The sequence below is a fragment of the Aythya marila genome (genome assembly GCF_965140915.1).
Source record: "Aythya marila genome assembly, chromosome: Z".
Lineage (NCBI taxonomy): Eukaryota > Metazoa > Chordata > Aves > Anseriformes > Anatidae > Aythya > Aythya marila.
This window is the reverse complement of record NC_139080.1, coordinates 16,136,879-16,425,236: the sequence shown is the minus strand read 5'-3', so window position 1 is coordinate 16,425,236 and position 288,358 is coordinate 16,136,879. Positions and strand designations below refer to the sequence as shown.

Sequence of the window (288,358 nt, the reverse complement as noted above, 5' to 3'; positions counted from 1 at the left end):
CTCTGGCCTAAGATGAGGCCATCAGGAGTGTAAAAGAGTTTAGAGAGAACAAAGGATGATTCAGGAGACGCCATGCAGTCTCCGGTTGCTTGTTCTCCAGCCATTAAGGCATAGAAGTTTCTGGGTGTTTGCTTTTGCTGTTATATGCAAAGTTGTTTGACCAATGAAAAGTTGTTTTGAAAAGGAGTGCTGTGGGGAGAAGGGTATATGAGGGGAGCCTGTCCTCAAGATGAAAAAAAATAAAAAGGCAACACAATGAAGTTATGTCATCAATAAAGAAGTAGAAAGAAGGAATGAAAAGGAACAGGCTAGCAGAACAGAGACCAGGATGGGAACAGGCACATTGATCGCCTTATGAAGATAGGTTCAGCCAAACTCAGCAAACTGCTCAAAGAAGCTCGCACAGAAAGTCACAGGAAATAGGTGCACCGGAGCTGGAAAGAAGCTCAAGCTGAGAGAAGTGGACCCGTGCACACAACTGACCCTCTCTGGTAAGCAGTTGGGCATTATGAGGAATCATACGTCCTTAGAACCAAAGACTGTCCTGGTGACATAACAGCTTATTCTCCTTATTAACAATCGGAGTGTTTGTGATCCTAAAATATGGGACCAAATTGAGGTCAAGCTGTGGGACTCTGCAACTAAAAATGACAAGGTTGCAGTGGGATTGCTTGGCACCTGGCGAGCAGTCTCTGAGGCCTTAAAGAGCCATATGGGACCGCAGTCAGAAACGTGTGGTTTGCCAAACAGTGAGGGAGCTGCAGGCTCCTTTACTGATCTGACTGCTACACCATCGGCTCCTCTGCTGCTACAGCTATCGAAAGCTTTTGCTGTTACGTCCCCTGTTGACCTGGATGTGCCTTTTGACCCAGGCCCTATTGGCTTTGAAAAGGAGATGTATATATTTTTCTTTGATCCAGGAAGATTAGGATACATAAGGCCCGAAGACTGAGTTGCTTAACAACTTAAAACAGGACATATTGTTCCCACGACTAGCCTTGGAATCAAGAAAAGGAATGGAAAATGGAGACTGTTATAAGTTATGGAAGATATGGAAGCACTTCAACCAGGCTAACTATGCTCCCGCAGTCATGGACATTGATAGTAATAGACTTAAAGGATTGTTTGTTGCCTTTTCTGATTGTACATATGTATAGGTGTACTCCGGTGTTTGTAATCAACAAAAGGAATGGAAAATGGAGTCATGAGACTTAAAGGACTGTTTGTTGCCTTTACTGATTGTACATATGTATAGGTGTACTCAGGCTTAGTATGTAAAAACAATATTCTGTATATTTTGTATGTTTGATGTTCGTGCGTGTGTTGGTAAAACATAGACTCCCCGTGCACCCAGTGCTGTTTACTTGTCTTTTATAAATATTAATAAATTCAGATTGAGTTGAGACTTCATTTATAACACTACTAAAATGCTTTATGAGCATTACTTAATAAAGCAGGTACTGTGATTTCCACCTACACGGGAACACTATATAGTCAAATGTAGCCAATTTCCTTAGGTGAGCTAATAGTGTGAGAAACACTCCGTAGCCAATAACTTAGGCTCAGGCGAGGATCTCAGTGAAGTAGTAATTTATTCGCGATTGCAAAGGCGGGCGCCCCAGAAGCAGGAGAGAGCGCATCTACTAGTTCCAAAACACAGTTTATATACCTTTTGATGGCAGGACCCTCCCCTGTTTCCCCACTGAGTGGGTAATCCAGATTCACAATCTATCTGATGCTTCACAAACAATGCATGGCCTTCAGTCGCCGGCCTGTTAAATTTCAAATTTCTTTTGACATTTTTACTGCTTGAAGTGGTAATGTTTCTTCACTTATCTGACTTGACTTGACACCGTGATTTTCACCTAATTGTCCTAAGGAGTCTGATTGTCTGCATTTTACAAGGTCGCCTGCTAAACTTTCTTATCACTGTAAGCATATCTCAGTACCACATTCCCTCCTTCTAAACAATGTAACTCTGCAAAAACAACATTTCTATTCCCACAATAGGAAAGACAACACCTCCACCAACTGCTTTTAACCTTATTTCTTCCCAGACATTTGCTATGTCAAAAACCTGTAACACCTTGTAGGAAAGTTATTTTCAATTCTTTCACAAAACAGTGGAAACAAAAGTCATTCTCCCTTTTCTTTCCCTTTCCCTTTCCCAATCCAGTAAAACAAAGAAACAAACAAACAAATAAAAAACAACAACAACAGAACATAAAGCAAGAATGTCATTGCAATTTGATGAAGATGTCTGAAGAAGCTGGTCTCTGAAAATTAAAGTAGATGACACATTTGACATTTCCTGGTGATCCCAGAGGGCTCTTTCATCAGCAGCAAGCAGCATGCAACAAAGTTGGGACAGGAGCAGAGCACAAACTAACAAAACTAAACTTATTACAACAGTATCGAAGAGGAGGAGCAAGGCAAGAGATTCTAAACAGCCTAAGTCTGTCTAGAAAACATGGCTATGTTCTGAAGCTAAAACACTCATAAATAATCTGCCATGTTAGCAGGCAGAGACAGTTGAGGGGCACACATATGCAGCAGTTTGCCTAGGGAAAACAAAAAAAAAACACATCGTCACTCCTTATGTGCTTCCCTTAGCCTCAGGGTATGCTACCTGCCTGTGTGAAGCACAAGTATTAACAGCCAGTATAGGACACTAAAAGAAAGGTGAGGTCAGCTGCTATGTAAAGCTATCACTCAAGGAGGTTTTGTAGAAATCTAGGGGAAAAAATACTGTGAGATCATCTTGGGCAAAGACATTGTAGGTAAGTAGACTTAAACAAACAAAAAAACAACAAAAACAAACACCAAGAAACACCCACCCACCAACAAACAAACACTGGGAAAGAGCATTTTTAAACTGCTCTGCTACCAAAAGAAAAAGCGTGCCTTGCTTTTAATTACCACTAATAATTACCACTGCGATATCTTTGGACTGCGGTTTAATGTGAGTTATACTATGAAGAATAATAATTCTCTTCCAAGCTTAATTATTCAAATACTTGAGTCCCCATGGCATAATAAAGATGGCTTCATTTCACACCTTACAGTCGTTAAGCTAACTGGTCAGACAACATAAGATATATCTTGTCATATATATAAGGGTATACTACTAAGATAAGTATTATCTGGAGAATAGTTTTGTTTAAAATGAAGTGTTTGAGTTCTTGTGGGGGAGAAAGGGATTTTTTTTCCCCCCTTAAGTTTAAAACCTCATTCCACATGATGACGCTAAAAGAAGACATTGTACTTACTTAGGATAAACCCTGAAAAAAGAGAAGAGACTCACATACTCACTGGGCTGCTGCCAACTTCCTGTTTATCAGAAATGCAGACCAAAACAGACACCAAAATCATGTGTCACAACCTACATAAAGCCGAGGCTTAGGTGTCAGGAAACATACCTCAAATTAGGGGTCACAGCACAACCCACAGTCTGTCTGAAATCAGGGAGCTGCTGATTTAAAGAGCAATTTAAGAAGCTGCTGTGACAACGAATTTGAGCAAAGATGTGTGATATGAAACAGTTCAAAACAGTAGGAGGGTGCTTAAAAATTCATTTGAAGCTGTCTTCAGCCTGTAAAAACATCAAGGGACAACTGGAAGGGTCTTGCAGTATTCGTAAAGCACCCACTCATCCCAAGGCACTTACCAGGTCATTAGGCTCAGCAAACAATTAGATTGTCCCAATATCCAATTTATAGTTTGCAAGTTTGACCAGCACCTATATGCCACCAGGGTTGCTGCTGCAGATCACAACCTTATCTTCACAGTCCTGGGGATACCTGTGCTGACATATGGGTGACAGCCCTGCCATGTATACTGCTTCCTCAGAGGTGTAAGAAATAAGAAAAGTCCAGAGGACGACATTTCACAGCATAATCCTTCAAGGTTTCTTTGATAATTTGATATTTGTTATCTAACTGGAGATCTCAAATAAATGCAAGAGTGATACTATTAGCAAGACACTCCCTGTAAGAAGTCAAGAACTTGGAAGATACAGCTGAACCTACCTTTATTATGCTCAGTAGTTTACAGGTCAATCTGCCACATTCGGCACTGCATTTACAAGCAATTTAAAATACAGGCATATTAGTACTGACTAGTTAAAACTAGCATTTATGAACTCATATATGAACTACATTTTTTTTGTGAACTGTATTTATGAGTAACATTTTAAAGGCTTTTATTTTCATAATGTGCATACAGTTTAAAAGACCACCTAGTTTATACTAGAAATAGTAAACAGCACCCATATATGGAACATCTGAAATTCAAGCAGGAGATTCATCTGTACTGATAGGAATAAAATACTTCATAACTTCATTTGCCTTATTAATCTCAATAATTCTACTTTTACGTTTATTTTTATTTATTTATTTTTCTGTTTCAGGTTACATATTAGTATTACATAATAAGCTTTGAAGTAGGAAATGAGAGTCTAAGAACCTAGTTCGGCAGTCTGTTTAAAGAAATGATTTCTTCGTGAGGAATCAGTCACATGAGTCAGACTATAATTTAGATGACTCCTTTAATATGACAGTAGAATCAACACTGCAGTTGTCTTTTCATTCAGTTTATTATGAAGAAATGCTCTTCCTATAACTATTTTTTTCTGCCATAGTTTTCCATGTTTGGAAACTGAGATTTAACTAGAATATCTAATTTGACTGCATGCTGTATAAAAGTCTTTGGAATATTAATTATATGTTATCAATCTTTTAATGAGTTCAGTGTTTTATGGCTGTTAATCAAACCTGGTGTTCCTTTTTCCATTCACACCTTTTGTACAGCATGGCAATGTCATCTTGAAGGTCCAACCAGCTCAATATTTCATCTCTGATGGCAGCAAACAGTTATGAAAAGAGTAAGGAAGACAAGCACAGACTTATCTTGCCCATAATATGGTCTATTTAAGATTGAATCTTTTGGTTATAGACAAATCTTCAGGACAGAAGATCAAGTCATTTAGATAGTACATGTATTTAGGTATAAAAGCCAAGTTTTAAAGAGCTCATATAAACATCAGAATTTTAAAAGCTGAAAATAAGACCATACAGTACTAAGTTCAGTTCTGTGGAAGAAACCCAGGCAATAGTCTAGGGATGCATCTTTATCACATTTACAAGCATGTTTAGCTTCATGTGGGGCTGACAAAGAAGTCACCTACCATGCTGGTCTTCAGGCCAGCAGCCATAGAAAGCATGGCTTATTAGGGGTGTGGCTGACACCAGCAACTTGTGGGCTGTCCCAACAAAGTGGATATCAAAAGTCATATGTCTACTGCTCACTGAAGCCAGCACACACATGGAGTCAGGGTAAGGGGCTGCCTGCAACATGGTGGGAAACAAAACGGTGGTGGGTCCAGTGGCTACCAGACTTGCAGGCAACCAGGCTCGCTGCAAGCTGCTCCTGTTGTGATGAAAAGACAAGTAACTTGTCTCACCAACGACTGCCACCACAAAAACCCTGAGAAACAGGCTCCACATCTCTTCCTCTTCCCCACCCCAATCATACTCCTTAGAAAGGTAAAAGCAGGGAATAAGAGGAACAGAGAAGTCTAGAGCAATTTGCAAATATTGTTATAGTGTTGAGTATTTAGAGTAAAAGGAGAGAGGAAAGGCAAAAGAGAAATATTCCAGTCTTGCTCCAACTAGTAGTCTCATTGCAGAACCAGAAACAGTTTTCAGCAAGCTTCAGAGGTTGTCTGAGAGGTTTTACAGAAGCATCCACGAGCATCAGTAGAACCAGAGACCCCTGAAGGTGATTCCTTTCTGAAGCAAACCCAATATGTGCTTCCACGGTTTCCAGCAACAGCTGCAGGCCACAGACAGTTTCAGTTCATAGTGATCTTATCTGTGGAGATTACATTTGGAATTTAACTTTTTAAAACTGGAGGAAACCTGGCTAATTCTAATAGTCAGAATGACTTGACTCGGGGCTGAGGTGATCTCTTTTACATTTCTTCAGTTGATATATGTCCACCTGCTCAGCAGAAATCTGTAATTTTAGTAAATTGAGGGAGCAAGACAAAGAACTGTCAGAACTTGAGCTTTCACTTCATATAAGCATGCTATTTGACTCACACTTTGTATTTAAATATTTCAGTTTTATGAAACGCAAAGCCCTGAAAAGTGAAATGTAGTGTGAATACCTGAGTAGCTGCACAGACTTCAATGGAACAAGTGTGACATTTGCAATCAAGCATTTTGGTAAATCAGCCTTAAAGAGGGCAAACAATCTTGAAAACAGCCCGGCATATTCTAAAACACATCACCCACAGTAGCTGTAATCCACAGCTCCTCTCTAGGAAACACAACATAATACCAAAAATAGAAATAACACTATTTAAAGTGTTTGGGATGATATCAGTAGAGCTGGGGGCAACAGTCTGGTTTTCTCAGAAGACTTCACAGCCGATCCTAAAAAGGCCTCAGATTTACAGTCTTGCCACAGATACTGGTAAACTGAGTGAAATGGTGCAGGAATTCCTGCACAGTATCTGATAATAATATTAATAACCTCTAGAGCAGATCAATTAACACTCCCTGTCACAGAAAGTGTTAAAATTTTGAATTACTTCCAAAAACAACAAACAAAACAAAACAAAACAAAACAAAACAAAACAAAAAAACACAACCAAACAACAAACCCACAAACAATAGCAAAACAACAGGAGAAGCAATTTGGACATTAGGAAGAAAAAACAAACAAACAAACAAACAAACAAAAAAAAAAAACTATCAGTGAATTTATACATTTGTCAGCAAAAGGGAATGGAAGAATCAGTCCCTCAGTCACAGACCAGACAAGGCAAGAACAGTGAGTGAAAATATATCCAGTTTTAAATAACAGCATGCCCACAAATGAAACAGCTTACAGAAATGCTCACACAAGTGTTCAAAAATCCCCCACAATAACCAGCAATACACAGAACATTTCTGAAGCCTGCACTCTGGCTACTTGACAGGGCTATTTGTCAGAGCAAGTTATATGCAACTGGCAGGGCTTCTGAGAAGAAATGTGCCTGAGAAGAAATATGAAGCTCTCCTAGAGAGGCATAGATGCCTGAAAGCAGACTTAACCAAAAATGCAGAGCAAACAGCATCGAGTTGGGATACATGGAGAATTCAGTCTAATCTTCAGGAAACACAGGTAATTGTTTAGCTGGGGAAAAGATCTGGCATGCACTGCACTCAATGGAATTACTGCTCCAAGTCTAAATTTAATCTCTCTATTAGAGAAAGCCCAGTGGTGGATTAAAATACCTTACTCCACCATAGCAGCTACATTTGGTTGTCTGTTAGTAGTCCTTGGTTTACTGGTGGCTGGAACAGGTCACATCCACCCTCTTGAGTCATGTGCTTTATATTGCAGGAGGTGTGTACCTTTTAGAGAGCACAGACCTCAGCTCATTTGCTTTTGTACCCACTTCCTTCCCATGTACCTGAATCTCCTCCAACAGTTAGAAAGCCTCCTCCTCTCCCCAAGCTTTTCCTAACTGGGTTCCCTAATCAAGCATACAATACTGATAGCTACCTGCATGGAAAAATGTCAAATAAATTTTGCAATGAGTGTTAAGAATGCCAGGTGGGACAACAATGAATGGAGAATAAATTTGGAAACATCTAATCAGGTGATAACATTATTAGGTTGGTTTAAGACTAGATGTTTACAAAGCAGTTCAGCAGTATTTGGGGAATTACAGATTAAAGCACCTCCTGCTGCTACCCTGACTGTTATTTGGCATTCTTTAGGCAATCAGTATTAAGCGTAAAATATGCCATGTACCTGGAAGGGTCTGCAAGTTATTTTCAATGCTAAGAAATCTCTTACAGATGTGTAGTTTCTTGACTGTGACTTTTCTTTTTCAATTTTAACAATCCAGTGTCACACAGCAATAATACAACAAACATTTTGTAGGTGAGAGGCCCAAAGGCAAGAAATAATCTAGGAATTCATTTTTATCTGATGAGATCTGAAGATAACCCTTTTAAAGTGTATTTCGGTGTCATTAATGGCTCAAGATTCTGAAATTGTGTCTCCATAAAATAGAATGCAACCTCTGAATCAGGGAACAAACTCACTGATGGTAAAGAAATTCATTTTAACTCACATTGATGTCTCAGTCTACTGTGTTGATTAGGGGTGCTAAATTTCTTACAAATATAGTACCAATAGAGAGTATCTACTTATTTCATAGCTGGCAATTTGTCATGGTTTATGTGAACTGAATTTTAATTGATGACACACAGGGGAGGAGATGATGTATCGGTTTATATTGTATCAACTCTTGTATACAACAGTCTGAAGTAATGCCTAACTATGTGAGAAAGTACATAAAATGCACCAAAATAAAATAAACTTATTCTGCAAAGTTCTAATCTACCCAAAAAAAGCAAAGAGGGTGACAGACGACCACATAAGTGTTGCCCAGGCAATACATATAACACAATGAAGGCATTACTATACTCATCGACAGTCCACTTGTGATCTTTGTGGAAAGAAGAATGAACTCAAGGAACAGAAGCCACATGAACTAGTCCTTTAAAAAGCAAACAACAATCAAACCAAACCAATCCCCCACCACCATCCCCCCTCCACCTTTGGACTTTACATTAAACAACTTAGCCAGAAATATAAAGAAAAACTGTAACAGTGAACACTGTGCATAGCTATTCATACCTCCAAATCATATAAATTGATGTAAGGAGGTACAAGAGCCTTACTGCTCTCTTCCAAAAAGAATCTCCTGAGAGCACTTTAAAGAGCAAAGCATAAATTCAGTTAAATTACCAGACCATATTTTATGTTCCATGTCTCATCTCAGTTCCTCCCTTTGCTTGCAACAACAAAAAATAAATTTATTTTGCTTTGGTACTTCTCACATAGGTTAAACCAGATTAAGCAGGTTTGGCCACAGATCACAGAATCAAAGAATATCCAGGTTGGAAGGGACCTGGAAGGATCAACAAGCCCAACTCCTAGGTCCAAAAGGACCACCCAAAAAATCAGACTATATGTCTGAGAGTGTTGTCCAAACACGTCTTGAACTCTAGCACACTTGGTGCCATGACCACTGTCCTGGAGAGCCTGTTTCAGTGCCTGGCCACTCTTTGGGCAAAGAACCTTTTCCTGATATTCAATCTGAACTTCTGTGGCAGCTGCATGCCGTTCCCTTGGGTCCTATTGCTGGTCACTAGAGAACAGAGTTCGGCACCTGCCTCTCCGCTCCCCCTCATGACAGTACCTTCAGATTTTTTCATGTGCTCCCAATAACCAAATTCCACATAGAGAGAACTGTGAGACAGTAGTCTGTGAGTAGATAGTGAGGACTGTAGTCTCACAGGAAAATAAAAAAAATATTACAAGGGCTCCAGTAGTCCTTCACATGCAGGCAGGACTCACTGAAACACAAGAGGAAGCAAATTAGATAGATGAGATGAGATTAGATAGATGAGAGCATTTAGTCCCCAAGCTGAGTCATTGATCTCATTCCACAGTGGTCATGCACATATTTTAGACTATGGATTGTCTGCCAACTGTAAACTGAACATTTGCTGTTCACTGCAAAGTGATTGATTGATTAGTTAAGCCAATTAGCAGATCACCTAAGCCACATGGTATTTTACTATTTGAATGAATGAACCTAATTAATATAAGTAATATATTCCCTTTTTATGTTTTTATGTTTGAATGTTGCATGTATTTGCAACTGCATCCTATATCCATGAGTAAAACAAAACAAAAAAAAATGTTTCACACATAATCCACAGAGGCATTCCAGGACCTTTTCTTTCATGGCCTTTCTTTCATGTTTATTCACGTATTGTCATGGTTTTGTCTTCTGCTAATGATTTGTGAAACAAACAAACAAACAAACACATTCCCCAAATGTCTGAATGCAACTAAAGAACAGAATTGTCACACTGGATGAGACCCAACATCTACATGGTCCAGAGGATCCCACCACTGACAGTGATCAGTAGCACATGTAGCATAAAGCATATCAAGAAGAAATGGCTCTCCTGCCATGCCCTCCAAGCTTCAAATAACCAGTGATTTACAGATTTTCTGAGCTAGGAAAATATACCCAGAGTAGTTTTGTCTTCTCCCTGCTCTTCATGACAGGTCAGACAAATCACAGAAGATTATGTGTAACAGTTTCATGCCTCAGGCTGAGTATCTCTGAGGTGCAGCTTATTGAAACACAGGATGCAGAAACAGAAACCATTGCCCTTTCAAGGCCTCCAGCACATATAGAGCTCATATGGTAGAGCTCAAAGTTTTCATTCACGAATGAAAAGCGAAAAAAGATTTTCCCAGATTCCAGGGACACCTATAGATAATTCACAGAAATAAGATATTTTCCTTCAATACGGCGAGAACAGACTCAGAGATCCCCCCTCCACATGATCCAAAAGTAAACCAGAACTATAGTACAGGTTTTTCTTCATCAGTCCTTTCCTTCCCTTGCAGAATAGCCTTCTACATGAGAGATAAAATAATACTATAAGCACGATAGGGAGGAACAGCTGCACTTTTTATTTTTTTTATCCTTCTAACTGTGCTTGAGAGATTGATTCTCTTAGAGAAGTTACTGACCTTAACAGGTGCAAATATTTTACTTACCTTCAGATTTTAAAATATTAAAAAAATATATATATATATACTACTACCAGTTTAGAAAAACCGTTATCAGCAACAACAAACATAAACTACTCCCTCTGACATGTCAGATTTATCAAACTTAATATGTCTCCAAGCAACTGCATGAATCTGTGAAGAAAAAAAAAAAAAAAAAAAAAAGAAAAAAAAGAAAAAAGCTTTTCCGCTTAAAGGGTATAAGAAAGTCATTTTCACAAAGTGTAGGGAAGTGATGGAATTCTGTGTAACAGAACATCACAGATGCTGAAACTGTCTGGGAGAGAGTTTTATTAAGTACACAGGCACTCTCTATGCCTCTCACTTGAAATACAAGTATTTTAGTGGTGGGAGACCAAGTAATAAAAAACTTCTTTCATTCTGCCCTAGGAATTCACACTTGGCCGCTGTAAGAGATAAGGTTTGAGCTGAACAAATGCTTTTCCTAGTTTATTAATGCTCTCCACTATAGTTTCATGATTTTCTTCTGTTGGTACAAAACTGAAAGGGTTAAACTGCAGATGACAAAGCTATTCATTCTTCCAGTAGCTGTATTCCAATAGGCCAGGGTCAAATAGATTTCCCTCTGCATTACTGAAGGGTCCGAACCTTACAAATGGAGGTCACATCAAGAGAGCAATTTTTATCTGTTTACTTACTAAACCTGACAAGATACTCAAATATAGACTGAACTTGAACATGGATACGGGTTTTCAAATTTTTTTTTTAGAACTTGCAAGCTACATAAATCACTCTCTTAATATCACACACTTGCATTTTACTTCAGAAATTGCTTGAAGTAGGAATATGCACATAACATTAGCAGTTTTGACATTTTTTAGAAATGCCCTAGAAACCCCCCTGATTTATCTGAGACTGTACAGGAGGATGAAAGCATTCCAGCACATTGCTCATTTCAGAATCAGGTCCTACAAATATACTGTGACAGTTTTCAAAAGCTTTATTTCATAAGCCACCTATGTACTTGCAGCTTGCAAGAACAGAGTCCAAACATTTTTCTCCCTTATGCTTCCAACAGTTTGCTTTATGAATGTACCAACAGACAAATTAATGCCATAATGCAAGAGATTCATATTTCATTTTCCTTTTATGATAGATGAAGTTCCACAGAAGAATTATTTTATTTTCAGTGTGATATAAGATTAACAAAGGACTCTCCCTTTCAAGAAAAAAAAATAAAATAAAAGAATAGCACTGGTTTGAAATTATGACTAGTGCAGATGGCAATCACACTGACATAATTGCTTTAGAGTTACCAAATAAATTACAATCTTTGACTGTAATGCTTGAACAAAATGAAATTGACATTCAAATGATGCATTTCATTGACAGTTGTGGTTCCAAGAATACTTATTTGAGTTCAACCATTCCTTAAAGATTTTTCTAATTGTTTTGAAAAATGTTTTTAGCAGAATAATATAATGAATATAAAGCTGTCAGAATTTCTCTTCATGGCAGTACATCAAACCTGGCAACATCTTCAACTGAATACTATAATGAAGTTCAAATTCTGGAGAGTAAACTGACACATGACAGCATCCAGTTACTAAATCTGAACTCAGTCCAGGAGACTCTACAGAACAGATACTGACAGTCCTGTATTACTAGTTATTAGTCTAGTAAGTGTGGAATCCATCTTCAGTCAAAAGCTAAGAATTTTCCTTCAAATTATACAGTAAATTCTCCTACAGTACTACAGAAATGAGATAACACTGAAATAGAACAACTTTTTTTTTTTTTTTTTTTTTTTTTGTGTGAAAATAAACATGTACTGTTTCATCAGTACACCTATTTAAAAAATGATGAATATTTAGCTACAGGAGGTTCTGATTAATTCATATACATTAATATATGCAAATTTAAACCTAAATAAAAGACATGTTTCTATGTTATATCTGTTTTCCCTGTTTCTGAATAGGATGACCTGGATCAGTCATAGTCATAATAATAATCATAAAGTTTTATAACTAATACACCGTATTCAGCATTTCATTCTAATCTTTATTATACAAAGGTTAAAATGATTGCAGATATCCTAATTATTTCTTCTTCTTACAATCTTATTTGATCTCCAATTATGTTTGAGGCAAATAATTTCATGGACTTATGCACAGATTTCTTTTCCCTTAAAGGTACAGTTAATTTAAACCCCCACAAGCTGTATTTGCAGTTACCATTATTCCTTTTATTGTACATTAGCTTTCACTGCCAACAGTCAGTTTCATCTGTTGTTCTGCCTCCCAGGCACCTAACTTTGTTATGTTTCTCTTGAGTTCTCCACAGCCCCTCTCCTCCCACAGCCACAAGTCATTCTGTGTCTTCTCATTGAAATGGAGAGAAAGGGGGTTCTTGTGTCTTGATTTTTTTAAGTATAAAATTGGACAGTACAAACACTTTTTTATTTTTTTTCTATCATATTTACCATCACTGTTTAGAAGTAAAGCTGGCTGGATATGTATGTGCAGTCCTGTCTATTTCAGGTGTTTTCCCTGGTTTAGATGTGAGAGACACCTGATCCCTTGAGTTTCAGCAACCAGCACGAGCAGCACAGTGACAGAGGAAGTTTCCAGGCATCTGGGGTTTGTTCTCTTGCCATCCACATCATCATGTTAGTGAGAACCACATGGTGGCAGATATATAAAAATGTACACCCCTGTACACAGAAAATAAAAAGATAATCAACTGCATGTTTACTGTGATGACTACTGATTTATAAATGCAGCCTGTCACTTCAGGAAACATGGGGTGCCATCACAAATGGCAAGCAGCAAAGAGACAACAGGGTACCTGGGGTTGGCAAAGAGGGCTTTGTTAGAAGTGACAGCCACAAGACGCAGCATGTGTGATTACCATGCTTCAACAGTTTGGTCTTCACAGAAGATCCATGGAATGGTGTTACACTTTTTTAAGGAGTACCTTGTTACATACATGTTGACTATGCATAAGTAATTACTGATTTTGTTAAGCTGTGGGTATGCCTGCCAACAAAATAAGGATGATTGTTTGCTCAGATTGTCATCAACTGGTATAGAAAACTGGGTGAGTTTATTATTATTTTTAAATAGAGATTCAACAAGAATCTCTATCTTCAGACAAGATGAATAGAAGTACTCTTAGAAGTGCAAAGTGCCTTCCTATGCCTGAGAAAATGCTTAGACACATAATCACACTTATCTGTGCTCTAAAAACAAGACTAAAAAAAGACTCAGGCACTCATGATCATATTGGAAAACAGGAGAATTGCAGCAAAATTCATAGTTGTCCAAAATGGTCACAAGCCTTAATGGACAAAATGCATTAGAAGCCTGCTGAATTATTTAGGTGACTCAAAGTTTTGTTGATACAGAGCCTCTGCTCAGTCTTTGTTCTTCACCTAATGTACTTTTTAGGGTAGTTCAGTGGATGAGATGAAATAAAAGAAGACTTCATATAAGAATCTCTACTTCTACTACTTTTATTCCCAATACAAAATTATGTTCTTCAGCAAGCCCTAAGTTTTCCCATGTGTCTTCAGTATCCTTTATCTGAACACTTTATAATGTTTCATGTTTATCAACTATTAACAAGCAGCAGGAAAGGAATTGCAGAACTGAGTATCTCATGTTTCATGAATTTTGTTGTGCATGTGAATCAGAAAAGCCTTTCAGATGAAACTGATGAAACTGTCTCCTGAAAAAGCTAAAAATATATAGCTTATTATTAATGTACTTAGGATCTCCTTGTCTTGTTCTTAAGAGCTTTGATAGCTTTTTTTTTTTCCTCTCTCTCTCCAATTTACCAAGTTCATATGTATTTGGCACTTTACTTGTCATATCAAAAGAACAGCAATATCAGAAAAGAGTAAGAAATAACAGTAGCTAGAGTACATCCAGAATTTATCCAGAATACGTCCAGTACATCCAGAATCTCTCTCTTCACAGTAAAAGGCAGGTAAACAAATGTCCTTCAGATTATGTGAAAACTTCATAATTGCTGTGGATGCTGACAGAGAGCAAATAAAGCAGGGTTAGCGACACTGTTAGTTACATTAGACTTATGCTGGAATACATCAAACATTGCTTGAATGACTGGGTGAAAGAAAGGGAGTATTATTAGAGACTCCCTGAAAAGCTCCAAAAATTTTTAACCCACGGATCATGGCTTGCTTAAAAGTTTGTTTGTAATGAGTATAAAAACAATCTCAAAGAAGAGTCAGCACATAATTACTAGTTTCTAAAATAATTGACCAAATCTTTAGAAATTAATTCATTTTGTCACAGTGGCTTCTGATCTACTCCAAGACACCTCTCTGCACTAGGAGAAAGATGACTTTCTCCTAGTCATGGATGTCATGGAAACTTTGACAGAAAGAAAATCAATAAGGAACAATCCTCCAAAACATTCACCAGTGCAGGAAAGCACAGACATAGAGCATGGAATTGTACTACAAACTTTAAGATTCTTAAGCTAAATCCTAGGGGCTATGTGGGCATTTATCTGGAGAAATGAGGACAAGAAACAGACTAACAAAACAAACAAAAAGCAACAACAATAACAAAACAACAACCATAGTTCATTGTAATAAAGATTGAAAACTACAATCTAGTCCATGCTAGAAAACACAAGGAAGAGAAACAGGAAAAAATAATCAGAACAGAATTACAGCTTAATTCTGGTACCATGCAGAAGATGTTTATGTTGAAAAACTGGTAAAAAAAAAAAAAAAAAAAAAAAAAAGGCAAAGACAATCATGTGCAGTGTTAAAGAACAGTGGAATAAAAAATGTTACATCTCAAAAATTTGGAGGTAATATCAGGTAATGAATATAGTAACTGCAAACATGATTCAGATGTAAGATGATGACTAGAGATGGGAAAGTGAAGGCAAGTTCATTCTGAGATTTCAATATCTGAACACTTAGATATTTTGAAATGAAACTAAAGAAAATTACTGTTTTTTGTAAACTCAGTAAGTTCTGTGGGTTGAAATTTCTCTACTCCAAATGCATTTCATCCATACCCAGCATACACTAACGAGATGCAAGACTTCTTCAGAGAGCATGTTGAAATGAAGCCTGAAGAGCACACTGTGAGGGAGGATACACAGTATTGTCAGTGTACCTTGGCACAGAACCGACTCTTAGCAGCTTGATCACCTCCATTATTGGAGGCTACTACTCAGACTTCTGTGGACTGGATAAAATGTCAGATACTGCTATAGTAACCATGGAGAAAAACAATTGTACACTTCAACTTAAATGGTATTAACGTTGTTCCAGATGAGACTCTCCTGCATACTTACAGTGAAGTCATTACTTAATTTGAAGTCGTCAGATGGTTGCAAGCTGATTATGTGACAACTAATGAAGTGTCAAGTAACAGCAATTTTACTTGTTTGTTCAGAAAACAAACAAACAAACAAACACCACCACAAAAAAAAAAAAAAAAAAGGAAAAAAAAAAAAAAAGAAAAAACTCCACAAAACCAAAACTCTGATCTCCAACAGAGGAAACAGCCCAATACATGCTGCCAAATCATAACCACACTTTAGAACTTATCAGCTCAATGTTGTCATAACCAGCACATAAAAACATGACATAGTTTGGAAAAAATAAAAAATAAAAGAAGTAATATACAAACACCAAAGGTTTATAGGGATTATCAAACTGCAGTTCTCATACAACTTTGATTTATATCACTTTTTCAGGATCTGATTTTTCCCCCAGGAAAATCTTCACGACAACTTGTGTATGCTGCAGATGTAGATGTAGATGTAGCTAAGTCCAGACAGACTTTATGTGAATAAAGAATATTAATCTTTTTGACATAGTATCTGTGTGTGCACATTTACAGTCTTGGGAATTAAGTAACAAAATACAATGCTCAATCTATTTAAAATAGGGTATAGAAGAGGACTTCACAATACAGAGCTTCTTAGTAGGAGGGTTAAGTATGCTTGTAGCATTCTGAACTATTCTGGAAGGAATTCAGGACAAACAGGTTTGGGCTTTGCTTTATGCTTGAACAGCTGGGACTCTCAATTTTCTTACTGTTGACTGCACCTAATGGATCATATTGAAGCACACTATTTACTTTGCATTAAGATGTTCACATTAATTTATTTTATTTAAAAAGAAAGGCTGACATTTGATCCAAAAAGCTATTAATCATTTCAGCTGGTGTCTTAGCAAGCTATACAAGTGTGATGCATACACTGTTACAATTTAAAACACAGAATAGATCAAGACAAATTAATTACTTCTTCAGAATGTTTTCTTTTTGCTAGTAGATTTGTACATTGATATAAATAGTTCATAAAACAAACAAACAAACAAACAAAAAACCAACTTAGAGTTAATTCAATCACATAAAAGGAACCGTCTCAAAATGAATCTATTTTCTAACTGAAAAAATGGCCACTTACGGCCTGATTTTTGGAGATATTAATTAACCTACCCCACCTCATAAAAACTTTTGCTATTTTTTTGCTATTTCTCTGTTTTCTTCAGGAACATCTTCTTTTTTTCAGGACAAGTCTTTATTTTTTCCTCTGGAGAATTAAATGAAAATACACATCTGACACTGCAAAATTGTTGAAGTGGAAGCTACTCAAGTATTCTAGAGAAAGTGAAAAGATTTGGAGAATATGATATTTTCTCTTCCATTGGTATACATGATGATGAATCCTTTAGTTACAGGACAATTTCAACTGTGCAGAGAATGCACAACTGATGTTTGTGGTTGTGACAGGAGCCCCATTAAAACTTTCACACTTACAGTATTGAAAAATTAATAAAGTTGTCATAATCAGGACTTTATCATCAACACCACCTTCATAAAAAAATAGTTTTTTGCACATATTTCTTTTGAAATGAAGAATTTACATATAATTTATATATATATATATATATATATATATATATATATAACATTTTTTTTTGTATACCCTGTGCATTTTTATTGTTCTTTTTAGCTGGACAAATATATTGTAATATGTCTATTAAACAATAAGTTTGCATTTTTCTCTCTTACCATCTTTATCAAAATAAAATATATTTGGATGGAGAAAAGACCACAAACCAAATCATTATCTGAAATATGCACAAGTTGATCTCTGTGCTCAACAACAGTCAACAATAGTAAGAGCTCAGTTGCAGTTCTGAGGCCAATGGCAGAAAACAGGAGAAAAGAGAATGATCAAGGGTCCATGCAGAACCTCTATCAAAGATTGAATAGCATAGGATTATTTTATCTAAAGGAGAAACCAAAGTTTACATGATAAGAGTTTTAAAGCATACTTTTATGCATCTGAAAAGTAGAAGCAATCAGTTCATGGTTGCAGTAGAAAAATAAGAATGTTCTTAGTAGATAAAATATTCAGGTTAGGTATTAGGAAAGTTTCTGTCAGGGCCAGTGGAACAGACTGCCTGAAGAGACTGTAGAATCTCTACCTGAAGAGACTGTAGAATCTCTACCTTCTTTAAATAACTCCAAAGATTTTACATACATCAGACAATTATGTTGGTGCTGGTTTTCAGTATTCAAAATTATTTAGGATTCCCTACAGTCAGATGTCCAGTATGAGCCTGGCTTATTTTGCTGGTTGTAGATTATGTTATGTAAGGCTGTAATACATTTTAAGGATGAAATATTTAGCAAAGAAATCTCAGTAATTTAACACATTTGTCTCCTATCAATGACTGATTATTCAATTTGACTTCAGAATGTTTTGTCATAAATGTAAATGAATGCATAATAAGGCAGAACACTATTTATTTTTAAAATTTAGCCATCTGGATAATACTTGGATCTTCTTTTTTCATCTCTAGTATTCTACTGACTTCATGAGAATTGTGAGGACATTTGTTATTAAATGTCCTCATGTGAGGACATTTGTTTATTATTATTAATAATTTTCTTCAGCTTTGACATTCGCTAGTCATCTGGTGCTAATCAGGTATGAAACTCAATACACTCACAGAATTTTATAGGATATTTCAAAGGAAATTGTGCATAGTACTTAATCTTGAAATAAGTGATGTCACAGGAGCACCAACCCCAGGCCTTATGATATGATATAACAACATATTTTATTCAGAAAATGTATCCACAATTTGATTCTTTTATGTACACAGTAAGTTTACAGAAAAAGTTAACCTCTCAAAAACCTTCTAAAGAAGTTTGAAACAGTAGAAAAAAACCTGTTAGGGGAAATATCCAAACCAAACCAATCCAAACTTTAAAACCAGATGCATTTTTATCATGCAGCAACAATATAAAAACCTCCTCTGGGAAGACTACTTATAACTGATAAAGATCTTCATGTGATGTAGGCTGAGACATGACTAGTTACATACCATTTAACATATAGGAATGTACCTGTGTTAATGATTGAATACATCAGATTGCTAATATAAACCACAATGCATGAACTTCCCTCACAAGGACAAGAACCCTAACAACAACTGAGAAGGATCTGTCAAATGTCTAGCATTTTGGATTTGTAGAAGATGACTGTTGGAAAATTCTGTTCTTTGTCTTTTCTCCATAATAATAAAAGCTGCCTCTTAACACTTGCATAAGCCCTTCTTTGTTCTGGCTTCTTCTGGAATACCAGATTTTGATTTATATTCCGTGTTTCTTTCATACATCCCTTTTTACTTAGAAGCTGTACATGACCCCGTCTGATCTAGTAACTTTATGTAGCTCCCCCAGTGTATTGGGAGCATACTGATAAAAGAATTTGCCTCTGTCTGCCTCCTCATTTCAGTCCCTTCCAAGTCTTCTTGTATTAAAAGTCTGCTTACTCAGTTTGTCTTTTGTATTTTAAGCTAATTAATGCAAGAAGCACTGAGAATGTGAAGCACCATGTCAAGGCCTTAGAACAAAGGACACATTCATTAGCAGAGCTGTGCAACTGCTACCTATTCTTCAAGCATCATTTAAGCTACAACATCAACACCTCTTAGTAGTCAGACCAACAGAATTTATTCCAGGGGCAGGGCAGACTTAGGAGACAAAAGCCCTGGCTGCAATATTGACAGACACTACCAGTCTGTTTATCTTCTAGAAGCACCTAGGCAGGTCCTGACAGAGTCTACTGGATAGGAAGCCCTTACCAGAATAAATCCCATTGCTTGCTTCTACCACCATCTTGGTTAAGGAGTGGAATGGACGCTGAGTTATATGGGGATTGCATGAAGGGTGGATGGGAAAGAAAGCTGTTCTCTGAAGGGATAGTAGTAACTGAAGATGTTTGTGCCAGTTCAACTCACACTCATAAAAGAGCATGACCCTGCAGCTGGTCTAAGTCATTGCATTCTTTTGCCTTTAATGGTTCTGTGCTGATTTGTATCTGCTAAGACTCTCCAAAATAATTTGAATCATAGAATTGTATAGTTGGAAGAAGACAACTTACTAGGCACTGATGATTATGCTTATGGTTATTGTTTTGTCACGTGAAACTCTGAAAAAAAAAAAAACAAAACAACATTTTATGAATGAGTCACAATGAATTATGTTTAAATTATACATTTTGTGACTCAATAATTTTCTCATTGTTTTATCCTTCCAGTGTTCATCTATAACAGTCTGAGACACAAGTGCTTGCTGTCAGACCTAGAAAAGAAAAGGACTATTCATCTACTCCCAACCCATCAGAAGGGCCAAGAATGCAGAGTAGATCATCCTAACCAAGGAAAGGAAGTAGTGAGCAAAAGTAGTGATCATTTCCTTGCACTTAGGGAATGTGACAACTTAGGGGAGCTGTGTGCAGGAAAATCCAAACATAGTCTTGTTGAGCAGGTGACAGAATAATCTTATTTATGACATCTCAGCATCTGAAGTTGTCTTTTTCTTGTTTTTGACCATGTTCATAACTAGCGCAAACAAACCTAAATCATTTCTCTAACAAAAAACATGGAGTTTTTAATGAATAAAATAAAGCTTTTCCTAGCTGCTGTTTCTCCATTTTTAACCCCCTGTAAATTCTTGGGCCTTTTTCTTTGTTATTGTTTGTTTGGTTTAGATATATCCTTTACCATTACTCCTTCCCTTTAAAAACACAACTCAAGCCTGTACTATCTAGTTTCCCCTAGCACCATGTTAGCTTGTAGCACTGACAACACGATGAACACAGAAATTGGACCCATCATAACAAGACTAGATTAGAGCTAACGGAGGCTTGGGCAGCAACTGCTCTGGCTTCTGGCTGGCTGCCTGAGCTTTGGTGCTAAGTATAACTCATTTGGCAGACTGCTTCTGAGGCATCAGGTCCCATGACAGCAGAGAGGGCTTCAGCCCCTTGGCCACAGTTATGGTGAGGAGCATGCCACCCTTAAGCACTGTGCCTTCAGACACAGCAGCCTCTTGGTCCAAGGCTGACTCCATGGTTGTCACATACAAGGTATAACCCCTTTTTATTTGTGGTCACATCATAGCTGTGACTCCAGGAATGGTCCTCACTGTAGGGAATGCAGCCAGGCAAGCACCCATTATTAGCAAGTCTGGCCTCTCCTCTGTAACTAGCACAGGGGATATCAGCTCCCCAGTGAAGAAAAGACGTCAGAGACTGTACCTGGCTAATGGTGCTTGAACTGTAAAAAGTTTAATGTTAATGAGCAAATTAATCTCAGTTTTAATTACTAAATCTTCTCTAGTGAATAATCAAAATCTACAACAGGCCTAGACATCTCAGAGCAATAACATACTGATGAGCCTATCACACAGTCTTTTTCATTACCACGCAGCCTTTTTCATTGCACATACTTATTTTCAGTTAATACAGAAGCATGTGAAACAGTGCAAGATAAACATATGCCTATATATACATCAGTTTTACAGGGAAAAATATGTCTATATTTACTTAGATAATGCATATGCATCTATATAAATACAGAAAATGTAGGTTATATCTATATATAAATGATGTTTTAAAAGACAAAAATATATTAGATATATCTCTACATTTCTATTTCTATTTATTTTTATAGTTGTATATAGATTTATCCATCCAATATAGGTAGATATTTATATCTAAATATCAGTAGATACAAATATCTCTACTTATCTCTGATACATCACATTCATTCTGGAATAAAAGGCTTCTGTGCAAAGCAGAACATGCCAAAACACCTACATAGTGAAAAGCCAATGAAGAAAATGCATTGTACTTTGAATTTGAACAGAATGTTTTATTTCAATGGGAAGCCTGTTCTTAATATTTAATAAAACATTATTAAAAAAAAAATACAACTACAGCATGTTCCCAAATACTAAACAATATTTTTCTTTTTCTCCTCCAAAACTTGGCCTCACCGAGCATTTTGAAATCAGCAGAACCATCTTGTTTTCATGCTAGTATTGTTGATGAATATTCTTTTGGTAATCACTATTGCACTTCATTGTAAAATAAATAGATAAATAAATAAAAAATCTAAGACATCTATCTAGGAGGCTAAAGGAATTCTTTCAGTGACCAAGTTCAGATATCAGCCAATCCAACCATTACTAAATGATTTCTGGGATAAAATACTCTGGTTCAGTATTAGGAAACAGAATTTCAGAGTCTTGGAATCTGTCTTTTGTCTCTCTCTTTCCCTTCTTCAGGAATTCCAGGTTATTGCTCAGTATGTATGTGACTTCCTGTGAACTTAGAGTACTATCAAAATGCTAGCATACCACCGACAAAAAAAATTTGTCAAGACAGGGTGATGTTCCCATTCTGCTTTGGCCAAAGCAGTTTGGAGTTCAAGAGATGTAACTAGCATTTACCTAGAGAATAACAAGCTTGTTTTGTGATGTGCAGACCCTGAGAAAAGATGACAGATGTCTACAACAGCAGCACTCTCAGTATTTTTGCCTGAATTGATCAAAATCTATCTATACCTCTATCCTAGAGGTATTGCTAGCTTGCAATAGGGTATTGTCCCTTTGCTAGCTAGGTTAAGTGACATTACCTACAGCATGAGGTACTTGCTGATGAAGTGAGTGAGCTTCAGGAGGAGATAACTCTATCAAAACTGTAGGAGAGCAACAGAACTTCAAAGTGGTTGCATAAATATCTAGCACTCAGCAAGCCAAATGGCTTTTCAAGAAACACCAGCAAAGATATTTTAAAAGAAGCGTGTGTCTCATTTTTTTCCAGGTATGCTTGGTGAGATCAAACAAACAAACAAAAAACAAACAAACAAACAAACAAAAAGTCATATGGACCTGGGAGCTAGAAGGAAGAAATAACCAGGATGAAGAAACCGCAGTCTGAGGGATGCAGGATTCCCCACACAAAAAGAAAATAGCCATGGTCTTTTGGGAGGACCAGAGGCTTTGCTTGCACAAAATACCCTCCCTGCCTGCATAGCTTTTCTAAGCTTTCTAGAACGCTACGTTAGCTTCCTGCTAGTTATGCTCTTGCAGACAGAGACTTACTTTCAAGCTTTCCCAGTATGAAAATAAATGACCAAGTGGTAACAAACCCTGTTCAGCCCAAATTGATCCTAGAGGGTTCTCCCCACTGCCTCTGAAGCCAGGCTGTTTTCTCCCTTGGGTCTGCCACCTGTGTAACTACCAATCAAGCTGCCTTACTATACAAGTGTGTTCATTTGCTCACCCAACAGGAACACTCCCTCCTGTGCTCTCTTTGGGAAGATTCCAACCCTCCATAGAGTACTATGACTCAACATGTATAATCATCATATATGAAAGTTAAAAACAAACAAAGAAAAAGTTAAAATAAGTACAGTTCATCACATGAAGAGATGAGAGAGAAAAAATAAGGGTTTTGCAATATTAGCTAATTTATTATGCATATACTATTTGTGAAAAATTTTAAGCGGTAGGCAGACAAGTGAAGGTGTTATGCATATACACAGCACTTACCAATGCCTAAGCTTATATGAAACAAAGTTCTTATATATTTTTCACTCAAATTTAAAGCCAACTACAGTCAAATTACCAAATTATTGAGTCTTCAAGGCATCAGTAATAGGCAGGAGGTAGTAATCGACTACTTCTTATCACCACTTACACTAATGCCCTGTCAACTCATATTCCTGTCAGAGATGCCCTGCCAGGGTTATCCATCCCATTCAATTTTTGTCTAAATAACATTAAAAAAAAAAAAAAAGAGATCAAATTGATAAATGAAGCAAAACTACTTGAGATCACAAATAAGAAGCATTTTGTAAGTGGAGAAATAGTTATGGAATACTTCAGAAAATTTTCCAGTCCACAAAAAAAATTATCTGTGAGCCAGAATCTTTCTCTGAGTATAGACGTAACATTTTAACAAAGAAATCTACAATTACTTATGTAGTATGGACTGTTAGTGTTAGGTCAGAGGTTGGACTTGATGATCTTGAGGTCTCTTCCAACCTAGAAATTCTGTGATTCTATGATTCTGTGAGATGCAAGCATATGGGATCACTTCCCATTCTCTCAGATAGTGCTGCCATCTTTGATAGCTAAGGTTTAGAAAGATATAAGATTTATTTCGTGAATGCTTTAATGGATTCAATAATCCCATTCTAAGAATTTGTTATTGTCATGATGGGTGTTTTATACAAATTGACAAATACATAAATAAAAATATAAAATATTTCATGTTACTCCTCTATCAGAGAGTTAATTTGCTCTGGACATGCCAAGACATGTTTTGTATTTAATATACTGAGTTTCTCAGAAGAATCACAGTTAAATTCTGTTTTCTGTATAACGCAGTCAAAAGAAGTGAATATCTACCCTCTATAAGCACAATGAAATAAATAAGAGCACAAAATAAAACAAGTTAAGAAGATAAATATTTTGGAAAAATAAGTGCTCCTTCTCATCTAACAAAAGATGTCTGGAAATGGTGAGACATGTTTTAGTACATTCAACAGGGAAGGTAGTTGTATATATAAGAAAGCTGTCATGCTTTTAATTGTTTCTAGCATATATATCTACTGTGAAGACCAGAGTTAGCAGAGTAAGTTAACATTTTTTTTTTTTTTTTTCAGAAAAAATGAAAAAAAAATCTGAAGATACATAACATGCATATTACAAAACAGGTGGCATTGATAATGTCACTCAGAGTTAGGTGTCTGAATTACACCCATTGGTATAGTATATACTTAAAAGTTTGTGAGTAAAATTAAGTCACAGTATTGTGCTCATGCTTCAAATTCTGTATAATAAGTATTTCTAGGATCATACTACTTTCATGGAAAACATTTTTCTACCAGAATGACATACAGAATTAGAATGGGGAACAAATTATGTCTTTTAAGCTGTCACTTAAAGAAGATTTTTGGAATTACCATGCAAGTACCATATTGATGCTCAATCATTAAAAACAAAAACAAAATTAAAAGAAAGAAAGAAAGAGAGAGAAAGAGAGAAAGAGAGGAAGAGAGGAAGAGAGGAACAAAGGAAGGAAGGAAGGAAGGAAGGAAGAGAAAGAGAGAAAAAGAAACAACAAGCACACACACACAAACAAACAAACAAACAAACAAACAAAAACCAAAACATAAACACATAAATGTAATAACATCAATGAATAATTATACCCAGAGAAGCTGTGGATGCATCCCTGGAAGCATTCAAGGCCAGGCTGGATGGGACTTTGAGCAACTTGGTGTAGTAGGAGGTGCCCCTGCCCATTGCAGAGAGGGTGGAACTGGAAAATCTTTAAGGTCCCTTCAAACACAAGCCATTCTACATTCCTATGATAATAGTTAAATACAAATATTTTCCATAACTTTTCAGTTTTAATCCTTCCCTCTCACAAAATAAAACAAGTAAAAGTGGAAAAGTTTTAGAGAATAGGTTAGAGATGAAGAATGCTTCCCATACAAGGACAGACCCAGGCTCTTTGTTTTATTAGAAGACACCAAGAAGGACAATGACAGAACCTCATAATTATAAACAACTGGTGGTCAACAAAATCATTAGTTATAGACCAAACCAGAAAGGTTCTATTAGACACACACTGTTTATGTTACAAAATTAATTAATATAGCCTGACAATACAAAAGACTCAACCCTACTTCAATGGATTTGCTTGGAAATAGGTCTAACTCTGTTTCTACAGACTTCATAGCTGTTCTCACTGATAAGAATAACTTGGGTTGTTGAAAAAATGGATTATATCACATATAACAGCTTTTTATTTTCAAGCTCTAATACTGAAAACTCTTAACTCTTTGGGGTTTGTTACCCAGAGAAGTGAGATATACCTAAGATAGTTACTGGTTATCTTATTTTGATATAACTTTTGACACCATAGGAATAGTTGTGTGAATCTAGAAATCATTGCATTTATACTGTGTTAACCTCAGAAGTGATTACACACATTACACCAAACAACAAAACAGCATTTTTGCATGTATTTTTCTGATAATTCAGTTTAAAAAAACATACAACTTTGTTTTTAAGTAAAACTATAAATAATATCTACATGAATAGCAAATATTTCTAAACAATAAAAGGAATAAAACTCATCCTAACCAAAATTAGAATTGTAATATTATAGTTCATTAAAACTTCCATGACAAAATCCATAGGGCTTTGGAACCAATTCTTATCCAGCCTCTCTGGCAAATTTTTGCACTTCTAATAGAAAATTTGTAATTGTTTTAAGACAGCTATTTGCAATTTGGAATGACTAGATATATGGATTAATATGCTTTTTTTTTTTTTTTTTTTTTTTTTTTTTTTTTTTTCCTGTTTGAGTAGCCTACTGAAATATATTTGGAATGGATTAAGTCAATGTTATCAAACTAAACATGCCTCAAACTCAATATAAATAACAGGCAATTGAGAAAACTAAGTCAATTTTCAAGCCAATAACTTCCAGGAAAAAATTGTTTTGATCCCAGATGACAAATGAAAGTGACCATTAGATCAATACAAATCCTCTTTGTGTGAGATAGTATGAATAAAATACATTGATGAGGACTGGAAAAAAAACAATTACTTTTTAAAAGAAGGTAAAGAGAATGAGGCAACCAAAATTCAGAATAAGCAATATTTATGTTCCTTTTACTCGCCCAATGGGTCAAAAGGTGAGAATGTTGCTTTGCACTTACACAAAGCAACTCCCATTTCAAACCAAGCACTTCAGACATCATTAGACAACCTGCTAGTCTGCTACCCATCATATTATGGACATTCATCTAATTGAATAACATTTCTTATAACTGAAGCACTAAGTGTGTGACAAGTGGTCTGAATTGATTTGGTGTGGGAGAGGGCATCCATAGTACTTACAATATTTCAAGCCTAAGTATTAAAAAAGTGTAGAGAGAAACATGGTATTTAACATTTGTGCACTCAGGGACAGTTAGAACAGAATAGAATAATTCAGTTGGAAGGGGTCTTCAAAGACCATCCAGTCCAACTGCCTGAATACTTCAGTGCTAACCAAAAGTTAAAGCATATTAATGAGCACATTATTCAAATGCCTCTTGAACACAGACAGGCATGGAGCATCAACCACCTCTCTAGGAAGCGTGTTCCAGTGCTTGATCATTCTCATGGTAAGTAAATTGTTCCTAATGTCGAACCTGAACCTCCCCTGCTGCAGTTTCCACACATCCTGTCACTAGTTCCCAGACTGACACCTCCCCTGTTCATTGCAGAAAGCAATGAGGCTGTCGACTGGTCGACCGAAGTGTCCTTAGGCTCTCTCACAGGACATGCCTTCCAGCCCTGTTACCAGGTTTGCTGCCCTCCTCTGGATGCATTCTAGTATGTTAACATCCTTATTACATTATGGACACCAAAACTACAGGCATGTTCAAAGTGAGGCTGCACCAATGCTAAGTACACTGGGAAAATCACCTCTTTATTATGTCTGGCTATGTTGTGTTTAATGCAGCCCAAAATGCATCTTGGCTGCCAGGATCCATTACTCATTTGATCTATTTCCTTGGGGTCAAGGATATCTCCAATTGCCTCAAAACACCATCATCAGTAAACCAGCAGTCTGGATATAGTGAACATTCTTTCTTTTATTAATAGCTTGCTTTTCAAATTGGCTTTGTCCAAGTTAGAATTAAGTCAACTACTTTTCATCTAAGTACTGTTTTCTGTATATTATAAATTCTATTATAAATTCTTAACAGTGGTACTTGTTCTTATTTATTTTCAGAGAGAAGATAAAGTAAACTAAAGAAGCAAGAGGTATTAAGAAACATTAAATGCTGGAGGTAGTGCAAAGAGAGTCCTTTCAAGTATTCTCATGTCTGTTCTATGGCCACTTGCAATGTAGAGGATGAAACAGGACTAGACATGACATCCAGAGCACGGAAGAGAAAAACTTGGCTTTCAGATGTCTTAAACTTGAGCCCGTATTTGCTAACATCTACTCATAAAGACAAAAAAGCTTAAGTGGAATTTCACAACATTGAGCACATGCAAATTTTGAGCAAGCATTACTCAAACTTAGTCTGACATAAGTGACAGAATATGGCCTCAGATAAAGTTTGTAGGACACTTGCACTAAACTGCAGTGGTCTTCTCTGAACCCACTTCAAAATCAAGTGTGACAGGGAACAGCTGAGAAGGAAGCTTAAAAAGCCTTTACATTATCTGATATGACTGTGTAGAAATGGGGCAAAGTTCAATTCCGATAACTGCTATTTCTGTTGTTAAAAATGTTTTCTGCTACTACAGCAATTAATACAATAATGACAAATACTAGCAAGGTGAAAATGGAGAAAAAATATTGGAAACGAAGAATGGCTCATAACAGTTACTGCTCTAGATCTGTGTTTTCTAATAAGTTTACCAAATTTAACAGATGATTCAGATGGACTGTGCAAGTATAGCTGTTACAAGCCAATGTCATGTATATCAAAATATAAGTTAATGTTGGTGTATTGCCAAGTGTGAAGTTCGGAACTCATTTCTAATATATTCTATAGCTGCACATGACATTTCATAGGATCCCAATTTCAGACTAATTTATTCCATATTCCATTCCATATTGAGATTTTTCACTCAGTTGTGGGAAACAAACAAACAAACAAAAAAAACCACTGTAGAAGGTGTTTTGTGAAGAAAAGTCGTTGCCTATATTGAGTTAAAATAACCTCTCTGATAACTGTTAGAAACTATGTTTTGAATCACGGACTGGAAATTTGCTAGGCTAAAGCATATGTAACTTCTTACGAGGAGCGGCTGAGGGAGCTGGGCTTGTTCAGCCTGGAGAAGAGGAGGCTCAGGGGCGACCTTATCGCTCTCTATAGGTACCTCAAGGGAGGCTGTAGCGAGGTGGGGGTTGGTTTGTTCTACCACGTGCCTGGTGACAGGACGAGGGGGAATGGGCTTAAGTTGAGCCAGGGGAGTTTTAGGTTAGATGTTAGGAAGAACTTCTTTACTGAAAGGGTTGTGAGGCATTGGAACAGGCTGCCCAGGGAAGTGGTGGAGTCACCATCCCTGGAAGTCTTCAAAAGACGTTTAGATGTAGAGCTTAGGGATATGGTTTAGTGGGGACTGCTAGCGTTAGGTCAGAGGTTGGACTCGATGATCTTGAGGTCTCTTCCAACCTAGAAATTCTGTGATTCTGTGATTCTGTGATTCTTTGAAATTATAGAAATCAAGCAGGAAGTGACAAGTAGATGAAAAACATTAAGAATCATAGAATAGTTTGGCTTGGAAGGGATCTTAAAAATTTTCCAATTTCAACCTCCCTGCCATAGGCAGGGATACCTCCCACTAGATTAGGTTGCTCCTAGGTTGCCCCATCCAGTCTGGCCTTGAACACTTTCAGGGATAGGGCATCCACAGCTTCTCTGGACAGCTTCTCTGGACAGCTTGTTCCAGTGCCTCACCATCCTCATAGTGAAGAATTCCTTCTGGAAAAACCAAACAATTGAAAAATTCAGACTCCTTCAAAAAGAAGTCTTGTTTACAGAAAGTCTCCAGAAAATTGAAGTTAATACTTCTAGTCAAAGTATAGCAGGAGCAGTGCATAGCTATGGTCTCAGGAAATGCAATGACCAATCATTGATTAGTCAACCATTCCACATAAACTTTAAATTAAGCAGAGTCTGGGTCTGTTATTTTTACAGCACTGTCATTCACCTCTTCCTATAAGCTAGCTTTTAGAATCTAAGTACATTGTAGTAACAAGAGACTATCTCATAAGAAAAATTCACCAGATGATGAGAGGCTGATTAATTTTGCAGCTGCTTAAATCCAAAGCCCCAAGTGTCTCACAACATTTTGTATTTGCATAGGTGTTATATGACTTACGAAACCAGGAACTAGCACACATTGAAAGTCAGTAGTACTTGAGTGCTATAGACAAGTGAGAGCTTCTAAAATTTATCTTAGGAAGATACTGTGGGATAAACCCTCTTACTACTGTTATAAGCTTATATTTTTCCATTATTCTTTTCAGAGTTTCATAACTGTCCTACTTATGCTACGTAATTTCATTTATGTGGCTTTAATATCACATCTAAGCTCCCATTTCATATGCCATGTGCTTCAGAAAACTTTTCCAAAAAGTTTAGTCTCATTGGAAGTCTGGATTCTCTACATCAAGATGTCTCTGAAAAGCATGAAGCATGAAGGATGTCAAATAAATGCTAATCAAGTAATTTATTACAAACAAAATCTGACCTAACAGAAGAACATTTTAATCTTACAAATAATTGATAGCCATATAATTTTTAAAAAGGGGTGATTCTGTTTTTATTCAAATAACTGTTGCCAGATGAAAATTTTACAATTAATTGTGCATGGGAAAAAAGCTGTTTGAGAGGGCATATTTTAAACCATGTTCACAACTGGTGAAGAAAAGCTTCATAGGTATCAAGTTGATTTCACAGCTCTCTTTTATCCTTTCTGGCAAGTACTCATCTGAACAATCAAATTGTTTTAACTTCTAAGAGTCCTGTCACATGGTAGTGGAGTATCCCCCTTATCCCAAAACAAGTTTCCCCTGATTACAACCTCCTGCCTTGCACATGGAACAGCAGACAGCCTGCACTTCACCACACAAAATCCCTGCAAGCATCAGGGGACTTCCTTTTCCAGAGCCTCATGGAAGGTAATGCTGTTATTTCCAGTCTGAAAAGTTCTCAATCCTAAATCCACATAGATTACAGCCTGCTGACTGCTTCTAGTCTACAGCTAACCTCATCAGAGATCCACTAGCAGGACATACTCAGTTACTTAGAAACATAGCCATCCAGAAAGTTACTATATTGGAGTTATATCACTATACAAAAATAAACAAACAAACAAACAAACAAAAACAAAAATATTAATTTTTAATTAAATTTGGATGGATAACAGTTAGGCATTCTGTGATATTGCTCTAGAGCTACCAATCTTGACTGCATTGGTCAACCGCCTGTCTGTGGCATTTTTTGGACCATTCAATAATTTTCACAGCGGAGGAACAAAAAGCCATACTATGGTGACATGTCAGCTTCAATAAATACAGCCAGACTGATCTTGATCTTCAAAACGTACATTTTTCATTATGTTGCTACCACCCGCTGGAACACACTGGTGCTTTTGGTATGAGTTTTAACAAATCCTTCATTTTCATTTCAGCCAATCTGCATTCTGACAACATCCAGCATGCCCTATGCCCCAGGTCTTTAGGGTCATAGTCCAGACTGACTTGCTGCCTACAGAGGCAGCATGTGTCAAGAGCTCAGCTCCTATCAGCAAGTCTGAGATGCTGTCAGAAACAGCAGGATATCCAGAGTTTCTCTCTCTCTCTCCCTCTCTCTCACACACACATACACAATTATATAGCCAGTAACAGTCATTGCTGAAGGAAATGCAATGAACAGCAGTACATTTGATAGAGATCCTCCAAATTCTCACTACATGTTGAGACTGAGAAACACGGACTACAGGACACTTATGTAAACTCAGTTATAAGGTGTCTCTATAATGAAAATTACAAAACCTTGCAGTTGATTATCCTGGAGCACACAGAACACTCAGAGAAGTTAGGACCGAGTTGAAACAAGCTCAAAGGCATTTCTCCTGCTACAGCATACAGCACAAATCTAAGACATTGCTGTAACTTGAGCAGCGGTTTCCTTATATTAGTCTAAGGAGCTTGAAGCTAAAATAGGTTTTATTGTACAGTAGAGATGTATTCTGAACATTTTCTTCAGTTCTGTCTCTCTCAGGGAGTAATTGCTCTTTACAGATCTTTTAAGAACCAACTTACCTACCTTTACATACAGTCATTTTAAGTTTTTAACAACTACACCTAAATTAGCATTCTCCCAAGACAGAAGCAACTGATATTAGCTTGTAATTCTGTTCACAGTTGTTCTCCAAATAGTTGTTTTCACTACTGGGAGCCAACAGCTCTTGAGAGATGTACATATCCCACTACTGAGGGGAAACACTGATTCACAGAAGCATAGAATCAGAATTATTTAGGTTGGAGAAGACATCTAAGATCATCTAGTCCAACCTTTAACCTGGTACTGACAAGTCTACCACTAAGCCATGCTGCTACCTCTACATGTTTCTTGAAGATCTCCAGGGATGGTGACTCAACCACTTCCCTGGGCAGCCTGTTCTAATGCCACACTACCTTCTCAGTAAAGAAATTTATTCTAATATTCAACCTAAACCTCCCAGGACACTACCATTTCCTCTTGTCCTATTGCTTGTTGCTTGGGAGGAGAGACTCGCACCCCGCTACAACCTTTCAGGTAGTTGTAAAGAGCAATCAGATCTCCCATGAGCCTCCTTTTCCTTAGGCTAAACAACTTCCTCAGGCTAAACAAGTTCCTCAACTGCTCCTCATAGGACTTGTTCTCTAGACTCTTCACCAGCTTCATGGTCCTTCTTTGGACACGCTCCAGCACCTTAATGTCCTTCTTGTAGTGAGGGGCCAAAACCTGAACAGAGTATTCAAGGTGCAACCTCCCCAGAACCAAGTACAGGGGGAAAATCACTTCCCTAGTGCTGCTGGTCATGCTATTTCTGATCCAAGCCAGGATGCCGCTGGCCTTCTTGGCTACGTGAGCCCACTGCTGGCTCATATTCAGCTGGCTGTCAACCAGTAGCCCCAGGACCCTTTGTGCTGGGCAGCTTTCCAGCCATACTTCCCCCATCTGGAGCATTGCATAGGGTTGTTGTGCACCAAGTGCAGGACCCGGCACTTAGCCTTGTTAAGTTAATCCAGAGAGCACATGCATGCTCTGTAGCAGAGCAGCAAGGCCAGAATTTGACTATCACAAAGCAGGAAAAAAAGATGGGGAAGAATAAAAAAACAACACCGAAGAACAACTAACTCCTAAATATTCAAAATACTACATTATTTAGTCTTGTATCAGTCTTCAGACCTATTTTTCTATATTTCTGTCTTGCTAGGTTCTGTCTTCTGAAGCAGCTAGGATTAGCTGGATGCCCCCCACCCCAGATCACCCATTTAACACATCTTATCATACACTTAATGAAACAACCCTTCTAAAACAAATAAAAAGTAAATAAATACTCGTCCCTATCTTATATGGACTCAGGCACATCCCACTCCCATAAAGCTCTTCTCCAGACCCATTACAGTTTACTCTCTCATAGTATTTGTTCATCTTGATTGCAAGGGTAAGCTGCTGCAGAAGGCAGTTCATTGCATTTCTGCCTTGTTCCCTCCTCACTCCCTCCCCCCAACACATTTATCCACTGTATCCATAGGCAAAAGGTGAAATACTTTCAAGTGCAAAAATCCTCAAATTCTACCCAAATTTATAAGCAGAGAAAACCATCCAGGGATCCCCAGTGTTACAATCATTCATCTGTAAGGCTGTGTGTTACCCTGAAATAGATTCAGCAGCGAAGTTTTTTTTTTTTTTTTTTTTTTTCCCTTGGGATTTTTTTAGGGAAGATGTAAAGAAAAGAAAGTCACAATACAATCTCTAGCATACCAGTCTCTCTCTCTCTCTTTCTCTGAGAATATCAGAATACTGTTTTGTCTTTGAAGACAACTTTGCACATGAAAAATATTTTTATCCTCTCATATGCAATAATATGCACTAGCTAAGTAGGTTGTCTCCACAATGTATTTTGCACTGTAATCTGCAAAAAACCAGCATTTAATTTAAATAATATTTCAAATGTGCTACTAAACTTTCATACTTAATCAAACAAGTGAAATATATTGCATAATATATGGCAACAGTTTACATGTAATTCTAACATAGAGAAGCCTTGAACTGTAAATAAATTTATTGTACTTCAACATACTGGTTAGCATATTTTTTTAAAAATAGATCTTATACAAATCTGAAGTCACACTGTAAATGTTATCCTTGTCTAAAATGAAATCTGCATTAAATATATTTCTGAAGCAATTGCAATTGAAATTCACTTTCAGATTAGTGTGTTTTCAAACTTAAATGCTTGTTGCAGGAGAAGGCAACAAGCTAACAGTGTTGTCTCCACTGTAGTTTTCACACATTTTGGCAGATCTTAGAGATGTGGCCTCATTTGTAACTAGCTAAACTCATTACTTTGAGGTCACTTTTTCATCCTATACTGCACTAACATATTTCATGTCTCAGAACTCTTTTCTCTCTCTCTCTCTTTTTTTTTTTTTTTTTTTTTTAAAAAAAAAAGGCATGAAAAAAAAAGGCACGAAAAGCACAGAATAGAAAAATCTTCACTCTTATTTTGCTCTGATTTTTATCTGTATTTTCTTATGACTTGAAATGTAAGCTCTAGGCAACTGCTGCATCTTCGTGATTTTTTTGTTCGTTTGTCTTGTTTTGTTTTTAAAGCACTGTTTGCCCACTGTTTGCCCTGAAAGCTAGATCTTATTCCTGGATCTTATGAGGCCCAGTTTTGTAGATAATGTACAGATTTCATCTTGTGATTTTAAGAAAAATCTACTCCACAAAACGAAGCTATAATGATAGTGATCATTAGTTCCATAATTAAAGCTGCAGAAGTGAAATGACTATAGAGGTTCTACAAAGATGTGGCACCTCGTATTTCACATTTAAGATTGCAGACTAACAATTTAAATCTTAGTTTAAGCTTGCCTTTTTAATTTTAACACAAATAGAAATAGTTAATCATAATTAGTGCTTTGTTGAAATCTTTGCTAAAGAAAATACACTAAAAATAATGAAACAAATTATAAAACAGAGCATTTCAACAAGTCTAAATTACAACTCTTCATCCTGTCCAAAAAAAATATATAGACAGCTATTTAAGTAAAACCAAATTAATATCTTACAGTTGTAGATTTGTATATATATTCAAGTGACTTAGTGCCATAATGTGCATTGCTACCATTATTTTTTAGTCTCCCTGTAACAATGACTGGACTGTATTTTTCTTGAATGCATTTCTATGCCGATTATATATATTACTTAGGTCATATATAATGAGGTCATTCATATTCCTTTCAAGTGCTGAATATTTTTGCGTTTCATGTACAACATTTACTTGGTACTTTTCCATGGGTGGCTCCTCTCCATACATTCAGACTAAACTGCATGCACAGGTGAACCCTACACCTCATAGTTATCTTTTCAATACATCTACTATGTATGTGGCCATGAGCTTTACCAGACTCACCTGAGCACACTAAAAATAACATCCTTAGAAGCCATCTATCTGAAATTTTGAGTTGCCTTTTTTTATTTAAATTAATTTATTTGAACTTCAGTGAGACAAATCACTTTCTTTTAGCTTTGGCTTCAGTATTATACCCAAATCCCCTCTCCATCAGCTTATAGCACATCCTCAGGAAGTTCCTTAGCATATGTTAACTTACATAATACATGATTGCTATGAATAAAATAAATTCAGTATCAACCTCTAATGCAAGCCAAATTTGAGAGAACTCTTCTCTATTTTTAGTTGTAATTATTCAACCCTATTTAGTTTTAATTGCATGCAATGAAAGAACTCTGTACCTGGTGTTATGGATATCCTTTCCAACTGAAAATCCATCAAACTAGTTCTCCTCAAAAGAAATAGTGTACCTTTCTCCATTTATCAGTTCTCTTTTTTTTTTTTTTTCTAAATTTTTTTTTTATGGACGTGTAAAATGATATAGTGCCCTTCAGAATTCCAACTTAATGTAAACCATACAGGCTCTACAATTATTTTAAAGCTACAAAGACTAAATAACCCATCTCTTCCTGGTAATGTCAGATGAACTAAAAAGTGCAATTGTCACAAACTGCAGCTTGGAAGGCTGAGACTGGATATCAGATAAACAAGTTCTTCATTAGGATGGTAGTCTAGCACTAGAGAAGGCTACTGAAAGAGTTTTGCAATTTGTATCCCCTGGAGATTTTAAAATTTCAGCTGGACAAGTCTCTATGTAACCTGATCCAAATTTGAAGCTAGTCCTGCTTGGAGTAGTAAAATGCAATTACCCCCAGAAGTCCTTTTCAACAAAGTCTTTTATTATTTTATGGACCCAAAGATAAACATAAATGCCACACTTTCAATTTTCAGCAGCAAATGTCAAACAGGCTCACTAACTTAGCTAATACCTTTCAAACAAATCTTTACTAGGTTAAATTGTAAGTGCCTCTCAGCAGATGGACTAGGAGATTGAAAACGCTGTACAGAATACCTTTCCCATTGCTGCTGCCATGGAAAAAGCATCCAGATTTGCTATTCAAATACAGAGTTCAAAAACTAGGAAGTGCTGCCCCAGCAGGGCAAACAATCTGCTGGGAGTTGTATGGGCAGGTACAGAGAGGCTTGCTTCTTTGTAGAGACATTATCTGTCTTGGCTACCTAGCATGATATCCTCCTGAAATCTAGATCACCAGAAGTTGCATTGGCTAGGTAAGTACAGGGGATAGAAAAAATCTATTCTGATTATGCATTGGACCATGAATAGCATTTATCTGCATCCCAGCAAAAGAATATTTTCTTTTGCTTTCTACAGGACTTGACTGCACTTTCCTGAAACTGTTTTAAAAAAACTCTTGTCACAGGAGAGAGATGGAGGAGCACCAACAGCACAGGAGCACCAGCTTTTAGTGCTGTTCAATACTGTTGCTCACTGGATGCAGCACCAAAAAGAAGCTGCAGTCAAAAACGTGTTTTGCCAGAAGCTATGGAAGAGTCAGTTACTTCAAATCAGTGAAACCAGAAACAAATTTAGCAAGATTATTACTTCTTTCTTTTGCCTGTAGTGCTGTTGATGCGCACTTATTAACACACCAGTGCTACCCATCCAGGACTGTCTTTCAAACATGACTCATGCTAGAAGAGTAAAGTATGCTTTTTTTTCCTATGCATTTTTCCAAGACATCTAAGTCATCTGAGTAGCCACTAAAATCCTGCACTACAGCAAGAACTGTCTACATCCACATGTTCAATGTGGAAACAAAAGATGGTTTTACCTTTTATTTATTTATTATTATTTTTTTTTCCTGTTACAAAAAGCTGAACTCTGCATACATACCATGAATAAAACATTCCCTCCTCATTCCTTATGTACTGCTTAGATGTTACCTAACATGGGAATCCAATAAGTAAAGTTTTTTTCTATGGGATTTCTACATTCTATTTTTTTTTTTTCTACATGTATATGTCTATTTTTTTCTATATTTCTATTTCTATTCTATTTTCTATATTTCTATTCTATTTTCTATATTTCTATTATGTTTTCTATATTTCTATTTCTATTGTATTTTTTTCTATATTTCTATTTTCCATGGTATTTCTATAGTAGCTGATTTAAAGGACTCTTATTGTTAAAAAGCTCGTTATTTTCTATTAAATATATATATATATATTCTGAGAAAACTCTTCCTGAAGTTTAGTATTAATTTTGCTTTCCATGGATTTATGAGTTTACAGTTTAGACAGAGTTTGCACTTGATATTGTTCAGCACTTGATATTGTTCAGCAACTTGATGAAGTTAGAAATGCAGTTTGAGACCCCTCCAGCATTTTGGAAAATGGAAAAACAACAGCAGGGTCTATAATGCCACAAAAAGCCACAGGAGTCTACAGCAGGTCATTCTGAAAATCTTACCAGTTAAGCACAGGGTTATGCGACAGCTAGTTATCATAATTTTAGCTTTGGTGGGTTTTATTCCCATGCTAAAAGTCTTACAATGTAATTTATTTCTGCAATAGACATGAACTATTATAGTTCCACAGAAGAACAATAGCTACTGAACTGTACTGGGGAAGTACCAACGCACCTTATTTACTTTGCAACAAGGTCTGGAAATCTGTTTGAAAAAGCCTTCAGCAATAGCTGGATTTGAAAGGAAGCTTTAATGCAGATTCTGAGTAACCAGCATGCAAAACACTTATTTGCAAATCAACACCACCTCAATACATAAATCCAGAAGGGTAACATCATGAACAAGCAAAGAGAGATGCAAATTCCACTTAATTTGCTCATTATGTTGGGAAAGCACACAAATGCCAGTTTCCACTTGATTACCAAACATCTGCAAGTTTAAAATAAGCATCCTCTTATCAAATAAAGGAAAAAAAAAATCTCTAACCATACCAGTTTCATCTTACCCTAAGTGCTATTCTCCTGTTCAAAAATAAAGCTTTTATTGACTGGAAGTTATGCACAGCTATACATTTCAAGAATTGGCTTCATCTCTCCTCATCTCTGTTGTATACGTATGTGTTAGGGATGAAGAATTCACGCTCCCTCTCTACAGTCTCTACAGTATGGAGAAAGAAAGATAAATCCAGAGAGCAATTTATTCTATACGCTTTGGACACCAAGAGATTGGCCAAAAAGTGATGTTGTTTCAAATTTATATTTGTCTGATATATGTCTGATATATGACAAATATATCTGACTGTGTATGGGAGACATGAGCATTTTATTTCACATCAGGTATGATGATGAAGCAATCTGCCATTCATCCTCTCCACTGTCTGCATTACAGACCAGCTTCTAAGGGGAGAAGCTCAATTCCTTTCAGGGGATGAAATCAAAGTACAAAAAGATACACAGTCTATGGCACCAGTCTTGACTGTGTTGACTACATTGCCCTGTAGATATCGTTTTTAAAATGGCATACCAAGAAAGAATCTTTCTAGAAATTTCTAGAGAATTCTAGAGCTGTTCCACATTTATTGTTTCTTCTAGCAATATACAGTATCATGCCCATGTAACATTTAAAGTATTTTCCTTTTGGAGTCTTTCCAATCTGTTCATAAAGTTTTGTTTCAAGTCCTTTAAAATGAGGTTTTGAGTGTGTAATTCATTTTCCTAACAAATCAGGAAAGAATTTATGCTGCCAATCACAAAGGAATATAAAGGAAGTTAGTAGGCAAAATAATCTAGTCCATTTAGTTATTAATGAGACACACATGCAACAAGCAAAAAGACACAAAAATACTAAATTATCCCCAAAGTTCAATCATTTCTAAACATTGATAAATGATATTGGAGACACTAATAAATTTTCAGGGCTCAGTATAATTTTCTAAATTCACAGGAAAATGAAGATTCTTTTATGTCACTTAAGAGCTACGAGCCTAATTCAGCTACCATAAAATGAAATGCAAAGATTTACTCTTAAGAAATTGAATTTTGCTCTCAAGAATTAGTCTAGAGACATAATGACATTACTTTTGAAAGTGTCTAGCAGCTGTTTTCCATATCCTTGGTTTTGCCAGGATTTTTAATGATATTGCAAACAGCTGCTCTTCTAGTGTGCCTGTCATCTGTCTATCAAATGATTTCATTTCAGCATAAACAAGGAACAGTTTGGTCTCAAAAATAGGACATAGTGAGCAGTCAATAGGAGACAATTCATGGAACCAATTTTCTGTAAAGGATTCACTATTTCTAGCTCATCTGCTTGTAAATCTTACTTGTAGTAACTGTGCTTCGTGTTTGCAATATGAATGTTTTCCATTGCAATTTGTAGTTGCAGGTTGTTAAGGCTATGTTATGCATAAGGTGGGAGCTTTTGGCTGAGGTGTGAGGGAACTGACTTTTGTCAGTTATGACTGACAGGTAGTCAGTTATTCACTAAAGTTTCTTAAAAGGTCTCATTGAAGAAAAGGCTTATTTGCTGTATGTGTTCTGTTTGAGTGCCCTGTCCATACAGATGTTAGTGATTGCCAGTGCTCTTCACAAATTCAGTCCTAACAGTCTCTATGAATCTAGAACCTGCAAACAGTGCCTGTGGTTTGGTTCTTCCATAACAAGACAATCACAAAGAACTGGTGGGGAGAGAGTGTCAAGAAGAATAATCAGACAAGAAATATCTTTCAGAAGAGGAACAGCTAAACAAAATATGTCTCTGTGGCCAAACTGGGAAGTGGAAGGAAAGATGCCATGAAAACTTTGTAAAATCAGATGATGAAGAAGGTGAATTTGGCCCTCAGTGAGGGCTGTCCATGGTCAGTCACTTCTTCTGGCAATCATAGTTGTAGTGCTTGACTGGAGACACTTAACAAGAATCCCAGTGAGTGTCCATGTAAGTGTACCATGTAAGAAAACCACCTTTCCAGAACAAAGGAAGAAAATCTAATACAGAAGATAAGCAGGATTGAGTGCCTAAACTGATCACAGGCTGTATCTATAAGGCATGTAGTAAAGGACTTAATGCTTTCTGCCAATTTCTGCTTCATAATCTTGTCAGGGTTATGATGAACACCTTTCAGCTTTAATGGTATGACATATTTCCAAAGTCAATGTATTCCAGGGAAGGGTTATCTCCAACTATAGTTCAATGCATTTCTTTACATGTATATGCTACTTGATACTACTACCTTTTAACATTTCTGTATACATCAATTTGAAACCAAAAATATAATTCTTTAAACTCATAAACGGCTAATATGAAGTCTTTGATTTCAAACTTATAAATACAATAGAAACAAATGAGTTTGTGTGTGTGTGTGTGTGTGTGCATTTGCAAGTCTTATGACTCAGCTTCATGTTGTTTCACTTAAATTGCCATGACAGTCAGCTCTGTGCCTATACTGAAACAAAAGAGCATCTAATAAGGGTAAAATAAATATTTGTATGTCAGTACCAGTGCAAAAACAGTAGTGACAAACTAACACTTGCAGCTGTTTCCCCACTCAAAAGTCAAGTAGAAAAGATTTATATTATAAATTCACTTTTTTTCACTAAAGGAGAAAGACAGAGACAATAACACTGCAGGATAAGAACAATATCTAGCCTTATGTTTCAAGACAGTGTAGGAATGGGGAGATATACCTGGATAAACAGAAGTGACTTGAAAGGTAATGAACTACTGAGGATCCAAATGCCTTCCCTTCTCAATCGTGCAAATAAGAATCAAAATTATTTTTTCTTCTAGACAGTATTGGAACTTAATTATGTAAAATCATTATATATTTAAGAATCTAAGTAAATGAGAAAATTTATGTACTAAGTAAATAAATTACAATTTAAATGCTTGAATACTAACGTATACCAAACTACTTGGATGTACTTAAGTCTATGGGGCCAGAAGGAATCCACCCATGGGTATTGAGAGAGCTGGCAGAAGTGCTTGCCAAGGCACTTTCCATCATTTATTAGCAGTCCTGACCATCTGGGGAGGTCCCAGTCAACTGGTGGCTAGCAAATGTGATACCCATCTACAAGGGCACAAGGAGAATCCAAGAGACTACAGGCCTGTCAGTATGACCTTGGTGCCAGGGAAGTTCATTGTGAGTGCCATCACACAGCACTTACAGGACAATCAGCTGATCAGGTCCAGTCAGCATGGGTTTATGAAAGGCATGTCTTTTCAAGGCTTTTGATACTGTCTCCCATGACATCCTGCTAGCAAAGCTGAGAAAGTGTGGTATAGATGAGTGGACAGTAATGTGGGTTGAGAACTGGCTGACTGGCTGAGCTCAGAGGATGGTGATTGGCGATGCAGAAATTTGAGGGACACCTGTGACTACTGTGATGTTCCCCAGGGGTCAGTGCTGAGTCTGGTCTTGTTCAACATCTTCATTGACGACCTTGATGAGGAAATAGTGTCCACCCTCAGCAAGTATGCCAATGACACAAAGCTGGGAGGAGTGGCTGACATGCCAGAAGGCTGTACTGCCATTCAGTGAGACCTGGACAGGCTGGAGAGCTGGGCAGGAAGAAACCAAATGAAGTTTAACAAGAGCAAGTGTAGAGTCCTGCACCTGGGAAGGAACAACCACATGTATCAGTACAGGCTGGTGGACGACCTGCTGGAGAGGAGCTCTGAGGAGAAGGACCTGGGGGTTCTGGTGGATGACAGGTTGACCATGAGCCAGTAGTGTTCCCTGGTGGCCAAGAAGGCCAATGGGATCCTGGACTGCATTAAAATGAGCATGGCCAGCAGGTCAAGGGAGGTGATCCTCCTCCTCTACTCTGCCCTGGTCAGACCTCACCTGGAGTACTGTACCTAGTTCAGGGATCCCCAGTACAAGAGGGACATGGAGCTACTGGAAACAGTCCAGCATAGGGCAACAAAGATGATACGGGGCCTGGAGCATCTTCCCTATGAGGAAAGGCTGAGAGACCTGCGTTTGTTCATCTTTGAGAAAAGATGACTGAGAGGGTATCTTATGTCTATAAATACATGAAGTGTGGGAGACAGAGGGATTTGGCCAACCTCTTTTCAGTGGTCTGTGGGGACAGGAAAGGGGCAATGGCCACAAAATGGAGCACAGGCAGTTCCGTACCAACATGCGAAAGAACTTATTCATGGTGAGGGTGATGGAGCACTGGAGCAGGCTTCCCAGGGAGGCTGTGAAATCTCCTTCTCTGGAGATATTCAAGACTCATGCCTACCTGGGCAGCCTGCTCTAGGGAACCTGCTTTGGCAGTGAGGTTGTACCCAATGATCTCTGGAGGTCCCTTCCAACCCCTACAGTTCTGTGATTCTGTGATGTCCTTCTTGACTGATCTGATATCCTTCTATGACAAGGTGATATGTTTAGTGGACAAGGGAAAGACTGTGGATGTTGCCTACCTAGACTTCAGTAAGGCTTTTGACACACTCTCCCACAGTATTCTCCTGAAGATGCTGGCTGCTCAAGACCTGGCTGGGTGTATGCTTCACTGGGCTAAAAACTGGATGGGTGGCTGGGCCCAAAGGGTGAATGAATTACGTCCATCTGGAGGCTGGTCACTAGTGGTGTGTCCCCTCCAGGACCAGTTCTCTTCAACATATTTATCAATGAACTGGATGACAGGATCAAGCGTGCACCATCAGTAAGTTTGTAGATTACACCAAGTTAGGTGTTATCTGCTCAAGGGTAGGAAAGCTCTACAGAAGGATATGGATAGGCTGGATCAAGGGCCAGGGAAAACTGAATGAGGATCAACAAGGCTAAGTGCCGGGTCCTGCACTTGGTGCACAACAACCCTATGCAATGCTCCAGGTGGGGGAAGTATGGCTGGAAAGCTGCCCAGCACAAAGGGTCCTGGGGCTACTGGTTGATAGCCAGCTGAATATGAGCCAGCAGTGGGCTCACGTAGCCAAGAAGGCCAGCGGCATCCTGGCTTGGATCAGAAATAGCATGACCAGCAGCACTAGGGAAGTGATTTTCCCCCTGTACTTGGTTCTGGGGAGGTTGCACCTTGAATACTCTGTTCAGGTTTTGGCCCCTCACTACAAGAAGGACATTAAGGTGCTGGAGCGTGTCCAAAGAAGGACCATGAAGCTGGTGAAGAGTCTAGAGAACAAGTCTTATGGGGAGTGGCTGAGGGAGCTAAGGTTGTTTAGCCTAGAGAAAAGCTGGTTCATGGGAGACCTCATTGTGCTCTACAATTGCCTTAAAGGCTGTAGCAAGGTAGGGATCGTGCTATTTTCACAAGCACCAAGTAACAAGACAAGAGGAAATGGCCTCAAGTAGTGCCGTGGGAGGTTTAGATTGGCTATTAGGAGAATTTTCACACAGGGGTTGTGTGGCATTGGAACAGGTTGCCCAGGGAAGTGGTTGAGTCACCATTCCTGCAGGTTTTGAAGAGACATGTAGATTTGGAACTTAGTTGCACGGTTTAGTGGTGGACTTTAGTGCTAGTTTAAAGGTTGGACTAGATGATGTTAGTGGTCTTTTCCAACCTGAATGATGCTGTTGTTATATATCTATACCCTGACTTAGAAATTTATTTAAAAATCAATAGATAAGCATTTAAATTAATTCTTCAGAATCTAGAATTAAAAAATGTCTTCAGTTTTATCAGGTATCTCCCTTTGAAAACTGACCTCTTTTATGTTGCTTATTATTACAGCTTATTATTGCTTATTGCAGCTTTGAATTTTACAGAACTTCACTTAAGTACACTTATCTTTGGGTCCTCATAAGGACCCCAGAGGCTTTACAACTTTATTCTGCCAACAATGTAGCGTGCTAAAAATAAAGCAGAAATTGTCTTTTCAAAAGATAATGTACTCTCACATTGACTCATGATTATTGGAGAAGACCGCCATGGGAGGTATGGACTATCACAGACCTTATCATTTCCCGCTCCAATGGCAAAATATGTTCCTGCAACTGAGTTTTACATCAAGTGGAATGACATATAGATTAGTCAGATTGATATATCTATTTGTGTACATCAATAGTACATAAAATACTGAAGACACTTTCCAACTGCACAGACTTCCCTCTCTGGGAAAGAAAAAAGAATAAGCACATGCAGTGGTAATCAATTTTCTTAATGCATTACATGAAGGCACTCAGGCTTAAGTGGAAAGAATAGCAAGAGTGCATGATGCCTGTAATAGCAGAGTAGGATATCAAAGCAAATAATTGGTAGAGATGTTACTGTCCCACTAACACCTTCTCATAAAGAGTATTAATTACTGTGAAATTCCCATTCTGTGCTCATGCAGTTAAAAAAAATCTCTCTGTTGTCTTGTTTTTACTTTTTTATTTTTTTCTTTTTTTTCTTTTTGTATGAGTTATTTCACATGTCACTAATAGCATTTACTTGACTCAATGACGTTCTTTACAGCTGTTCTACAAGCAATTAGCCATTTCCCTCAGTTCTAAGGTTCAGTGTTGAAGAACCTTAACTGGATCATTTTTGAAGGCTACCATCTCAAATCATAATGTTAAAGACATGGGTATGTCTTTATCATCAATTCATGAAATACAGGCAAACAGTCAATAAAAATGTTGACTTGTCAGGTGGTATTCCAGTAGTGCTTAAAGACTTCTCTTCTATGCATTAATGAACTGTTAAGATTACAAGTGTCATACACAACACTTTCCAAGCACAGAAGGAAGACAAGGTTTTCCCTCCGGAAACATGGATAACCAAATTCAGAAATCATAATTCTTGGATTGTAAATAGGGAGGAAGTATTAAAACAGAAACGTACAAACAGTACACAATACTCATGAATAACTACACAACTGAGAGCAGCTGATGCTTATATATCTCAGGTTCACCTTCTAGTACAGAGAAAAGTGGCAGAAGGTGGGCATACCTAAAAATTTACCCTTCACTATTTTCAGACCTGCAGCATAGGCCTTGAATAGCCAGAAATATATTTATATAGATATATATTCTAATTACTTAACTTTTTACTTGTTATGTTTAGCCTTTTGAGTATCTGGCAGAGACCCACTATGGAAATAATTAGCACAGGCACTGAATACAAACGTCAGTATGAGCAGAAATAGCTTAGTAGTATCACAGTTCACTTAACACAGCTTATTTTTTTAAGTTACTGAAAAGGTACCAAATTAAAGCTGTCCGTGACAGCTAAATTTGTTTCATAATCCGAATTGGTTTGTAGCTCACTGGACAGAGAAGAAAAAAATAATAGAGAAAACAAAACAAAATATCTAAAAAACCTTGGGCACAAAAAAGAGATTAGCCAAACATACCTAAATAAATAGCCCCAAACCTCAACCCAAAGCCCTGCTGAAATTATTAGGCAATAACATTTTCAAGCCAAAAGTGGAAACTAAAGACACATTTAGAAAGAAACATCATATTTGAAGTATTGCTCAACAGAAGTCATTTATTACTCTACCACAAAGAATCCTTTCAAATAAGCTAACAACTGTATGTTTGGTATTATCAGTGAGTTGATGGCAAAAGCAGAGTGGAATTTTGTTTATCCACAACAATAATTGATGCATTATTCCTGTCGTAGAATAATCAGCTGAGACAGACTTACTTATGTTACTCAATTTACTTGATGCTGGGGAATATTTCTGAGCATATACCAATTGAATTTCAATATTACTGATTATGAAGTTTCAACAGCATAATGAATAGATTATTCTATCTACTTTTGGAACTGTGAAGAGAAAAATCAGTTAACTGTGAACATAGTAATTTCTGTTTATTTATAAATCACTGTAACTTTTCCCTTCTGCATCTCAGTTCCTCAGTTCCTACTGGGGCACATTAAAAGGCAAACATGTTTTGGTAAACGTCTCAGTCCTACTGATGACTCTGACTCTAGGTATACTTTCTGAGAAACTCAGAGAGGTTCAGGCAGCTTTCAGTAACTACAAGAGCCATTGGATTCAACACTTATATCTGCTTTGATTCCAGGTATACTCAGTCACTGAACTCCCAATGATTTCAGCAGAGTGCAAAATATCAAGACTAAATTTGCACAGGCAATCTTCATTAAGCAAATGGCAGTAGACAAGTTGCCCTTAGCTGTTTGCCTTTATGGTTTTTTTAAAGGGCAAAAACTTAATTTGTACTGGTGTATCTTGGCAAGAATTCCTTCCTCCATTTAATCAACTCAAATTAATTACAGTAAACAGGAAAATAATGTTATTATTATTTTTTAAAATATAATTCTGAATATTACCAAGTTAAAGTTATTTGTTGGTCCTTGATTTTAAAGAGCATCTTCATGTCAGTGCTCATAAGTGGGACAATTCCTGTCCCTAACCACTGGGAGGTAGCAGATGTATTATGCATTCATTATTTAGACATCTCAAGAACTGTGCTTGGTACATTGCCTAATGTATAACCCTGTTGATCCATGCTGCTTCAGGATTTTTCTGCCATCATTAGATTTATTAAGCTTTTTTTTTTTTTTTTTTTTTAATGGTACATTAGATGAATTACAATTAAGTCTATCAAATATCCTTTGTAAAAACTTAGATATGGTGGTCAAAATTTCTAGCAGGATGACTATGAACAGCTACTACTGAAAATCTTACTCAGCAAGTTGCTTTTCAAAATTTGTTTGCAACATCTATTAGAAAAATGCTTCAATTATTTGGATCCCAGTTAAGGTTATCCCTCTAATATGATAGCCATTCTCTTGTCTTGCTCCTATGCTCTTGTGTTTTCATGATCATTTTTCAGATGAGAGAGAATTTCTGGGCAGTACAGATCTTGTTTTTTTTCTTGGTGAAATGTGCACAGCAACTAAAAACTAGCAATTCAAACACAGACCTGATTTTTTTTCTTTGTATTTAGTTTTTCTAAAGAATAAAAGAACAATACTTCTATAACATGAAATAATAAGTATTTATTTTGAAATAATAAGTGTTTATTACTGGGGGACTATGCCTTGATCAGAGAAATTATTCTAAACATATCACAAGAAAGGGCTACTGTAAATATTTCAATAATTGCTTGTTGTTCTGCAAGTATCATGTGAATAGCTCTTTCTTTCATATTGTTTATTAAAAAGCCCACTTGCACAAATGAATTATAGATAGGAATGGAATAAATATACTAAAAATATAGCTTGATTTTGTTATCCCTTGAACAAGATCATGTGAACAGCTCCACTGACTTAATTTACTTTGCTCAGTAAAGACTGGAAGGTGAGCAAAAGATACTAAAAACAGGACTATATAATTCACAACTACATCCTGAGCTTGTAATGTTCAGGGCCTGAATTACATGCTAATGTATAGGATAAGGAGGAACTACAAATAAGGAGGTGCAATTCTCTCTAAATATGCTAATTCTTATCAAATTAAAAGTGTCCTGAACTTATTTCTTCTTTCCTTTAAGAAAATCTTAAATTATTTTCCTTTCAATGTGTTTATTAAATCTGAAGTTAATTACATAGTTTATAGTACTATCCATAACTTACTCACAATATATATTGCTTTCTGTCCTCCAGCCTTGTTTTGATTAGTTGAGTAAAGTGAAATTTCTCATTTAAATTTTACAAGAACATTTTTTCCTGCTGGATTTCATATGTATTTTCTAATTTCCAAATTGAACTTAAACTGTTTTTGCTTCAAAGAAAAAAACAAAACAAACAAAAAACCCAACTCTCAGGTTCTGTTGTCCTTCACATTGCATTCCAAGTAATCACTCACTGACAGTAATTTGTGATATAATTATTAAGAAACTATGTTCTTATTGTATGCAATTTTGACCATCAATAAAAATGATTTCAAGTTAAAAATATGCCTGTGCTTATGCTGATTCTTGGTAATAAAGATTGCATCAAAAATACAAATACTTAGACTGAATTTTAATGCAACTGGTATTATTTTACTTCAAACACTACCGCTTGCAGATCTTGTATTTCATTATTGCTCAAATAGGTATAACATCATTGTTAATGTTTTTGAACAATATTACTTTGCTAGATGTTTATGCTCTGCTTAAGCTAGTTGATTTATTTAAACTTACCTAAAATGCCATGATGTGCAAGCTAGAACTAGAATTACAGAATAATTTCAGATCTTACTGAGTTCAAAAACAAAAATAAATAAAAAAAAAAATATATAGTTTCAAAGTAGTTTATAGATTAGTTCTGCTAGTTCCATTTTTAACTCTAGAACATTTTGGGAAACCCAAAATGTGTAATATTATATCTCAATTATCTAATAAAATTTAATACAAATTTAATATCTGAATGAATAAATAAAAATTAAAAATATATATGTAAAATGAATTTAAATTTAATATTATATTATTTAATGCTATTTAATATTTAAGGGATTTAACCTTAGAGGTTTGGGTAAGGGGTCAAACCTGAGAGGTTTGATTGTTTTTTTAGTCTCATAATTTTAACTTAATTAGATTAAAAATTCAAAGTCTGTCTGTTTTAGTAGACTGAAAGGATCAAACACTTGCAACTCCTCTGGAAAATCTTTTCCCTTCTGTAATTTGCCTCTTTTGTCTCATTCTTCCTTCAGGTTCTATTTTCACCTCAAAGGTGTGCTAAAAATCAATCTTGCTATGATATCACATAAAATATAGCTATATGAATAGAATAGAATAGAATCTTTTACTTTAGTATTTTTTCTTGATATTTTTCTTTTATTTATTTGTTTATTTTGAGGCATGGAAATGTCATAAAGAACACCACCTAGTAATGGTAGTTTTAAAAATCCAGAAATGTCAAATGGGTATTAAAAGTTCCTCTAAAATTCTTAAATCAGAAGCTTCAACAGACCCTATTTATTCCTGAAAAACATACACTTTTTGTCAAACAATATTTTTTTCTGAGCATGGCTGCTAACAAATGTGGTGATGGCCACATGGTCTTATAATAACACAAGATATGATAATCAACAGTCAAATGGTTTTCTTAGACTGAGGAGGACTTTAACACCTTAAGCTCTTCTATCTGCCTGGAAAGTAGGCTAGCAACACTTTAAAACACCTACCTATTTTCCAGAAAAGCAATTCACGATTTCTTAAGCCAGAGAGAAGGAAGCTGGAGGAACAAGATTCTGGGTCAGTGTTGTGATGTCTGAGTGAGAAAATAAAATAAAATAAAATAAAATTATATACATATATATATGTAATTCCTATTATTATTCACAGAATTAGCTCTTTATTTCACCCCTGACCTTACAGTGTTATACTTCCAAGAAGACCTGGCCAATTTTCCAATTTTCCTGGTAAGATAAAGGCTGTAAGCTCAGCCCCCTCTTTCTTAATTCATTTAATCTCCATACCCTCAACTGTTTTATTTTTGGCTTGCCTGTGGATTTTTACAACTCATTAATCCAAATGTCAATTCATTTCATGCCTAGGAAATCCAAAAAAAGTGTTATTGACAGTAGTACAAGAGCTGCACAGAAATCACTTCATCATTGAAGATCTCACTGCAGGGAGATGCCTTCAATGGGGCAGTTCTGAGGACAAAACCCTCATTAGGAGAATGAGAGAGGAAGAAACCATTTGATTTGGGATAAAGTCTTACTTTTATCGTTGTTGTGAACAGTTATGATATTGAATTCAAACCCTTCTGCAGAGAAAAGAAATGTAGTCCCAATAATGGTGGTGGAATGCAGATGACACTGCAATTTTATTATGTTTCAAAAATACTTTTTGTAATTATGCAATCAATATTGAAAACCTCTTGCCATAAGAAGACTGCATGTTTTATCAAAAAACATTGTATATATAAATCATTTTTTTTTCTACCCTTAGATTTTAGAAAGGTGCTGACATTTACTTCCTGTGATTTTTGATTCTTCTATTTAGAAGGCAGTTATGCCAAAAAGGATTTCAAAACAACTGTCAGCATTAATACTTATTGATATAATCTTCAAACAGGAAACACTGGCAAGAGAGGACAAAGTGAATTACTGTTATAGGATGGACTTTTCTGAGTTCTAATGCTGAATTTCATTTATAATGTACTGTTTGAATATGAGATACCAAAACTACTTTTGATCTATTGATCAAAATACTTTGATCTATTGATTTTTTTTTTCAAATAATACTTTACATTGTTTAGCATAATACATTGTGATTGCGAGTATTTCTCTCAAGTGTCTACAGAACGTGAAACGCTAATTTAAAACATTTCCTTCCGATTGATAAAACAGACTAGATGATATTAAAGAATATTAAAGAATACCAGGGTATTCATTTCAGAAACTTGTGCCAACTGGCACATCAGCTTTCATTTATCCTCAAGGATAAATGGCTTTACAATGGAAGCCCACAAAATGCTGGATGATTTATTCAGTTACAGAGGGTACCTAGCCACCCAGACAGGTCAGTCGTTTTCAGAGTTCACTCTCAAGCTAATACCCTCAGCTACATCTCTTTTTTCTTATGTTGAAAAGAAAACTCGTCGAAAATACAAAAAGCTATTTCAGTGCTGCAGACTCTGTATTGTGAGTCCTTTATTGTTTCATGATCATGTATATACCATTTATGATCATATATATTCTACTATTGCTTGTGTGGACAAAGCATGCACTGAGCTGTGATTTGAAGTTTACAAAACAGAGCAGAAGGAATATTTTAGGAGTGTTTCTTCAGTTTTAACACTGTTTTTCTTAGCTAAGTGTGAAATATATAGGCTATTTGTTATAGAAGGAAACTTCAATGTGGTATCAGTAAAGGATGACCTACTGATACTACTTGCACTACTATGTGCAGATGTTATCATTATCCATATATTTTTTTAAAATTATTTCCCACTTTAAGGCAAACAAACAACAACAACAACAAAATATTTAGTCTTATAAGTAAAGTCCGAATTTCAAAGGCAGCAATATTTCTCTGTGTAAGCTTTTTTGGCAGTGTTAGTCTGTCACGATTGAATTCAATTTGCATGCAAGAGCACTTGCTCAAAGACTTTCATCCTCACAGATTATATATAGAATTTGGCATATAGAATTTACTATCTGTTTGAATTTGAATTTGCAAAATTTAAGGAAGATACACAACAGACACAATGTTAATGTGTATCAGAATTAGATTCTCTTGCTACTTGCATTGAAATGAGGTCATTAATTCCATTGATTTAAATGGAATAGGATAAATCATTTCCATTACATATCTTTCAATTTAAGACAAAACTTTGCAGGGTTTATACTACAGCTACTGAAAAAGATACCTCTGATTTCCTCAGATATTTTTAGCATAATACTGAACTAACACTTTACGTTATATAGCCATATGCAAACTTCCAATTAGCCAGTGGTGTGTACTGAGCTAGTTGAGAAAAGTGAAAATTTTAAATTTCAACACAGAATTCATAAATTGGTTCATATGATGGCTTTGGCAGCTTATTAGCTACATTAGATCAGGTTACAAGAAACAATATATGTAAGCTATATAATCAAGATTCCTGCAAAGGAAATGTGCAGTCCTCTTTTCTGAATATTTCTACAGGTCCTGTTAAAATGTGGCTGGAATTTTATTAATATTAGAACTGTAACTTAGCACCTTTCATTGGGAAATTTGGAAGGCCCATGAAGGGAGAAGACGGAAGAGATATCTTTATAATGGGCATCAGGGTATACAAAGAAGGCCACTATGATGACTAGCCAAAAGACTGTTTATTGGTCTGAAACCACACTGAGCTTAAACTCAGAAAACTGTAGCTCCCTTGCATTGGAAAGTACTTCTAAAGACAGAGATTTTACATTCTCCATCCCATTTCTAAGTCTATAAAAAAAGCACATTTGGGGAACAGGAATGACTAGATGAATCTCCAAAAAAAAATTTGTCTACAAGGGCTGACTGGAATCTGACATTCTCCCTAGATTTCACCATGTCCTGATGTGTCTCTAACTTACTGAAAAGGGCTCATGAAAAATGTTTGGTTGTTTTTTTTTTTTTTTCTTTGTTGAACAAATTAATTCACAAATTGCCACATTTTGTATAATCTTTCTAAGACTATTTTTGCAACTTTAGGATCTCAGTTCCCTAAGTGATTGAGTTGCATTCCAAAAACTGAGCATGTGCATGCTCTCACTGATGTCAGCAAGCCTTCACAAGCTTAACATTTTGCTGAATCGGAGAGTAAATTACTATAGGTATGCAAAATTAAGTGTGTGATAGTCACCTAAAAACTTCAGGAAGCTGCTTACCAGTGAAAGCAGATTAAGTTTTAATCATTTATTAGGTTATAAAAAATTGTTTTAAAATAACATGCCTAAAATGGGCTTTATTGCTTGTTTCTAAAAGTTACAGAAATAATCCTGCAAGCTGTGCAGTGCTGCATGTTCCTGCTAGACACCAGTAAAACATCTTTAAAAGTATGACCACAGTCAATGACCTCCCTCTGAGGTTTGAATCGATTATCTTGTATAGCAAGATCAATAATCCTGTGCATCATGAGATTTTTCTTATTTTTATCACAGAAAATTTTGTGTGATTTATGACTGAAAGTGAGGTGACCTGCATGACTACATTCACTTTCGCTGTTTCACAAAAAAGATTACTTTTTATCTCAATGACCATGCATAAAGGCATCATATGATAAAAGCTGAAGAACAGTTACAATGTGAACTGCACTGTCAAACAGCTGTTATGATGCCTATCGGAGCACACAAAGGTGATTTACCTTCAGATGTGTTTCCCTTGGACACTTCATGTCAGGGAACCACGTGGATTTACTTAGGAAATATCAGCACATATGACTTAGACACAGTCTATCCTACAGAACTGAAACTAGGGGGGTCTCATGTAATGAGAGAGAAATATATGAACTGCAATTACACCAGAATTCTTAAAGAAGGTTAAAAACATTGCTGGATCATTTTCCTTAAATAAATGGCAGCCAGACCTCTAACTTCCAGTCAACAGAAGTCTCTATCTTGATTCCAGGGACTGTCAGATTCTGTGGGTAATCCAGTGCAATGTCAATTCATTGCTCAGACAATGTAGCCTGTAGGACTTACATATTAATATGTAACCTTGAGGATTATAAGCACTCAAATTTCTGTATTTATATGTTATAATAATTAAATTCTACTGTTTTCTGAGATACCGAACAGCTGTTCAGTCAGCATTTCTACAGTGTATACTGTGATACTCAAACCAGTATCATACTTAAAAACAAACAAACAAACAAAAAAAAACAGAATAGATGACTCACTGTAAGTGCGACTACCCAAGTGTTTGTACGCAAATGGAGGGACTCACATATTTTAAACACAGCATTATATCAAATTCTCTAGTATGATTGTATGATTAACAACAAAAGTTCTGACTTGTTAGAGTGCTTCTGTAGATAAAAATTCAAGCTGTATTTGAATTCTAAAAGTCAGAATAGAATTGTAATGATTATTTTTTTCTCCAAGAAGGACTTTTTTTTTTTTTTTTTTTTTTTTTTTTTTTTTCCACAGCCCTTTGGGTATTGCTAGAATTCCACAATTGCTATTTGTATTTTTCCTTATAATATTCTACTAAAAGTGTATGTTCCATGTTTTTCCTCCTCCTGTTTCCATGTGGTAGGCAAAGATATTCCATGACTCAATCAGCATTAGCAACTGAATAAGCCTTTGAGTGTATTGAGAAGAATGAAGAGATGGTAACAGCCACATTTCTCAGCAGTAGAAAAAGTGCTTGTGTAGCATTCACTGGCATAGCTGAGCATATGCTCTGCATGGTTCTTTAGTCATCTGCTTGGAGTGGGCAGCAGCGCTGAGGAAAAGACAATCTGTCTCTCTGTTAATGAAAAACATATCTCTCTAAAGCGGAGTTGATTAGTATATGGTAAACTGTTCAGTGAATTAGAAATGGAGAAACGCGAAAAAAAAGCTTGATCACTGTAAAAAAAAGTTACCTTTTCTTCTTTTGGAGATCAGGTATTTATGATACATGAAATAGAAGTATGTTAAAGCTTATACAACTGGAAGACAGATTGCAAGAAATATAAAATATTTTCTGCTATATGCATATGGAAAATTTGCCAAGTTATACCTTACTTAACTTCCTCTTGAGTATACTCTTTTAACATATGCCTGCAGTTCAGTACAGAGATTCAGCAAACCATCTTTGAAAGAGATACCATAGGCAATGGAATAGCTCTAGAAGTGTTACTGCATAATTTGATCTACTCTTATTTCTCACTGGAAATCTGGACTTATATAGAGCTCCATGCCGCTGCTACTAGATTTTTTCCATATAAACAAACTCAACTGTGCAGATAGCTTGACTATCTCTGTACTTCTCTGCTGGCTGCAGGGCAGACACAGTCCTTATATAGATCTGAAACGGCAGGTGGCTGAGCAAATAAAAGTGAAGGTCCAATTCAGCAGTCTTGCCATGTTCTTTCTCACTTTTTCTCTCACCAGAGAACATGCTGCTAGCATTTTATCTGACAACAATAGTGACAATATAATTACATTGTAGATGGGAATAACACCTCCTCCTTTTATTAAGATTGTCCAACAGTGAAATCCATTTGAACTGCTTTAAATAAATGGGGCAGAACTTTTGTCAGCTGCACAAAAACACATTTTGAATTGAATATTTTTTCTGTGCCAGGAATCTGCCTTTGGCTGAATTTTAGCACATGGACAAAACAGTTCAGACATTTTTGTAAAAAGGGCTAGATGAAACAAAGTACATTTCTCTTATATCCAGCTGTAGTAACTTGTTTAGAGTTTCCAGAATAACCAAGATTTTAAGAAAAGTTTAACATTTCTTCAAGTGTCTTTTGGGCAGGAAATAAACCCTACTTGGTCTTTCTTCCAAAAGCATATTAATTATTTTTTCCAGTTTGAGTCAACAGTAAGGAATGGAACCCACTAAATTCACTGTTCACCTAGTGTGAGTAAATATTTATGCAATCCATTAACAAAATACTTCTTCTCTCTGTCTAGAACTAAGGGACGTATTACCTCCCTTCTATTATCTGGAAAGGTTTTGTGAGGGACCTAGAACTTTCCGAATCACAAATGAATGTAACTGGAAAGCAGAGAAAGGAAGGGTGTTTACTTTGGGGGGATGAAGGGGGAAGTAGGAATACATAGGAACACAAAACAACATCAGCATTGTCCGTCATGAATTTTAAAATTAGGGAGTGCCTAAAGTAATGTCTCCCATCCTACTATGTTTTGTCAGTGGAATGTTTGCCAGAGTTTTCAAAGTATGAAGTACATGAGTCCATCATTCCCAAGCACACCCTCAACGATGAATCCTTAGTAAATAGTAAATACACATTAGCTAATGTGTGCTTTGATCATAAGCAATCTTTTAAACTTATACACATATAAATACACTAAGGTCTACACTACACACAACTCAACACATAAGAAGATAAAAGCCCTAGACAGGGCTGGACATATTCTAAAGTGATTTGGTTTATAAATGATGGCATAGCATATTTTAAAGAATTAAAATCTGCTTGCTGTGATTTTTAGAAGCCACAGTTTTTGGAAATTGCAAAAGTTTTTGCACAATGCTCTGGGAAGCATAACTTTCATGCAATCATAGATAAGCATAAGTGAAAAGGATTTAAAAATGTATATTAAGCATATAATACTTGAAACTCTGAATGTAAAATATAATTTACTAGTTTTACTTCACTGTTCCAGTACATGGAAGGGATCCATCACAAATGTCCAATAATTTTTAGACTAAGAGAGAAAATGGGGACTTTCTTGCATATATTATATAGGAAGTGCTTAAATGTAGAAGTAAAAAATAACACTGTAAAACTATGATAAAAGTTAGTGAGTGAAAAGTTAGCTCATCATCAAACTCATACATAACCATTGCAAATTGCCACCTTGTGCACACAATTATTCAAACATTTCAGAGAAATCAAGTTTTAGAGAGCTTTCCAGGTCTTTTTTCTATTGCTATCACTAAGAACTTTCAGGTTGTATTATGGTCTTTTACATATGAAGTTCAAATCCATCTTGAGATAATGTACTTTGAAATTTTATGTCTCAGAAAAGAAATGGAGGGAACATTGCATCATTTGAGATCAAAACAGTCAACATTTTTTTAATGCATTTCTACCAGGAGTCTGTTGTGCTTTTTAATGCTATTACAAACACACAAAATGGAACTCTGCTAAAAAAGTGTCAGATACATTTTTCCTATGTTTATCTGCAATTCCTGCATATGCTACATTTTTTTTACAAGTTTTTAAAGTCTTTGAGAATATTCTTTGCATTCAATTTATACTCCTTCTGAGTCAAGTAGCATCTTGTCACAACCATTTTAAAAGATCCTGTCTTGCATAGATGACTGACTGTGCCTATTTCTCTGAATACATTTTGAATTTTTTATCCTTTTCAGAATATCTTGCTTATCCTGATGCTCAAAACTAACCTGTAAGATCCAATAAAATACTATTTAATTCTTAAGTAATAGGCATTTGTAATATTGCCCCATCATTTTTCACTTAAGGTTTGAAGGCAAATGAGCATTCTTTCTCATTTTCCACTCTCTTGTGTTGTATCATCTTATTTTCAAATAAAGACTGTTTAAGAATCTACCCTCACTTTACCAAAACCAACAAACAACTTGCTTTTAAAAAGCTCTCAAGTTTTACTAAAATAAGTGAAATTGAAATGTAGATTGTCCGTGTATTTTTTTTCTTTTTTCTTTTTTCTCTTTTTTTTTTTTTTCACAGTTAATCTTTGTGTCTAATTTCTCCATCACACAGGTGAACAGAGATATTTGTATGCATACAATAATCTCCATTGTTCTATGTGTCAAACATATCTTTTCATGTCTCTGTTTATACAGTCCCAAAGATGAGTGGTTAGCTGGCTGTTCCATCCAGAAGTGTTTGTATCTAGCCAGCGTCCTCTACAAAGCAGTGTTTAGCAGTAAGTTCTTCCTTGACTCAAAATTATTAAAATGAAATATATACATATATATATATATACATATATATACTATTATATAATAGTATATATATATATTATATACATTATATACAATTATATATACATATACATACATACATATATATATATATATATATATATATATATATATATATACATCTATATACTATTAAAGAATAAAAATATAGTAAAGGCTATAGGAAAGAAATACTGGAAGTATCTTCATTTACCAAAGCTTTATGTACTTATGGTACTGTTGAGGATGCTTACTGTGTATATCCATTATTACTTAAAAATATTACTACTTATATGTATTTTTCTTTCATGTAAATTCTTTTTAAAATTAAGGTTCTTTTATTGATATCACTTAGAGGCGGTGTTTGTAATTGTTTTTGCCTTAATTTGCTGCAGTTGCCATCACTATTTGAGCAATACTCTGGTTGCAAGTACATTAATTACTGTTACATTAGATGTTGAATTTCTTGGAGATGGCTTGAATACAGTGTTTAGAAGCCTCCTTAGACATCATGTTCATATTATTTTGTACTGGGTTTACATGGCAAGGTTTTGGTAGCAAGGTGCTGCAGAGGTGGCCTCTGTGAGCAGAACCCAGCAGCTGCCCCATGTCAGATCAGAGCCAGCTCCAGCTGCTCAAAAAGGGACCCACCAGAGACGAGCCAGGGAGCGAGGGTGGTTGGGCCACTGGGAGAGCAGATTGAAGAAAAGGAAAAAACAAACAAACCAAACAAAAACCTTGCTGTGCAACAGCAGCTGGGAAAGAGGAATGAGAACCAGCTCTGCAGGCACCAAGGTCAGTGCAGCAGGAGGGCAGGAGGTGCTCCAGGCACACAGCAGCAGTTCCCCTGCAGCCTGCGCAGAGGCCCCTGGTGGAGCAGGCTGTCCCCCTGCAGCCCATGGGTCCCACATGGAGCGGATCTCCATGCTGCAGCCCGTGCAGAAGCCCCTGGTGGAGCAGGTGGATGTGGCCTGGAGGAGGCTGCGGCCCATGGAGAGCCCCCACAGGAGCAGGCCCTGGGCCAGAGCTGCAGCCTGTGGAAAGGAGCCCACGCAGGAGCATGGGGTCTGGGGGGAACTGCCTCCACCCATGGGGGACCCGTGCTGGAACAGTTTGCTCCTGGGGGATGGATGGACCCCATGGTACAGAGCCATGTGGGAGCAGTGCTTGAAGAGCTGCTGCCTGTGTGCAGCCCCCACAACCTCGGTTCAGGAAGGACAGCATCCCCTGGGGGGGACCCACGTGGAGCATGGGTAGAGAGGGACCATGAAGCAGAGGCGGAGACGAAGCATCAGGGATTGACCGCAGCCCCCATTCCCTGTTCCTCTGCACCCCTTGGGGGGAGGAGGGTAGATGGAGAGAAGGTGGTTTGCTTTTATTTTCTCACTGCTCTAGTCTGCTAGTGATAGGCAATAAATTATGTTAATCTCCCTATGCGAGTCTGTTTTGCCTCTGACGATAATTGGTGAGTAATCTCCCTGTCCTTATCTCAACCCTTGAGCCCTTTCCATTGTATTTTCTCCCCCTTTTCCTTTGTGGAGGGGGAGTAAAATAGTAGTTGCGGTGGAGTTCAGCTGCCCAGCTGGGTAAAACCTCCACATAAAAATTTCACAGTTCAGAAAGTTTGGGTTTTATCTCGTCTTACTTTTCTAGAAGACGCAGCCTTGCTACAGTAATGCATGGTCCCTTACAGTCGTCTGTGTGAGATTCCAATAAGCACAGAACTCATATCCAATAGCCTATTTACAATGCACTGCAAAGCTGCCCGTGTCCACCTATCACAGGACTTACGTGCATCTGCCACCAACTGGCACAGGACTGCTGTTGTCAGAAAAAAACATCAGCTATTCAACCATCTCATTTCATTGTTTATACCTACGGTCATGTGTGTTTTCTCCCAGTAGTGGCTTAAGGAAAGAAAAGAAGAACGTTCTCCCAACTCTCCCCTCCTCCCCCCCCTTCTTGATGCTAATTGACTTAGATTGTACTCTTCATATTTCTCTTTAATAAAAGGACACTCCTTAACCTCCAACAAGTATGACTTTGTTATGGCAGATTACTTCCTCATGTATCACTAGCAGCAGTACTTCCCTTCAAGTACCTATGTTAATTACAGGGCTTTACATTTGTTTAGCTGTGCAAGTGACACTGTTTGCTTCTGCCAGTTGTGCTAGCTTGTTCCCCTTCCCCGCAGCAGGGATGTCTTTATCTGCAAGAACGTTGCTGGTGGGAGCTGGGGAACAGAAAGTTTGGCAGCAAAACCTGTGACCATCCTGCATGAGTTGTGTGTTTGGTGTCACCATTTAGCCTGCATCTCTGAGACAGTGCAATCAATAGGGAATAGCGCTGTGTGTTCTAATTACAAGTGTTAGTAATTGAATACGCCTACCACCAGCACAGCTAGCTATGAGTAATTCTAAGTGAAAAATAATTGCATAAATATGTGCCTCAAAGACAGAAAGCTAGGTATAGATCTAGATTAGTGTCAGGACTACCTCTAGACTCCTCTGGATTCCTTTTTCATTGCAGGTAAAACTGAAGAGTTAAATCAATGTTTAAAAGATTTAGACTTTCACACTGTTTTCCCCAAAGTACTTATAAAACATTTTTCCACAAAATGAATTTAAAAAAATAAAAAAGTCTGAAGTTTTAAAACACAGATTTGAAAAAGATTTGAAAGTCATCAGGTATTTTTTTCTCCATTGTTTCTTTAATATCTGAAATTTACTGATTTTGAATAACTTGAAGATTTTGCTTTGATCTTCCTACAAATTAGAAGCACCTGGCATAGGCCTTCTTTTTTATAAGCAGATAGCAACCATAATTTTTCAAGATTTTAGGTTATTCCTTTTAAGGAAGATTTCAAAAATCTTTCCAGAAGTATATCTAACTTCATAAATGTTATACTGAAGATAGACATTAGTCTAGCAAAGCATTGCTCTGTATAAGGAACTGAATACGAAATGCAATTTACGCGTATTGCTTGCAGCGTAAATATACTGGTAGTGTCTACATACATTAAAATATGAAGTTAAAGTGATGGATCTTAACAAATTAAACTAAGCCAATCAACACACAAGAGTAGCTTTTAGAATTAAAATGGACAGCTATTAAAACCTAAACTAATGAACTTAAAAGTCAACAAGAGGGCACTCCACTTATCTCTAAAAGCACCCTCCCAGTTCTGATAACCTGAGCAATTAAGACGAAAAGGTGAACAAGGCTCTTGATTTTTGGAAAATCATGACTAAAAAAAGAAAATGATTTAAAAGGTAGTGTAGTATCTGTCATAATATGTGAACACCACAGCCAAGTGTTTGACAACATGTACTTAGTCATTTTGTTTTACACTGATATTCACACATATTGAAATACCCAACTGTAAAAAAGCATTTCTTTATTTGGTCTTTCAGGGAGCAGAGATTTTAACTTGGAAGAACTAGTAGAGTGATCATACAATTATGTATGAACACTGTAGGGAACGGGATTAAAAAGTTATTGTTAACATGAAGTTGCACTAAAGAAGAATTAAAGGTACCTGCATGTTTAGAGAAGTGATATATTTTTCTTGTATTACAGTGAACAGATCCAAGAAGCCTGAAAATACCTCCTGCCCTGCATAGTGTTCACCATTCTGAATAGTACCACGTGACCTCTCACAGCTGTATATACTAATTTTAGAGTTGTTCATAGGATTAGGCTTTTTATTAAGTAGGTATCATGATCTCTGCAGAAATTATTCTAAAACATTTTCATCTTTGCTGTTTCAAATCAAAGTTTTTCAAACAACTGTAAGATAAATATTATTGTAAAGAAGGGCAAAGTTTATACGGAATTCACCTGCATATGAGGTAAACAAAAAATGAATGCTTTTTATCAAGGTAAAAATTCAAAATGCTCTATCAAAACTATTTATCTGGTCAGTTGAGCATTTGTCAGAGAAAATAATTTCTTAATGATTTCTAAATCACTGCAAGTACCAAAAAAACAGACAGTACAAAAGAATAATAAACAATTATCTACACAACTGTGAGTACAAAAGGTCCAATTAGAATTTATTTTCCACCTTTTAGTCTCTTTTTTTGTGGTAATGTTGTGTCTATAAAGGTTGGATAAAGATATAGCAGGTTATTAAACATGTAATAACCATTAGCATTAAAAAATTGTTCTTCAAAACAGTAAGTACTCAGAGCACACAAACATTCTACCAAATTTATAAGTGACTATACCTTTCTAATAGGTACTCTGGAGAGTTGGTAAGAAGCATTAGGAATTTTCTGTGCTTTAATTTCACCACAGGACATGAGCAACAATAAAGCTTACCTGCCCCACCTTATAAGTTGTTGCTTTGAAGCACTACACTCAGCTACTGTTGTAGAGCTTCCAACAGTCAGCACTGGGCCAGCTCTGAACACTGAAAAACTGCTGTAGCATCTTGTAAATAATCATATATTTCTGTAGAGTAAATATAGCTGAATAGGTGGCTGAGTAGATCCCAGCCCACTGTAATTATATTCTTGTGGTTACCAGAGTTTCACATGATCCAGTAGATTACATGTGGAAATTCTAGGCTTTTGTTCACATGTACTTGTTTGTACTTGTTCACACTAAGTCCTGCACTTAGGTAATATCTCAGAGCTATTTCCCATTCACACTAGTGGATTCATACCTTACTAAAATTTTTTTGTTCCACAGAACATACATCACTCCTTGAAATTTCTTTTAAATCTTGCTTTCAAATCTCTGAGAGATGTCTTTCCCACAAAGTATGTTTCTAGAAAACATCTGAACAGTGCGTTTGGGAACATGCTACAGGAAATAAGCTGCCTTTCATACTCTGCAGCAGATTTATCTGTCAATTACTTGGTAAGGCAAATTTAGGATTTGAAACTTCTACAGGTCCAGCACATCTGCTCTTGATTTTTACAAAAATCAACCAAAAGTTACAACGATTGTAGTTACATCCATGTTGACTGCAGATACTTAACCAGCACAGATGGTTGAAAATCATATAAATACATGGCTGGCCACTAACTAACATTCACACTTCATTAAGTAGGTGCACTTGCGTTGTAGTAGTTTTCTTCAAGAGATACTAATGATTGCAGAAGTAAGATTATTTCTGCTTCATAAACACATGTGATATTTATATAAGATTTATTGGCAAACATTTGTTGCTAATAAATATGTCTGTCTGAATATTCATGGCAAAGAAATTAAGTAGTGTGGGACAAAATCGAAATTATTTTACTGTGAAGTTGAAGCGATCAGACACAGAAAATGACATAGATTATGAATTTGGATTATCCTCAATTTAGCTTGCACAGCTACTCCCATAACTGTAAATATTATTTTTCTTCCTTACTAATCCTGCTTTAGTATTTGACTTGATGGTGATCTCCAGTTGAGAAATAATCCTAAGAAATCCCATAGGGCATGAAAATAAAACTAAAAAAGAGCTTTGTTCTGCAGTCAGGCACAACTTACTGTGTCATCTCATAGAAGTCCTGTCACTTCTCTGTGTCCCAGTTTCTCCACAAAACAAAGTAGGTATGCTTCATTACTGATGCTGGTTTTTTTTTTTTTTTTTTTTTTTTTTTTTTTTTTCTGTTGTTGTTTTTTCCTTCAGTTCTAGAGCTGAAATATTCTGGATCTGCTTGGGTAAACCTGAAATAAGAAAACAGGAGAAAAATAGGAGACAGGGTCTGTATTTACTATAGACATAAAAACCTACTGTGTTTGGCAGAAGAAAAGGAAATCCATTTTGAGGTATACATTAGTACTACAGTTTTATAGTGGTATAAAGCACTGGAATTAATGAAGTTATAATAGTCTGATAGAGTCCAGTAGGTAATCAAAATAATTCAATGCACAAAAATAAAAGAGACTACTAAATTTTTAGAAGTGATCCAGTAACCTAAGATATTGCAAAGAAATACAAAAGAAAAAAGGTTCCTTCTTCTGATAAGAGCAATTCATTGGAAATAGTTTATCAATTTCATTTTTTCAGTGTTGCACAGCACAGTTGCAAAATCAAAATTGAACTTGACAGAAAACAAGCTATACCTTTAGATAAAGTAAGTCCGTGACCTTTCTACCATATGTAGCCTTGGTGCATTCTTCAGAACTATTCACACATGCCATGCTCCATTACTTCTCTTTCTGTCTGTGAAACCAAAATTCTCTCATCTAAACTAACATGTTAGCCTGGGCCTCAGGAGAGGTCAATTTTCTGGTTGACAACAACGTAAGTTATTTTGACATGAAGAAGAATCCATTCTCCTCCATAAAAAAATACAGATTATGAAAAATCCTTCATCTTATCTTTCTGTTTTCAGGATTACTATATTATAAAATGCATAACACTCACAAGTTAAGGCTGTTAAAACCATGCAAATACTCATGACAAACAGTACTCAAGCATGCACAAATAAGTATATATTTCTTCTACATAGAATAAAAATGATAAAAATCTATGATTTCATCACATAAAGCACAAAATAATGAAATGTCAGTTTTACATAGACTTATGCCTGTGGAATTTATACACATGGAGTGTTCCCAAAGCATGCAGAGAATGTTACATAATTGTGGTTTTTTTTTTTTTCTTCTTTTCTTTTTTTCTCTCTTTTACAAATTCTCTAAAATCGTATGATGTTTTAATACAATAAACCATTTTCTAATCTATATTATACACCAAAAGAAATAAGAGTATTTCTAGGTTCTTATATGGGGAGCAATTAGGTAGGGGAAATCACTCTGATAGCTCTGGAGTCCATACTAAGTAAGGATAAGTTAACATTGACAAAATGAAACATTAAATACAAGTAAAAGCACAATTTCATAAGATAGGAAATTGGATGTTCTCATTGAGTATAACTTTCGTAATCCAGAAATGAAGGACTGTCACCACTAATACAATGTCACCACTTTTCCAATTAAAGAAAGTACATCAGAAGCTGCTTACTGCAGCTGCAAATGTCTCCATTTCACTGTTCTGATTTACTCCATTACAAGCCTATTTTCTCCTGTACATGACTAGCTGCTGTGTAGCTGGGAAGAGACCATTCAGGTCAAGGGCTGTGTGCAAAAGACCGCTGAAATAATAAGAGAAGAAGTAGGAAAATTACTTTCTCTCAGAGAAGAAAAGTAAGGTTTCAACGTATACATGACTGAAGTATGGAAACTGTCAGTTCCACTGACACTGAAGTGGTAAACCATGTGAGTATGTGGAAAAACAGGGTGTGACTTAGCCTTTTTATCCTTTGCCTTTGTGGTTCCTGTCAGATATGATGTGAGCTAATTCTCTCACAAAGCTGTAAAACAATAACAGTTTCTTACTTTTTAATTATAATTTGGTGACAGACATTGGATGAGGGAAGGAGGCGGACATTATCTGGGGATAAACCAGTAAGAGGGTTTTGTCTATCAGCAGCTGTGCATGAGGCATCAGCAGCTGTGCACACACTCTTCACTGTTTTAGGATAAAATCATACAGGGAAGTATCACTCCAGATGGGGAAGGCTTATATATGCTAGTCCTCTACCAACCAAGCTGTAAGCATATTCCTTCCCATCCTGGTCACTGCCCAGCCTTCAGCAATGCATCTTGGTGCATCTCTGTTTGCCATCCTCTTCCACACTATCACCACATTAATGTTAACACCTTCTACATTTAACAACATGTTAACATCATGTGAACCTTACATGTTCCAGTGCACTGTGCATGAACAGCGTTAGAGATAGAACTGCTGAGAAAAGCTCTTACATCCATTTTGAAACACAGCTTCCCAGCATGCCTGATCTGCACCGTGCAAATTGTGTTGTGTATTTTTGCACTTCTATATCCAGTTTTTTTTAACCTTTTTTTTTATTTTATTTTTAAAGGAGGAACTGGATAACATAACAGTGACAAATACTGTTGAAAATAACAGAGCCAAGCTTGGGAGATGTTACTAATTCCTTATTCACATATTCTTAAGATGTAAAATGAAAATTGTGTTGAGAATGTGTGAAAAACAAACCTATGTCAAGGACCAGATGCGGACCCCCAGCTCTCAGCCACCTGTGCTTCATACATGCCTCTATGGTTTTGCAGATGTGCATAATGTTATAGCTCCTGTAGTACCATCTGCAGGTATCGATTCTCCATCGTTGTGTAACCCAGGTAAACTCATCCCCTTTAGGGGTAAATATCAAATATCTGCCACTTTTCACAGCAGAGACCAAGGTACTCATGGCTTGTAAACAACTGTGTACCACTGACAGGCTTGGAAGTACTTGACGTGCTTTCACATGTTACCTCTCCCTACAGCTCCCCAGATATTACACACTATTGTCAGTGCACACCTGAGGTTTTGGAGGATCTTTCCACCACTCTGCCAAAAGTCCCCAGGATAATTTGTGCAGATACCCCAAACAATGCATGTCGTATTTCCTCTTAGCCTACTCTTATGGTACGTGGGAGCTCCTGCTTCCCACCCATCACCCTCTTCTCTGCCAGCTGCCTCCTGGCAGCCTCTCAGCTACAACTGCCGAAGCAGAGCGAGCTGAGCTCCGGATCCCCCGTGATGCAGGAACATGTCAGCATCCTCCAGGCCCACGTGAAAAGCGCCCACCTGCACGCGGCCTCACCGCCACTTCACGCCTGGCCGGGTACCAGAGGCACCCATCCCAGACCACGCGTGGACACCTTCACCTGGCCGCCCCCAGCCCTTCAACCCACGTCCCGTGGGGGCAATCAGCGCGGAGGGGGCGAGCTCCCACCTCCAGCCGCCACTGCCCGCTCGGGGTCCCTCTCACCTTTCCCTCACCCGTTACACGCGAACCCACGGGGCAGCCCCCCCACACCCCACGGGAACCCCACGCTTCGCCCGTGTTAGAGCGAGGGAGGGCGGGGCGGAGGAGGCCGGTCGGTGAGGGAGGCCGGGCCTGCCCCGTCCCTCCGCGCCCCGCCCCGTCCCCTCGTCCCGGCCGCCCCAGCCCCTGAAGGACTCCGGGGCGCTCAATGTCAGGCGGGCGGCGCGGAGCGGAGCGGCCGCCGGCAGGGGGCGGGCGAGGGGAAGCGGTGCCAGCCCTGCGCCGGAGCGCGGCTCAGTGTCGGCGGCGCTGGCCATGCCGGGCGGCGCGGCGGAGCGGAGCTGAGCCCAGCCGAGCCCAGCCGAGCCCAGCCGTGCACAGCCGAGCCGAACCGAGCCGCTGAAGGGCACCGGCACCGGCACCCAGGCACCCCTCGCGATCTCCCGCGGCCGGGGCGCGCAGCATGGAGGCTGGGAAGCGCAGCTCCTCTCCCGGCAGCCGGGACGAGGGCAGCGCCAACGCCTTCCCGGCCAAGCCGGCGGCCCCGGCGGAGAAAGCCCAGAGCAGCCCCGGCGGCGGGGGCAGCGGCGTGAAGGAGCATGGCAACTCCGTGTGCTTCAAAGTGGACGGCGGCGGCGGGGGCGAGGAGCCCGCCGTGGGCTTCGAGGATGCCGAGGGTCCCCGGCGGCAGTACGGCTTCATGCAGCGGCAGTTCACCTCCATGCTGCAGCCGGGGGTCAACAAATTCTCCCTCCGCATGTTCGGCAGCCAGAAGGCGGTGGAGAAGGAGCAGGAAAGGGTTAAAACTGCGGGGTTCTGGATCATCCACCCCTACAGCGACTTCAGGTGAGCGCGGCGCGCCCGCAGGGGCGGCAGGCGCCCGGGGCGCCCCGCACGGCTCCGCACCGACACCCGCAGAAACTTCGCCGGGCTGCGCCGCGCCCGGCCCGACGGGCTGCAGGGCTGCCCCTTCCCTTCCCTTCCCTTCCCTTCCCTTCCCTTCCCTTCCCTTCCCTTCCCTTCCCTTCCCTTCCCTTCCCTTCCCTTCCCTTCCCTTCCCTTCCCTTCCCTTCCCTTCCCTTCCCTTCCCTTCCCTTCCCTTCCCTTCCCTTCCCTTCCCTTCCCTTCCCTTCCCTGCCCTGCCCTGCCCTGCCCTGCCCTGCCCTGCCCTGCCCTCCCCTGCCCTCCCCTCCCCTCCCCTCCCCTCCCGGCGCTCTCCAGCGTGCTGCACCGGGGAGGCCGCGGTGGGGTCGTCCCGGGCCGCCCGTGCGGGCAGGGGGCGGCGGCAGCACCCAGAGCCGTGTCGCTGACACCCACGGCCGCCGGAGGGGCGGCTTTGGCGGAGCTGGAGGGAGATAACTTTGTCCAAGCTAGAGCTGCGTACCGGGCTGGGGCTCTCAGAGGTGCCCCGGCACATGCTGCGCTGGGTAGCTTTGGCAGTGGGTTAGGTACGTGCAAAATCGGACTGATATTGTGAAAAGCTGGGCAAATAAATTCCCGGGAAGAGGTATTAAAACTGTGTCTTAAATGAAGGACTATTTCATTTTACTACGCAGACCAGCTGCCTGTGTGCCTTTGTAAATTTACCGCTCTCTGGTATTTGCTGAAGAAATACCAGTGTTGTTAAGCATATTTGATCAAGAGCTTGAATTGACTGCTCAGCATATACATAATAAATGAATCACACTGGAGACCCTTTTTTAAAAAAGGGAAATCCAGCACTTTCAGCAGTCACATGCATCTCACACAAAAATAGGCTGAATAGAACATGCTCCATGAGGAAACGCGAGGAAATACTCGCAAACCTGAGTTTCTGTGGGATTGTTCAGGATGAAGTGCTGGGCAGCAAGCTGTGCTTGCCACATGCTGTCAAGTCCCAGAGCAGGGTAGGGCCGGCAATTCATCCTGGCTTAAAATTGCTGGCTCTCTGGAGGCCAGGAGCAGCATCAGCTCCTGGAGTACCTTTCCCCTTTCCAGCCCGCTGTGCTGCACCAGCAGGTGCACCAATGGGGACAGCCACGGGTCCTCACGCTGCTTGGCTGCCAGCAGAAGGGCAAGCAGCAGGGCACCGTGGCTCTGGTAGCCTCTTTCCTTCCCACCAGTGTGCATGGGTGACTTGATTCACGTCAGGATGCCATTAAAATGAATGAGGTTATTACGGGGAGTCAAGTCACTTGTTTTGTTGTAAGCTCAGGGTCCAAGCGAGGTACTCTGTCCAACAGTGTCCTGGGCAGGATAAGGTTACAAATCGTATTTTGTAACATGCAGCTCTAGAAGGTGATATATCAGATAGGTGATAAGCATGTTCATTGTGTTTCCTTACACAAATATCATCTAATGCTGTCCTGATTCTTCCTTTGGGAAGGTTTAGAGATCATAGTGTATGTTTGTTTTGCTTTTTTTTTTTTTTTTTTTTTTTTTTTTTTTTTTTGTAGGAATAAGCAACACTGCACCCTTTCAGTCCTATAATCTCCATATTCTTAAAGTAACTATATTTTCTGGGGGATTATTGTGTATTTATTTTATTAGTATTAAAGTGTTTGATTCTTGAAATAAAGTTCATAGTTCTTAACATTTTTCCAGACTTAGATGATGTGGGCTTATCCAAACCCAGTTCTTTATCCAGTAGGACAGTTACAGTGAGAAATTACAGTGATCTGCTTGTGCCATTTCTCCTGAAATAATTGTAACTGTATAAAGGTACTACTCTTTCTGGGTGCCAGTGTTTATAGACATGGGCTACTATGTTGTACTATGTAGTAAATTCATCTTCCTGTGCAGGAATAAGGACAGTGCCAGTCAGCGCATCCTGACAGTGTCTCTGTTCCAGAGTAAAGGCATCTATAAGGGTGGAGTTGTTTTGATGTTTTTGCATTTTGTAAGAATGTAATGTTTGTAGGTAGACAAGCTGTAAAACTTCCAAAGAGACAGAGGTATTCTAGTTTCACTGTGTTAATGTGGATGGCACCAAGGGAAAGAACTAAATTTTCTATCAATATAACAACAAAAAGGTAAAAAGACAAATGTTTCCCAGTATCAAAATGGGAACACTTAGGGTAAGCTTGTACATGTAGCTATGACTAGGATATTTGTAGCACATGTGAAAATGGACATTACAGTAAATTTTGAATACAGGCACACTTAGGGGAATGATGGGTTATCCACACAGGAGATGGGAAAACTGTGATATGGGCTTCTGTGGATTCTCATCTATTTCTGTTTTTCCAGTTCCAAGTGCTTGCATGCTTTTGCTGGAATATTTTGATGCATTTGGTTAGTTACTGACCTCATTCTCTTCTGCTATTTATAAATTTTTTCATGTTTATTGACACTGAGCACTTTGGCTGCATGGTGTAGGGAGGGGGAGCAGGCAGTATCCCTGTGCCCTCATGTTACCCTTTTTGGTGTGTGCAGAAGTGTGCAAATTGTGAAGAAACTCAGGGCCGTATGAATGTACTCTCATCCTTGCTGGGCTTGGTGTCTACTTTTATGGCTCTTTGTCCTGCCTATGTTTCAGGGATGAATTTGCTCTTTATCACACAGATACATTCTTGGAGAATTGAATACCATAAATATTGCATAATATTTCCGCAAGGGGACCGTTTTGTTCCTGGTTGTCTCTTCCCAGTTTTCTGAGGTTAACGTCTAATGTTAAAGCTGTTACGTAAACTGAGCACCTAATGCACACCCAAGGATCTCTGTTTGTCTCTTCCCAGCTGTGATTGCTGCCTCTCTGAACCTGGACAGCAATTCTGTTCAGTTGCATGAGTCACAAAATCTACCATCAGTGGTAGTGTTTATTGCAGTCCTTCATGCTTGCTTTGAGATACCAGGAGCCTTCAGCTGTACCTGCTTGTGTGTGTGAGAGCAACCCCGGGAAGGCATTGCGGAGCCAGCCATGAAAAAAAGTAGCACAAAGCCAGGGGGAGACCCCAGCAACTGCAAAGGGTTCTTGGGCTGCCATAGTGGTTTCATGCATTTCACAGCAGATTTATTGTAGACATGAGATTTGGGCAGCTTCTCTATTTTACAGGCTCCTGATATCATTGGAAATGGATGTACTGTGGCCATTTTTTCAGATGAGTGCTTGGTGGCTATCACTCAGGGACATCAGGAGTTTCATGAATTCTCAGGGGGTTTGCATGCATGTGCCTGGCCTGTTGGGTCTGGCCTTATGGCATCTCCCTGTCAATGAGTGCACAAATAAACTCCCCTTATCATGGAAATCTTCCTTTCATTACTACATCAGCTAGAGCATCTCTAGTATGTGAACTGAAAACAAAACAGAGATGCTACTACCTCAAGAGTCACAAGGGAGAGGAATGTTTTAATGAGAAAGACTGAGTGGGACTAATGTGTGCGAGTAAATGTAGTCTGCATGCTCTGATGGTTACAGTTTTCAGTTTGGTGTTTCAGAACAGGCTTTGACTGAAAGTGGCAACTGAAATTTTAATTGGCTTCAAGCTGAAGTCAAGTTGGACTGTGATAGAGAGTTGTCTGATGATGTGGTGGGTCTGGAGGTATAATGCATGCAGTGGTGAAAGTCCTTTTCCTGTGTAAGATGAATACAAAGTATGAACTCCTGTGCAACAATAATAATCTATTGCCATTTTGTATTGGCAGAGTCCCTCTAACTAAGGTCTCCTTTATACAAGAAGCACAAAGCCTTATTTTGATGATAACGGAAAAGAAAAAGCAGAGTTAATTCTAGAACTTACAACAGAAATTTTCAAAAAATAGCGAATAATACAAGTATGCCAGATTTGAAACTGGAATGACACATGCATTTTTTTTTTTTTTTCAAAAGCAATCAAAGGTTTTTGTACACAAATTTGACAATTATAAAAACCTCTGACATTTATCACATAAACCCTTATAAATCATATAAATCTCTATTGATCGTACCTTGTATCTAAATTCAATGTAAGTTTTTTAAGTGTTTTAGTCACAGTGAAAGACACAATGTTTGTATAAATCTGGTTACTTCCAGAATTGTTGTATGTTGCCCTTAAAAAAGAATTATCTTATTTTGTACAGTTTGATCCATCCATGTTGTCATGCACACATGCAGCTTTTTTCAGTTAAATACAAGCCAAAGTGTAAGTCATAATAGTCATGTGCCTCATGCTATTATTATTATTGTTGTTATTATTATTAATTATTATACTTCTATCCATTTTGAACTTGAATTTGCCTTGTGCATCAGTCTTCTTTTTAGCTTGTAGCTTTTTAGCTTTTGGACCTGCCTCGAATACCAGCAGTCACCCTGATGTGGTGGACTCTGTGTGTTATGGGCAGCTCATGTACATATTTCTAAAGTTTATGTTTGTTTTGATTTGATACTTGTTCTTCTTTGTCTTCACTCTACGTGTTGTACCTATAACATATTTTAAGAAGCTTAGGGTAAGCACTTTGTCCCTCTCATTTGTCACATGTCTGTAATGTCTCAGTTGAAGCTAATGAGCTTTATCTTTTCGTGAGCTGTTACCTACTTAGGTTTATACAGAGCCGTAGAGTTGGGAAGTAATACGTGATTAAGACAATGTTTAGTATCATACATATATGTGATTTGTATAGTTATATTTATGTAAAATCAAATAGATAAATCATGTTGATTTATATTAAATAGATCAGTTACAAATTAGTGTCAGTTTTAAAGGATACATTATGTCACTGGTAGTTTTTCAGTAGGAAATACCTGTAGTTTCAGATTCTAAATGTTACTTATTAGTGATAAGGCTTTGTTACGATATTGACACTTTGAGTTACTTGCATATTGTTAATGGAATATTTATACATTATTGTACAAACCATTTTTTTTTTTAATCTATTTGTTTTTATGACAGAAGCACAGTTTAGCTGGGGCTGTCTTTTAAATATCATTTTCAAATGCTATCATGGCATTACATTTTTAATATTTACATTAAAGAAAAACTTCTTCCCATTAAGCTATTCCTATTACATGTATATTTGCTCTTTGTACATCACTAAACATAGATAAACATTTAGTATTGAAACAATCATTAGCAGTATATGGCGTTTGATTTACTAAATTCAAACATTTTAGCACTTTACATTTGTAAATGCCCCAAAGGATAGAATGAAAATTTTGTAGCAATAAACTAAATAATTCATTTATAATGTCAGAAAACATTACGTTCCAACAGTAAGTTATATATTAAGCATCACAATAGGTCTCCAAGTAAAGCGCAACTCTCATCAAGGTAGGTGTTGGCAAGTAAGCGGGACCAAAAACAAGCAACAAATTATTCTCTTGGAAATACTTTGATGTAGAATATGGGCCAGATATGAATTTGATTCTTTTTCATCTTCAGTTGCTATTATTTTTAATATTGAATAATGTCTCATCATTGCCTGTCACTGATTCATTTGTTGTGAAATAGGTGACTAAAGCTAGCTACTGGCATTTGGTTTTATACCATTTATAAGCATGCATGAGTGAAAACAGATATATAGAAGTGTGTGTTGTGCCTTTGGGTTCCTGAGGGTCTTGTTTTCTAGTGTCCTTTGTGATTTTCTTCAAGAACCACAACAGAAAGCCTGCTGAATGCACCTGAGGTTGGTGCTGCAGCCACTCACATTCTGTGCCTCTAGGGGATGTGGGGAAGATTATGCTTCTATTTGTGCAAGGAAAGCAATTTGTTTTATTGATAGTTCATGCTCCTGTCTCCAGATAATGTGGAATTATAATGCATTATTTGAGCTCACATCCATGTCCAACATTTCACAATTTTTATTATGTCCATTCTAGTCCTGGAATAACAGTCCATTCATTGCATTTTCTTTCAAAATTTTAACATTACATACACAAGAGTACAAAGCAGTGTCTACAGCAGACAAAGCTCAGTAACTGTAACTTGAATAAATAACTTCTCCATTTTCTGATATACTTTTGATTTAACTAGGGTTGTTTTGAAGTTCATCATCAGTATTGCTTATGAGGAAGTAAACAAGTACAGGATACTTAGTTTTAGAACATTCAATGTCTTAATCTAAGTAAAGGTACATGTACTGACTTTGAGATATGTGTGAAACCAAAAATCAACCCAGTGGAAAACCAGCACCCCAAATCAAAGGTCAATCAAAACTACTACAAATCAAACCAATACATTACAGAATTCCCGTGATTAATCTAAAAGATGGTGTTTTGGGGGACTTCTATGCAAGTCTGTAACCTTTGACCTGGGATGCTCAACATCCTGACAGAAATGTTTTCTGATATTTTTGTTGTTCTGAATACAGGGAGAAAAAAAGTACTTACATGTAGAATTATAATCTTAATAAAAATTTGGATCTCATAAGATCAGAATCATGCTTGGGCCTGTGGGGAAAAAAGTACCTATTCTTTATTCCCATTGAGCAAGACCACAATATTTTCAATGCCTACTGCTATTTTATTTGTTAACTCATGACAATAACCAATGCTCTAATTCTTTTACATCTTTTTGTTGTTGTTGTTTTTTATTTTTGTTTTGCTATTTTGTTTCTCGGGCTTGAGTATATGGAGGGAACTGTGAATTGTAAAACTGTATAAAAATGTGGCATAATAAAGGTCTGGATCTAGGATTTGTTTCAGGGTTTATAATGATCACAAAGCTGAGTGAAAATGCATAATGCTTGATTGATAAGTTGCTTAGGTTTGTTTATGCTTATATAATCAAGTCAAAATTTCAGAGACATAATTTCTGATTGTTCAGTTTGGGATAGGCTTTTTAGGGTACTCAGAAATAGGGATCTATGAGATAAGATGTCACGTAAAAAGTATGAATATCTACCTGTGCTTTGGTATCTTCCTATGAGCAGTGACATTGCAGAGTTTAATTAAACTTTGTTAGCTTTTTTTGAGCAGCTAGGTTTGAAAACAGTAGAAGGCAAAATACTATTCTTAGGGAGAAGTGAATAAGTTAGATAATTTTTTTTCATTTGGATTTAAATAAGCAATATCCATTCTCATCTGTGTACTCAACTGAATGCTTGAGAGCTTCTATGTCAACATGTGATTTTTGAGTGAAGAAACTCTTAACCTACTTTGCAATGTTTAATTTTTAACCTGACAGTACAGTTCTTATTAATTGCTTGAAAGTCCTTTAGCTGTCTATTCCCTGATTCTTTCCCAGAGGCATGATTTAATTTTAAAAGTCATAGTGTATTCAGCTCTAATTATTGGAGGACTCGTTCTAGACACGTAGTAAGGTATGTTAATGACCAAAAACTGTATCAGCTGCAATGTCAATACTACTTCAAGGACACTGTCATTTAGCTTCCATAAAATCTCTGCTAATATCTTTTAATCTGATGATAGTCAGATTCAGGCAAGCTGCATGATATTTTGAAATAATCTTACTACCTTGGTTTGCAATGCAGCTGGAACAAGTCTAGAGTAAACATGTGTTTAGAAAATGTTCATTTGATTACAAAAGAAATGCAGTCTGTAGCCATTATATATTTAAAAAACCCCACAAACAAAATAAAACCAAAAAACTGAACTCCCCCTAAAACCTGTTCTTACTTATGCCAGTGAAATCCCTACAATTTGAATTACATCATATAGTTAGGAATATAATTTGGTTCTTATTTTATTAATTTATGTGCTGTTTATGGTTGTCTTATCTAAAAAAGCATATTAATTAACAATTTGCTACATTATTGGAATTTAGTGTGTTGATGACATTAATACATTTTGTGTCTCTACAAAAATAATTTATTAAAAAATCATATAATGATATTTTGTTTTCTGCTGAAAAAAACACATGTAGCTATATGCTAATAGTTAACGCTAGTTAAACATAGAAAATGATAGTCCAGTCTGGTATTGTCAGGAGTAAGTGTCTCTATTATTTCTTTATTATTTTGAATTTATGTAATTTAAAATAGCCAATCTATGTAAAAATCATTTAGGTTGCATTTTGTTTTATTTGTTATTATTTTTTTAATCCAGTTCTTAGTCTGAAATCCACTGAAGTTTATGTTCATCTTAAACCTTCAGTATGTGAAAAGCCCCATAGAAGAATAACTTGACTTCAGTGTTCATGCATTTAGGAATCAAACCGTCCAATTATGTATGTACCATGTTCTGGTTGCTTCCAGACTTTTTTCTCCTGTCAGCAGAGGAAATACTGAAGCACTGATGTTTTCTTGTTTGGTTCTGTTGCAGCCTACAATAACTCCCCAGACCTTTGTTTCTCTATGCCATGACAGCAGTGAGAGACTGTGTTGTTCTGAAGTGACCTCAACCTTAAGCAAATCTGTAGATTGCAGTGAATTTAGGGTAATAAATAATAGGATCCTAAATAAATAATAGGATCCTAATGATAAGTGATTATTTAAGCTTGCTCCAGGTCACAACTATGGGTACTACAGAACCTTTTTAAGATACATACAGTATCTTAAAGATCTATCAAGATCTATGCAGTTCTACTGTAGAGATGGAGTACGTGTATGGATGGAAGACCAGTGTCCAGCTGGAAGACCAGCTTGCAATCAAGCTTCACATGACTGCTGAGAGGTTTTCCACCAGTCACTCTTGTGTGACTTCTGTTTATCTGTTCATGCCAGGAGAACTTCTGGTATGTGAGCGGTAGAGAAAATACTATGAAACAAGTAGTAAGCAATACTGCCCCGTAAAACCTATTACTGTTATTACCTCACAACACATACTAGCAAGCTTCTGGGTTCCCCAAATACATCCTGGGCTTGGTTCATTGGGATGGCTGTGTATGTGCTTGTTTTCATTTGATTTCTCAGTGGAGATGACACAGTCAAGTTCATCTATCAGTCTGGTTCACCTTTGCTTTAGTGCCAGAGAAGCTCAGTAGAAAAGCAGAGATTTTATTTTTTTATTTTTTGATCCAGCTAGGGATTAGTCTGTAAGACAGAAATTTGGAATAAAAACATTGGTGACAAAATAAAGCATGCATATCCTTCAATCTTCGGCTGTTAATTTGGGACCTTTCTCATTATTCACCTTACCAGAGTATTGTGAATGCCCCATTCCTGAAAGTCCAGGCTGGATGGGGCTTTGAGCAACCTGTTCTAGTGGGAGGTGTCCCTGCCTATGGTAGGGTTGGAATTAGATGACCTTTAAGGTCCCTTCAAAATCAAACCATTCTATGCTTCTATGAATATTTCAGAGATGTCTTGTTTTTTAGAGCTGTGTGTCCAGTCTTTTTGGAAACTGCTATATGGGTGACTTCCTAAATACATCCTGTGTTTTCTGTCTTTTATTTAAATAACTTATTATGGTTTATCTCTCAGGTAGTGAAATTCTGCTTATAGACCTCTCATAGTTCTCATCTGACAGTTCGTAGGAACATAGTGATCTGTCTGTGACAGATCAACTGGGTAATATTGTTTTATTTATTTATTTGTTTTTTGTTTTTGAGGACAACAACTTCATTCTGTTCCTCCCACTCCATCCCTTCTTTAAGATATAACAAATCATTTTATACAAATGGAAATGACACACCGACGGTTTTATTGACATTTTTTATCCCTACTACATAGTTCCCATTCTTACTGAGTCTTCTAGCTAGGAAATACTGAGCTGTTGGGCTAACTTCTCTGTGGCATTTTGAACTTGTCATTCTTCACAGGGTCTTGTAAGCAAAGAACTTAAAAAAAAAAAAAGAAAAAAATAATAATTGAAAGCATAGTTCCCATGATAGCTTTCTGTTGAGAATGCAACTGACACAACTGAATGTGCTTTTAACGTAGACCTAGTAAAAAGATGCATTGCCCAAATTGTCCCTTCAGCCCATCTATTGCCAGCTTGGGAATTCTAGTGTTGCATATATCTATCACATTAAAGATGTAATTATGAGAAGCACACTTCTGTAATGCAGTGGGAGTGTGGTATCAAGAGTAAGCACTGCCAGATGGCGGGTGATCTAACAGAGCATTTTAAAAGGGTCAAAATCGAAAATGTCTGAAATCCAATGGCTTATTAAGCAGTAGACGTTGTGTGTGTGGGACAAGTGAGAGATAAGTAACCTAATTTAGGTGCCCACATGATCAAAATTGACTTTTAATTGCATACATTCTGTCAGTAAATATCTGAAATGCATGTTTTTATTAACTTATGAATGTTTATTGAAATTGGAGCAGAATATTAAGTGCAATGATATACTGCTGGGTGTTAAATTCGAGTAGGGTTTTTACATGTATTTATTGAAGTTTTAGATTATTTTGATGGGTGATCTCTCTGAAACAGGTGAAAAAAAAATCTAAAAACAATTTCAAAATATTTAATATTGGAGTCCCTAATAATTTTGTTATTTCATGTGCTTTGCTAGATATGAACTAAATACAGCATAAGTGGCAGCTGAACTGAATTAAACTCTTCATTCTAGTGTGCTATTTAAGGATATAAGCTATGAGTTTTAATTTCTTTCTTCTCTTTTAAACTGAAGATGAAAACTGAAGCTGTTCTTGTTTCCTAGGCGTGTATTTTCCTGTAGTCTGCCTTTTGCCGTCTTTTGCATGCTGGCTAATTTTCGTTTGGTGAGAGGTAATTCCTGTTAAAATGGATATCTGCAAGACTCTTCAGTGCTGTACAATCTGAAGCCAGTGTCACTCAGTAATTTCCACTACCACCCCACTCATTTCTGAGGACTATATTAACATTGCTTGATGTGACCAGGGATGTTTCTGTTTCTAAATTGCAGCCAACTTTCACATTCTACACAGGATGAACTAAGTTTATTTTTTTGTGGAAGTTCAATAAGAGCTGCTGTGAACTTCCGCTCCCATGCTTGCTCCCCACAACATGACAGGTTCAGGCTTGGAAGGAGAGACAACTTTACAACCCTGAAAAGCAGGTATCAGGAGACTGCAGATAATGGTAGCAGGTGTTGCTGCTCTGGGTACTGATTATTACCTATTACCATTTTTTTTTTTTTTTACCTAGTAATTCCATTAAGAGTCACTGAATTGCATCTCATCTTAGTATTGAATGTACATACTGTTTTTCACTGGCAAAATGAGTGAACAGAATATGATATTGAAATTGGTTTCATGTTTCCGGTACAAAGTTTTCCATTTCTGGAATGGCTTGAAAATGTAAATTTTACCCAGGGCTCTGAACAGTGTGTGCAAATCTACAGTATGCTAGATGAAGATCTGTGATGGAGGTTAGGAGCCTATCCATCTTTGGATGTCAAAAGAAGCTGGGGACCCAAATACTTTAAGCATCTGGACTCCACAGCTGAATACCTTTCACAATTCTAGTCATAAGGAGCTGTAAACGGCAAAATTGATTTTTAAACATTGCCTACCATGGGTTCAATGCATTCTATGAATTCAGAATAACTTGAATATGCTTCCTGTTTCATTCCATTCAGATTATATATTGTAATTGTGCTGTTTACATATCAGTATTTTTTCTGAGGTATTTTTCCATCAGTATTTTTATTCTGATGAGAAGTTCTACCAATAAATTTTCACCCTAAATTTCTTTGTTCTCTGCCAATGAATTATTAACATCTCTTTGTCTTTTCTAATTATTGCCCTTCTTTATCTTAAACTTCTTTGAATAGTTCATCACTCACTGTGCTCCAAAAAGTAAGCACAAATATTTGACTAAATTAAATTTTGTCTTTCTGAGGGAATATTGGATTGTAGCTCAAACATATTCTGAGATCTTCAAAGTAAAAGGTTTTAATTTGCAGAAAGCCAGAAACCTATTTATTGTACATAGACAACTTCATTTTGCTTGAACATGGATGAAAGATAAAGATGGGCATCTGGCATTTTATTCACCATGGTAAAGGGAAGCTCTTTTTTTTTTCAGTGTCTCAAAGGAATGATCATCTATCTGCAAGGTAGTAAATAGTTGCCTCGCTACTTTTGCTGTTGGTTATCCTTCAGGTCACAGGTCCCTGACCAAAGTTTCTTATTTAGAGCAGCTTATCAGTGGCTACTATTACAGGCAGCTTTGCTTGTAGGCGCACACTTTCCCTTGTCACCTCTAACCTGTGTGGCATGCCTGATCTCCAGAACTAGCCTGGGGGCTGTGCAATCCCAGAGGGGTATGGTGGAGTGCTTTGTTTGGACTCCTGAATGCTGAAGATGGAGAACTTCTGCACCAAGAGGCTTCAAAGTCAACTGTGAAAAAAAAGCACCCTACCAAATATGAATCTTGCTGGTGGAGAAGTAGATTATTAAATAATTTATCTTTTATATTTTTTTTTCTGATAAATATTTATAAGTGAAGGTTATAACAAAGGCTATGGTAAAGTTTGAATAATTTTTCAGATCTTAATATTTCTATCAATCTTTTATTTTTTTCAGGCTGAAAATGACATGTTACTCTGCAGCTGAAAGTGATTGCCATATTTTAATAAAAAACTAAGGGCAACTGCAGAGAAAAAAAACTTTATCCAATAAGCATATTTTGTATAACAACTTTACTTCCGATGGTTCTGTCTCAATCTAGATAGAATAGAAACTTTTACTAATCTAGGTAGTGTTAACAAATGTCTTCCAGTGGTTGAATAACAATTTCATATGACTGAATGAAAATAATTAGCAGACATACTTCAACACAAAAATTTAGTAAAGGTTAAGTTTTTAGAAATGGATCTTGAACATCCACTGCAGTGCTGTGTATACCTGTGAAAAACTCCATTTGTTAATTACAGCTGTGGGAACAATATGCCTAGCAGAACTGCTGCTGGCAAAGGTGTATCAGAAGAAGAAAAGCTCTCGTTGCATTTCATGTTGAGGCAATTTTTATGAAGTGCCTGATGTTGCAGGTTATCTCTTGTTTTGCAGATTGAAAAATACCTAATAAATGTGTACACAGGGAGAATGTTGGTCTTTAAGGGGATGGCTTTTTAATATTAATTTTTTTTTTTTAGAATAACCAAAGCAATCTTATTGAAAAAGAGCCTTCTTTGTTTCCTTACATTGAATTAAATGGCAAAAAAGCTGTTCAGCAATAATATTTGGTTGCACTGTTCATAAATCTCAGAGACGGATTTTGCATACCCGGAAACTTGCTTTGTATTCCAAACCTCTACCCTTGGCTGAGTTTCTTGCAACTACATTACAAGAGGTTTTCCTTAGGCCTGGCTGTATGGAGCTTGCTGGAGCATTAGAGAGTGAAATAGCATGAAAAGGAGACAAGAGGAGCAGAGGTAAAACTGTAATATCATGGTTACTTAGGCCAGTAACTAGAACATCTTTGAACATCCTATATTCTCTTCCTTGTTTGCTTTTCTGTTCTGGATTTTCCTTTTTGTTTTAAACAAGTGAATAGCAGGTCTATCTGATTGATGCTGGTGCTGTCTAGCAGCATAATGAGCTGGCTTGTTTTGGTGATACACGCAGAGAGCTGTGCTGTCAAAAGGATGATAGGATTGGAGCATTCAGTATGTAAATTGGGAAATCTTAAAGAAATGTTAGCATTGTGTTGCATCCATTTAAATATTATGGAAGGCAAATGGCTAACAGAGGGATCTGGATGCCAGCTGAATAATGAAACAAATGGGGGATTCTGAATATGGTTGGTGTGAGGAGTAGAAGCCTGTGCAAGCTGCTTTTCATGGTAGGGACAGGTGCTTCAGTGTATGAAGTGTGAAATTTTGTTTTGAGAGAAAATGGTGAAACTTGATATTGAACTTCCTAGCTGAGCATTTACTTTCCTACCCATGTAGTAGCACAGAACTTGCAAGGTGTGTTTCCCTGCAAACAGGGTATTGTAATGTGGAGGCATGGGGAAAGGCTTAAGCTGGCTTCTGTCATTTCTTAAAGTGAAGTGAGGTATGAACTTTATTTTCAGTAAATTGTTTTTTAGTGATATAAGAAAATTGATACAATGAATTCACTTTACAAAATACCAACTGAGACTAATACCATTTTCAGCTTGTTTATGAGAGCATGTATTTGAATGCTTCTGTTCACTGGTCAGTTCAGGAATGAAAACCATCAGCCCAGATGTTGAAAGTACAGACTAGTTTCCATCATTTGGAGGGGAGGATTTGAACCTTAACATTTACTTGGCATTGCACTTCTGACATGGATATTTTCAACATCATTATCACCTCTCATAGTTGTTATGCTTTGACAGAGGAAAAAAGTGGGAAGGACTCTCTAATCTAGTGGCTACCATACCTGGGGAGAAGTTATTGGTTTCTGCTGTAGTTTGTATCTGCTAAGTCAAAGGAGAAGATATCAACAGCATACCTCACTTAAGGAGATACAGTGCCTTTTGAAGCCAATGATTTACTGCAGGGTGATATTCATTTCACAAGAAAACAACCTACTGATCTTTAGAACCATACTTCCACTTATTTTGAAGGAAAGGTTGAAAATACTGTTTCATTGTCAATACTTGCTTTTGTATTTGAGGAAGATCAGTCATAAATAGCTGTAAAAGTGAATAATAATTTAACTTGATTTATTTCTTCTAATTTGATTACTCACTTTTGTATTAAAATCTAATACATTAGCATAGATACGTAAGAGGCATATAAGGTATATTTGTTTTTACCTATGATGTAAGAATAAGAAGTCAGAATAGGTAATCCATTTGCTCGTTTCACACCTTTCTGTAGTTCTTCTAAATGCATCTATTTTTTTTTTCCTTGGAATTTGAAGACCACCTAATTTTTTTGTTAACATAGTGTCCAGTCTCTTCTTCAATTAACTTTTCCAAGAATGATACACCATGTTCAGCTATTTGAAGTTGATTGTCAGTTTGTACTGTATCTTTGTACAATGATATGCACAAAGATTTTTTCTTTTTTCACCTGAAAATCAGAACTGAACTGTTAGTATATTTGTCAAATACCAGAAATCTTGGTGTCTGTTCACTATGTTGATACTCATGTCTTATTTTTGTTTTCAGAGGTATTCACCTCTAAAAAGCTAATGGTCACAACTCACTTGGTGGTTGGTCACAAGCCGCAAACCAATAGTCATGACTGGGATGTGTCAATAACTACAAAGGAATATTTTCCCTGTCATCTTTTCTCCTACTCCTTCTTTGAAGATAGAAATGAACTTTTCTTCATCAGCAGAAGCTTTAAACATTTAAATATTAGACAGATAGCTGAGAGATTTAATTCGTTAAAAATATATTAAAGAGCAATATTAATTCTTATTATTCTGACATAAATCAGTAGTTAGCATATTAATTGGCATGTTAGCCATAAGGCATTTGCTGTTTTCTGTACTTTTTTCAAGAATTTTTAAGGCATAAAAAAAAAAAAAAGAAGAAGATGCTTTGACAAGAATTACAGAAGGCTTCTCCCAATTTAAGCCTCTCAACTTTTACTTCATATAGAGGCATCCTAAATGTCATGTTTTTAAATGGCACTCTTAAAATTTCTGTCACTACGAAATTCTTAATTAGTGCAAGTCCTCCAACATAAGATACAAGATTATTTTGCAGCTGAAATATTCTTGGATCTCCATCTTTTTCAGAATTTTTCTCATGCCTGTGAAGTGGTCCTTTCTAATTTGAGAACACTTTTTTTTTTTCCCTTCTCCCCCAGTGATCTGCTACAGAAATTTGCTGACACTTAAAGAATCAGAGTCTGGCAATTAGTGATTGATTTATCAATGGCAATATTAATTCAAAACGTATCAGTTGGAGTGCCTACACAAAATGTTGCTTGATACTGAGAGGCTATGGTTAAACATTATGAACAGAAAGAGTCTGGGGAAGATGTATTACTTGTGAGGCATGTTGGAAGCATTGAATAGATGCAGTTTTGATGATCTGAAATATTTGTGGATTGGTCTGGCATACAGGTCAGCACAGATAGGTTCAACCTTTTCCAGCAGCAGACTCAGTTGTTTGTCCTGACTCTTCCCCATCACTTTTTCCTAGGTGGTAGATGTATGGACAGGACTAGCCTGTTTTTTTCCCCAAAGGGTGAGCCTTAAGGAAGGAGGAGCTGTGCAAAGGTGAGGGCATTCCAGCACATTGACAGAACTCCTCTGGGAGCAGTGCACTTCTCTTGCTCAAGGTTAGATGGAAGTCAGGCTTTAATTCTTTCTACTGTAATTTAATAAGTTTCTCTGGAGGAAAACCAACTGCAAACAGCAGATGTATTCAAGCACTTATGGTAGGGGATTATTGGCTAAAACCAAAGAGACTCATTATTAAATAATATTGCCATGTTACATAAATTTCTCTTTGTCCTCTCCATCCTCCTCTCCCATATGCAGTGAGGGTAAAGCTACTCTTCTGCCTTTGTTTTTCCATCTCAGAACATGAGACTTAATCTGTTAATGCCTGTAAAATGCTATGAAAACTTTGGACCAAAGCTATTGCATCAGTACTAATAAGTACAATTCTTTTGATGAAATGTCCCATCCGCTACCTGAATTTACTAAAAAACCCCTTATATAATAGTTGAATAGAAATCAGTCAAATTTACAACCACTGTCTGTGGGCAGTACTGCAACTATTCTTTTCTAGTAATCAAGGCTGTGATGCACTCAAGCTTTAAACTGAACAAAATGCCATAAGCAAGGCCTTTCAAAAGTAGCAAATTGCTGTTCATTGGCTTCATTGGGCTCTGATCGGCTTCCCCAAGAGCTACATTCATCCAGTCATCTGCCTTATGCATATAATTGCAACTGAGCTAGAAACTGCAAATCTTCAATGCTAATTGTGTATTCTTATCTGGTAAAACTATCCGGTAAAACTCATGAAAAAAAAAAGTTGTATGAAACTGTACAATTTGCTAATTTTTAGGTACAGTGTATAGCTGCATAAAAAAAAAAAAAAAAAAAAAAAAAAGAGGATTCAGCATTTCTGAATTTTATTAATATTTCTATATTTCTTTGAATTCATTTTCTTATACCATGCAAAGAATTGTATCAATATTTAAAAAAATAACAGTAGAGCACAAAGATTGGATCTCCAAGCATATATGGCTAGTCTTGAAGCAAAGGACTTTGGTATTGATAGAAGGCATAGATAACATCAAATGAAGTTTTCAGACCATCCAAAGTCTTCATTATTATGATTGTAATTAATTTTATTTTAACTGATTTTAGTCTGAAAGAGAATAAAGCCCTTGGGCTGGGAGATTGCCAGGTCCAACACTGCTTGTAATTTGTGTTGTGAAACTGAGTTTTCAGAACTTCAGCCTCATCCTAGATTCACCCTTCTCAGGCAGGTAGAGAAGCCTTTCTGGAGCTTTCCTTAAGTCAGTGAAAGTTCATTAAGCTTGATACGTTTTAAATGAAAAAAGAATAGCAAATTTGGATGATATTTTCAAATGAGACTATCACAAGCTCCTACTTAGTAATAATATTACTACTTAACAATATTTCTGCAGTTCAAGATCAGCACTTGAAGTTCAGAAGATGCTCAGTACTCTATTCTACTGCTTTAAAATAGGTAGGAGTAAGGCATGAAAGGGACTGTTTCAACCTTGCAAGATTCCTCATTTGCATTTATCAACAAGGTGAAAGCAGTTAGAGAAGAAACAGAGGGGAATAAGAAATACAAATAATTTTTTTTCAGGAGAATATTTTCTCTTAAAAAACAAACAAACAAACAAACAAAAAACAAACAACACAAACCCAACCTTTTGCCTTCCCAAAGCTTGAAGTATGAAGCATAGTCCCAAAGCTGGGAAAAAATGAGAAAACCGTGAAGAATGAGTACCTTCAGATGAGAAAAAATTTTATCCACAGAGAAGAACACAACTGCAGAACTAACCTGTTTGCCGGCAAAAAACTGTCAAATCTGAAGAGCAGTGAAACTTCACTAGTTATTTTAACATATTTGTATTAATGTGATCACAGAGCTAGGCTTTGAAATTATATATTTGGAGAAATAAAGACATTGCTTCATTTTATATCATCTTTCATGTGATACATCCAGAGGTCAGAACTTGTAAGTCACAGAAGCACTTCACAATATGTTTACAATATTTAAACATTTAATCCTCCTCCTGTGGGGGATATTTCTGTTAAAAAAAAAAAAAAAAAAAAAAAAGTAAGGAATTTTATTTACATGCCTTTTTTTTCCCAGAAGCAACATGGGTGGGTGGACACCTCTATCATAATGAAAAAGAACTGATGAACTCCCTTCTTCCTCCTTTTGTCTTCTCCAACACATTCCATTTATTTTCTGAAAGTTGCAGATGACTTCAGGTGTGTTTAGCTTTGCTCTCTGTTACTAAAAGAATGAAATTAATAGAGCTGCAAAGCAAGGGAAAGATGACGTCCTGTGAGAATCAAATTCTGATATGCCTAATCCTAAAGTGTAGTACTTGTTACACTATACTGTAATAAAGTTTTAAATTACCATTATTTCTACTCAGATTTGTCCCATACAAGATATTGATTTCTCTGTAAGGTGAATTGGTGATCCATGAAGTAAGAGTAATAAAGCTATGTTTGAAGGTGAGAGGAAGATGTCAAGTACTCATTTCATTGAGCATCTGCTAGCTGCTCAAAATATTTAACTAAAGAGGAGATGAGTTTTCCATGGAAAGCTTGTGAAAATTTTCTGCAGTTCCTGATTCCCTGACTGAGTAGAGTGAAATTGTGTCTGGATAACATCTGGATTGAAAGATTTTTTTATAAGTAATTTGAATATCTTTTTCATTTCTTCTAACATTTCAGCCTTCTAACATGGCTGATGAGTATTTGTAACTGAATTTCATGAATTTTTTGTTTTGTTTTGTTTTAATACTCAAGTTTTCATGATCTTTCTGGAAACTAGAAAGCTGTCATATTAAGCAAAGCCTTGACTCCTCTGTAGCCTCAAGTCAGAACACCCCATACTTTAGAAATGCAGTAAGCTCTGCTGCTTGATTTGTGAACCTGCCGACAACTTCTGCCAGGTCAATGCAGGTGTACCATAAGGATAATCATTTATCAATATGCACAGATTCAAGGACAATGAGACTGTGTCAATGGGCAGCATCCAGAAAATAAAAGGAAATGCAAATCTCAATGACTTCTGACACTGTTGTATATACAACAAGTTCTACAGCAAATTACCTAGTTTAGAGCTGAATTTTTGTTCTTTAAAACACAACTTTCTCTGGGTTGGATATATAAAGCAGAAAATAAAATTCCTGCTAGATTACATTATTAAGCTTGATGAAAACATTGATTAATTAATGCTAAGGTTTTTTATCACTTTTTCGTAGGCACTAATTTTAAACAGACTGTTTGTCCTGTTCTGCAGAGCTAGCGGCAATAAATAAACCACCAAAGTTTCATCATGTTCTGGAGATGTAAAAAGCACCTTGTTAGTGTGTTTGGAAAGTAGAGAAGATAAATTATGAGTGAAAAGGTCAGGGAAAAAGTACTGGATTCAAATAGTTATGTTTGACAATATCAAAGTAATTGTGTGATGTTTTCCTGTATAAAATGGCTCCTTAAAATATAGAAAACTATTCTTAAAACTGTGCTTTTGTACTGTTTCTGAATTTAGACTTTTTTTACCTAGAGATATAAAAACTCTGAGAACCATTTCAAATGTTTCAGTAATAACTGAGTGCAGATTTCAGTGCTGATAACTGTGTTTTTGGTTAATGGCAACTAGCAGTAGCTGTACTGAGTACAGTACCTGTACTGAGCTAGCTTTGGAAGATCAGTAAGCTCTATAGCCATTTGCTGTGGGTAGTCTGTGCATGTCATTATAAGCTTTAAAAGTTCTTGTTATGCCAGGTTCTTCTTTTTTGCCTCATTCTCAACAAGTTTGTGTCATAGGTTTATCACTTCCTTGCTTTTTGTCAACATGCTTAGTACCTTATATAAATCTGCAACTTTGAGGCTGTAAGCTTTAAAGATTTATAACCATCCTCGTGGGGGTGGAGGGAAGCAGCTAAACCAAATAAATAGTTCTAAAAATAGCTTGAAACAAAGGGTTACTGTGTGTCTCAATAGCAGCTCCTTGCATGGCCTTCTGAAGCTATTCAGTTGGCTCTCAAATAGGTGAATAGTAGGATGTCCTGAATTGCTGGGCTAGGAACGCATTGTATTACTTTCTCTGCACAGGTTACAGAGAGCAATAAAGGGAATTGCATCTATTTTTTTCTCACCTGAAAGAAAAATATCATATAATGTGGCCAAGAAAATGGCATTAGGAAACATTTTCCTAAAGGAAAACATATGATTCATTTCTAAATGAAAAATGAATCATACTCTAATAAGACTTTTTCTAGCTACATAATCAGATTATACTGCATTGTGCACTAAAATCAAAATAAAAAACTGATGCAATTTCGTAGACCTTGGCATTAGGTTTTATTTTATTACTGAAGCCCTGACTTAACACAACTTTTGCTGACATACAGCATCAGGAATGCCAGAGTGTTTTGTATAACCACAGTGCATAATGATCCTTTAAACTGGATTATTGTAGGATAAAATCAGCTGGTTTGGTATTAGATTATTATTATTATTATTATTTTTGGTGGATGTTTTTTGTGTGGCTTTGGTTAGCCTCAGTTACATAACTACTCTTATGGTTAGGCACTTATGATCTGAAATCAGGGAATACTTTGTTTAGGAGAGAGGTACAGATACATGTATATCTCTTGTGATTATTTTCTTGTTATTTCCCATTCATTTTCAGGATTCTGTGGAGAAGTATGTTCCTTAAAACAGCTTTTAGAAAAATTTTGGTTGATAGTTTTGTAATAGTTTTTTCTGGTAATTCTAGATTATTGAAGAGGTATCTAGTACAGAAATAAGCCTATTAGTTGAACAAATTAGGAGATAAATATGAAAGTTTTTGCTAATGTGCAGGTATGGTGGGTACCATCAAATTTTGAGCTCAAATACATTTATAGCACTTAGTCTTCACATTTGTTGCAAAATTGAAAATGTGTTGACAGAAATCACATTGTTGTACATGAGGAATAACTTGTAAAGTTTATTTTATGCAATTTCTGAGTGTCAGTTAAGGTACTTTGCTATCTACTCTATCAAATGTAAGTCAAGCTTGATCTCTTTAGCCTTACCTTGGAGTAAAGGATTTTAAAACAGGGAATTCTCATGCCACCCTCAATCGTATGTCACTCTTCTTTTAGTGTGTTCAGTTACAGTTGTTTATTCTGTATTCTTAGGTTAGCAATTTGTGAACTGAGAAATATCTTCAGGATTAAGCTTGAAATACAGGGAATTTGTAAACCCCGATCATTTGGAGAACACAACAATCCATCTCTAGAATCTAATATAACCTGTATACTGTGTGCAAGTTTTGCAAAAACTAAATGTGGTTCTGAAACATTCTGTGGCCAATTAAACTTTTATAATTATCATTGATTGCCATGAACATTTACCATGTTGGCAACCAGGCAGGCAGTGCTGGATGCTGTGCTGGTGACATGTCTGCCACCAAAAAACTCACTGCAACCGATGGCCACAGCAGTCAGGTCCTCGTGAAGCCATTGCTGCCTCTAGTCTTCTATAAAGGCCACTGAGTCCAGGGGGAACAGTTGTTGACTGGTTTATGTGCCTTTCCAGACTGTTAAACTGAACAGATCATGCTGCCTCGCTTACTTCAGATGGTGAGCGTGTATAGTTTGTGCTATCTCTCTGTTAGTGAATAAGGTATCATTGATTTTTATGGGGTTGATCTGGAAATGTAGGGATGCCTTGCATGGGAACGTATGAAAGTCATAGGATCACAGAATAGTTTAGGTCAGGAGGAACTTGTGGGAGGTCATCTAGTCACCACCTGCTCAGTGTAGCTAGATCAAAGCTAGATCTGTTCTCAAACAGAACAAGAGGTCATACTTGGGTTTCATGCTTTCCTATGGTCAGTTTTAGTTCTTTTACTGATCAAGATTAAATTTCTTTGACAATCTAACATTCAGGAGCTAGCATAAGGTTCTTAGAATCTGTTGGGTATATATTGCCATCCCCTGAAAATCTTCCATCAGGATGGATGTGTGTTCTACGTAATAGGCAGTTTTACTCGCTGTTATTAGAGTAGATGCTAAAGATATGAGCCTGTCTTTTTACCATTCTGTATAAAGCATTGTCAATATTTCTGAATATTGTCAATATTCAGAGAGGTGATACTGGAGTAAAATAGTGAAATGCAATATCCATTTTATACCATGGAAGCTGCAACTTGTTATTTCAGAGGTAACTTTTTAGCTCCTTCTGAAAGACAATAGTCTGTCATGTTGTAAAAATGCATGGAAGTTCAATTCAGATTTAAAAAGAGGATGAAAGTTTTGTTGTTAAGCAATTTTTATTTTTATTATTATTATTATTTGCTTCAGTGCTTTTTTTTTTTTTTTCTTCTCTGATTTTATTCTAGCACTGTAATGGCATGAATACCATTATTCGTAGAAGCACTTACATTTAATATGTTATCCGTTAGACATTAAGGTTTCGTTTTTGAAAGAAGCCATAAATAAACAAATAAATAAAAATACTGCATTGCTTGTGATTGGCAAGAGACATCAATTTTACTTATATAAACACACTACTAATAGGTTTTGGCAGGGGTCTGGAAAATTCTACTGAGTGCCACACACATACCTTTCAGATGGAGTGATAAGCATGGTACTGTCTTTATCCTAGATACATATTCTTGAGAAGGAAGGCACGCAATGAAGAATATTAATTACTTTGTCTTTAGTGACTGTGAATATATTAAATGAGTTAAGACAAAGTTGTGTCAGAAACAAAAGTTGTCCTAGCATTAACAAGATCAAGCGTCTGCCTATATGTAGTATCTCTATACAAAAGCATAGTGTAATTGCAAACCCAAAGTAAATACACACCTAAAATGTTAACGCATTTGGGCAAAACTGACATTGAGTCAGTAATTAATTGTAATTAATTTGCACAGAACCAAAAATATGCTTGACGTGAAGTTGGTGGTGTGATAGGAACCATTTTTCTAAGCAATTTATGCCTCATTGCATCAACCATTCTGTTTCTTCCATTTTTCAGGTTTTACTGGGACTTAATTATGCTCATTATGATGGTTGGAAACCTTGTCATTATACCAGTTGGAATCACATTCTTCACAGAACAAACAACAACACCATGGATTATTTTCAATGTGGCATCAGACACTGTTTTTCTATTGGACTTGATCATGAATTTCAGAACTGGGACTGTTAATGAAGACAGCTCTGAAATAATACTGGACCCTAAAGTCATTAAGATGAATTACTTAAAAAGCTGGTTTGTGGTTGACTTCATCTCATCAATACCAGTGGATTATATCTTTCTCATTGTAGAAAAAGGAATGGATTCAGAGGTTTACAAGACAGCAAGAGCACTTCGTATCGTGAGATTTACAAAAATCCTCAGCCTGTTACGTTTACTACGCCTTTCAAGACTGATTAGATACATACACCAGTGGGAAGAGGTAAGAGATACAAATACATATCATTCACTTCTGTTCATATAAAAACAAGGTCACTCTGAAAAGCTGTGGAGGAACCAGAATGGGAATAAAAGCTTTTTACCCACCAGTTAGCATAATTATGTAGACATGCTAGTAGAAAAGCCTTTTTGGTAGAAAGCACAGAGGAGTAACCATCTTCTGTCTGCTAACCACAGAAACAAAAATCATGTGCCATCAGCACAATGAACTTGGATGGTCCCTTACTGAGAACATCAGAAATTTTAGCAGCAACCTAACGCTGCCTTTGAGTTTCGTAACTAGCATTTAGCCTGAAATAAACACTCTTGTAATCACAGAACTTAAAATACACATTTATATTTTTGTTTGATACGAAAAATTGAAACCACTTATAATTGAGTACATTTCCTAGAACGCTTATTGTTTGGAGGCTGCATATATTGAATATTGACCTTCTTTATAAAAATGGGTATTTCAAATTCGGAATCATTTCCTTCTAAACTGTCAACTTCACTATTTCTAGATGTGACCTTATGCTGCCTGCCAATTTGGCAGGGTGACATTTCCAGGAAATTATGGCATTCCCTAATTTGGCATGCCCATCTCTAGGAAGCATTTAGAGCTTTGGCACATACCATCATGATTCAAGCATTTCATTTCTTGCCTGTCCAGACTTCTGCAGTTTTAAATATCATAATATATTTTAAAAGGAAGAGCTAAAAATGTAGGAAAAATAACTGCTGTTTTCTAAATAATTTTTTTTTGCAGCAAGTGTGATGAGAATTATTATGTAAAGTGTTTTCACTGAAACACTATGAAGATAGATTTATGTAAATTTATTTACTTATTTTAATAAACATTTAGTTAATTAAATGAATATTGGGGGATTATTTGCTACCATTTCTAGTGCTTTTTCTGCTATATACTCCCTTTTAAAGTAATACGTTCACTTTGCAGTTTAGCATAGACCTCAGTGCTACACCATCTCACAAAGTCAGATTATATTAAAAACAGCATGAAGCTGAATGATAGAAAGTATCAAATGTGTAATAAATTTGTAGGTGTTTCTCAAAAAAATCCTGATATAGTTCATTATTTTTATTAGTATATTTTCTAAATTCTACTTTGCCTCCCTGTAATGCAGTGTAACCATATTTTTGACACAGAAATGGAGCACTGCTGTTTTGTATTCGATTTAACTAAGGCAAATGATTAACCATATCTTGCACTTCTACTGTAAAGCTATGCTTTTTTCTCCTCTGTGCATTACAGAGAGACAACCTTCTGAAATGCATTCAATGACATTATTTCCTGGCAGCTTAAGTTAATAGCTATAAAGACCTACTAAGCAGATAAATTAGTACTTTTCCCCTTTCTCCTCTGTTGCCAATGATAATCAGGTATTCTAAATCAGAAATAGTTGAACTGAGTGGGAATAGAAGTCACCAGAGGGTCTGGGCCTACCAGCAATAACTGTTTTTTGGCCCTTGCAACCCTTGCAGCCTGTGGCTGCTGATTTCTCCTGGCTGCTTGATTGTAACTTCACCTTTTGCTATCCTGGTGAAACTTAAGAAATATTTGTGTATGATATTTTATCTGCAAAGTATTAAAACATGAGTAGAGTCTATCTTTTCATGTTTTATAGCACATTATAATACTCTCTGGCTGTTCTCAGGAAGCTGGAAGGGGATCTGGAGTATTTTTGTTCCTGGTTTTAAACCTTCAGTGAAGCAGCAATGGGCTTCTTGGCTGCTTTGAGCAAGACTTCTGCTAGCTGGGAGGGCATGCGGTTATGGTGAGATGTTTGTGGAATGAATTAGATTCTGATAAATCTCAAAATGGCATGTGTACAAAAAAATATTAAAAAGTCTGCTTTTCTCTAGCATTTTATGGATATCAGAAATGAAAGCAGTCATATGGATTTTCGTATTTGGCTTCTGTTACCACAGTAGTTGATTATTACTTTGAATGCAGTGTGTGAAACTGTTATGTGCAGTGATCCATTGCCACTTTGAAGAAATTATATGTTACAGCACTGTAATGTTTTAAAACAGCAAACTGTTTGGACGAACTGGATGAACTTTGCTGAATTAGGAAACAATAGATGGATGATTCTTAAATATGAATTCAACAGTTTTTTTCTGCTGTTTTTCAATTAAGGAATGTTAAGTGATATACCACTTAACATTAAATTTGCCTGTGATAAGAGTTTATTAAATTATTTATCAAATAATTTTCTCCAAAACTCCTTAAAAACAAAAATTTAAAAGCTTTGCTTAAAGCTATTCTAATCACAGAACAGTATCTAGTAGATGTATCATTAAAAAAGAACAAAACCAAAAACTCATACTCTTAAAAATGTAACCTAAATATTTCATTCTGTAATGCCTGATATTTAGGATTAGAATAGATTTTAAGGTGATTAAATGTTTTTTGCAAATGTGCAAAGGTTATGTTTTGCAAACATTCATTCAGTAAAATATGCAGTAATTATGAATTGCATCATTTCTTATTTTGGTTTGATTTGTACTGAAATCTGGTTTTCAATTTGGCTAACATTTTCAATGAGCATACAGTAGCATTTATAAGCATTCTAACTATAGCTAATGCTCAGGTGTTTAATGAAAATATTCCCGGGATTTCTGAGCATATCACACACAGTGCCCTACCCTACTCTTTACTGTTTTATTTCTAGTAATCACAATAATGCAAAGCCAGCATAGCTTATAGCATTCTAGCAAGCTTGTATTTAATTCTCACCAAAGTGCTTAAAAATTAAGTAGATAGAAGTGTTTTGGCAAATCAGTTTTTGTATTAACAATTAAATGTGCTGCTTCCATGTTACACAATCCTAATTGTCCTCGATCACCACTAGGTGTCCTCTCCTTGTTGTTCTGCTTATTGCTAACTGTACAGAAATATGTATTAACAATATATGATGTTGAGCTATTGATTGCTAACTAAAAAAGAAATTGTAAAAAGTGCTTGTGTTACCTGGTTGACAGAAGAGGACTCGTATGTGAACAGCATGCTCTTTCTGTGGCAGGTATGGAGATGACATTTGCCCCATCCACAAAATCAGACCACTTCTTCTTTCCAGTATAGCTTGTAGAAAAGTCAAGAGTTTGTGTCTCTTCTGATCACTGACTAGGGAACTGTGTGGGAAGGGAGAGGATGAGTTAGGTAGGTACTTGGATGTGTTGGATAAAAACATATATGTTTGTTATTGGAATTATTCATTTTATATCAACCTAACAGGACTGTGCCTACAAGACATGCCTTTTTCTCTTTCATGATGTTTTTACATAGAGTCACGTATGTTTTTAATTAGCAGAAATGGGAGGTGACATAATGCTTTTTCTTTCTTTTTGTTCAGTTTTAATTCCTCTCCTCCAAGGCCATAGTTTAAATTATATACTCAGGGCCCTGTAAAGTTGTGTCAATTAGTGAACTACTGCAAATAAGGATACCAGTACAGGCTGAGAGCATTTTTAAAAATAAATTAGCATAAAGTAGGACATACTTTTTTATTATGGATGCATCAATTAAATCTGAGTTGTCTAGCTCATAGGGAGTGGGGAGAAGGACATTTGGTTAAAAAATCTGGAGGAAAAGAAGACGTAGGAGAGCCCACCTTCTCTTACTGGCAGTCTGTGAAATTCTGAAAAAAAAAAAAAAAAAAAAAAAAAAAGCCTGTTCTGATATCGTCTGCCTTCCTACCATTGAAAAGACTAAAGCAGGAGAAAATTACTATTTCCTGCCAAATTTATACAGGCAGGAAATAGAAAATCAAATTTTTCATTCTTTTCGGAAATTTGTGCTTGAAAATTGCCTCTTATATTTAAATTAGTGAACTTGTGGCCTACATAAAACCTGTGGCTGGGAGCAAATTGTGTGGATCAGTGAGGAGTACCAAATAACTGAGTTCAGCACTTTTCATTTAGTTATTTATTTATTTTATTTATTTTATTTATTTATTTATTACGATGTGTTCCCTAGCAGGGCTATGTAAATATGCAAACCATGGCGAGTTACACATTTTGTTGTTTAGTAAGCAGACGTTTGGTTGCATGTCTTACATAGTTGACTTCCATAGTGTGCAGTGCTGTATCTCAGACATCTGCCACATCTGTCATGTCTTCTTGTGACTTCTTTCTTCTTCTGCAGTTGTCCCTACCAGATGAAGATGATGTCATACATGCTTCACGTGCTGAAAACAAACATGCTATATACTTGCAGTTTGAATAACAAAGTCTAAAAGTGCTTCTTGCTCAACATGGCTATGGTAGGTCAGCTGTAGGTCAGCTCTCTAGGTTCATCGTGGCACAGAGGCCCATACCTATCAGATGGATGTTGCTTTTATCCATTGCATGGTCTGATAGAGATGCCCCACATTTTGAGAAGGAAAGTATTTGAAAAGTTTGGTGCTATTTTTTAACCAAAAGTCTGTATTGTTCTGAAATGTGTTTATACTCATTTTATATTGGGACAGGAACACGTGTTGTTTCACCTGTAGTTTTGATAAAGTACTTGATAAAGTATTCATTTATTTATTTATTTTTGAAGATTTTCTTATTTTGGATGTGGATTTCAGGCATGCAGAAAGCATTTGTTGTTGTCGTCCCTGCAATATTCCTGATAACATTTGGTAAAAAAATCCTTTCTGTTTGGATGTGGACTAGCATATTATAGACACTCAGGGCTGGGCTATTGCAGTTTCTAGTTCAAGGCATTCCAACTGATCACTTAGAAATGTTAAATAGCATGCAGCAGAGGATTGCTTGCCCAGTTCCCTTGGGGGAACACATTCCCTTTGTGTCTGTGAGTTGCACTGGCTGTTAGGTCATTACGGGTAGGATTTGCAGTGCTGGTATTCCTCCGTAATTTGATTGGGATGTTACCTAATGGATAGTCTGTCTCTGGCAGCAGTTGAGAACAAGGTATTTTATCTGCAGACACTAATCCTATACAGCCAGAACCCTGCCTGTTAGCCCTTTTCTCTCTCCACTTAAATTAGAGAGTATAAAGGCTGTTTCTCTGATAGCGTTGGGGGTACTTATGCTGGTTTGACCGTCTACTTCTAGTTTAGTAATTATCATTTGTTTACATGTGTAGAACTGAAGTGATGGAAAAGATACACAAATAGTAGATAAATTCCAAAATAAAGCTTTATATACTGTGGAAGAATATGTGAATTGAAACATTTTCATAATAGTAAAAGTCAGTCTCATGATGTATAGATACACGAGCCTCAGTGCTATTAAGTAATATTATTTTTTTCTCTGTCATGTAAATTACAAGCCTGTTCTATGTGTTTTGCTGAACAGGGCTCCTAATACAATCCATAGTGAACTGGTAGTGGTTCAAATGGGAAATTATAGTGGCTCTAATTTCCTGCAAACCTTTATTGTTATATGGAACTGTCCAAGTTTTAACATTAGATGAGTGTGCTCGGTTCTGCCATGTTTTTTCATTAATATATCATATTTTCATGTATATCCATGAAAATTATTTGAGAAAAGGATATACCAGCGAAGCTAAAGCATACATGAATGAAATATCACTGATGTAGACAATGGAGCCTACTGAAGTTTTTATTTGATTGCTCTCTTAAATTCTGAACAACAATAGGAAAATGTAACTGATAGTGACAATTAGAAAGCATTATGATCCATGCTCTCCTAATAATAGAATACTAACTGCCAAAAAAGGACAGCAGATTTGTAGAGCAGGCAATTACTGAATTGCAAGACAGACAGAATATTCTGTTTTTTAATTTCCTCCTTTATGAACTAAGCATAATAACCTTCATAGAAAAAATAATTAATCTCCATACAGTAAATAGGAAGTGTCATGAGTGTAAAGTTTCTTGCTTCACCTTTTTAAACTGATTTTCAGACTGTGCAAGCAGAGCTGCCTTTCCTGTGCATGTGCTCCAAGTGAATAATTGTGCACTGCTGGTATTTTCTCTAGGAGATAAACCCTGTAGAGCATGGCCTCAGATAAATCTCCCTGAACTGAAATACTGGAAGATAATTTTTTCTTCTTTGTATTAGTTTTGTATGGCTTGTATAATAACAGACCTGTTGCTGCTGGTAGTCTTGGATGTAGATGACCTTTGTCACTAAGATGGGCTGACTCCTGCAGTAGCACTTCTCAGTGATTCCTGGCAATCAGTTTTGACAATGACCTGTGTCAGCCTCTTTGACACAGAAATGTAACAGATCTATTTTAATTAATTAATTTATTTATTTCAAAATAAGTTTTTTTAAAGTCAGATTTGCTGTTTATTAATTTTAAGTCATGCTGCAGATTTGGACAAGAGCCTCTCATTCTTCCATCCTAAGCTTTTAGCACAGGTGAAAAGCCCTCTTGGCTTTGGCAGGGTGATACGGGTGTTCCCTGTGTCAGGAGAGAGGGGGGCAGGGGATATTCAGCTCTCAGAGCTGCTGGCTTCTCACCAACTTGTCCCCCTCCTTACCTGGACTTGAAGAGCTGTCAGAGAAGTGGCGACAGCCAAAGAGCTGTTAGGGCTGGCTTCAGCCTGGCTTGCGGTTCATGGCTGGGACATTGCGATACTGCAGGGTCCTTCTGATTGCTCTCACCACAGGATCCCATTAGTCCCCCATGGTGATGAGACGGGGAGTCTGTGAATTGGAGTTTTCATTTTTCTCCAGTGTATTTTAATAAGAATGACACTTTTTAGTGTTCTGTACAGACAACACAATCCGCTCCTGTATCTCTGTATTCTCAGCTCCGTATTGATTGTGAGCAGTTCAGAATGACTGTTTTCACTTGTTCACATCATACAATAACAGTGACTTAACTAAAATATATTCTCTGCTTGACACTAATGCCTTGTAGGATCTTTCACTTCTGTTTTTGCTTGCATAATACCCATAGATTTTTGCATGTAAAGAAGTCAGTTAAATAAATACTTTAGATTTGTACCCAGGTTTTCTTTGTCTTGGTGTTCTCTTTATGTAGCTGCTAGGTCAAGTTGTCTTCTTTGTTAGGGATATGTTATCTTTGTTTAATGATGTCTCAAATGGACTTACTGTTCAAATAAAATTTCATAAGACAGATTTTTTTTGTTGTTGTTCTTTTCTAAAGAATGCAACAAGATGTCTTTACAAGACATACTAATTGAAAGTTGAGGAAAAAAATATATAGGAAAAATAAATGATAAATGTTTATGGGTAGAAGCTGCATATGAACAATTTTGACTTTTCCCTAACATTTGGCTTTGAAAAGCATTTCAGTTTTTAATTCAAGTAGTCATGTATAAAAGTGCGGAAAGTTTATTCAGGTTTCAAGGTGATGTATTTGTTTTCCTCTAATGAGGAAGTTATGAGCTGCTGTCAACAGCTTTTTAAATTAAAAAGAAAAGAAAACAAAACCAACCCACCAATGTATTCTTCTCTGTTTCTCTGTGGAGAACAGTGTGCTGGTGAAACAGGTTTTAATTAAAATGGATTTTGTGGGATAGTATTGCCTCAGTTATCTCTGAAAGGCCTGAAACATCTGAAGACCTTGTGCCGTGTCATGCTGGGTAGACTAGCAATGCCCTGTTGCATTCTTCGTGCTCCCAGTCTGTTGTGTTCCTTACCTTGTCTGAGCATTTTGTCAAATAAGAGCAGGACTGAAACAATACCAGATTCACTGCATGTCAGCAGGCTGAGGATCATGTTTTGATTTTGATCAAATTTGACTACCTTCTAGCACAATAAAATACCTGGGATGATACTTCTTTAAGAAGGATGCTGCTGTTAGGACCCTCACTGAGGACAATGGAATAGGGGTTTAGTAATTAATTAGGAGTGTGGTTCTGCTTTACAAGGATAAAGTGGTCTAAATTAACCACTTAGGGAATAGGAGGCAACTGTGTAAACCTATTGAGAGACTACAGAGGAACTGGGTTGGCAATATAGAAATGCCTTTTCCAAGTGCAATTTATATTTTATGAGTAATTTCTAACCTGAAATGTTATAGTTTATTCCGAATAACCATTACATTATCCCATATGAGTAATATATGACTTAAATATAGTTTTGACTTGAAAAGAACAGGCAAATAACCTAATTCAGAGATTGATAGAACTGTGCTCCTTGCTGCTGAGCAGAAATTAAGGCTGTGATTGAACTATGGTGCTCTCCTCCCTATCCTGTGGCAGACGTGCTCTCTTTTTCACTGTTTTTATCATCCTTAACCCAGACACATGGTATGTTGTAGCCTTTGAATGCGTCTAAGCTCATAGTGTTTTCCACTTTGTTACGTTTTGTACCTCCAAACATCTCTTTTTTCCAGCTTCTCTGCTTTTTAAGCAATGGCAGCGAAATGAGCTATGCATCTGCTTACCTTGATACAGCGCCTTGTAGTTGAACTGCCTTTCTTTCCAGGAAATAGTGCAGCTGGTGTTACTGATCTGGCAGGGAACTGCTGCCAGGAGGTGTTGGATATCATTTCAATCTTGTTTCTTCTTTTTTTTTTTTTTTTTTTTTTTTTTTTGATAAGATGTGGTATTGAAGATTCTGCTGTGCACCCAGGTTGGTGAGGAGCTGGGGCAGTAGAGCCCTCTATGGCAGCTGAGTGGGAGAAACCATCTGTAAAAAGATGAAAGTGGATGAATGGCTAATTATGATATGACTGCTGTCATCTTGCCAGAACTTCGGGCACCATGCTTCCTGCAGAAAAGAGGAAAAGATGAAATTGTTGAAAAGAAAAAGAAAAAAAAAAGTGGGAAAATACTGGTAATCTGAACAAATATGCATACACACATTTATGTGAGTACATCTCCAAGTGTTTGAGGCTTCTCAAGAATACATATGTTCCTCTCAATGGAAACCAAAGAAAACTGTCTCATCAACAGTTTTTATCTCTTCTGATTAATTCTTCATGCATCATATGCTCAGTTTGCCTTGCTTGACTGAACATATTCAAAGAATTATGACAGAAAAAAACACACATGTATCTTTAAAAACTGTAAGTTGTGCTGCTGAGTTGATCTTCTGTTCATATCATTAAGATGGTGACATAAGATTTATAGCCAAAACCCAAAACTGGAGAGAATATTTCTGTGCATATTTTAGAATGATCTGTTTTTAAGACTGCTTTATTGTGGGATTTCCAAAGTATATTACTGAAAAAGTTTATAGTAGTTCTATTAAAGGTGATCATTTCCTCTCTCAACTAGAAACATGAATTTGTGTCTTCATCTGTTGCAAAAGTGACTGAGCATCCCAGCTAAGAATTGTTTTCATCGTAGGAAATGTAATGTCAAGTATGTTTTAAACAGGGAAGTGGGAAAAAAACAAAACAAAACAAAACACAAAACACACACACACACATGTGAAAAAAAAAACAACAACAAACTACAACATCAACAACAACAACAAAAAATAGTGTAAGTGATTTCAACAGGCAAGGAGTAATTTTTTAGAACTACTACTTTTTTTTTTTTTTAATTATTATTATTTTTTTTGATCACCAAGATGTTTTAAGCTATTGTCTCCAAACAAGTAACTTACATTGTCATGCTTTGCTGGAATCAGCACTTTAGTAGTTTGACCACAAATACACAAGGGTGAGATGCTGTTCTTGTACACAGGCTTTCCAATGAAGTAAAGTAAACACTAGTTTTCTTTCAGCGTTAACCATATAAACACTCTTTGCACTATAATTTATTTTGTCTATGGCTAAACCAGTCTAGTGTATCATAAATGTGGCATTCTCTGTCTTGACAGGACGAGGATAGGTTAGAGGATAGGAGGAAATTCTTCACTGGTGGTGATGCACTGGAACAGATTGCCCAGAGAGCTTGTGGATGCCCCATCTCTGGTGGTGTTCAAGGCCAGGTTAGAAGAGGCCCTAAGCAACCTGATGTAGTGGGTGGCATCCCTGCCTATGGGAGTGGGGTTGGAACTGGGTGATCTTTGTGTGGGTGATCTTTGGAAGGGTGATCCTTTCCAACCCAAGCCCTATGATTCTATGATTCCCATGAAAGCCTGTAAAAAATAAAACATTGGTGTTGGTGGTTTTCACATTTACTATTATTATTTTTTTGTTTGCTTATGAAAATAATTGATTATAGCTCTTGTTGATTCTTGTTCATCAGTTAAGTAAATTTATACTTGAAGGAATTTGTCTTTCCCTCAGCTGGATGTTTAGAATTGGTAGCTATACTGGGTGCTTTCCCATGGCACAGCAATTCACATTCAGTCTGCTTCAGACAATTACTATTGCTCTTAAGGGAAAAGTTATCATGTTGATAACTTTGGATTGTGCCTTTGAGAAATTCTCTCTTCCTCTTTTTAGATGTTTGTGGATCCTTTCTGTAAAGTGAACATGGCCTGAATAGCATAATACAGTTTAATACACAAACTCTTCAGCTGCATGGTAATTTTAAACCTACATGTGTCTCTCACAACCTATTTAGAACTAAGAATTGAAAATTATTGTGACAGTAAAGCAGCATAAATCTGGGGTACTATTTCATATGGAGATATGGTGGATAGTCGGCTGAATATGAGCCAGCAGTGTGCTCAGGTGGCCAAGAAGGCCAACGGCATCCTGGCTTGTATTAGGAACAGTGTGGCCAGCAGGGCAAGGGAGGTGATCGTCCCCCTGTACTCAGGTCTGGTGATGCCGCACCTCGAGTACTGTGTTCAGTTTTGGGCTCCTCGCTACAACAAGGACATCGAGGTGCTTGAGCGGGTGCAGAGAAGGGAGACGAAGTGGTGAGGGGCCTGGAGAACAAGTCCTACGAGGAGCGGCTGAGGGAGCTGGGCTTGTTCAGCCTGGAGAAGAGGAGGCTCAGGGGCGACCTTATCACTCTCTACAGGTACCTCAAGGGAGGCTGTAGCGAGGTGGGAGTTGGTCTGTTCTCCCACGTGCCTGGTGACAGGACGAGGGGGAATGGGCTTAAGTTGAGCCAGGGGAGTTTTAGGTTAGATGTTAGGAAGAACTTCTTTACTGAAAGGGTTGTGAGGCATTGGAACAGGCTGCCCAGGGAAGTGGTGGAGTCACCATCCCTGGTAGTCTTCAAAAGACGTTTAGATGTAGAGCTTAGGGAAATGGTTTAGTGGGGACTGCTAGCGTTAGGTCAGAGGTTGGACTCGATGATCTTGAGGTCTCTTCCAACTTAGAAATTCTGTTATTCTGTGATTCTGTGATATGTGAGTGTTTTCTCATTTGACTTCTCAGCTATCTTTGGATTCTTTATCTAATGAATCAGTTTTTCTAGTTTTTTAACACTCAATGAAGAAAGATGGTCAGTTAAATATTTGGTCCACAAATTCATCACTGAAATGCAGAAATAAGTGTCTAAAATCAATTTCTTTATTCCATTGTTAATCTGAATAATGATTTTTGTTTCTTGCTTCATTTAGACAGTTTTGAAAGTTATAGTCCCAAGTGAACCATGAGCATGGTCCTGTGGATTTCCTTCCGATGTCTCTAGAATTTTTCCTCTGATGTTATGTTTATCATGGTGCTCTTTAGAAGTAATGATTATGTCATTCAGAATTAGAAGAATTTAGCATAGTGCAATAGATTACCACCTGAGCAGTGCAAAATAATTCCCCACCAATATAAAATTTTTTGATGAAATCATGAAAGAGCTCTGGTTTGAAATATTTAAGACTTGAATTTCAGGATTATGCCTGTCTCATTTTTTTTATTTCTCCTTTTTTGATCTTTTGACAGTGAGCTTTTTGGAGCAGCATTGCATCTGTGTACTAAATATATTCAAAAACATAATAAGATATTAATCATGTATGCTAAACCTAGGGGAGAGTAGAGGAGGGGGAAGAAGGAAATCTGGAAAGAGAAGGGACAAGTAACTTCATGCCCCTAAATGACTTTTTTCTTTATAACTTGTGTTTCTTGTTAGCTGCTGCTGTCTAGAAAACCAATACCACATAGTTCAACTGTGGTATTTTCCTTGACTACCCTCTTTTAGCTAAAGCTGTGTTAAATGAAGTGATATGGTTGATGGTAACATAGACCTTTTTGAATTGAGTCTGCTGCACTGACATACAGTTTTTGTCTGGAAGCTCATTACTCTTTGCTTTTCCTCTGACTGTGTTCTTGTCATTTCAAATATTTGGAAGAATCACTCTGATAAAAAAGAAAGAAGAGTGGTAGTGTCTTACAAGAAAATGTATCTCTGAATTCCTAAGAGATTAAGAATATTCAGTGTAACATCTCCTTAGCAGGTAAATAGTGCTTTTATTATGAGTTAATTTATTTGGTTTACTGTATTTTCATATTTATTGTTATGGAAATAATAACTGATCCTTACAGAAATCATGACTTAGAACTGAGTCTGGTCAGTTTAGGTACTTTAGGGCACTGAGGAAATTTACACTGAAAATCTTATGATTATGTCCGACATTTTCTCTCAAGACAGACTGAAGACTAAGTAGTATTCAACTAGCCATAGCTTAGCTTTTTGTCTGTTTTCATCAACAACCACCATGTTTTAATCTGCTTTATATTTTCATACTGAAGTTTTGACTGTCATCTTCATATTTGCGGTGATATTATTATCATACAATTATTGAATTATTTTGTAAATTACAAAGGAATATTTTTGCTGATTATCATGGCAGGCCAGTTTCTTTGTTCTAATTCTTGAATGCCCATCAGTCTTTAGTAATTTGGGCCATTTAGCTAGGTGTAGTTTGGGTCAGATACGGAAGCGGGTGTGTATCTACTTATAAGGACTGTGCAGATGTCTTCAGGGTTAGGAAGCAGCTGAGCAGGACTGTTGTGGTCACTGTACTGACTGCAGCCCCTCACACTGTGCTGTGCTTTAATGGCTATAATCATGACTGTTCTACATTATTTGCAGCTTTTCATCTCTCTATTAGCATGTATATAAAATTTTGTGTGTGCAGTGTTCCAGTTGGCTAGCAGCATGGGTATATACTATTTTGGAGTGTGACTCTTTTTTTTTTTTTTTTCCTCTGGATAGTTTCTGCTTGAAAATATGATTTAAGAATACAAAGTTAAAAATCTGTTCAGTATTTTTTAGCTTTTTCACATTTCTGTTGAGTAAAGTTTATTGAAACGCAGTTTATTTTTAAATTGAGCTACAAATGTTCTTGAGTGATCTCTGGCTGTTTTTTCACACTAAGAAATATGCTCCCAGACATTTATTCTGCAGCATCTTTTCAGTCACCCATCTTTATCTTGTTGAAATACCTTAGGAAGACAAAAAGCCTGTACAGTGTGTTCACAGGGAGTGGCTGTGAAAGGTCAGGTCTGGTGCAGAACCTGTTGCAGAATTCATAGCTTTGAGTCCATTTCCATAGCTAAAGATAAAAAACACATGAGGTCATAGTGACAATTTTTACTTAGATTAATACATATAAGTATACCAAGCAGACATACCCTTATTTATTTATGTATTTGTTGTAACAATAAAATCTACTATATTATCTGCTAATGTCTTGAAAGTGAACAGGAAATCTGGAGTTCATCCCTCCTCAGTCTGGTGGACTTACAGCAGGGTTGTCTTGGGACGCTTGGGTTGCACTGGCATACTGCCCTACCTGACCATACCCAATTTGTGTGCTGGTCAGAGCACCTAATGGATGGGAGCAGTCACACTGAAGGAGAGGCACCATGGATATATGCAGTTGATGTGGAATGAGTGTTTCATGACACACACAGAAAGGGCAGTGCCTCAGCCTTGACATTTCCAATCGACATGCTGTCAGCAGATGCATGACATCCCTTATGACACTAAGCAGTACCATCTGAAGCATCCATCTCTTCCCCAGAATTGGGCAGGGAGCCCAGACACACATTAAGCACTGGAGGGCAAAGATATCAAAATATGCTACTGAGGGGCATTTTTAGACTTGCCTATTAGAGCTGTCCTAGACAGTATTAGCATTGTGAACTTGCCTGTGTACAGAAAAATTAAGGTGTATGACCTGGAGATGATGAAAAGATGAAGCTCATTTAATTTTGCCTTATAATATTTTTTTATTCAGTGCTCCAGTCTGTTAATCTCAATTGAGTTAAGAAAGGCTGCATTGGTGAAAATTTGGGGAGAATTTTCCATATTACTGTTGGAAACTCTTGAATCTACTCAAGATTGACCTTGGTGAGCCATTTCATTTGTATGCAAGAGGAAAAATATATATGTCTGCTGAAAATCTCTTTTCAATCTGGAACAGAAGAAAAAAATCTAACCTTTCTGAACTTTTTAAGTTGCTTTTGTGTTTAAGTAAAGTGTAAAACAGGTAACTGGAAAGGTCTGTTCCAGTTCTCAGGCTGTACCAGAGCTTTGCAGTGGTTCTGCTGTCATCCAGTTACCTTTAGATGTTATTCTCAGAATATTTCCAAAGAAGCAGACAAAGAAAGATTTAAGTTGGATTTTGCCTCTTCATAATGCTTTACATGGCTGATTGAGTATTTGTGGTTGGGAGTTATGTCCATAAATGTCCATGGTTTATGTCCATAAATAGGAAGACTTGTGATAGATTTCTTAGATGTGGGAAGATGACTTCATTTGCTCACTGTTGTTGTTGATGAGCTCGACTGCATAGGTACAACAAAATTATATTAACTCTTACATATATAGAATAATATCAAAATCGTCAGATGATTTGGCCCATTATTGGACTTTCAATCTAAAGTAGCCTTTGTAAGTAGAAAAAAAATACTATTTCTACCAATGAATAAAACACATCGTAATAAGACTTTTATCCTTAAGTGCTCAATGTGAAGTTTTATGTAAAGGCATGAAAGTCATGTCTCTGAAGGAGCTTGGTGACTTAATTTGCTTGCTGGGTGATAGTGTATGAGTACTGTAAACTATCAGTAACTGAGGAAAAATAAAAGGTGGACTAGTACTGACCCAAATCTGCTGCCCCAATAATAGATCTGTAGAGACAAAACAGCTCAGAAAAATGGAGCTACTCCCCCTCCTCCGAATCCTTCCCCACCTCAGCAGTGATATCTGTTCTAGATTCCTACTTTGCTACATCTCTGCTTGTTTCCTTGAACAAGTGAAATATGAGCTGTCAAAGTGTACTTCCAAATATGAAATTTTTGAGATTGGTACACAGCTGATGACTCCCATTCCATCTCAGTTGTTTATCTGCTATGGTGTCCTTGACATATTAAAAAAACATATTCTAGAATACAAGGTTATATTGTCCCATCTCAGTTCCTAGACAGTCAGCGCTTTTTAGATTTGAAACCAGTTGGGGTTTGTCATTCTTAGGGTAATGCAGATAGGCTTGTAAACTTAGAATCATAGAATCATAGAATCATAGAATATCCTGAGTTGGAAGGGACCCTTAAGGATCATCAAGTCCAACTCTTGACACCGCACAGGTCTACCCAAAAGTTCAGACCATGTGCCTAAGTGCACAGTCCAATCTCTTCTTAAATTCAGACAGGCTCGGTGCAGTGACCACTTCCCTGGGGAGCCTGTTCCAGTGTGCAACCACCCTCTCTGTGAAGAACCCCCTCCTGACGTCCAGCCTAAATTTCCCCTGCCTCAGCTTAACCCCGTTCCCGCGGGTCCTGTCACTAGTGTTAATGGAGAAAAGGTCTCCTGCCTCTCGACACCCCCTTACGAGGAAGTTGTAGACTGTGATGAGGTCTCCCCTCAGCCTCCTCTTCTCCAGGCTGAACAGGCCCAGTGACCTCAGCCGTTCCTCGTACGTCTTCCCCTCAAGGCCTCTCACCATCTTCGTAGCCCTCCTCTGGACACTTTCCAACAGTTTCATGTCCTTTTTATACTGTGGTGCCCAGAACTGCACACAGTACTCGAGGTGAGGCCGCACCAGCGCAGAGTAGAGCGGGACAATCACCTCCCTTGACCTACTAGCGATGCCGTGCTTGATGCACCCCAGGACACGATTGGCCCTCCTGGCTGCCAGGGCACACTGCTGGCTCATATTCAACTTGCTGTCTACCACGACCCCCAGATCCCTCTCTTCTAGGCTGCTCTCCAGCGTCTCATCGCCCAGTCTGTACATGCAGCCAGGGTTTCCCCGTCCCAGGTGCAGGACCCGGCACTTGCTCTTATTGAACTTAGTAGACAGCAATCCAGAATGATATTTAATATATACCAATGCTTATATTTAATTGTTGTCATTGATTTCCCTGGTGCTACAGCACCATTCTTCAACAAAGTGTTACAAATTCACTTTGCATTTTAGGTACATAGTCAATATGAGGTAGTGAGAATCTGTGCTGGCCAAAAAGGATCACTCAAATGTGGCTTTTTTTTTTTCTTTGTAGTGCAGATGAGTTATCACAGGTCCTTGATTCAAAAATATTGACATGTCTGTATCCTTTTATCCTGTTTATTCCTGTTGAATCAGTGAGGTTACAGCAATCTCTATAGCTAACAGGGAGCAGGTCTTTAAGACCTTGACTAATTTGTTACAGATGATAACTTTTTGATGCTCTGCTGCTCTTGTTCCCATGTGCCCATGGTAAGCCCAAAGTTAATTGAACCCTTCATCTGCTATGGATTTGAGATTCCTGTTTTTTTTTTTTTTTGCAATTAGATTTATGCTCCTGTTGTGTATGAGTGTAGCTGGTACAGAAATGCTGTATATCTCCTGAATCACTTACTCTTTTTACTAACGTTTCTTTGAGTACTACCTAATGCTGGCCAATTAAATATTGTTTCTTTACTCTTATTTTCAAGTTACTTAGAAAAAAAGAAATCTCCTTAGACTTTTTTTCCTTCTGAAGTAGTAGTTTGTAATGAAGTGCCTTATTTTGATATTTGTGTCTTATTACTTTGTTAAAGACACCATGAAGAAATGACAGTATTACTGCTGTTGTGAAACATCAGGTTTCAGACCTAAAACATGGAATAAGTCAAAGATACTTTGAAACATTAAATATGAATACAGCAAATTGTAAAGAGAAGATGGGTTTCAGGTGCTTGTAGTAACCTGTATTTTGAGAAGACATATCATATGCATGCCATATACTATTCTGGAAACAGCTTTCAGAGTTTTCCAAAAAAAGCAAAGTTTTATTAGGTCTGTGTTCTTTATTTATTTATATGTGTTGAATTTTTATATGTATTGAACACTTTATATGTGTTGAATTCAGTGAAAATGCTATGCTCAAGATGCAATTATGACTGAATTTGTAGGGATGAGGAGGAAGGTGGGAAACTACCTAAAGTGGGAAAGCTCATTCACCAGGATTAACCTGAAGCTCTTTCATGATACAGGTCCACCTCTCTAGCCTGTCCAGGTCTCACTGCATGGCATCCCTTTCCTCCAGCATGTCGACTGCACTGCACAAGTTGGTGTCATTGACGAACTTGCTGAGGGTGCATTCAATTCCACTGTCCATGTCACCAACAAATATGTTAAACAGTGCTGGTCCCAATACCGACTCCTGAGGAACACCACTCTTAAGTGGTCTCCACTTGGTCATTGAGCCATTGACCTCAACTCCTGGAGTGCGACCATCCAACCAATTCCTTACTAACTGAGTGGTCCATCTGTCAAATCCATGTCTGTCCAATTTAGAGACAAGGATCTCATGTGGAACAGTGTGAAATGCTTTGCACAAGTCCATGTAGATTATGTGAGTTGCTCTTCCCCTACCCACCAATGCCGTAAACCTATTGTAGAAATCCACCAGATTTGTCAAGCATGATCTGTCCTTAGTGAAGCCATGTTGGCTGTTACCAATCACCTACATATTTTCCATGTGCCTTAGCAGAATTTCCAGGGGGATCTGATACACGATCTTGCCAGGCATAGAGGTGAGACTGACTGGCCTGTAGTTCCCCGTGTCTTCTTTTTCTCCCTTTTTAAAAATGAGCATTATGTTTCCCCTCTAAGCTTAGCAGCTACATCTGCCAGTTCCCTCAGGACTTGCCAATATATCTCATCAGGTCCCATGCACTTTTTCACTTTCAGGTTCCTTACACGGTTTCAAAACTGATCTTCTCCTGCAGTGGGCGGTTCTTTGTTATCTCAGTCCCTGTCTTTGCCTTCTGGGAGTTGGACACTGTGACTAGGGCTCTTGCTGCTGAAGACTTAGGCAAAAAAAGTAATTGAGTATCTCAGCCTTCTCCATATCCTGGGTCACCAGTTCTCCTGTTTCCTTCCAGAGAGGACCCACAATTTCCCTAGTCTTCCTTTCATCACCGATGTACATACAGAACTCTTTCTTATTGCCCTTGATGTCCCTGGCCAGATTTAATTCTGTCAGGGCTTTGGCTTTCCTAACCTGATCCTTGGCTGTTCAGTCAATTTTTCTGTATTTTTTTTTCTTTGGGAGAAAGAATTAGATAAATTGCTGTAACTAGTGAAATAAAATTCCGCAACTAAACTCATATATTTTCTTATCTACTAGTAGGGATTTTTTTTTTTTTAATTATTATGTTATTTTTAGGTACAATAATTTGTATAACAGCAGTAGCAGCATATGACCTTGTGTTGTAACACATGAAAGTGGCATGCCAATCTTGCCTTAATTTTGGCAGTGGTAGTTAAGACTGTAGGATAATTAGAGGTGGGATTTTATGCCAATATGAGCTATCAGCAGAGGATGCCAATTCATGGGTGCCAAAACTAATAATAATAAAAAAGTGTCAAGGTACTAATAACAGCTCTTTATTAAGGAAAAACCTTCTCAGATTTAAATATTTTTAACTGGGGGGAGGAAGGGAGAGAGGGAGACAGATGTCAAGAACAATGTTCAATAAATGAGAGAAGTCATATAGAATGCAGGAGAACCAGATGAAGTCCCCACCTGGCCTGTGCTTCCAAGTGGATGGCCCACTATATCAAATGAGTATCTGCTCCCATTTTATTCAGTTGAAACAGTTCCATTTTGTTCACTAGACAACTATTTAGGATATAAATTATGTTTCTTATCTCAGATACATGGTCTGACCTGTAGACTTCTCAATGAGAAATGTCTCACTATTATTTTTTTTTCTATTCTATTGCAAAAGTCTTGGACCTGCTGTGGTGCACATAGAAATGCGTCTGTGTTTTGTCTGAAATTTGTTTGGGATGAGGAGAACCTTTCCTGCTCTTTCCTCAAGGCAAACATATAAGCAGGTCTTATGCAAGTCTTATTTCTGTATCCTATTAAAATTTTCAGTATCAAATTTAAATGATCAAATTTAAACTAGTTTACTAGTTTATAAATTTAACCTAGTTTACTAGTTTAAATTATTAAATTTAAATTTATTATTATTATTACTATATATGTTTTTATATATTATATATATTTAGTATTTATATATATTTATGATTATAATTTGAATTAAGTTTAAATTATTAAATTTAAACTAGTATATTTATTATTTTTCTGCATTGGCATTTCCATTGTATTTCAAATGAAAATTAACTTTTCTCTGTTAACCTTCCTGAGCATCACATTACTCTAAGGTGTTTATAGCCACCAGTGACTGAAGGGGTGGAAGCAGTTGCTTCTAAAGTGTCAGCACTGGTAGCTCATGAAAAGACACAGTGCTACAGAACAGCTTCTCATTGCTGGGAAAATAGTCAGTGTTGGTGCATTGTAATAATTCTGCTACTCTTTGTTATTAGCGAACTCTGTGAAGTGACCATACTTTTTAGCCTATGTGGTAATGGAATGTTTGCCTACCAGTAGCTGTCAGATGTAAGCAAATTGATGTCCAGATGAATATAACGATCATATTTTCAGAACTGTTATGCAGATAATACACCAGTTCTGATGAGTTTGATATTTTCTGAGTGCTGGTAGGAGATACAGAGGGTAAATATACACAAGCAGCTTTTCATAGTCAGAAAAGAGTCCATCTGCTTTCTTCAGCCTACAGCTAGAAAACGAGGATCAGAAAACTTGCTTCAACCTTTAATATTGGGAAACATGTATTTTGTTGTAAAAATAATGGGCCATAGAACCACAATTCATACAGTAACTTTGAGTGTTCTATTTTCTTTTCTTTCTCTTTTTAATTCCCCTTGCACCCCTCACCACCAAATTCTCATTAATGCTTTTGTTGTTGTTGTTGTTGTTGTTGCCATTTTTCTTGTAGGATTCAATGCAATAGACCATTTTCTTAGCTTGGAAAAATAAATTTGTGCAATTTATTTATCTTATTTTTTTACAAGTAAGAGACATATGTTGTGTGTGTATATTTGTATAGAGCTAGAGTGTAATCCAACCATGAAGTGAGACAGTGTGGAAGCAATATATTTATATCTTTTGGAAAATGATTGATTTCCCAGAGAAGATTTAAGATTATTTATTAGTTCAGCACACTGTCGAGTTACTTCCATTCACTTCTCAAAGCTATCGCTTTTTGTATTTAGATGAGGATGCCCTTAATAAATACAGGCCTTCAATTTTCTATATTCAGGATGTGACTGAGATTGCAGCTATAGTTGCACGACAGTCTTTTGTTCAACAGTTCTGTTTTGTGAACGATTTTGTGATTTTGACATTTTTCTTTGCTTCAGTAAAGAAGAAAATATGGAACTGTCAAGTTTACCAATAAGAAGAATTAAGAATATTCTTAAATGTAGCTATAATATTTTAGTTTGACAAAAAAAAAAATATCAATTTCACCTTTGTTTTTCATTTGCATGATTATTTATAAGGTTGTTACAATTTTAGTTTTAATTGTGAGACAGGATATTTCAGCAGTGTAAACTTCCCCTTCCTACTCCTCCAGAAAATGCTGGAAGAAGTACTGCTCTTTCATTTTTGAAGAGATGTTTCTCAATATGAAACAATTTTGTAATTTTTTCATCAGATCTACTACTGAGTCACATACGATTGTATAAAGCATAACAGATTTTTATGCAGACTAAGACTGGTGAGCATACATTTGCTGCAATACAGTGACTCATTTTCAGGAACGGCTTAAGACATTATAATGCTTGGAACAGTTTGAAGCTGTCTGGCTTTTACTTTTCAATTACAGCATACATTATTTAATACTTTTCTCATCTTGACATCTATATACCCTCTTTGCTCTTTGTAACAGGAAAAAGCTAAAAACGTGGAAAATATAAAATTTACCACAGAAATTATATTTAGGGAGGATTTAGGGAGAATTATATTATTAGAATTTAGGGAGAATTATATTTAGAGATGCCCAATATTTATGTCTTAATTGTCCAAGGAATTTGTTGCTTAGAGGTACCTGAGCATGTATAATTGTAACTCAATATGGGATTTTGCTATTTGAAGTCTGGGTGTGTAAATTAGTGTGATTAAGGAAGTATTGTTGCTTCACTTCTTTCATTTTCAGAACAAATTATTTCTTTCCTAATTTCTGGAAACTTTCCATTTTTCCTGTTACTGCAGCCTCTCATAAAAAAAAAAAGTATATATATATATATCTGAACCATTATTGTTACAAACAGGGAGAAAAAATAAATCATAGAATCATAGAATCATAGAATATCCTGAGTTGGAAGGGACCCTTAAGGATCATCAAGTCCAACTCTTGACACCGCACAGGTCTACCCAAAAGTTCAGACCATGTGCCTAAGTGCACAGTCCAATCTCTTCTTAAATTCAGACAGGCTCGGTGCAGTGACCACTTCCCTGGGGAGCCTGTTCCAGTGTGCAACCACCCTCTCTGTGAAGAACCCCCTCCTGACGTCCAGCCTAAATTTCCCCTGCCTCAGCTTAACCCCGTTCCCGCGGGTCCTGTCACTAGTGTTAATGGAGAAAAGGTCTCCTGCCTCTTGACAACCCCTTGCGAGGAAGTTGTAGACTGTGATGAGGTCCCCCCTCAGCCTCCTCTTCTCCAGGCTGAACAGGCCCAGTGACCTCAGCCGTTCCTCGTACGTCTTCCCCTCAAGGCCTTTCACCATCTTCGTAGCCCTCCTCTGGACACTCTCCAACAGTTTCATGTCCTTTTTATACTGTGGTGCCCAGAACTGCACACAGTACTCGAGGTGAGGCCGCACCAGCGCAGAGTAGAGCGGGACAATCACCTCCCTTGACCTACTAGCGATGATGTTCATACCTAAGGCTTAACATTATCAAGTGCAACTCATTGATATTTGTCTTCTAGAATCCAGAATACTTCCCTCAAGTCTCAAGTTCCATGTATGGTGGATGAGGAAAATAAAGCATTTCAGAGCAGCATTTAAAGCAACCCTAAAAACTGAGTGTTCATTCACCTTGACCCAGATGCAGCTGGGAAATAGTATAAAACACGGAGGACATAGCAGTGCAGGATTCTATCCTTCTATGTAGTCTGTACCACAGTGTTTGAAGCTTGTGTCCTGTGAGATGGAGGCAGATCTTTCAGCCTGGAAAGAGGAGCCACCTCCATCATCATGAAGTCATGATCAATCATGAATCTACTATGCTATTAAAGAAAAACCTAGGTATTATCTTTTTAGAAGTATTACCACTGACAGTCACAGATTAGTTCTGTGAGGAGTTGACTCCTGGTGGTATATATTGGACTGATTTAAGAAAACCTATGAAATTGGTCCTCAGAGAATTAGAAGAAGAAATAGATAGTGTTTATTTAAAATACTCAAAATGTTTCAAGTTGAAAGTCAGAGTTAAGCTCTATGGGCTGTCAAAGAACCTTACATATCTTGATATTTTATTATTACCTTCAAAGAACCTAAGGAATAGGCAGATGCTTTAGTGAGACTTTATCCATCATAAGTTTATACTGCTGTTTGGCTTTTATATCTTGTTCCTAACCACAGTGAATTTTATTCCATTTAAAGCAACAGCAACAGCCCTGCTACCCAATGACTGTATATTTCTGGGGCATATTCTTTGCTCTGCTGCTGGTTTTGACTTCTCAGCAAATAACACTGGAAATGATTTCAGTTTGGAAAACTAATGTCTGTATTTAGCTAAGGTTAAATAATGTATTTATTAACTCACCCACTGTGCTTTAAATTCAGTCAGTTTCCACTTTTTTGTGTTCTGCTTGACACTAGGTATTCCAACACCAAGATGTTACTTTCACGGTGTCCTTTAAATTGCACAGTGTTCTGTGTGGACCAGAAGATTGCACTAGCATATGAGCAAAGTATGATTGCATGGAAACAAAACTTTCTGGGGCCAATAAAAAAAGCATAGTGTAAAAAATAGTGTTTCAAAGATGTACATACATAACCAGAGATGTTGCTCACAATCCTGTCCTGGGTCTGTCCACATCAGATAAATGCTGTAGGTGTAGGTAATCCTACCTTCAGACGGGCTGATCCCTTGGAGTGCTTCCAACCCAGGATTCCAGGTGGATCATGAGAACTGTGTCCTCAACCCAAGCTTTGAGTTTACAGCTGTCTCTTTTTGCTGTTAATCCAAGGTTTACTTTGAATCTTCCTGGTTTCTACAATACTAAATTTCTTTGTTTTATTATTGCACAAAAAGAAAATTTAATATTTTATACAGTGTTTTCTTTTTTTCCCCATCTTCCTTTATTTTCTCTTCTCTGCTCCCACTTTCACTTTGCTCATTGCACTCGAAAGTAGAAGACAATGTTTGCTTGTATTCTGTAACATTTTGCACAAGCTCCACTGATGTAATATCGCTTTTTCCTGTAAGGCTGTAGGACAGGCTGGAAACATATGATCTTTGGCTTATAACTGATAAGAGCAAGTAAGAGAGGCTAAACCCATTTGTCAGTGTCTGTAAAGAGTTTTTATAAAATGGATTAGTAAAATGATTGTAAGATCTTTTTTTAGTAGTTGAGTACTCATTTAACATTGAACTCCATTCACTTCTCTATTAAGCTGCTAAACTAATCCTGAAATGCAGTTAACTAAAGATTAATATATTCTAATTAATAAAATGGAAGCTGTTCATGAAGATAGCAACATGAAAGCTGTGGGGAAAATGCCTTCCCCTGATTTCTCCACAATAAGCAATTAGATATTGTTAGAAATTTAATGTATACGGGCAGATCTTGTCACATCCATTACTTGAGTCATGAACTTCATCATTCCTCAGTTTTCCAATAAATGGAATAAAATCTGCATGTTTTGATTTGTGGAGGAACAAGTGAAATGGATATGAATAAACTGAATGCACTCATCAGTATTTTCATAGTAACTAAAAATGTTACATTAGCTCATTAAGAGCCATTGGAGAGAATCATATTATTTGGTTTTAACATTGCTTGATTCAAATAGTTAAAGAAAATCTAACCCCCAAGAAGATAATATTATAGTCTAATAATGAGCTTAAATACAGTATCACAAGACTGCAAGATGAGAAATAACTAATATCACAAGCAGTACAGTTCAATTGCAAGAGCAGACAACAAAGCCTTGCTTCAATGTCTGTATTATAATGGATAATATAATCCATGCCCTTGTCTCAGCTAAGTAGGACAAAGACATTCACATCTTATGCAATCCATTGACAAGTTCTTAAGGAATTTTGCATCAAATAGAGTTCTATATGTGCTCATTAATTGTACTATAGCACTACCTGAAATACTTTATTTGGTATTTGAAGTCACATTGTTTAAGATGCAGTGCCACTTTGCCCAAGGTTGTTAGCTGCTAGGGAAGTAAATAGAGGGTATTCTAATGAACAATTAAGTTCACTGTAAAGGAGTTTTTCAATACATCCAGACTTAATATACTTATGATATTTCTACTTATACACAGTATTACAAGCTAGACTGAATATATCAGGCCTATTACAAATACTAATTATAGGCAAAACTGTAAAACACAAGCATAATTATAAAACAGTACAGAACAATTAACAGAAAATATATCCCAGCGTACTAGTGGCTGAAATACATGCATCCTGATAAATTTACTTGTAGAATCAATGGAATGGCACAGATAAGGCTTTGCACCTCTCAGAGGAAATAGAAAAATTATGTATTAATTGTGTGTACATTTTTAATAAGGAATAACAAGCACAAGGTCAGATTCCAGCAACATTGAAGGAACAGTGCCAGTAATTTGCTCTGTGTGAGTTTTTTTTTTTCCACCAGTATTCCATTTAGTGCTCAACTAGAGTGTCAGAAAAATGTAGGCTTCTGTTTTTGTGGGCTAACAACAAAAGAGACATAACGAATGTGCCTGTGACTGTTCATTTATTTTCTAGGCAGGAACTACAATGGTTTTCTTAGAAGAGAGAGTAAAAGTGAAAAGTAGGCATCATTCTGTAGAAAAAAATATTTTGTTAGATAGACTCATCTATCTAGCACATATCTATGACACATTAGAATTTAGAAAATTAAGCTGCTGTTTTTAAACTATTCAAATAGCATACACTCCATTTAGAATATATACATACATAAATTTTGTCTAAGAATAATGCTGAATACTCTTTTTTTTTTTTTTTTTTTTTTTTTCCAGGGTGTATAAAGAGTTTGCTTTTATTAAATAATATTTCAAATCATATGTGAACTTGCACTATCAATGTTTATATTGAGCTTTCTACTTCTGAAGTTTATGAAACATAAATATGACTCTAAAATGTACACTATTGTGTTCTGGGAAAGGAAATTTGCTTTTATGATTTTGAAAGTAACCACAGACAATTTTCTAAACAATGCTGTTTATAATGAAAAAAAAGATGAGTCAAATAACTTAGTGGGATGGCTGCATTAATTATGCTTGCAGTGGGATTCTGTACTCTGTATACTCTTGGCACAGTGAGTTTCTTCTGTGATGAACTTGCTTACTAAACAGGATGCCTGGCTCAGTGGATAAGGCATAAGGTGTGGGGTCTGGAGACCTGCTCCTGATACTGCTCCATCACTTAGGGAAACAACCTTCACCTTCTAAAATCTGTTTTCTTTTCTCTGCTCATTAAGGTCTTACACGGTAATAAAACCTTTCTAATAGGGTAGCTCCAGCTGCCAGCCTTTGCTTTCCCTGTTTAACCTCTTCCTTGTAGTTTCAGATTGCCTTGCTGATAGTTACATCTCAGAGGGACACTGTTGCCTTGTGATCAGTACAGGAGTGTCTTACTAGGGGTTGCTTCTGAGTGATGAGAAGTTTAAATCCCCATTAAGTGTCTAGGTTTTTGGTGGCTGCATGGCCTTGAGCTCTAGCAAAGTGACGTAGAAGAATTAACCACAAATAAACTTGATGCTATGTTTATATGAAAAGGTAAAGGTGAGGGAACAATACAAGTTCTTGGCTGAACTTCTGACATTGGAGCAAAATATGCATTATGAAGTCGCATTTCCCTTCTCCTGCTTGGTGTCATGGCAATGTGTCACGACTAACATAGTCAGAAGCTAGTTTTGCTCTTCTTCACACAGTCATCTTGTACAGTGCCCAGGATACAGATAAACCCTTGCTTAGACCAATGCATGGCCCAAATTCAGACTTCCTCTGAGCGTATGGAAATGGGAAAAAGCTGTTTAAGATTCAAAAATAACCTAGGGGTTGAGAATCTGCTTTTCTGTGCCTGACTGAGGCCAACCTTCTTCTTCTTCAGATGTTCTTACTTCACTCATAGTGTCTTAATAACAGCAGCATGGATTTCCAACTTACAGAACTAGAAATTACTTTTCACCCCTACTGTTGCATTGTTATTTTTTTATTATCTCTGCAGTGAAAAAAGATGGTTTTGAATAGAAGTGAAATGGATTTTATGGAAAAGCAACATTAATATTCACTGAAATTATTTGTCAGCATTCACGTTCTTGTAGATATAATGTTTTTCCTCCAACCATTCATTTGTACATGTCTTTTGAATCTTGGTGACACCACATTAGCGTAGTCTCTTCACACTTTTTGAAATGGTGAATGAAAAATAAAAACTACTTCCAGTATCTGTACACTGATGCCTTCTTCTAAACACAACCTTTGAGAAGTGTCCTTATAGAAATGGTCTCATAATTCATGTATCTCTTGCTGCAACATAGTATCCTCAAAGTCTTTATGTGGTAGAGCTGAGGAGGTTATCTGAAGAATTTTTTAAGGCAGTTGAGGCAAAACAAAGGCAGTCTGTCCGTAGGAGAGTGTTGGAACTACCTGAGGGTACCTGGGTTTTCAGGAGCAGGATAATTTTCTCTCTCTCTCTCTCTCTATCTTTTGACTTATTTTGACTCCATCCTACACATTTTTTTTTTTTTTTTAAATGAAAGTAGAAATCCAACTACTCTGCTGAACCCCGTGGTTTATTGTGGACTCTTCATTTCGGCTCACCTTTGATATCAGGCATTTTGATCTGTTTAGTTCCCTGTCTGTCTTGCAATGTCTTCCAATTTTGGACCTTGAATTCTCTGGAGCAGGGACTGTTTTTTTTTTTTTTTCTTTTTTTTTTTTCTGCAAAATACCAGCACAGTTGCATATTGACATTCAACTGGGGTTTGCAGAGACTATCATAATACAATTAGTAACTGCTATTAATAACTTGATCTACATTCCAATAGCTTGCTCACTGAGATATCACTGTAACCTCTAGGGTTAATAGTTGTTACTATTTATTTTCTAGTCCTCTTAGTGCTTGGAGTCTCACACCACGAACAGAGTTGTATGGACACGTGGGATAAAATTCATCTGATTACATGTAAATGTCAACTTCTGGGAAACCTTCAGACCAATGTGTTCAAATTATCATAGGAAAATAGTGGAGATTTTGCTGTTTGTCCCTTGTCAAACCCAATACTGTTCATGTATTGATATTTTTTTAAGCCTTCATAACTGCATTTGCTTTAATTTAGTTATTTATAAAGGAAAATAAATGAAGTTGCAAATTGTAATGGAAAAAAATATGAGAAATATTATTACTGAGTTTTTAAGGTAAAGATATTGTTGTAAAACAATTTTGGATTGAGAGTCTTATAGCTTAGGCAAAAAGATGCATGTAACCTGCAAGAAATCCACAGGTTATACCACAGCACAATAAAATTTATTTTGTTTTCTGTTTCCTTCTCAATAACTTCCAATGTATGATTTGCTTTTTTGACCAGAACTGATCTTCAAGCTGTTCTTTCATAGGACTATCATCATCCAGGATCTTGCTCCAGGGATATCATAGTTCTGCTTATCATTTTGGATATATAAAGTTAAGATTTTATTTTTTTCCTTGTGTATATCTTTACTTTGAAACAGAAGTTCTCACAGAAAGGTCTGATGCTGTCTTTAGCCCTTTCCTAACCCAGGGCTTAACTTCAAGCATGTGAATTAGTTCCATCCAGCTGGAAGGCATTGAAGCAAAGGCTAGGCATATATGTTAAGTTTTAGGTTACTTACATGTTAAGTTTGGGCTTGATTTTGAAAAAAGAAAAAAAGAAGTTGTGTTTTGTCAAGACAAGACTGTATAGCACTTTGCAGAGCAGAGCTGAATGTTAAAAGCCTGGCATAAATTACCATCTTGTTTTTCATACTGTATTTTTTTTCCTGTTTAAAGATTTGAAACATAAAAACTATAGAATTAAGCTGCAGTAGACTTTAGCAAGTACATATTTCTTTGCATAAGCAGTTTTTCAGTGTTGCTTAATTTTGATCTTATAAGTTTAGTGCACATTTAAATTTAACCAATAGCAGTTAGAATTAAGCTGTTTGTCTTCTAACATTGCCTTAGGATCTATGAAGAAGAAACATAATACTGTAGTTACACATGCCTTAACGTTTGACAAGACAAGACATTAATGGCATACTTTGGAAAGTGCATTTTAAACTACAACCAATATTTTTTTACAGTACAAGTAAAGAGATTTGCTTAATCTGCCCTATTTTTAAAGTGATATTGCCATGTGACATAGGGTATTACTGCTAGAGAACTAGATAAACACATTATAGTAATTAACCTTCCTGGAAAGAGGGAGCTTCTGATACTTAAACATACTGTTCTGAAAAACAGTCACTGTTGAATTATCAACATCTGCTAGATAAAGGCTAATGATCTCATTATCATTTCTTTTAAGAATATTGGAATGATTTCATTTGTAGGCAAGTGAATTGAACTTAAATGAAATCAAGGGAGCTGAGTCAGTCTTTTTACCCCAGGACTGAATTTGGCATACTTTTTTCCTCCTATGCTTTTTATTAGCTCCCTTATTAAGCAACAAATTGCAAACAAGTGAGCATCAGAATTCAGTTTCAGACCTCTTAGAGAACATTGTGCAATTCTTTAGTATGTGATATTTCCAGTCTGACATTTCCATTTTTTGATTTAGTATAATAATACAGCTCCACAGCTTTTCCATCTCAACAGAAGCTTGACATGAAGGGGTTGACATTTTTCAATGTATTCCTCGTCAACATTTTTGTGACATTTGTGATGAACCCGCTGAAGTCTTACCTTGTGTAGTTTTTTGACATATGATGGTAAAGTTTTTAAAATTCCTTCTGTTTCATTTTTCTCTGCCTCTTAACAACAACTCCCTTATTTGTTTCTCCCTTTCCTAAGACTTAAATTGTGCAAAAACTCTCTTGCTGTCTTTATATTTGTTCCAGTGGCACCTTTTCCCTCACTGATTGATTTGAAGCAACACTGTTCTGGATGCCTATCAAAAGATTAAATACTGTGCTGCATGTGAGTGTATTTTAATTGGAACGTGACAGTAATAACTACTTCAATAACTAGACAGCAGTATAATCTCTCTGTGGTTCCTGCTTTTCCTCTGACTGTTAGAGTCACTTGAAATATTTTACCAGAATAAAAGAAGGTTTAAAATCTTCTCTCTCAATTCACTCAACAGTTCCTTAGAAAGTTGCTTGTCGGCTGCAGAAATTTTGAAGCTTTGGTGTCTCATTAATATAGATTTCTGTGAAGGCTAACTGAATATCTGATGAAAACTGAAATTGAAATGTGCTAATGTGACCAAACTGCTGCTTACCTGGGTGTGAATCCCACATTTCTGTTAAAACTGTGTCCATGAAAACTGTATGTATATATATATATATATATTTCAAAATAAAATAAACAATGTTTTACTTGTTTTATAAATTCAATTTGGGAGGGTTCTTTGTTATTTTTAATGATAAATTATAATGCCATGGCCTTATTTTAAGCTTAAGGCGCTATTCAAGATTTTTTAGATATGAGATATGATTCTGTGCACTATTGATAAGTCAAAATGACCTTTTTTATATATATATATATATATATATATATATATATATTTTATCTGTTAGCACAGCATGGCAGTTAGCTGCTCTTAAAAATGCATCATTACTGCTAAATATTAATTGCTAAGATTGCTAATTTTAGCAATACCCTGGGCATTTTAGTCTTGGAAATACCTGGTAACTTCAGTTTCAGGTTCATCATGAACCTGAGTTATCCAGTAAATTACACAAACTTACTTACCCCATTCTTAGGTGGAAAATAAAGATTCAAAGGGAGTCCATACATAAAAAAGTAAGTCTTCCCATCCAAATCACATATCTAAAGATTTTGTTCATATTTATTCCACATACATAAATGTAATCAAATAGACAAAGGCAGATTTTAATCATCCCTACTCTGAATCTATCAAATGAATGATACCTTCAGATACAAAGGAAATTCAATAATTTAATTGTAATGAATTAGTTTTTGGCTACATGAGTTATAAATACAGTAATAAGCATGGGGAAGTTACCAAGCATGAACTTGTGTGTTTCTTAACAATGTATTAAACATACCACTGTTAGACTTAGAGCAGATTCCAGACAGTGATTACAACTGATTCTTTTTGATAATGAATTGATATGAGATTCAGGTTTGAAAGGGAAATATCTAAGGCTTTTCACCTAATGTGTAGCATACTTGGTGAGGGGCCTGGAGAACAAGTCCTACGAGGAGCGGCTGAGGGAGCTGGGCTTGTTCAGCCTGGAGAAGAGGAGGCTCAGGGGCGACCTTATCGCTCTTTATAGGTACCTCAAGGGAGGCTGTAGCGAGGTGGGGGTTGGCCTGTTCTCCCACGTGCCTGGTGACAGGACGAGGGGGAATGGGCTTAAGTTGAGCCAGGGGAGTTTTAGGTTAGATGTTAGGAAGAACTTCTTCACTGAAAGGGTTGTGAGGCATTGGAACAGGCTGCCCAGGGAAGTGGTGGAGTCACCATCCCTGGAGGTCTTTAAAAGACGTTTAGATGTAGAGCTTAGGGAAATGGTTTAGTGGGGACTGTTAGCGTTAGGTCAGAGGTTGGACTCGATGACCTTGAGGTCTCTTCCAACCTAGAAAATTCTGTTATTCTGTGATTCTGTGATACTCTGTTCTGTCTCTGTTACAATGGGGAAAATAAATGCAAAAAGTAAATATCCCTTTAGGCATATGTAGAAGTAAATTTGCCATCCTTTGCTAAAGAAATATTTCTAGAATGTTTTGCCTTAGTAGGATAGACTGGAACTTTTCTTTAATAGGGCACAGCGCAATGCTTTTCTACTTCCAGTTCAAAGTTAGCAAGCATTAAGACAAATTTTGTATCTGTTCCAAATCAAGGTGTTGTTCTAAAGGCGTGCAAGGCCATTTCTCTCTGTCTACCTGGCAGCTTGCCTCTGAACATGATCTTGGAGATGCACAGCAAGCTCTAAAGTGTCATTTGACTACTGGGTCTCATAACAGCTGGTACATTCTGAATAGTTAACACATAAATGTTTTGCTAATGCAAAAGTAAAGGATGCCAGGAATAAAGGATATACTCCCTAGATGTGTTCATTGCAGTAAACAAACCTGAAAACAAGAAACCTTCAGCCATTCTGCTGAGTTTCTTCCTCAGCAGGTTCTTCTCCCAACATAATGCTGAGGTTCTCTTGCGGTCATGGCTTCAAGAATGTTCTCTGTAAAAGGGGTTAAATGAGCATAAATGTTTGCTCTGTTTAACTCTTGGCACTTGCTTCATCAGCTCAGAAGAGTAAATATTTGCTCTCCCCATTTTTGCTTTATCTTTGCTTTACTTCTCTGTAAGAAGGTGCCTTTTTATTTGGGACTATCCATAAGCTATGGTTTCACCTCTAATATTTGTAGTTACCAATGTTGATACAGTTTTGATCTTTCAACTGCTGAGTCTGTTAATTCTGAACTATGGTTCTCTTCTTCTTCAAAGACGGAGTCTTTGTGCATTGCAAGATGTACTTAAACTTTCCCCTCAGCTATTTAACTTTACCAGTTAAAAGACACATGTTGCTGCTATGATGTATTGCCGTGCTGCTGCCATGAACACTCCAGACTGGATGCTGCTGCTCTACACAAAAGTCCTCGTGGACCTTGGGCGACAGCAAGGTGCACAGAAGCCTCTCTGAGGCTGGCAGCAGTGAAGACTAGCAGCATACAGCGCTACAGGAACCCGAGCACAGCAGGAGATGGAGGGAAATAATCCTTCCCCTCTATTCAGCACCTGTGAGAGCACATGTGGAGTACTGTCTCCAGTTTTGGGCTCCCTAGTACCAGACAGAAATTTATGTACTAGAGTAAGTTGAGAAAATTGCTATCAAGATATTTGAAGGGCTGGAGCACAAGCTGTACTAGAAAAAGCAAAAGGGTTTTATTTAAGCTTTGCGGGCCATTGTTGCTGTCTACAACTGCCTAATACATGTAGCAAGATGGAGCTTCAGATGCACAAGTTTCAAATGAAGGTTAGTGGATAAAAAATTTAATAACAAAGTTAGATTATATTGTTATGTTTGTGTTGTTTTGTTGTTCTGGTGTTTTGTTTTGTTTTGTTTTGTTTTTGTTTTTGTTTTTGTTTTTGTTTTTGTTTTAAACCACAAGCCTGATGAAATACTGGAATAGGGACCCAGGGAACTTGTGGTGTCTCCATCTCTGGAGATATTCAGACCTGGACTGGATGTGGACCTAACCAGCTGGCTGGAAGGATGTGATCAAGGAGTTGGACTAGATGGCCTTTAGAAGCACCTTCCAAATGACGTGATTTTATGAATATTGTTTTTCTAGTTTGTTTTTCACTCACATGCCTTTTAATTAATTCCCAGAATTTCATGTGTTTACTCTCTTAATATCAGTTAAATTTCTCCTGGCAAAATACTTGAAAATAAAGGAAAGCTTTTTTTCTCTCTCTCTCCTTTTTTTTTTTTTTTTTGTTTTTTTCCTTCTTTTTGTCAGGATGATAGCAATTTATCTTCACTAATGCAGCAGACATTATGGCAGACGATGTAGTTTGCACTTCTTGTTCCTGCTTACAAACTCAACAAAGCGTTATTGTTTGTTCCCTTTCTTGCATTTCTTTCTTTTAAGATAAGCATCATCTTTTATTCTGCACTGTTTTCCACAATTGTGTGTGGTTTTGGGTAGATTTCAATTTTGGATTAGAGAGCCCTTTCTTTCTTATTATTTTGGATTCTTTAAAATGTCTGTTGTGTCAGAACATTGCCCACACATCATAAGCCTTCTCTCCTCCTACTCCTTCAAAAATATGCTAGACTCCTTCTTCGGCTTTTAACCAATCATAAACTCTTATATATTTCCATTCTTTTGCTTTTCTTGTTTTTAAAAATATATTGATCACATTTTTTTTTCCTGAGTGTAGTATATATCAAATGTTTCCTGTACAATTTTCTACTGACCAATTCTTCCTGAGTTAAGTTAAAATTATTAAAAAGTTTTATCATGTTCATAAATGTTTATTGAGAAATATTTTTCCATGTCATTCTTTCTGCTGATATCTATTGCAGTGGATTGTACATTAAAAAAAATTGTTTGTATAACTTTCCGAATTCAGTACTAAGATGGATACAGCTTGACACAGCTAACTCACCTGGTCACAGTATCCATCTGCATGTAGGTGACCTTCATGGACTCAGTTCTTCTGTCATCACACAACAGATACAAGAAGGCTAATCCTAGCATATAAGAACACTTCCTTAGCATGCAGAAACATTAGACAACAAATAAATTAAAAACAACACATACTTAAACAGAACTGTAAAGTAAATTTTAAAATTTGGGTTTGCAAGCTTCATCTTAAAACCAAATTACACCACTTAAAACCAGTACTAGATGAGCAATCTGGTACTGGGCTGTTAATATTCCAGCCTCACCTGTTCTGTCTTGTTGAATGTTCTTTTTATTTTTTATTTTTTATTTAATGGAATAATTTTTATTAGAATCCAAAACTTATATATATATATATATATATATATTTAAATCTCAATGTTTTTTGAGGAAATCTGATACTCTTGGCAATATCCCTGTAATATCTTCCATTCAAGAATGGTCATTCAATACACTTTATTGTAACTTTTCTTGAGACTTTCTATTTTTGAGAGGATCGTACTAGATCTGAACTCATGTATCAATTCATATCCAGTGAAGTGAATGATTTCTGTTTTTTCTTCTTTTTCTTCCGTTTTCCTTTTTTTTTTTTTTTTTTTTTTTTTCTTTCAGTATAGAAATGTTGGGCTTAGTAATATAAGAAATTTTGTAAATTTTAGTTCTTTTACATTATGGAGTCATGTCCCTAGAGCAAAATGACAGATGTGACATTGTCATTTCAATAGCCAAATACAACCAAAATACATCAAGTCAGCATATGCCCATTAACAAAAAAATAAAGTCTTTGCATCTTCAGTGCATCTTAGTCCTCCAGAAGATCTTCAAGAATCTTCAAGATTTTATTTCAAGGTGTTAATATCAGAAGACAGAAAGCAAGCTTGAAACTTATGATGAAATGATGAAAGTTTTTAACAAACAGTCGTGTTCATTAAAAAGTATATATATATTTTTTTTGTTTCCTAAGCATCATAAAAAATTTGTATGTGTTGGATTCATGTTGCAATAAAGAGTGGACAACTATAAATAACTGTTTACTTGAGACCAGAACATGTGTAGCAAAGAAGAGTGTACACATTACATGATATGCCATCTTTGCACATTTCCAGTGTTTGGATACCTTCATTATATATCATTTTAAACAGTGGGAAAAGATAACCATTGCATAGTGATACCTGTAAAATATTCCTACAACAGCAATTTAGCAATGGTATTCTGAACAGTTTTTAATCCTGCTTTTTATGAGTTAGGCTTTGTTACCGTGGTGATACCGCAGCACTACTTTTGACTAAAACTAGAACTGATCAGACTGCATTATATTACCCATTCACATTTTACAGTCATTGAGCAATATATTTCTTAAGTTTCATCTGCCACAAATCTTGATATTTAATAGGACAAATTTTCTATTAAGGCTGGCTGAAGAAAAAAGAGAAACCAGTCTATGTCAATTTTTCTTTTTGCTCTTTAACTTTTTTTTTCCCCCTGTATTTTTAAACTCATTCTTTTCTAAATTAATTCAGTATTGCATCTTTGTTGTTCATTTTGGCTGCTCAAATAGATAAACAATTGTCACCTTTGGCAGTTTGCCCTCTGTCTCTCATTCTCCATCCTGTTTTCTCCACTGCACTAGCTTACACAAATCATAGCAATTCTGAATTACCTTGTATTCACTGTATGTACCTAGACATCCACCCACTCCATGTGCTTTCTGCAGCGAGATGTATTAGAGAAAGGAATCCATATTCTATCAGTACTTCAGTTGATCAGCCTGTGGCTCAGGTTTTATTAACTTTGTGGACACAGAGATTCAAGGAAATAAAGATAGCCTGATTGTAGGTTTTCTACAGCAAAATATAAAACTAAGGCTATGTTATTGAATTCTATACAGAATTCTCTCTTTAAAACAATGTTCAACCACATCAACTCAATGCTAATCAAGATAGAGTTTAGTCTTTTTTTTTTTTTAATTGCACTTCAGCATTTTTGAGTTTGCCTAGTTTATAGATTGCATGCTTTTCTAAAATTATTTTTATTATTATTATTTTAGTTATAGTATAAAATGTTCTTGAAGCCTTTTGGTGCTACTTTGACCATTTTAAATGAAATATATTTAGAAATCTGCAATAACACTTCCACTTAACAGTTGAAAGAAATACCTAAACATGAAAGCACTGCAGTTTTGAGATGAGACTTCAATTAGAGAACCAGCTTTTCATAACACTTTTTCTGTAACAGATGCATGCTAATGCTATAATCACTAAAATCAGTTCAGTATTTACTTTCCTAATATGAGGCTTTCCCTGAGTCCAAAAAGCTCCCTTCATTTTATAAAAGCACATAAAGAACAGTGCTGCACAATTGAGAATTATTATAGTCTCAGTGTTTATGAAGTAAAAAGTTAATTATCAGAAAGGTGTTCTTTCAGATTTGATGCTACTAGAAAAGAAAATGTATTCTCTCTCATGAGGTCAGCTTGGAGAAGGATTTTAACGCTTCTCTCTGATCTCGATATTGCTGCAAGTCATGGAATCCAAAGGAGTGAGCAGAATTTTGCATGTGCTTCTGAAAAGAACACCTGTTTTTTCGACCTGTGAGCTTCACCTTTTTTGTTGATGTCAACATCAAGGTGAGGTAGCACATCTCCTAAAATCCTTGCTGCTTACATGAGTGACCAGCCTCACGTAGGTAAAACAATTGTATGTTTGCTTGAAGACTCAAGTGATGGGAAATGTCAAATAAATGTCTGCCCTTAGTTGGATTTTTCAGAACAGTGAAATTCCATTTTCCTCATCTGCTGTTCTAGGAAAGAAGTAGTGGAGGAAGTGGAAACACTGTCCATGAACATTTTCTCTGCACCCTGTGAATAGTTGCTTCAAAGATTTCTAATTCAGGACACTTGTCTCCCTTCTATTTCACACTGTGTTTCAGGGGTATTGGAGACAAGATGCCGTTCAAGAAGAGACAGGTGATATAGCTGAGGAGTTTTAGCTCAAAATGGCACTTTGAATTTCGGAGATGTTCTTAGAAGGGTTTCCATGCTGTGCATAACAGTCATGGATCCGTATGTCTTTCCAATTTTTCTTGCCATTCAGTTTAAAGAAGGGTCATTGAATAAGGGGAACTTTTTGCCCTTCATAACTATTGTAACTGCTTTTTTTTTTTTTTCTCTTGCATATCACAGACTCTATTTCCTTCAACTTTCTTATGTGTAAAATATTGCTCAAGGGCAGGAGAGCTACAGTATGTATGAACTGATGCCTGAAGCCCTGAGATGCATTATCATATTCATTATCATTTTGCTATTAATATGCTAAAGATTAGGTCTTAGTACTACCTATATATCTACAACACATGGGAATTGATATTTAGATCTCAATTGCTTATCCTATGCATATTCGTACTACTTTGTCATAAGCGTTAAAAGTTTTTTTCTTTTTTTTTAATGTAATTAATCAAGGATTTGCATTCAGACCTACTGCTGATGAACTGTGATCTTTACCTGAACTTTTAAAATGAAATAACCAAGATAAATTATTCCTTAAAGATAAAGCAGCACACCCACAATTGTAATTATTTTACCTTGTAGAAAATATTAGACATTCTACTTATGTTCTTATGACCTCTAAATTTGCATTTGAAGTAAAATTGCATGTAAAATGTCTTGTAGCTGGAATGCACATTGAAGTTAACAGAAGCTGAACTGCTGATTTCAATGAACCCAGAAGCAAACTGTATTGTTTATTGAAGGTTAATGAGAGCAGAAAATTCTTGGTTTGTCTGATGGTAGAGCTCTTGCTGCTTCCTTTGTACTTTAGATTTTTCTATCTAGATCAGATATAGAATAAAAGAGTTTGAGAAATTAGAATAATAGCTGTATGGAATAATCCAGCCTTGCTATCTGACACCATAGAGGAGATACAGGAAATGTGTCAAGTTAGCATACTGGGTATTCTGAACAGACATAGATGGAAATGAGAAAGAAAGCTATACTTTTATCTGGTAACAAATAGCAGATAATGCTTGTCCAAAATCTGAGTTTACAAAAAATAAGTTATTGTATTGTGAATGTAAAAAGTTGAAGGAAATATTTTTTTCTTTAATATTGTATTTTAACACTGAATCATGATGGCTTGAAACTTAATGGCTACAATGAAAATGATGAAAACCCTACTTCTTCATCCTTTGGCTAACCTCTGATTGGGTAACGAAGGATATATTGAACTTCTCCTTCAGATACTCTTCTATGTCTTGTAAATATATGTGTTGGCATAAATCTATGCCAGATGAGAGGTTTGATATTCTCCTGAAGTTCAGGATCTGAGTTGTTTCCTTCAAAATGAGAATAGGGCTCACTATTTTCTCTTAAATTTTTAGCCAGCAGATACTGTGGTGCCAGAACTTTTCAGCTGTAGGCTAGGGCTTGGACATTTTACCTGGAATCAAGAAGACATAACTGATGGTCTAAGGAGCTTTATGTTGGTGCCTATCACTTCTCAAAATTATATTCTTCTGACTTATGAATGATTCTGTCATGACATACAGAGAGGTATCAACCTCTCAGATGGTATCAGTCTCATCTCAGTTCAGATGTATTCTTTAACTGATTAGCTTTTGGAATTCAAATCTGAAATCATGATTTCTATGGCTGTCACTCTCTAAAGAATAGTATGGGAACAGTGTAAATTTATGAAAAATTACTAAATTATTTGAGACTATCTAGATTATTAGGTCTTCAGAACCAAACTATGCAAGAGCTATTCATATGCATAGTTGTGGTTGACTGCGGTGAGGTTGTTTTTCTCAAGAATCAATTAATCCTATTCACCTCTAAATAAGCCAGTCCTGGTTAATTAAGTTTGTATTTAGTTAATAACTTGTGAATACGTAAGTCAGGAGTAAGCATATGTCAAAATGCCATGAAATTTCTTCTTCATCCTTTCAGGACTATAATTTTTTTAGTTGGAGCTGATAAAGAACTGCAAGACACTAAAATTTCACATTCTCTTGCTGTTTATACACTATATTCCAGCCAGGACTAACAGCAACATACTGTGCTATTGAAATCCTCAGAATTTCTACAAAATTCATCCTTTGATTGCTCAGTTCCTTGGCTAGCGGGCAATATAAAAAGGTATGTGTTTAGGGAATCTGAGTAATTAAAAACATCAAGATGCAGTATATGAAGACTATTTGAAATGAAGGATAAAAGTGATAAGCAAAATGATTCTGAATTAGGGTAAAGTGAAACTATTAGGAAATACATGTAATTAGCTGTCGTGGTTTAACCCGGCTGGCAGCTAAACACCACGCAGCCGTTTGCTCACCCTCCCCCCTCCCTCTCTGGGACGGGGGAGAGAAATGGAAAGTGAAGCCCGTGAGTTGAGATAAAGACAGTTTAATAAGACAGGAAAATAATAATAATAATAATAATAATGATGATACAATGGTGATAATACGAAAGTAATAATAGTATGTACAAACAAGTGATGCACAATGCAATTGCTCACCACCCGCTGACCGATGCCCAGCCTAACCCAGAGCAGTCCGGCCCCCTCCCCCCGGCTAGCCACCCCTATATATTGTTTAGCATGACGTCAGATGGTATGGAATACCCCTTTGGCTAGTTTGGGTCACCTGTCCTGGGTCTGTCCCCTCCCAGCTCTTACTGCACCCCCCAGCCTGCCCGTTGGCAGGACAGAGCAAAGGCTGAGATGTCCTTGGCTTAGTATAAGCACTGCTCTGCAACAATTAAAGCATCGGGGTGTTATCAGCACTCTTCTCATTCTAAGCCAAAACACAGCATTCCACCAGCTACTAGGAAGAAAATTAATTCTGTGCTAACTGAAACCAGGACATCTATCCACCCCTTATTCCATACCATTTATGTCATGCTCAGGTTACACTCTTTTCCATACATTCTAATTAGTCACCTATAGTAATCATGGTAGTGATAATATACAGTATAATATACTATTTAACATGGTGCAATTCAGTTCATGGGCTATTCTCACCCAGTATTAAATCTCCTTGAGGTACACACCGGACCTCTCCGTTCTTTTGCATCACCCACCAAGTATATCCAGGTCCCTGAGCGAAAACAATTCCACGAATAGGTTTGCCTTTTCCTGAGGCAGGAGTAGCCCAGACTGTTTTACCCAGCATATTTTTTACATGCACTACAGGAACTTTATCCCCATCTACAGTACGTAACAGGTTTGATTGGGCAGGTCCAGCTCGGTTGGTAGATCCCCTAGTATTGACTAACCAGGTGGCCTTTGCCAAATGCGTATCCCAGTTTTTGAACGTCCCAGCGCCCATTGCTTTCAAGGTAGTCTTTAACAGGCCATTGTATCGTTCAACTTTCCCGGAGGCTGGTGCATGATAGGGGATGTGATACACCCATTCAATACCATGTTCTTTGGCCCAAGTGTCTATAAGGTTGTTTCGGAAGTGAGTCCCATTGTCTGATTCTATTCTTTCTGGGGTGCCATGTCGCCATAGGACTTGCTTTTCAAGGCCCAGGATGGTGTTCCGGGCGGTAGCATGAGGCACAGGATATGTTTCCAGCCATCCGGTGGTTGCTTCCACCATTGTAAGTACGTGGCGCTTGCCATTGCGAGTTTGAGGGAGTGTGATGTAATCAATCTGCCAGGCCTCTCCATATTTATATTTCAGCCATCGTCCTCCATACCAAAGAGGCTTTGACCGTTTGGCTTGCTTGATTGCAGCACATGTTTCACAGTCATGAATAACCTGTGCTATAGCGTCCATGGTCAAGTCCACCCCTCGATCACGAGCCCATCTGTATGTTGCATCTCTACCTTGATGGCCTGAGGTGTCATGGGCCCATCGGGCTATAAATAATTCACCTTTATGCTGCCAATCCAGGTCCACCTGAGCTACTTCAATCTTAGCAGCCTGATCCACCTGCTGGTTGTTTTGATGTTCTTCAGTAGCCCGATTCTTGGGCACATGAGCATCTACGTGGCGTACTTTCACAGCCAGGTTCTCTACCCGAGCAGCAATATCTTGCCACAATGCAGCAGCCCAGATAGGTTTGCCCCTACGCTGCCAGTTGTTTTGCTTCCATTGCTGTAACCATCCCCACAGGGCATTTGCTACCATCCATGAATCGGTGTAGAGATAGAGAACTGGCCATTTTTCTCGTTCAGCAATGTCTAAAGCCAGCTGAATGGCTTTCACTTCTGCAAACTGACTCGATTCACCTTCTCCCTCAGCAGCTTCTGCAACTCGTCGCGTAGGACTCCATACAGCAGCCTTCCATCTCCGATGCTTCCCCACAATACGACAGGACCCATCAGTGAACAGGGCATATTTCTTTTCATTCTCTGGCAACTGGTTGTACAGTGGGGCTTCTTCAGCACGACCCACCTCCTCCTCGGATGATATCCCAAAGTATTTGCCTTCTGGCCAGTCCATGATCACTTCCAATATTCCTGGGCGACTGGGGTTTCCTATTCGAGCCCGCTGAGTAATCAGTGCAACCCACTTGCTCCATGTAGCATCAGTTGCATGATGCGTAGAGGGGACCCTTCCCTTGAACATCCAGCCTAGTACCGGTAATCGGGGTGCTAGGAGGAGCTGCGCTTCAGTACCGACCACCTCCGAAGCAGATCGAACTCCTTCATATGCTGCCAATATCTCCTTTTCAGTTGGAGTATAGCGGGCCTCAGATCCTCTGTATCCCCGACTCCAAAACCCCAGAGGCCGACCTCGAGTTTCCCCAGGTTCTTTCTGCCAGAGGCTCCAGGTGGGGCCGTTCTCCCCGGCTGCAGTGTAGAGCACATTCTTTACATCTGGTCCTGTTCGAACTGGCCCAAGGGCTACTGCATGGACTATTTCCTGCTTGATTTGTTCAAAGGCTTGTCGTTGTTCAGGGCCCCATTCAAACTCATTCTTCTTACGAGTTACTTGGTAGAGTGGGTTTACAATCAGACTGTAATTTGGGATGTGCATTCTCCAAAACCCCACAACACCTAGGAAAGTCTGTGTTTCTTTTTTGTTAGTTGGTGGAGACATAGCTGTTATTTTGTTGATCACATCCATTGGGATTTGACGACGTCCATCTTGCCATTTTATTCCTAAAAACTGGATCTCCCGTGCAGGTCCTTTGACTTTATTTTGTTTTATGGCAAAACCGGCTTTCAGAAGGATTTGGACTATTTTCTTCCCTTTCTCGAAAACTTCCTCTGCTGTGTCACCCCACACAATAATGTCATCGATGTACTGCAGGTCTAATACTTATACCAATTTTAGTTTAACACACTCTGGTCAGATCTGCCGTTATCTCAACCTTTCGAGCCCCACGTTGGGCGCCAAAAAGACTGTCGTGGTTTAACCCGGCTGGCAGCTAAACACCACGCAGCCGTTTGCTCACCCTCCCCCCTCCCTCTCTGGGACGGGGGAGAGAAATGGAAAGTGAAGCCCGTGAGTTGAGATAAAGACAGTTTAATAAGACAGGAAAATAATAATAATAATAATAATAATGATGATACAATGGTGATAATACGAAAGTAATAATAGTATGTACAAACAAGTGATGCACAATGCAATTGCTCACCACCCGCTGACCGATGCCCAGCCTAACCCAGAGCAGTCCGGCCCCCTCCCCCCGGCTAGCCACCCCTATATATTGTTTAGCATGACGTCAGATGGTATGGAATACCCCTTTGGCTAGTTTGGGTCACCTGTCCTGGGTCTGTCCCCTCCCAGCTCTTACTGCACCCCCCAGCCTGCCCGTTGGCAGGACAGAGCAAAGGCTGAGATGTCCTTGGCTTAGTATAAGCACTGCTCTGCAACAATTAAAGCATCGGGGTGTTATCAGCACTCTTCTCATTCTAAGCCAAAACACAGCATTCCACCAGCTACTAGGAAGAAAATTAATTCTGTGCTAACTGAAACCAGGACATTAGCAAACAAAGTAACTGTTAGGGTGCCTTAGGATCTTTGCTGTGGTATTTACATGGGATCTAACATTTGTGCTAATTAGCAGGTTGGATGTCTTTGTAGAGATGTCTCTGGTCAGGATAAGACTTTTCACCACCTTCTGTCTGCATATTGACATCATGTAACTCAAGCCCATTGGTAATTACTTCTTTCCAATATACAGTATTAATTTAAGCTCATCTTATAAAAAGCTTTAAACAGCCTCCTCTTTTGAAAATATATCGTAAATAAATAAGATGGGATTGAAAGAGTAGCTGATCTTTGCTGATCCGATATAGCTGCTGAAATATGTGAAAGTAGAGCTGACTTAAATAGTATTTGTTACAAAACAAGAACTAATTTGTCAGTTGCATTCTCCTCAGGCTACTGTCTGTAATTGTGCTCCTGCTATTATCTTTCACCCATCACTCCTAGAGTTTCCTTGGCACAAGTATCCACAGGGGCTGCTGAAGATAGTATTTTGTCTGTTGGCATTAATCAAGTTTGTTAGTTGCAAGATAGACTTTTCTACTTTTCAGGCTTCTGCTTCCTGCAAACCCCTGCCCTTTTCTCAGCACAGAAACAGCTTCAGCCTGGGAAGCCTTCTCTCCAGCCATTTGACTCATGGTGGTGTCCTGCACACCTGTCATAGAAAAGAGGAGACACCTTCAAATTCTTTGGCAGCCATCACAGCCATGCCTATAAATGTGTTTGGCCATGTGCCAGTGCCCTCTACTTGAGGGCACAAATCTCTACTGGTTCTCAATTGTATCAGTGCTACTTCTCCCAGTAGGAGGGCCTTATTTTAAATAGAAACATCCTCTAATTATGGCTTTATTTTTATTTTTATTTTTAATTTAATTTTTTTTAAGCTATGCCATATAAAAAATGACAAGTTCTGAAACTACAAAATGTCCTTGAATATTGGGAATCTTTTGCCACTTTGGTTTGTGGGCTGTTTATTTTTTGGTGGAAGTCAACTGTAAAAAAGCACCAACCTGACTTTTAAAAGCTTTTAATACTGATATGCTCTGATAGGTTTGAACCAATTGATACCACTTTTTCAATGTGTGTTTTTTTTTTGTTGTTTGTTTGTTTGTTAGATTACATATTTTCATATTTATGATGGTAATATAAGAGCTCCTTTTTTTATAAAAACTTTTCTTAGGTAATTTGACAAAGTGTGTGTATGCATGTAGATGACACAGAAGAGTTTATACTGAGAGGATTGCGCCTATTTGCTGCCTGACAGAGTTTTATTTCATTTTGAATCAGATTTTCTATCTTGATTACAAAATGATGAATGGAAAGCAGAAAATATATGTTGTGTTCAGAAGAAAATGTCTCAACAAGTACAGATAATTTTTCCCTCCTCTGTCTTCCTATGCAAAACAATTTCAAAATAAAAAAGTATTCTAGAATAAAATATTACTTTTTAATCTATCCTGCTCATCTAATTATACTGGAATTGAGATACAATCACAGTAGATTGAAACTCCTCTAGACTTGTTATGGTAAAGTGATGTATTTGTTGATATAAACTGCCTTCCACGAGACAGCACATTTGAAAATGACCACTATAATTTTGATCACTGCATCTAAGGGAAAGCAGGAGCAGACAGAAGTGATCAGTGGGTGAGTCCTGAGCAGAAACAGAACTTTGCAGAAAGTCCCCACTGATCTCTTAGTTATAAGAGAAAGTTTGTTCAATATTGCAAGGATTAAAATTGTATGCATATATTGTATAATTGTTATGCCCAGTTAAATTAAAACATAGTTCTACTGGTAGAATAAGGAGAGCATGCTTCAGCTTTTTGAATAAATTCTGCAGTTCTTTAATATTCTCAAAGCAAAAGTAATTTTATTTATTTATTTATTAGTATGACATGAAGGATTTTTTCTGGTGCCTTTATAATTTCAGGACTCTTTCAATGCCAAAGTTGCGAATCTGGAAGATGTAACAGTGAGGACATTTTAACAAACATTCTAAGTAGCATAAATCAAAAATCATTTAAGAAAGACAACGGAAATTGTATTGGAGCAGTGATGGTATGTTTGAAATTCTAGAAAAATTACCTGAGATATAAGAACATATAACATAGCCTGAATTGGAAAGTATACTGATTTCAGCTTTGATGAAATTTAGTTTTCTATGACAATTGTGATGGAAAAATAGGCAACATGTCCCCAGCTTGCATTTAGGCTGCCACTCAGCTAAGTTTGGAAAATGAGACTTCACAACTAGGACAGATAGTGTAATGGTGATCAATTACATGATACTGTGTAAGCAACTTTTTTGTGCCAGCATCATCTGTAAAGGAAGTAAAGTTTTTTTGCTGTGGATTGTATCTTACTTGATGGGGTAATTCTAGCTGCAATGGGAACTCAGCTATTTAACATTTAGCTCCCTTTTGATATGCCATTTCCTTCCCTTGTATTTTCAGTAATGACTCCAACAGACAGGCTAGACTGCTCTTTGATCAATACTGGGGACCGGGGGAGGAAGGGAGGGGTAAGTTTACAGTAATTGCTCTGGCCTATATTTAAAAGGTATGGTTATAAAGGTATTAAAAAGGTAGTTAACAGTTTATGTAACAAAGGAGAAAAAATAATCATAAAGGCTTTAAAAAAATTCCTCTGTTCTCCACAAATCCATATAACTCCCTCCACTGTAGGCTTTTTTTTTTTTTTTTCCTACAAGACAGCCTAATTGCAACTTTAAGTGGACCTGCCACCTGTTCCATGTTTATTCAATACCAGATCGTCCTTTATTTCTTCTAATATGTTCCTTGCACCTAGTAATGTCTTGCGTTTCTTATTTTGAAATGATCTTTGTACCCATAGTACAATGCACATTAATTTTCTTTATTCTTTCTACAGCATATAATGCTGTATTTTATGAGAACTGGAGAAGATCAAACAATTTTGATTTATTTTTAGATTGTCACTCAGTATTGCAGACTATCAATTCATAAAGCACAGAAATCATATCACTATAATTTGATTAGAAATTGCTATGTTTTCTGTTCATTTGAAAAGTTTTTAATCTTTGTGTAAATTGCATCAGTTTTTTTTTTTGGATTTGGGATCTTTTTGACTAGTGTTTATAGATATATGCATATTCATTCATATAGAGAAAAAATAACATATTCTAGTACCAAATGTTTATTTGAAACTCATTCTCTTTAAAAATCTCTACTTTATAAAGGCTTCATACTGGGGTTAATTAATTCTTGAATATTTCTTACTGTGTGTTGACAGAATATAATTAACTACATAAAGTTCACTTGATGAATTCTTTACTCTATTTTATGTTCTAATGTGAGATGGTTACAGTCTAAACTGAAAAAAATAATAATAAAAAAAAGCTACCATTTTCCTGCTCACTTGAGTGCCCTTGTTACAATTCTCACCTCAGTTTTAAATTTGTATTCCTGCAGTGAAAGGTTGGTCCTGCTGGAGCCAGTGGGTATTCTGCCATTGACTTTGATGAAGCCATGAGGCAGCCTCTTTTCTCCTGGGCCAGAATTCAGTCCCTCTTCAGGCTTCCAATGCTATAAAATGATTTTCTGTTGATTAGTTCATGTGCTCAGTGTCAACATAAACCAGTTGCTAAGCATGCAACTCTATTGTATAAAGTTTTTTAACACAGCATTAACTGAAATACACTTCTCACTTCATACAGTGTTTTCTATTGAGTAATATTTGTTGAAGCATCTTTGAATAGTCAGTGTTTGGATAAAATGCTAGTTTGATATCCAACACTGTAGTCTAGCAATTCTACTAATGACTATTTACAAAATAGCATTCACACTCCTCCTACCTAGTGCCAAATATTTTACTTGGATTTATTTTTTGATATATGTCAAAGTTAATAAAAACAAATTTTGTCAGAGAAATACATTGCATTGTTGGAATTTCCATATTTAAAGCCCTGATCCTGTCAGAATGAGACTTGTACAGCTTGAGTGTGCATTTGTCTTTCAGATTCAACCTTTTTTATATGTAATAGAAAGAATAAGAGCAGCGGTTTAGCACTGAAGATGTGATATTGTCCTAAATTCTTTCACAAATTAAGCATATGTTTCTTAGTAGATTTAATGGAGCTTAATATGCCAACAAATTTACTAATTTAGCACTTACAACTAAACATGAAGAAAAACATCACAGCTCCACAGATGTTGCTAGTGACTTTGCTAATGATTTCAGTGAGATCAGAATGTAGTTCAAGATTGAGAAGTGAAACAAGCACCATTTGACATTGTAAATTTACAGATTTAAAAAATGGTAAATTTGCTTAAGCAAGATTAAGGAAAAAATATATTCTAAATTTATTGGGAGCTCAAAAGTAAGAAATCAGCATCCAACAGATACTAAAATATTTTTCAGCTGAGAAGCATCCCCCCCCCCCTATATCTGCTTGAATCATCTACAGGCATAAGCTTTGTTCTCTAGAAGCTAAGAAAATGAAGGAGGCATCCTGGGATTCATATCAGGAGACAGAAAGTTAAAATAGTACTTTTCTCCTGCTATGCATTGGAGTAAGTTGTGTCATGAAATTTCCTGTCATTCTTATTCTTTAACGGTTTGCTTATTCAAAATTAAGGAATTAGCAATTGTTCATGCCCTGAAGAAAGTAAATGAAGAAAGTAAAATCTTTGTCAGGTGGGTTCATATCCTTATTTTAGATTCCCTAGAAATACAATGTTTTGGAACAACTGGAGTTAGGATGGATTTTTTTGATCCAGCTGTCCAATTTAAATCATTTTAAGTTAGTGTTCAAATCTCTCAAATTTTATGGTTGTCATACCTAGTTTGTTTGGAGCACTGTAGATATGTGGTACATGTGTAATATCACCATAGGACATTGGTTTATGATTTAAAAGGAAGTTAACGGTCTGAGAGGCATTTTTAAAATACTTATTTGGTAGGCAGTTAATAACCTTTAAAGAGGATTTCTAGGATTTAAGAACAACTAGTATAAAATTTTTGTAACTTGAAAAAAAATCCTAAAAGAATAAATCTTTTTTTGTGCTTTTCAAGCACAAATCTGCAAGATCTGGAATTTTCTGAGCACTCTGTGAAAAATATTTTCATCTCCAAAACCAACATAAAAGGAGCTGTCTATGTAACCTCTTTTGTAACAAACAAAAACTAAGAAAAAGGACTCTCAGCCACTTTATAAGCTAATTTACATAAATTTGATACAAATCCAGTACTGATACACGAGAGAGAAGTTAGCTTATGAAACAGTCACTGACAAAAGTTGAAAAGTGTGGATGAAAAACGTCTGTGAAAAAAGTGTGTAAAATGGCATAAAAATTACAAAGCAGTTAGTGAAAACAAGATAGGGAAGGCAAGGGAAACAGCCTTCATATGTGAGGCATGTGAGAGATCTGAGCAACTCAACTTTCTGAGAACTTGAGCTTGCATATCAAAGACAACTTTATCAGTGGTTCTGTCAGTTTTGGAGATGAAAATATTATAGTTCACTGAGGAGGAAAAAAGTGCTCAGGAGATTCCAAGTCTTGCAGTGGTTCTTGTTGATGACTTTTATCATCTCAGCAGTAGCACATGGCCATGCCAGTCCAAGAAATCTGCCACTGACAGTAGTGAAGAAGCCTATCCAGGACCCTCAGACTTTTCAGTCTGAAAATTAAAAACTAGAAATGAAGGGCAAAGACTTAACAAATATTCCCATACACTAAGCATCTTAAACATTGCTGAAAATGATACTTGAGAAATAAAAATTCAGACAACTTAGTGAAAACTACTAACTGTGACCTAAAGAATACATGACCTGACCATGCTGCTGCCTGCTGATCTGAGGTACTGTTGTCAACTTATGTGCAAAGACATAAAGCATGAAGAAGAAAAGCAGATAAAAGCTGAAAAGCGAAGATTATCATTTTTGCCTGATGTCTGTACAGTGATGAAAAACAGAGAGAGGCAGTTGGTAGAACTGAAATAAAATCCATTTTTGCTGACACATGGGCCAAAAGTGTGGCTTTATGTCTCACTAAGATGTGTGTTGATCTATATGTTATAATGAAGCTTTTACAGTCTTGGGATTCTGAGTCAGCTTAACTCTCCTGGAGAAAGTGAGCAACACGGAGAATAAAACCATGGAAGATTAAAGGAAGATGAAAATTTTAAACTTCAATTTCATCCCAAAGCATATGTTCACTGCAGGAGAATCTAACTACTTGAGGTGTCAGATTTTTTTTTTTTATTTTTTTTTTATGCTATAGAACAGGACAGTTACTTCTCTGTGTGTAATGCCAGGACAATTATGTAAACATCTTTTTTTCTGTACTTTGTTCACAAGACAGTAAGTCAAGGTCAGTTTGGAAAGCTCACAGTTCCTTTAATGTAGGGTTATTTATTTGAAACCACTTTTTTTTTTTTTTTTTTTTTTGGGCACGTTGGTAACAGATTGTCTGAATATATTCTTTATGTACTTGCATTTGTAAATATATGGAAATACTGAGAAAAAAAGAAATTCCTCCTAAAATCAGCTAGGACTCTGACATGGTAAATGTAAGAGTCCTAAAGCACCCTATGCTTTATATAGGGTGTGCATAGAAAGAAATATTTTTGTTTACAAATACCTGGGATCAGCTCAGCTATTCTAATGATAATGCCAAGAAAGTAGATAGATTTCTATATGTGTGCTTTGTTCTTTCTGCTGACAATTGTAGACTGTTAAAATGCAAATCAATAAAAACAATGCTATGGAGAGCTATTAGCATTAAATTCTGGTCTTGAAATGCAAAGATTGCACATCAGAGTTATTAACAGAAGCACATGGCAAGATGGATGGTTTGTCCTTCTGCTTCTGGCTGAATATCATAATAGCAATGAAAAAAACCCTTGAACCTATGTTCTTTTCCTGAATGACTATGGTACTTGTAGGGTAGAGTACTTGATGGGAATACAGATTTATCCCCTGCCACTAAATGCCTTCTGCCTTGTGACTGAAGAAGGGAGCTGCTGTGGGCATCTTCTCACATCTGTCTTGAACCCAAATAATTCAGCATGTGATTTAGAGACCCTCTCTGCATAGCAATGGTTGGCCAGTCTATAGCTGTGGTGGGAGATGTAGGAATTTGTTCATTATTTTTACTGGAGCTACCATATTTCTCCCACAGAGAGATGAATGAGTCTGATTAGTATGGACGAGGATCAGGCAAAAAGGAAAGTTCTGTGAGCAATTTAAGAGCAGAACCAGACAGGAACAGATAACTGGGTCATGAAATAATGGACTTTTAGGAGAAATGCCTGAAGTGGTAGGATGTCTTCTTGATAAACTGCTGTAAGACCAAAAGCCTTAGCTTCCATGGAAGATGAACATATTAAGAGAGCTCTGTAATTATAATTGCAACTATTTTGTGTACTTTGGAAAGAGTGGAGCAAGAGAGAATTAGCTTTTTTTTTTTCTTTTCTTTTTTTTTTTTTTCCCCATTTTTTTATATTTCTTTAAGAAAAATTAAAAGATCATTTACTGATGGAGATTCTTCCATTTCTGGTTTGGTGTGAGGAATTGTAGTCTGTTGTTTTGCAGATGTGATGAAGAAAAACTGTGTATTTTTCTTTTGTTGCTTTAAGGCAGAAGAACTCTTATTTGAACCTTATTTGTTCATTGTTGTTAGGGATGAGTACTGTTACACATTCTTCATGGAGGGAAAGTGAGAAATAAAGAAAGTAACACCATATTTGAAAGTGCATAGCACAGGAGAATGTAGGGCAAAAAAAGCTTAGTAACATAGCTACATTTATAAACTGGTGAACAGAAGTAAAAGTGGATTTAAAAATGATTGCAGGTAAACAGGTCCTGAAGCAGACAGCTGGATACAGCAATATGAACAAAACAATATCCATATTTTAGAAGCAGAAACAAAGCTTTACATCTGGTTATTTTTCTAAAACTGAGAAAATGCACAGCAATAATAACTGTTTAACTGTTCTGTATTTCAGTGTGTGTGTGTGTGTGTGTGTGTGTGTCTGTGCGTCTGTGTGTGTGTGTGTGTATGTGTGTGTTTGATATCTGACCTCAGGGGCTGAGTTTATAAATCCTTCTGTACTCCATGGAAACATGTCATTGAAGCCAATGTGACTGCATGGCATTTCCTTAATAACACTTCCCTTAGGAATAAATAGTGTCATTTAGATTTTGAGCCTCTGAAATTAGTATTTTTCAAGATTTTCCTAATCTCTCTAGAAACTGAGACAGTAAAAATGAGACACTTCCAGGATATGCTATTAGGATACGAGGCTTAAAAGGACATGGACCATTAGACTCATGATGACTTTGTGACTTCTGGGAATGCAAATGATTGCTGGGAGAAGGTCATCAGAGTCAGGCTGCTAACAAGCTTGATAAACTTCACTGCTGTTCTATTCTGCAGAAGAGTACTAAATTGCTAATGTAACATCCTAGCATTATTGTTAATATATTTAAACTTTTAATTGAAGTTCTATCCCTTTTTTAAAACAAAATCTATTGTGCTGAAAATTTGTGCTAGGGAAACCTAAAATATTCTTGTAGACTTTGTTAGATTTGTTAAATCTGAGCTGAACTTAGTATTCACGTAAGTCTCCCATAGGAAGTGCTAACCACCCACTGCTACACTTTTTCTGTTGTCTGCAAGGTGAAGTAGAAGATCTTAGATAGAAAAGAGTAATTGTGCCACAGCTGGATATAATGGAGATGTCAGGTTTAATAATTTGACTTTGCAGGCTGGGAATGTGATTGATTTCACTGAGGCTATTTATAGAATTCAGTATCACTGATGCAAAATTGTGAGAGTTTCGGACATATTTTCCTTGGCAAGCAAGTTTTCTTTTGCATAGAAAGACTGCTAAGAGCCTCAGGAGAGACTAATTAAATTGAGGGAGAAATGTCAAAGAAAGGGGAATTAGAACTCATAATGAATGTCTTCTTATTTGGTTTGGTAATCACTTTTTCTTCCTTGCAATCTTCCTTCTAGCAATGTCACCTGCTTTATAGTTTTATACCCAATCCTTTGAGTAGTGTCAATTTTAGGAAAAAGTGTGGGGAGAAGACAAATTCAGCAAGTCTTCATATTAAATATTGGCTGCTTTATGGTTTGGTTTCTCATTTGAAATCTGAAAGACAAACCGCTGTTAGCAAGCTTTTCAGAGTAAGCCTGAAGAGACTTTTGTTACGGCCTAAATATGTAGTGGCCAGCATTTCTAATCATCTTTGAGTAACTGAATGGTACCAAAAGAAAATATAATTGTCAATAAAGTACATATGACACAGAATTATGCCATCAGAGCAAGAGGAATTGTCCTTTAGTAATCAGACGATGTTTCCTCATTACTGACCATACATATAAATATCTATATTCTTTTAACCAAGAAGATCTATGAGACCTAGTTACTCTCTTGAGTAAAGAGGCCCTATTCTAGTTGAAAATAGTGATTTTTTGAAGTTTTGTGGAACAAAACATAATTCACTGTTGTGGATGATTGAAGTTACACAGCATTAAGTTTGAACACCCTGACTAAGCAAGTTTGACAATGAAGTTTAGATCTTCAATTTTGCAGTCAATTGCAATCCCAGTTTAAGTACCAAGGATTACCACCTGTTGAAAAGAGCAAGTAGGGTTGAGTTATTTTTTAAAAAATGGATGCTCGCTGGACTGAAGTTCTACATTCTCTTAGGGTCCAAGTGCCTGAAATAGCAGCAATTTTCTAGCTGGGTACTTGTTACTGAAGAACTACTTTATACTATTCTCATCAAAATGCCAAACGAAATTTCAGAAAACAAATGTTTTCTAATTCATTGTTGGCAATAACAATGGAAAGCTCCGTATGTACATAGGTGCTGCAGAGATCCAAAACATAGTAACCTAATAATTCCTTGTTCAGTAGTTTAATCTAGAGTCAATAGAATATATTAATCTGCAATTAATTGGTGATGTTAATCTATAATCAAAATACCAGGTTGCCCAGAGAGTCAATGGAGTTTTCATCTTTGGAAATACTTAATACCTGACTGGACACAGCCCTGAGCAACATGCTGTAGGTGACCCTGGTTTGGGCATGGAGTTGAGTTGGGCAATCCCCAGAGGTGCCATCCAACCTCAGTGATTCTCTGATAAATATATAACCTAAGAAAACTTCCTCAAAGTTTCTCAGAAGTCAGATCAACTGTCTCAGAGCATGAAGTTCTATGTGAAAAGGCAGATCTAACTCAGTATTTGATGTGGTTCTGAAAAGTTAAGTGTGTAGTCTGAAGACAGCTACTGTGCAGATTTCAGTGGTTATAATAAAAATTATAATTTTTGTTTTCCTTAAGCAAAAAATGTGATTCAAATTTAAGCCTGTATGAGGCTAGTTTTCCAAAATGCATGTTTGTCACTATAGGCTAAATCTTTAGAAAAACCAAAAATCTGTTCAGGGACATCTTTCTGAATGCCTAGAAAGCCACACTTATTCAGACCTGAACTGGTCAGAAAATATCCAAATAATAATAAAAAAAAAGATGAAATCAGTGATACCTATATATTTTTAATAAGTATGTAAATGAAGGGGAAAAAAGAATAGGATGTTGAATAAAAAATGTCAAGTAAGATAGTTGTGAACTGATAATAAGCCTTAACAATCCAGGGCCAATAGTATTAAACATATTCATTGAAAAATAAGAAAAAGAAAACCAATGCAACTCAGTAAATTATCAGGGTATTGGAAATATAATCTCTTTGCCCAGTGTTCCTTCATATATATATCAGCAGTTTGAATGAAGATATAAAACTTCTGTTCATAAAACTTGGTCTTGAAAGAAAGCTGATCGGTGCTATAAAATTCATTTTAATACAATAGTAAGGAACATAATGGACCTGGAGACAAAGAGCACAGGTTATCACTCAGCAGTATGGAAGGACTTGTTCTCAAAAGGCGGAGCTGATGGATTCATTCTGAGAATATATTTTGTTAGAAAAAATAGTTTGAAGTGCCTGTCTTGACCTCTTCTACCTGAATTCACCCCCTCCAGTTGTGCCAGTGTGGGTGTTTGTCAGGTCACTCTGTAAAGCAGATCAGGGAAAAGATCTAAGCTCAAAACCAAAATAGACTTTTTATCATTTTTTTTTTGTTGTTTTTAACCCAGTCATTTTCTCTGTCCACTTTATGGCAATGCCTACCACTTCTCTTGAAAGAAACAGTGGGAATATGTAAGTACTGTAAAAAGTCATCTACTTACTGTGTACAGCCCAGGATAAGAGACAACAAGAAGATTTCTTGAGCTATTTTGAAGTCTTTGGTTAATAGAGTACCTTTGCAATTATGTATTTCTTAAATTTTTTATCAAAAGCATTGTGTTCAGAGGCAAAATATCAGTAATGTCTCTTTCTGACTTTTTTTTGTTTTGTTTCTCCTGACCCTAAGGTAAGGCTCACAGTTAAGTTATGGTAGATGGGTAATCTATTGAATTCAGTGTCATTTGTAGATAGCTGTGTCATCTGTAATTTTTGTTTTATACCGTTATTTATGAACCACATAAATAAAATTTCAGGACTCCAGGATTGATCTCTCATTTAATTATTATGTTGTTTTTTTTTTGTTGTTTTGTTTTTTTTTCTCCTTAGCCTTTGGAGTTTAGAAAAATGTGGTCATGAGTTTCTTTGTGCATATATACAATAACACAGAAATTATTTATAAGTAGAACAATCACAAAGACAGCAAGTTGTGTGAATTGAAAGTGCAAGGGAGTCTCAGAATAGAAACATGATGCCACAGCCCTTTTTCAAGGAATATGAGAAAGTGCTGTCAATTAGGTCTAACAAGGAAATACTTGTAACTAGCAGTAGGGGAAAATGATAAACAGAATTAACATAGGCTATATCTTCTGCAAAAAAAAAAAAAAAAAAAAAAAAAAAAAAAGAAAACAAAACAACACACACAAAACAAAACAAAAAACGTAACTGCCACCTCCACTCCCACCACTGTTAGTCTGAATGGATGCATTGAGCCACTCCTGAGCTACTGAGATGCACTTTTTCTGGCATAATGCAATGGTATATATGTTTTGTACTCTTCTGGAAAGATTTCTGTATGTTCATGGACACTTAGTTCTGCTTCAGTGCAAGTCTGCAAGCTGTCTCAGCAGTCTGTATTTCAGTGGAGTCTCAAAGTGGTACCAGACTGCAGCCTGCTCCCCAGTGCTCCTGCCATTTACGTTTCTTTACACATTAGCTTTTTGTGCAGCATGTTCTGTGTCTCAGTGAAACTTCTTTCCATATATGAATAGGCTATGTCCAATTGCATGATATTCAACATGGCTAAGTGCCGGGTCCTGCACTTGTGGCACAACAACCCCTTGAAATGATACAGGCTGGGGGTGAGGGGTAGAGTGGAGTGGCTGAAAGGCTGCCTGGTGTACAGGGACCTGGGGTTATTGGTCAATAGCTGGCTGAGTACGAGCCAGCAGTGTGCTCAGGTGGCCAAGAAGGCCAATGGCATCCTGGCTTGTATCAGGAATAGTGTGACCAGCAGCATTAGGGAAGTGATTGAGACCCTGTACTTGGCTCTGGTGGGGCTGCACCTCAAGTACTGTATTCAGTTTTGGGCCCTTCGCTACAGGAAGGACCGTGGGTTGTTCAAACTTGTGAAAAGAGCAACAAAGCTGGTAAAGGGACTAGAAAGCAAGTCCTGTGAGGACCTTCCGAGGGAACCAGGACTTTTTAGTTTGGAGGAGGTGGAGGGGAGACTTCATTGCTCTCTACAGCTACATGAAAGGAGGTTGCAAAAGGGTGCATGCCAGTCTCTTTCCTCAGATGACAAGTGATGGGAGATGGGACATGGTCTCAGGTTGTGCCAGAAAAGGTTTAGATTGGTCTTAGGAATTAATTTGCAAAATTTTCATATAGCTTCAGACTGAAATAGTGCATGGTATATACACACCCAAGGATTGTAAGTTATTTTATTTGAAACTGAACATAAATTATTTTGGAGACAGTCTCATGTTAGCTTCTGATTGTCAGTTCTGCTTAGCTCAGCAATATGTACATCTATTTGGTATTTTTCTTCTTTAAACTAACTTTTTATGCCTCCCAGCTAGACACAAGTATTGAAAACTTCATGTTCTCTCTGTTGCAGATCAACTTTAAACATTCCTGCCTTTTCACTTTTTCATCTCTTGCATCTAAGAACTCTTTAGAAAGTTTGAATGAATTAAAGAAGTAAGCGTCTGTTGTAGTTTAACTCAGCAGGCAACTAAGTACCACATCATCACATAGCCATTTTCTCATTCCCCCTGAGTGGGATGGGGGAAAGAATTGGGAAAAAAAAAGAAGTAAAACACGTAGGTTGAGATAGCAACAGTTTAATAGGAAAGAAAATGGAGGGGAAAAAAAGAAAGAGCAAAACAAACACACAAACAAAAAAGATGTCCTGGTTCTGTCTCCTGCCAGCTCCTTGTGCACCCCCAGTCTCTTCACTGGCAGGGCAGCATGAGAATGTGAAAAGTCCTTGGCTCTGTGTAAGCACTTCTCTGCAACAACTAAAATATCAGTGTGTTATCAGCATTATTTTCCTCCTAAATCCAAAACATGTTACAGTGGTTAGACCAGATGATCTTGGAGGCCTTTTCTAGCCTCAATGATTCTATGATTCTATGATTTCTTCATGGAGAGGGTGGTCAAGCATTGGAATGGGTTGTCCAGGGAAGTGTTGGAGTCACATTTCCTGGAGGTATTTACTCCCTGGAATCCCACATTTCTGGGGGGATATATGAACCAGCACTAAGGAATACGTAGACCTGTGTGGTGCCAGGAGTTGGACTCGATGATCCTTGTGGGTCCCTTCCAACTCAGGATATTCTATGATTCTATGATACGGTTTAAATGTTTGATTCAATAGGTCAGGCTGATGGTTGGACTTGATGGTCTTGAAGGTCTTTTCCAACCTAAATGATTTTGATTCTGTGGCAGAAGGGAAGATTCTCTGGCAGGCTTTAACTTGGATAGAACAGAAAATCAGAGTGTTACAAGGACAAGTAGGGACTAAGGTTGCAGAAGTTCCCTTGCCCTTTCTGAAACTGCCTATTATGGCATTAATTCAGTGTACCTGGACCTGGGAGCCAATCAGTTTGCCAGCACAGATCTCTAGTTCTGCCACAATCATTCACAATGAAGTTGTATCCATCTTTCAAACACTCTTTAACATGTCTCTGAGGTATAATTCCTTTTTGAGACCTTAATGTAAACCTCCAAATCAGAGTTATGGGGTCACAAGACAGCTTTGGGCTGCTGCTTCTCTGATACTGTCACCTAAGTGACATCCATCCCGAAACACCTCAGTAAAAGAGCAGCAGTATCCGTGCTAGCTGCCAACTTAAAACAGCCCCATTGCTGAACCCTCTCCTTTTTCTCAGTTTACATGGCTTGTTTGTTGCAAAGTTATTAAGCTTCAGCAAAATAGTGATGAGGAAAACAAATGTTATAGGAAATTTGCTTATATACATGTATATATATAAGCATTATACATGTATATATATATATATATATATATAATTGTGAAAGGAGAAGGCATTATAATATTCATGTCTAATGGTCAGGAAAAAATGAGTTTTGTTATGAGCATCTCCCTGATGTAAGGAAGAGAGAGGAGTGATGAAGATTACTTGTCCAAGTCCCTGATGAATAAAGACATATGTATCATGGTTTAATGCTCCTGTCAATGCAGTTCAGGAGCTAAAGGAGTGGTTGGTAATTTCTGTACAGTTTTTATTTACACTCTTCTGTGTGCAAGTTCTTGCTGTGACCTCATCCCTAGCAGCTATTTTCCTACCTGCCTCATCTATCTGGATTGCAAAGCTACCAAATGACACCGAGTCACGCTGGAAATGGATGAGTGAGGACAGTGATACAGAGGTGTCTGAGCTGGCTTTTCCCCTGCACCTCACCATGTGTCCTGTACCCTCTAGGCAGCAACCTCCTCAGTCCAAAAGATGTGGTAATGTTGATTTGTCTCCACTGGGTTCAAGCCTGGGTGGGGGCTGACTCTGTCCTGCAGCAGCCCTGGGACAGCAGCTTGGGAGCAGCTGGGCTGTTATGTGGGCTTCTCCCCTCAGCCCTCATCTCTCTGTGTTCCTTTGTGGTTGTGCAGCTTTTCTTGCATAGCCTAACAGATAAACACTATAGAGATGTATTATGTTGGGTGCAGCTGTGCACAAACCTGTGTAAGCTTTTGTATTTACACAATGCAGCTCAGGGCTGTGTGAATCCATGGGCTAGAGTCAGCACTGCTTTGGAGATCTGTGCCCCTGTGCATTTATTAAGGCCTGTAAAGTGTACCTTTAGTGAAATTGAAAGTTTAAGGACAGTAATTTGCTTTGCAGGATGTAAATTATGGTATTTATCTGTCTCTGAAATGGTACATAAAATTCACTTGTGTGTGGTCTGTAATTCCATACAATCATGATGTATAAAAATGAATTTCTTGCCTCATGTTCATGCAATTTATGCCTTCTTTTTCCCCCTTGGACCTAGTTCTGTTGAATAAAGGAGCAAATTTCTTCCAGCTCAGCAAAGTATACGTTTGCAACCCGCTGTCATTAAACAGATAAAGCTGAAACATCATGGGGACTTTGCTGTCCCAGTCCCTGTCACTATCCTCTTATTCTGCAGCTACAAAGAACATGTTGTTACATAACTAACATAATTTTTACTGTCACAGCAGGCAGCTAGTGAAATGGAAAGCAAGAACTGGGTTATTTTAGTTAAGAAAGAAAAATATATGCAATTATTCAGATTTACTTTATTAACAAATATCAGTGCTGTAATTTGAAGAGCTTTGAAGAGAATTTGTTCTCATCAGCAAAATTCTCATCGACTCAATTTGGACAATAGGAAGTGCAATGGCTCAGGTGTCTCTGTTTCAACTCTTTGGTTTCTGTGAGTTTGTTTACTGTCTTTATCTAAGGATTGTGGCAGAAGTTTTGGCTATTGTTTTTAAACAAAGATGCTTAAAGTAGTTCTGCTATATTCACATGCAGCTTCCTAAATAGAAATGCCCTGATTTGCAGAGGTGTGATCAATTCTAGGTCCTATTGAAATCAATGGGAACTGATGAGTGCTCAGTTCTTTTGAAAACCAGGCCATTTATATATAGGTGACTAAATATGGCACCCAATTTTGAAAAGCCTGGCTTTAAGATCATATACCATCTTCCTTCTTTTGATATCTGGGTCCCTGCTGCAAGAAAGGGTAAGAAGGGCAATGAAGAAACAATTGTAATGAAAAGAAGCAGAGCACCCTTGAATATTTCTCTGCAGTCTGTATCCTGTGATTATAAAAACAATTTTAAAAATCAATAAAATCAAGTTTCCACAGGTAAAAATTCCTCTCCTGTATTTCCTCTGCTTTGTATTGAGAAGCAAAGCAAAGTACATGGCTACTCCTGTGCATCACTGTCTGGTAATTATGTTCATAACAAAATACAATTTAGATAGAAGATATAGACACAGAAAAACAACTGCTGCCAGAACATTACTTCTGTACAGATTTCCTTTTTGCTTTTCATTTTCAACAGAAAAATAGCTGCAGGAGATGCATTTGCGTATAAGCATTCACTTGCTGATTCTTCTGCTTTCACCAGTATCATAACAACAACTTTCTTTAAAAAATAGTTCAAATTTTCACCAATTTTTGCATTATTCACTCAATATGTTGCAAAACAGCAAAGAATTATGGTCTGTTATCACAATAAAAGCTCTGCCAGATAATACGGTTAGAGGCTTTTGTGAAACTCACAGCATCCTGAGGAACTCATTTCAGTGGTTCCATTAGCATCCTCCTGAGGAAAGCATCCATAGCCTTAAGGCTAGATTCTACTTGTGGTTACACAACTGTCTGAAACAGCATATAACTGATTCAAGAAATTGATCTCCAGCTGAAGCATTAGAAACAATTATTTTTCATGTTGTGATCGTCAGGTTCCAAAAAGAACACGCTTGGGATTTATGTCAGGTTTATGAGCCTCCAGGGTTTGTGTTTTTACACTTTTCAGTGCAACCATGAGAGTAATTTGTATTTTTCAAACTGCAGCTTGGGAAACGGTGCCATTTATGAAACTAGTTTTCCTGTATCTTTATCCATGTGTATAGCTGTATTTATTTAATAAGGTGTGGTTTTAATAAGGTTATTTAATGGGTTGGAAGGGACCTTAAAGATCATCTGGTCCCAGCCTCCCTGCCATGGGCACGGACACCTCCCGCCAGACCAGGTTGGCCAAGGCCCCAACCTGCCTGGCCTTGAGCACTTCCAGGGATGGGGCATCCCAGCTTCTCTGGGCAATCTGTGCCAGTGCCCCACCTCCCAGAGTAAAGAACTTCTTCCTAAATTTGCAATAATGAATGATGTTTGTGCTGACTTTGTGTCTTTCCTCTTGGTTAAGGAAGGGACAAAAAAAGAAGGTGAACTCTTCTCTTTCCAGCTAGCTATTTCCTGGAAAGTTGTTGTAGGAAATGGATATACTAAGACCTTCCTTTTTTTTTTTTTTTTTTTTTTTTTTTGTGGCAAAGGGGCACTAAGCAATTCACAGAAAAAAAAACAAGTATCTCTTTTTTTCTCCCCTAACTAAGATAAAGTAAAATCTGATTCTATTATTAGCAAGTGATTCTAGAACTTGTTGTTTTGAGAAAAAATGCTACATTTAATGAAGTCTTGGACAACAAGAGACAGTGTTTCTTTCAAATGGAGAAGCACTTTTTTTTTTTTTTTCCTTTATGGTAGGAGACAAACTTTGGGCTGAATTACAAACCTGTCATGGGCAGAATCAGTACAATATATTTAAAATTGAGACTATCTGTAAATCAGCTTTATATGGGCTTAAAGCTTGTAACATTAATGTTGGATCATTGCACTGTGAAGTGCACTCAGGTTTGAAACAAAACCTTTCCTCAATTTGAGCAGCATTTTGAAGTAGAGCCCGGAAGGTGGAATTGAGTTTCACCTTAGTTTAAGGTGACAAATGTTTCACTTCTGTCAGCCCTTGTGTAGTAATGAATATGTATTTGAACCATTGCATCCATTCCTGAACTTGTATAAATTTATGAACTTCAGTGAAGTATATGTAAGGTCTCCGATTTAGAAGATGTAGAGACATGGTTTTTGTGTCCTTGGATGTACTTTGGAGCCCTAGAAAATTCAGACAATCCTTTAGGTACTTCTAATGGGTTACATGTTTTAATGGGTAAAATATGGAATACTTTCTTAAAGCCAAGAGAGATAAGTAATGTAAATTACAAATAATGAAACAATTAAGGTAATACATTTCACATAACCTGCTTGGACTTTATTCAAAGACCTCAACTGCTTCAGAGACTCTGGCCTTCCCAGTACCAGAGGGCTGGTTGTGGAAGATGAGTTGGTACCCAATAAATTCCTTGCTTTTCCAAAACACATTTTCCCTTCCTCCTCCCTTAACTCTTACTGTTTTGGGCAAATGCTTCTTTGCTTGTCCAGAACAGAAAGTGACCTTGTCAATCCTGTGATGAGGAGCTCTGATCTCCTCTGAGAGCTGCTGAGCATATCAGGGCGAGCTGTGGGAGGTGGCCAGAGCCAAGGGCTGGAGTGGCAGCCAGTGGGACGCTGCCCTGGTGGGTGACAGTGAGCAGCCTGAGAAACTCAGCCAATGCACTTGGGGAGGCTAGGCACCGCTTAGAAATGCAGTTGATTCAAAACCATCAGCCCTGCCTCTTACATAATAAAATCTTTTAGTTGGCTGTTTGACTTTTTTTTTTTTTTTTTTTTTTTTTTTTTTTTTTTTTTACCGAGGTCAAGCAGGAGATTCCCTGGTGTAATACTAAATGGATTCTGGATAGGGGCAGTTCCACTTTTGCAGTTTTAATGTTGTCTCACTTACCTGCTATGATATACATTGAGATGTGAGTTATATAAAAGCAAAGTTACAATACTAACAGTCCCAAATATTTTTCGTGGGGTTAACTGAGAGAAAGGGAAATATCTGCCCATTTGAGAGACCCTGGCAGCACAGATTAATTTTAGGAGATGTAACCATTTTCAGATTTAGTGATAGTTCATGGGGATTTATTGTCATTCTATAACATCCTTCCAGACCACACAGATGCTTGGTTCCTGTTGGCTTTCTCACAGAAAATCTGTTCTCTGTGATTAGCCTCTCTAAGCCTCTCTGTTGTCATTGTCTTCAGCTGTAATACTGGCCTCGCAGCTCAATTAGTTTCAGTGTCACATTGACAGCTTTACACATTTCTGATATGCATTACTTGGAGAAACAGGTTCTCTCTGCAGATAATATTGTTGTTTTAAGAATTATAAAAATATTTAATGACAGGACTGCATGTCCAAAAACTTGTGCACCTTTCCAGCTGTATCAGCAGCAAGCCCTGCATAAATTGTAGCATAGCAGCAGACACGTTAAGCTATTTTAATTCAATTGGAATAGTGCATAATGCTATTTTTTGGGGAGATCCATAGTTATGTCAGTGATGTTTGTTACAAGTTGCCAAATCTGGTAGGCCAAAAAAAGTCAAGGCTGCTGTAGGTCCAGGTACCCAGGTCCAGCCAGTGGTGAGGCTGGGCATGTATTCCCAGTAGGTACATGTGCACACAGTACTTAAATATATATATACATGTACATACATAAATGCATAGACACACATACATACAAACATATACATACAAGCAACAGCTATACAGATCAGTCCAGGCAGAAAACAGTACTCAGTCAAACACAGAATGGCACTAATGGACTCATCCTGTTTCTGTCTTTTGGAATCTATCTATATACATACAATTTAGATATCTCCAGCTACTGGGCTCAGATGCCCACTTTAGCTACCTCTGGATCCTTGGTCTTCCCCTTTTCTGGCACCTGGGCATGCAGACCCTGAGCCCCAGAGCCCTACTCACTCACACACAGACACACACGGACACATTCACACACACAACAGATCCCTGCAATAACTGGGCTTAGAAACCCAGTCTGCCCAGTAGCTGCCCCTGGGTCTTGATCTCTGTTAGCTTGCACCCAAACGTGTACAGGCATGTTTCCCCAGTAGCTCGTCCAGGTTTATCACACTACCAGTAGCCAAAGCCCTTCCCCACAGTCTCTCCTGTAGCTGGCTGGATCCCTCGGACCTCCAGGAGCTAACTCACAGACCACACGTTCTCTCCAGTATCCAGCACAGACTTAAAGCCTCATTGAAATACTCATTTCTCCAGTCTCCTGTCCTGCTCACCAGCTAGTCCAGCTTGGTCTTTGCCAGTAGTATACACCAGCATTCACACCTGTGAGATGTCTAGAACAACTGCGGTTGCTGGCACCATGGACATACCTGTGCTCCCATGCCAGCTGCTGGCCCTTAGACCTCCATGCACATATGTGCACATAGATGTCTCTGAAGCCACTTAGAAAAATTAGACATGTCATTTAAAGAAATGGTTATCTGGTTGTTGGTAGTGATTCCTTCTTTCATAAAACTGCCACCACTTCCAGAAAAAAAAAATTGGAAATCACAGTACTAGTGGGAGACTTTTACTTGCTTTCTCTATTGGCCTCTGGAGAAGAAAAGTGAAATTGCAAATGGATTTTTCTACACTCTTCACTTTCCCTGATAGTCACTGAACTGTGAGGATGATGCCTTCTTTCTCTCATTTTAGCCTGAAGGCAGTTTTCTAAAAATCCAAATTAAATGCGTCTGAAAGTGTCTTCATTGTCATGTTGTCCTCTGCAGCTGGATGGTCATAAATGGTGTGTCACTTGGGGTCTTCTTATCCTCTGCTCTGATGACTGAAAATAGTAAGCAAGAGGTTGTGTAAATAAAGTAGAAAATGCAAAATGTTCACAGAAAACAAAACAAAACAAAAACAGCAAAAACATTAGAATAATAAGCAGTGCTGTATATATGTGCAAAATAGGATTTCAGTAAATAACACTTAAAGTGAATGATTGCAACATTATTTGTATGACTGTTCTTGAGCCAGCAGTGTGTTCAGGTGGCCAAGAAGGTCAACAGCATCCAGGCTTGTATAAGAAGCAGTGTGGCCAGCAGGTCTAGGGAAGTGATTGTCCCCCTGTACTTGGCTCTGGTGAGGCTGCACCTCAAGTACTGTGTTCAGTTTTGGGCCCCTCACTACAAGAAGGACATGGAGGTGCTCAAGAGAATCCATAAAAGGGCAACAAGGCTGGTGAGGGGTCTGGAGAGCAGGTCTTACAAGGAATGGCTGAGGGAGCTGGGCTTGTTCAGCCTAGAGAAAAGGAGGCTCAGGGGTGACCTTATTGCTCTCTGTAGGTACATTAAAGGAGGCTGTAGCGAGGTGGGGATTGGTCTATTCTCCCACGTGCCTGGTGACAGGATGAGGGGGAATGGGATAAAGTTGCACCAGGGAAGGTTTAGGTTGGATATCAGGAAAAACTTCTTTACCGAAAGGGTTGTGAGGCATTGGAATGGGCTGCCCAGGGAAGTGGTTGAGTCACCTTCCCTGGAGGTCTTTAAACGATGGTTAGATGTAGAGCTTAGTGATATTGTTTAGTGGAGGACTTGTTAGTGTTAGGTCAGAGGTTGGACTAGGTGATCTTGGAGGTCTCTTCCAACCTAGATGGTTCTGTGATTCTGTGTGATTCTGTGATTCTATTAATACCTCAATATCAAGCATGAATAAATTACAGTCAAATTGTAGTGCAAAATTATCTCTCGTGCACAGAAAGATGATAGCAATGTAACCGTCTGGTTACCTTAAGCTGATTGTGAATGCAAATAATGAGACATGATAAAAAATATCATTTTCAAGTTTTGAAGGGAACTTAGAACAAGACAGAACATAAAATATCAGGCAATGATTTCTCAAGTGAGAATAATGGTGTATGTGATCTTGTATGCCATATTTGATTAGATATATTTTATTATTTCATTATTTTATTGTTTTATTTTTTTTTAAATCTAAGTTCCATTGTCCTAACAGTTTTAATTTTTGTAGATTAGGATGCATATTCTTTTATCCTAGATATGAAATTCACCCCAATACTACAAGTTTGGAAGTAGAAAACGTAACAGAGTTCTAAGACGTAGAAGGAAATGCAGTGTCACAATGATGAGCGACGGCAAATATGTCCAGAGGTCATTTTGTGTATATCCCTGCTTGGAAAGCCTTTTCCAGCATCTGTCAGTCATACTACATCATGTAGGCAGACAGAGGTGTGCACCCCAAGCTGTGGGTCTGTGCTGTGTTTTGGTGAGTGTGGATGAGGTGCACCCATGGGAGCAGTCATCAGGAGGACAAGTTGTGTAATGCATCATGGGGGGTCTGGCTGCTGCCTACCCTGGTTTGCTCTTCTCCTCTCCCCCTTTTGTTTTGTTGGCTTGCAGGAGAACCATGAGCAGCACTGCTGCCCACACGACTTGGCTGTGGATAAATACAAGGAATTCCTCTGCTATCAGCTGTTTCCTTTCTTGATAAGATTTATCTCTATCCTCTGCTCTAACAATATTATTTGTCCTGTCGAAGTGTAAACCTTCTGGATCAAGAGTTTATTCTGATTAATAAATGACAGTAATGTTCCATGATAATACAGATTATAATAACGCCCTGTTTCAGTGAAACAGACTGCTGATGTCTTGTTTTCCATATTACCAAAGGAACAGCAAAGAGAGAATGAAGTATGTTATGAGCAACTTAGTAGGATAATTTAGAATCTTACTGTGTTCTGTGCAAAATGATATGTTTCTAAGTGCAAACTAAAAGTCTATTTGAAAGATTTATGCTAGGGGTACAGCTGGGAAATATCCTTTTCTTTTTAGCTGCATGTCTTGCAGCTGGATGTTGAATTGCTTGGAGTCTACTAATCGGCTTTGCTGGTAGACCTGCTGAGAAAGCATTACAGTCGTCCAGGCGAGACATAAAGAAGAAAGGATTAGATTTCTGAAAAATTTTTGGACACAGGCAGTATGAATTTGTGACAAATGTTTCATAAGCATTGACAGGTCAGTTTGACTGTAGCAGTAATAAGCTAAGAAACCAAAGAAGCCAATTTTCCCTTTCCCATTTATTCTGAGATTTGCATTTTTATTTTGTTAATTTCCTTAGGCCACGATAGGAGGATCAGTCAGTATTATCTTCCACTGTCTGATATCAGTCGTAGATATGTGAACTTAGCTGTGTTTTGTATTTCCACATCAAAACTTGCCAATCTGCACTACATGGCTTCATATAGGAATGTTTACCTGAGTGTGTTTGAGACCATTTTGTTAAAAACCTCATGAGACCCGTGAGTCCAAATTCAAGCGTCAAAACTGTTTTAGATACTGGATTCTAAATATAGTGTACTCATATACAATGTACAGCATTTGGACTTTTGGACTTTTTTTTTTTTTTTTTTCCCCACCATGTTTTGTAGATGGGCTAAAGACTTCAGCATAAGAGAATGGAGGTGAAGTGCAGGTATGCAACCTCATTTTCTCTCCATCCACAGCTGTCTGAACTGGTGGCAGGAAGAAGGGATCTGTCTTCTGCTGCCTGAGACAGTTGGCATCTTTTTGCCATCCATGCGGAAGGGGGAACTCCTTGTAGCTTCCTGTAAGAAGCTGTAAGTGCAAGAAGTCCTTATTCTGCTTTGTGGTTGACCAGGAACAGGCTGCATCTCTGCATGAGAGAAAAGCAATCTAGGGCTGAAACTTGGTGGTAAAGCTCTCATTTCAGCCAGAGAATTCCGAAATTACAGAATCACAGAATCACAGAATTTCTAGGTTGGAAGAGACCTCAAGATCATCGAGTCCAACCTCTGACCTTACACTAACACTCCCCACTAAACCATATCCCTAAGCTCTACATCTAAACGTCTTTTAAAGACTTCCAGGGATGGTGACTGCACCACTTCCCTGGGCAGCCTGTTCCAGTGTCTAACAACCCTTTCGGTAAAGAAATTGGTACAGCACGAGAGCAGCTGTTTCCATGAAATAACAAAATTGTCCTTTAGCCACATATCAGTCATCGTGTATCTTCACTGACTGCTGTCATCTTAGCAGATTGCGGGTTATGCTTAAAGCATAGTTTGTAGGTCTGAGACATTTGCTGGTCTCTGGAGGGAGCTTGCTCAGAGACTCCTCATGTATTTTGCAGGATGAATTAAGAAAAGCTGTGTTTATTTTTGTCCTCTGATATTCCTTTTCCCAATCAGAAAGCATATTGACACTGCTAAATGCCCTACTACCACCAACGTGTCATGTAGAGTAATCCACTAATCCTTGAAAATTTTATTTGGAGAGGCTTATCTTGACTCCTTGCATGTTTTATCCCATCCTGCCTATTATTGTACAAATGTTTTTGCTAGGCTGTCCACAGTTGTTATTTATAGACATTTGTTGTTTGGTCCCTGCTGATTTGCAAGATTCACTTGCTAACTTTTGCATTGCCTTCTGCTGCTTCTCAGTTTGGTCTGAGTGTGTGTCCCGTCGAGAGTGATAACAAAGAGTTTATAAGTAACAAAGCTCACAAAGCTTTTAGCAGGGTCTTTTCTATATTGTATGTAGAAGGAGAAACTTGGTTCTGAATTTCTGGTATGATCAGTGCCATGGGGTGTCAGAGAACAGGCTCTGAAGAAATAAACCAATAAATGTGTAAAATGCTTCAAGTAATCAAAGTAGTCAAAAAGGAAGTGGAGGTGATGAAGAACACTGCTTCTGAAACTGTTTTTTGGTGTGACTGCTGTGCTACATCACCTTTGCAGAACAGAAGAAGGGGCAAACAGGATGCTAAGCAGATCTACTACAGCAAGTGGCATTTATCTGGGACCATTGTATAACTGTCTGAGCAGACAGAAAAATATAACAGGTTTGGAATGGGGTGCAGATAGGCTGTCCTAGATCGTAACTGACTGGCAAAATCTTCACTTTGGGTAAAGTGATGCCCATTCATAAGAAAAAACAAACAAACAAACAAACAAAAACAGCGATAACAACAACAAAAAAACAAACAACACTTGAGTACTAAAATACAACAAAATCACTTCTGTTTTGTTTTGTTTTGTTTTGTTTTGTTTTATTTTATTTTATTTTATTTTATTTTATTTTATTTTATTTATTTTTTTAAAAGTCTATAAGCAATGTTTCAAGGACGGGTACTTAGTTTGAATTTTTGGTCTTTGTATAACTCCAAAAGATTAGCTCAAGAACATATTTTCCAGTATAGTTTTCCCTTTGTCATGTAGGGTAATTTTAGTTGTCCTTAGCTGTTTTCTTCCCATGCAGGGGCAAAGCTGCCTAGAGAAAGGGTTCAGAATAAATCAAATTAGTTTAGAATGAAATTCAGGTATGGAAATTACTTTGGTGAATTATTTGGTGAATAATAATATTTGCAGGATCTAGGTGCAAAAGTACTGACTAACTTCTGAGAAGAGATGTAATTGAGCAGGCTCTCTGCACTGCTAGGTAATGTAGAACTGAGTCCACCCCTGAGATGTAACACTGAACCACAGACAGGATGGTTCTACATTTTGGGAGGTGACAAAAAAACTTTCCAGTGATGCTAACCTGACTAAACATGGTTAAAATGATGGACAGACCCCTCTTTGTTTTGGCTTTTTCCCACTGAGTTGAGACAACTGCTAATATGCTTAAAATAAGGTGCTTGCTAAATGCTTTCCTGGATTAGGACCAAGGAACCCACACAGCCTTCCCAGGATTGGTCTCCAATACAGTCTGTGAAAAATCCAGTATTGTCTCAGTTAACTAGTCCGTCTGTCTTTCTTTCTTTTTCTTTCTTTCTTTCTTTCTTTCTTTCTTTCTTTCTTTCTTTCTTTCTTTCTTTCTTTCTTTCTTTCTTTCTTTCTTTCTTTCTTTCTTTCTTTCTTTCTTTCTTTCTTTCTTTCTTTCTTTCTTTTAGTGGTATCATGGTTAATAGGATTTTATTGCATTAATATTGCTGTATCATCTTTATGCTTAATAACATAATATGACAGTATGAATACTCTTATAAATGGCTCTGCAGTCCACACTAGCACTGACATTAGTACTTGAAAGTAAGATTTAAATCCCCCCATGTTTATGTTACTTGTTCTTACAGATTTCTAAGGGAAATGTTGAATAAATTCTTTGGAAAAATCTGTTATAATACACTGTTTCTGAACAGTGCTTCTGCTTTCTAGATAATTTCACTGATTCCTCCAACCTCACAGACATTCTGGTAACATCTTCAAATTACTTGAGTGTGGAGATGTGTGGGTGAGCTTGATAGTGAGGAGGAAGCTGAGAAAAAAAAAAACCTGCTATGTGGAACATAGATCATTTGTTAAATTACTTGCCTTGTTTTCTTGTAGTTAGCACTGAAGAGGCTGCCACTCCTGCATATGGAAGTTTTGTTTTGTTTTGTTTTGTTTTGTTTTTTAGGTTATATCCAATAGAACTGAATGATTACTACGATTACTATGATCCAATATGATAGAAGCATCAAGCAAAATGATAGTCTAGGATAAAATAATTTGTAATGGATTTGCAGTAAAAACAAATAGAAAGAAATAGATCTTGACTTGTATTATATTCACTATAACATTTTGTATACAAAATCTGCCTAAGAAATGAATCAATCCTTATCTGTAATCAGAGATGTATGGTACATGGCTTCTTTTGGTAGCAGTGCACTTTTCATGAATTCTCTGCATCTGAAAGTAGCTTTAAATAGATTAATCTGTTTTTCTATCCAGTCTTTCCAGAGTAATGCCAAAATATCCCTTATTGACAAAAAAGAATAAGGAAACAAAACAAACCAAACCAAAACAAAACAGGCCAAGAATTAAAAACTGAAACAGAGTGAGTAAATGCTGTGCTTGACTACCACTTTGGTTGCATGCCACTATTGAGGGGACCTCCCATCTAGTTCATCTGATGTTGGACTTCAGGAAATGAAATGCAAACTCAAGCATCAGAAATTAAGTTTCACACATCACATAGACCCAGTTAAAGTAAGGATTAGTTATTCAGTTTTTTTGTTTGTTTGTTTGTTTGTTTTGTTTTGTTTTGTTTTGCTTTGATAAGGTAGAAGTTCAGATGCAGAAGGAGGTGCTTTATTTCCTTCTAATAAACTTTTTTTTTTTTTTTAATAATATTCTGTGAGAGCAAGTTTCTCTGGCTGAAACAGAAAGAACTTAATTTCACAGTGCTCCTGGAATTAGCTTATGCTGCACTGTCCAGCTGATAAAACTGAATTGTATAAGCCTCCTTTAAGACAGATTTTTATTCCAAGGCACTCAGTTAGGAAAAGTAAACATAATTCAGGATATTTGAGCTGTCAAAAATTCAAATTCATAAGCTTATGAATGCCCCTAGGTGGCACTACATGCTTTTTTTGTTCAAAAGTAAATCAGATAATTCATATGTAAATAAAAGAAAATCATAGTAACTTAAATACATGATTGTTGACATAAGATTCCATATTTTCTCAAATAAACACCTCTAAAAAGTTTTTTTTTTGTTTTGTTTTGTTTTGTTTTGTTTTAAATCATGGAATAAATCTGTCCCTGCATGAAGATTGCCTGATATTATACTAGAACTTGGAATTTTGTTATGAAATATATTTACAAGGACTTGAGTTTTTTTTTTTTTTTTTTTTTCTTTTAAAAAGTATAAACGCTTCTGTAAAATATACTTGTGTTTTTCATTTATATTTTAATGCATTTCAAAACTTCTCTGGAACATCTGTGCCATGCCAATATGGAGAGAAGAGACAAACAGGGCCAGGCTGGTCTTACACAGGCTCTTACAATAAAACTCAGATATAACAAATTTAAAACATTATAGAGAAATGACATTATAGAGAGATGGTGTTCTTTTTCTACATCAGGTGTCTCAAGATACTAATGAGTTAACACATTCAGTAGGATTTGAAGAAATGTAGATTTTTAAAGGTAGATTACAAGAGTTACATAAGACAAGGTTAGTCATACTATATCAAAATCAATGGCATATAAACAAACTTAAATTGTTAATCTAGAATAAAGCTAGAATAAATTATCCCAGTTTTAGTTTTATGTATTTCTATACGTCTATATGTAAACTCTTTTAATGGTCATTGGCATATCATGAGTAGATTAATTCTTTCTGTCACTTTTGGTGACTGGCCGGGGTTTCGCTATGTGCATTTCTTGTTTTTCTTCTGTTGGCTAGTTTTAATGATGATCTATCCTAAAAAATAAAATCTGCACAAGACTCTCCTGTGGGTTTGTGCAAAGACAGATGACCCCTATGAGTCTCTGTCATCTTTGCACACAATGTGAGCACCAACAATGTAGCACCAAGGCATGAAGTACTCAGAAAGGCTTATTACCTGCATCTGTGTGGCATGGGTCCAGGTGTCCAAACAGAGTAGACAGGTGTCAACAGAGCAGAAGAACTAAGCATGCTATTTCCTGCCCTCTCCATTGTCCACAGCCAGAGGCAATCCCCATGTAGGTTAGTGCCAGCACTCCTTTAGGCCTCTTGGTGCTTTGCAGTAAGAAGCTGACTGCAAGTAGAGAGCAGACAGCAACCAACTCAACCGCTTCAGTTAAACAACCTAGAAAAACCCCTGTAAGAGTATCAAGGTGCTGAGACTAGAACGTGAGTCTTCCCAGGTGTCTTCTAAATTGAGTGGGAAAGGGAGACTCCTCTTGCTCTAGCAACAAAAGATGACTTTTCCATAGTGCGTACCCAGGTGGCTTGTTTAATGAGAAAGGCTGGAAGCTTAGGGCTAGTATAAGTATGAGATATGATGGAAGATACAAATGAGGGAAGCCTTCCCTCATTCTTTTTTGGGTTTCTTGAACAGAGTTCTCCTCAGTATGAACAAACATTATCACTGCACTCTAATTGGTAAATTATGTATACAGGTATACATATATGTCTGTATTTACATGAAGGCTTTACAAAATGAGCACAAATATCTACTGAATTAATAAGCTTCACCATGTAAAGCAAGACAGCTGAGCTGCTAGTGAAACCATAGAGCAATCTTTGTGATAGTATCTCTTAATGGTTATTAGTAGTGGTGATACTGAGCTATTTCTGAAGTAGCACTGGGGAAAGTGGCATGCCCTTCAGTCCTCCTGGCTTGGGTATAAATATTTCTGTGACATTTGGAGTAGAAGAATTGAAATAACTAATGGTGAAAAACACAGAGGGTCTTTCACTGTGTCCTGAAATGGTTAGTATTAGTCCCAAGCCACTTTTACATCCAGTGGAGTCTTTCAAAACAGTGTATGTAGGACCTTAGTCACAGCAAAAGAATGTAAAATGCAGTAAAAGAAAAAAAATCTGAAAGCTGACATGGCTGGAAAGAAATAATTAAAAAAGCACCCAAAAGCCTACTGAATTAAAATGAATTAGACTATGTTTTGGAAGAGAACAAAATGTTCAGATGTCCTGGGTGTTTATTTTATGCATTAAGCTTCATGGTATTTTTTCTGAATCTTTAATCAGCTAGGTCTAGGAGTTGTTGCAACTTGCTTAGCAGGGCAGTTTCTATACTTTTTTTTTTTTTTTAAACTGGTGTAAAACAAGTAATAAAAATACAAGAAAACTAACTTTGTAATGGGATTGTGTGTGTTCTCTATACTGCCTTTCAGTACTCAGCATTTTAGTCTTTAAACTCTTGATGTGTATCCACAAATTTAACTGACAGCAGTGTCCCTTTCCTCTCATTTTCCTTCTAAACAGTGTCTAAGTGCACAGCATATATGAAACAATATCTGCATGTTTTCTCTTAGGCCATCATGTAAGGTCACAGGAGTAATAAATACCCACATGATGATAATCTTTAACTGTTTAGATAAAATTAAGTCTCCCTGTTAATCCTATGTAAACTGCAAAGGTTGAAAAATCTACTATGTCCCTAGCTTAGTTTTCAAGAAAGGACACGTTCCCTGGCATGGTCAATTTTACTGTCACCGATACAATAAATGCAAGATGAACATCCAATACAGATTGGTATAGTGTTGCTGCCTGGTGGTAACAAAGAGGTGTGTGTTGCGTGCCAGGAACAGAGACACAGAAATAAAACTTGAACTTAACTGTTATTTTGATGTAGAAGATATATAAGGAAATGTGTTTTTTTGTTTGTTTGTTTGTTTGTTTGTTTGTTTGTTTTTTCCATTTCAGACATAAATAAAGTGTGTGATGTGATAAAACGGCAAATGATACTAACAAATTAAAATCCATATGAACTACAGCTCTTACGTTTCTGCTGCCTGTCTGGATACTTTCTGGCATCTTTACCATAGAGTTGTCTCTCCCCTTTGGCTGTCTGTCAGATTCATCCCTCCCAAATCCTTTCTCCTCTAATGGCTGGGATATACTAACAGACACTTAATTTAATTCAGCCATGAGAGGACAGGGAAAATACAGTAAGCCTGGGATCCACTGAAGGCAGTATCAAACTCTAGGATCCAAGGATTTCTCTAGGAGACATGGAGGTATATACATCCTCCGAAGGAGCTCTGTATATTCTTCTGTAAAAGACTTTTTGAAAGTGAAGAAAAAGCAGCGTGGGTGGAAAGAATTTTATTCGTGCATGGAATCAGTACTGCCTTTGTACATAGAAATGGTGCTTTGATAGTGAAACTTTGATAGTGAGATTGTGATAAAGGTAGAAGATGGGGCTTTGCTGAAGAGCATAAGGGGTGTGTAAAAACTGTGGTGTTAGTTCTGGCAAACATCACTGTCATAACTCACCTGTATATAATTATGTATATCTATATATACATATATATGTCTCTCTCTCTATATATCTATCTCCATATGATATATGATATCACAAACATGTCGGTATGTTATATCATCAGAAAACAAATTGTACACTCTTCTCCCATTTTAATGATTATGCTTGAATGAAGAGAAGAGATCTAACTGTACACTAATGGAGTATCATTTTGCTTGTATCTGGCAGGGAAATACTGAGAGAGCAGATAATTATTTTATAATAGTGCTTCCTCTGAAAGGAAGAATCAATAATCACTGAAGTGTAAAAAGAAGACAAATAAATTGAAAGAAAAAACTAAAAATTTGAAGGGAAGATGTTGCAGAGATCTGATTGTGATTTTTAGTCTATGATTACAAATCCTTTTTCATCTTTTGAGAATAATGATGCATTTAGCTGGTTAATTATTTTGTTTTGACTTCCAGAGCTAACATTCATTTTACAGTTAGCCTGATGGAATGAATTCTTTGGTTCCTGGGGAAAAACAAAATAATAAAAAAAATAATTATTTATGGTCTTTCATATAAATAACACTTGCCTCCATTTTCTCATTCAGTTCAGACCTCATTCAGTTCAGACCTCATTCAGTTCTCCATATAACTGTCATGACACCATGACACCACTGCTCCATACAGGAGTAAAGGGGATGGATGAGCATTAAATGTGCTACCTCCTTGTGCTGAATGCACTGGACAAGGTATAGCAGCCCCCATAGAGACGCTCTGCCTGCTGCGCAGCTCCTCTGCCCCCAGAGAGTCAGCAAGTGCTGTGGTGGTCCTGCCTCCTGCTTCTCAACAGCAAGCAGTTCTGCAATTAGTCTTGTATGGGTATGTGACTGCGCAGAGTAAGTGGAGGTCTTAATTGTAATGTGCAGAGAACAGTCTGAGTATATCACAGGAGGTCTGTTAAAAAAGTAAGACAACCTCTTCATTTATTTTTAATGTGTTTATTCCTGAAATAGAAATCAGATGGTAGCAGTCAAACCATAAAGGTTTTCCCAGAATGATCATGATGATCATGATGTTTTCTTTTTTTTTTTTTTTTTTTCCTTTTCTATTTAGCAGTGAACATTATGACATTTTAATATCTAGAAAACACGTGGGTGACCCAGGATTGATGAGTATTTGTTCTGGGCATCAAACAGGGAATGCTTATAGGAAGAAAGAAAAAAAATATATTTGGCAGGTTGATTTATTGAAAAAAGGCAGGTGTTTATTGCTTTTTTGGGGTCTGTGAATATTAAAGTTCCAGGCTGATGGACTAGCCAAGTGACAGGGTCATTTGGGTAGGTGATAAATTGTCCAGAGTAATTTCAAAACTGTACTTCAGGGAATAATGCCTTATAGAGTAAGTGCTACTACACATCCAGCAGTATTTCAGAAAACTCTCTGCAGCCTGTTTGTATTTCTCAAAGTCTGTCTCTGCAGGACAAGAACTTGGTTGGCAAAGAGTTTTCTCAGCTCTGTAAATCCACAGCTTCCCCTCTCTTTTCTTTTGCCCTGTTCTCTTATTCTAGTGGTCCCACGCACATGCAGACCCCCAGCTCTAGGGTTTTTGAAATGTTTGAAGCACCTAGTGGTTAGCCATTTCTGCCAAACTCAATGATAAAAATAGCTCTCTGTTTCACTGTCACTCTGCAATTGCGTAAATGCTGTTCTTGCTACTCAGCCTCCATCACAGCACTGTCCCAGGGATGCGAATTACAGCTCTGAGAGCACACAGGATAAATATTTCCAGGATTTTGCCCTCTGGAAACAAAGAATTTCTGTAATTTAGGACTGAGGTAGTAAAAGTGGGATGATTTAAATGCCGTTGCAAATTTTGCAAACTCTTCCAACTTTATTGTAGGCCTTACAATATTAAATAGCCTTACAATAGCCTATTAAATAGCCTTACAATATTACATATCTTTAATATATTAAATAGCCTTACAGGCTTTTCTCCCTGAGTCTCAGTTCCTGGAGTTGTGGGAACTTGTAAACATCTCAAATTTATTACTGTTTTCTTTTCTTATATTTAATTTTAGCCTTCCACCAATTTCTGAGAGAATTTTGATAGTCATGCAAACATGAACTACCCAAAGCATACTTTTAAATTATTCTCAAGGTTTATGGGGTTTCCTAAATCACAATTATATTTACTTGGTGTTGGCAGTATTGCCGTGATATGGTAATTGATATGAAATACTGACCTTTTAATGTCAGCCATTGGATGCAATCATTCTGATGAAGGATGGGCAGAGTTGCCTTCTCTAATTTTGAAAACCTTTTCTGGATGTTTTTTAGGATGTAATGTTTATGTCTTCTGTGGGAGCATATTAAAAAAAAAAAAAAAAGTATAGAGAGGTTATGGCACAGGGACAGGGTATAGAAAAATAAGAACATTTGGAGTGGACTGAAAATGTACTGTGGGGATACTCTGAGGAACAAGAATAAGAAAGCACAAAAAAACAGAGGGAAAATTTGGTTTTCTTGCTGAAAGTAAATTATTTTCCTCCAGACATTTAGTCACAGAAGAATTCGCCTTTAAAAATGGAAGGGAGTGAGAATCTCACCATCAGTTTGGGATTGCTTATAAATCCATGCAGAGAAAGTAAGGATACATTTTTCTTCTTAAGAAACTTTATATGATCTTGCTTTAGCAGCTTTTTCTTGTTTTAAATTCTAAATATGAAAAGCAGAAGGGGAGATGTAGTTATAACTGTACAAAGTATGGGTGAGTTAGAAACAGACTGACAGTGAAAGCAATAGATTGTAACCTGTGTTGTATAGGAAAGCACTGAAACAGCAACACGTATAATCTCCATCTTTTAACAGCAATGTAAAGGGAATGGAAACTAAAGCTATTAAATGTCCCAGAGGAAATTTCCGCAAATTATCCTGCTGTTGAAAGAAGAATAAATAAAAGAATTTTAAGAAAAAAAAAAAAAGGGCTACATGGGATAACTGGGACTTTCAGTGAAGAAGAGTATGTTTGCCTCAAGTTCTTAGGCACAACTTTTGCTTTGTTTTGAACCCTCTTCAGTGTCTGCTTGTCATTTAGCTGTCATCTCTGAGCTATGCTTTAGGTCAATATCCAGTCTGATTCCAGCTGCTCCAGGGAGTCAGCTTCATTGTCAGCAGACAGACAAGGAAGAAAAATGGGAATGGAAAATGGCTGCATAGGGGCTACGGTATACTATATCAATCAGAAGCTAACAGGCAAATGTGGCCTGTTCTTAGAAAATAAGAAACAAAATATGGTTTTGCTTTTTGAAATTGACAAACACAAGTATTGCTCAGTGTTGCACAGTAAGGCTGTGTGCTTGGTCTCAGTACAATACTGAACATCCTCAAGGTGAAAGAAGAGACTTGAGGAGTGGAGACTCGAGGAGAGGAGACTCGAGGAAAGGAGAATCGAGGAGACTTGAGGAGAGGAGACTCATGGAGACGAGACTCGAGGAGACTTGAGGAGAGGAGACTCAAGGAAAGGAGATGAGAGGAGACTCAAGGAGAGGAGACTCAAGGAGAGGAGACTCAAGGAGAGGAGAGGAGAGGAGAGGAGAGGAGAGGAGAGGAGAGGAGAGGAGAGGAGAGGAGAGGAGAGGAGAGGAGAGGAGAGGAGAGGAGAGAAAAAGAAGGAGAACTGAAAAGAAGAAATTATTAGGCCGGTAATGATGAGTCCATGTTTTACATCTTGGAAAGAGCAAGGTTTATCATTATACAGTACAGAGAAGAAAACCAAGCTGCTGACCACAGCATTAAATTGTAGTCTATGATACCAAGGAAGAGGTAGTGCTAGCACCAGCCTGCTCTACTTAACATGCTGCAGAAGTGCTTTATTTGCCTAATATAATTTAACCACGTACAATGTGGAGTTGGGTTTAGTCATTAAAAGGCTATGTGAAGTACAATTCGCAGACAAAATTCCATCACTTTTCCTGTTGTAGATAATAAGACTTAAGACATCATAATAAGAATCACAGGTCATCTATGTGACGGCAACCTAAGTTACTGAGTCTTCAGCAACATATTGAGAGAGTAGGACATACCTCAAGAAGGCTCACTGCTGGTGGCCAAACATTGAAGGCCCTTTGCAGAACACCACATGGTATATCTCTGTGGGGAAGACACAGCTGAGTTTTTTTAACATACATTTCCATCAGTAGCAAAAGGCTGCAGGCAAACTGGCAGACAAATCTCTGTCAGTAAAATATCCAAGATTGCAAAGAATGAGTGCACAGGTTTTTCCTGGTGCTGAGTGAAGGATGGACTGAATAGTGTTCTGCAGGAGTGCTGGCAATAGCGATAGCTTTCAGACATGTTGATATACAAAATCAAAATACATAAGAGAACAGAGGTATATCTGGGATGAATGAGGAGGTATGTTGTCTACCACAACCATGAATGTCCAATGGAAGGCATACCCATAAATGAGTGGAAGACATAGCTAGAATTAGCAGTAAACATGTAGAATGTGTTTGCTTGTTTTGTGCCCAACATATGTCTAAGGACTCAGTAGCCTTAGAAAATATGAGTACAAAGATTAAACGTTCATCTCAAGACTCTTATGGCTGACAGTCAACAGCTGGAGAGACCGTGATTTCAATGAGCTGCAGCAGGGAACCTTAGGCATCCTATGGTGGCCTAGTGGGGGATTGTGTACTGAAAATGGGGCAAAATATTCTGCAGTAAAGCCTACGTTTTGGTCTTCATCAGATCAGCTAGAAAACAGCAGGAAGCCACTGTTAGTAGCTAGGTCAACCAAGAAAGACAAGTACAGATCCATGTCTGGAAGTGAGAGCCATCACAGTGCACCCGCAGCCGTCATAAACCTAAGGTGGTGATTGCAAGGCTAAAGCCAACCCTGCCAGGGAGATGGTGAGTGGTGAGTTGTCAGTGGAATCCTCAACAGGCTCATCCCATCACTGTGGTTTATGGTGTGCTGCTGCTGATGTTCAGTAAGTGATTGTTCCAGTTGTATTACTAACATTTAGCGTATGTTTCAGTATAGGCTGATATCTTGTGCCATTTATAAGGCAATCTGCCTTGTTTCATTATTTGTATGACAAACTGAAGATAGAGAGGTATACATTAGAAATGTATATTAGTAACTGTAAACTGAAAAAATAATTTGAAAAAATCAATCAGGGTGTGAAGACCACATTTCAGCTCTTCATCATTATAACTGACAGCAGTAAAACATGAAGTCTGAGATGATTGTGCATTAAATCCTGAACAAGTTTACACATCAGAAGTACGCATTATTTATCAGAATTATTATCAGAAGTACGTATTGTTTTTGGAAATAGGCAAAAATCAAAGAAGCCCAACAGGACCATAAATTGTGCTTCTTTCTTCTTACAGTAGTTCCTCTTTTCTGGTCATATTTGTATGCATTTTTTGTCTCTCTCTCTCTCTCCCTTTTTTTTTTTTTTTTTTTTTTTTAAGTAGACTTGAGACTTTTGAGTATTTTGAGTATTCAGACCTGAGTGCAAATTATGTTTTCGGATACGGTTGTATAGATTCACTTTTCTTAATAATAACAGTCATGTATTTATTAAAGTTGAACACAGTTATGAAAATAGAATAATTTAGCATCTGAAATTTCTTATCAAGGTAGTAAAGTATACTAAAACAGGTAAACAAGATATTTTACACAAGAGTATATTGTATGCAAATCTTCAAACTAATTTGTTTAAACTGGTGATATACTTCTGACAACCTGAAGTTTCTAACAAGCAACTGAGTTCTTAATTTCTACTGGCAAATTTTGAGATGATTGTAAAGACTACGATTTTGGTATGTTTGGTTTGCTCTTTCTACTTCCTCAGGCATTAGTATTTTTTTTTTTAATTTTTTTTTTCTTTTTCTTTTTTAATTAATATTTTTATTTAACCTTTAAAACTGCAAAAGAGGTCCTCTATGTGATTTTGAGTAACTTCTGTTACTTGTGATTGTAACTGCAGGCTTTATTTGCACTTCCTAGATTAATTTTTTTTTTTTTTACAATGCAGTTCAATTAACCACATAATTTTAAGACGATTAATCAATATTGTGAAACATTGACTCAGAAGTTAATTCACTGATATTAGAATAATTATTTATTCATATCTATATCTTTAGATGTTATTCTTTAGATTTTCGTGTGTGCATGTGTGTGAGTATGATGTATGAGTGGTTTAATCATGTTTGCTTTTAGCAAGATTACCAAAATTTTCAAAGGAATAAATGGATTTTCTCTGTTTCGGGTTTTAAGCATCTATCTGTTGAAGAGTTCTGATTTTTGCAAAGTATCATGCACTAATCTTCTGTGTTTATTATACTGAAAATTCTAAATATTACTAGTCTTTTTGTTGTTGTTATTATTATTATTATGAATAATAATAAAGGTTTGGCCTTCTAGGTTACTATAAAAAAAAAAAAACTTCTAATACATTATGGATTTTCAAATATTTTATTCACGGGTTATATTTAATCTTAATAACCCAAATATATCAACATTAAAATGTGACAGTTGTGCCTCATAAAACAACATTCAGGGTCTTTTTTAAATGGATGTATTTCCTGCTATTAAAATGGAGCATTCTGAATCAAATTGGTTTCAGAACTCTTATGGCACAAGAAATTTAACATAACAGCTTTTATTTTCAATTCCTTGCCCATTATTTCCATGTTTGGAAGATTAACCTCAATAGCTTCAGTGAGACACCAACTAAAAATCCTCAGGAGAAATATTCCTCATTATTTCAGTTGTTTGCTATTGGATCATTATGATGTATTATTATAATTAAGAGAATTAGTTAGAAGCTCAGAAATGCAGCAGTGTGGTTTAAGGAGTAAGCATCATGTAAAAAGAAATCATGATTTAGAAACTTCAGTGAACCATCCCCTTTAATCTGAAATAGATCCTTTTTGGGTTTATGATAATGGTGCTTCTCCTGTTTTCAGAAGATAACTGTTTTCATCCTGTTTGCACAGAGCTTGAAAACTAAAACCTTTATAAAAAGTGAATGATACTGAGGTTGAAAGAGGTGGGTTACAGGTGTCCCATTTATACAATGTCAGTTGTAAAACCATACTATTCTGGGATATGCTGTTACTTTGTTTGTATTTATAAGTACCCTCTGCAGTCTATCATCTTTGTGCCTATTCATTTTTATTGAATTTCAGTAAAGGCTTTCTTTTGTTACCTGTTATCCCAGACAAACCTAAAACCACGTGATCCTATAAATGCTTTATGTACCTGACTCCATATATGGATATATAGTGGGATGTTTTTAATATTCAGGTAGCTCAACAGATAGAAGAAAGAAGCCTGAGTGAGATGACAGCAAGCAGTTTGTGCATTGTTTTGTTATTGAATCTGTGAATCTGAGAGTCTGGTTTGTGTCCCACCTGTTTTGATGGTGAGTCCAGCTGACACACTATCCCACAACTCTACTATAAATATATACCTGAAAGGAAAAAACTTCAGCTTATTGGGGGTAGGATGTGATTGGCTCTGAAGTTACACTTCAGAAATCAAAATCACAAGGGTCTGGGATTTGTGAGACTTGAATAATCGAATATGGTGTAAAACAATTTTATTGAACATGGCAATTTTTTGTGGCGATCCTGGTTCATCCAAAGGGTATCCAAATTTGTTTCAGCATTTATGGCACATTTTGTGGTAAACTTCATTATAAAATACATTCCTGATATTTGTTGCTTAATTTCGCATTTAATAATGGTGACAACAGCTTGTGTAAGCATATTAAAACTAGAGATCTTAGGCTTCAGAAACTCATATTAATTCCAAAAAATGGAATCAGGTACCTAACTTCATTCCCTTATATTTGAAATGCTGCAGGCAGTGATAATTTTTAGGATTCATGTTGGTCATTCCATTGCCCTTTTGAGTGCTGTGGGAGTCCTGCTGATGGTGAATAACTTACTTTTCTTCTCTGGTTCACACCAGAGTACATCTGCACATTAATATGAGAAACAATACCTCTTACTCAGCTGGGAAGATAAATCATAAATAACATTTTGAGCCATTTAGATACTGTCTGTATCTTACAGCTGCCTTCTTTGTAAGATATGAATAATTATAAAAGATAATACATGAAACATTTCTTCTAGCTCAGCTCCACTCATAGAGCTTGAGTTCAGTGGTGCTGTCACTTGAAATACTTTGCCCATCAAGAAGCTTGAGCTGAATGTCAGGCAATGCTGATGCTTGAATTGATGCTAGAAACTGAACCATACTTCAAGCCAGCAAAACTCACAATCTCCGCTCATGAATGGTTCAAGTATTTTTTGCCATACAGTCACGCTCAATTTTGTACTATAACTTAAGGAGAATAGCTTCAGCAAAGTTTTGCAATGGAGACAGCTGTTAATATGGCATATTTGTGTCTTTCTCACAGCTATGATGATATTTTTTATTATTGTAGTTATGTTTTGCTTTTGTTTTTCTGCTTTGCTTCACTTAATGAAGGTAGAGGCTTAGTCTAACAAGGTATATCAAGAGAAACTAGCTGATGTGATCTTTTTGGACTTCAGCAAAGCTTTTGACACAGTTTCCCATAGGATCCTACTGGACAAAATTTCCAGCATACAACTTAACAAAAAAATCATACAATGGGTGAGCAATTGGCTGACGGACAGGGCCCAAAGGTAAATGGGGCCACATCTGGCTGGCGGATGGTCACTACTAGGGTTCCTTCAAGTCTCCAGTTTAGGGCCAGTTCTCTTCAATGTTTTTATAAATGATTTGGATGTAGGACTAAAAGGTGTTTTGGGCAAATTTGCCAATGACACCAAACTTGGAGGAGTTGTGGACTTGGATGAGGATAGAAAGGCCTTGCAGAGAGATCTGGAAAGATTAGAGATCTGGGTGATCACAAACCACATGAAGTTTAGCAAAGGCAGGTGCTGGGTCCTGCACCTGAGATGGGACAACCCTGGCTATACGTACAGACTAGGCAATGAGATGCTGGAGAGCAGCCCCACAGAGAGGCATCTGGGGGTTGTGGTTGACAGCAAGTTAAATACAAGCCTGCAGTGTGCCCTGGCAGCCAGGTGGGCCAACCGGGTGCATCAAGCAAGGAATTGCTAGTCAGTGAAGGGAAGTGATTGTCCCGCTCTACTCTGCGCTGGTCCAGCCTCACCTCAAGTATTGTGTGCAGTTCTGGGCACCACAGTACAAAAAGGACATTTAACTGTTGGAAAGTGTCCAGAGGAGGGTGTTGAAGATGGTGAAGGGCCTAAAGAGGAAGACATAGGACCAGCTGAGATCACTTGGCCCGTTCAGCCTGGAGAAGAGGAGGCTGAGGGGAGACCTCATCAGAGTCTACAGCTTGCTCGCGAGGGGGAGTGGAGAGGCAGGTGATCTATTCTCCGTAATCACCAATGGTGGAACCTGTGGGAATGGTGTTAAGCTGAGGCAGGGGAAGTTCAGGCTAGACATCAGGAAGAGGTTCTTCATCGAGGGGGTTGTTGCGCACCGGAACAGGCTCCCCAGTGAAGTAGTCACTGCACCAAGCCTGCCTGAATTTACAAAGCGACTGGACTGTGGACTTAGTCATATGGTCTAAAAATTTTGGGTAGACCTGTGTGGTGCCAGGAGTTGGAACTGATGATCATTATGGATCCCTTCCAACTTGGGATATTCTATGATTCTATGATTCTGTGATTCACTTAATGAAGGTAGAGGCTTAGTCTAACAATGTATATCATCAGAATAACTGCTGAAAGAGAGCCACATCTGTGTAAAACCAAAGTGAAAATTAGCACCATATTTTTCTGTTTCAGGATCCTGAGATTTGTCAGTGTTGGCATGTTTTCTTCATTGTAGAACTAAATTCCTCTCTATTTTGATGTCAGAATAGGCCGCACACATTAATCACAACAGGATAATAAAAATACACATTTTGACAGTGAAGTTATGCCCTCTGTATAAGAGGCAATAAATTAATATAGCATTGTCAAATTTACAGTAGAAAATGTGTATTGCAGAATTTATATGGAGTAAATAAATTTTGTTTCCTGGTTATATGTGACCTTTCCAAGACTTGCCTAATTCTTCTTTTAGCAAAGCAGTTTTGTTAATCCTTTCAGGTTTAACCTGGACTCAGCATAATGTCACATTTCTATATTGTTGTGCTGCTCTTTTTGCTCCATGGAAACTGGCTGCCATTTGTACATGCCTTGAAGAGGAATAAATGGGAACATTATTATAAAACCTAATGTTAGATTGACCCCATATAGAAAATAACAATTTTTAAAGGTCACATAAAATGGGCCATTCTCAGCTCTCTCTCTCTCTTTTTTTTTTTTCCTTTTTTTTTTTTTTTTTTTTTTCCTGTATATGTTTGAATAAGAATAGTTTGTTCTGTTTATTAAATCACTGGTGTTTTCCCTCCAGGTCCAAGTAAAGCAGAATTAGATCTTTGCATTTGTCAGTTTAAGGTCAGAAATACAACTAGACTAAATAGTGCTATATACCTTTCCCCACTACTGAATTATCAATGTTGAATTATTTATTATAAAATTAAGCACAAGCATCAAGAGTCAGTTGAGTGTGAAACATAACCCCAAGGGCATAGCCTAGCATTTCAATCAATGAGCCTTTACAGCTACTTTTGCAGACATATTTTCCATATAGAGTGTAGAAATGGCCTTTAGTCAGAGTTTGATCAAGCACATAGAGTCCCAAATGATATTTACAAAGAATGTCTTTTGAAATCAATTTGTTGAATATAACATGTCTAAAAAGTCATAATTGGATTTCACTGTTTAAAGTGTATGGAGATGCACCAAAAGGTGCACTGTCTTAAAAGTGAAAATTTAGCTCAGGTAGGAAAATTTGGATCCTACAGTTCATAATCTCTGCTTAGTTGCTGCTCTGAGGCATAAACCTAATAATTTTGGACTGACCTAGAGAATGAAACTAAAAAACCCTTGTCATTTTTATCACTGCTATTTTGCCCTGCAGTCTAGCCTGAACTTCCACTGTTGTGCTGAATGCTGCTTTCAGTCTGCTTTCAGTGATTGCCATACACGTGCAGCTATTTCAGTCTCCCTATGGTGGTGGTTAAATATTCCAGGCTCCACACAGCTCACTTAGTACAAGTGTCATTTCATATAGCCCAAGGCATGATGCAAATCAGAATTTGAAGATTAAACCCAAACTAGCTTTATGATAACAAGCACTTCTAGTGCTTGAGGTGCAAAAGAAGTATCTGGATCAACTCAGTGATACAAGATTTTAATATTTTTTTCAGAACATCCTAAGAATTTTTTTTTCCCCCTTCTGTGGTGGTTAAATTCTGTTAATTTTTATAAGTCCATTTTTATGTAAGCTGAACCTAAAAATCAAGTTGAACTAAAAATCACACCTGAAGAAATATTACATCCCAATTACCAGAAGGCAGAAGAGATAACTTAGTGCACTCCATGACAGCAGTTCAACAGATTTTTTATTCATTTAGTTAAACTATGTATGCACTATTAACTTAATATGACAGCCCTCAAATACTATTAAGCAAGTGTGTTGGTAAGACTGGAACAGTTTTTTTGTCTCAGTCTCAGAAATCAGAGTCAGCAAGACCAATTTAAAGCATACACTCCATTATAAGTGTGAGGAAAGAATAGGCAGCTTCCTGCTTCACACATGGGAATCAAGAGACTCATTAATAAAGTGTGAGTAAAAGCTGAGATAAAACACATGAACTCAAACTTCTTGAGCAATTTCTTATTTTTTGTGAGCAAAGTTTTGCTAAAATATTAAAACCAGTTAATCTCTGGTTACATTTCAGCCACTGTCAGGGGCACTGTCAGTTCTTTAGGGAAAAATTCTGTGTTTCCATGGTATTGAGAAAAAGCTATAATAATAATATAGGAAGAAATTATGAGCTTTCAGAAGTGAACCAAAATTTATTATTAAGCATATTTTTGAAGTGTGTGGAAATTATGAGCAGTAACAGTATTACCGGAAATAAAAAATAATAATAATAAAAAAAATAAACATAAAAAGTATAATCTGAAACTGAAATTAAACTGAGTAGTAAACAAAAAGAAGTGATATGTATTAAGTATTTCCTGATTTCCTGTTATGTGGAATAATAATATAGAAAAGATTAGTCCTCTAAGGATTTTTTTTTCTCTTTTGCAGTAATCTCATGTCTCTAAAGTCACTTTTTTGGAAATCTTTTATCCAAAATTTGCACCTCTTGGTGGTTATGCTGAATATTCAGGTACATACTTAGAAGTCTAAACAAAGTGATCAGATTTTCAAATGTGTTTTATAGCTGCAAGTCCTGCTTGTTTATGGATGGTGAATGCTGAGTGATAACCAGACTACTGATATATAGACACTTGAGTAACGTGTTTAATAGTCTAACTTTTAAATGCTTCTGTTTGAATACATTTGTTATGAACATTGTCTTAGTAAGGCATCCATTCATACAGACATATGACTGCGATGTATAGCACACCTGTGCTGTGAAACCAAGCTGAATCCATCTGAGGTCCTTCTTCTGCCCTGCTGGATGATCTGCAGATGGGCAAATAAGTGGTGTTAGCTTTCTGTGCTCCAGTTTCTTTCTTAAAAAACACACATTTACACATCTCCTAAGACTTTTAGGAAGGATTAAGTCATGAATGTACTTTTTAATTACAAAAAGAAAATGTGATAAAAATATGACTTTCTTACCACTTACTGTTTCCATGTATCATGATCAGTTCCTCATGGAAAAACATTAATTATTAAATATCACTTCAGTCCAGAGGTTAGTTTAACTATTATTTAACAAAGAGCCCTCCCCCTTCAAATGTAGAAATGTCAATACATTACCATGAACAAATGTTACTGCTTACTTACAGTGTAGGCTTTAGGTATAAAAATATCTATTTATTTATTTATTTAACCAAACACATATTTCCGTGGTAATTTTATTTCCAAAAAAGAAAACAGCTTTTATTTACTGAAGATTGATTAGAATACACAGAGCTATTAAAAGGTTATTTCAAGACACACAAGGTTTTTTTCTTAGGATTTAGGATTTTTTTTCTCTGTAATACAGAATTATCACAGTTATTAGAATGGGCTCCCTAACTATTAGACTATCTAAGCAATAACTGTTGGGCTATATAAGCAAAAGATGAGCAATAAAATGCCACAATTAATTGTTGGTATGATGGAAATGCTAATATCATGTTACCACATTAAGCGATCCAGATAATATCCATAACATGTTCCTGCATTTTTAATAATACTTACTGATCTTCATGCTAAACTGCAGAGGAGATATTTCTTGAGTGAAAAGGTGTCGGAAGTGTTAGAAGGTGTTGGTGTCAGATGCTGACTGTTACAAACATTTCCCTTATTAGATGTGGTTTCTCACGTAATTTTCAAGAAGTTATTGTTCCTACAGTGTGTGATTATTACTGCAAAGGCATTCTGATAACAAAGAGGCAGATGCTGCTTACTTTGAAGGAAAAATGAGTTAGTCAATCATAGACTGCAAGATAGCAAAGTCCTTGCAAAACTCAAACCCATCAGAAGACCTCGCTGATTCATCAAGGCACTTTAGATTGAACTCTGTGCTCCAGCTATTTGGTTTGAATATTAGTCTTCCTTTGTACTGTTTCTTTCCGTATCCTCATTCTAATGGCTCATTTGGGAAGCTTTACTGAGTCATCACACAGTTTCACAGGGTAGGCAGGAAGTAATATATCCATAAGAGCTAGGCAAGATCCCTGAAATTCTGGAATAAATACATATACAAATCCATTCACCTGCATATTATTTTTTTTCAGTACACATTACCCAATTAAATGGTGTGAAGCTTCTAAAATTTGAAATAAAAATGTACTAGCACAAATGCCTTAAAATAATGAAAATTCTATATCAAGATAAGCGCTTCACAGATCATACCATCTCTGCAATCTGAATTGATGCCAAAAACTGGGCTTCATCCAAGACACAGAGTGATCATTTTTATGCAGCTATGATCACAGGATACTTGCACAATCTGTCATCTTGCCTAAGCCTAGGCAAGTTACAAATAGTTACAGAGGTAGGAGAAGGATGCAGGAGTCTTTAAGTTTGTGCAAGTACTATTTCATGGACTTTGAGCAGTTTCACAGAACCAGATCTTTCCCTGCTTATCACAAACTCTTAGGGTGCATGTTTTCAAAAAAGTTCTCTAACTAAACATAGAAATGAAGATGTCTGTGCTCAGCTTAGCTCTGGTTGTGACCCATTTTTATAGAGCACTCAGTATCCTCTTTCAGTACAGTTAAATGGGAAGCTTGAGGCACTATGAGAATGCTACAGGGGAAACTGAGATGGCCTTTGATTTTCACCCAGCCATAATGTACAGATAGTATAACTTCCTTTTTCTGGAGGAACAGAAAATTGCTGGTGAAGTTATGCTCTCTGTGGAAAATACGTAGTATTTCTGTCTGGTCTTCTAGAGTTTTGCAGAAAAATATTCAGAAAAAAATCAGGGGAAATCCTGCTTTGCCTGAAAAAAACTCTTTTTGTGACTTTTCATGTGATCAGGACTTTATCTGCTCTTTTAACATTTAATAAAATAACCATGTGAGTATAGTATAACTTGAAAGAAACTCATAGTTAGTTACTGTTCCAACTCAGCAGTACTCCTTGTTATTTGTTTCATATCTTCTGAATAAAATTACTTCAGTCCCACCACCTTACTCTCTTGATTAGTATCTTGCTATTGAAAGTGTAGCTATTAAAATATCTGTAACATAAATACTTTTCTAAACAATATCAATTTGTAATGGCAACACTTTTCTGTTTATTCCCGTTTACATGTACATATTCTCCTAAATATCAGTTTCATCTTCTCAATTTTGACAGTAACTCAATGGTGTTTGGATAAGACATAGTATTTTAAATAATTCTAGAAGCATGTGTTTTCAAAGTGTATCAAGCTGGGGTTTGGAAAATGTTCTCTTAAAATGTCCTAGCTTGAAACAATGTTTTGCACACAAATTTAATGCCTGATCTATGTTTCTGCTATGTAGGTTTTGCATTTGCGGATGCAAAAATGTGCAATCATTTTCAAAAAAAAAGACAAACTCCCACTAACAGAAAATGCTTACCTAACTGAAAACGTTGACATGTTCTCCATATTTGTACTTGCACTTATGTGCAGTATGGGTACTTAATTGCTGCTTTCAGTTTAGCTATGCAGAAGGATACAATAATTCCTTCTTGCATACATGGATTCTTTTGGAGTTTCAGTTTTGATGATGCTTGGTTTGTAAAGACAGAGAGGAGGGTCATGATTATACAAGCTGATCTCAAACTGCAGTGCCTGGGGTTGCATTGCTGTGTCATCAATGAGATGAGAGACTGGGACGGTGAAATAAGAGGATCATTTACATTGTGAAAAATGGACAGGAAGCTTAACTGGAACAGCCAGTGTTGCTGCTGATCTGCAGTTTTATTATTTGATCCAATAATAATGTCTAATAATTTGTACAGCCCATCAGTGTTGCTGGTGATGTCTCTTCACATACCTGGGTTATTTTGCTGCCTTTTCTTCACGTATACAATGGTTCAGGCTGTCTGCTTCTAGCAATCTGATGTTTTTAGCACTACAGGCTCTGATTTCATTTGTCTATGTATATAGTTAAGTGAACATTTCAACTTAAAATTCCATGAAATACCAACAGAACATTCTTCATCTTCTAAACTGAACACCTGAATGGTGACATTTTATGTTTATTGAAATAAATCATATTTACCTTAAGTTAACTGACTTCTGGAATAAGTAAAAATTGTGCCTGTATTTCTAATTTGGAAGTGCTTCAAAAGCAATACAGAAGAAAAGTGCTAAATACAATGTTTTTTCTCCATTCTCTTTGGCAACAGATTGTTGCTGTTCATGCCAGTCCTGTACAACAAACATGCCCATGACAAACTTCAAAATGTCTGTGTTGTTTTTAAAAGTGTATATAAATATATTAGTTTTACTGTAAGAGTCCATGCAGATGCATTTTTTTTTTTTCAACAATGGAAAAATCCAAATATTAGTTTGATCTAACCTTGGCTACTATGGTGTTTCAGGATTCTCATTATTTTAGAAAAATTGCCAATGATAAGGAGCAATGAGATACTTCTATATCAGTTTGCATGTCAAACTGGTATTAACAGTGCAGAAATCCAAACAGATGTAAAACTATTTATATAGCTTCTTCAGTTAAATTGTGTTGGTTTTAAGAAAACAAGGAATGCGGAAGTGAAGCTATTCTGAATGGGTCATTGAATTTATATCTCCCACAACTTTGTGAATATTTAGACACCCAATTAGCATACATGCATTGGTTTCACTACCTTTAGCAAGCTTTCTGTCATTTATTTAATTATTTGTTTATTTATATGTGTGTGTGTGACATTTGCTCAATTGAAGGAAGTTGAGGGCTTTAAGAAAGTACTTCAGTTGGTGACTACTGACCACCAGCACTTTTTACCAGCTTATGTAATCATGGCATGTAGCCAAGTGTCAGGTGTGTCAGTACAACCCTGTGCCCCCAGACATGAATTTATTGAAAGTTCTCTACCTCCTTAGAACTTCAGGATGATGATGCTTTCTTTTGATGAGAAATGAATAATTTGCATTTCTGATTTGCATCTCATCAATCATCTGTAATTTTTGTCTACAGATTTTCCACATGACATATGATCTGGCCAGTGCTGTGGTGAGAATCTTTAATCTGATTGGAATGATGTTACTGCTTTGCCACTGGGATGGTTGTCTTCAGTTTTTAGTACCATTGCTCCAGGATTTCCCACCAGATTGCTGGGTGTCCCTAAACGGTATGGTTGTAAGTATTGTTCATTTTTCATTGTGCTTTCTAAACTTTATATATCTAAACAGTTAATATTGGGCTTAAGTGTAAAAATACATGCCTAATAATACACTGCTATGCAACTTATTCAAAGTTATTTTATTGGTTTGCTTGCTAATTGATGAAGGTTAGTTTTGTAGCCCTCATCACTGACAAAATCATACTGACTCCTTGTCAGTAAATGAAACAGAAAATATTTTCTGTTTTGAGGGCATTTAATTTCTTAATCTTCAATCCTCAAAAAAGTCACCAAAGAGATTTAGAAACACTCACTTCACCAGTGCTTTCAGCTTAGGTTCTAGTTTCACAATGCTCCAGAAAGTATATTATCTATTTTGTTTTCATCTAAAGTTGTTCTCAGTTTGTTTTGTAAATAACTTCTTGGTCATGTTATTAAACCCATTACCAAGTTGTTCCAAATGTAAACATGATTTTTTTTTGCTGAGTAAAATAAAGGAAAATACAGATTTAATTCTGTGGTTCGGTACTTTTGTGTGTGTGAACAGTCAGTTGAAGACATGGAATTTGTCCATGAGAATTTATAAGGAAGGGTAATGATATTCTGCTTGTTCGACTTGTGCCGTAAAGATCAGTAGCTATAAAGAATTAAATGTTTTATATTAAGTCAGATGAAGAATCAGGTAGATCTTTTTCATTGGAGGGACACTGAATAAGTTGTTGAAATGTGCCTGTAACAAACAGAAAAAGCCCCAAGCAACTGTCTCATTGACCTCCTGAAAACATGCATCTCTCCAGTTTCTACAACTTTATAATACATAAAAAGACATCTTTACTGTAGATGGGCAACTTGCCCAGTGCCACATATTTCTATTGTAGAAACATAACAGTATTTATTCCTTTAGGAAAGTGATACTGCACATTACTGTGGGAGCTTGGTGACTAACATTGTCAATCATACAGACAAGCATTTGCAGTCATTGAATGACAATCTTTAATGATAAGCAGCATGTTTGCTGACACCTCATTGTGCAGCTTTTTTTAAAAAAAAAAAAAAAAGAAAAAAAAAAGCGACATATCTTCAAAATTGGAATTGCTATAATAAAAGTAGGTCACCGGGATGCTGACTGGCACGTCTTTGCATTCTGCTGCATTCTGGGCTCTGCTTCATAACATCTTTCATTCAGTTTCAGAAAGGGTACATTTTCTACCAGCTTGCTAAAGATCTAGATAAAAATCATGCTAGAGAGTGAAAAGGAGTAAGCCTTGGATTATGGTCAATTGAAGTATTTACCTTTTAAAGGTACACTTGCAGGAACAGTTAGCTATTAAATTCTCTCTCTTATGTAAGAACTACATTTCACCTTAGAAAGCTGTGCTTTCAACCAAACAGATTTATCATACCTCAGAGTCAGAGCCAGTAGTTCTTTAGAAAATTAGGAGTAAAACTTTCAACAGAGTCAATGGCACAAAACCAGAAAGCTGCAGAGAGCCCCTCCTGTCAATCTGTAGAACCCCCAATTCTTCATTTTGTGTTTGCTTTTACCTGAAGAGAATTACAAAAAAAACCCTGTATGAAAGTCCCAAATGATGAGCAGTTATGTCCAGGCCTTACACGGGACAGAGGTTCTAAGCAAGTAGAGATGACATTTTTGCCACTGATGCCATCTGGCCATTTAAACACAACATGCCTGCAATAAAGCATCCCTTGCAGTAAATGAGTTTTTGTTTTATTGAAAGTTTGCTCTTACATTTCCTATTACCTATGGCAAAATCTGAAAGGCACGTTAGTCCTTGAGTAACAGTGTCTGAAGGTCCACAACCTCTGTTTACTTGACTATATTTGCAATCATCAGATGTATCGTTAGGACATATGGTCCTTTAATCTTATTTACATAAGATTGCCAGATTTTTCATGTATAAAGTTGCTTTAGTCAAATAAAAATCTATCAGAGAAGTATAGAATTTAACTTGAAGGCTGAGTGTTTTAAAAGCCAAAAGTAACTAAAGTTTTTGGAAAGGGCTTGCTTTGCTGGCATTTCTCATGGCAGTCAGCCAAGTTTGCACAGCAAGAATGCTTCAGGTACTCTGGTTTCTTTGTTTTGGCATCTTCTTACTGTCCTTGCCGTTGAATTGCTTTAAACTCAGTTGTTGTCTTTTTGGATTTTAGATTTGGAGAAGAGGGATTTTGCATTATATTAACTCTCCCTTGTGTTGTATCATTTGCTCAGGGGAAAGGAAAATCAGAAGTTAAACTTAAGATCCTTATCTCTGGTGGTATTACCATTGAAGTGAAAATAATTTGCAAATTTCTTCTGTAGAGTCTGTAGGTCCTTCCCATTGCAAAATGAATGGTTTAAATGAATGATTAATAGGGAAATTCATAAATGTAGGAAATGGTCATGAATTCTAATGCTCTGAGAATTATGATAACATATATATATAATATATACATAACCAATAATATACAATATAAAATAATATATAAGGCAATATATACAAAACCAACAAAAACAAAAAATATATATACAAAAATAGTTTAGTTTTTGTATACACACACATAGAACTAATTGTCAGCATTTCTTATTAATTAACACCATTTTCAATTATTCAGTTTTCAGTAATACTTCAGTAAGATCTGTTTTACTTAGTGGAGCATAAGGAATGGATTGCAGTCACTTGATGAGTTACTGTATTCAATATTCAGTTTTCTTTTTTTGGATAATGTATCAGTTTATCACCTTCAACCCTGTGGTTAGCCATTAAACAGATAATTTACTCGTTATTTTTTTCTGCATTTGATCATTATGTGGAAAATATTATTTAGTGTTTCACAAATGTTTTGAGTAACTTTTTATTATGTGTCAAGATGTTGTGGATTCATGTTCAAAGCACAGATTCCTCTTGACTTCATTTGCAGTGACAAGTAATAAATACACATATAAATCAAATCCCATGATCTTAAATTGGATGCCTAGTAAACATGGAACATATGGGAATCATCTGATTACTGGAGGCACTTAGGATCTCATGAGATATAATACTACACTAATGTATTTTATAGTTATATATTTATGTATGTCTATTGATTTAGTTATAGCAAATGCTTCTAGGAACAGTTAAAAGATTACTGTTCTGAGACTGACTCTGATTAAAATATTAATGAAGCAGGAATTGCCCAATTCAGATAAATGCTCTATTTACAATATAATTTGGAAATATGGTAGTACTAATAGTAACATTATGTAACTGACATTCTTAGGACTAAGTTACCCATGTTTTGGGAATGTAAATTGGAATAATACTCTTCCAGGATGTGCCATTGTTCAGTACTCAGTCATTGCTCTCTCTTACACAGTCCTGACCCAGTTTTTGAGGTCAGCTCACTTCCCATTCAAGATGATGGGATAAAGTAACTGCTTGTGTCCTGTACCAGTGGGTGAAACAGGTCATAAAATCCAGTGTTAGGCCTAAAAATATATTAGCTCAGGATATTAGTTAATGTGATTTGACTCTGTCAGAAACTACAGAGGAAAATGTTGTAGACATGCAGTGCTAAATGACAAGGTATGCTTAATGTAGACTGAAGCCATGTGTTAACTGCAGTACCAAAGTTTTACAGCAAGCTAGAAAGTACCAAAGAAATGGGGTAGCTGAGGACACTGTTGATTTAACGTCATGTGCCATGATCAGTGAAGAGGAAAACAAATCACATTCTCATTTTTATAACAATGGCTGAGGCTTTAGGAAGATCACTTAGCTTTTGGCATATGTTTTTTGTTTGTTTGTTTGTTTGTTTTTAATGTTCTCTAATAGGTTAGGATGTCATCCATCTTTGCTGGCGTAGAACACCCATACTAATGGGAATAATAATAACTTTTTGTTCTTACCTTCTTGCCTTAGTGTAATATCTATTATTACCAAAAGTACCAAAAGTCTTTAGTATTTTTGACAGTAGATTTATGATGTTCTTACATAAAAGAAATTTTCACGTGCCTCGTATTTTTTTTAAATATTTCTTTATTTCTATTTTGTTCATTGTCTTAGTTACTGCTGACAGTAAATTGATTCTGAGTAGAAGGCAAGTTACTGTGGTCCAACCCAGCATCTGCACTGTATTTCCATCATGGCTGCTGTTTCTTAACCCCAAAATTGTACTCATTTGTTCCACTAAATACTTACTTTTTTTTTTTTTTTTTAATCTTCTCATTCAAGTTATATTATCTTCATCTTTCAAATCCTGTTTGTTTGTAGCAGAAATGCACTGGTTTACAATTTCAAATTCTGTACTCTGTGATCGTGAAGCCACTAACTTAAAATTACTTATGACATTGATGGGTTCCCAGGTTATCATTTGGAGCTCATTGTGCTAATATCATGAGCTAATTGAAAAGTAGAACCTTCACATTTTAAAAATAAAGGCGCAAAATCATTTACACGGTGGCCTAAAGCTTCATAAAAATTTAATACTAATGCAAGCATGCAGGTTATCCATGAATACTTGGATTGCAACTGAGACAAAACTGAAAGTAGTCCTTCAGAAGAGGTTTCCCAAGCACCCTCCTCCTCCCCCCTCTCCCCCCCCCATAGCTTTGGAAATAGTTTAGCATTATGAACTCAAGTACTGTCATAAGCTCTTCTACTGTACTTTATTGTCACTGAAATACTTTAAACTCGATGTTGAAGTATTGATGGTAGGGATAGTTATTTTAGTAGATACTGAAATTCAATGCTACAGAGCAAGGATCTAAATTCAGACCTATGTTTTTAAGTGCTAACAATGTGCTACTGATGTATTAATAGGTTCTAAAGAGGACAACTTCTGTAATGATTTAGTTGGCTACCTGATGTGCCTCTGTTTCATTCAGATAGAAAGCTGCCCTTTCTTATACAGGATAAGAATAATGAAACAGTTAAAAGAAGCATGCAAATTCAGATTGGTGAACCTAATAGATACCAACTTATTTCCACACAATTTCTTCATTATCATGTAAGCTAGTAGGAAGTTATCCAGATGTGGATTCAAGGAGGGATTTACCCCTTTATCATCAAGATTTAAGTCCCATGTTTTCCCCTATGACAATCAGCCCAACTCATGAGTGTTAATTCTGAAGTATATTGTAAAGGGATTTGTGATAAATTGTATATTAGGAAATAGTTTATTGAAAACTTAATTTTGAACAAATACAAGAAACGGCATGTAATATGGTTAATTCTATTGTTGCATTCGGTAGACATACTAAGGAAAAATAATAAACATCATAATGCATGCCTTAGCCATTTCTTTTTTCTTAAAAAACAAAACAAAACAACAACAACAATAAAACTAAAGCAGAAATGTAAGATGGACCTGTCATATTTTAGAACCTTCTACCTGCCATGTGCCCCAGAATAAATATTCAGGAAGAATTATATGCACTTTGTAGTCAAATGCAGCTTCTGTGTTGTAAAAGAATGCACTCCGTTTGTTTCAGGAAGGCTGGCTATTTTGCCTTGTCTGTATAAATTTGACAATACGTGTTTATCTCCATGTGGATATATGTTTGTTCCAGGTTGAACAAACATATTATTGTGGATAGGTTATTCTGAAGTAGCTCTTCATGGGTTGCTGGAATATCCAAACACTGAACACTTGGAATATCTATGCCATAGAAGGCTTCCCAGAATAAATCCAGATGTAGATAAAACCAGATGAATACCATTTATATACATCTGCTCTTCAACATTTTTTTCCATGTAAATCTATGTTAATATGCACTTCTTGATCTGTGTGTTTTAAGATTGCGTAAAGATAATTGGCTTTGCGCTAGCTGCATATTACTGCCAAGAGGTCATTTCAGATGTATTACAATCAGGTTTTCTCAAGAGTACTAATTTTGCTACTTCTAAGTGAGCGTTTTTGCCATATCAATTTTAAACTTCCTGTACATGACTATTCAGCACTTGACTCATTCTGATAACAAAAGTACATCTGGACAGAAGTCCCCACTGAGATGCAATTAGACAGAAATAAAAATTGGCCACCTGAACTTGTGGCATTTAGAATGCCTACATTTTGCCTTATTTAGAAAAGTCAAACTGTTCTAAAGTTCTAGCTCATGTAATTCTGAACTTTCATGCATCACTTTCATACTTCAGACACTTGAGATTTTGACACTTGTCCACATAACACTTTTTATAATTTTTGTAATTTAGAGTGGTTTTTTTTTTCTTTCTTTTTTTTTTTTTTTTTCTCTTGTGTAGGAGGAACACCAATCTTAGTATTAAAATATTGCTGAGTATCTGTTTTAAGGAACTACTATAAAACTGCCAGAAAATATTATTGAAATTACCTTGGTATCTTCTTTCTCTTTGTTTTGAATGGCTGGATTTTATTTTAAAAGCTTATGACCATCTCATGTGTGTAGTATTGGAGTAGAGAGAGATGGATACTGTCAGGTCTACTTCATTATCACAATTTTACCTAAGTTTTGCAATACCGCTAATACAGTACGGTCAGATAAATGCTTTGAGTACATTCAGATAAATGCTTTGAAGCAATCTCTTTGGTAAACATCAAGCTAAGATATTATTTGTCATTTGAATGAGGCAAGAAAATTGTTTCCATGTTCTTCACAGATGATTCATGTACCTTTTCCAGTTCAACTCATGTGTCATTTGAATCTAAGATGCCTTAATCTGTAATAAAATAAGAGAATGTAATTTTTGCATTGGATTTCCATAAAATATTTTTGTAATTTTTCACTATTTTTGAGCAAAATCACATTACGGTGTATTATTTCATCTTTTGTATTTGGAGGAGGAAGAAGTTAGCTTGTGTTTGAGGGTAGCCTAACACTTTGAGAGTAGTGTATATTATCAAAAAAGTATTATCTAGGATAATATAGGCAGAAAGAACTTTGCATGATACTTTTTCAACAGCTTTCTGTTTGGAAGTGTTATTTCTGAGCAGAGTCTATTCAGACTAGTAGTTCAGTTTTTCAGAAAGTGGCTGAGTAGTAATCAGGAGTAAAGACATGTCACCAATTTTTTATCATCCTTGGCAGTAATCCCCAATATCTCTCTGCTTATCCCTAATAGTAAAAATAGGTAAGTTAGATAGTAAAAATAGGAAAGTTGTGCCAAATTTAAACTCCATTAAATGTTGACAGAGTAATATATATGGGACTCTGTGGTATAATTTGAACAGCCGTTTCCAGATGTTCAGAAATAAATTTTATAGTGTATGATGGAAATCTTCAGTGGGAATGAAATATGAGTTTAATTCAGATTCGTGAAAAGAGAAGATCACACTGGAATGGTTCACTCATGGACAATAAGCACAAATGCTAGATTTTCACTAACTAAGAATGGATTTGGCTCAAGAATTTTTGGACCTATTTAAACATCTCTTTGTAAGTTGTCATAACCCATAAAATTCATCTGCTGGCTTTCTGTCCCTCAGTATATTAACCACAGATACAGCACAGAATATATTAAACGTGCTTTTAGTTGTTTTTCTCTGATATTGATTACTGTGGTTTTACCACTGCAATAATACCTTCCTGCTGCTGCATATTCTTTCACATCTAACTGAAGTAGTGAAAGACTTATTCTGACAGGCCTGAGTTTATGAATATGCATGGATGAGGTCCCCTTAGGCTTTTATAATCACTATCTTTTCAAACCAGCTGTTTATAGATATGATAACATATAAATGCTGATGAGGAATTGCATCCTGGAAATGGCATCTGTTTTCAGATATAGAAGTGTAACTGCTCATAACTGACTACATTCTGTAGATCAATAAAATAAACTAACCCTAAATCACATTAGTTGAATGAAGAAGGAAAAAAAAAAAAAGTGGGAAGGAGAAAGAGAATGAGACAGTTTTAATAGAAATTAAATAACTGAAGCAGAAGTGTTTGTTTATTTATTTATTTATTTTTAAACTATGACCCAGCACACCAATCTCAACATGATTTGAGGAAATACAAAATTGATATGTACTTGATGTATACAAAGTTGTTGTGAATAAAAGTTGAAGGATTTCTCTGGTGTATCAAAGCTTGTTGTTTTCTTACTTTTAAAATTCCTCTGATGTCATTCCTTCCATAGACTGGTTTTGTTCCTTAATTCTAAAGGTTGGATCTGAAAAACACAATTATACATATATAAAGAATTGTGTTCTTTGCATCTGGGTGTTTCCAGCTGGTGTTTATATTATATTTCTAAGGAAGACTTGCATGTTAGCTTCAAGAAATTCACAAAAGGGCTGTGCTGAAACTCAGAAGTAGTCAGATTTTCTTCCAGCACTGCAATCACTAATGCACCTATTAGTTACTTTAATAACAAAGAACAGAACTAAAACTTGTCCTCTTAAAAATAAATAGAAAGGAACTTCAAGTGTAAAGTACAGAAGAAGAAAAAAAAAATGTTATATGAAATTATATTCAATTTAATTCAATTTTAAAACTAATTTCAGTGAAATAAGAACTTTAATCTTTGTAAGATTTGGTTGGAATTATGCAACTGTTTCTGTATGAAGGTAAGCTAAAACTTGTCTGTATCTATGCACCTGGAGCATGCAGAACATGCTGCAGTAGAAATAAATTATTACTTATCGCTATTAATACCTTCTGCCATACATAATGCTTTCCTTTTTCTGAGGTATGTGTCTGCCTAGATTTATTAACACAAATATTAAAACCAAATATTGACACAGTATTGGGGTCAAGGCAAACTGAACTGAATTGCTCTTAAGTGAATTGTTTGATTATTTTGTTTCAATCAAATAAGAGTAATAAAGACTTCATTTGATCATACATAAATGTGCAATAGATATGTAGACAGTGATCAGATTTTTCAGATAAAGATTCTTTCAGATTTAGCAGGTGTCCAGCAAATATGAAGCTTCCATTAAGAAATGTTTCCAATCAAGTGTTTAAGTTATTTCCAATTTAACATCCTTCTAAGCCTTTTTAGGCAGAGTAAATGCCATGTCTTCAAGATGCGAATGCTACGGCCCGAGTCCAAGAACTCATATTGTGTGCTGTGTGCTGTATAATGCTATAATACCTATAATGGAGCAATTTTTAAGTTTGTGTTTTGAGCATTCTTGTGTTCTCATTAGATGCCTTTATTGCTCCTGTATGTGGTTTATTATACCATCTGATTATAATATGCTTACATTAAAGCCGCTGTGCTAGAACTGAATTCACCTAGACAAATTTCCAGCCACCCCCACAGAGCCCAACTGACATCTCTTAGCCACTACCCATACTGGCAAACTTGATTCCCAATCCAAATGTCAGATTCAATTTTAAGAGCAAAAACAAAGTTTATAAAATAAAATCATAGCTTGAGAGAGAAGAGTGTTTTGAGGAATTTTAGTTTCTTCACTGGGTAGGAGCAAGAATAGATGTGGGACATCTCCTTCCATGAAAACAAAGGCACACTCAACAGGGGAGCTCAGGGACCTAATGGAGGTGGTTTTAGCTGAATAGGTTCCTGATACAGATGGTTGAGAGAGAAAAAATCTCCCCTGGAGGTGATAAACAGCACCTGAATTAACTTACTACTCTAAATCACCATCTATAGGAGTCTAATTTTTTTTTTATTATTTTTATTTTTATTTTTTTCTGTTTAGGTAGCTTAGGCAGACTCAACAGCTGACTTAGTCATTGATGTTAAGTAACTGAAATCAGGTGATGTTAAATTTTATTATGCTTTCTTCTGTTACTGTTCATTCTCTCTAGCAAGAGTCAGGACAAATTGGGCCACAGGTCACTGTAGATACTTGCATATAAATAACAGTCAATGAGATGCACCATTACTAAGCCTGTTCATCGTCCATTGCTCAGGATCATGGTGTTCTTCCTGTTCTTCTCTCCCTCAAACATCAATCATAACCTCTCGTGACTGACCTCTTCCCAGGGTTTCTCCTTTGGGCTGGGTCACCTGCTTCATTGTTACCCATCTGAGTCAGAGCATTTTCGTCCCCAGAGCAGATGCCTCCGGAAGATCAAACCAAAGCAAGCAACAGAGCAGAGAGTTTCCGTTAGCATCTTACCACTTTTCAGAAATTTGCAGCTAAGAGACTTTTGGAGCTAGAGCTGGTATTTAACAAGCATCAATGTGTATTTCTTCTGATTTAGTTAGGTTGGAAGTGGGGCGCAGGGATGCAGTGTCATCATATTGTGACTTTGCTATACTGTAGTGGTTTCAGAGCCTGCCTCACTGCCCACAGTTTGGAGTCCCTCCTGCTGTGCCCTGCACTGGCATTGAGTTTACCAGAGAGTGCCCCAAAGTGCTTGCACGGGCATGGGCTGCCAGCTCTATGGAGACACAGTAGTCACACTCCCTCCCCAGGGCATGATTTCTCATGTCTTAAAGTGAGCTGAGAGACAGCTATAGAGCTATACCTTGAAACAGAAAAAGGAAGCTACCCAGACATTGGACAGAATTAAAGGAAATACAGCTTTCTCCAAAATTTAATTCACTGTACCGGGTATTCAAACTCAAACGTTTATGAGTTTCAGTGAGTTTCAGAGAACTTCAATGTTGTGACAGGGAAGGCAAAAGACGATGATCATCACTTTTGCCTACTAATTAAGGCTCCCAGTGGATTTCAACTCATGATTGTATCAGAAAACAGACAAAATCTGTTTTTAGAGGCTTGACTGGGGCATGGAAACTCAGCACATCTTAGGAGAATGCTATGAGGCCACTTGGGTGCTCTGTAAGTCCTTCAAGTGCTGTGGAAGAGCTTTAAAAGACGAGAGGAATGTTCCCCTTCCTTCTCCCTCAAAGCATGAATACTTGGTACCCTAAAGTTAGGATTTTTTTTTTTTTTTTTTTTTTTTTTTTACGACTCAAGTTAACCACCCTCTTGTAGAGGAAATAAATTAATTTTTAGTGAGTCACTAAATCTTTTTTTTTTTTTTTTTTTTTTGAATCAATAGATCAATAGACATCATTTTGTGTGTTGGTTATAGGCTGCTAAATAATTTTTTCTTCAAGTTATTTTATTACCTTAATAACCTTGCAAACACTAGTAAGCACCTGCGGTTTTAGGGTATTTGAATTTAAGAACAGGTCATCAGTGAAACTCATCAGAGTTCTCAGAAAAAGAAAAGCATCTGACCTAGATCCTCCGTGTTTACTTTGACACCAAGGTTTGTTCTTTTCATAAAGACAGAGTAAGATGTCAGCTGCAAAACTCCTTTGCTTCCTGATTTCGCTCTCTAACAAAATAATGAAAAGCTATTTGTTGGAGGTTGTATTTGTTGTAGGACTGTGATTTACCAAACACACAGACCAGCCCCTCAAGGGATCAGATATTTAATAACTTAATTTCCTGAAGAACTGTAAACTAACCAGATGTAACCTAAAGTCTCAAAGGTATCAGATTAGGAAATAAATTGAAAACTGACAGGAAAAGTGCTGTTTTCAACACCCGCTAAATATAGAAAAATGCCTAAAAACACTGCATTTCTACCCTAAAAACTATGTTACTTAAACAAAAAAAAAAATTATGATAAAAGCTATAGACTAAGGAGAAAAAATATTTGAATTCCACCATATGGAACTGAATTCCTTGCAATGGAAAGGCTATTCTTCAAAGCACTGGAACTCCTGAATCCTAATACCAACTCTTATGCTGAATCTGAGAATGAAATAAGCATTGACTCACCTTGATTAATTTTTCAGCAGATTAAAACATTCAGGCCACATGTAGACACATTTGCCTTTCTGAGTAGTATTAGTATTTTACATATTAGTATTTTTCATTCTACTGTAACCTGCCATTTATATATATATGTATAAATACATATATATAATTTTTCTAAGATCACATTCCTTAAATACTTACAAAGGGAAAATATTTTGCTAGAGCATGCATGTATATAGAACAAGAATGAAAGTATTTCTAGGGAAATCAGACAGTATTTTGATATGTTAGTGAGAAAGCATTTTAACATTATGATTTTATGCATGTCTGTCTATCTCCCTTTTAATTTATACATGTATATCAAGATTTCCTATCCTTTTCTAAGAATAGTGTTGTCTGCTACTTACAAAGTTAGTTGTTTTTCTTTTTCTTTTTTTTTTTTTTTTTCCACTGTTTTCACACAGCTTCAAAACCTCTGATTCAAAAAGAATGGTAATAGCACTCAGAATGCTAAATATCCACTGCCAAAAAACATTTTATTTTCATTTGTCATTTTATTTGGATTGGATGCTTCACATAATTTGCTGTCTAGTCTGAGTTGTTCACAGAATGCAGACATGCAGTTCCTTCTGCAGAGTTCCCTTTTCTGAATTAGTTGCAAATCCTGTCTATGACAATGGTGATTCTACTTAACAGTTTTTTAGTAAAGCAATATACTGTGGAGTCACAAGTCAGGTTTGTATCACTTCACTCCTTCAGCTGTCTCCCAGCTATATTAAGCTTACATTATCATCTGTCTGTTCTTGACTATCAGATAGCTACTGTGGAGAATCCAAAGCTTTTCTTGGTGGTTGCACTGTAAAAGCATTTCATAAATCATTTGATTCAGTGCTCGAGGCTTGTTAAGTAAACATTGCATCATATCCATCTTTCACCAACTGAAAAGAGCAGAAAAAGAGATATGGTGTCTTTACCACACTCTGAATTTTTAGGTCTCCTCAGCAGTTTTATTTCATGCATTTCAGTTTGTCATTGCAAAAGGTTTTTTGTAGGATTTATATATTTTCTCATTATTGTTTTGACCTTTCTTTTTCTTCTTTTCTTATAGTACAGAGAAGCCGTGTTTGCTCAGTTAAATCATATCTAATAGAAACCTGTAGATGTACTTATTTGTTGTAGTCACTTACAGTGACTACATAATACTTACTGTGTATTTACTGTAATTGCAACATATTGTCCCCTTGGTGGACACTGTGTATCTGTTTCAGTCAGTCCCTTGCTTAAAGTAATGATGCAAAGTTTATTTCAGGATCAAAAAATAGCGTGACTTCATGAAACTTTGAATGTGCTGTGAGAGAGCAGAACAAAAGCCAAAGCACATTGTCAGATTATTGGATTATTTAAAAAAAAAAAAAAAAAGAATTTGTAAAAGATTTTGGGCTATTTTAGATAATAACATTAATTCAAAGGAAGGAAGAGGAAATGCTTTCTAGTGGTAGTAATTGCTACTAAAATTCATAGAATCACAGAATCATTAAAGTTGGAAAAGACCTTCAAGATCATCTGGTCCAACCATCCCTCTACCACCAATATCACCCAGTAAACCATGTCCCTAAGCACTATGTCCAACCTTTCCTTGAACACCCCCATGGACGGTGACTCCACCACCTCCCTGGGCAACCCCTCCCAATGCCTGACTACTCTTTCTGAGAAGAAATATCTCCAAGTGTCCAACCTGAACTGCCCCTGGTGCAATTTGAGGCCATTCCCTCTAGTCCTATCAATGGTTATCTGTGAGAAGAGGCTGACCACCAGCTCCCCACACCTTCCTCTCAGTTGTTGTAGAGAGCAATAAGGTCTCCCCTGAACCTCCTCTTCTCCAGACTAAACAACCCCAGTTCCCTCAGCCTCTCTTCACAGGACTTATGTTCCAGGCCCTGCACCAGCTTCGTAGCCCTTCTCTGGACACCCTCCAGGGCCTTGATGTCCTTCTTGTAGTGAGGGGCCCAAAACTGAACACCCTACTCGAGGTACGACTTCACCAGAGCAGAGTACAGGGGGACAGTCACCTCCCTGGGACGATCACATCCCTGATCCTGCTGGCTACACTATTCCTAATGCAAGCCAGGATGCCGTTGGCCTTTTTGGCCACCTGGGCACACTGCTGGCTCATGTTCAGGAGAGCATCAATCAGCATCTCCAGAGCTTTTTTCTCTGTGCAGCTTTCAAGCAACTCTCCCCCAGGCCTGTAGTGCTGCATCAGGTTGTTGTGGCCGAAGTGCAGGACATGGCACTCAGCCATGTTAAACCCCATCCCATTGGCCTCTGACACTACCTGAAATTATGCCACCTAAAAAGTTTGAAAACGAATGTATACAAAACCAGCCACAACCAATAGGAAAGGTCTAGAGCATCCAGATGTCTACCTTGCAGAAGCTGTTCATGTTCTGCATGAGTACTTAAAGAAGCTGAAACATAAACTTTTCAAAAAATCCAAGACTGCCCTGCATTCTGTATTCTGTTTCCATGTGGAACAGCCACAGGTGGGGTAGCAGCTACATTCTGGGAAATTCTTTCACTTGTATTTGTCTGAGTTTATCTCTGATTCGTTGGCATGGGAGCTCTATGAATACTGGTAGATACATGCCCAGGTCTGTTTTCTCTCCTGACAACTGTACTTCTAAGTAACCAGGACAAGATGGCCACAAGATGGCTGTGTGGAAGAGTATTAATTGACTGCAGCCAAAACCACCAGCTTCTGAAAAATTACAAGTACACCTAGTCAGATTCCATGGTGGGAGAATGTTTCATAGCACTGTTACCTTTTCATGTGGGAAAAACTGGCGTAGTCTTTTAACATTTTATTCTGAACTTTGTAAAATCTTAGGTACAGATTCTTTAAAAATTTTTACTAAAATAACTTGAATGATATATTTGGAATGAGAGATTATTTAAAATTGAATTAATAAATTTAGAACTTTCTTCAGTCTTTTGGGTTCAGTTAGGATATCATAGTGACCAGATAAAAGGATGAATCAGAGTGGGATGAAAAACATGCAAAAGAGTAGAAAAAAAATATTTTTAAGGTTTAATTTTTTGACTTAATGTGTATACAGCTGTAAAAATTTATGATTGTATCTCTGGTCAGATGCAGATTCTCAGCACTAAGAGCAGCACTGAGCAATATACACAGCAGCACTGAGCCTGCCCTATGAGCTTTTAAACAGATACATGTCTTATGTGAACCATCCTTTTGGATGCAACTGGCCTACGCATATAGTAACTCAAATATATGTGCAAGAACCAGGTGCGTGCTTAAGAAAAATTTTTACACTTCTGTTGCTTTTAATAAATTGCTATGCTGATGCCACAAAGAAAATAATGAATCCTTACCACAAAAAGGTAATCACAGGGGGATATTCTTGCAGCTTTTTTAATGGAGAAGGTATTAGCAGATAAAAACTCAATGATTTCTTTCGCATCAAGAAAAATAATCGAAAGAAAAACAAAGATCTGTTACGCTGCTGTGTTTTTGTTTGATGACTAGTTCCAAAGACATAGCACCAAAACACGAATAAGCTGTAATGACAGTAGTCATATAACAACTTTGAACAAAGTAAATATATAATATATAGTCATTGCTCCTCCAGTCAAACCTATTTTCCTGTGAAATGCTGTACCAAACACTTTTTTTTTTCTTTTTTTTCTGCCCATATTGGTCTTGAAACTATGTGCTGAGTCATTTGCACCATCTGTTATCTGTGCACGTATCAGCAGAGAGAAATGCTGAGAAGATTCTGAAGACATCTGTTTATTCCACTGAGCTTACCAATTCATTTTTTTTTCTTTATATCATATGTACAAACTTCCTAATGTAAACTCGTTTTCCTGGCACTTCTTAAGATTTTTAGAATAACAGCAAAATTGTTAGTCTTCCAAATCTGATACCACCTTGCCTTTGTTTACTAGCTTTAGGAATCAACAAGAGAGTCTTAGCAGTAACAGCTGTGATAAGTATATGTTTTGCATGGCAGTACATTCACCGCTACACAAGTTTTGAAAAAATAAGCATTACAAAGCTTTTCCACTGGACACCTTGGTTGTTTGTTGTGGTATTCAAACAGCATTTTTGAAAACTGAAATGGTGAGATAGTATTTTGCTGTGATTTGATATCTGAGATTTTAACCAAACTATCATTCTAAGGTACTGTTGAAGCCAGATGCAGTGAATTACACAACTGACTGATGGACAACTATGAATGCTATGTATTCATACTAAAATGTATAGATGGATATATTTAATCGATTTTATTTAAGGACCCAATTCTAGTGTGATGTCTGAGTTACAGGCATATAACTTAGTTGACACAGGTAAATTACTGCTAATGGACATAGCTTGTATTCTGAAATATGAGAGCAGATCCAGAATTTGAAGATGTGTAGATGACAAAGAGCATGAGAAACTTTAGAGGTCAGTAAGGCTTTTTTGGAAAGTTCACTGTAACAGTTTTTGGCCACTAAATTTAGATGACACAGGATTTAGTAAGAAACACTTGTCCATTCCTCTAGTTGTGTTTGACATACTAATTAAAAGCATCATAAACATGCAGATATAGCCTTTTCTTAGGATGTCTTTTTGATTAGTTGAACTATGTTTTAAATAATTATTAGATTTTACAAGTCTTTAAAAGGCTGTTAGAAATAAAAGTTAGCGGGTAAATATAAGAAGTAAGTCATGGTAAAGTTATGTGAGATACAAGTACAGGTAAATCAAATTCCCCTCGGAAAAGATTGTAATTTTTATAGTAACTTTGTCAAGCATCTCCTCAAGATTTTAGGGTGGTGTTTCCTTGAGGCCACTGCTGCGTTATTTTGTGTGCTGTCATGCTATCAAGAATGTTTCATACTTTCTTCAACCTTTGAAGCCCTATTGTGAATTTTACATTTGATTTATGCAATTGATTTCTGTGACAATGTTAAAACCAAAGGGTTTATGTACTGTCTAGCTTCCTGCACTGCTCCCAAATAGACCTGGTATTGCTTGGGAGAGTGTTTATGTGGACAGCTCCATGACAGAGCATTTCTAAAGTTCCAGAGCTTTGAAACACTTTCTAATATTTTATAATTTACTAGTATAGACATAGTCTATGTATTTCCTGTTAAGATTTATATCTGTCTTTGCTCCTTCAGAAATCACTTGCCTTCAGGAGAACCCAAAGTGAATGGTGGCCATGAATGAGTGTCTATTACTGTCTACAAGGCAAGCTCTTTGGGTTATGGACATGTTACTTCTCCATTCATACTGTGGCTTTGGGGGGGACAATTAGAATTCTGAGTCCAAGATCACTGTAGGAATCATTTCACTTAATGCCTAAGTCAATCTTTGCTACACAATTATAAAGCACCCCCCTGCAAACTGAGACACACACAGTTTCTGTGATACATACAGTATCCGTGATGTGAAAGGAGAAAGGAACTGAGACAAAAATTTGGAAAACAACACTGTCTGTGCAATAGTCTATTTGCTATGAGATTTCTAAACCAATTTATATCTCAATATATAGCTGAGGTAAGATAAGCTGTGCCTAAGGGAATGGCTACAATGTGGGCATGGAATTGATTTGCCTGATGACAATAAAATCTTCTCATGAAAATCTCCATAGTTTCCAGTAAAATAGAAAGCTGTTTTTTAATCCACTGAGTAAAATAATTTGCCTTTTATTTTAGAAATCTTAGATAAAGGCATCTTCTAATGCCATGACCTTTCTTACAAGCTGAAAAGTTAATATTATAGAAAGATATCCATAGAAGATTTGAAATTATGAGACAAAGGTGCAGAAAGAGGCTTGGAAACAGATCTTTAAAATCAGGAGTTCTCAGGGATGAATATATATTTTAGGATATCTGCTAAGTTAATGTATATACCTACAAAAATTACAAATGATCAGTTATCATGGTTTCCACAATTGTGAAGATTTCCCAATGTTATCAAGCTAGGTTATGTAATCAATCCTTGGATAAACAGCTTTGGTATATTTCACAATTATAGTCTTTAATAGTTTTTCCAAATTAATGTTATTTCATTTAAAATATTTTAAACCGATTACTGCTAATCTGGAACCAGTGATCAGCCCATTGTCAACTAAGAAATTAAATACCCTTTTTTACTGAGTGGTTGAAAATATTTTTTTTCCTTAATCTATACATTAAAAACAAAATATTACCATTTAGGGAAACATTTAATTAGGGAAACATTTAATAAAAAGCTGAATTTGTAAACACTGGTCTATTTTGTAGTATAGCTTTTTATTAACTCAGAGATATTATCTGTGAATGTAAAAATTGCCTTAATATCTAAGTGCAAAAATGTTTCTTACTAAAAATGCATGCAAGCTAGTAGCAGAGAAGTGGTCACTATGATTTAGTTTTGTACAGCAAAGAGCAGGAAGCCTGATTCAGGTGGTGGAAAATTCCAACCTTAGACATTGAAACAGCTGTTCCTGCCAAACCCCGAGGTTATACAACATAAATGAAAAAATAGTGAAATAATTATTATTAGTTTTTTATTTAGTAACTTTGGTATTAGCATTCATGAATTACAGAATTAGAATTGACATTAGCACCAGTGTTCTTTTTAAGTGGTTTCTATATTTTGGATAAACTGGTGAACAACATGAGTAACAGTACTGAAATTTGCACCCTCCATAATGATATTTTTTCAGCATCATCTTTAAGAAACAAAACAAAACAAAACAAAACAAAAACAAACACAAACACACACGCACACAAAATAAAGAAACTAAAAAGACCACCATTTGAGACTGGTTCTACAAGAGCTGACTGATTATTAAGAAAAAAAACAACAAACAAACAAACAAAAAACATTGGCATGCATTTGCAACAACAAAATGTTCAGACAAATCCAAGTTGAATTTACATTTTATTTATTTATTTATTTATTTATTTATTTATTTATTTTTCCCAGACATTTTCACCATGTCTTTTTTTCATTCTGCTAAGCCCTTTTTACCCAGATGAGGGCCAGTTCCTCTGGACCATCCCATGACAAATGTCTGAAATATACCTTGCCTATAACAAAGTCTATCACAATCTTATCAGTGACGTCCAATGTTAATTATTTAAAAAAAAATGCTGTTTGAGATGGCCTTGACTTCTTATCTGAATTCAGATGAAATCATGACTGTTTAAATTGTTGGGTCCTATTCTGGCTTTTATATGTAGGTTTATGGTTATATATGGTTATATATGGTTTATTTTATTGCACATATTTAATTGCTGTTCTATCACTGCAACTGCTTCATTCCTTCATGGTACTTCTTCTCAAGTGGTATTTTATGTACCACATTTCAACCTCTTACATATTTAGTAGAAGGCCTATTTCCTAAATTTCCATTTTATCATTTTTTTTCTTAAAGACATTGGTATTTTACTTACCATTTTAATTAACAGACTTTAAAAGGATCTCAGTCAAGAAATAAAACCAACAAGCTTTAGGTTTACATAAATAAATAAATAAAAGTAAAAAATATAATTTTATTGAAAGAACTTTGAGATTTATCACACCAACTGTGATAAAGAAAAGATCAAGATAGACAAGATCAGCATTTTTTTAATTTAGTATTTATTATAGTTATGCTAAAAAGTACAGTTTAGGACCAGGATCTGCTGCATACAGCCCTGCAAGAACTGTAGATGTTCAGATCTTTATGACTCTTTAATACTGTGCTTTTAATAGTGCTGCATGTAGCCTTATTTATTTATTTATTTTCCCAGCAAGTAGTTTATTTTCCTCAGTATAGTCTATGTAAATCTATAACTGCTAAGGAGTTTGGTATGGCTTTCAAAAAATAATGGTATCAAAAAAGATTGATATCAGCTAGAAGTAAAGCCCTTCAAAATGGGAGATGGAGAGGAAATGCTCTTCTGAGCATTTGTTAAAGCGCCAAAACAAAAACAACAAAATCTGATTTCCTCTTTATTCAGTGAAACCCATCAAAGATCAACAATATGACTCCTCTAATTCTTTTTTTTTTTTTCATACAGACATTGAAAACCTATTGCTTAACAGAATTTACATCACAGAAGTTTCATTTGTAAAGAGAGAAAACTTCACAAATATGAAAACTTTTAACTTATATAGAGAAACAAATGTAAAAGTAGAGAGACCTTTAATCTGTAAATTATTATATTACTAAATACATGATACTTTTGTTATCTGCAGTTAAAGAATGGTTAGCTTATTTCCTATTACCAGCTATTATAGCTCATAAGTGTCTAGACAACACATTTGAAAAGATGAAAAATAAGATCAGTATGGCTTTTAAGATGGCAAGAGAGCAGGCTCTCTTAAGAGAGCAAGCTGTATATCTCTGAGAACAAAAGAAAATTTCAACAAAGCTTGCACGAGTGAGAGACACAGATATTGATATTTCATATGTAAGTTTTATATAGAAATTTTACCACTGGTTTAGATGGTTGCTTGTTTACAGAATTATTATTTTTGGTCCTGTATGTTATACACAATACTGGATAACTGCCTAATCTTATTAACGTCATCTCAGTTCTTCCTTCTTCACTTCATTTCTGAAATTATTCTCAGTTTCTTGTGGTAAACACTGTGTTTTTTCATGTATTCTGCATGCCTCCAAGCACAATTTGTTTTCCTGGGCAATGGATGATCAACAGCTATAAAACAGTTCTCATTTTATTCCTTTGGCAAGGAAAACAGAAAAATCTAACCAAGACTCCTCAGGCTTTTTGAACATGTTAAAGTGTCTGCTATTCTCTGGGAATGCCCCCTTTGGCTGTCTGTAATAATATGTATATAATAATCTGTAAAGCTACAGATATCAAAATTCTGTGAAGGAGCTGTCAGGTCTTCTAATCTCCAGAGAGAGTTGGAAGAGGTAGCTATGTATCAGAAGTACAGTACTCATGCAAATCTCATGAAGTTTCAACAAAGGTGAAGTGGAAGTTTGTTCACCTGTTCTGGGGCACTCCCAAATATAAACACAGTCTGAGTGATGAGTAGATGGAGAATATCCTTCAGGAGAAGAAATTCAGGGTACTGATTGGTGAAAAGCTCAATGTGATCTAGCAATGTGCATTTGCAGCCCTGAAAGGCACCTGTATCCTGGTCTGCATTAAAAGAAGCATGACCTTGAGGGAGGTTAACGGAGGTGATGCTCCTCCTCTGCTCTGCACTTGTGAGACCCCCACATGGAGTCCTGCATTAAGCTCTGTGGTCTCCAGCACAAGAAGGACCTGGAAGTATTAGAACGAGACCAGAGGAGGGCCAGGAGGATGATCAGAGGGCTGGAGCACCTCTCGTAAGAAGACCAGCTGAGGGAGCTGGGAAGAGAAAGCTCCATGGAGACCTTAGAGCAGCCTTCCAGTACATAAAGGGGTCCTAGAGGAAAGCTGGGGAGGAACTCTTTGTCAGAGAGTGCAGCGATAGTAGAATGATTAATGGCTTTAAACTGAAAGAGGGTAGGTTTTGATTAGATATAAGGAAGAAATTATTTATTCTGAGGGTGGTGAGGCATTGGAACATGTTGCTCGCGGAAGCTGTGGATGCCCCATCCCTGGATCAAGGCCAGGCTGGATGGGGCTTTGAGCAACCTGGTCCAGGGGGAAGTGTTCCTGTCCATAGCAGAGGTTTTGAAATCAGATGATATTTAAGGTCTCCTCCAACCTTAAAGATACTAACCTTCCATTCTATGATTCTATGATTCTGTGACTCAGGAATTCATCTTTTTTGAGCCATGTGGCTATGAACACAGGTTTGCAGTTTGCCAAATAAACAGAGGTCTTTTGAATTGAGGTGCTGCTGGTATAAACAAAAATTATGGGAATAAAAAGGATAAACAGGCATGTAACAAATACGTTTTTTTAAATCTCCTTAGGAAGCCAAACAGCTGATAAGATTATATGTGGTTGTATGTTAAAATCAACAAATCTGAAAAGAAAGAAATGGGGCCCTAGGAGTATTTTCATATATACTAAAACAGAGTGCCACCTTCTTGTGGTTGATAAGTCTTCATGCTCTGATCTTTCTAATCCTTCTGCCATGGACTGTAAAATAAAATTGACCTTTAGTCTCCTTGTAATTAGGTTAACTCCCAAGTTTGAGAACACAATCATGTTTAAAATAGTCAAATGTATTTCACATCACTGTGCTAAGTAATGCCTGGCAGAATCTCTGACATTTTATCTAAAAATTAATTTAGAAGGAACATTCCTTCTTGTGCACAGAGGATACATTACTAGACCACTCTTTCAGAGCCAGTAATCAGTGATTCCACTGTTCATATACAAACATATTTGTAATTTCAGCTGCTTGCTGGCTCAGTCATCTGTCTCTTTTCTTGCAGAATGATTCCTGGGGAAAACAGTACTCATACGCACTCTTCAAAGCCATGAGCCATATGCTCTGCATTGGTTATGGAGCTCGTGCCCCTGTCAGCATGTCCGACCTCTGGATAACCATGTTGAGTATGATAGTGGGGGCTACATGTTATGCCATGTTTGTTGGTCATGCTACTGCCCTCATTCAGTCTCTGGATTCTTCACGGCGACAATATCAAGAAAAGGTAACTCCTTTTTATGTACTTTTGTAAGTTTTGAAGTAGTATAAAAAAATGTTTTAAATGTGGAAAAGGGCTTACAAGTTTACAAAAAATGATCTAGTATCTGAATCCTTCTGTGAAGGTTATTGAACACAAAGGAATTCAGGAAATACCATGGGCTAATCGTATTCTTGTACTACACCATATCAGTACTTAGTCTAGGTAAGTTGAATGGTGGCCCTGAGGTTGGTCACTTAGATACGTCTATACAACTTCCTGTTATTCCTTTCCACTGCAGTTTAGGGATAAACTTCAACATCAAAATAATGGCCTTTGAATGAGGACCAGTCCCTCATCAATTAGTTATGTTTGGAATTACCTCAAGGAAATGCTAAAAGTAAGTCTTTGTTTGCATTGTAATGATGCTGTTTACTCTTTAATCCATGATCTATTTAGACCTCTCCAGGGTCTAAAAGGAACAGTAGTCATGGGATAGAAAAGTAGAGAGTGGAAGAAAAAGAGTTCTTTACAAAATAGGAAGAAAAAGAGCGTTCAATTCTTTGTTAGTTTCCTCATATATAAGACTAGAATTAAAAAGAAGTAAATAGGTACAGAGTCAGGAATGAGCACGAAGATGCACTAACTAGCACTGCCAGTTGTGCAATAAAAGACAGAGGCAAGTGTGAGTGAAGCTATGAAACCAGGTGATGAGGCTAGGAATGTCGTCATAAGGAAGAAAGAAGCAGAATCAGTACGGAGATCCCTCAGCAAGCGACAATAAGGATGTATAGAATTACTGAGATGCTTAAAAGAAACCAAAGTAAGATAGTATAGAAAATGGGGAACTGGAGAAGTTATGCCAGGAGAGAGGTCAGCTAAACAAAGCAGTGAAATCAGAGTGTTCAAATCAGCAAATAAGAAACATGGCCTGAGCAGTATTATTTGGCATGGGTCCATAAGAAAGTCCAGAAAGGCAAACTGAGCAGAAATTCTAGTGTAAGGTAATATAAACTAGGGTGAGAAACCTGGCAAAGAGTGAGTAAAGGAGAGGGTGACCCTGGCATGTGCTGAAGATGAAAAAGAATGGGCTGAGTTTGCTGGGTGAGAAAAATGGAAAAGTCCAAAAAAGATCTGTGAGTAGAATGGAGTAGGGTGTTTTCTCTATAGGCACGGAAAGAGAAAAGAAGGTCAGTGTATGGTAGAAGAGTTTACATTCAGTTTTGTTCAGTTCAAGCTGCAACAAGACAACAGAGCCAATATATCAGAGACAGGCAGAGATAAAGGATGTGCTAAAAGTCCAGTAATAGAAAAATTATTTGGTGGCTAATACATTAATTTCACAGCAGTTTAAAACAGAAGTTTGCAAGCAAGAAATCCCAGTGTTACCTTGAAATAGCAGTGAAGACAGCAGGTTTAGAAGGAGAGGATGAGTGAGCATGACAAATCTAAAAACTTCAGTACTGTCAGTGGATGCATGAAATTCCCTTTTCCATTTCAGTCACAGGGCTTTTCCTGGTTTAACCCACACTAACTGTCTTGTTGGTGCTCGCCATGATCTCTTCTGCCTGCTGAAAGGGAAGCAATTTATCAAAATGAGACATTTATAGGAACCCATGGGACAGACGTATCTTAACAATAGGCATAATAGGAAGGTTAAAGAAGAAAATTCCATGCCTATTATAACTGCAGTTTCATTAGAGGTTAGTAGATACACATATATACATGTACACAGATATATCAAACCAGCAGAAATGTCGCCATTCACCTGGAACCTCATCATAATCGTTATACTCAGGCCTTCTGGATGAAGCATGATATCACAATGTTCTGAGCTACAGAAATACAGAGCATGTGTAAAAGTATTCATAATTTAAAATATGTTAAATAAACCCAGACTGCAGTCTTTATTAAACATTAGCATAGAAACACATGGTATTTTTCACTCCCATAGTTCTGGACATTTTCATTCTTTTTCATTTTTTTCATGCTTATTTGTATCCTGACAGCAGAGGCACGAGTCTGACATGGCATAGAAAATAAGGAATGAAAGAAGTGAGACAGAAATTGTATATTTATATGCTTTAGAAAGCATTTCTCTGTCTTTTTGCAACCATTTGTATGCCAATTATTACATGTTAGAGTTAAATGATGCCTTAACTAAAGAACTTTTCCTCTGACTTCTCAGGCACTGAAATCATATGTGTATCATCAGCTATAACAAATATGCTGACATGATTGTATGTTCTTGTCTATTGCTTTATCATAGTTTAATAAAACATATTTTGAAATAAATATTTGATTATAGCCTAAGAATTATAAAACTAGTACTAAAGTAAATACTATATATATATATATATATATTTTTTTTTTTTTACTTTGTTCTAGATAAATAGGTATTTCAAGGACTAGTTTGTGCTATCTGTTTTGTCAGCATATTTTTTAAATTACAGGCAGATAAAAATAGCTTACATTTCATTTAACTGAGACTCAAGAAAAAGGTAAATCAAATCTCTAGCCACATTTTAGGGTTTTAATAAATATACTGTAATATCTACTTTTACCTAGTGTATTACTCCTTTTTCTTGGACTTCAAAAGTTGGAAAAAACATAAGAGAAAGTGACTTATTCATATTTTTTTGTGTGTATGTTGAAATGATAAAATAATATTTTTATTAGTTTTACATATGTAGGATTGTGTGTTTCTAGTCCCCATTGTTTCTTTTTTAAGAGATACTGAAAGTAATGGAATTACCACAAGTTGCTAGGCAACATAGAATGATAACAGATATGACAAAAGAGCTTGTTCTTAGGTCTGAGTAACATCATGCTAGAATATCCTGTCCTCTAGCTAAAATGACATGAGATCCAACATTTGAACCAACTAGTGGAAGGAGAGTTCTGGTCGTTCTTACACTGAAAGCAGCTAGAGGTGACAGATTTGCTGAGATCACCTTATCTTCCTCATTCAGATCCTTCCAAAGGTCAGGGCATGCAAAACTAGAACAGACATAATTCATAATGGAAGAAAAAAACACAGGAAGACAAGAGAGAGTTTTCATTAAGCCAAATATGTCAAACACTATCTAAGAGCACCTGCTAAGAACTTGACCTGTGCCAAGCACTGCATGCTGAGAGAAATCAAAGTATGGTGAAGCAAATATTGCTCCACATGTTTATTGTTGTGAGCCAAAGACATAGTTTATCAGAGGAAATTGAAAGTGATTATTAGCTACCAAATGTAGAAGGTGGAAGATGAAATCACATACCAAGAATTGCTACCAAAAGAAAAAAAAAAAAAAAAGGCTACATTGGTACATTCTGGTCAATTTGAGGAACAACTTCAGAGATTCTTCTGCTGAAATGAATGGAACTGTTCTCAGAAAAAAAAATTACCTCTCAGAGTGCATATGTAAGTCAGAACTTGATTTCAATGACTGAAGTACCAAGGCATGTCAGAGGAGAAAGACGTCCAAGCCACGTATGCTACACCTGTATTTTCTTATTCTCTTTTCAATAAGAAAATCTGACAAATCATTCTACCTTACGAAAGGACAGATTAAATCAATGTTATCATAGCACTTTCCCTTCCCAGTCTTTGGTGTGTGCTAGAGATGAATGCAGTAGTAAACAGAAATCATATTTTAAGTAACAAGTCATTTGAAATTTTCTAAAATCTCTGAATTCACCATATCTAAAAGATGTTTGCCTCTGCTAAGGCCATAAAAATATCATAGCAAATAATAATAATAATAATAATAAAAAGTCTCTCTCAATATACTGAATGCTGTCCTAATCTTGAGAAGATATGTTAAATCATTATTACAGATATGAAAAATTTCTGAGCTTGACATTGACTTCAAATACCCCAAAGGACATCTTCTAACCCTATACTCTACTTGTATCTTATCTCTTAATTTATGGTCTTTTAGCAATTTCGGTAAAATCAGTCTAGTTCAAAGAGAGAAAAGGACCTAAAAGTACTTTCTAGAGAGAAAAAGCAGTAATTGCATATAAAGATCATTTAAAAGGAACTTGCTAATTAGTTTTGGGTGTTGTTATATGGACATGATTATATAGGCATCACAATCATGATTTGAAGCACAGATTTCTCATTTTTCATTTTCTTTTTAGGTATCCATATAAATGTTTACAAATGAATAACAGGGTTAGTACAGGAGGACAGCTTTAGATTGTGCAGCATCATGCCTTTCACCAGCTCTATGAGTCTGCCTGTCACTGCACCAGTTTGGATATCTAAATTCTTGGTGAAGTGCATGGAGAGAGACACACCTGATGTGTACTTTAAAGAGTGGCAAGCTCTTGGGCTGGTTGGTGGCATCAGTGGCTGAGGTGTACCTCCAATTTTCCCCTTCTGCAGCCCATACTCAAACACCTTGTGCCATGACACATCTGAGCTCCTTCCTCCAAAAGCAAGGAAGAGGGACTACCTTTCCTGCCTGAGGCAACCAGCAGAACAGATGATGCTGACTCCCCTGCTCAAGCAGTAGCAGGAGCAGAGGACAGTGCTGGAAAGGTGAAGGCAGTTTCAGAGCTGACCCATGCCTGAGCGCTTCAAACAGAAGTGTGTCCCTGCTGCCCACTCCAGGCTTCTTGTGCCTGAGAAGCAGCAGGTGGAAAGAAATGTAAAAGGAGTGTCCTCACCTCACCTCAGCAGCTCAAACCACATTGCTTTGCAGAGAGGAATGGAAAATTTGTTGCACCCAGAGGTTGAAGGCAAATGGCTTTGACTCCCTGGGGAATAACATGCTTAGATCCTCCACCTTTTCCAAGGGACATTTACAACTGGTTGTGAGAAAACCCACAGGCACTGCTGATAGCTGGGACAATATCTTTTCTCAGAAAAACAACATAAATGCTGGGGCAGAGTTGTGCTTCTTTCTCTGAGCAGTTACTGTAGTGCACAGGGCCGAAAGCAATGAACTGGCTGTACCATGGAGTAGATTAAGATTTGGTCACCCCTCACTCAGCTGGTGATGCCTCTGCATTTTCTTATGAGGAAAAGAAGACATATTTTCCACTTTTTCTAAAGCGTTAAGCATGTTGTAGTTAAACTCAAGGTGGAATAAGGCATGTTCTTAGTATGCTCATTAATAAAGCTAGGAGACTTTTCTGTAAAACCTTCGACATCTGTAGATATCCCCCTTAAAGATTACTGCAGAAAATTTCAGATTTCTGATGGACTTCAGGAAATGGTACTGGTATTAGGTGGTGCAAACACATAGGACAGAATGAGCTACAGCAAGCAGAGGACCACATCACTGTTTTACTGGGTTTGTACCAGCTTCTGGTATATGTTCAATTAAACTAAATATACATATACAATCTTTTTTGTCAGCTTTACTGGCTGTCTTTGCTGTAGTCCACAGGTAGATGAGGTACTGAAACAGTTAATGCAGAATTTCTGATACATACTATATATACCATTCATGAATAAAAATCTTTGAATTTCTAGGCACCCAGTGAAACAGGAAGTACCAGGGTTTTACCATCTAATTCTTGGGTCCGATCTGATCACCAAAGTTTGTCATGAAATACTGATCTGCAAGTTCAGTAGTTTTTCATGGTGAACACATTATATTTTTTTTTATTTCCAAAAAAAAAAAAAAAAAAAAAAAAAAAAGGCTTTTCTGATGCTGATGCTGCTAGTGGTTTTTAGAAAACTTGAAAATAGGGTAACACAAAAATGTTCTGTGATTGGTCTCAGTTCCTTCTCTTTACTTAACAATAGCACATTTTCACTTATACAGTATAATTTTAACAATAGGTAATGTCATGTTCAGATTACAGGAGCAGGTGAGCCATTTTGCAGATTAATTTTATCTATTCTGTGCAGTTGTGCTACACTAACGTAAGAGTTACTTATTTTGGAAAAGGGTGGATGGTTCACTTCCTGCTGAGGTAACATCTACTCACAATAAAAATAAAAAAGAAGAAACTAAAGTGAAATCTTGTCACTGAATATCAGTCCATAGTTTGCAATTTTTATAAAAACCTCATTAACTTGCAGTGATTTATATCCTATTCAGCTCTGCCACAGAGCAATATTTTAAATAGTGAACCATTTTTGAAGTGTATTATGAGTGATTGGGTACAAGAGTTGCTAAATTTTCCTACAGTCTCGGACCTTCAGGACCTAGTATTGACTGTGAAAAAAGCATTATAGTCATTACAGTACTGAGAAGCAGAAAATGTATTTTTTCTCTAAATATTAAGGAATAAATGAAAGTCATTTCTTAAGCCAGTATCTGTGGTTTAATTCTGGTAGTTATAAGTATTGATTTTATTATTTTATTTCAAAGGCCAGGGGATCTTATAGTTAGAAAAGGGTCTGAAAGTCTTGACTTTTGGATTATTTCTGACTCATTTTATCATCTTTTGCTGTTTTTGCAAGCATCAAATGACAAGCTGCTAAACAGATACAGTATTCCTGTCTTCTGTGATACTTGCAGAAGGTGCTGAGATTTCTTAGTGTAGAGGGTTATTAAAAGATATTTGCTATATTTTAAATATCTAAATATCTAAAAGATATTCTGCTATAGCGCAGAATTGCAAAATAATCTGAAAGAGAAGAAACATAAGGGTGCAGTTCAGAAAAAAATATCGAGATGGTTTCAAAGAGTGCAACTGTAATTCTAAACAACATGCTTGTACTTATAAATGTGTTAATTCTTTTACTTGTGTGCATTCTTTTAAATATCTTGATGCATAATTACATCATCATGAATTCAACCCTCTAACATCTAAAGGAAGGTGTAAATGCAACCTCTAGAGCTCAACTGCTAGTGTGGACTGCACAGAGAGAGACTTATTTGTTGAATGTGAAAATATTTGTCACATCAGGATAGGGCATTTATTAGCATCATTAGCTCGCTCTTTCTGTTCATTTTATTATTTTTCATTTCTTATAATTACATGAATTTTTTCATAGTTGTGATATTTATTTTGGCCTTGATCTTACCTGCTTTTGAACTGCAAAACAATAGTTTTCTCGTATTATTACGAGAAAACAGGACAAAAACAATTCCCTCTCTCTCCCTAAACAAAAATCAGAAGATACTCACCTTAAACAATACAGCAATGACAAAATTATTATGTTGTGTATTTTCATGTGCAACTGACTAGGGTAAGACTTCAGGAGAAGAATAAAAATCAGAATACTCTTACCAGACTGCTGTCCTGTTTTGTTCTGGTACTTTGTTATTGTGGTTCAGTTTCTTGTTACAGTCAGTCTTGTTCAGGTAATTGTTTTGGTTATTTTTGCCTTGTATCTTTAAAAAGGCAACTGATTCCTCCTAGTAGCATGTCCCATGCAAGCCAAGTGCTATCCATCCGGCTGCAACGTACCTGTGCCAAGCTATAATAGACTCCCGCTGCTTCTAAAATGACAGACATGAATTCCTTTGATTTATTGCTGTGTTGTGGGTAATTTACCTATAAAGTGTTCTGCTGCCTTGCATTATAGATTAGGTTTCTAACAGCTTTCCATATGAAAACTCAGGCAAGCTCATTACAATTTAAGCCATCCTCATGACAACTATATAAAATTAACTGTGAAGGTGTGCAGTTACTCTAAATCTGGATTTTACAAACATCCTTTTTTTTTTTTTTTTCCCCACAGCAATTATCATAGCTTTTATTTATATATATATATATATATATATATGTATATATTCTTTTTACTTTTAAAAGGAAAAAAGAAATGAACTAATTTATCTTTTTCAAAGTCTCTGTTAGAATGTAACACAAATTACCTTTTAACAAGAGACAACTCTGCGATTCACACAGGGGAGATGTAACTAGCAACAATTATCTCAATAACACTAGTTTGATCGTGTTTGTGTCCTGCACGTGCAGAAGGAAATAGTACTCAATATTAATTGTAATTAAAAAAATAATAATTAAAAATTTATTTAAAAAATTAAAATTAAAATTTATTAAAATTAATTAAAATTATTAATTAAAAGTAATTAAAGCATGTCTTCCTTGAAAACATAGTTATTTCTATAACTAAGATGTACAGTATACATTTATAAAGGCCATGGGGTTCATGGAACAGCAGTAGGACTGAAACCTGTTCTCAGCAAAATAACATTTTAAACAGTCTTTTGCATTGTATTGTGTGCTAAATCATCATTTTTTCCAGGCAGTTAGTAACCTTGAAACAATACTGTAACACTAATTCAAGAAGTTTCTATTTGAAAAGAGACAAGTCTCTATTAAAATAGAAACTCATTAATAATATGAAAGTAAAATGTTTTTATCTCCGTGTTTTCATAAAATGCACTAGACTTACCCTTTACAGCAGATTTTTGCAAGCTAAATGCTAAATATTTATTAAAAGCACAATGAAAGCAGATCTCTTCATAAAAATCCCCAAAATACTAGCATTGTATAGTTTGGGGTTATAAAAATGTCATTTTCATGTAAACATCTGTAAAGTCTCATAGAAAAAATATTTATTTATGCACTGCTCTTTGTTATAGACAGAGCTGGCTGAATGTATTTCTTCACTGCAGAATTTGATGAACATGTAAAAATAATACTATAATCTTTCAGAAATAAAGCAAACATACAAATAAAAAAAACAACCATTGAACATTTTTAAAAGAAAAGTGAAGGCAACTGGTTCTCTGGTTGTTTTCTATTATACATTTGATAGTAGCTATCAAATACATATGTATATGTATAGGAGTCTGTTCTCTTAATTAAGACATTTCCCTACCCTTTATTTTTATTTTTTTTTAATTTATTTTTTAATATATGTCTTTCTTTTCTTCTGATTTACAGAGAACATAAGTAAGAGGAGGGTGATCACATGCAGAAAAGTCTTTATTGATGCAGAGTATCAGGAGTTTTTCAGCCCTCCTTTGGGCAGCATCAGAAGATAAACATGGGCTAAACTCCTGAGGAGATATCTGACGAAATAAACTTCTCAGCCAGGAGTACCAACACTACCAGAGACAGTCCAAAATGCTGACATGAAGGCAAATCAAGCCAGAGAACAGGAACTGAACTCTGATCACTGTAACAGAAGTAGTAGGAAGGCATCTTTCACTTTTACCTATGGCATGATGAGAAGTTAAAAAAAAAAAAAAAAAAAAAAAGGAACAGAAAGCAGCAGGAGCCAAAGGGGCCGTGGAGCCAAAGGGGTGGGGTTATGAGGAGGCAGAAGAACAGAACAGGAGTGCACAGGGAGAGAGTCTTTTGATGTATTTTAAGGAGGAACTGTGATAAGCATAGGAGACTATAGTGTAGGATTTATTGATGGGCATACTTCATCTGCTGAATAAAGCCTCAAATCAGACAGTACCTTCTCTGGAATAAATTCAGAAAGCATTTGTCATGTTGTCCATTTTCTTGGTCAAAGAGACAGAGATGAGACTTTTATTTCCATCTGTGGTATCCCCACTTACTTTGAGTGCTAGCAGCTTCTGTAAGTGGATAGTGCAAATAAGATAACAGAAGAGATCCAAGGTGAGAATTATCAATGCAGTGGTCAGACTGACTTGACACCAGCAAACTCGGTCGTCAGGTGGTGAGATTCTGGGTTGCATATGCAGAAGAGATGTGATAGCAACTGATAGTCCCTGCTCCATCAAGTGGACCTGTAAAACAGAGAGCATTTACTGTTCAGACAGCATTACTGAACAAAAAAATTAATCTGCATGTAAGTAAAAGAATAACTATAAAAAGAGAAAAAGAGATTAAAAACTCTAATGGGGTATATTGGACCATTGATTTTAGAACAAAACTACAAAAATCAGTGAGTAATAGAATAAAAAACAATGGCACAATAAAACCACTACTGCATGTAACTTAACAAAAGAAAATATAATTCTTTACTACCAAAAAGTTGTGTTTTAAATTTTTATTTTCAAAATATTTAAGAACTCAGCTTCCTCCTCTGTAGAGTGATTCCCATGATTTAGGAAAAGATAGGGAAGAACAGTGTGAGCTGGCCACTGTAAGCTCAGTCAATCACTGCCAGAGCCAGAAATGATTTAGGACAGCAGGAAAACATCATCTTCTCTCCTACATCAAACCCAGGAGAAAAATTATTCAAAACATTCCCTTTCTTCCCCCACCCCCACTCCCCCTTTTTCTTTTTCCCCAAACCCAGTCTCTGCCTTCAGCAGAGAACATCTGTCCTCCTTTTCCTCAAAACCCTCAAGAAAAACTGTCTGATTTGTGGGGTTTAGAAAAGATAGAGCCCTGATGTAAACTGTCTGTCAGACTTGCTATGGCTGGAAAATAAAGCTTTCACTCTTCTGAAGGATCCTGTGCCACTTATGCCAATGAAGTGACAGCTTCCCAAGGGAGGGTGCAGTGGTGTAATTGCATAGAATGATGTGACAAAGCAGGAAAACTAATTAAAAAAAAAAAAAATTGAATAACAAAAGCATTGTTCTGTGCCACATCTATTAACATTAGGTGTATACCCCACTGCATGTGACATTTAAATATACGGTACAGTTATGAACAGAAGCAGGAATAGTCCTGTCACAGACTGAGAAAATGACTTTTCTTTCTATCCACAGTGACTGAAGGGAATTCCTCAGTAAAATGGCTTGGCTTTCTACTTAGCACCGTGGCTAAACGCTCCAAATCATTCAAAACAGATTTTAACTTAGTCATTTACATCACTTTATATGCAACTTTACTGAGTGGCACAGAAGACTACTGTGCTGGACATCAATTTGAGAAAATGTCAGTATCGAACATGAAATGTGGAAGGAAACAAAAGCTTATACTTGGTTTCGCTGCTCTAGCCCTTAAAATCCTTAGGCCACTACAGATTATTATTATATATGTTAATTATTTATAGCAAGATAACACTGAAACTTTAGCCTAAGTAATATTCTGTTTGTGTAGTTCTCAAGAATTAGAATCACGGAGCCCATTTAGTATTGTAATTTGTAATTCATTATCTATGTAGATTTAAAATATATCAATTTCATGTGAAGACTGTACAAAATAAAACTGTAGAAAACTTACATAAATAGAATGATAACTTCAGAGTTGATAATTCTTGCATTTTGTTAATGCTGCATTTGCTGAAAATAAGTCATGTCAGTGAACTTCGTGGCACAAGTAAAATAATTAAAATAAGTAAAAATAAAAACAATTTTAATACTATATATATGTATACAGGCATGCTTAGAAATCTAGTCAAACATCTCTAACACACTAATTTTCAGGTGACAACGTAGATTTTTTGTTCTCATGACTGCCTTTATCATGTCCTTAAAATATTCAAAGTTCTAGCTTTATTTTCACATTCTCTTAGAAACAAAATAGAAATTAAAAACTTTTTTTTTTTTTTTCTCTCTCTTTCACAACAGCTTGTTACCTGTATTTTTCAGACAGCCTGCATAATGCTTCCTTTACAGGAGATGCACTACCATTCTCTTCGGAAAGTTTTCCCACTATTTCGTGGCCATTGCATGAAACTTAGTGGTCTAGACCACAGAGTCACTTGAAGACTGAAAATGATATTTAGAGTAGTAGCTCAACATAACACTGGACTGAGATTATCAATCACACATATGAAACAAATAGCCTTGGAGTCTATCACACAGTGGTACTATAGCTTTTCTAACTATGACAAAAAAAAAAAAAAAAAAAAAAAAGGCCATCTTATTCTAGCCTAAAACCAAGCAAAAATCTGCTAAAATTTCTGATGTTGAAGATAGTTCTCTGAAAAATATTTAAGATGGTAAGAAATGTATATATATATATATATATATTTAATCTATCTTCTTGTAAGCCCATCTCACCCCTCCCCCCTTTAAAAAAATAAAAATAAAAAAATCCTTAGGTCTTTTTATAAGATATATAAGTTTTGTACCATAAACAATTCCATAGCTTATGTAAGCAATTCCATTCTTCATGTAATTTTTCAGAATTCTTTGTTAGCTTTTCAAAACTTCCACACTTTTTCATAGCCTCTTATAGATGTTTTGACCACATTTCATCAGTTCTCTGTATTGCACATGTTACAAAATGAGGGGAAAAAGAGTTATTTAACAGAATTTCCACTGTTTCTCTTTAGTAGTTAAGGCTTTTAAAATGTACTTTTGGATGAACCCAGCTATATTGAATAAAGCACTTTTCCTGAGTGTTTCTGTTAATATGATTAGCACAGAAATACAATGTGACAATTTCTTTCAGAGTTAGATCACCATAGAGATGTGGGAAGTAATCCAATATTATTAAGATTTTTTTCTTTGCCTTTATTGAGATTAAAGAATGTGACTTAGCCTGGTTGATGCACTGAACTATTTCTTCACAACCAGAAATATCCCAAGTATTGTTAGTTTATCTGCTTGAATAAAGTTATAAAACTTATTTTTTTTTTTTTTAAATCATGGAATGGTTTGACTGGGAAGGGACCTTAAAGATCACCCAGTTCCAACCCCCCTCCTATGGGCATGGACACCTCCCACCAGATCAAATTGCTCAAAGCCCCATCCAGCCTGGCCTTGAACATCTTCAGGGATGGGTCATCCACAGCCTCATCACACTCAGAGAAAAGAATGTCTTCCTAATGTCAGTTTATCCTCTTTTATTTTAAAGTCATTTTTCCTTGTCCTGTCATTCCACTCCCTGACGACAAAGACACAAAAGGTCCCTCCCCAGATCATCAAGTAATAGTATTTATTAATTGTGAGTTCAGAACAGAAGTTCAATGGTCTCCTCTAAGCTCCTGCAGGTTCTTAAAAACAAACAAACAAACAACAACAACAACAAAACACTCATTGCTGCAGATAGCACTTATTCAGGTGCTTATGTGTTAAATGAAGTGGATTAATTACAGCTCATGGCCCTGTGCAGTTTTCTTACCCAAGAGCAGAGTCTGCATAGCATGAATCTCTGGCTGAGTTTCCCATTGCCTAGCTTCTGCATAATTCGTTATAATGTATTGGAAAAGCAAAGTGAAATATGACTTCCTACATCTCTGTTTCTACCCCTATGAAGAAAAAGAGAAGTTTCTCACTCTTTTCCTAGTTTGATATGTGTTTATTATGTAGAAGAGACACAGAGATGCCCAGCATAGAAAAGCCATCTTCTCATCATGAAGACACTGCTGTGAAATGAGGGAAGATTAGTTTCAGGTCTCTGGTCAGAAGTCAAGAAAATCAGTACATCCTATAACTGAGCAACTGGACCATCTTTGTTCACCAAAGAATCTCTTTTGTCTCTCATTTTGGCTTTGTACAGACCTTCCCATACATGATAAACTTACTACCATGCAAATTTCTTTGAAATGCACCCATTTACATGCAAGTTCTTGCTGATGAATTGGCATTTTCCTGTAATTAATACAGAAAACTGGCAAGCCATAAGTCTTATCAGAGCCAGAACTTCCAGGATCAGCAGCTGTAATATGTCAGTGTTTCTGTCTTACTCATACTGGTGCTGCTAGGAACGCAGATGTTGGCACAACACCAAGCAGATGTAACAATTACGGTGCTAATAAAACATTATTTTTTTTCTTTTTATTACAGCTATTTAACAATAGATATAATGTAATATAATTTTGACCTAATTATTCCTTTTTCTGTATTCCTTTTCTTAATTACTGTTTCAAATTGCTTCTTGAAGTAACTGGATTTCATGTGTGCAAGATGCTAATCAATTAAGCATGCGGATTTAGCTGAATACATTGTAGCATGTGCTGAATTTAGCATTATGCAATGTTTCTGTATTGCAGGATCAATAGGGTGAGATGAAACATGTGCCATGGGAAACCATGTGTTCCTGAGATTCAAACCTAATAGGCATTGCTGGGAAAAAAAGTAAATCACACAAAAGTAGGTTATTGACACTTGACTTACCACCTTGTGGTCAGAGTCATCACCAAAGAGAGCTGCAGTGTGCATTCATTGGCTATATACAGGTTGCCTGGGCTGGCCCAAAGTTATGTTTGTGCCCAACACTGAACCGAAGGAGTGACGGAATAGAGATTAGCTGCTCTCACATCCTTGCTTCCCCTGAAGCCGTACTTCTGTCTCAGATCCCTTCACTCCAGGCACTTTTAAAATGTATATTCTTTTTTTTTTTTTTTTTTTTTTTTATCAGCACAGGTAAATGGAAAAGTTAAAAAAAATTAAAATCAAAAGATAAGGAAAATTGTATGAGATGACTGGGTAGGTATTAAATTTCACTTCAGAACTGGCAGCTTTGGAGGAGACCATTACGGCATATCTGATATTTTGAAATAAGCTGTCATCTGCACAGTATTTTTCTCATTAAAAAAGAAAATCATCGTACTTTAGACTTGATACAGTTTCACCTCTAGTAGCATAGAAAAGAGATGCTTTTCTTTTCATTCCTCAGGTCTTTGATAGTTGCTTCATCAAATCAGAGTTCTGTCATTGCCTCTGTGAAGAGAGGAACTGAGCTTGGTTTTCATGATCCTTCCCTCCCCCTTTTAAAACAGGAAAACATAGATTTGCACAAGATAATGAAAAGAGTAAGGAAACAAAACTTCTTCAGATAATTCACTATAAATTAATTTATTAAACAACATTCACTATAAATTAATTTAATTAAACAACAACAAAAAAGAACAACAACAAGAGATTCTTTGTTTTGCGGGACAGGTTTAATTTCTTTGTGTAAGTAAAATGACAGCTTAAAGCATTCTTGCAAGCAACAGTTCTCTTTGAGGGGTAATTAGTGACAGATAGTAAATAGATGATAGTTTTTTAGCCTAAACAAAATCACTTTGGTTCCCACCAATGTTAAAGAATTATAAAAGTGAACCTATCACACCATTCAGCAAGGAAACTTAATTTTTAGTTTGATCTACCATTGACTATAAACTAGGTTGTCGGTGTTTTTCTTTGTTTGTTTGTGTGTGTGTGTGTGTTTATTTTGTGTGTGTGTCTGTGTGTGTTTTCTGTGAAAATATCTGTATGCTGACCAGAATAGCAGTGTGGAAAGCAGAAGATAACTCTAGTTTCTTTGCTATTTCAGCCATTCAGGTGACTGTGATGGATGGATAAGTTTATTACTGTGCTTGTACCGAAATATAAGTAATGATTGATTTGCAGCATAAGCATCACTGTTTGGTATTTTTCTGAATACAGAAACCATTTTACAGACCATCTGTGCTTACTCATTTTTTGGTATTTGTAGTTTTTATCACAGATAATCATCATGGAAGTGACTGTTGAGGTTAGTGCTAACTTCAGATTTTACCTAGTATTCCGTTAGAGACAGTTCTTCTGTGCCTTGGCAGACAAATCTAAATTTCACTTGGCTCATGAAAAAAATGCAATTGTAGTCCAAAGAGAAATGGGAGATGTTTATGAAATGCAAGTCATTATTTCTGCAAATTTTGTTGGAAGAACAAAAGATGGACAGGGATCTGAGACTTGTCCCCATTTGAAACATGGAGATATTTCAACATTCAAAAGCTTCTTTACTTTTCTCCTATCTCACATTTTAATATTCACCTAATAATCCCAGACAAAGCTAGGATGAAAAGGTGAATGTGTAAAATGTGCAAACAATAAATTTAGTATTAGCCTTGAAAGTAGCATAACAATATTTATTGATTCCTGGTAGATTTTACAGTAGAGGAGGTAAGATCCCATGGCCAAGTGCAGGAAAACTGTCTGCAGTCATCTAATAAATATGAAGCAGGAACCTAAAGAGATGCTTTTTAGTTTTAGGACAGATCTGATGATCCCACTTCTACACAAATTAAAAACATTGTTGTGATATGGAAGGGAATAAGCACTGTAAATTGGAAGCGTGTAGTAGCAGGTAGTAAAGGTACTACTTTTAAATGCTGGCAAGACTGAAGTTGAGTCTAAACACTTCAGGAATTTCTGTTGAGAATACGTAACAGTTTACAAAGATATTTTTTAACCTTCCTCTTCTATTTGTTCTCCAGTAATCTAAAAGCTGTTCAGGTGCTCAACCAAGTACAGCAGATAAAAGCTTAGATGTTGTGTTTGTATAACAGTATCATGTAATAACAGGGAATACTTGTTAGCAAGGTATGATTCCCTTCCTATAGAAGAGAGCTGATGAGTGAACATTCTCCACTTTAATCTACCTCCTGGTAACTGAAGCTTAAGGCATTGGCACAGCTGAGACAATGCAACAGACCCAGAATATTATTGTTTGGTTCTCTAACTGTGGATCAAGGCATACACACAGTTGGTGAATGACTGTTGACAGCAAAAAGAAGATAATAACTGTGGAGACCCAACAGATGGGTTCATTACATAACATCGTTTGCACTATGAAATGGAAAAACTGCGTGTAACAGTATCCCTCGGTATTGATAGGACCTGACTGTACTGTCACTGTCAAACAGTGGATGGGCCAAAATTAGGAGTCCCCATCTTTTATAAGTAGGAATACTGGTTTTGTTTACTTTACACCACTGTGTGTCAGAATAATGTTTGCAGTTGGTGACAAACTAAGGAGTTGAAGGAGAGAAAAATATCAGGTCCTCAGAATAAATGTGACAAGAGAAAATTGAAAATCTTCTAAATATCCATTAATAAATATAAGGTATACAACTCTTCTAATTCATTTCCGATTAATCCATAACTTAATGCCTTTTATTATTATTTTAACATAGAAGCCACTTATAAAGTTAGACTGGAAGTTCTTGCAAAAGGAAAACAGCACATAGCCTATGATTATTTTGTAGGCTGTCTGTGATTATTCCATGTTATTCAGAAGATTTCTGGGAGAATCAAGCATCAGGAATTTTTTCAGACATCATTTTTATTTTTACATACTAAGATTATTCATGCGGCTCAGCTCTAGTGACTTGGAACAATTGAATATCTGGGTTAATAAATCATTTTAAAAGTTTGTAAACAATTTCCAATCAAATTTCTTTATAACTTCTTTACCGAAAGGGTTGTTAGGCATTGGAACAGGCTGCCCAGGGAAGTGGTTGAGTCACCATCCCTGGAGGTCTTTAAAAGACGTTTAGATGTAGAGCTTAGTGATATGGTTTAGTGGAGGACTTGTTGGTGTTAGGTCAGAGGCTGGACTCGATGATCTTGAGGTTTCTTCCAACCTAGAAATTCTGTGATTCTGTGATTCTCAAATGAAATGATTGAGTGAACCTAACGAATATATTACTTCCTGTGACAGTGAGATAGCTATCATAATGGAGGGGAAAGTGCCACATTACACATGAAATTACATTTTTTTTTCTGACATAGTTTGTAAATGCCATCTTATAGGTAATGTATAATAGAACATATAGCACTTAATTCAAACTCCTTATGAAGAATTTTAGCAAAGTGATACAAAAATATACAATTTCTTTATTCACAATAGTGTAGTTAAGTGGAAATTACATATTTTCCTTTTATGGTCTTTGCACAGACTCTTGCCAATCTTATTCTTTTAATCTTAAGAAACACACTTTGCTGAAAGATTTTTTTTAAGTGATGTTGCTCCCTTTAGATAAGGAGAAAAAGCATTTCCCCTTTATATTCATTCAGTGTACTCATTCATTAAACTTACAGTTATCCTTCTGCTGTAGATTGAAATCTCAACAAATTAAATATAGATATATTGCTTAAAAATTAATTGCCTGTGAATTTTAGGTCTGATGAAACTTCAGTCTATATTTTTTTTTAATGAAATCTTCGTTTAATGAAATCTTCATTCCTTTTTTTTAGGAATCTTCATCAATGTAATTTGAGTGTTAAGGTTCAACAGAATACCAAATTTAAGTATAGTAGACATTACAGATATTTCAGTGAATTTTAAAACATAATGTTAATTTGTTATGTTTCATTTTTAATTGAGAATTGAAGTTTACTGAACATTTCATAGTTTCTGCAATTCTATGATTGTTTGCTTTCCAAGTCCACTTACAGATTTAATAATTTTGAGAAAGGGGCTATAAAACCTCTCATGAAGTTAATATGGGAAAGCCACTCACTTGCTCTGTCTCTTTGCAAATTCTTTGTGGCTATTGTCCAGTTCTGTCTGTGTCCATACATGCCTATATCTCTAGAACTGTGTAATAATGCTGCTTGCTGGAAAAGGGTGTTTTTTAGTGTCCAACTGGCTTCCCACAAAACAAAATTTTCCACAAAAGAGATCAACCTCTTCACACTCCAAGAAAATTTTATCAATTTTCCTAAAAGTCGTCTTTTCCTTTTTCTAATAAATTAATATATATACATATATATATGTGTATATATATATATACATACATATATACATACATATATATAACTTCTTGTCTCCAATCATTTTGAATTTCTTTTTGGATAGCTGCAATATTAAAATGTATTTGCCTAAACCACCACTTCACATACCATGTACTGTATATGGGGATCCCTGTTGAACCTCCTCTCTTTTCCTGAAAAGTCATCTGCCTGCTACATCTCTTGTAGAAGCAAGGGGCCTAAAACTACATGGATAAGCAAGTTAATATCAAACTGAGACAATGTTAAGTGTTTAGATGTTCTGAATCAATTCTGTCCTGCTGCCTCATGAACTAGTTCATAAAGTCTTTCCTTCACTGGAAAAGTAAATGAAATTTTCTGTATATAGAAAATACAATCTTGTGTCCAGCAAAATGAAGGGTAATAGAAGAGGCAAAGCTCCTTAGTTCTTCCAGCTAAATTTTCAAGCACCTACAGCATCATAGCACAAAGAAAACGGATTGTGTCATCAATGCTGCATGCTTACATTTTGTGGAAATCATAGGAATTGCATATGAGTTCCTAAAGTGTAAAGACAGGGAACTTTCACAGGGATTAAAAATGTTGGAGAATTGTTTAATTAATTAATTGTTTAATTGTTTAATTAGCATTGTTTAACTGTGTGTTTGCAGAAATACTCTTCCAAAAAAAAGCTGTTTGAATTATATGCAAATACTTGGCAGTGTCTTTAGTCTTACTTGAAAATCTGTAAAGATGAGCTAGTGTTTGAAATGGCATACACTCTGACAGGTAAGATAACTGACAGCCATCTGAATCTTTATTCCAGTCAATAATAAAAGGTTAGACAGAAGAGAAATTTTATATTTGTGTTGCTTTATTAAAATTAAATCTTTAATATCTCAGACAGCTCAGTAGTTTAGTTCATTTTGTCAGTAGTTATTTGGTGAAGCTTTGGCACACTAACTTAATTTGCCTCATGTTGATTCAGAAAGAACATATTTATTGCCCTCCCAATGTAAAGCATCCATCTGCTTTTTCCACTAGGAATTTAAAACACAAATGTAAAATCCTCAACTAGAATTTGATAACTGAAGATTAATCAGTGCCTCTCTGTAGCATTTGCTTTCATCTTCTAATAAGCAAATTTATTAAATTTACTATTTCCAATTTAAAATTTTAAAAGAACATAGGAAAATGATTGAGCTAGAAGACAATTCTTTTATTATTTTTCTCTTGGATCAGATGCTATATATGTATGTATCACCAATAAAAAAGGTTCATATTTTAGAATCACCAAATTATTATTTTAAAACATAGAGTTATAAACATGTGTTACTGAACTAGAAGCCATTTCACCTATCACAGCTAATTTATCAGTGATAGTCATTTGGATCTACTCCAGGGTCAATGAAGAGAGAGATAAACATGACAAAGGTGAATATATTTCATCAGTGCAAGACATGAATTTTAGAATGAGATGAATTGTCCCTTCTTATCTCTTTCCAGTTACAATAGAAGAGGTCAAGGTAACTGTTTTGAATTAGACACTTGACTTCTAGAAAGTTGAACATAGGTATCTCACTAATAACAAATAGCTTCCCAATCTTTGTTGTCATTTCGCATTTTCAGCACTGTTTAGCACAGAAAGAGACCAATCTAAGTTTTGCAATTCTAATTTTCTGTTGAATGTCCTGTTTTGATGATAGGCAGATTCACTGTCTTTTGAATTGCTTGAAAGTAGAATTAGATGAAAATTTATAAAGAAAATCATCCAAGTATTAATATGTGTAAGAAGTCCTCAGGATATCTTCTGTGTGCCACCTGCTATGCAGACCATAACCTGTTATCTACACAAAACTAATTTGCTTTAGGTAATGTAGACCTCTTTCTGCTCTTGCAAGAAATGCTGTTTTAAGACCATTTCCTCTGCTTTCTCATGTACTGCTGCCATTCCTTCTCCCATTGAGGTTGTGGGCTCATCACAGAGTTTTACAAAGGTTAGGCTGGAACAAGTCTTTCAGAAAAACACCTAAAAGAATGGTGCTGTCACAAGGCTTGCATAGTACTTCAGGGAACGTTCCTCAAAGTGAGCTCAATGACGGCATAAAGATTAGAATGGTGTAAAGCTTCAGATGCTAGTAATACAGAAAAGTCAACAAACTTTACAGTATCAGTACAGTTTTGAGGGGAACCAGGTGATGAAGCTGATCACAAAGTGACTGCAAACAACCATCTGAAAGCACCATAGGCTTTTGGTGTTCTAGTAGATAACAAAGAAATGTGGGTGAGACTAAAATAATAGGTACAGTTTGAGTCATTAAAGGTGCAGAAAGATGCACTCAAGCTAGAATGAAAAAGTAGAGATCTAGTATGCTGACTTCTGAGCAAAAAGTAGAATAGAATACTTGGATGAGGTTGGGAAGAGATGTGATTCCCATCTATAAACACTCCGGGGAGAAATACCAAGGGAGAGCAGCTTTTGGAGTTGCTGCATAAATTTCTCCTAAGCATTCATTGATTTGCATTGTCTCTGCATACATTTAGACAGAAATTTAGGGGAACATATAAAATTGGTGTTTTTTTTTTTGGAACAATATTCTTAAAGAAATGATGGAGAGAGTAGTCCAACTATTTTTGAGATGGTTTGATTTGTTTATATAAGAAGCTAGATTAAGTGAGGTTTTGCAATGGCAAGGGAATAAATTCAATAACTCAGGGGACTTATTCTTCCTAATGCAGTTTAGAAGCCATGCAGAATTCTGATGGTTCTTCACTTGAAGTTCATTATTTAGAAAATCTTCATCTTTATCAAATTGCCTTCTCTCACCTTCCTGCTCCTTTCAAGTAAGTTAGATCTGCATGTTATCATGCTGCTTAGATTAATCTTTTATACATGTCAGGCAGTCATTTTCAAACAAATTTCAGAATACAAGTGAATTTATTGTATCCAGATTGTGGGACAGAACTTGCTTAATTCAGCAGAAGGATTTTACAAATGCTCTCTGATTTCCTTTTACAATTGTAATCATTTCATATTTTTTTTGTTTGTTTTGTTTTGTTCATTTTTTTCACAGTATTTTAAAAATAAAATTAATTTTCTGAAAGTATTTTAATAACATACTTCAAGGGTCAAAATTACATTTCTAGTGAAAACATTGAGACCTGAATAAAAAGGCATTAAACAGATGTAAATATAGGTTTCCTGGAGAAGGTTTTCCAGGAGAAGTAAGGCACAATTGCTGAAGCCAAAGTCATTTCACGAAGTACAAAAGGTGTATCATTCAACCAGGATTTTTTCAAGTGATGTTACAGGGACGTAGGTCACTTGGAGTTGTTGAGTGTTGATATTGTGGAAAAATCTGATATTTTCACTTATTGTTGAAAGGAACTGAAGTAGTTTGGGTGTGACCAGGTATAGATAAGTTCCAGGTCCAGGTAACAGATACGTAACTACATGCTTATTATCTCATGTAGCACTGAAAATGTCATTAGTTCAATAGTTTTTGACTGGTAATGTAATTAGCTGGTTGGTCACACTCAAAGAGGTGCGGTCAATGGCTCAGTGTCCAGGTGGAGATCAGTAATGAATGGTGTTCCTCAGGGATCAGTCTTGGGATTAGCATTGTTTAACGTCTTTGTTGGTGACAAGGATATAGAGTGCACCCTCAGCAAGTTCACCAATGACACCAAACTGTAGGGTGTGTCATCCTTTCCCTCCAACACACTGATGGTCCCTCCATCCAGAGGGACCTGGGCAACCTTGAGAGGTGGGCCTGTGGGAACCTCATGAGGTTCAACAAGGCCAACTGCAAGGTCCTGCATCTAGGCCAGGACAATCCCAAGAACCAATACAGGCTGGGTGGAAAATGGATAGAGAGCAGCCCTGGGGAGAAGGACCTGGGGGTGTTGGTTGATGAGAAGCTCGACATGAGCCAGCAATATACGCTTGCAACCCAGAAAGCCATACCATATCCTGGACTGCATCAAAAGAAGCATGGCCAGCAGGGTGAGGGGGGTGATTCTCCCACTCTACTCTGCTCTTGTGAAACTCCACCATGAGTACTGCATTCAGCTCTGGGATCTGCAGCACAAGAAGGACACGGACCTATTAGAGTGAGTCCAAAAGAAGGGGCAAAAAGGTGATCAAGGGGCTGGAGCATGTCTTCTATGGAACATCTGTCCTTGCAGGCTGAGTGAGTTGGGGTTGTTCAGCCTGGAGAAGAGGAAACTCCAGGGAGACTTATTTCACACAGTTGTAAGAAAATCACCTGAAGTGCTTTTTTTTTTTTTTTTCCTTTTCTTTTCTGAATAAACCAAATTAAAACAAACAAACAAGCCAGCCAGAATTTTCAATCTAGAAGGAAAGAAATGAAATGTGATTCGAAGAATCATTACAGAGAAATTATTCCACTCATGAACAGGATGATTTAAGTGTCAGATGGAATGGATTATTCAGGGTCAGCTACAGCTTTTTAAAATGCAATACAAATACAAAATTTTGACAAAATTTAACATCACTGACAAATTTTTAAACTACTTTAGATGTGAAATCCCACTTAGACAAACCATGAAAAGATAATCATTATACATATTTATTCAAGGAATTCACAGTCCTAATAAGAATTTTTAAAACTTTTTTGATATTATTAAAATAATAAAATTATCTTGATGTGATCTGCGCTGTTCTCATGTGTATAAATAATAAATAAATGTTTAAAAGTCAAAGTGCCTACATTTGTAACCATTATTGATATCTGTGGTACCCAAAGAGAAACTTTTCTTCAAAACTGACTTGGAACAATTTATTTATTTATTTATTTTTTTACAGAAAACAACCATATTATTTTTGCTTCCTCTTTGTATCTTCATTTAAACACTTTTTTACAATTAAAGTGTGACAAGCCACAGTGACAGCTAGTCTTGCAAACCCTCAATATTGCCAATAACTTAGAGCAGGCAGAACTGAAAATAAATGTGCTTTCCTGACCAGGAACAATATTCTTCAAATAAAACCTAAATAAATTAAACAAACAAACAAACAAATAAAGCAATCATGAGTTAATGAAAGATATAATTTGCTGAAGAAAAGAATAAGTTAAATGTTTTGATGGATCACTTCATGTGAATACCAGGACAGAATGTCAAGAAGGGAGGAGTAGTAGCATGAATGGTGCAGAATAACACACAGAAGAAGATCAGAAAAAGATTTACTACAGAGTGATAATATATTGTGTGCTCACAGGATCAGATTTTTTGACAGAGAAAGAAACATTTCAGATGGTTAAATATTTCTGTGAGACTTTAAATTTGTAATTGTAGATACTAAGATTAAATGCTTCTAATATGCAGATGTCCCTATTATGCCATGAGTTATTCCACTGGAAACATTTTAAGAGAAGGTAGTGATAAGCACTACATTTTTACTAGTTTTATTTTTTCTGTTTCCCTAAAATTCTCATGTGTAAGCATAATTCCTGGTAGAGAAAAGAACTAGTTTGTGTGGGAGAAAGGATCTATTCAAATAACAGCACTAATGACAGGGAGCAGTGTAAATTGCTGGCAAAGCAAATTGCTCTTAGCGTAAATGTTCTCTTCTTCAAGGTTATTCTGATACAAATGTCCTTTGCAACTCTCTTACGTTATACGCTGCATATCTGCAACGAATTTACATTTTTGATTATCAAAGATTATTCTTTATTTATGTTGCTCAAGTATGTTAGAATGAAAATAAGATTGTGTAGAGGAGTGCAGCCCTGTGCTATGGTGAATTCCTTTCCCTATTTATGATGCATTACATGTTCTTCTTGTATGAGGGCTTGATAGAAGGCTGGACAGTGCAGCCTCTTTGGCTTTGGAGAAAATGCAGAAAAGCCAACACAGCAGCCATCAGTGAGACACACAGAACATAGGGTGATCTTGTCTCCCTTCTCTCCCAATAAATCCATACCTAGAATGGCTGCAACTGATTAGTAGGATAATTTTATTAGCAATACCTTGTTTATGTGAGAACATGACTGTCTTCCAATGTCCCAGAACTCTGATTCATACCCAGAATACATGGATAATTTTTTCCATATCATTGCAGAAAACACTGATGAGCATGCAAATTTAAATCTCATTTTGAAGGATGGGGGGAAGAATTCTTGCTTCAGAGGTGCAAACGAGACTACAGAGGTTACTTCAGACTTGCATATTCATCATACATTGTTAAATATTTCCATGCAAAGTGAAAGTTCTTCTTACTTAGGAAATGTGTGTTGTATGTGTGACACCATCTAATCTTTTGCCACTTTGGGAAAAAAAAAAGAAAGAAAAAAAATAAACAAATTTCAAATCCAGCAGAAACAATGGTGTTCAATTATGCAAATTAAAGGATATATGCTACAGGTCGTAAGGAGAGCATGTACGTTGTAAATTCATTTAATTGATCTACAGAGATGCTGGTTGTTATTAAGTCTTCACTGACTTAATAAAGTTTCTGCAAAGTTTTAACTCACCTATAATCCTGGGAGGGGTTTTCTCCTGTGTCTCAGTGTCTTATCCTCTTCAGCTGTGCCATGGATGGTGGTGTGATAGCCAAACATATTGGAGAGGATGTACTTTTCCATTTGTGGTTTACACAGTTTCTTTGTTTTGTGGGTCTCAGATACATCGCACAGTTTTGTATAGTACAACTCTGAGTATGTTTGCTCTGGGACTTTCTTTACTGAAAATTGTGCTATTCAAAAGAGGTTTTGAAGAAGGAAAGCAAATGGTCCCACATGATATCCTAATTTCGAAACTGGAAAGCTAGGGATTTGAAGAGTGGACCATCCAGTGGGTAAGGAATTGACTTGATGGTAGCACCCAGAGAGTGGTGGTCAAAGGTTCTATGTTTAGGTGGAGGCTGGTGACATGTGGTGTCCCCCAGGGTTCTTTCTTGGAACTAGTGCTTTTCAATAACTTCACAAATGACATAGAAAATAGGATTGACATAGAGAATAGGATTGAGTGCACCCTCAGAAAATTTTCTGACGACACCATGGTGAGTAGTGTAGTGGATACCAAAGAAGGAAGAGATGCCATTGAAAGAGACCTGGACAGGCTGGAAAAGTGAGTACATGAGAACCACATAAAGTTCAACAAGTCCAAGTGCAAAGAACTGCACTTGGGTTGGGGCAATCCCAGACAGAAGTACGGACTGAGAGAAGACCTCATTGAGAGCAGCCCTGTGGAGAAGGGTTCTGGGGCTCTGACAATGACAGGCTTGACATGAGCCACCAGTGGGCACTTGCAGCCCAGAAGTCCAGGTGCATCCTGGGCTGCATCAAAAGAGAAGTGACCAGCAGGTGGAGGGAGGTGATTTTGGCCCTCTGCTCTGCCCTTGTGAAACCCCACCTGGAGTGCTGCATCCAGCTTTGGGGCCCTCGGTACAGGAAGGATCTGGCCTTGTTAGAGCAACTCCAGAGGAGGGCTGGAGCTCCTGTGAAGAAAGGCTGAGAAACCTGTTGATGTTCCACCTAGAGAAGAGAAGGTTCTGGGGACACTTCACCACAACGTTTCAACACATAAAGGGCTCTTATAAAAAGATCAAGAAGGACCCTTTACTCAAATAGGTAATAATAGGGCAAGGGGTGATGGTCTTAAAGTAAAAGAGGATAGATTTAGAGTAGACATTAGGAGTAAATGTTTGCTCAGAGAAGTTGTGGGTGCCCTGTCCCTGGAGGTGTTCAAGACCAAGCTGGATGTGGCCTTGGCCAATGTGACCTAGTGGGTGTCATCTCTGCCTATGGCAGGGGGGTTGGAGTTAGATGATCTTTAAAGTCCCTTCCAACTCGAGTCATTTTATGATTCTATCATTCAAACAAAGCATGAGACAGGGCAGAGGACTAGTAAAAGCAAGGAAACCTAGCACACAAGTTAAATCAAGTCAGGTCCTCTTAGTCTCCCAGATACTAGCATCTCTGTCTTTCCCCACTTTCTATTTCCTGATGCCTGGTACTATTTTACCAGTTTACCTTTCTCTTCTCTTCCTTCCTCCTGAGATTTTTTTCATCAATCACTTTATAACCAGACACAGCATTAATATCCTGTATATTAATGCAACATACCCGGTTTCTGAAATTTCAAACTTCAGGCTGTCTCTGAATGTAACATTAGAGAATTAGACAGACACTACACTTTCCCTGTCTGCTGCATGGACTGAGCTAGAAATGATGGTGGTTCAGTTTCACAACTGTACAGCTGGGAATTTAGGGAACACAAGACAAGTGTGAGGGTTTGTATTCTAAAACTGTCCTGATTTTGGCTAAGGTAGAGTTACTTTTCCTCCTAGTAGCTGGTATGGTAGGATGAGAATAATGTTGATAACACGCTGATGTTTTAATTGTTGCAGAGCAGTGCTTACACTAAGCCAAGGACTTTTCAGCTTCTCACATTGTTCTGCCAGTGAGGAGACGGGGGTTACAGCAAGAGCTGGGAGGGGACAGAACCAGGACAGCTGACCCAAACTGGCCACAGAGATATTTGATACCATGTGCCATCATGCTGAACAATTAATTTGGGATGGCTGGCTGGGGTAGGAGGACTGGCTGCTTGGGGATAGGCTGGGCATTGGTCAGTGGGTGGTGAGCAATTTCATTGTGCATCACTTGTTTTGTACACATTAGCAGTAGTACAATTATCATTATATTTTTTTTCCTTTCTTTTCTATCCTAATAAACTGTCTCTATCTCAACCCACAAGCTTTCTTTCTTTTATTTATTTATTTTTATTTTCTTCCCCATCGCACAGAGGGAAGGGGAAGGGTGAGCTAATGGCTGTGTGGTGCTTAGGTGTTGGCCAAGTCAAACCACTACAAAATTTATATATTAATATGGATATTAACATCATGACTAAAGGCAGTTTCCATTATTTTCAGTAGTTGTGCTGTCACTTGAGCAGCAGTGATACTGAACTAATTTTTGTGTTAGTGTCCTCTGGCAAATGGAATCTTTATAAAAGCATATAAAATGTAAATGGATACATGAATGAATTTTCATTTTTTAGGTTCCTGACAGAGTAAAAAACTGTGGAGACTGCTCATTCCTATTGTTTTCTTCTCCTGACAGTATAAACAAGTGGAACAGTACATGTCATTCCACAAGTTACCTGCTGAAATGCGCCAGAAGATCCATGATTACTACGAGCACCGGTACCAAGGCAAAATCTTTGATGAAGAAAACATTCTCAATGAGCTCAATGATCCCCTTAGGGAGGTAAGATTTGTGTTCAAGTGTTTTTTGTTGGTATGGAAAACTTTCACGCCTTTGCTGTTTTCTGTGTTAAAATGCTGTTTCTAATACTGTTCTATAAAAATTAGACCATCTATGTACTCAAGGACCACAGAGTAAAATTTTATTCTTTAATTGTTGTGAGAAATTCATGGTCTTCTGCCATTCTTTAAGACACTGAACTAGAATGGTCTCAGGTGAAAGGCTTTTCTTGCCCTTCTACTTGCTAACAAGGTAGCTATGCAGGCAAAACCACTGAAAGACACCAGAGAAGGGAAAGATGTTCTACTTAATTGTGTGAAGATGAGTCCTTTGTTAAGATGCTCTTAAACTGAGAAGAGGAGAAAAAAAGTAGAAAAAATAAATAAAGAAAGTACTGGATGGTCACAGTGAGGGAACAGATTTCCTAATGAACCCAATGAATCTGTCTGCAGCACCTTCTGCACCGTGCCCTGAAAACACCACTTGGATGTTTGCTTAGTTGAGCAGTTTCAAATTCTATTTTAGTTACTACTTCAGTATGCATAGTTTTGTAATGCAGGTAGTGACTTTTTGGTGTTACTAATGGGTAATAAATTAGACCCTTTTAAGGCCAGAGCACTTTTTTTTCCTTTTTTTTTTTTTTTTTCCTAGTTGGACAGAATATACCATCTTTCATCATAACAGCACAAAGCTATAGCTTCCAGGTGATAGCAGAGATACCCTAGTTGTATTATTGCAAGAACAAATCTTTGCAGCATTTCTTAAGTTTTTAACAAATTCTGCATTTTATTATACCTTGAGTTTAGCATAGGGTAAGAATTAAATATTTAGAATCTCCATGGGGCATACTTAGCATGATGAAAGTAGCTTCTTATGAAGACATTCAACTAAAACCCTTACTTCCTCACTTACAGTAAGCAGAAAAGAAACCACACAAAATACTGCATAGCTATAGCATGAACATTATCAAAAGCAATGAAAAGTTGCAGTGCTTTCAATTTCCCTTGTTTTCCACCATTAAGTTTAATGTATGGGCTGAAATTTTTTACAGTTAAGCTTTCTTAAACGGTAATGACCTTTTTTCAGTCCATGTTTTGAAAACAAGTCTGACTTTTTTTTTTTTTTTTCATCAGAAAAATAGTTATGCAAGATATAAATTTCATCATTCAACTATTAAAAAGTAGCTGAAGGGTATACAATTAGGAATACAAATCTGGTATAAAATTAATTTTTGCATGACGAATACTACTAATAAGGCTGCATTGGCTTATAGTAAATGTAAGATTTTTTTTTTTTTGGCAAAAAAGGATGGGTATGCATTTGACTCAACTTCTGAAAACTTTATACAGAGTATTTGTAGTAAATTGGATGAATAGAGTAATGAAAAGCTAAGAAATGTTTTCCTGAATGTGGATGAGTGGTGGACTTTTTTGGGTAGCAGCAAATAGAGTTCATAGAATCATAAAATCTCATAGAATCATAGAATTGCTTGGGTTGGAAGAGACCTTAAAGATCATAGGAAAGAATGATCATGTTGGCCAAGGCCACATCCAGCCTGGCCTAGAACACCTCTAGGGATGGGGCATCCACAACATCTCTAGGCAACCTGTTTCAGTGTCTTGCCACCCTTCTACAGTGAAGAATTTCCTCCTAATGTCTAGTCTAAATCTATCCTTTTTTAGTTTAAGTGATATGGTATAGTGGAGGACTTGTTAGTGTTAGGTCAGAGATTGGACTAGGTGATCTTAGAGGTCTCTTCCAACCTAGATGATTCTGTGATTCTCTCTTGTCCTATCATTATCTACTCGAGTAAAGGGTCCTTCTCGATCTTTTTTATATAGACCCCTTTACGTGTTAAAAGGTTGTGGCGAGGTCTCCCCAGAACCTTCTCTTCTCTAGGCTGAACATCATCAGGTCACTCAGTCTTTCTTCATAGGAGAAGAATTATTCTGGGAAATTAACTAGGGCTTCATATTAAAAGCGAGAAAGGATCCTGAACATTTCTGAATTTTCCAAAGCTCTCCCAGTGTTTCATATCTGGGTAAAGTGACTGATAAACCAAGTGGAAGCTGACCTGTATTGTTTAAAGCTTATATGAACAGAGATTCACTTTAACAAAAAACAACTAAGTTAGACATTTGTTAGAAATTATCGTCACCCTGATTAAGTTAGCTACACTATTTTGGTATACTAGACCCATGGTAATGTAATTATTCTCACCTATACAAACTCTAACTGTTTTAACCAGGCATTGTTGTATGTAGTTGTCGTGGTTCTGCACAAGTGGGCAGCCGAGCTCCACCACAGTCGCTCTCTCACTCCCCCTCCTCAAAGAGGAATGGGGAGAAAATATGATGAAAAGGGCTCAAAGGTTGAGATAAGGATGAGAAGATCATGCAGTAACTATTGTAATGGGCAAAACAGACTCGGCATAGGGAGATAGTAAGATTTATTGCTTATTACCAACAAGCTAGAGAAGTGAGAAACAAAGGAAAGAAACCAAAAGCACCTTCCCCCCCATCCACCCTCTTCCACCTCCTCCCCCCGAGCGGCGCAGGGGAACGGGGGAATGGGGGTTATGGTCAGTCTACAGCACTTCTTCTCTGCCGCTCCTTCTCGGTCACTCTTGTCCCCTTTGCTGTGGGGTCCCTCCCACGGGATACAGTCCTTGATGAACTGATCTGGCTTGGGCTTCCTGCAGGCAGCAGCTCTTCCAGGACTGCTCCAGATATGGGTCCGTACCACGGGATCCATCCCTCAGGAGCAAAGTGCTCCAACCTGGCTCCCCCACGGGCAGCAGCTCCTGCCAGGTCACCTGCTCCTGCGTGGTCTTCTCACCACGGGCTACAGGTCCGGCCCGGAATCTGCTCCAGCAGGGGTCTTCCACAGGCGGCAGCCTCCATTGGTGCAGGTCCACCTGCTCCACTATGGTCTCCTCCACGGGCTGCAGCGTGGAACCCTGCTCCACCGTGGTACTCCATGGGCTGCAGGGGGACATCCTGCTTCACCATGGTCCTCACCACAGGCTGCAGGGGACTTCTGCTCTGGTGCCTGGAGCACCTCTCCCTCTCCTTCTTCACTGACCTTGGCACCTGCAAGGCTGTTCCTCACTCCTCTCACTCTCCCAGATGCTGTGTGGCGCAGAGTTTTTTTTCCCTGTCTTAAATATGCTCTCACAGAGGCGCAAAACAACATCATTAATTGGCTCGGCTCTGGTCAGCAGTGGGGCCCTTACCAAACATGGGGCAGCTTCTAGATCCTTCTCCCAGAAACCACCCCTACGGTCCCCCTGCTACCAAAACCTTGCCACGTAAACCCACTACAGTAGTGTGCTATTAGCTGCTCATAAGGAAAGGTGCTCTCTGAGTAAAGTAAAGAATTAAAGATCTTTTTTCATTCAGTGCAGAAATTTCAGTGCAAAGCACTGAAGAAGAACCCTTCTTCACAGATAGAGTTATCCGACAGTAACTGTCCAGCCTTCTGGGGAATCATAGTCAGGAGATTCCTGGCAGTTACATTTCCTGTAGGGGTGGGAAATTTTAAATTGCTTTTGCCAGGTCACACAGGCCACACGTTTACAAACTATCTCATTTCTTCATTTCTTCAGATAGTGTTTAATTAGCAAATGGTATCAATTAGCGTGCCTTCCTTACATACACATTGTCTCTGGTTCCTCAGCAGATGGAGATGTGAAATTTTTTAAAGTTCACATTTTTTAACTCAGATACATGCTTGAAAATCTTCTGAAATTGTAAGGCCCTTGCCATTGCAAGAGCAACAAGAGATGGTACAAAAACACTAAGAGAGAAAGACAGAGAAAGAGAGGAAAGAAAGAAGAAAATAAAATGAAGAAAGGAAAGAAGGAGGGAAGGGAAGAAGGAGGGAAGGGAAGAAGGAGAGAAGGGAAGAAGGAAGGAAGGGAAGAGGGAAGGAAGGAAAGAAGGAAGGAAAGAAAAGAAAGAATATATATAGCTAAGAGAATTCCCTTCCAAAATGACACTTGGAATTACAAAAATAAAAGACATAAGCAGTTTAATATAAGAAAAGAGCATAAGAAACTTCAAACTAGCTGAGCTCTGAGGTTTGTCTAAGCCACCAGCCTCCCCAGTAGTGCTTTTAATTGGATGCCCAGAGAAGATCAAGAACAGCATGAGTATGGTGTTTCCTTTGATAGCTCTTCTAGACTCCAGCTATTTTCAGTTCAAGGAATACTCTGAGACTGATGTGATTTGTCTATTAAGTAACCCTAAATGGAAATCTCTTCCAAGTACTAGTGCTTCTGCTGTTGCTTCTGCTGCTGCTTCTGCTTCTTCTTCTGCTTCTTCTTCTGCTGCTGCTGCTTCTGCTGCTTCTTCTTCTTCTTCTGCTTCTTCCTCCTCCTCCTCCTCTTCTCCTTCCTCCTCCTCTTCTTCTTCCTCCTCCCCATCCTCCACTTCCTCCTCCTCCTCTTCCTCTTCTTGTTATTGTTATTATGTATTTACTCTCCTTTTGAATCAATATATTCTTTCTGCAACCACATCATTTGGCAAGGAGCACAGACCTGTACCCTGCTGCATGAGAAACTACCTGTTTTTCTTGGGTTTGAATGTGGCTCCCACAGGTTATTAGGATTTGACGGCCTTTAAAAAAAAAAAAAAAAAAAAAAAAAAAAAAAGCAATAGTACAGTCAATTCTAACTCAATCTTTGCATGCCAGTCATGATTGTATAGCCTTCTAAGACAACATTGTTAAGTTGTCATTTTTGAGGCTAGAGAGTCCTATTCTACTAGATTATTCTTGCATGGAAGCTGTCTTCCCCCATGATCATCCTTTCTGCCATTCCCTTTTTTTTTTTTTTCTGAGCTCTGCTACATCCTTTCAGAGATTGAAGCACCAAGTCTGCACCCACAATACTATCACTATAATAATATGAATTATTCCTTTCTTAATAATTCTGAAAATTAATGTGTTGTTTTTTTTTTTTTAATCACTGCCAAATAGTGAGCTTACATTTTCCTATTTTAACTGCATGAGCCAAGTCCTAAGAGGTAATGGATACGTTACTCAGTATTTGCCTGTGTGTTTTACTTAACTTCGCTCTCCATTTGTAATCTTTAACCAGCACATATGAACCAACTTTCAGTTTCTTTTAACAAACTTTTTAACAATTTTAACAATTGTTACATAATGCCCTTTCTAAAATTAAGCAGAATTGTGTGAAGTTCCTAGCCTTTGTTGTTACCATAGCAAATGTAAGTATGTTTTGGTACCTATCATAACGTAATGAGCCAAGTATAGGGCTCTGAAAAAGATGATGCAAATCGCTTTGCAGCTGCCTCAGGAGTTATATTTTGTGATGGTTACTCCAAGGGAGGTGCTCTCAGAAGAAAATCGGGGAAAAATTCTGTTGCTGGATTTATATGCTGATAGTAGCAACTGTGTCTAAGTGAAAACAGCACTAAATGTAGAACTGTTTGATACATGCTGACAAATTAAGTGTATTTGTAGAGAACAAAATTAGTACATTTAAAATCAGTTTTAAATACAATCAGTTCAGTAACTACTTTCTTTTCAGCTGTTAACTTTCTCCTTTTCCCCATGAAAACTTTCTTCCTTTTTTCTTCCTTCTGTTTCATATTTATCTCTAGAAATCACAAAACATTATATTCTCATTTATACTTGTGGTGGTTTTACCGTGCTGGGCAGCTAAACCCCACAAGTGCTCTCTCACTCCCCCTCTTTTTAGATGAGGAGGGGGAGAAGTAAAGCAAAGAACAACTCACGGGTTGAGATAAGGATAATTTAATTAAAGGGAAATAATTATAATAATTAAATAAAGATTATTATGAACTAAACAATTTAACTAAAGGGAAATGAAAGGGGAAAGGGGAAAAGGGAGGGGGAAAGGGAAATTAAAAAGAAGGGAGGAAAACAAACAAATAAAATAAATGAAGGCTATGTGGAAGTGCAGAGGAAAGAAATTACTCTCTACTTCCCACAAATGAGTGATGATTGACCACGTCCTTGAAGCAGGGCCTCAACGCACGTAGCCGGTGTTCGGGAGGAGGACCGATGTTTTCACAACGAGAGCCCACCCCTCCCCTCTTCTTCCTGTTTCCACCTTTTATTGCTGAGTGTGACATCACATGGTATGGAATATCCCTTTGGTTGGTTTAGGTCAGCTGCACTAGTGATGTTTCTCTTCTCACTTTTTGCCCACCCCCTAGGAGGGTTAGAGAGAGGCCCAATGCTGTGCCAGTGCTGCTCAGCAGTAGACACAACACTGGTGTGATAACACTGCTGTTCCAGCTACAAATGCAGAACAGCACTGTATGGGCTGCTGCAGGGAAAGTTAACATTCCAGCCAGATCTGTACTGTAATCCTGTGAACAAAGGTTGGAACAACTCTAATGTTAATAATATGATGCCAAAATATGGTATGATTAGAGCATACTAAGCTTCTCTACTTTTTAATGGTATAGTCATTATGATTTTTTGGATAGAGGCCATCAGACATTAGCATGATACTAGAAAATCAAGCGAGTTTACTAAAAAACAATAAAGTATCAGAATCACTATTAAATTATTGGAGACTCCAAGTATTTTGCTTACATAACAACATATGTCCATAAATTTAGGGTCATAAAAAATGGAGGGGTAATCATTTCATTCTAATCCACTGTCCATAAAATTTTATGCATTTTTATAACCACTGAACCTTGGTATGAAGTTTAAGGAGGGCAACAGGGAAAAATACATAAGAATTATAGATGAAGTTGTACAGGAAGTCATGTAAGTATAGCTTTGCTATGTGGAAAGAGCAATAGCCTCCTTATTTATTGCATTAAAGAGCTTTTTCACGTAGACATGGATAAAACATGACTTTGGTTCCTACTCTGGAGTATTGAAGTAATGAATAAATTATGCAGCACATCAATCTACCAGAATAAACTCTGGTACACTGGAACATTACTTATTTGAAAAATGCTTGGGGGGGGGGGGAAAAAAACAACAACCACTGCTATTTTTCACAGATCTATGTAAGGTATGTCCACATAATAGTCAGTATAATATACAAGGAAAATCAAAGCCCTGAAAAACATCTTTGAAAAGACTGAAATTAACTTTTGTAAATTAAGAACAGTAATAAATAGGCAACGTTAGTGTCGGAAATGAGCAAGCAGTCAGCAGGTTACTGGATTATTGTGTTTTAAGATACTCTGCCTCACCAGAGAGGACATGGGAAGAGTCTTTGTACACTCAAATCCTAGAAATGTGAGAAAATGTAGTTTAATTTCTTTCCTTCATGATGGGGAGTGTGTTTTCTCCTCGATGTTTCACCTATGAGATTCTTTTGTAATAATTGTTTAATAAATATTTCAGACATTACAGGTATTTCATAAGCTCTTCAAATATACTAATCCAAATCAAATCCTCAAATCTTATTGCAGTAGTTTTGTTATGTAAAAAGATTAATTATTTGAGGAAAATACTAGACTATATGGCTGTAAACTAAACACTTTGAGAGACTTTGAAAGCCAGGTATAGAGGAGTAAATCCAGTCTATAGCTGCTTGTATCTGAACTGCTATTCGAGCATTTGGAGAGCAGAATCAGGAAGGTTTTATTTGGCACCAGGTCCAGCTCATTGAGAGAACATCATCTAATCCAACAGGAGTGCTGTCCTGAAAAGGATAATTTCTCACTACTGCCCGATTCTGTCCAAGATCACAATTCCAAGTATCTGTCATGTCTCAATTTTTAATGGAGTGAAGGATTGTTAGGATTGTTCTGCTAGTTGATACCTGGGTAGTTTTTATTTTTATTTTTATTTTTATTTTTATTTTTATTTTTATTTTTATTTTTATTTTTATTTTTATTTTTATTTTTATTTTTATTTTTATTTTTATTTTTATTTTTATTTTTTTTTAACTATGTAGCTTCTGCTAAAAGCCAGGAAAAGTTAATGCATATTAGACAATGCTTACCACAAAATGTTCATTACTGAAGTCTGAATATGTTATTCTAATTATAAATTGAGTTGCTGATTTTTAGGAGGTTAAAAATAATAACAAACCACTTCAGATGACTTCTCAATTTCTTTTTCATATGTAAAGACATTCGATTTTAACACTGTGCTTGCTTTGATTTGTATAATGGTCTCTCTAGTAGGTTTCGGAAAGCTTCAGTTTATTCAGCAAAAACTGAATCAACTTTTGCCCTAATCTTTGAATTATGTCCACGAGTCCTTTATGTTAAAGCAGCGCAGAAGTTAACAAATGTTCCTTTGAACCCTCTGGAAAATATATAGAGCTAAAAGAAAAATTGAAAAGATTAAAAGTCTTGATCCAGGGTTGGAAACTATGTGGTGTGATTTAATTCAACATTATGGGACAGAGGATTGGCTACAGTAAAACCATCTGGTATTCTGTCACTGGTGCCTGCTAGTTCTCCATTTTTCCCCTTATAGACTTCTGAAGTTAAAGCTCTTGGTCCTTACATAAGGAGACGATGGGAAAGCAGAAGGCTGGATGCAGCCCTGATCCATGTGGAAACTGCAGTGCAGATAAGACAGGGAGGCATCATACAGACATGCCCATGTCCCTTTCCCATAAATCTCTTCCTTGGCAGTGGAGAGAAGGAACATCTGTTCCTTCAATTTTTACTGTGGAATCTAAATTCTGGATCCAGAAGCAAGCTGAAATCTTTTGAAGCCTATTTGTTTGGAATTGGTGAAAATGTGCCAGTGTCCATGAAATCCCACAAATACAGATTAGTGTTGTGTCTCATCAGTGAGAGGAGATAACTACATCCTGAACTGGCAGATGCAGAAGCAAATGCATGTGCCTATTTTTATGCACTCAGTTACACACTTGGAATAGTAGTAATAGCATATAGAAGGGTACAGAACAAGTTAAACAAAAAACTAACTACAGAACATAAAATCTGTTCTGACCTATGGATTTATTTTCCATTTGGTACATGGTGATTTAAGAAGGTAAATCTTGTTAAAACTATGAGAGAACTCAGGTTAAAGCTCTGCACATCATAGCAATACTAGATCACTGTTTGTTGTTAGGCAGTTTTTGTTTGTTTGTTTGTTTGCTTTCCAAGTGCCACTTGAACAACAACAACAAAAAAGTGTTTTTCCTCCAAAAACTGTCTTACAAGTAAGCCAAATTGAGATACTGTTTTTGTTTGTTTGTTTTCTGAAGTCTTACTACCTGAAAAAGTGGGATTCTTTTCATCTGCAAACTAATCCACATAAATGTAATGTCCATAAAAAAACTCCCTTTTTTTGATGAAGAGTATTTAAGGGAGATCACGTGGAAACAGGAATTGCAAAAAAAAAAAAATTGTGTATTCATATGCTGTTCCTCTGATAGTGCTTCTTTGCTTTTTAATGGACTGGTCTGTGTCCTATATTAGTGCTTTAAATGACATCTAAATGGACAGATAATGAAATAAATCATAGATATGAATGCAGGAGGTGTTGAATTACACTTCTTTAATTTAAAGATAAGTGTCTAACACTGGAGGAATGTACTGTTACATATTTTTTGTGATTAACAAGAATCTTCCTCATATTGGGACTCAACTGCTGTGACATGGGATTGCTACAGATGAGTGAAGTTAAAAGCTGGCTCAAAATGTGGAGTCAGGCACTGGGTGTGCAGGTGCAGACTTCCCATTGGTTTGTGGGTTGAGTTCAAGGTAATGTTTATTATCTGTTGTCACCATCTCTTTCATGATACCTTCACAGCCCTGCTCTGTGGGAGTACTGGATCTGATTCAGCCTCAGTAGCAGTAGACTACTTACTTCTGAGGACTTTCCCTAGGAAGATTTTAATCTCTCAGATATGTTTTTTAATTTTCTCATGAATAAATCCATTTTTTTTATTTGCCTCATTTGTGAAAAATTAAAACTCTGTGATTGGTTGAGAGGAGATTAATAAAGTTCCTAAAGCTTGGTTAAACTTGGTAAAAACTTGGTTACAAGTCTTATAGGCTGATCATTGTATCTTGTGCACTCTGATCACTGCAGTATATTTAAAGTAGCAGATTGTGCTTTGATAGAAGGCTGAACTAATCTGTAGATAAAATAAATACCTATGTGAGTATATATATTATATAGAAAAGCCATGTCCTTTGTAACTAACAGTTTTCATTTTAGTCTGGATTTTTTTAGGCAGTCATTATCTAACTGTGAACTGAAAGCTATTTAATATTTATTTCTGTGATCTTGTGAATGTCACTTTTATTTGTGACATAAAAAATAAGTTTATCTCATAGTAGGGAATTTGGAATTGCAAGGAACTGAAAATCAGGAGGCAAAAATGGGCCTGTATTAAAAAATAAATAAAGAAAGAAAAAAGAAAAGAATAGAGCTATTTTGAATCATTTCAAAAATGTTCCAGATGAGAACATTATGCTGTGCTGGTTGGACAACAGGTTGTTCAGGAAATGCGGTGGCTAGTACATGCATCTAGAGAACACAAATGTCTAGCTACTCGCTGTACCATTCATGTCTAAACGTTGTATTTACACTTATGGTATTTATGAAAACACTGTTTTTCATAATCATTCACATTTCACCAGGAGTAGAAAGTATCCTATTAAAAGGAGTTGGATATAAAATTTCTCATGCTTTTTATCATCTGTCACAAAATAGATGTGCTACTAGAAGAGAAATGCTGTTGGTGTTATGTGTAGATTGCTTAATATGTAACAGACATTGAAGGGAGTTAAGTGGCAATGACATCCATAATGCTGCACAGCAGAACTTGAAAGGATGTAGTTTGCTTTGTCATTCTGTAGCACAAGATACATTCTCAATAATATTGATACTTACAGCAGTATGAAAAACAGAATGTGAGAAAGAGGTTAATACCCTTCCTGAGCCATTATATAAAGTTCATAGCTGGTCTATTTTTAGGCTACCATGTGAGAAGATGTTGGCTGAAAATAGATGCAGATCATGTGTCCTTGCAGAATATAGAACATCAGGACATTTCATTTCCAAAGAACATAATTTGGACTGGGAGCAGAATCTTCTTTCCTCTCACCTTTTGCTTGTAGATTATCACTTCAGTTATACAAGCACATGCTTTTACACAAATATTCATTAACCTCTGAATATTTAACTAAAATTAATTTCAAATATACTTCTATAGGGACACATTATTTCATTAAAATGTGTGTGTTTTTACATTCAAGGCACACATATATACATCTGTACACATGTAAGTATGTTCATACATATACATATACACACTTTCAGGCACTTACATACAGCAAAGTGTCTAAAATATATGTATGAGAAAAGTACTATATAATAATCTATTTCTACCTTTACATAGTATTCTTTAAGTGCATATGTTATGTGTAACAATATGGTCTTTATGTTTCTCATTGTTATTCTGCAGTATAACTCAGTACATATTTCCTATGCTGCCAGTCTATGGTTATATTTAAAATGAACTGTAATGATAGGGCTTTTAATGGCTCTCCTATGATATAAAATCATTATGAATTGATTTATTCATCAAAATAGAGATTAAGATATAGTCTTAAAATAATATGAAAATCTTTCTGATTAAGTTACAGGAATGCATTTCTTATGGAATTTTTCCTCATTTTATATTTAATTCATAACATAAGTAATGCATTCAGATGCTATTAATGGTTAAATAAATGCAACACTTTGGGCAAGCAGGTGAACTGAAATTATTTTTAAAGAATAATATTTAACTGATGTAAAGAGTGTGCCACAGCATGTCCACCTGCTTCCTGTGGCTGCTGATAGTCTCATGTGCAGATGCTAATGGCAGCTCCTGGGAGCCCTGCTGTCATCAGACTGTCTCACTTCTGCTATGTGACTAGTCCTGGAAAGAAGGCACAGGCACAAATATTTAAGGCCTTAGTGACTGCATGCAGAGAGCAAGAACATCATAGTTACTAAATGTGGATGATAGAGGGTTACAGGTGTCTCTCCTGGCTTCTTGGATGTATTATTTGCATAGGCACTTCTTTTCTGTGCTCTGTAGAACAAATATATTCAGGATCTAGAATTGGTGAGGATGTCCCATGTGTCCTTGATCTGTCAAGTCTTGACTATGATTTGTCTCCTAGCTGTAATATGATTCTTTCTTACTGTGATGTCATGCGCTCTCTTTTATCTTGTTATACACTATGTTATACACTAACTGGAGTGAGTGGCTTGAATACTGGCCTAAAATCCCTTCAACATTAGTATTCTCTGAAGGACCTGGTTTTTTAGCTTCTGATTTAGTTTTTTGTTTGTTTGTTTGTTTGTGTGGTACCTATTCTGCAGCTGATCTCCCCAAATTATATATCTTTTTTCCAATACTAATTGACCATTCTAGGATCTACCATTGCTATGCATGCCTACCTACTATGTATTTAAAGAGCCTTATGCATTTCTTTTACTCTAGCTGTTCTTACTAATGCACATAGACTGGTCCACTCCTGCCAGTTTGCTTTCTCTTTCCTTGACATGATCTACTATCAAAGCTGTTCTTCCTGTCATGCTTCCTACTTGTAGTCCTCAGAATTTCTTGCGTTATTCACACCTCCTGTGCAATTAATGCATCTCTTCCCCTGCAGCTATCAGTATTAGCCAAAGTGGCACTCTCAAGCAAATTCTAACTTCAGGGCTGTCTGGCTGTCACTCTGCTGAGTTACTCCCAGAGATTTCATCTTCATTTTTACCATCTGATGCTATCTCTTCAGAAGCCTGCTCTCTGTGTCTCACCCTTTCATTTGTAACGGAGCAGCATTCTCATGATTCATTGCAAAATGAGGCTCCAGAATCTCTGCTGTTAGTATTTTTCTACTTCTGCATGGCTTGCGTTCCAGCCCAGTTGCCTGAATGTGGGTCATGAGCTCCTTACGCCTGTGTCACATGTCTTACAGTGTAACAACACAGAGTCCTGCTCCAGCACTCTTTGCAGTAGTTTCATTTAGAAGGCAAATTCAAATGACTTTATAATTAGCTTGACCCTGTTAAAATAGTACAGCAGTGACGATGGCTGATTCAGAATTAGAAAGGTAATGGGCATCCTCCTTATCTTTCTTTTTATATCCTTCTGTTAAATATAGACATATGCATACATAGTTGACAATGTAAATATTCTAACATACACAGGCATTCAGGGTTCCATCACATGTTTCTCTAACAAATTGAAATAAATCACCTCATTTACAAATACTCTTTTTCACTATTTGAAGATGCTGAAATAGATAACATAGTAATGTTTACATTTTGTGTGTTAAAGTTAGAAGCTGGCTGTTTATGCTATATCATAATGTACATTAGGCCTTCACTGAGTAGTTACAAATAAAATTATGTGCATGCTAAAATGTACTTAAAAACTCTGAACATAATTTCAATGTGAAAATTTCAAGCTAAGCTAACTGGGATTTATCCACTACTATCACTAAGTTTTAATTTAAGCTACTTAATAACTTTATAGAGAGTGGCTTTGAACCAATAGGCTTATAATTTCATAATAAGAGTAACTGTTAACCTAATAATTAACAAGATAACAATATTTCTGATCCAGACCTCTTGGAGAGCTTCAGAATAACCCAGTGAACAAACCACCACTGATTTTTAAATAACAGTTTTCCTGGTTGTTGTTGTTACTGTGTTGGCTAGGCTGTATACAGAAGGTGTGGATAAAACAAGTTCTCTTGCAAACTACCTCTTATCTGACTCATTTGTTCTGGCCATTTGGGTTGTGGTGCACAGGGGACTGGAGGAGGAAAGAGAGGGCAAGAAGGGAGGGATAGGATGGCAGAAGGAATTTCTTGCCTGTTCTGGAGCTCATACCAAATTTGCAGGGGAAGTATTCCTGACATCAAATTTCTGCTCTTGACGAAACAAGAGCAGATCAGAAATAGTCAACACACAGATACATGTATATCTCCTTGACATAACTTTGTATTTTTCCTAAGGCATGTTGAGTTTTTTTCTTCCACCAAGTTCAATACTTCGTTTCAATGCTTTGTTTTAGTCCCCAGGCAGACCCCTGCTAACTTCAAACACAGATTTTTTATCTCTGCCTTCATCTACAAGTTATTTTCTTCAAATCCCTTCTTGCTTCAGTGAGACAAGATGTATTGTTCAGCCATCACATGCTTTTCTGCATTCCAACAAATACTTTACACAACAAAATACCCAAATCAACACATTTTACCTAATAAGTCACACAAATGTAAGTATAGCTCTGGCTGCCTTTGTGAAATTCCATTCTCCATTTTCTCTCTTGCCCTGTTCTTCCTTCTTTCTCTTGTATACTCTTCCTTGCAATCAGGTGAATCAGTCACTGTCCTGAGAATAGCAACATTCTTTCCAGCACTTTACTAAAACAAAACACTTTCATGCCAGCAATTAGGTGAAATCTCATTGCACTTGGTGAATATAGGAAGTACACTTTATTCAGAAGATCTGTGTGTAAAAGATCTTCGTGTAGAAGATCTCTCCCCCCCTCTTTTTTTTTTTTTTTTTAATAATATAGTAAAATAAAAGATAAAAAATAGTAGCTGCCACACAGATCACATACAAGGTCAATTACAATTGATTGGTGTTGGCAAAGTGTCATCACTGTATGTTCAGTACAAAAATACAAGGATTAATATGGTTTCCAGAATCATCCGGTTACCAAAAGGAAAAAGGGGCTGGAAAAGCAACACTATAAGTAAGCAAGCAGACTAGGAAGAGTTTTGTAATTAGTAACAACAACAAAACTTTCTCTTGTTTCTTAATCATTATTTTAGAAAGATTTGAGGTTTGCTTCATTCATTTGTACAATAAATGTGATGAGTAATTCATGATGGTAATTGTGTTACCACTCTTCCAAGTAGTAACACAAGTTGCTGTTATAAAAAAATACAGAAAAGATTTTATAAACTTCACATCTCTTGGAATTCTCTTTCCTGTCACAATTTGACATACATATGTTTAAATCTGTAGGCTCACTGGCATAATAAGACAACTTAAATATCTAAAATGCCTTACTGAGCCAAGACTTTGGTCTTAAATGCCACCTGCCCAATATATTGGACATATTTTAGTAAATATTATAGTAATAGTGAGTATAACACACAAAAAGATACAAATGAGAATGAAGAGATTTGGTTATTCTTGGACAGAAAGCTGAAATGTTAATTGTTAAATACATTTGCAAATTTCACTTTATTTATTCAATTAATAAAAGGGAACATTCCCTATAGCAACTGCTGTTATTGTACAGCATTAATTTTATATTACCTTCTGTAGTGAACTGGGGGTTATATTCCCCTATAAGCGCTCAGGAAATTTTTTCAGCAATTGTCACTACAAATAATAAGGGAAAAAGCCTTCAAGAACTAGGAGCTGGTCAACTGGCTCAAACATTATGTACTTATCTCAGTATTTATCAGGATTTTCCAAGCTTTTAAAGTTAGTCCAGCTATCTTACAACTACAAACTGCCTTAAAACATTGCTGTATCTCTGTTCTCCTTTTGATGCATTGCACCCAGCTGGAAACCAAAATTAAAAGGCATAGAACATTTCAGAATACTGAAGAAGATTACAGCTAAATTCACTTAAAAAGTAAGTCAGTTTAGGAATGAATGGACTGTTTAGTGAATGAAAGTATACAGAGAACATCTTTCTTCTTTCTTTCATTCTTTTACTCTTCTTTATTTTTTCAATATAATAAAAGATCTAGAGAAGATCTAGAGATCTCCCTTAAGTTCAATTAAATCAATTAACAGGCTGGGAAAAAAAAAAAAAAAAAAAAAGAAAGATGGATAACTTTCACCAAACTGACTTTATTGGAGGTTTTGTTGAATCATATACTCTCAAAAGGATTATCTTGTCTGCATTTGAATTTAATTCAGTAATAATTCTGAGGCATAGACGGAGTTGAGTAAAAAAATTCAAATCAACAAGGTAATGATAGAAAAGTATGTAGAAAGCCAACATTTAATCAAAGAAGCCAAGAAAATATAATTGGTCAAACCTATATCCCCATTGCTTGCAAATGCATGAAAAAGATTTCTTCCTCTTAGGAGATAGCAATACTAGCTGCCATATGCCCTTTTTAAGGCTGGCTTATCTTGAAATTTAAAATGAGATGAACAGAGGCAGACAAAAAAAAAAAAAAAAAAAAAGCACCTGCTTCAACTCAGTCCTGGCAGATCTAAGCAGGAGATTTCATTCAATATTTGGCTGGAAAGCATATTTATTTCTCCATTCCTTTGCCCTGCCTAAAGCTCATCTCACAGCTGGTTGGGGGAAAAAAAATAAAAATCTGCATCTACACAACCTGTATACAGTCTTGGGGATCTGAGGGCTTTGGAAATTGCAGGCTGTCCAGTGGTTTTCAAGATAATCAAGAACATCTTGATTGTCTTTGCCCTGGAGATCAGAGTTTTTTTCTTTTTCAGTTTTTGTGCTTTATGTATATGTCAAACATGTAGGTTACCTCAGATCAGAGCATTCTTGGTCTTCTAAAATATATAGCCACAGGGGCTGGAGAGCAAGGTTTTCCAGAGCTCACACACCCTTAGTATCCAGCTGTGTTAACAGAATGGCAGGATATCAAAGTCCTGAAGAAAAAGAGAATTGTGTTTCTCAGTGTAGCTCTAGCCATGAATGACAGTGTCCAAATTTACCCCAAGAGTAAAATTTAAGCAGGGTCTCCATGGTAAGAGTGCCTGTTGTTCCAGTCTGCAAAGACAAGTTTTATGTCAGCCCTCAACTGGGTCATGAGTGAAGCACTTGGCCTGTATTTCCTTGCACAGAATGCTAGACAAGGATGAGTGTAATTGAAAAATGGAAAATGGAACAGAGTGAAATGGAGTAGAACGGAATGGAACGGAACGGAACGGAATGGAATGGAATGGAATGGAATGGAAATCCCATTCAAACACAAAAAATGTGCATAGTTATTTTCACTTATACATAAGCCTCTAAGCAAAATTTATTTTTTAAGGAAAGCCCTCTATCTACATGTAAATGATTAACCACAATGTGTCAAAGCATTTTGAACAATTTCAGGTATAGCAGAAATAAAGAATGTTGCATCCCATTGTCACATGTAAATTTTCTGGCATTTAACATGTTGTGAGCTAACTATGTGACTAATAATGTAGTCATTCCCTCAGTGGGGTACCAATTCTATTCATCCTTATTGCCTGCTGTCATAAAAGCTGTGAGAATTTGACATCTGTGAGATGCCTCCTTTCTGCCAAAGTTGAATATAAATGACCAACAGGTTAAAAAAATTAAAGGCAATTATGAACACATACAGAATATGACTTCTTAAGACCCGGCTTACATATTTACAATATCCTAATATAGCCCCAAATCTCTAAGCATCATGCTTTTCCCATAGTTCTCCCTCAATCACTTGCTCATTAATTTTCTTCATGTGAGAAAGAGAAAATAGCTTTCTCAGTATGGTAACTTTTTCCTTTCTTACTCTTTTAAAGCAGAGTATAGAAGAGCTGTACACTAGAGTTTTATGATAGTGTGTAAAACTGACCTAGTGAAACTAAGCTACATCAGTGTAGTCACCGAAAGACTTCAGCGGCCTCCACATAGGAAAGACACAGTTTGTGTGTGGAAAGAAAAAAGCAAACAACCTTTCAGACATAAAAGTTTTTACATAAAAGAACTTAATTTATTTATTTTAGCAACAGCTTTTCCCAGTCAGTCTAACTAAAAGCACTGCCTCTATCTAAAAGTCTTTAGAAGTCTTTTCCTGAGAAAACATCCTAAAAATTCTACCTGATACCATCAGAGAAATAGGCCACCATTGTGTACCATTCACAACTATGACATTTCCATAGCAGCCTCTCTAAATTTGACATCTCAAGATGCATTGGAGCAATTGCACAGAAATATTGAACCCAAGAAAATGGTAATATCTGATGACTTAATATGAGTTTCAAAAAATGTTCAGAAAGGCCAAGACAAGTAATAAGACTACTACAACATAAAGCAGCAGGAGCCAGTGCAATTACCTAAGCAATCTCTAATATAAATCAGACCATTGCACCTCAAATTTAGTTCTTTTGTAACAGAGACCAATACCTGAATGAGATCAAGACTTGCTCCATGTGGGTCTGAAACACTCTTCCCCTTTAACCACGTTAGCCACATAAAATGTTCTTAAACTTTTCCTAAAGTTTTCATTTGTTATTTTCTTGGCGTGGAGAAAACATAAAAGAGAAAGCATAATTATTATTTATTCTAATAAAGATATATTGTGGAGTACAATCTCGTTCCAACTTGGCTCCACAGAAATAAATCAAAAATATGTGAAAGATTTTTATGGGAGTTTTTTTCTTTTTCTTAGTTACCTTTGTTTTAAAACACAGCACTATTTCTCTTGATGCTTTCCGAATTACATAAGACACTTTCATAATCTTTACTGTTTCTTTCTCTCCAAGATGATATTTGAAGTAATATAAAAGAATCTGAAATTACAGCACGGCCTGTGATTAAGACTCACAGAAATGTATTTTACTTGTTCTGAATGATCTCATATTTAAATAAAAGAACACTTCACAGAAAAACAAAGCACTTAAAAATGACACATTTCTTTCTTCCTCAGTAATTTTCCACCTTCTAACATCTTAAATAAGGAAAGTTGGTACTTTAGCATAAACTTTCACAGAGAACTAATCAACAAAATGAGTACATTACTAGGATGTAACAGCTGAAATTACCACAGCAGGGTGGTTTTGTAGCTATGCTGGTACCTTCATTAGGCAACTCAGACTGAGCGGATAAGCTGTCTGTATGCATGGATATATACAGATACAGATTATGTATCAAGAGAGAAATGTGTGCAGGAGATGGAGCCATAAGAGGAAGTGAGTTTCTAAAGGTGAAAATCCTGCAACAAGGAGGTGTTTTGCTGTGTGTCCCAAGAAGAAATGAAATCATTTCATATTAAGCTTGGTTGGCTCTGTTCAGAAGACCCATGTAGTCCTTAATTCTCTCCTCTGCCTATATCAGCTCATGAATCTATGAAGCTACATTACTTAACACTTTTATTCTTTCTTTTATGTATCACAGAATTACAGAATGGTTAAGGTTGGAATGGACCACTGGAGGTCCATTGACCTCACCAGTGTGCAGTACATTGGAAGGGTCATCCCTCTTGACCTGCTGCTGATACTTTGCCTAATGCAGCCAAGAATACCATTAACCTTCTTAGCAGCAAGGGCTCGCTGTTGACTTATATTCAGCTTGGTGTCCACCAGGACCCCAATTTTCTGCAGAGCCACTTTTCACCAAGGTGGTCCTCAGCATGTACTGGTGCCTTGAGCTTTTACATTAGGACAGTGAAGTCCAGGAAGAAAATATCCACTCTTTCCCTCTCATCCATCAGGCTTGTCACTTCATTATAAAAGCTTGTCAGGTTGGTGAGGTATGACTTCACTTCTTTGAACCTATGTTGACCACTTCAGATGATTTTCTTCTCCTTTATGGGCCTGGAAATGGTTTCCAGGATTAGCTGTTCCATTACCTTCCCAGAGACTGAAGTGAGGCTAAGAGTCCTGTAGTTCCCTGGGTCTTCCTTCATGACCTTTTTGAAGATATGAGTGACAGTTGCTTTCCTCCAGTCTTCAGGCACTTCTCTCGGTTACCACAGTTGAGCAAAGATTAGAGCATGGCATCTCAATCATATCTGCTAGCTCCATCAGCACTCCTGGGTGCATCCCATCAGGGCCAATGGACTTTTGAATGTCCAGTTTGCATAAGTATTCCCTGACCTAATCCTCTTCCACCAGATACATCTTTTCTGGCCTGGAATCTGGAACCTGGGATTCCTGAAGGCCAGTCTTGCTGTTAAAGACTGAGCCAAAGAATTCATTCAGTACCTCAGCCTTCCCACTGTCCCAGGTAACCTGGTCTCCTGTTTCCTTCAGGAGAGGGCCCCCATTTTCCCTAGTCTTCCTTTTGCCACTGAAGTACTTGTAGATGCCCTTTTCTCACTTTTTCAGGATTTTCAGTTTCTTCTTCAAAATCAACCTTCCTAACTCCTTTTTTTCCCCCCTTTCTTTTAGATCCTTTGTGTTTCTTCCTTTTGTTTTCCTCCTGTTCTCTCCTTCCTCACACTTTCCATCTAGTTCTGTTTCTTTCTTTCTTTCTTTCTGATAATGACAATAGTCAGACTTTTCACTCTCCCAGCCCCTTCTGTGCTTCACTACTTCCACTGTCTTCCATATCATTTCAAGTCAATTTTTGCTTTATTTAATAATTTCCTTTCTCTATCTCCCAAACATGCAAGATAGAGCTATTCTCTTTCAGAAACAGAAAACAAGTCACAAGTCTACAGAAATGTCCCTGAATAAAGCAAGAAAAGTAATAGTTATTTCCAGCTTTCTAGCATCAGCCAAAACTGCAACACAGCAGTTTCATACAGAGCATAGAATTTAGTCTGGGACTCCTCACGTGATGCCACCATACTGTGAGCACTGGGACCAGAGAATAACTTGCATTTGCCAGGGAAGCAGTAACTGCAGCTTTACTGAGAAGTGAGGTTCCTTGTTACCTACTGAGATGAAAAGAACAGGATCTTCCTTATTCCTTGGAAAGACATTCTGCTTGAATCTTTTTTTTTTCTTTTTTTTTTTTTTTCTTTTTTTTTTTTCTTCAATATTTATTATATAATACAGCCTGTACTTGAACAGGTAGTCTGGGATTACTCCTTAGGATGTAATGACTCAGCAGGATTCACTGATATTGAATGCCAGTGACATCTGTCAGGTAGTTTATATCTTGCAGTGCTGTTACTTGATATTTTCAGATTCAAACAAACAACACCTTATGTCTAATTTTCCAGGTGCTTTTACAAGCACAACTATTTTTTTTAATTACAAAATAGTTTTGTTGTTGTTATTGTTGTTGATTTTTAATCTTTGATTTTGATGTTCTTTGAGTAGATGTGATTTATGATTAGTCATGGAGCACATATGTGGTGCAGTGCTTCAAGTGTGTTAAAGCACTCATAAGAAGGGGAGCTATGGCAAACAGAGAGAGTAAAGAGAGAGGCAATACAGTGAAAAGTGAAAGGGGATTGTTGTTCTATTTCCATTGCTCATAAATAATTCTTAGATGGAATGTTCTTAGTGGAATCATATCCCCAGTGAATTCAGTTGGGGTTTAGTGATTGACTTCAAAGATGTGGCATCTTACTTTTCATTCAATCTTAAACACAGTAATTCTGGAATTAAATCTGTATGAAATGTTAATTATATAATTTGTATACGTCCTTGACACATTCCAGAAGGAAAAAATAAGAAAGTATAAAAGGAGTATTTAGTGTGTGTCTAAGTATAGAGATATAATGCTATTGAGATGGAGGTTAAAGAGAATCACTGTACTGCTCCTTGTAGTGTTCACTTGTGCTCAGATTCTTCTATTTCCAATTTGCCGTTATGTAATGACACTTTCTCATGGGATTGTCAGAAGTCTATACTAGGAATCCTAGGAATCTAGGAGTAGCATGAGGAAGTAACTTTTCCATTTTTTTGTTTGTTTGTCTGTTTGTTTGTTTTAATGAAAAGTAAGACATTGCTGGATATAACAACTTTACTTATTCCCAGTATCTGGTGAGAATTTTTGCTTCACAGTATTTTTCTAAATTCCACTGGATTTATTCTGAAAAGATGTAATTTCTTTGGTAAATGTGGTTGTTTCTTTACTCTGAGATCATACCCATGCCTCTTAATTGCCTCAGCAACCACGCAAAATGAGATCCCCACCTCCTTCCCACATGCAAGATGATTTGAAGAACCTGCTATGGTTTTGATTCTTATACTATGGAAAAAGCTGAGCTTGTTCATCTTGTCTACAAGCAGGATATCAAAGGATCAGGGTGGGAGGAAAATCTGTCTGTACTTGGGCAAGAATATCTGAGCTTGCTGCCCAGAGAGCATGCTTCCATGTGAGATCGAAGTATGAGGTAGCAGCTGCTTGGAAGACTGACAGAGCAACAAGAGTTGAATCAAGAAGAGGAGAGCACTGACAGGTCTCCTTACATCAATCATGAAGGCTTTGCTTGGTGTTAAGAAATGCTAGGGGTTCTCCATTGACATGCAATATTTAGTTTTCCAAAACAGATAGGTGACTGCGGGTCATGTGCTTATTTTATTTCTTCTCTGTGCATTTGTAGTGTCTAGGTTGCTAATTCAGTAGTTGCCTGCCTAAGCCCGTCTTCACATGTGATACTGATTAGTCCCAGTTCAATACACTGTTTAAATCTATATAACTAACCATGTTCATTTTTCTAAGACAAATAAGGCCTGCAAAAAATAGCTTGAAATTTTATGAGGAATTATCTGGGTTTTGATTTAAAGCAAGTAGGACATTTATAGCTTTTTGATACATTCTCATGTAGATGTGCTCATTGTTGGCTCTGTAAATATAAACATTCTTGGTGGGAAACAGCCCACCACAGGTGTGTAGTAGTCTTAGGAAAACAGTAGCACTTAACACATTTAAAGGGTCTGTTGTATATGCATTTTTTTTGAACAGCAGAAGTGTATGCCTCTGTATTTATAAGATGAATTAAATTATAGGGAAGAAATTTTATTATTGATTTCAGCTACCCATTCAGCTAACTGTAGTGTGCATCTATTACTACCAGTACAGTTCTTAAAATCATACAGATATTACTGGTGTAATACTGGAGAACACAGGGCTAAACTTTGGATTGCGTAAGGTTATCACTTCATAAAGTTATTTCAGCAGCTAATTTTGTTGCCAGTCTTGTGTAATTCCTGTGTAAGTTCTCTTTCAACCCTATCTTTCCCTCCTTAAAAGCCAAGGAAGATAATATGTGAAAATCACTTGAAGACAACCAACATTTATAATAAAGAGTAATACAAACTGGTACTGCACTATTGTTTCAGTCACTTTACTAGAAATAGATACAAATATAATGAAAAGATTAAAAATTAGACATAGTAAGAAAAACAGAAGTGTCCAATAAGACCATAAAAAAGTTTTTTTTAATGAAGAAAGCATAGTCTTTTTTTCAATACCCATTACGATGTATGTATTTGCTCATTGTTTTTATCATTATGTTTCCTTTCCGTTTAGGAGATCGTCAACTTCAATTGTCGGAAGCTGGTTGCTACAATGCCTCTTTTTGCAAATGCAGACCCAAATTTTGTGACTGCCATGCTAAGCAAATTGCGATTTGAGGTGTTCCAACCTGGAGATTATATTATCCGAGAAGGGGCTGTAGGTAAAAAGATGTATTTCATTCAGCATGGTGTTGCTGGCGTCATCACCAAATCCAACAAGGAGCTGAAGTTGACAGATGGCTCTTACTTTGGAGGTGAGTAGGACAAAAATTAATGATACTATCAGAGTGAATGTACTAACATCAAACATATTTCATATCAGACATATTGAGACATCAGAATAAGTCTACTGAGTATCTTTTGCCTAGACAATTCAAGTTTCAGGGAAGTGCATGCAAAGTATTCCTGAATAACACGTTCATAGTCTGTTTACTGTTACAAAGATAGCTACTGAAGATACAGAATGACCTTTCTGAATTTGAAGTGATTTTGAATGAAGAGCGCTGTTATTTAACAGACAGTATTTCAATGAAGATATAATAATTTGCATAGTAATTTTATAGATATTTAAAGGTAAAATAACAGGATTCATCTTCTTTAAAAGGGTGTAGAAAATTTTAGTAATAAATGTAAAGTATTTCTAAAAGGTAAAAATCACCGTAAGATCCAGAAAATAGACAGTGGATTAATGATCATTATTATTATGAGATTTTGCTGTCCTTCATGAATATTTCAAGCTGTTATTAGTGGTTTTTCACTGAATTTTAGCATGCAATATTGATTAGCCTTCCAGTATAAAATATGAGAAACTGGACTTCCTGTTTGACTAGATAGATGTCTAACAGATGCATATTAATAAAAAACAGACATGAATTTTAATCCAAGTTAAAATCATTTGGTAATACTAATGAAAAATAGATATTCATTTAAATGAAGGCAACTGAATATTTCTATTTGGATGAAAGCGTTTTTTTTAACATATACTAATCAATCAGGATGAAAATTTTGTTCCTTGTGGCTTTAAATTTTCTACGTATAATAAAATAGGTGTTTGTTTCTTAGAGTTGAGAAAAGGCTGGTTTCCAGAAACTGATTGAACATTTGTGCATGCCACTGCTGCCCATGACCATTACAGTTAGTTGGTTATTGTATTCATTTTCTGATGAATCCCATGAATCATCTGGGAACTGAGTCAAAAACCTTTCAGAAAATGTTGAATTGAAAGCCTAATCAGTGGCATTTAGCTGGTATACAGAAGTGGAAAGCTTAGAAAAGTGAATTGGGCTCAGTGTTTGAATTGGGCTGTAGAATTACTTAACTAATCCCATTTTAGAATAATATGCTAAAGCAACTCCTACTGATGTGGCCAGCAGGCTGTGTCACCCTGCAGTAGCCTTTGCAAGGTGATTTGTACCAGTATTTGTGGAAGCACTTCAGTAAAGCAGTTCTGTGCTTATCCCATGGGCTTAAACCATAGATGTCAAAGACAGGAGATTAAGGAGAAAGAAAAGGTAAATGCTGAGTGAGGATGAAGAAACAGAGCAACCTTGGTCTTGGTCTTCTCTATGCTTAGCAATGCCCCAGTTTATGAAAATGAGTTTGCAAGAGCCTGTGTGCTGAATCTGGCCATAATACTCCTCTGAACCAGCAGAGGATCAGAAGAGATTGCACATGGAAGTATTTTACATAACTGTCATCCTGTTGTTGCAGTGCAAATGACTCTTTAGCTCATCCTGTTCATCCTCTACCCTTCTTAGCAGGAATACAGACAAAAAATAAGCTGTTTGCACTATCCAAACACCTCAAGAACTTATTACGCTGCATACCAAAGCATAGCTAGGATGAGACAAGAGGTAAAAAAATGGGGGCAAGTGCATCTGAGCCCTAACAGCTGATGGGGCAAATGTGAAATAATAGCCACTGCTGGGTAGAGCAAGGAGACTTGAGGAGATTTGAAGAGACTCGAGGAGAGGAGACTTAAGGAGACTCGAGGAGAGGAGACTCGAGGAGAGGAGACTCAGGAGAGGAGACTTGAGGAGACTCAATGAGAGGAGACTTGAAGAGAGGAGTCTCGAGGAGACTCGAGGAGACTCAAGGAGACTCGAGGAGAGGAGACTCAAGGAGAGGAGACTCGAGGAGACTCGAGGAGAGGAGACTCGAGGAGAGGAGACTTGAGGAGAGGACACTCAGGAGAGGAGAGGAGAGGAGACTCAGGAGACTCAGGAGAGGAGACTCAGGAGAGGAGACTCAGGAGAGGAGAGGAGACTCGAGGAGACTCGAGGAGAGGAGACTCGAGGAGACTCGAGGAGACTCGAGGAGACTCGAGGAGACTCGAGGAGAGGAGACTCGAGGAGAGGAGACTCGAGGAGACTCGAGGAGACTCGAGGAGAGGAGAGGAGAGGGGAGGGGAGGGGAGGGGAGGGGAGGAGACTCAGGAGAGGAGAGGAGACTCAGGAGAGGAGACTCAGGAGAGGAGAGGAGACTCAGGAGACTCAGGAGAGGAGACTCAGGAGAGGAGAGGAGACTCAGGAGACTCAGGAGAGGAGAAGAGAGGAGACTCGAGGAGAGGAGACTCGAGGAGAGGAGACTCAAGGAGAGGAGAGGAGACTCGAGGAGAGGAGAGGAGACTCGAGGAGAGGAGACTCGAGGAGAGGAGACTCGAGGAGAGGAGACTCGAGGAGACTCGAGGAGAGGAGACTCGAGGAGACTCGAGGAGACTCGAGGAGAGGAGAGGAGAGGAGACTCGAGGAGAGGAGAGGAGAGGAGAGGAGAGGAGAGGAGAGGAGAGGAGAGGAGAGGAGAGGAGAGGAGAGGAGAGGAGAGGAGAGGAGAGGAGAGGAGAGGAGAGGAGAGGAGAGGAGAGGAGAGGAGAGGAGAGGAGAGGAGAGGAGAGGAGAGGAGAGGAGAGGAGAGGAGAGGAGAGGAGAGGAGAGGAGAGGAGAGGAGAGGAAGGGAAATAGGACCTGGGAAAGGTCTCATTTGTGATCACTTATTTTCATCGCATGTATGTACTCCAAGTGCTATTATGAGTGTGAAAGTAATGTCTGGTACTATCCCTATCCCTTGTATTTGTATCCCTGTACCCTTTCCACCACCATACTTTTGATGGTATATACCAAACATGCATAACGGAATAAGTGAGAAATACTCACCCATCTGCACTGTCAATTCTGCAGTCAACCAGTCAACATACCAACTAACAAACAAACAAACAAAAAATCATCAACAACAACAAAACATTGTCACATTATTGGAATAACAAAGTAGATAGTAAATATATTCAGAAAGAAATGTGTGGTTTGAGGTTGACTTTGTTCTTTCATGCTTTTCAGTAATGACCACTAAGGCAATGTTTTAAAGAAAGTGCCATAAATTATTTCTCGAACAGATGCAGATGAGTGGAAACGTTGCTTCATAAAGATTCAGGACAATCAATTCTATTTGCCTTTTCCTAGCATTTAATAAAAATAGTAATTTTATTTCTTGGCTGCCCTTAGAATTCCTGACCTCACATGGTGTGTTTATGTGTTTTTAGAGAAGGGAAAAAAATATGAAAACAAGGAATACATTAAAGTGATTTGCATATATTGCTCAGTTATATGTTCATTTCTATGTCAGTGAAATGATGTAACCATTAGTTACGAGTGTAGAATTTCAGGGGCTTTAGTACTGCTTTTTCACCTGGTTTAATCAAATTTTCCATGACCATATACTGTTATTCTAAATAGACTGATAGTCATTATTCCTAAATATCTGTGGATTTTCAATGTCTTCCTATGCTTTTTTTCTGTTTGTTAAAATAACTTTCTATTCTCCATTATTAGCGATAGGATTGCTGCTTCTTTCAGCAAAGCAGTAAATATGTCTTTTCTCTTTCTAAATAAAAGAGAATGGAACTTCTCCCACAGAGACTGGCATGGTTTTCATATAAGGGGAAACAAGGTTGTCCTCAATGGAAGTTATACTTGTCTCCTTCTAGCTGCTTATGGAGAATGGGATTTGACAGGAAGACATGAATGAAAATGGTCAGGAGAGAGTGGATGGTCAGGGGAGAGGGAGGTGAGCTATGTTAACAAATGGGATGAAAACACAGTGGAGGTCAGAAGAATCTGGGGAGCCAGACAGAGGTCAATAGAGAAGACTGCGTGGGTAGGAGTCAGGTAATAAGGGGTGTAGAGAAATGCAAAGAGAATACTTAGAAAATGTGAGTTTATGGCCATGGCCATGAAATTGGTAGGTAAGGGGCATAATTATGTGTGAATAAGACTGAAGTATTTTTCAGAAGCTTGACAGACAGCAGGAGGGTACTCACACCTATCCCTTTTGAACAGCAAATAGGGAAGCCTGACTACAAGTTTGCAACTAAATTCAATTTGAGATGAACACATTTGTATTCAGTCTTCCTGGAATGGATAATAATAATCAGGAAGCAGTTGAAAAAGGCAAGCAATATTATTTTGAAGATGTTGTGATAGCTACATTTTTTAAACCTTTTTTAAAAAACGTTTTTTTTTTTTTTTAATGTCTGCTTTTTAAATTTATTTGTTTTTCTCTCTTATTTAATACTTCAATATTTCAACCCTACTTATGATATAATCCCTGTAGTAAATGGTATGGAGGAAACTTATGGTTTCAGACCTACTGAACCTTTTACTCTGTGTTTTAGATGATTGTATTAAAAACTGCTCAAAGATCTTTTTGTGTTAAGAGGAGTTATGGGACAGATTGTGTATTTCTTCCTCACTAGACACATAAAAGTGCTAAAAAGTAAGGATATTTAAATGTTTACAAAGGAGGTACAAGAATACGAGTCACTTACTTATAGAGAAGTATAGTTCATCATTTATTGAGGCTTTACAGAGCAGAAATAATATTTTAATGTATCTAGTGAGCCTAATACTAATCTAATTCGCATTAAAACAATGTATATTGGTTTAAAGTGGTGTAATAGCCCTGGTACAAATGAATTCTGATTTTTGCTGGAGTAAATGATATCACAGTCACTCCATAATAAAGTTATATGTTGATGGTTTATAAAGGTCTCATGACTGATAACAACAAAGTAAGGTAAGCTAAATGTAAGTTTGTTACAGTAGAAGAGCTACTTTCCAACAGTTGACTTCCTTCTTGGTTGGTTCTGCATGTGAATCTTAGGTCTCTTTTAGCCATCACAATAAGATCTGTCTCTGACAGATCTCCTTATCTCCTGGAAGAGAAAAAAAATATATAAAAATAATAAAAAAAAAAAACAAACACAACTTTTCCTCCCTGGTATCTTGAGACCCTTCACCTCCCTGCATATCCCTAGCCCCAGCCTAGGGGCATGGAGTCTTCTGGTGTTCACTGACAGTCTGGTATGGACTGTAAGCTTCTGTGTGGGAAGCAAAGACAAAAAGGAACATGGGAAGCAAAGACAAAAAGGAACATTTTGCCATTTTATAATTCAGACTATTCCCCCTCCAAACACATAAAGGTTAAAGTTGTCCCGCAGCTACTGCAAAGCATGTTGTTAAGCAGGAATTTCAAGATGTCCCATTCCCCTCCTGATGCGCACCCCAATGTAATCAGAGCAGATACTCTGGGTGTGCTGTCCTGATCCCCCTAAGCATGTGCTGAACCTCATTTTGCTTAAATGGTGTGCTAGATTGGGACTGACATGCCTACAAAGAGTAAAAAATAGGAATAAATCCAACACTACCCAACTACTGATACTCAGCAGAACTATCTGAAAGAGGATTTCTGGGAACATGTTCAGAACTCTGCTGTTACTTAATTTGCTTGCTTGCTGGTGGATAGAGAACTGATTACTCACTGTGGTCCCATCCTGCTCTTGCTGAAGTCACTGGTAACACTCTGCTCAACCTCAAAGGACAAAAGATAAGCCTTGTGTTCCTGCTATCTTTTTTTCCTCCATCTGTTTTCCCACCTGTGTTTATACAGGCTTTCCTTCATTCAGCAACCCAGACGTATGCTCCAGGAAATTATAAACCCATTTTTCTGTTTTTAACAGATACTGCATTAAAGCTTAAGGAATGTTGATATTGCTAGGGAAATCCAAACTGAGTCTGTAGGATGTGTATGTATATATTTATGAATTAAATCAGTTTGGGCATCCCCATGGAGGTTTTTACTGTGTTTGCAGTTGGAAGGAGTTTCCTAATTCCAGTACGCAGGTGTGCAATAATTCATGCTACCCAATCTGGGACGTGTCTGTTCTGTTGTCATTCCCTCTCCACACTGTTTTTTCTGCTTTGCTTTATTTTGTTTTATCCATCGCTGAGGATCCCAGTGGTTTTATACCACTTAGAGTCATCAATAAGTCAATTTGTAGACTAGAACTCATATTGCTTTAAAAGATTTTTCTTTTCTATGAGCTTCCAGATATATTGAACATGATGAAGTACACAAGATTTTCTAAAACTGCATTTATGATACATGTTGATTTATGATATCTTATACATGTATGTAAGTTGTTGTGTGTGAATTTCAATATATAATGATCTACCTCTTGCAATGTAATAAGAGACAAATACATGTTTTATTTTATTTATTCAATGTCAGGTATAAATAACTGCCAGATAGCAGTAATTTTAGCAAAAATTACATATAAAGCAGATTTTCATCCTCATCTTCACAGAATTTGGAGACATCTTCAGGCATTGTTTTTATGTTTGTTTGTTTTTAGTTTTATAACACTCATATTTCCATGTAGTTCATGGCATACTTTATATTTTTTAAATATTTTATTTGCTTAAGTTGTTTAATACCATTTTAACAATTGTCCTTCCACAGTTTAAATTGTAATCAATAGTATCTTGCATTTGCTTCAGCTACCAGAATTCCAATTAGACAGAACTACTTTGACCTACCTTTTATTTATGGACCTTTTCCCCATTTCAGAACAGTTACTGTCAGTATATTTTAGACCAGTGCAGTGGAAAATAATACCATGGGAAATGTTGAGTCACTTTAGATTATATTTTGCCACTTTCTTTCTGGGTACACTCTAGGTACCTCCTTTTGATAGGCTACCTTGGATTTGCAGAATAAAATTAATTATGAATAGAGAAAATGTTGTTAAAGTGCCTGACTGCTCACTGCTTTATATATTTTAATTTATAACAGGACAATATGATATGATACAGTTTTACATTTTGCAAAAATACTGCATATGGCTACTCATTATTCAAGGTAATGGTGAATTTAGTCCCAGTATTCATACGCCAATCTAGCACTGCACCAAAATACATAATGAATTATAAGTAGCCTCCCTGAGGTGCAATTATTCATATTCTTAATGGCAAGTACACAATTAAATGCTTGAAGGGAGCAGGATCTCCAGATCTCCATACCAACTCATTCATAAAACACTTCTCAGGTGAACAATATAGACCATTTTTCTAACAGCACTGCTTGCAAGAGACCATGAAAATTAAATGTCCTTTTTGGCAATGACTAGTCTGCCACTTTGAGGATGTGTTCCTCATGGTGTAACATAACTCCTTGCGCTACATTATGTTGTTCTTTTGACGCTGCATTTTATGTAGAAAATGCTATGCAGACAGAAGAGCTTCATGCTATTTGGACAGAATATTATTTTTAAGTGTATGGGACTTTTTAAAGAAGTTAGAAAGAAAATGAGTTACTCTGAAGCCCTGTAAAGTACAATCAGATTTGGTTTTAGGATTTTTATTAATTATCAGTAACTAAGATGTATATTTAACAATATCATTAGTAATAATGCTAATAATAATCCCCACTATCTAAACAACATAGTCTTGAACCCAAATGATAGTTCTAATTCTTCAAATTCATTAAAACAGTGTAACTAATTTTTAATTTTTAACCATTCTATTATCCTATTTTGTTCTGATTTAAATCATTCTATAATTCTATGATAATTCTTAATTTAGTCCTTATAAGCAAGAGAACTAGTGCACCCAAAATGTCACATCAGCATGCCTTGCAAATCTGAGGTGACAAACAAATCACAGAATCACAGAATTTTCTAGGTTGGAAGAGACCTCAAGGTCATCGAGTCCAACCTCCAACCTAACGCTAACAGCCCTCCACTAAACCATATCCCTAAGCTCTACATCTAAACGTCTTTTGAAGACTTCCAAGGATGGTGACTCCACCACTTCCCTGGGCAGCCTGTTCCAATGCCTCACAACCCTTTCAGTGAAGAAGTTCTTCCTAACATCTAGCCTAAAACTCCCCTGGCTCAACTTAAACCCATTCCCCCTCGTCCTGTCACCAGGCACGTGGGAGAACAGATCAACCCCCACCTCGCTACAGCCTCCCTTGAGGTACCTAAAAAGAGCGATAAGGTCGCCCCTGAGCCTCCTCTTCTCCAGGCTGAACAAGCCCAGCTCCCTCAGCCGCTCCTCGTAGGACTTGTTCTCCAGGCCCCTCACCAGCTTCGTCGCCCTTCTCTGCACCCGCTCAAGCACCTCGATGTCCTTCTTGTAGCGAGGGGCCCAAAACTGAACACAAATAAACCAGATGATAATTTTGCAAGTACTTCACAGTAGAATTTAACTCAAATATTTGAGTGTAGGTTAAATATTTAATCTAAATATTTAATTCAGAACTGATAGACTCTGATCATTTATTTAACAATTTAATAGGAAAAGAAAAAAAAAAGTACAATATTTTTACATTCCACTTAAGTTCAATTTGAACTGCTTAATTTGCAACTGTTATTGTTTGCTCAAGATGTCAAGAAGATAACACTGAATACAAAAGGATTTATTTATTTATTTATTTATTTTAAGAGGGAACAGGCTTCCATCCAAACAACAGTCATTTCTGGACTTTGAGCTAGCCAGTATGAAAATTAAATTTGGACTTAGGCACATTATCTTGATATTGATTTATTTGTTTTCACATTAAAAATAAAATGAATATCAGCCAAATTATGAGCTTTTAAAAGATGATTACTAGCATATCACAGTCTCTCTTGATATAAAAACCAGTTTGCTAAAGTACAGTAGGAATATGTGGATATTCTATTATGAATAACATTGAAGACAAAGTAAAGGCTTGCATTTCCATTTTATGTAAGAATCCTAAGCTTCTTTTCTATCAAACAGCTTTCTGAGAAGACTTTGAGTTAAGAAGAGAAAATAGACAGGATGTGAAAAATCAGAGGTTGGACTCGATGATCTTGAGGTCTCTTCCAACCTAGAAATTCTGTGTGTGTGTGAAATGCTGCCTGAGTTTGCTTTATTCAGGAACCTCAGCCACAGCTATTTGCAGTAATTTCAGATAGAAAAATAAATAAATAAAAAAAAGGTCAGGGTGGGACATAAAATAGCTGTCCAGGCATATAATATGCCACTTTTTTATGAAAGCTGTTATATTCTAACCCTGTATATTTGGTTGTCCTTTTTGATGTAAAAGCAATTATGACTAACAACCTTTCTGAAAAGAATTAAATTGTTCTGCCAATCTATATTAAGCATATAACATTGAAATTGGCTTAATAGTATCAGTATTTATGTTACAGAAAGTATGAGGACTTAAAAAAATCTGCTTGTATACCAGTCTTTTTAAAAATTAGAAAAGTAATGATAAGAAATAATAATAAGAAGAAATAATAAGATGCCTGCTCTGAATAAGTCACAAAAGATCCAAATTAATAGCATATTATCACACTGCTTTTCTCAGAACTGTTTTAAAGTAGTATATTAAGACTTATTCAAGGAAATGGACTGAGATAGAGCAAGAGTTGTTTGAAGAAAAAGATTTCTCAGAGGTAGAGAGCATAAAAAACAATTTCAAGCTTGTTGACAAACCTTAAATAAATGTGAAAGCTCACTCGCTTAGCAATTAGCAAAAATCTGTTTCAAAGTTTTGAAGATTGTACTTCAGAAGTTCACAATTTGAGTCTTGCTGGTTATGGTACTTTTTCTATATATTTTTTGGTCATTAAATTAAATTAAAAATTAAATAAGTTAAATAATGAACATAATGAGAATTCATGTGTCAAGGTCTCCAGAGACAGACACTTCAAACTGGAAACAGGGAATAGAAATGTGGAAAAAAAATACTTTGGTTTCTCCTTCCTTTCTCTCCTTTCCTTCTTTCTCTCCTTCCTTTCTTTCTTTCTTTCTTTCTTTCTTTCTTCCTTCCTTCCTTCCTTCCTTCCTTCCTTCCTTCCTTCCTTCCTTCCTTCCTTCCTTCCTTCCTTCCTTCCTTCCTTCCTTTCTTCCTTTCTTTCTCTCTTTCTTTCTCTTTCTTTCTTTCTTTCTTTCTTTCTTTCTTTCTTTCTTTCTTTCTTTCTTTCTTTCTTTCTTTCTTTCTTTCTTTCTTTCTTTCTTTCTTTCTTTCTTTCTTTCTTTCTTTCTTTCTTTCTTTCTTTCTTTCTCTCTTTCTTTCTTTCTTTCTTTCTCTCTTTCTTTCTCTCTTTCTTTCTTTCTTTCCTTTCTCTCTTTCTCTCTTTCTCTCTTTCTCTCTTTCTCTCTTTCTCTCTTTCCCTCTCCCTTTCTCCCTTTCTCCCTTTCTCCCTTCCTCCCTTCCTCTTCCTCTTCCTCTTCCTCTTCCTCTTCCTCTTCCTCTTCCTCTTCCTCTTCCTCTTCCTCTTCCTCTTCCTCTTCCTCTTCCTCTTCCTCTTCCTCTTCCTCTTCCTCTTCCTTTTTGTCTGCGCCATCTCTTGTTGCTCTTGTAATGACAAGGGCCTTACAATTTCAGAAGAACCCTCTCTCTGTTTGATGAGCTCTTCTATTTGAAGGCAGCTGTATGGATGAAGGCAACTGTATGGACAACCACCCATGACAGATTTAAAATCAGGAGTTCATATGTGTCTGCCATTGCTCACTGTGGCAAAAACTCAAACTGTCATGGGTGCAAGCCCCTATTTACTGTAAAGAAGGTGGGAAAAGTTTTTGTATACAGTTGAGATTACATACCCATACTCTCTTTGACAGTTGAGATTACATACCCATACTCTCTTTGACAGTTGAGATTACATACCCAATTGTAAAAGGCAGTAATTGTCTCCATTTTCTTTCCTTCTGAAGTTCTATCCTTTGCTGCATTAATTTTCCTGTTGAGCACTGACAATATTTTATTTTATTTTTTCAAACATAGGACAAAATGTGTTTAGCTCAGTGTTACCTGAGCCTTTGCACTTCCATTCACTCCACAGATTTGGGTTGGGGTGAAATTACTCACTCTGCCCCCTCCTTTCTCTCCCTGCAGTCTTGACTATTATGAATGTAAATACTGTTTTTCCACACAATTGTAAAATAAAATCTACATAGCTATCTGGCATACCACTTAATCATTATTTTGAAGATAATAATTATAATCATTTTAATTGGTGCAATCTATAGTCTGACTAATCGTGAGACCTGGTGTTAGTCATTTTAGTGTCTTTAACAAAAAGCATCATCTCCCTGGGTTGTCCGCTTTGTGCACTAGTGACTACAGAATGAGAGAGACGAAAAAAAAGAAAATAAAAAAAAGACTAGAAAATATTAAGATAGATGTATTTGATATTTTATAGGATTTTAAAAAGAAAAACGGAACAGACATATAGAAATGCATGTTAAAGCAATCTCATATTTATGATACCAAACATTTTTCCTTGTTTTTCTGTATTGGAGACACTCAAATCAACACAGAAATGGAAAATTGTTCAGTTTCTTAAGGGTGTGGTATCTTAATTTTTTGTTTGTTTGTTTGCTTGTTTGTTTTTTAATTTGCTTTACATTTAAATGCCCCTTTGCTAAAGAAAAGGTGTCATTCATTACCTGTTTTGAAGTAGAAAGCAGCATGCCCCAGGCTGAAGGTTGCAGACCCTAGCTGTGACTAGTGCACCAAGATGCCCACTGGCTAGTTTCTGGTCAGAAGACAACTTCAGTCTTGAGAGAAATCAAGAACTGTTTGTCTTAGCACCATGACAGAGTTGCTGTTATGAAGAGTTGGATTAGAAAGGGAGAATAACCTAAACTTTGTTGTTCTTGAGAATGTGTTTCAAAGACTTCACACAATTAAAAAAGATTACAAGACTAGCTATAAAAAGGCATGAAAATACAGGTGGATGGAAAGAGCTGTCACACATCTAAATTCTGTCTGTAACAGTTTAGTAACTCATTATTCTCCATAAAATAAAAAATATTATAATCTGCTGTCCATTCTCAGAAAGTATTCCCAAATAAGCTTGACTGACTGACCCAAACATTTGAATACCTTTCATTTTCTACCTTTCTTCTGCTGCTGAAAGTTGCCAGATGGTCTGAATAGCTGCTTTCCCATTTGCACAGCAATGTATATGCCCACTACATGATGAAACACGTTTCCTGCTGAGGAACAGAAGCAATAGTCAGCTGTCCTCAGCTGGAAGGACACTTCATCAAATCCTGTAATGTTGAATCTGACAGATGAGGGGAAACCTGTTATAATTGTGGAAAGGGCAAAGCTGTTAATAAACTTCTGTAGTTCACAAATGCATAGAAATTGCTAATTATTTTTACTTTATTATAATATGAAGATAAATATATGGCTAATATACTAGTTATAGAAGTTGCTCATTACTACAAAATTTAAGTATTATATTTGGAGTAAAATTGATGTGCAAAATGAAATGGCAGTTAAAGGATAATTTTCACACTGTCAGCTAATCTGTATTGATTCTCAGAGAGAAAGAAAAGAGTTTTCATAGGTCTGTATAAATTGTAAAAAGGAAATTATTGGATGGGTTCATAGACCCATCCAACAAAGAATAGGAAGGATGTGAAATCACAATTACTGCTAGAGTTGAACTGCTCCCACAGTCTGTTATTTGCTTGAAGAAAAAAATCCCACAGCAAAACAGGGGAGGGGTGAAATTAGCACCTATAGTGGTATATTGATATAGTCTGAAAGAGCTGTGAACATGATCACAGTGAGTGCCAAAACGGTGGCTCTTAAGAAAGGTTTACTAATCCTAATTATTTAAGAACAATCTTACTGGATGAGTCACTCACCCTAACTCATTCAGCGTTTCCCAAAATCAGTCTGTAGTAACGTCTTTTGGGTGTCTTTTGGGTCCTGTACAAAAGTATTTTGTTACATTAATGGAAATATAAAATACTGGATACATGTGCCCTATTTTGTTACATTTTAATTAAATATGGAGTGTAAGAACAAGCAAATGTTTTTATCATTGTTCAGTGTTTTGAAATAGTAATTTTTCATTAGTATAGTGATTGACATTTGTTTTAGACTGTTCTAGGGAGCTGTTGTCCAAAGAGACTATTTTTTTTTTAAAGTATATAAAATAAATAAATAAATAAATGAAGTTTTACTAAAAGTAAAGCTTCAATTAAATTTGAATTACAGGTTAAATATACCTAATATATAACTATTTGTTGAAATTGAATACATTCTTATGTTTGGAAAGGAAAGATAGAAGTATTTAACACTTTCAAAGTGACAGCATGAAGGCAATGCAGCATGCCAACTGCAGATGCAAATATGAGTGAGTAATATGGTGCAGCAGCTTTCTTTTTATGCTAATAAAGAACTTTGTCCAAACCATTTGAAAATAGTGTGTGCCCTTTGTGTTCTACTGCACACTCCTGTGCTATTGTTTTATTGTATTAAATAGACCATTTAATGAACTAAACATCAAGAAGAGGATGATTGCTGAGGGCACCTGGTGCACTGATGTCATTAAGACACATTTTTAATAAATCATGGATATTTTCATTACATTGTTCTGTTAAAGTCTCCTGTTTATGAATTCATTAAGAAAGAAAAAAAAAGTTTCTTATTTCTTATTCATTTAAAAACACACAAGTGTTTCACAGGAGCAAATTTTTACATTGTGTTCCTGCTCTCCACTCCAAATAAATGAGATTTCATATTTTAATTGTTATATTATGCTATGGAATTTGTTCCAGAAAAATAGCGAATAGATTAAATGAACTCAAATACAGGACACATACAATTAACATACACATTAGTCTTGTGGCCAGAGTGCAAATGATGCGATCGATATGTATATCAAAGCAATACAGATGATATATCATTGACTATAAAACAACTCAAATCAGTCAGGAAATATTGTTGGAAATGCATTCTGTCCATCACATGAAGGTTGAACTACAGTTCTGTAGTTCATCTTTTGAATGAGACTGCTCAGCTTAAGCTGAGGACATGAAGCTTTTCCTGTTTCATGGAGCAGCCAGCCTCCATAATGACACTCCTTGATCCCTTCCAGACTCCAGGACATTTCTACTATCTTTTCTTTCATGTTGTATCTAACTAGATGATTTTATTATTGATATGAATAGCCTTCCAAAGAGATGTTCTTCAGCCAGAAGTTGTGGGTTGACACAGGATTTGCAGAATAAGATATACATCTTTTTTATTTTATTTATTTTATTTTTTTTGACATAGTTTACATAGTGATTCTTTCCAGTCTTCTTGCTTGGCAAGAATAACACGAGGAAAGAAGGGCAATAAAAAATAAAAAAAAAAGTATTTAGAATGAAGAATGAAAACGTATTTATTTATTACAATAACATACATGAATTCCATTGCTCCATTGTCCCGTGACAAAATCTAACATTGTTTTTTTATGGCGTCTTCCCATCATTCTTGTTGAAGTAATCTAAAATACAGTGTTCTCTCAATAAAGATGAAAGTATTATTTTTACACTCTTCAGAATACTTAGTATTCACAGTCAGTGTTTGCTTTGTTTGGGGTGTATGATGTTTCATAGGCTCAAGTATTTTTCTTTGTTAAATACGGTGGAAGATATCTCATTATGCCTTTAGTATTGTTTGAAGCTATTTTAAGTGAAGAAAGCAGAAAATCAAGAGGTAATCACAAATCACACATTTTCCAGACAATTAAGTTATTTATAAATTCAACCATATATTGAAAAACTTCTGTGTAACATCTCAAGTGTATCTTAAGAAATGGAGTGGGTATTCACTGCAGTTAACTACTCCCTTTGGGCAAAGTGTCCTTCTCGCTCTTGTAACTATGATGCAGTGAGTGCAATCAAAGGAGAAGGGGTCAGGATGTGTTAGGGGATGGAAGAAGAAAGGACTGACTTCTGTTTGCTCTTTACAACAGATCATCATTTTTCTTGGGTAACAGGTCTTCTGCGGGACATTAGGTCAAGACTTTTACAATAGACATTAGTCTATAAATTCTTCCCAAAGGGTGTAAGTACATTCTATGCTAGTACTGGATACACATTAATATTCTTTGATTTATCCACTGTTATTTAAGCATCTTAGCCCCTAAGCCTTCAGTTAGGTAACATGTGGAAATTCTTCAACAAGAAGTATCAGACCAAAAAACATCAGGGTTCTTTAAAATGAATTAAAAAAAAATGAATAAAAAAAAGTGTTTTGTTAAAGACACACAGCAAAATAAATAACTACACTAGCACTTTGCACATTTGAAGTAATGCTGCAGAATTTCTTATTTCATATAATGAAAAATATTTTTATTTCCACACTTCATTGAGAATGATAGTTTGTTCTTAATACACAAGCATGGCAGGAAACAGTTTCTTGACCCACTTCCAGTATTTAAATATTAACAGATATGCTCAATATCTGCTCTATATGCTCTATAACTCAATGCTCTTAACTGCTAGAACTGGGTAGGGAAATTATCTCCCACCCTGCCTGAGCCCTAGAATTCAGAACATTTCTACATGTTTTTTCATTCCCAAACTTGAAGATGGGATAAAATCAAACACTACTTCTTGCAATTGACATTTTCATGACAATTTGTACTGTACATTGCAGTTTGTACTGCAATGAGAATTAACTGGAATGCTTGAGTAAAACATCAGTTGTGATCTAAAGGAAAACACGTTTTAGGGAATAAGGGTGGATAGACAATTTGAAAGAGGTTTCCAAATCATTTCTAATTTCAAAGTCTCATGCAAACAACCTCACTTTTAGTTGAACATAAAGAATATTTCAAACTGAACCCATTGTATTTTATACTGTGTTAAATGTTCTTTTATTTTAGGTAAATCTCCTGTAACCTTTGCTAATGTAGATCTTCACTGAAAACAGGAGTGGATTCAAGGAAAAGAATGATCACATATGTATTTTAGAAGTGAGATATCTTCAATACCTTGAGTTTGACATCTTTGCAAACATATGAGGTCTTACATAACATGTCTGAATACCAGAGACTTCTACTGGGAAACATAGTTGCATTAGATGGATTTATGCATCTCTCTAATATGTTTTTCTGTTACAATCCTCTGACACTGCCTTAGGCCTTTATCCAGAAAACCTTTTCCTGTGGGTTCAAGAATAAACAGTTGCAAGCTGAACTGTTTTTTGGGACCCTGCATGTAGATTCAGTCCCCTGTCTTCCAGAACGATGAATTCCTGTTGGAGATACTCTCAAAGCAAGCCTGCTAGATTAATGAAGTGGAGTAAAGGAAGGTTAAAAGGGATCTGCTGTTCAGCCAAATAAGAAAAAAAAAAAAAAAAAAAAAAAAGTCTAAAATCCTAATTTTAATATCCCATGACATAAAACCAAACAGAAAGCATTTTCACATTTGAAACATTTTTATTAAAGCACTTCTTACATTCAGATATCATGTATTAAAACAGCTTAGAAAATCTGCTGAATGATTAAAGGAATTGATTCTCTCTGTCAGCTGAATATTTCAAAAATAATAATAAAAAAATCAATAGAATCACTTGTGTTAATTGAGTCAGCAAGCTATGTTTGACAGCTGATGGATCATTTTTTACAATTAAAGTGATTTTTTTTTAAAGGCCCAATAAAATCAGAACATAGACTGAGAAAACATATAAGCAGGGCTTTTAAGGGAATTAGTTATTTTTTTCATAGTAGCAGAGATAGAATCAAACACCTTCAGAACTGCCCATGCAACCTTGTGCAAATAGCAAGAGAAAAATTGCCAGAGTACTTGTTAGCATTGAGTCACTTCCTAGCTGTTAAGTTTCTCATGGTTCACTAAATCTTTGTTTCCTATGTGCAACAAATGTTTCTCTCCCCAGAGATTTGCCTTTTGACCAAGGGCCGTCGAACTGCCAGTGTACGAGCAGACACGTATTGTCGCCTCTACTCCCTCTCAGTGGACAACTTCAATGAGGTTCTGGAAGAGTACCCCATGATGAGAAGAGCCTTTGAAACAGTGGCAATTGATAGACTCGACAGAATAGGTATTATCATTTTTTCCATATTTGAAATTCATAAAATCTTTCTACCTTTCTACCTCTTCTTTTCCTAGATAGGATAGCTGAAGGATAATGTGCCAAGATTCAACCTTTCTTAAAAAATTCATTTCTGTTACATTGAAGTAAATGCTCTATTGATCTATAAATAAGATGTGATCAGATAAGAAATTCTGAAAGTTCATTTTTAAGTAATAGAAAACTTTGAATTTTAGAGAGCTCTCAGTCTTCTATGAGGATTATTCTGTATAGTTCAATTGTCATTAGCATTATTTATTAATCCTGTATATTTATTTTTCTGACCTCAGCAATTCATGGGATTTATGCAGTTTAGGGAGCAGTAGATGACATATTCCTATATAAACAGTTTAGAGATGGCATCTATAGTGCTGAGAAGAGCTGAAGTCTCTGAGCACTCTCAAAACCTGTGTTTGTTGAAGTGAGCTAATCCTTTGCAGCAGGACTCTCATTTTCCTCACAACATGGGTTCTGGTAGCATTGATGGCTGCACACTGGAGTTACTCAGATCAGCTTGTAATGAGAAAAGCAGGCCAAGGATAGCTTAGTGAAATGTGGAATTATGTGGCAGATCATCAAAACAGTGTTGCTATTGTGCAACCAGCCCTTCTGGACCTCTCTAATAAAATATATTAGATAAAAATATATGGCCTTAGGTAGAAAGAAATGCATTCTGATCATCATTATCAACACTGCTTTTAAAATGCAGATATTCAAATAAAATCTTTTATCCTCAATGTTGTTTCCTCAACCTCACAAGAAAATTCTAGTGTAAGATTTTATCCACATCATTCTTTTTCAATACAGATACGTCTGCATTGTCATTGTGCTATCTATTCTTAGCTGAAAATGTGATTTGGAAGAAAACATATTTGTGTTTTCTTTAATGTAGCAAGAGTACAAAAATGAAATACATATATATAGTTTTCCAATATTGAATAGATCTATTTTATTATTTTGTAATTTATGAGTATTCAGTGCATTTATTTGTCTTATTAAGACTTTAAAAACTCATAAAATTTGTCTTCCAATGCTTTCTGGAAATGTAGTCCAACTCTTAAGTGATATGTGCTGCAATAATACTAGTAGTAAAGTGCAGTGTGCTCAGATCACTACTAATCCAGTATGAAGTGCTGTGTTTACAATACAAAATCTACACAGAACAAAAGATAAAATGTGAATTGTCTTATCTAAAAAACAAAACAAAACAAAACAAACAAACAAACAAACAAAAACAGCTCGGTGCCATTGTATTCCTATGACATAAAATAGCATCTGCGTCTTGCAGACACTAAAAGCATCAAAAAAGCATCAAGGAAATGTCAGGACACAGAAAAGACACAATATGCAACAGGCTTTATTGTGTAAGCAAGTTTCACATTAGCAATGAGATCATATTAGTTCACAAGCATTGAAAACATGATTTCTTGTAAACTAGTGGTCACTGGTTACTAATGGCTAGTAATTAGTTCCAAGGAATGTACTAAATGGAAGATGTATTTATAACTTACATAACAGTTTAGTGGAAATTAGGACAGCTTTGCAGAAAGAAGAATGTTATTTGTGCAGAGCCTGATGGCCTTTTCAACCCTGTTGTTTGGTAAATTACCATGGTTACATATTCAGAATAATTGCAATAATGGAAATGCACTGCAAGTGAAGGAGCACGGAAAGTTCAGGTGTCTCTGAACATGATGGCACTACTAAAGCTTGCAGTTCTGGTGTAGAGAGGGGGAACCATATCTGGGTGAAGGCGATGCTCGTATGAGCCTCAGGAAAAGAGCTGAAATGTAAAGTAAGTATGTCAGGCTGGCTAAGTCTTCTGCTTGTCTGTGCAGGGAAGAAGAACTCCATCCTTCTCCAGAAGTTCCAGAAGGACCTCAATACAGGGGTTTTCAACAACCAGGAGAATGAGATCTTGAAGCAGATTGTCAAGCACGACAGGGAGATGGTGCAGACCATCGCCCCAGTGAGCTTGCAGCAGATGCCTGTGCTGAACTCCAGCACCTCTGCCACCTCCTCATCACGCGTCAGGACACAGTCCCCTCCTGTTTACACCGCTGGCAGCCTGTCCCATGGAAACCTGCACTCCCCCTCACCCAGCACACAGACACCCCAGCAAGCTGTCATCCTTTCTCCCTGTTCCTACACCACTGCTGTCTGCAGCCCGCCTGTACAGAGTCCCCTGGCCGGCCGAACTTTCCAGTACGCCTCACCGACAGCCTCACAGCTCTCCCTCATGCAGCAGCAGCCACAGGCACCCCAGCCACCGCCAGGTGCTGCTCCCAAGAACGAGGTTCACAAGAGCACCCAGGCCCTCCACAACACCAACCTGAGCCGGGAGGTGCGACCCCTCTCCGCATCGCAGCCCTCCTTGCCCCACGAGATCTCCACACTGATCGCGAGGCCTCACCCCACTGTGGGGGAGTCCCTGGCCTCCCTCCCGCAGCCTGCCCCTGGAGCCAGTGTGCCACCGGCCAGCCGGGCCACTGTTCCCCAGCGGGTCTCACTCTTCCGACAGATGTCCTCGGGAGCCATCCCCCCAAACCGGGGGGCAGTGCCGCCCACAGCACCCCTGCAAAGGGATTCTTCTGCAGTCTTAAGCACAGAGTCGGAGGGAGACAAACCACGGTTCGCGTCAAACTTATGATCCCTGGTGACTACGAGAAAACAGACTTGCAGCAAACTGAGAGCCGTCCCAGGAACTGTTTTAGCCTGTTTCCTCGTGTATCCTAGCAGTCTACTTCTGAGAAAAAATACTTTAGACAGCTTTGCCCTACATAACGAATGTAAAAATTATGTATGTATATATATATATATATTTTATATATATATATATATATATATATCAAAAAAGGGATTGAGAAAACTTGTTTGAATTCGTGTCTTCCTTTCTTGCAACCATTAAAGAAGTCTAATTCTTCTGTAATGTCATTTATTTATAATATGTTGACTTTAAAACCAGTCTAACAGCTTTCTTTGTTCACCAGGTTTCCCATTTTCGTGGGAAAATTGTCAACATAGTAACAAATTTCAAACAAGTATAAAACAAATAACCAACCTACCTAAAACATAGCACTAAGTAGTATTCTGAAAACATTGTTATTTCATTTATTCATATACATTGTTAATAATTTTTCATGAAGAGTTCAGTTATTTCCAATTGCAATTACTATTTTTTGTGCTTTCCATTCAGAATTAGATTAACAAGACAAGGATGGCACTAGCACTCCTCTGGATAGATTGTAACCTCACACCATGTCAACCCTTCTGTTGTTTCAGTAAACTGGGTGGACTTCAGTCTTCATATTGCTAAAGACTTTTACAAAGACTATAAATATTGCCATTGTAAATACCTTTTTAGACCCAAATAAAAATAGCTGCTGTGTGGTGTACCATTGCAAGGTATTTGTTTAGGAATTTAGGTTCAGCTCTTCACTTCAAAATTTACAGTTTTAAAATTTGTTGAAGCTAAGTGCAACACAACTGTTGAATTGTAATGCAATGGCTTAAAACCTACAATGTTACTTTTACATGCAATGTTTTACGCAAAATTGTACGCTTGATCCTGCAAATCGCTTGTACTTCACCAATACCATCACTTTTCTTCTCCTTGCCCTAAATAGCATCCGAAAATATTCCATGCATGCTTTGGGAAAGAAAAAAATAATAATTAAAAAAATAAAAATAAAAATAGGTTCAGTCAGCTATTGTAGGAAAAGACTTTTATGGTATCTTAGGAACTAATAACCATTCATCGACTTATGTCTACCTTAAAATTCCTATAATGCTGACTTTGAATCTGTGGTTTAAGTCTAGAAGTGAGGTCTTTAATTTAAAGGATTATTTGTAATCCACAGCTTGATCTAGGCTTTCAGGTGCTTTCTGTGTCTTCACTGTAGTTTTGTAGTTGACTGTGGTGTTAATTTAAAAAAAAATAAAAATTAAATATAATATAGCATCAAGTCTGTCTGGAAATGCACGATTTGCTCTGTGTATATTGTAACTAAATGGATAGTGTATCCTAAGGCATGTAGTGTCAAACATAGCCCATAGGTATGAGGTTTATTATTTTTTATGTCTTCAAAACAGAATGGAAATTGTGACAGAAAGCAGGGTTAAAGCATACCGTTTTGTGAACGTTTTGTTCTGTTTGCTCAGATCTTCATGTTAACCATAAAAAAAAAAAAAAAAAAAAAAAAAAGTTCTTTCATAGTCATTTGTGCCTGATTTGTCACATTTAATAGAGATTGAAACTAAATGTGTAATAATTTAACTCATTGAAAAATCAGCATTATGGATATGATACAAGCATATATTCTGTTCCTTAAAACTCAGCAGATTCATGCTAAGGAAGTGAATGCAAAGGAATTCTTCTTTTCCCATTAATGCTGAGTTTCACAATGCACAGAAAAATTAAATAACATCACATACTATGTAATGCAGTGAATCCAGATGTACTTGAGAGCCAAGTAAATATTCTAAAGCTAACAGAGCTTGAACCCATGCTGCCTGTTATGCCTTTTACTAAAGTGGTACATCAAATAAAAAGTAAAAAAATATCTATTTTTCCAGTTTCTGCTGACTCCCACTCACCAGTGAAAATCAATGTAATTAACCCATTAACATGCTGCTGCCATTAGTCCAAGTGGCCCAGAGTAGTATACGAGGAAGCGGTTGTTTAAACATGTTTGGAACATTATGGATACGCTGCAAGACCATTTATTTCTCAGTACAATACCCCCCACATATTATTTTAATACTAACAAATTCTGTCAGTTAATTAAGATCATATTCTGATCTTTCAAACTGTTTAAGGTTTACATTTAATAGGAGAAATGGGGTTAGTAGTGAAATATTTTTATATATATATTTATTTTATTTTAAGCACTATGAAGAAATATTAATTCACATGGTCTTTCAGTGAAACCATAAATAATTTTTAATGACTTTGTAATAGAGTGGACAATATCTAGGCTTTGTATGTTAATTAAAAAAAAAAAGTGGTACAGGGTATAAAATTATATACGTATATATATAATGTATGTATGAATGTATATATACTTAGATTAAGAACCAAATGACTCACATTCCTGTAATATAAAGGTCCATTGCTAGTTTCTGAACTGACCTATTTTGTCTGTACATACCTAAGCCCATAAATATGAAATCTCACATCTGTACAGGATGAAATGTATTAATGAAAAAGGTTGGATCTTACTGCTGCTGGGAAGACTATAGATCTGATTCTTACAATAACTCTATGATTGGGGATAAGTTAGACTTTTTTCTTTTGTCTTTGCTCAAAGCCATAAATAAATATATATTAAAAATTATTAATAAATTTAAGAAAATATTTAAAAAATAAAACCATGATTGTGTTTTTTTTCTTTTTTTTTTCCTTTTTTTCTTTTTTTTTTTTTTTTTTTTCATTCTGATATGTTCATAACTTATAAGTTTTTTCTTTACCATGAAAGAAGAACTGTTTGCCTTTCCCATTTCTCTGTTCATAGTCCCAGAACTGATGTGCAGTATGGGAGACGTGGGGAAAAGAATGAGTAATAATTGAGATTTCAAGAGACTATTGGTATGGAAGTAGTATTCATTAACTACACTGTAGGTGATCGTAACTGAAGATACAGAACTGGAACCAAAGTGAGTTTTATTTTAAGCAGCAAAAGTTAAAGTCATGGTGGATGTCATTATGAGTTGAGATTAATATTTCTGTTTTCAAAATTCACTCACATGAGTTCTCACCCTGCCTTCAGTATGTTTATCCATGTAAATTCTATTCTAGTTTATAGATGGAAGAAAATATTTTGTTTAAAAAATAAAATATTGGATTTTTAAAAGAACCTGCAGCTCAGCTGCTCTGGCAACACACAGTCACATTAATTGTTTCTGCTGTTCTGAAGTACTCTTTTCACACAAAAAATGCAAAAAGATAGCAACACAAAGTGTTTGTTTAGAAATCCTAGATCTGAGCTATAGTGAATTATGTAGTATATTCTAGGACACATTATAAGCATTGGGTACACACAGTTTATTCATTTAGTGTTTGGCTTTTCTCATTTTTTGTTTGTTTGTTTGTTTGTGCAGTTGTTTTTTAAGCAGGGAAGAGTAAGAACAGTGTAATTGCTTTAGACCATATGCTCTGAGAAATACATGTTGTGAATTTAGAACCTATACATTTTTACAATAGTAAAACAGCACAAGTAAGAGCAAAACCCAGTGCTCTTTCACATAATTAGCACTTTTGGTCACTTACTTGATTGATGCAGTGGGTCATATAGGCTGGTGGCAAAATTGCTGGTCCATGATTACATTTCCATCGCCTCCATGAGCAAATGCAATGTCTTAACTTATGCTAGCACTGACGTTTCCAGTCAAGATATGGGAACATGAGAAGACAGTGGTAGAACACAAGAAAGGTATCAACCTAAATGAAGTGAATCTGTCCATGTACCTTCTATGTACATTTTCAAATACTGCTACATGTATATGCACCCCCTTTTAAAAAGTATCTTTTTTGATATAAACAAAACATTCAGTAGATCATTTAAGATGTATACAGTTGCTCAGATCATTCTTGTCTCATGAGTTAAAAGACTCAAAAGAGCATTTGCACTGAAACTAAACTTTGAATCATGCTTGAAACTGTTCCAGATACATGATGTTCTTTCACCTGCTTGCAGAAGATACCACATTTCTTACTATTCTCCAGTTTTATATGACATATTTGCAGCATGGTTCCCCCTACTAAGGTCCCATCCCAGTTAGTTCTTGCTGAAAGGTCATTGGCAAAATTGGATTGAGTAGAACCACACACAAAAAGGAAGAGAAAATGCCAAATGCCAAATTGCCTCTCTAACCAGTTCAAATTAGCCTGTGCATGAAAGGGAATCAAGTACTCTACAGCATTTCACTGGAAAGTCTGTAGAGACCTGCAGGGATTCTGATACCGTTTATCTCCAGAAAATCAGGTTCCAACCTGAAAAATATGTATCCGATGTCAGCTGCTTCTGAACTCTACTGTTACTGAAGAGTTTACATGAACAGGGGCAAATAGTTTCTATAGCATTAGCAAAACATTTTGCCTATCCCCTATTTAAGGACTACTCTTTATAGTTTCTCTACTGCACTAGTACCAGAAAACCAAGGTATTCTGTGAACAGCATAATAGAGCACAACCATTGCTCATGGATCTACTTGCACTTTTTTTAGGGAGCAAAATGTGTGCAGTCCTGTTTTGTTGTTGCATGGAGGAGGGGTGTTGGGGGGGGAAGGAGGGGTAGGGGAGAAATGATAAAAGACCCTGTTTTGAAGGCAATAAATGGCAGAGGGCAATAAATGGAGTCTTCACTCTTTGTTGTACATACATAGGCATTTTAGGGTCCTGGGCCAGGTTCTGTTTGAATTGGATTTTTCATTTCTTCACAAAATCAACACAAAACATGGGGCTGTTGTGCTTGTTATACCACAGATGTAGTCTGCATTGTTGAGGACAATTTTAATTAATATTTTTTTTCTAAGATCTATGTGGGAGTGTGGCCATGGGGGTCAAAAAGCCCCATGGTTGGTGATAACATTGGACTCTTAATGATGAGACCATCAGGAATGTAAGGTGTTTAGAGGGAACAAAGAAGGATGATTCAGGAGACGCCTTGTTGTCTTGGGTTGCTTGTTCTCCAGTCCTTAAGACACAGAAGTTGCTGGGTGTTTTCTACTGCCGAGCAAAGTTGTTGACCAATGAGTAGTTCGTGGAAAAGTACTGCTGTGGAGCAAATGGTATAAGAAGGGAGCCTGTCTTCAATATGAGAGTGGAAGACAGTTGAAGTTATGTCATCAATAAAGTGGTAGCAGTTAGTGATTCTGAAAGAACCCTGGTGTCCATGTGGTCGTTACACCACAGATCTGGAGGATTTACATTCAAATTTATGAGTTCCTCTAGTGTAGTCAAAAGACGAAGTGAACAATAATTGATGCCAGGTCAATGTCCACTGCAACAGGGAAGGAGAAAAGACGGGCAATAATATTTGAGTTGCTCTTACAAAGGACTATAACTATTCCTGAATATGATCTGGTCTGATCAATTCACATCTGAAACTTATGAAAGCAGATCATATTGTCTTTGCAAACTTTGCTTTTTTTTTTTTTTTTTTTTTTTTTTTTTAATTTAATCTGTCCGTCAATGCCCTTTCTGCCTATGATTTGTTTTCAGCCAATGTTGTCATCTTGGCAACAGATTAGTACCAAAATTTGGAGGCATCTAAAATATTTTTATTTAGCTGTATGTCGATGTTCCAAAAAAACATTAAGATTTTGTTGTTGTTGTTTTTAAACTCTCTAAAGGAAGTGTATTGTGTGCATTTTACCAATTGGTATTATGCTAATACTTTCCTCCAAGTAGAGCTCATGAAATGTTAATGATTCACTGGACCTTTGTCTCACAGATCACGGTGTCCTGGACAGAAATAGTGAATACTGTGGAAAAGTCCAAGAGAATGGTTATGATATTTCCTATTTTCATCCAATAGCAAGACCATTCCTGGTGGATTGACTGTCAGATCTACCAGGTAAATCAGATTCTAGGTGGGACAGTCCAAGGCTTTGGCTTTTGTTTGTCTTTAGCAAGACAAAGAGATGTGGACTCAATTCAGAACTCTCCATCAAGCTCTTGATTGAAACTCTTGATATTCACATAGAGAGATAAACTAGACTATATAATATAATGTCATCTGGTACATAGCATCAGTAACATTTAGCATGTTTTGTGAAAGAAGAGACAATTTTTTTTTTTTTTAATGCCTTGCAAAAGAAAGGAGAGTTCATATTGTTAATAGCTGCTGAAAATTGATGTATCTAGGGTGAACTTTCATAGTTCAGGCAGCAGTATTATAGAAGACAGCACTGAACATAGAGCACCATATGTCACAGTCCTGGTTATTTGAGGTCAATGGTTGTCAATGAGGTTATTTATGGTTTATCGCTACACTCTTCTGAGTCATTTCTTGCTCTCTTATCCTGTCCCAGATATCTAGAACACACAGCTGTGTATGTTAATAGTTTCAGCTGTGATAGGTGATAAAACACATTGTGGAAAGTGTTTTGTAAAAGTGATTGTTCTTTTATTTTTTTTCTTCTCAGATTTTTTTTTTTTCAGGAAAATTCTCAGTAGTAATGAGACATACTGATGTCATTAACAAAAAACAGTAAAAATGGAAAAGGTGACAATAAAATGAGTAGAAGAAAGGCAAAACCATAAGGAGAAAAAAAAAAAAAAAGTATATATTTGAAATAAACCTATTTGTTAGGATTCCTTGAAGTACATGAAAGAGATAGGGAAGGAAAGATGACAATATGTCAAGTCCTATTGAAGGCTGTCAAGTAGTTCTGTCATAAGAGTAGCAATAAAGCAAGAGGAGAAGGAGAAATCAGTCTCTCTTGGTTTTCTGTCACAAATCCATGACTTCTTTTGGGTCATATATTTAATTTCTTTTGAAAAATGAAAGCAAATATAGACTCATTTTGCTGGTTGCTACTTTTGATATCAGACCTGGGCCTATTAGAAGAGTGTAAGAGAGAGTACATGTATCTGGAAAATCATGAAACTGGGTATTTTGGGCACTTTTGTCCTGGGTCGCATGCACGCTTTTAGCAATCATATTGTTAAAAAACAATAATATATATATATACATATATGTATATTCATGTTATTATAGCGTTGCACTCTATGTCTAACAGTTAATATTATGAACATGGAAAATATGCACAAAATTTGTCAACAAAGCTAATTAAACTTCATGGTAGGTTGAAGCAAACTGACTAGGAGTGGGTCCAAAGTGGAAACCACAAAAATTACTACTGATCAGGATTTGGTGGAGGCTGTGACACATCACAACCAGCATGTAAGACTTTCAGAGATATTCTTTCCAATGATATGTTCTAACTCAAACCAATTAGACAAATTATTACTCTTCTTCATTTTCTTTGTACAGCTTGTGTCTCCTCCCTCCCTCCCTCCCTCCCTCCCTCCCTTCCTTCCTTCCTTCCTTCCTTCCTTCCTTCCTTCCTTCCTTCCTTCCTTCCTTCCTTCCTTCCTTCCTTCCTTCCTTCCTTCCTTCCTTCCTTCCTTCCTTCCTTCCTTCCTCCCTCCCTCCCTCCCTCCCTCCCTCCCTCTTTCTCTCTGTTTTTTCTTCACATTGTGTAAGTCATTTGTTGCCTTCTGGGACTCAGGCCACAACATCACTGTACTGGTGGTGAAAGGCAACAAATCACAAGAGTACCCCCATGAAACTACGATAATCTTCAGTCTTTGGCAGCTAGAGAGTATAACCAGAGAAGGTTACTTTTTTGCTGCATCATATGTCCCATGAACATTAAGGACAAAAAGAGGAATGGATTATTTTGAAATCTATCTAGAAGAAAGTATCCAGAATATGATTAAATTCTATCTATTTGTACTTTAAGTTTTGTATTAACATTACAGCTGGGGAGAAGGGACTACACTATAAATTTTAACAGTAAGTATAGGATAAATGAATATACTATCTAGTGACTATGTTTACTACCCCAGAAGTAATGAGCATTTGGAGGGAAAGTGGTGTAACTCATTTAATCATTAGTATCTATGAACAATCATACAAACCATATTTCATGATAGAATATCTTATCTAAGTAAACATCAAGTATATTTGTCAGACTTTTATTGGCACTGCCACTTTGAAGCTACTCCCTTAAAGCAAAATAATAAAAGTTATTTGGTAACGTATAACTAAATAAATAAAAGTTTAAAACATTATGAATGCAACAAAACTAAAACATATCCAGTTATCTCCATATATCTAACACTCATGCAATGCATTCTAAGTGGGAAAAAGTGCAGCCCAGCCTTCTATACCCTGAATGCAAAGAATAGGCATTGGGTGGTGCCTTCATTACAGCCATCTGTGATCTCCAGCCATGGCTAAGTGGATGTAATACCATGCTCAGTATCTGACAAGAGAGGTATTTTTTTCAGCCAGCAGGAGAATATTGAGAGTTGAAACTATTGCTTTCAAAATTTAGGTCCAGTGAAATGTTTTAGCCAAACATATTTGTTAATCTTAAACTGCTACCAGCTATTAAAACATTAAATATAATACTCTAGTCACTTCATTTTAGATTGCTCAGCAAATTAAAGTTCCATCAGAATGGGTGAGTTTTAATTATTACCTTTATTTCTTGTATTTTCGGTTGGCACTAGAGACTAGCAAAAATACAACAAGAGGTCCTGACACAATAGAATTGAACACAGGGATTTCCTTTAAGGTCAAGTCCTGTGGACTGCAAGGTGGACATGAGCCCAGTCTGTTCCCTGGTAGAAAAGGGAACAAATATCCTGCTGGACTGTTAGCAACACAGCAGACAGCAGGCTGCAAGAAGTGATCCTTCACCTATTCTCAGATTTGTGGGACTGACTGGGAGTACTGAATCCAGTTTTGGGGCCCCCAATATAAGGAAGACTGACCGACTTGAGCGAGTTCAAAAATAGATCAAGATATCCATGATGTTGGAGTAAGTGAGGTGGAGTGAGAGGTTGACAGCGAGGCTGATGTGGAGAGACTTAGGAAACCTTATTGCCATCTCTGACTCCAGGATCAGAGGACACAGAGGAGGGGGAGCCAGACCCCTATAGCTGGTTCACAGCAATAGGACAAGAGGTGATGGATCTAAGTTGGAACATAGGAAATTACAGTTAGATATAAAAGACAGATGATAATATGTTTGTTTGTTTATATACCAGTGAAGCTGTAGGATCTCCATTCTTGAAGCTGTTCTAGACTCAGATGGACATGGCCCTGAGCAACCTGATCTAATTAGACCTGTGTTGAGCAGGTTGTTGTACTGGATGGACCCAGAGGTCCCTTCCAACCTAAATTATTCTATGATTGTATGATTGCAATGTCACCACCTGTACACTCTCCTATCCTATTCCCTGGTAACAGCCACTCAATCTGTCCAAAAGTGGATACAGCAACCTGCGTCATAAGTTAAGGCTACCACGTCTGTGTTGTTCATACAGAGCCTTTTCCAGGCATGGAGGTCATACAGCAGCCCTCATATAAGGAAGATTTAGTGGAGTTCCACAGATCAGATCTATAGGTAAAAGAGAGAGATGAAGGCAGGAAGGCAGGCAGGCAGGAAGCAAGGAAGGAAGGAAGGAGAAAATGAAAAGGCAATAAAAAGTCACAGCTAATATAGCACCCTTTCTGATGGAAAATGCTTAAATAAAACTGTCAGTTGTTTCCTCATGCAGTGTGATTTCTACATGCATTCAGGTCTCTTCCATTCATGCTACTGACAAGTATGTTTACTATCTCTCAATGCAACAGGTTGGGCTGCACTCCCTTCTGTCTCCTGTTACAAGCCAGCACAAAAATTGCCAGCAAACTTGTGATTATAAAGCAAAAACTCAGTTTCCATTTGTGGCAGCTGTGCAAAATGAAAAAATAAAGCTGTTATAAGGATCTTCCTTATACTCCTTCATGGATCACAGTCTGGCATCCTCATCTATAATACAGAAACCAGAGTGGACTTATTTTGTATTAGGTGTCACTGTTTGCATAAGCTGAATGTAGTTCTGAATGTTCACTTTGTACTGGAGGAAATTAACTATTTGTGTGTGTGCAATGGTTCTTTGTGGTCTCCCACAGTGTTCCCCTATGCCCATGGCTTGGACAGGTACACTCTGGGTTAAAAACTGGCTGGGCCCAGAGGGTGGTGGTAAATGGAGTGAAATCCAGCTGGCAACCGGTCATGAGTGGTGTTCCTCAGGGCTGGAGTTCGGGCCCATCCTCTTTAATATCTTTATTGATGGTTTGGATGAGGGAGTTGAGGGCACCCTCAGTAAGTTTACAGATGATACCAAGCTGCGGAGAAGTGTCAATTTGCTGGAAGGTAGGAAGGTTCTGCAGAAAAACCTGCACAGGACCAATGAGATGATGTCCAACATTGCTAAGTGGAAGGTTCTGCACTTTGGTCTGGTCACACCAACTGGATGCAGTGTTACAGGCTTGGGGGGGGAGGGGGGGAGAAGTGGCTCAAAAGCTGTGCAGAGGAAAAGGCTCTAGGTGTTGTTGGCTGATGCTCACTTGAACATGAGTCGACAGTGTGCCCAGGTGGCCAAGAAGGCCAAGAACATCCTGGAATCCATATCAGGAATACTGCAGCCATCAGGACCAGGGAGGTGACTGCCCCCCTGTAGTCAGCCCTGGTGATGTGACACCTCAAGTACTGAATTCAGTTTTGGGATCCTCACTGCAAGAAAGACATTGAGGCCTCAGGGCATGTCCAGAGAAGGGTTATGAAGCTGGTGAAGGGCCTGAAACACAAGTCCTGTGAGGAGCAGCTGAGGGAATTGGGGTTGTTTAGTCTGGAGAAGAGGAGGCTCAGGGGATACCTTATTGCTCTGTACAGCTACCTGAAAGAAGTGGGGAGCTGGGGTTTGGCCTCTTTTCACAGATAACTAGTGATAGGATGTGGTGGTTTTACTCAGGTGGGCAGCTGAGCTCCACCACAACCGCTCTCTCACTTCCCCCCTCCTCAAAGAGGAAAGGGGGAGAAAATACAACACAGAGAACTCAAGGTTTGAGATGAGAAAGGTTTAATTAAAGGGAAAGGAATGGGGAGAAAAAGAAACAAAAGAAACAATAAGTCGGTACGGAAGCACAGAGAGAAGGGAAAAAAAAAATGTTCTCTATTTCCCATCAACGAGCGATGTTCGGCCACATCCTGGGAAGCAGGGCCTCAAAATGCATAGTGGTTGTTTAGGAGGAACAGCCCCCTCCCCCACGAGAGCCCCCCTTTTTTATTGCTGAGTGTGACATCAGGTGTTATGGAATATCCCTTTGATTGGTTTAAGTCAGCTGCCCTGGTAATGTCCCTTTCCCATCACTTGCCCACCCCCAGCCTGCTGGCTCTTGGGGGCTTGGAAGGAGTCCTGATGCTGTGCCAGCACTATGCAGCAATAGACACAACACTGGAGTGATATCAGTGCTGTTTCAGCTACGAGTGCAGAGCACAGCACTGTGTGGGCTGCTGCAGGGAAAGGTGACTCCAGCCCAGACAGACCCAACACATAGGACTAGAGGGAATGGCCTCAAGTTTTGAGAGGGAAGGTTCAGGTAGGAAATTAGGAAACATTTCTTCTCAGAAAGAGCAGTCAGGAATTAGAATGGGTTGCACAAGGAGGTGATGGAGTCACTGTCCCTGTGGGTGTTTAAGGAAAGGCTGGATGTGGTGCTTAGAGACACGGTTTACTGGGTGATATTGGTGGTAGGGGGATGGTTGGACCAGATGATCTTGATGATTCTATAAGCAGAACTGATATCCGTAAACACTGTTACATGAGGAGACATGTCTTCAGCTGGTTGTATGCTTCTTTTGGACATGCCTAGATTTTATTAATGATATTGATCTTCATCCAGGCAGTGAGTTCTATTTGGCTTCAGAAAAGCTGATTATCAACTTTGTTTCATTTTTGAGGATAAAAGCTGCCTTCTGGTTGATATCTGAAAAGTACATGGCCTTCTCTGGCTTTGCTGGCCAGGTGGTATCACAGAGGTCCCTACTGGATGAAGTAGTCTTGGTTATAGAAATTGTGTTCTTATTTCAGAGGACAGACTCATGGCTTTTTGGAATATTTCCTTCCAGTCCTCAGACCTTGCAGCAGGAAGCATGTGGTAGCTAACAACATACAAGATGGTTAAGAAGAATCCCATAAATGGACTGCTACCTAATGCAGCTGCAGATTGCTCTTGGCAGCATCACATTAAATTAAGGAATTAAATATTCATGAGTTATTAACATCACACACTAGTGTAATTCATCCTATTGCAAATGTATTATGTGTCTCAAGTTTGGTGGTAGATTCTCTATATCAGAGGAGGCCTTAGTCGTTTGTACTTATGCAGCAGAATTCAAGGCTCAATGCTCAGTTACTGAGCATATAGCCATGATAACTATATAACCATTTTAATACCTACCTTCAGCAAATCTTAATAGCCATGTGAGGAGCTGCAGTACCATTCAGAGTCAGCTCTGAGTTGTTGTACCATATCTAGAGATTTTCTACAAGCAGTCAGTATTACAAGAAATTATTATTATTTTTTTTTTTTAGTTTCCTTTTGGCTTGCATATCATACTCAGAAATATGGATTCAAATGAATCATCTTTATGAGGATGATGCATAAAACAAAGGAACACAGAAGTTTCTTATCCCAAAGGTAGCCTTCTAGCTAACTTTTTGGAAGGGAAAAAACAGCTTGTGCTTTGAACAAATGTGATTTACAACCATTGGGACACATGAGATGCAGAATCTTAAAAAGCTGATTTTTACAGACACTTTTGTAGAGTGGAACTACTTTTCTTAGAATTATATTCTTGACTAGTTACTTACATCTTGGACTGTGTGGAACCTGTATTTATTATAGGACATCAAAAATTGCAGAACACTGTTAACATTCTCTCACCCCAAATAACAATTTTTCATTTCACAAGAACCCAGAGAGGTCAGCTTTTCTTTATTCTGAGCAATAATTAAAAATGATAAAAAAAAAAAAAAGGAAAAAAAAATCAGAAATTAAATACTAACATGTCTGCCACTCCCTTATTTAATATTTCTTTTTTCTATGCTCTCCCCTAGCATGCTTATCATCCTTACATTAATTTATTTTCCCCTTCTCTAATTTATTAATAGTCCTTTTTTTTATTACCCTTAATCCCTTTATTTTGATGGGTTTTTTTTGTTTGTTTGTTTGTTTTGTTTTGTTTTTTCTTTTCCAGCTAATGACTGATTTTAAAGCCTTACATCTTTAAAGATAATTTGTGAGCCTTAGTAATTAATTAAACTTTCAGGTCAATCTGGTAATTTTGCTAATTACCATTAGGCTACTGATTCTACTTTGCCTTAAATACATTGCTTGAGCACTGAAACTGAAGCAAAGACATCATAATGATCTATTGGTTCCTGTGCAGACAAGTAGAATCTACACCTGAGCTGAAGAAATCAAAAACAACAACAACAACAACAAAAAACAGCACCACCAACAAAAACAATTGCATTAATTGATGCTCTGCAGGAAACAATTTGTTCTGTTATGTAGGAGTTGCTTTGTGACTTTTGCTTCTCTAGTTCTAGCAGTGTGCTGAAATAAACTCCTGTGGATTATGCTGGTACTTATGGAGGGCTGGAGAGGGTCTTTACTCCTCCCCCCCCCCCCTTTTTTTTTTTAATTTTAAGTTTATGAGATCACCATGGTTCCTAAGAATGAAAGAAGCAATAAAAATATATATATCGATGCTACTTTTTTTTCTAACACAGATGTGAGTGGATGTTGTTGATAGCTGTACTGAAATGTGTATGTGGTTTCACAGATTAATGCTCAAGCAGGAAAGAAACACGGTCTGTCTATACAGTCTGCAGAGTGTTCATCCTATAAATGAAATAAAAGCCCTGTTAACGCTAGAGCTCTGAGCTCCTTTGAGCTCCTTTTTTTTTTTTTTTTTTTTTCTATAGGAGAGAGGTCCTGCAGCTTAGGGACTGCATATATCCCTGTTGCAACTGTAGTGTGGGCTTAGGAAAAAAATTGTGCATGCAACTTTAGCAAGGGCTTTGGATTTGCAGGGTTAATCACTGAATGAACCTCCTAGCAAAATAATAATTAGAATAATTAAAAAAAATCTCCTGAGCTAATCTGTGATCTGAAGATGTGCATAGTGTCTTCCAGAAAAAATGTTGAACTTATTTGCTAGGGGCTGGAGATCTTCATTGTAAGAATCATATAAAACTTTGTGAAGAAAGGAAAATTATGAAAGAAAACAAAATTACAGTGTTTGTGGTGGGAACTGTGTTCATTCTAGTTGACACAGAAGTCAAACAGTGAATTAATTACATTATCAGGCACAGTTTATGTCAGTGACAGAATAACTCACTGTTGAAAAGGCAGGACCTGCTTGTGTATTCTAAACTTAGAAGTTGGATGTGATTAGCTTAGGAAAGATTGCTGTCCATTCTTTTAATTGCCGTGTCTGTGAATTGCAACTGGATCAAATCTTCAGTGGTTTTTGTAACATAATTAAAGTCTCTATACAGAAGCAAGTATGGGAACAGGCTCCAGTGATAAGGTAGACAATATTTAGATATAGGGATTCTAAAATTTAAAGGAGCTAAGTTGAAAAAAAATATTTGAATTTATTCTCATTAAAAACAAACAAACAAACAAACAAACAAACAAAAACCTCTTTCAAATAACAACAACAACAACAAAAAAACACAAACAAACAAAAAAAGGTGTTTGGGAAGTATGTATTACTAACATATTCTGATGGAACTTGGTATTTCTCACCAAAGAAAAATGCAGGAAGAGATATAACCTTTCTCTTTTTTATGCCTCTTTTTTTCCTACAACTGTAGTACTACTGCAGCTGTAGCTGACGGTGGTGTCAAATGCATGTACTACTGGTCTTATAAGACCTTCAGCACTTGGTTAGTTAGGTTGCATAGGTTTGGCTGCTACAATATTAGAAGAACATAAAACTATGGGAGAATGTCCAAAGGAGGGCTACAAAGATGGTGAAGGGTGTAAAGGGGAAGTTGTTGAAGTCCCTTGGCTTGTTCAGCCCCGAGCAGAGCAGGCTGAGGGGAGGCCTCATGGCGGCCTGCAGCTCCCTCACAAAGGGAGCAGAGGGGCAGGTGCTGAGCTCTGCTCTCTGGGGACAGTGACAAGGCCTGAAGGAACTGCCCTTCCCTCTGGAGGTGGGACAGGGGAGGGTGTTAGGAAAAGTTTCTTTGCCCAGAGGCACTGGGTAAGCACTGTGTTTGGACAACACCCACAGACATAGGGTTTAATTTTTGGGTGGTCCTGTGTGGAGTCCGGAATGGGACTTGATGGTCCTTGTGAGTCCCTTCCCACTCAGGGTATTCCACAAATATTTTTCTAGCTACCCAACATAATTATCAAAGACATTAACAATATACAATCACTTTTCAGAATAATCTGGGAGACAAGA

The 288,358-nt window shown here is 36.8% G+C and overlaps 1 protein-coding gene across 1 annotated transcript; it reads left to right on the top strand.

Annotated features, from left to right (window-relative positions):
- Positions 1–66,200: 66,200 nt before the first annotated feature.
- On the top strand, positions 66,201–272,957 carry HCN1 (hyperpolarization activated cyclic nucleotide gated potassium channel 1; the record flags this gene model as incomplete). Its single annotated transcript, XM_082784316.1, has 8 exons — positions 66,201–66,727; positions 89,801–90,224; positions 180,202–180,363; positions 202,393–202,611; positions 229,865–230,011; positions 253,122–253,362; positions 270,113–270,277; positions 272,146–272,957. Exons 1-8 carry the CDS (start codon positions 66,345–66,347, stop codon positions 272,955–272,957), a joined length of 2,553 nt encoding a protein of 850 aa, XP_082640442.1. The 5' UTR covers positions 66,201–66,344.
- Between the last annotated feature and the right edge of the window lie 15,401 nt (positions 272,958–288,358).